At 41.4% G+C, this 210,703-nt stretch overlaps 4 protein-coding genes across 6 annotated transcripts; 3 read left to right on the top strand and 1 right to left on the bottom strand.

The window, feature by feature from the left end:
- Positions 1–7,560: 7,560 nt before the first annotated feature.
- Positions 7,561–58,564, top strand: ARID4A (AT-rich interaction domain 4A). The gene is given in 26 exon segments (XM_068399091.1): positions 7,561–7,615; positions 8,503–8,574; positions 9,809–9,919; positions 12,384–12,449; positions 13,379–13,469; positions 25,714–25,793; positions 25,890–25,984; positions 26,608–26,615; positions 26,618–26,739; positions 28,590–28,669; positions 30,419–30,495; positions 32,336–32,502; positions 41,393–41,465; positions 43,985–44,079; positions 44,222–44,319; positions 45,689–45,917; positions 47,798–48,048; positions 49,947–50,144; positions 51,305–51,389; positions 51,586–51,787; positions 51,989–52,051; positions 52,955–54,085; positions 54,264–54,368; positions 55,599–55,814; positions 56,042–56,188; positions 56,668–58,564. Coding segments are annotated over 25 exon segments (3,900 nt in total). The 5' UTR covers positions 7,561–7,615; positions 8,503–8,568; the 3' UTR covers positions 56,772–58,564.
- A 9,038-nt stretch (positions 58,565–67,602) lies between these two features.
- TIMM9 (translocase of inner mitochondrial membrane 9) lies at positions 67,603–75,753 on the bottom strand. 3 transcript variants are annotated; one of them, XM_068399092.1, is made up of 4 exons: positions 75,656–75,753; positions 71,237–71,300; positions 70,833–70,928; positions 67,603–68,127 (listed from the first exon to the last, which is right to left on the bottom strand). In XM_068399092.1, the coding sequence occupies exons 2-4, from the start codon at positions 71,273–71,275 to the stop codon at positions 67,993–67,995; spliced, it is 270 nt and encodes an 89-aa protein (XP_068255193.1). In that variant the 5' UTR covers positions 71,276–71,300; positions 75,656–75,753; the 3' UTR covers positions 67,603–67,992. The 3 variants fall into 3 exon arrangements, with proteins under 3 accessions (XP_068255193.1, XP_068255194.1, XP_068255195.1); XM_068399093.1 differs by having other exon boundaries at positions 75,579–75,656; XM_068399094.1 differs by lacking the exon at positions 75,656–75,753 and adding an exon at positions 74,668–74,834.
- Positions 75,754–76,223: 470 nt separating this feature from the next.
- KIAA0586 (KIAA0586 ortholog) lies at positions 76,224–155,466 on the top strand. The gene is given in 33 exon segments (XM_068398218.1): positions 76,224–76,527; positions 78,892–78,971; positions 80,090–80,159; positions 81,412–81,478; positions 82,158–82,338; positions 82,715–82,948; positions 83,484–83,649; positions 84,145–84,315; positions 85,285–85,405; positions 86,290–86,434; positions 87,983–88,024; positions 89,444–89,670; positions 90,616–90,688; positions 91,008–91,268; positions 91,708–91,882; positions 97,741–97,926; positions 98,826–99,013; positions 100,258–100,365; positions 102,343–102,423; positions 108,269–108,304; positions 108,306–108,332; positions 108,334–108,467; positions 108,674–108,792; positions 109,387–109,571; positions 112,102–112,261; positions 112,853–113,078; positions 113,615–113,868; positions 114,355–114,431; positions 118,880–119,014; positions 120,650–120,821; positions 123,950–124,086; positions 131,097–131,184; positions 155,235–155,466. Coding segments are annotated over 33 exon segments (4,776 nt in total). The 3' UTR covers positions 155,381–155,466.
- Positions 155,467–197,652: 42,186 nt separating this feature from the next.
- Positions 197,653–208,122, top strand: DACT1 (dishevelled binding antagonist of beta catenin 1). Its single transcript, XM_068399050.1, has 4 exons — positions 197,653–198,009; positions 200,185–200,317; positions 201,908–202,063; positions 205,352–208,122. Exons 1-4 carry the CDS (start codon positions 197,653–197,655, stop codon positions 207,208–207,210), a joined length of 2,505 nt encoding a protein of 834 aa, XP_068255151.1. The 3' UTR covers positions 207,211–208,122.
- The last annotated feature ends 2,581 nt before the right edge of the window (positions 208,123–210,703 follow it).

The following is a 210,703-nucleotide window of genomic DNA, read 5'->3' as shown; positions in this document are numbered from 1 at the left end:
TTGCAGTTAATTTACAGGTTAAGTGAGCGTTACACAGTGTTGACTGGTCAGCTAACTCCTTGGCTTCCTGAAAATTAGCTACCTGTAATAATATCCTCCCAACAGTATGCACAAATAAAAAGTACCTTTTGAAAAAGGCAGCTAAGTAGGAAAAAATTCAGAATTTAATCACTGGCTGAACTGTGGATTCTCACTAACAGCAGCTACTTACAGCTAGAAACATTTAATTCAAAACACTGAGGTCATTAATACTTCTAAAAAAAGAATCAATACTGACCAACTGCAGTCTTGTTATCTGAGGCTGAAAAGTAAATTAACCCTAAGTGATTAAAGTAATTTGGACAAGCAAAAGCCCTAGAAGGCCAGCCACGTAACCACTGCCTTCACAAGCTTTCTTTTGCTGAGCAGCCGTGCTTTGCAGAAGTAGTGCTTGCTTCTTTGTGCGAGGCTGCATACTATTAGTGACGTAACACATTGCTTTCTGGAGAGCAGTTACAAGGAAAGACTGGGCATCTGCAGTCCCGATTCAGTTGGATCATGTTGCTCTACGACCTCCATCTGTAACAATCCTTTATGTTAATCAATCAACAGCTTATCAGAGCTGACAAGCTTAAGAGTGACACCTGTGCTGGCAGGTGTACCACGTCCAAGGACTGACCATCAGTATTGGAACCCTATTTTTTATCTCTACAAGTATGGAAAGATATATTTTAGTAAAAATCTAATCTGAGCAAGCCATTTACCAGTGTCTGAAAAAGCTTGTGCATATGAGAACATAGCTCTTAACAGCTTGATTTCCTTCTGGTACTCTTTAACATGTCTACTTCTGCAGCAAGAAGCCTTATCAGGAGGGAGGCAGGGGGAAAGCCTTCCAAGATACAAACTAGCAACAGGTAGCATAAGCGAGGAAGATTCTTACTTCAGATTGGCCATGACAGATCACTTAAAACTACTTCTGAAAAACAAGAAAACCCTGAATATACTAACACAAATATTGAGAAATTAATCCAGCCAGAGTTAGTTCCCTTTGCCAAAGTGAAACAACAGCCTATTTCAGGTCTCCAACATCAGCAGCAATCGACATCTTAGACATGGACAGCATTAGACACCTATTCAGGATACATCTGCTCCCAGTCTGGTATCAGAAAAGGCTGAAGAGTGACCACAGTGTTGCTCCAAAGTAGGTACCAGAAGTTAAATCTTTAAGGAGGAATACCTTCTATTTCAGAAGCTTAACTTACTCAGAGGATTGCAGTAAGGTTCTTCAAGTACAACACGCAACCTCATTTATTAAATGTTAGAACTTTGAACTTTTTCTCCTGTCAGTTTTCATAGCAATGAAATATGTAATTGCCGCTCCCAAACCCACATGGTTTTTGCATTCAAGTTTTACCCTGTATGTTTGATTTAGATGGGAGGTTACTCAAGCAGTAGTATTTATAAACAAGAGTTGACTCTGTTAGGAAGAATACAGACTATTTAGAGACTCAGATGCAAGTTTAAATGTTTTCAACTGAAGTTTATTTCAGGAACACTAAAACCACATTTGCTTTGTAGACTGATGACTGACTATAGCAGAAAACCACTCCCCCAATCCTGTAGAAAAAACATCTCACCTTGAAAGATGAAAACTTCCACAGATGTCTACATCAGTAATAACATCTATAGCTCAGCAGCCAGGGAAAAAAAGCTGCATGCTGTAGAGATAATTTGGAAGCCAGTTAAAAAATAGAGTTTTAAAAATTGAAGTTTACAATACTGGAATGGCTGATGCACTAACATAGCCCATATGTGCACACGCATAGAATACTTTTCTAGTACTAACGAGCGTCTTGTGCCTGCCACGAAAAAAGTTATTCATAGAGCCTGAAACAGAAGGTTTGATTACTCACTATCAACAGGTAGACTGCTGGCATTCAGAGACAAAATGTTATTTTGAAAAATGCGTAAGGATGCTCTCCTTCAGCAGTCGGTGTGAAGTAACATTACTTCACACAGAAGAGTAACTAAATGCTCATTTGACTTCAAGCATCAAGTTTTGAAAGACAAGACTCATCACCTGATTGCAGACAATGACAACCAAAGTCCTTTGCCACATCTAAATTAAAGCTGCTGTACAAATCTTCAGCTTCTCTGTAGTACCGTGCACTGTTGTTTTGCAACACTGCACGACTTCCCCAATGTAGCTGTAATAGCCTCACTATTGTCACCAATATGTTTGTAGTCCTTAGAAATAATACAAGAAATAAGGTGTATTTGTAATCAAATTCCATATCTTGCATCTCTTTGCTGGGCAACAGAAGAGAAATTAAAGATCTACATTCAGATAATTTAACAGCACATGACAAAACATGCAAAAACTGGCTGTAGAATCCAATCTTAAGTAAACCCTGGCAATGGGGACCCTTCTTCCATAGTTGCTAAATTAGCTAACATTAACATTTGATACAAATATGTTAGCTATCATAATAGAAAGTTACATACCAGAAAGAATAAAAATAGTCTCTTACAACACAGCTCTTATTTTGTCCAAACACAAGATTACCAAATCAGTCTTTAAAAAAAGGAACATTTTACGTTTGGAATTAAAAAAATTGCATGATACATGCCAAAACACCCCCACACAGCTAACAGGCGAGGATGAAAGCCCCAGTGACATCAGTCGAGAACTAAAACCTCTTCTCTTGGTGTTAGGCTGCTAATAACACACATCAGTTAATGCGTCACTGATTCCTGCACACATTTTATAACACATGGGATTGTAGTTAAGATCTGCAGCCACAAAGCACAACAAAGTCTGGACATAGTTTATTCAGTAAAAATGGGACTACTCCTCCCTGGAGATCTCTGAAGCTGCTAACAAGAGCTACTCTGACAAGCAGAGCACATAACATCATTTTACTAGTGTTACTGGAAAAAGCAACTACAAAGTGATTGTTATGGTTAGCTGCAGAGCTGACAGGAAACCCAATTCTGAGATTTTTCTCACACAAATATTTACGACAGAGTACGCTACATCGTAAATATTTTCATGATTATTCATATCCAGAAGATATTGCACTGCTGCAAAACATACCCGTGCCAGATTCAAGAAGCCACTACTTAACTTCAGTGGATATAACACACTAATTTAGGCTTCCTAAGGGCTGCTAAGCTTTGTCTTCTCCAGCAGCAACACTCACAAGGAAATGATGAAAACCAGCATGCACAGTTCTGTTTGAGTAACTAAATATCCATTTTTCTGAACATGGGGACAAGAATGTGCCAGAGCTGTGGAAACTGTAGGGAAGTATTTAGTATTCCCAGGTGTTTTTGTTTGGTTGTTTTTTTTTTTGTTTTCTCTCTCACACATACAATAATAAATACCAAGGAACTTACTGCTGATAGTTAACAGTAAAGTACAATTTTCTCCATGACTAGGAAAGAAGGTTTGACCTTTCATTTTCATAATCCAGCTATTACTGACTGTTCTGTTGTCAACTTCACATTCATTGGGATATTTTCTTTATACCTGCATACTAAGTACTTCACAACTTAACACGCTCTTGTCTGAGCAGTTTGCAATCACTTACATAAAAGCTCTGTGGGAAGCGTATATCTGACCTTCATTTGTCCAGAAATACAGCAGTTCCACACAGACAGAGGTTCTGAACCACAAGGCAGACTGCTCAACCACCACTGGAAAAATGTTGCCTCTTTACTTACAGAATAGAAACACCAAGGGGAAGAGCATTTAAAAAAAGGAGAACCAAACACTTGAGACAAAAATAAAAGCAGCTAAAAGTCTCCTGAACATCTGCAGCGTCTGACATAGAGTAGCATAGTATTTCATTACATACAAAGAAGCTCAGGGTTAGAACAAGAATCAGTATTTTTAATATTTCTAGAATATTTTGGCTGTGAATGTACATGTGTTCCGAGTTCTTTTATCTACATGTAAATGCAGTATGTCAACAGCAATATGCCACTACAGGCCAGAATTAAAACATCTGACTTATCCCAGAAATCTCTCATTATTTTGTCTCTCTTCTCAAGGAAGCCACATGATACATTCAACAGTTTTACTTGGCTGCTACTCTCATAAAGAATGCTGTAAGATACAGACATTCCTATACTTGCCTTTTCCTATTGAGTGCCACATATACAGAAGACTCTGGGCAAAATTTATGTATATTCTGCAACTAATACACCAAAGACATTTTAAAGTACATTATTTTTTCTAATTTATTTACAGCCATCACCTAAGCTCTAGAATTACATATGACCAAAGCATGCTTAGAGTGCCTCGATGCTTTTGTGTTAACTGTTTTTAAATTAAGCCTTGTGCCCATCTGCACAAGCTAAGACCAGAACACATAGTCCCACGTCAATCTCCTGTACTGCATCTACAAGACCTTTGGTACTAATGAAGTACATATAATACAAGTACTGTTGCTTTGAACGATGATGTTAAAAATTTTTCTACCTTATGGTAGAAAAAATAGCATGGCTATTTATAGAGAGATTAGATACTAAAAGGACTTACTATGCTCGTCTCATTCTAGAGCTTCTAAAGTGTTAACTTTGTGAAGTTAAAGAGTGGCTCATGATAAAGTGGCTCACAACAGAAAAGCCCGCTGCTCATTTCTTCCACTCATTGCAACTGTTTCCCTATAAGGGATCACGCTGGGGCATGGGGCACAGCCACAAGGATCCAGTACAGCCAAGCTGTCTCAAAGCCTCAGGGCTAGTTAACAGACATACATTTAGGATGTAAAAATTCAGTATCGTGGCGTAACTCTGAGTCCTGAAAGTTCATATTTCAATTAAAAGTTATTTTAAACCAAAACGAAACCCTTTCTCTGGCTTGCCAAGAGCACAGCTCTTTCATTCCATTACAGCAGACATCATCCCGAAGTTGTGTGAGAATGTTTACGCTCGTTGGTGTGCTGCCTAGCCAGGCATTCTTGGGTGCTTTAAGTACCATAAAAGAACAAGTCACCTCTCCTGCTGACTGGCTGTACACAAAGAGAGTCCTTTTGCTCACGATAGCTAGATGGGTGATGTGCCATGAACTTCCTAAGCATGCCGGCTGTTAACAGATACATCCAGGTGGACAGGATTTTTCTGTCAGAAATCAGAAACAAGACATTAGTTTTGTCACAAACTGTTATTTATTGAATGGTACTATACTTAGTACAGAGATACAAATTGTGCCTCAAAAAAAAGCTCACAGTCTAAGTCATGATTTGGCCAATACATTCCACAGTTAGATCAGAAGTTCACACTCAAAGTGAATTTTTGAAGTTTTGTTAACATTTGGGTTAGGTTTAACATATTCTAAACAATAATTTGCTCTTCAGTTTATCCACTACATAAAGTGGAACTACAGCACAGAACCGAAGTTCCCTCAGCACTAAATGCCTCAAACCTTTATACATTTTGTGTACACCCTCAAACATCTTTATATTTACACACAGACCCAAACACCAAGACTCTAGAGCTACCCTTCCCTCATGTTAGACACCTCCTGCAGTCAATCCTGAACACGCCTTGTGTGCATTACGCCTTACTAAACCTTCAGAACTTATCTATACTATACACTACTGGTCATTAAACTCCCTAGAGAACTGTCCTTTTGCCTGCTGCTTTCCAAAGCATCACATTTAATTAAAAAAAAAATACAAAACCAAAAACCACTTTCAAACCAGAACTTACATGGAAGCCACACCTAAACTAACAATCCATTTCTGTCAAATTAGCACAATGGATCTCTTAACTATATTGATAGGTCCCTCCTGCGTGGCTTTAGATAAAGCTAAGGTATGTTTTGTATCTGGGAGCGAGCACTGTCAAACAGATGCTCATTACTTTGCAGAAAAATAAGGAATCTGCACTACAATCCACCACGGAGCAAATTTTATATAAGAAGTCAAAATGTGAAACTAATGTTAAAAATTTAGTTTTATTATAGGCTTCAGTTAATAACTCCTGTTTAGTAGCGTCAAAGGTAGCCTCTAGGACCAAATCCTCTCGGAGGCCCTTTGACAGCTCCATATATCCTGCCTTGTAACACACCTTCAGAGAGCATCCATCGCAGGTACGGAAGGACCGGACAAGCCTGCATACCCCCCCGCCCCGAAGAGCGCTCAGCCCCGGCAGCACTCATCTTGCCCTGTCCTTGCTGCGCCTTCCTGCGAAAGGATGACCTCAGCCGCCTGGCAGGAGGCCAGGCAACCAGCACCACCGCCCGCACCACGTGCGGAAGCGACCGGGCAGCAAGAGACGGTCACGTCCCCCTCCCCGGGCTTCACCCCAAATGCGTCACGGGCAGCAGGGGATGTTTAATGGCGACGGAGCAACACCTTCCGCTGAAGGAAGCGCAGCCACCCGTGCCCCGCCCGCACCGGCTGAGGGAACCGGCGTGAGGGGAAAGCGGCACGGGCGGCGCCTGCAGCCCCTACCTGCAGCCCCGGCGTTGTCTCTGCTGGGGCGCTCGGCAGCGGCGGGCGGGCCGCCTCAGCACCGCCGCTCGACTCCGGCCGGGCTCCGCGGGGAGAGCAGCGGGGAAGAGCCGCTGGCGGGCCCGCGCCTCACCGGGCCGGCCGCCTCCTCCGCGCCCTCCCGGCGGGCGGTTCCGCCGCGCGCCGCCAGAGGCGCCGCCACCGCCCCTCCATGGCCGCCGCTTCACTTCCGGGTCCAGCCGGGCCCCGCTCCTGCGCCATCGCCGCCGAGCGGGAGTAGGGGCGATGCAGCCGCCACCACCATCCGGCGCGGGGGTGGGCCACGGGGAAGAAACGAGACGCGGCCTCCTCGGAGCGCGCGAGGAGGCTTCCCGCCGAGCCCGTCGCCTCTGCCGCTGCCCGTGGCTGCCGGCAGGGCAGGGCCCGGCCCCGCGGCTCCCCCGCCTCCCCCCGCGGGAGAGGCGCCGGCCACTCCCGCTCCTTTCCTCCCGCGGCCTAAAATGGGAAAGAGCCTCACACAAAATGGCGCCGGGAGGCCGGCCGCGGCGCGTGCGCTCTGCCCGCCCCGGGCCGCCGCCGCCGCAGGACGCCATCCCCGCCCCACGCCGCCCTCCTCCCTCCCTCTCGTCCCGCCCCACCGCGTCTCCGAGAGACGGCCCGCACCAATCACATCGCGCCGTTGTTCTTCCTGTCCCTCCTTCGTGGCCAATCACCGCGCCCAGAGCTACATCCGGATCCAGATCCTACCAATCAGCCGCGGGGGAACACTGACTTCACTTCAATCTTCACCAATCGACTAGCGTTCCGAAGAAGAGCCAATCAAAAGTCTCCGTGGGGCTACCTGCGTCGACGGCTGGCCAATGCTCTCTGCCGGCCGCCCTGTGACCAATGGGGGTGCTGTCCGCGGCGCCCAATCCGGGCGGGGCAGAGCCCCCGGGGCGTCACGAGGGGGCCAATGGGAGTTCAAGCAGGACAGATTCTGCTCAACAGCTTGTTATTGGGCTCGCGCTGGTGATTCGGTGCGGGTCCGGGCTGGGGGGGGCGGAGCGGGGCCGCGCTCAGCCGCCGCCGCGCGCGGGGCCGTCGTCGTCTCGGAGGGGGCCGCGGCGCTGGGAGCGGGGCCGGGCCGGGCCGGGCAGCGCGGGGCTGCCCACTTCGTTCTGAGTTTCCAGGTAGGAGGCAGCAAGGGCGGCGGGCGCTTCGGCAGCCGCAACTCCGCCGCCGTCCCGGGGGAGGGGGCGCGGAGCAGCGCCGGGAGCTCCCCCTTCACCCCCCTTCTTCCCCCCACCAGCGCGCCCTTCCACCCCCGGGGGAGTGGGGACGCCCGCCGCTCCCCTCACGGCGGGGACGGGGACTCCCTTCCCCGCCGAACTCCGCCCCGTGCCTCCTCCGAGCGGCCCGGCCGCCTTCCTCTCGTCGCTGTCCCCGGGGCTGCCCCGACGCTCGGCGGTGGGGACCGCCCGCCCGCGCCGCCTTCCATCCTCAGCCCCCTCAGCCGCGCGGCGCCGGCCCGCCCCCGCTCCGCCTCCCCCTCCCTCCACCCCAGACCGGGGGCTGCGGCGTCCCGGCGGACTGCCCGGGCGGGCGGCCGCGGCGGGTGTCCGGGGGGCGGGAGCGAGAAGTCCGCCGGGCCGGCGGGTGAGGGGGGCGGGGAGGAGGGGCTCGGCGCGTCCCTCCGCGGCCCGCAGAAAGTTGCGAGGGCCGGGGAGAGGCGGGGAAGGCGGCGGCGGGCCCGGCCGCCCCCTCGGCTGGGAGCTGCCCGTGTGGGGCCGTGGGTTTCCCTCCCGGGTTGAACGCGCGCCCCGGCCCCTCCGTCCTGAGGCGAGGAGCGGGAGCAATGGCGACGTGACACACCGAGGGGCCGCCGGGCGGGAAGCGGCGGGCGGCGGCCGCGGCCCCGCTCCCGCCGCGGCCCCGCTCCCTCCGCGGCCCGGCGGGGCTGGGACGGGCGGCGGCTCCCGCCCGCCCGCGCTGGGCTCCCCCCGCCGCCCGGCCGCCCCCTCACGGGGAGACCCGCGGGGCCGCCCTCACCGCCCCCTTCCCTGCTTGTTTTTTGCAGTGTGTTCCCGTGTGCTCGCGGGGAGGAGAAGTCTTGGAGCTGGAATCCCTCAAATAACCTTTAAAGATGAAGGTAGGCTCGCTGCGGAGCGGGGAACGGCTCCTTCCCCCCCCTCGCTGGCTGCTCGGGCGATTTCGTGTTTAATCGCGTGTCTCGGCAGAGCAACAGTAGGTAACGCGGGTTTCGGTGCGTGCTGCAGATCCTGTCCCTGCTCTCCGGCTGAGGTGTGGGTGAGCAGAGCTCTTATCGTCTTGCAGTAGCAGTCTGAAAATTCACAGCGTCTTCAAAGTCGTTGCCCTTTGGGCTACCGTCTTTAAATGCTTCCTGTATCAGCAGCTGCTATTGCAAGTTTGCAAAACCACAGCTTTTGTCCCGCCTTAGCTGCTGCCGGTTTTTTCAGTACAAAGGCTTAACAATTGCACTATAATTCACTAAAGGGAGAAAAAACTTTTTTTGCCTTTAGAGTTGAAGAAATAATAACAATTAAAACCCCCATAACAGAAAAAGTTATTTAATATTCTGTGCTGATTTCCTCCCTTGATAGACATTGTCAACATGGTAATTTTGTCCTTGTTTATCAGTTTCTACAAGCACAATAAAGTGAAATGTTGAGTAATAAAGTCCAGATTAAGGAAAACATGATGAGAAATATTTCTCTCTCTTAAAATGCATAAGCCATTAAGCTGTGATAAAGGCATTTCAGGAGAGAAAGAATACTAGTTAACAGCTGTTTGAATGATTGCAACAAATTTCTCTAGAGGTCTCCTTTTAGTCAGCAGGAAAAAAAATCCTATATATAGAATGTCATAGACTTAATTGTAAGTATTGGGATGATAGCAATCTCAAATGTTTTAAATAATCTGTGTCATTGGATCAGTTGTAGCTGAAAAAAGTACAGCTATCTTTTATACTGCCTTTTTGCAGTTGAAATATTTTCCTTTTGTATTCTGTATAGGAATGACTTGAATTAATGGTCGCTCTTATACATTATTACTGTTTTTATAAGGAGGTGTTCCAAATCTCAGTTCAATACACTCAAAAATATTTCTAGGAGAGTAATTAGGCTGACAGAATTGGGGGGGGGGGGTTACATCACTGGTAAAACAAAACCTGTAACTTGTTTGTTGGTGGGTTTTTTTTCCCTTTTAAAGAACAGTCCGATTGCAATTCCAAGTACAGATATTTTTTATCACCTAAAAGTCAATAGGTCTAAAAGTTTAGATGTAAAATTACATATATAATGATGTAGCTGTAAAAATAAATAAGAAGAACTAAACTTTGTTTTTATTTTTTTGTTTCTTAATAGGCAGCAGATGAGCCTGCCTACCTGACAGTGGGAACTGATGTCAGTGCCAAGTACCGTGGTGCCTTCTGTGAGGCAAAGATTAAGACGGTGAAAAGGCTTGTAAAAGTCAAGGTAGTATACTGTGGTGGTTGTTGATTTTATTAAAGTGTTGTGTCGAGAGGACTGTCAGAGGGGACCCTAGTCCTGAAGATTAGGAAATGTTCGTCACCTCACTGTATGAATTTTAAACAACACTTGAATGTTGTTTTTCATATTTTGGTGTTGACTTTGGGGCATTTTTTGTTCTTTGGGGGGGTGGGTGGTGGTGGTGTTTTTACTTTTCTAGGAGGATGCAGGAACAAGAATGAGCTTTCAAATTACCTGTTCTTGCTGCTCCTTTCCTGATCACGGTTGTCTTATGTTTGTGAATGCATCAGTTTCACAGCAATCAGTTTTGATGTCACAAGTAGAGGATTATGGCTTTACATGAGTTATAAGAGCAATCTCTTCAAAAGCAAAAGTTCCCTTTCATTCCAACTGACATTCTCAGTTTTATAGCTTGGAACTTAAGAGGCAATGCCAAAACAAATCAACATAACAGCAAAAAAGGTGGCAATAATTAGTTTCTTAGACCAGGTTTTAGAAATGCCCAGGATAACATTTGTTAAGTTTTGAGCATCTTGCTGCTGCTGCTTCTGAAACAACATGCTCTGGCTGTTGATGAGTTTCTACACGTGCATAGTACTGACACATAGTATTCATTCACATTTACAGGTCTTATGCTAAAACAACTGAAAATTAAAGTCATTATTCTCGTTTTGCAGTACAGTTGTAAATGCTACTATGGGAAAACATAGTTAAATAGAAGTTAAGAATTCAAAGTAAATATAGAAACTGATATTCTCCTTTGTTTTGTCAAAATGTTCCCACTTCCTACTTTCTTGTCTACTCTCCAGGATATATAAATAAGGCATTAGTGACCCAAAACCCCTTAACAAATAGAGATGAAAGCTTCTTTTTATAACTACACATCTAAGTTTTCATGTGCTTTAATGCTTAGATCAAGTAGAACAAGCCATCAGCCTCTTCAGTTACATATATAGATCATATCACTTTATCAGAGTGCTTTTCATGAATAGAAAAAAAACCACAATTGAGATGCTGGAGTCTTTTCCGCTGTTCTTAATGAGTACATGTAGAAATTTGTGACGTTCTTTGAAATCTGTGTTAATGAGAAGCTCTGTAGGAAGCAGCGTGCTGCCCTTCCTGGTTTGATATCTTTCATTTTGTGTGTGTGTCTTCGGTCTGATAGAGTATTTAGACTGTTAGTAGGTGTGAGTTTCTTCTTCTCATAAGAATCATCTGCTTTATTACTCCATGATAAGATTTGGAAGTGTATGAGGTTGCTGTGACTTGGTGGAAGTTCTTGTCACTGTATCTGAATTGTAACAATTGAAGTTTCAACAAGCTAAGCCTGATATTGTAACTAAAAGCATGTAGGCGCACCCCGGCACGCCTCCCAAGAGTGCAGAGAGTCCAAAAAGTCCAGTAGTCATTTACTGAGTAGCAGGACAAAATCTCAACACCAATACAAAATTTTAAACAAAAATTGCGTAAAATGCGTTATTAACGTGAACGTCTGTTAATACCAGCACTTACTTTAGCATGCTCGTAGTGTTGTATATATAAATACAGCTCCAGTGCAGGCTATGGTTGGGGGATAATTGGGGGAGCTAGAAAATGGGACATCTTTAGAGGTGGAAAGGAAGCTCCTGGAACCTTGCATTCCTGAAAAGAAACAGGAGTTCTGGATTTTTGTGTTAAAACACTGTAGGTGTTTTTGCTATAACACACGGCAGTGAAACAGTTAACAGTGTTGACATCTAAATAGTCATCTTTTATGTTTCTAGACTGAGTCTCTGCAAACTCAGGAATTCAAGTTGCACAGGCTTATATTCACTCTGTCTCATCAGTGTTACCTTCTCAAACGTAGGATTTTAAAGGGAGAAGCATAGTTTACTTATACTGTAACTGATCCTTATTTTCATTACACTTGTGGTGATTCACATCTTTACCATAAAAACTTCCTCTTGCTCAAGGTAGCAGAAATGGTGGTATTGCAGTCAGTTTGGTGATTTTTTTGATACATATTTAATAAAGAGAGCTTTTTATTTTGGTTGTAGTTTAGTACTCAATGTGTTGTCAATAAATTGCTGGAGTTGCAAGTAGAGAGAGAGAAAAAGCCCGCTTAATCTTCTGATCTGGAAGCCCAGTTCCAGGTATGTCCTGGATTGCATCAGTATCCAAACCCGCATCAAAACGTATTTTCTTTGCCTTGGAATGGCTGATGTTTAATTTACCCTGTTCTTTAATTATGTCGTTCCAGATTAAAAATTAAGTGTGATACTTGGGACTTCCTGTCAGTAAAACCATCCATGCCAAGTGTTTTGTGTTCAATAATGTTTGAGTCCATTTGATTGACAGAGATTGTATTTTTCCAGATTATGATTATTATTATTATAAATACAGTTTCATATGCTTTTTGTATGCTATTAAAAATAAGATACATATAAAAAAGTTCATTACTATCTTTCAGGTGGTCCTGAAGGGGGATAACTCAACTCAGTTAGTGCAAGATGACCAAGTGAAAGGACCTCTAAGAGTATGTGCATTGCATGCCTTTTTTTTTTTTTGTAATCAAATAATTGATTTGTAAAATTCTAAATTTTGATGCTGTTTAGGTGGGTGCCTGTTTTACAGAGTTTAAAACAACAGAAGGAGGCTCATTGCTTTAGATCAGATTGATTCTGAGTAATTAGTCTTAACTCTTGTAGGTTTTGGAGGCTGTTTATGCTTCTCCATGTAGTATACTTCATACCCAAACAGTTTTGCATGCACAATGATTTATGTATCTCATAATATACAAATCTTCCTATAGATAATGAAACTTTGAAGCTTCTTATAAGTAATATAGAACTTGATTGTGAAGCTAAGTTCAAGCCCGTTAGGCAGTAGTAAATACGTTTACTTTAACTGTGTTTTAAAATAGCTGATGTATTTTATATAAAAATACGTGTTGATTTGTATTTTTATAATATGTAACAGTTATCTGCTGAAATACAGAGCTGCACTGGAAAACACTGAATGCAAATAGAGCTCTTTAGAGGAGATCACCTTTTTTGTACTTGTCTTTTCCCTGTAGCTACTGCAAGAACACCAATGCATGTTGTAGGCTGCTACTGCAATTCTGATCTAGCTGACAGTAGAACAATATTTAAAGTATAAGAAATAGTACTAATTGCATGCATATCAGTAATAAAGTAATAATTACTTTGAATATTTATTTCCAATTAGCCTTCTATTATTTCTTGTGATGATGTAAGTCAGGCTGAAGTTAGATATTCTGAGTTTCTTACTGCTTTACTGTCTACTTGCAGTTCAGCCTTCATACTTAAGGACCTTTGTTCTTACCAGCTAAGTAAATTTTATTAAGTAACATGTAGCTAAAATGAAGAATTAATGCCTACATGTGTTTTTCTCCATTATCTGAGTTTAGGATTACACATAACCTTGAGATACTCCTTTTTGCAGGTTGGTGCAATGGTTGAAACCAAAATGCCTGACGGATCCTTTCAAGAAGCTGTTATCAGCAAGCTGACAGATGCTAGTTGGTATACTGTAGGTGAGCAGCCACATACTTTCATTTACGGTCTCTAATCCTTGAACGATATATTTCTAATTATAGGTAATAATGTAAGTGATTATATCTTGTATTGTAAGATCTGAAATAGATTTTGGAGGGGACTTTTTAAGTCTCATAGTTCTTATTTCCTGTTCCATTTAAAATAGGATAATAATTATTTGGTGTTCAGGGGGGCTGTTGCACAGGTAATTGCAGGGCTGAACAATCAAGTTTTATTTGGCACAATGTATGTATACTGATGTCAGTGTCACTCACTGGAATTCAGAATAATTTTTGCAGATTTTAAGATATAAACCTCGTAATTGCACTTCTAGCTGAAAACCACTGCCGTGTAATGAGTGGCTGAAATGCAAGACGCCTTTCACGATAGGCAATCTTGTACACGAGAAGAACACTGGTAGCACCACTATGCGTTTTGAAGTCATTCCTCTGTTTTGTGTAGAGTTCAGAGTTGTGTTTTGTATGAAACAATAGAAGAAAGGATTTTTCTTTTTTAAGATAGAGTTGACACATCACACCTTAAAGAGAAAAGGGGACATTCACTTATAATGTGAATAACTGTTTCCTTTAAAATAATTTTCAAATAATGATTATATCTAAAGTGAAATAGAAAACTACTTTGCTTCTCATGTTGGAGGCTCAGGCACTTTTCAGTTATTGAAATAGAAACCTCAGAATGCAGGGTCAGCAAAATTTCAATGTTGAACAAGAATTCGCTGCAAGATAAATTTCTTTATTTTGAATAATTAGAATTGCTCACTCTGATCTTTAGATTTTTCTGAAACAGCTTTAACAGAATAACAAAACAGCAACATTCAAGTAATACTAGATAAGCAAATAAAAAACGACAGTATTTGAATCAGAGCTTTGCAAGCACCTGTCCTTTTTTGCACAACTTTCTTCCAGCAGTGGAGCGTTATACTCACTAATAGTAGCATGGAGGGAACATGCTCCTCTTAATTGTCCTGTACATGCTACTCTTCAGCGTTGGTTTTGAGATTGGTACTTGTAAATTTAAACTGTTTGTTTCTTACTAGCTGCCTTGTATACCGAATGTATTCAGCTTTACTTCATATTCTTTTGTACTCTCTTGAGGAGTCCTCTATCACGTGAAGTGTCAATTATTTTGATTCATTAACCCTTTTTTTTTTAAGATATAAAGAAGATATTTTCAGTAATCCAGTATTTCCCTTGCAGTACGTGAGGTTATGTCGTCTTTGGTGGGATCAGGATAAGGCTCTCACTGCAGATAATTTGGAAGGATTTATCACTTTATGATTATTACTGTTATTGCGTGCTTTAAATATGAGCCAGTTGACTTATCAGTTGACAAAGCTCACTGCTCTTTACATTTTTCTCCAAGTTTATAACATTGCTGTAAAATTGTAGTGTATGTCAGGTCAGGGAGGAAAGGCAGGATTATTTTGGAGTGCAGAAGATTTAAAATCTGCCTGGTTTAGTGCTATGATGTGAGAAACTCAGTGAAGAACACTGAACCTTCAGCTTGGGTTTATATTGACTTAGAGGTTCACCTTTCTGATACAGAAGAGATAAGAAGCACAGTCTTGCACGAATGATGATGTGGTTTATGAATTAGCATTTCCATTTTAAAACTTAATTATTTTAATTTTAAAGTAGCATTTTTAGATAATTCTGTTTTAATTTAGACCAGAAGATTTACATCAGTAAACCAGCCCTACATACTCCTGCTTCAGTGATTTAAAAAGGCTTTAAACTATTAATTGATAAAACAAACATATTTGTCTTCTTACATTTGACAGGTGAACTTTAAATCCCCTATTTTGGGGGTGAGTTTTGTCAAGTCTTTTTTTCTTTCTTTTTTTTTTTCCCCCTCTTTTTTTCCCTTTTCTTTTGAGCAGTACACTTCTACCAAAAACCTTTACTTGATGAGCAGGTAATTTGAATGGTGAATACATGTTCTACCCTATATTAGTGGATTGTTGTTTAGATTTAACAAGTTGTTGAACTCTCCCCAATAATGTAAGAGATAAATCATGCGTGCCATGATCTTTACTTTGTACATTTACTGAAGTGCAGTTCCTCAGAAACTTGAGCCAATGGATTAATTTATTATTGTCATTTTCTTTCCCCAAAAAATATTTTTTGACAGGCAGAATAGGGAAAATAAACTCATATATTTTTCATATGCAAATGTATTAAGACTGCTAGGATTTTGTAAAAATTTGGAGCTGTGTGTGGGATTTAAGTAATCTTATGGTAAGCTAACATGCAGTCCGGTAATATGGCATGGAGAGTGTATTTACCTATGACCATGAAAATATAATCGTAACACACTGGAATTGTATTTAGGTCTTATGAACATTTTTGTGAGTGTATGTGGTGGGATGCTTATTGGCGTAGAAAGCACATGTAACATTGACCAAAGTAAGCAGATCATGAGGTTTGTGTCATAAAAAAAATGGTTATTTTACTTTTAAAACTGGGGAAGTGTTCTAGGTTGAGTACAGAAACACTGAGGTGTGAAAAATAAGCCTTATCTTTTGCCTGCTGCTTCCACTGTATCTTTGTAGAAAGTTTTTGGATAGATGTTAAGTGTATGTTTATGTAGCTGTGAAGCAGAGTTGAATTGGTTCCTTTTTAATCAATGGTGCGCCATACTACTTGGCAGTCCTACTGGCTGGTTCAATCAAAGCTAAAGAGTTGAGAGGGAAGTGGGTTAAACAGCTTTCAGGTTGCTAGAATGCCTTCCTGAATGTAGTCAGGCTTGAGATGGAAAACACAAGGGAAAGCTTGTGTTTCAGTAGTATGTGCTTTGCCTGTACTATTTATTTTCTGTGTTATGTAGCATCTCTTTCTCAGTGATCTAAAAGTAGGCTGATATGGATAGGGAAACCATTAATATATACAGACAAATATTTTTAAAGCATCAAGTACAAATATCTAAAAAATCCACCAAAATAAACTGCGTGTATGTCTCGTGAGAAGTAGTGATGTTCACTTTTGCAAATCAGGTGGTCTATTTCAGATCTCTAAGGAAGAAGAAAAGTCAGCTGAAACAACTTTGCTTTGTTCAATGAGTTGAACCAGTAGAAATGCTGTGTTGAGTTTGCTGTAGTAGGCTACTTTGCCACCAACATAGTGAAAGAGCCACAGTGATGATCAGTTAGTCTATTTTAACAGTATCTCCTGTCTATTAGTGCTGTTCATGTACCCAAAATAAATAAGGCTTTATTTTTATTGTAGCTGCCATGGAATCACTTTTTCACCTATTTTTACATAATAGTGATGTAACTGTAGCCATTTAGGCGTATTGAAATTTCAGCTGTGATTTGGAAAAACTTGAAATTACCTTTGAAATTCAGCTTTTCAGTATAAGTAGGTGAAGAAATAAAAGCTGTTTGGAGTGAAAGTGTAACAATGTCTGGAAAATGCCATTGTACACATCAGTCCTCATCTGCTCAATTGAATCTTAAAGTGGGATGACAGTAATAGCGGTTTAAGTTCTTTGGATAGCAAATGGCTCAGCTGGATGTTTTCATCTTTAAAATGCAGTTATTTAGAATGAACTTACTTAATTTTCAAATTCTAAAGTGCTACATTGATGCTTTTGAAGTGCTGAACATATTGCTGGCTGATAATTACGTAGCATTAGAATGGTCTGTCTGATCTGCTTTCAGCTGAGCCAGGTTGGCTTAGCGTACCAGCCACCTGATTGTCTGTTAACTTGTAAAATGCTTCAGGTAAATACTGAAATAATGCCTGAAATGACTAAAAAAGAAAAAAGAAGCCACAACCCAGACCACACCTTACAAAGTGCATAGTTGTATTTTCCTTCTTTCATATTCTCTCTGGCATCTTACAAGCATTACCAGAATTTCAGAAAACAAATCCTTATGTGTATGTTCTCGAAGGAAACACTTTTGTGTCACTTCTGTACAGAGCTAGAAGCGATGTAATGTCTATATAAAAGTGAGAAACAGTATTTCAATTGAACGGGCATCCAAAGAGTTGCTGTTAGAACGGCCTATTCATTGCCCCATCAAAACGCAAATGTCATCTCTCTGACAAAACTTGGGTCAATAATCGGTATGTGGTTAGATCTCGTTAAGCATATTTAATTTAACCATATCTACAACTTCAAACAAAATTAAAAAATCAAATACATTGAGCCTTGTGCCTTGTATTGTGCTAGATAAAATCATGAAAAAGTTTTCCTAAAGAGAGAAGGAGAAAAAGTATTAACTTCCGGTAATTTTTTCCTCTGAAATGAGTATGAAATAGGGAGGGAAAAACCAAAACAGTGAGAGGCATTTGCAGTTTCTAGCAGACCTTGCTGTCAACAGTAGGGCTTTATATACTGTTTAGAGTGAAAGGGAGTGTGAATCCTTATTTTGTGAGAATTAGGGCTTTCAGGCTTCATCTAGTACTTCTATGTAAGAAGACATGTCTTTCTCCTTTTAAAAGTTATCATGAAATGGCACAATATTTTAACATAAATAGTAAAGAATTTATTTTTCTCATTCTTTTCAACACTGTGTGAGTCTGCAAAGCCAACAGAGTTTTTCCTTTTCGGCTCCAGTACAGTGTTGTACATCAACATGGCCCAATTTTGGCTCTGCTGTAAGTCAGACACCACTTCTGAGACACCTCTGTGAGCCCCATACCTCTGCTTGTGCTGCTCTCCAGCCTCACGTGGTGGTAACTTCCTCCTCTTGTGTAGTCACTGTGGCAGGTTGCAAGGAATGCTGAGTGAGTGTGTGTTGAGAGGAGTGAGATACCTGAGCACTCATCCTTTTGCAAGTGAAGTTTTGGGTAGTCCACTTGAGTTGTTCTGGAAATTAAGTATAGTCTCAGCCACCAGTTGTATCACTCCGGGATACTGTGTTTAGGAGGGCAGGTGACAAAAATGAAAAGTATTAAGTGTTTGTCTCTGGTCCTTTTTCATGTTGCATGGATTTTGAAAATTCCAGTTCATAACTCTGAGAATATTTATCAGAAAATGAACCAGCAGTGATGTCCTAGGACTTTCAGGAGCAGGGTTGCTAACAGGAGCTATTTATAGTCACATTTTCCTATTTTTAAAGGAAGTTTTCTTCTTCTGAGGCTTTGTGGAGGTATCTATGCTAACAGGAAAAATTGACTTGGTTCTGGCTCCACTACAACTTTAATCTTCTAACATGTCTTATTCCTGTGTGAAGGGTGATAAAAGCTGTCAGTGTCACCCCAGTCAGTTGATTTCATCCATGCCAGAGGCTTGTTGGTTTGTCTTTATAACTTGAACAGCGCACGTTTTGTAGTATGTGTGAGGCACTAGTCATGTTTGGGTGGCTGGTTTGACCAGTTCATCCCAGCATCCTGTTGAGTTCTACATCCCAGAAGCATCACTTCATCTTCAGGATGTGCATGTGTCATCCAGGAATCCAGAACCACAAGTGTGGCAAGGGAACTGTCCAGTTGCTCCCCTTGACTGGTGCTCTATACCACCCTGACCCATCATAAATTTGTTCTTTTCGTCTTCAAAACGTTGGTTGGATGGATTTTGAGGAAACCCTATATTTGCTTGGAGTCCTTCCATGGGACATACTGTCATTTAAGTGCACCTGTGGCACATAGAAACTGTGCAGTAACTGTGTTGGTTACTTTCTGGAGAATCTAGAAAAAAAGAATAGCACCACACTTTGCTCTTGCGTGTGTTTAGGCAACGTGCAGGTAGAGGAGCAGATGTGGTGAAAAAATATATTAATTGAACCTTGTTACAAATCAGCTGGATAGTGCCTTTGGTTGTAAAACCACCTTTGTTACAATGTGGACTGAGTGTTAAATAAAAAAATGTGTACCAACAATATTGTAGGGGAAAGCAAGGAAGGTAGAATTTTTTTTCTCTAATCTATACGTAACAATAGTGAGATTACTGTAACATCTCAGAAAAAGCAGTTTCAGAGAGTAGGTTTTCGTTTGTAAGGTGGTAGTCTCCTGTGAGTAGACTCAAAGGTCGCACTTTCTGTGTTTTCAGTGATATTTCATATATGTTTCTGTAGAGGAACTGAAGCTCATTTAAAATTATTTTTTATAATATTATAAATTAATTTCTATTATATTATAATATTTTATATATAATTTTTATAATATAATATTTTATAATGTTATAAATTAATAATAATTAATAATTAATTAATTTCTTTTCCTGTACTCTCTCCAGTAGCACCATACACTGCAGTATCTTGCTCTTAAGCCCTCTCACAGTGATGAATCGGTAGTTAGTACAGTCCTTGTCTACAAGGTCATTCAACAAGTGTTGCATCACTCTTGGTACTTTCTGTATTGTTTCCACAGCTGAAAACCAAAAATCTGCAAAACTTACACACATTAATCGAGACATTCATAGATAGCATCTCTGATAGCTCACAAATCACTGCTTTGTCAGGCAGCTAGTGAAAATAATTAAGTGTGTGTAATGACACTGGAGCAGTTTTTAGTTCTTGCTATGTACTTTCATTGTCTTGGTAGATTTAAAAGTTTCTGAATGGGATGGGGAATGAGAAAAAAATGTTTATGTGCTGTGCAGTATAGAATCTCCTCCTCTGGGCAGCAACAGCAACATAACGTGTTGGATTTGAAGTTAGCAAGCAGATGCAGCCTTGAGGGTTGTTTTCCCTATTCGCTTGTCTGTTACAGGACTGCCTTGTTCTGGTAACACTGATTGCTCTGGGTATAAGTAATATCGTAACTATTATGAGGGTGTTATTGCTAGTGTGCTGCTATGTTCTCCTTTTTATTTATTTTTTTTTTTTAGTCTTAGAGATATTTATAAACAAGATATAGTTAAACCGATCTGAGTATTTAGTGGCAAGTTTCTTCATAGTTCCTAAAAATGATTTTGATCAGTCTGCTTGTTAATATTTCTTATATAAATAAATGAGAACTGATGTTGAGACAGCGTTTTTGTGAGGACAGGGTTAGTGTTATTTTTGTTAATGGCATATGTGGGCCTGCTACAGACAGGGAATGGAAGACACCAGCTTATCAATAGTGAGTTGAAAGCTGCACTGTTTAATGCACTTTTGAGGTACTGTTAATGGAGAGATTTTTTTTTCTAACTTTTGGGCAGGATTACATTAATTCCCACTGGGAAGCTTTGTTTTTCTGTCACAGCTTTGGCTTGCCTAGGCTTCCCCAAACAGAAAAAAAATCAATTCTGTTTCTTTCCTGTTATTATCGACACGGTTGGGATGCAGTGAAATGCTGAAAATTTCCCTTTTATTTTCACTGTTTAAATATGCTCTGTATGGAGCATATTGAACTCCGTTCTTGAGACTAGAACAAGCATTATGACAGAGACTGTTCCTCCAGGCTGTGCTGCTTAGTCATCTTTTTCCCCCTTCTGTCAGTGTTCATCTTCGAGCAACATATTTGGAAGAAAGGCCTCTGGCCAGCAGAATCATTGCTTTTCTTTCTGTCGCTCCTACTTTGTTATATTGACTCTTAAATAGTAGTACGTACGTTCTCAGCTAGTACGTATCATTTTTTTTCCAGAAATATTTACTGAAGTAGTCAGCTGGTACACCCTGTTTCCTCATCAAGTACGTGCCCACTGCAAGATTAGGCAATGGTAGTACTTAAAGCGCTTCTGGTTTTTCATACTTGTTTCTTTGGAAGAACAGGATTGTAAATTCCTAATCTATCATAAATACTGTGGCGCTGTAAACACATCTTTTGATCACTACCTTACATGTGGATGGGGAGATACTCCCTGTCTTCTGTACCTGTTACCTTCCTCCTTTAACACAACTGATACTGTTCGGTAAATTATTTCTTATGGAATACAACCTCCAGAATTTCTGCTGTTGGAGAATTTGGAGTTGTAACAACAGCCTATTTAAGGAATGATTAATTAATGCAAGTTTTTCAACATTAATTTAATGGGTTTTAATTTGTCTGTTTGTTAGTACTAGGCATTTTATTAGAGTTAAACAGTCTTACTTCTGGATGAGGTTAAAAAGAGGAATGAATATGCAGCACAAAGCATGTTCTAAGAGTGTATTAAGTTCTTCTGCCATGAGGGCTATCATAGTATCAAAGCATCGCATAGCCAACAAATGTGCCATCTGCCCTGCTGCTTATATTTATGAAATCCTTAATGTATGATACTGTACACTGAAAAGACATTCTCTTAAAGCCTCTGGGACTAGCATTAAAAAGTCATGCATAGGGTGGCAGTAATATGAACGGTGCTTTGGTGGAGTAGATTTTTCTTAAAAGTGAGAAGGCCTACTTAGTTTAAGAAAGGTATATATTTTTAAAGGTGCTGAGACTATCAGTGTGTGTTTCTGATTGCCCTTTCAGTAAGGTGCAAACAAGTGTTTTCCCTAGAAGAGAAGCAAGTTTAAAGTAGCTACAATTACAAAATATTTCATGCACTGGGATTAATTGGAGAGCCTTCTTACTTGGCTCCACTTCAGTAATTCAAATAATTTATATTTTTGTATGAAAAATTGTGCTATCCTTTCTCTATTGATATTTTATAAAGTGATCACTAATTTAGCTGAGGAAATCTTTCTTTTTATGCTGTTCTGTTACACACTTTGTTCTGCAAAGACGTTGCTTTGCTCTGAGTTGTGCAGCTATGCTGTCTATTGCAGGTGCTGTTGCACATGTCCACAAGATAAATTGTTGTAGAAGGAGCAGACAATTTCTTACCTATCTAAAAACTCTTACATGGTCAAAGAAAGTTTCAGTTTATCCTTGAAGCAATCAAATGACTTTGAAAGACCAAAAATACTAGTGCTTTCTGTTTCTGCCCTTCATAGTCCTTCTACCTCTACCCTTACTGGTCCCCATTAATATAGAAGATTAAATATGACCGTCACTTTTCTATTAATCATTTAAAAAAGGCAAAGTCTTTGTAGGTAATGATAATGCTATGGTATCTCCTTCTACATAACACCACTTAGTTTTTGTTATTGAGGAATTCTATTATAATTGTCTAAAAGCATTTTCTGTACTGAGCAGGTGATGTCTGCAGGGATAACCACACACAGGGTTGATAAAAGTTTTCTAGTTTTGTCATTCGTTTGTGTATATGTGTATTTACATATATTTATATGAGACTCTCAGGGGTTGGATATGTTGATTCTATCCATTCTTTTAACCTGAATGAGGGGTGAGGGGGAGAGAAACTTCAGTCCTGGAAGAAATTTACCAAGGTAAAATGAAACATATTGGACTTGATTACTTTGAAGGAATCATGCACTCTTACACCCTGCCAGGCGTTTCCTTTGCGCCAGGCAGGCCACTCTCACATGGCTGCTGAACGGAGATGTTTTCCTACACCTTCATTTAATGGTTATGCCAATTCCTTGGCCTGCTGCGGTTCAGGAAGGAGGTCTCAGAATTTGTGGTTCTCCACCTTCCTTTCCTGAAGTTGTGTGTTAACTGCCTCCTGTATGAAAGTACGTACTCTATCCTTTTGGAAAAAGTGGCTTTCCTTTTAGGGGTGGGAGAGGGGTTTCAGAAGGGGCTTTGGGGTTTTTTTGTTTTCCTTTTTGTAGTCCACTTGTTTCAGTTTTGGAAAATGTAGAGTGGCCTAGCACTTTATCCTTGCATGGCAAGGGACAAGCAGCTGCTGTAGAACAGGCCAGTTCTGTACCTTCAACTAGAGAAAACAGAGAGAAGTGGCAGGAAAAGGCTTGTAGGAAGAGGACTGCTTTTGAGGCGTGGGGTAGACTTGTCTTCATTCAGGTATGAAACTTTGAATAGGACTGAAAGCACGACTGCCAAGCCCTGAAAGCATACTCATGCTTTCGTTATTATCTCTGCGTCTGAGGAGTGATGAGGACAACTTAATTCTTCAGCATTATTTATTTTTTCTTCTGTGTTGTTTTGTCCATGGAAGTGAAATATAAATTTATGAAGTTGACGCTTCTGCAATCAAAATTACATTCTGCAATCTACAATTGCCTTATATTGGTTGGGAATAGCTAATTATGTGACTTTCAAAGCTTTAAGTTAACTTGCATGTTTGCTGTAATTGAGGAAAGGAGAATATCTCACACAGTTCTTAATTGTCATAATTTCCTTAGGTGTCTAATTTAAGTTCAGTTTAGTGTCTTTTACTAGTGTATTTTACTTAGCACTCAGCATTTTTAAGATTTTATCTTTTAGGGATTTAAAACTGACATCTGTCATCTGGTTTATGAATGGTTTGCTTGATTTCTTCCTCTACTAGTTTTAATTAAATAGGTAGGGCTTCCAAAACTGGAGATAAACTAGACTGATTTTTTTTAATTTACTGTCAAGTATTAGGTCCTGTTTGCTTTTTTTCAATAAAGTTACCATTTGTCACTTAAAATGATTATTTGTGAAAAGTTAGTACTTTGACTTTAGTTCTGTATGTGTTTGGCAAAGGATAATGATGGTAATCTGCTTTTAAGTGAGAAATGGCACACACTGTAGATGCACAGAACATTTAAAAAAACAACAAAAAACCCCAGCCAAACCACCCTAAACCTTAAAAATATGCCAATGAGATGTTGTTATCAAAGTGTACAGAGAGAGTTGATGAGTGGCCCATTCAGAGTGGGTAATTAAATGTAAACTTCAAAGGGGTGGCACAGGTTTTTTTTTTATATTAGCGTAAACCTGTGACAACACTGAACTTCAGAATGATTTTGAGTGCTCTGGTCTTTGCTGGTGCTGAATTGGTAGCGCAGAGCAGAAGAGCTCATACTTTTATGTTCCCAGTTAGTGCAAAGTGTTGCAGTGGTGGCTTCCTTGAGCTTTTAAGCTAAACTAGAAGGTTTTGAGAGTAACATGCTGACATTGGGGTTGACGGGTCTTAGTGGTATTTATATTTTTAAAGTTTTGAAAATATTATTTACTAGTACAGCTAATTAGGCATGTAGGTATCTGCCGTTCTTAAAGTACTAGGTTTTTGGAGGGGGAAAAGTTAGTTGCTTCGTCTGTACAAGTATCATAACATAAGCCATTAAGATAATTTGGTAGTGGAGCATACTACAGCAGTGTCCCTGCTCTGAAGGTGGAGGAACCTTAAAGCGCATTTTATCAAGCTTAATTAAATTTGTATTCATACCTTTTTATATAGTTATTGTTGCAGTGTTATTGCAGTCTATGGTTTTACTCTAAGATCATGAGAATGTGACTGTTCTGTTTAGTTATTTGACAAATAAAATAAGTGATATATATTTTTCATTATAAGCATGCCAAAATTATACTGATATGCACAACACTCTTGAAACTTTTTTTTTTAAAAAAAGTTCACTACTGGACAAAGCATGTTTCAAGTAGTTTAAATATAGAGTAGTATTCTGCACTTTGACCCATACAAATAAACTTTTACCGTACTCAGATGACAGACTGCAACCACCTGGTCTGCTCTTTGAAAAGGGCCTGTTCACATTGCTCAGACAGTGGGATCTGAACTGGTGGGGGGAAATAGTAACTTTTCTTTCCTCTCTTCAAGGAAGTTTTCATGAAAAGTTTTTATTTCAACTGACTAAGGAGTAGATCTTTCAGGCAAAGCTTGCAATAGCCTCACAGCATTCTAGACTTTTTCATCTCTGTATTGATGGAAATGGATGGAACTTCCTTTCACTTATACCTGTGTTGTAAGAGGAGAGGATGTCTACTAAGTACTCTTTGTAAATTGGTCAGACTTACAGTTGCAACTTTCCAGTACTCCCAGTCTGCTGGTAACACAGTATTGATAGTGCAGCAAAAACTATCACACTTGTTTATCTTTCCATTCATTTCTTTTTTTTGTGGGGTGGTTCGTAGCAAGAGGGAGGATGAAAAGGTAGCGTGAGGAAGGAATAAATGGATGCGGTAAAAAAAAAAAAATCAAAACCAAACCCAACCCTAAGATTGTTAGATAATAGTAACTGATATGCAGCCAATAGCTATGGTTTGAAATATGCAGTGTATTGATAAGAAGGATGTTTGAATTAGGCTGAGACTATTGCATCCAAAAGCCTTACTTTGTACTGGCTTGTATCTCTGTGAAAATGTTATCTGTTCTTAGGCTGGATCTTGAACACCACCCTTCATTTTACTTGTGAACAAAAGAAACATTTAAATGGGGTTTGAAAGTAATGTTTTAGAGTGTCTTGAAAGTAATGTTTTAGAGAATATTCTAAATTGTCAGATAAGTAGTAGACTTGTTTTGTCAGCTTGGTAAAGAGATCTGATCATCTTGTGCCGATGTGTTTTCTTGGCTTCATACTAGTTTTTGATGATGGTGATGAAAGGACCTTGAGACGAACTTCATTATGCTTGAAGGGAGAAAGGCACTTCGCAGAAAGTGAGGTAAGACGATGGATATGCAATGAAAACTGAGTAGTTGGGTTTTCTTTTAATAATAAGAAATTGCAGGTTAATTTTGTTTCCTCTTTTTCCATGTAGACACTTGATCAACTGCCACTAACCAATCCAGAGCACTTTGGAACTCCAGTTATTGGGAAGAAATCTAATAGAGGAAGAAGATCTTCTCTTCCTGTGTGAGTTTTGATAGTGCTCTGTTGATTTCCTTTCCTTTAGTGTCCTTTGCTAAAACTGAAGTAGTACCATCGAAGCTGTAATGGTCTGAATGCTCTGTGATGTGAGCTGTATACACAGCTTACGGAATTCAGTAATTCAGTTCATGCAGATGTGTTCATGTGTTAGCAGTGGTATGAAATTGATGGGTTTTTTCCTCGTAGTAGCCTTAAGAATATTCATACTCCTTTCATATAATAGGAACTCATGTGTCAGGAAATGTAGGATTTTTAACCTCCTTCATACTGCACAAAGTAGGGAAAAAAAAGTGCTTTTAAATTTGTGGGGTGGAGACCATTTTTGTTTGTTTCATGTCTGTGCACAATCAAATCCTGATTCATGCCTCCAATTCCAACATGAAGCTGTTGTAAAATACTACTACTTGGAAAGAATTTCTACAAAATTCCTCTTACTAAGTAAGTGCACTTAGTATTAAAGTGTATTTCAAGTAATTTCAGCTCTTGAAGTTCTGATTTTGTTTCTGAAGCTTTGCAGAACAGGAAGAAAGATCTGGTTATAAGCTGTATTTGCTTTCAAATATTAACTTCAGACGAAAACTTTAAAATATTGTGTTTTAATAACTTAGTACTGAAGATGAAAGGAAGAAGAAAGTAGTGAAGAGGAGGACGAAGATAAAAGACGTCTCAATGATGAATTGCTTGGCAAAGTTGTGAGTGTGACTTGTAATTCTGAGAAGGCAGACTGGTATCCAGCTTTGGTAAGTTGCTTAAGATGTTAACATCTCTCGTGTCACGCTACTAATAATCTTTTTAGACAAGAGTGTCATCTGACTTGTTGCATTGCTTGTACAGCAGTTTTACTGGATGGGGTGGTTTGCAAACTTCACAGCTTTTACAGCAGAGTTGTGCATACAGTCAGGCTAAGCTCTGCTGCCCATATTTGCTAAAAATACAAATATTCTACAGTATCTATGAAGAGTAGGAGAGCAAAGATTAATGTTTATGTGTAAGTTACAGTTTTATAGCTCTTAAGTCTTTCAAAACTGCACATAAAATGATTGGTATGTAACAATATTTGTCTTCTAAAAATACAGTATGTTGGGACTTGCACTCCCCGGCAATTTAAGAACAACTAGATGTATGAATTTTAATTGCAGTGGAATTTTTATCTTTTTGTATTTAATGATTGCCTTTTTCCTTAGACTTTCAGTTTTATGAAATACTAGTTTCTTTCATGCTTGCATTTACATAAATGGCCAGTTACTCTAGCAGTAGAGGTTAGTTATTATTTGTATTTGACCGTCAATATAGGATACCGCTGTTCATCGCCATTGCTGATAATAAATATGTATTAAATAAATTTCAAGTACAAGCAGACTTGTACTGTAAAGATAGACAGTTTGCAGATTCTTTATACACAGAAAAGTTTAGGGATGCATGTTAAAAGTTGCTTTCTTTGCTAAACTTTTTGGAATTATCAGACAAGCTGAATATGTGTCTTCTGTTATTCATCAGAGACATGTTTGTTGAAAAAAATTATTTGGAGCATTAAACAGGCAAGTTTGGTTCACTGATTTTTGCAGATTTTATTTACTTAACTGTATATTCCATAGTCCTTTATTTTGAGTCTTCAGGGTTAGCTGTAAGGAGCTCAGCTGTTACAATGTTCTAACTTAGTTTAACATTTTATTTCCCTGTGTGAATCCAGGATCAAAAGGTTGATCCTGGATTCACTGCACAGGCCAGAAGGAGCATTAGGGTGTAATGTAGGGTGAATAGTTGACACTGACTTATCCAGCTGTATGTATCTCAGTTTAAAATGTGAAATGTGCTGGTGTTACACTTGTTGTGATTGTTGTATATCCCTTTACTAACGGCAGATTTTAACTTAACGTGGTTCTAACTAGGGAATTAAGTTACTGGAGGCCATGTACCTGTCCTGTTCTCTGCTACCTGAGAAACAGGAATGTCTTCTCTTGATTTTTTGGGGTAAAACTTCTGACTCGTCCGAATGGGGTGGCATAGCTTCCACTGAGTCCTGTTAGACCCAGAAGTTCATCTGCATTTGACATTTTCTGTCTGTATATGGTCTAGAGCAAAATGTAAACTTGTTCTATTTGTGGTGATACAAATACTGCAAATGCACTTCTATCACCTTTTTAGACTTAGAGATGATAGTGCTTATCTCTCAGTGTGAATGCCAAGATCAGAAGCTGGTATAAAATAAGTGGGTCTGTGACTTTTTAAATAGATGCTTTAAACAGGTTTTGTATGAACAAGAGGAAAAAAAAGCAGAGTGAATAAACAGGATCCCATGATGTCACCCCAGTAGATTAGTTTTGAGTTCACAAATGAAACTGCAAACTTTTCTGGCTTGTACATAACAAGTAAAGTTAATAGTTTGAGGTAAACTGCTGCTTGAAATTGGTCATTGTTTGCCTTAGTAATATAAATTGCAGCAGGTTTCTTTTCTCAGAACTGGAAATTTTAATAGAAGAAACAGGAAAACAGCAGTTTTCCTGATGTCCATCTTTCTTTCCTTTCAAGGTCAGCTTTTTTTTTTTTTTTTTTTTTTTGCTTAAAAAAAGTGTTTTATTTGAAACTTCAGGTTGTGTCTCCCAGCTGTAATGATGACGTCACGGTGAAAAAGGACCAGTGTTTAGTTCGATCCTTTACAGATTCCAAATTGTAAGTAATAGCTTACTTTCATTGGATGTATATGGGAGAAAAATGCAAAAGTAATTACATACTACTTCTGAAAACATTATTTCTTCCAAAAAGAAAGGGTACAGTTTTGTTTAGTGTTGGTTGTACATGTTTGTCATTCATAGTCCATTTCCATTTCTACCTGCTTCTGTGCTTACTCGCCCACCTTTCTGCTGTGTGTACTGGTAAGAGTTCATTGGATTAGTAAAGTTTCTGGTGTTTCTTCATTTAAAAAAAAATCAACTACTTTGAAAAAAACCCAGGTGTTAACACTTTAGATGATTCCAGCTCTTTGAAGTGTGAGTTTTGGTTCTAATTATTTCTCTTAATATCTTAATTATTACATCTTTATGAGTCTCTGTTGTAGTAGTTTGGACATCTGATTGACTGATTACCTCCAGTGCCCAGATGTCCATGGGTGTTTAAACAGCAAAATTTAAAAGTGTTTAATCTACTTTTTTTAATAAAAAGGAGAATGTAAAGTAACTTTAATTAAAATTTTCACAGAATCTGAACCAAGATTCCTGTGAAAAGAAAGGAAGGTCCTATTAGTCCACCACCCCATCCCCTGCAAAAGGGGGAGGGGGGAGATAAGGGGGAGAGAGAGATGTGTGTCTGTCTTAAGGAGAAATATATTCAAAAGAGTATGAAGACTCTTTTTTAAAGCCATTTCCCTTTATTTCTCTTCATCCTGACTCATCTGTCTCAACATACTGTAACTAAAACTTCCTTGCCGAAGGCCAGCTGTCACCCCTCTTTCCCTCTGTCTTTCAAAGTGAACAGTTTGTGATTTTTCGTAGCTGTGATTTTGAGTAGGGTGCGAGTACTTGATTACTGAAACGTATTTCAAGAGTATGAAGACTTAATTCATTTTGGCTTCTTAATGTAGACGTGTATCATCAGCCTTCTAGATAAGTGGGGTTCTTTATATTCTGAAGGTAGAATGTTATTGGAAAAGCATGCAGACTTGCTCTGTCTTACTTTTTTTTCCCCCATAGTCTTATGGCTTTAACTTCAGCAAATGGCGGCCTCCAATTCCTGAGGTTTTACTCCAGTTTTTCTGAAATAATGAAAGAAGAAAAAAAAACCCTTATTATAATAAAACTCACTTGTAAGGCTTCCTTGCAGGTTGGTTAGCATTTCTATTGTAGTAATTCAGTAACTGAATATTCAGTATAACTTTAGAACAGAGCAAATTCCATATGTTTTGCTGTGAGAACACTTTTGTAATTTAAAAATAAAAATGAACTCTTTATCAATGCGGATATGTAAATTTGGCTTCACTGTTGTTCTGTGCTAGTAGAAATGCATTTTGAAAATAAAGGGCTTATTTCTTTCTTCTTCACTAGATTGCTATTTCGGGTAGCAACTGTTGATGATGTGAATATTTTCAATTTAGAAAATGTTTTTTGCCTGTGGTAGAGTATTTTACCTTTGCAAATTTGTGCAGGTTAAACATTTAAAATAAAGAAGTTTTACAAACTTCTCTTAATTATTTAATTACAAGGGTTCTTTTAGTGTCTGGATGTCAAAGAAAGATTGGAAACTTCCTCTGGTTTCGAATCTTGTATTAGGACCAACAATAAAAAAATGCCTTTTGCATTTAGTTATTAGAAAGGACCTTGAAAGTGAATGATAAATCTTGAAAATTTTAGAAATTGCGTTTTTTCTAAGTCAAATGCTTGCTTTACTGTGATGTAAAAATAATAACAGGACCTTATTCTTTTTCAGTTACTCAGTAGCAAGAAAAGACATTAAAGAACTAGATGTCCAAAACTTACCAAAATCTGAGTCCTCTCCTAAAAAAGGTAAATTAGAATAACTTCTACTTTTAAAAAGTAATCTTGTGCAATAGTACTTTTAAGTTATGTATTACGACCTATGAGGAACGGCTGAGGGAGCTGGGGTTGTTTAGCCTGGAGAAGAGGAGGCTCAGAGGTGACCTTAGTGCAGTCTACAACTACCTGAAGGGAGGTTGTAGTGAAGTGGGGGTCGGCCTCTTCTCCCAGGCAACTAGCGATAGGACAAGAGGACACGGCCTCAAGCTTTGCCAGGGGAGGTTCAGGTTGGACATTAGGAAGAATTTCTTTACAGAAAGGGTTATTAGACATTGGAATGGGCTGCCCAGGGAGGTGGTGGAGTCACCATCTCTGGAGGTGTTTAAGAAAAGACTGGACGTGGCACATGTGATTAGTGTTTGATTTAAAAGTGTAAGTACAGAACTTGATTTCCAGATAGATGGATGCTGTGACTACAGTAATCTGTGGTTTTAGTGAGCTTGTAAAAGGCCAGTTTCTCACTTGAATGTAAAGAATTCTTAAACTTTTAGTGTTGTTTCTCCCAATCAGACCTCAAAACACAAAATTTATTAAGGAGAAATATTTGAAGTATATAATAAAACAAAACCTAACAACAAAAACACCACACTCAACAACAGTTCCTCTGGTTTGAGTAAAGGTGTGGAACAGCTCCTTAACAAATAAAGATTTAACATGATACTCACAAATGAGAGCCTGAGGTGGTTTTGATTGATTTGTGTAATTCTTAATGATTTCTCATATGCTTTGTTCTTAATAACTATTTCACAGTACAAGAACAGCCAGAAAAATGATCAGGTGCTAGGTTTAAGATAAATGAAAGAAAATGATTTTTTTTTTTTTTGTGCAGAACGTAATTGGGTGGTGACATTTATTGCCATGAGGGAATATTGTGGAACCGAAGGGTACTAATGGTTTCAAAAAGAGGTTAGACAGATATCTGGAGGTTACTCTGTCAGCAGCTATTAAAAAGTAGTGCCTTTTCTTCTCCAGCAACACTATGCATGGTTCATTGCAGTATTATGTCCCCTTTTTGGGTATTCTTCTGATTCCTCTTTATTGAAGTCTTTTATTGTGTCTGGGGGGCATGTTTTGGGGTTATCTGGGTTTGTTTTGCATTGTTGTTTTTCCACTTTGAGCACCTCTTCAAGGAAAAGAATTTGAGGTATTCCCATTGTACAAGTGTGACTTCTCCCCATCCCATCACTCCCTTATTGACTAGTGTATTTTTCCTCTGTTCCAAACATTAATGTATCATCGCTTTAGGCAATGCTCTTAAACAAAATATTTGCATTTTTTTTTGCAATCTAAACTTTAAGTCATGAAGATATTTTGAAAAGAACAAAGTTAAGTCATGGTGCTTGATTGGACTGTGCTGGGTTTGTTTTCTTTTGAATAGATTTATTAGTGTTTGTCTCTTTCATACAGAAACAGAACAGTTCACGGTTGCACAGAATATATGTGGATAAGTATCCACATATAAGAATATGTGGATAAGGTGCTTATCTTTGGTACTGTTCACACACACAGGTGTAAATCTTCGTGGTGTTCACAGGGACCTATGCCTAGAAAACAACTGGATGCTGTGTGTGGGATTGATGTTCTCAACTCTAAAGTCCTTGAGTTACCAATACTCGATTTTTAAAATTTTACAGTCTCGAAATGTGAAGTGTATAGAGTGAGTGTTTAAAGCTGAAGTATCAGTTTTATCACATATTTCCGTTTTTGGTTTAAGTTGGCATTGTAATTTACAAGATGAAAAGGAAATTAAAAATGCTTTGTGATTCTGAATACTGCAGATGAGGTAAAACCAGGGCCCTTTCTTCTCTAGGGCTACAGGAGGCAAACACATTTCTCAACACAAAGGGTGTTCCTCGGAACTGGAAAATGGACATAAGTGAAATTCTGGAGTCCTCTAGCAGCGATGAGGAAGATAGAGCTGCTGCAGAAACTGATGAAGAGGAAGAAAAGAGAGAAGAGAAAACCGAAGAAGTAATGGTAAGTCTGGGCAATTTTAGTCATTCTTCAAAGATAATTGAATAACGTGCATTCCTAAAGATCCTGCGCTTCCCAACATTTTACTCTCAGACGTAGCTTACTCACTTCAACGTCTTTTCAGACCTGTTCATCTTCCCTTTGCTAAAGCCATCTTTATTGGGATTTGTGAGCAGTGGCAGATTGCCTCCTATTATCCAGTGCAGAAATTGGAGACAAATCTCAGAAATTAAGAATTCAGGGCAGAAAAGAATGATAGAAAGAATCTGGGTCAAAAGGAGAGACATAAAGAAAAAATTGTTGCAGAGCCAAATAGTAGCAATCCAACCTTAAGTAAAAGTAACTTTGTATTTTTCTTTTGTACTTCATATGTAGCTTAGATAAATAGTAACTTGTTTTCACAGTAGTTTGATTTTAAAAAAGGCAAACTAAACTATTGCAGCAAAAGTAGTAAGCTGACTGAAAGTATGAGCTAATGCACAGGGCCTGTTAAAGCTATTTGGTGCCTAAGACGCTATTTAAGAGCAGTGCAGGCATTACCTTTGTAAGTGGTAGTGTTTTTTTTCCCCCGGTGTTTTTTCTGCACCCTGGTATTACAGGTTGAGTGCGCTGCAGTGTGGATGGACTTTCTGTCTCATATTTACAATAATCACAGAATCACAGACTGTTTGGGGTTGGAAGGGACCTCTGGAGATCATCTGGTCCAACCCCCTACCAAAGCAGGTTCACCCAGAGCACGTTGCACAGGGTCGTGTCCAGGCAGGTTTTGAGTATCTCCAGAGAAGGAGACTTCCCCCCCCCCCCCCCCGCCCCTCCCTGGGCAGCCTGTTCCCGTGCTCTATCACCCTCAAAGTAAAGAAGTTCCTCCTCATATTGAGATGGAACTTCCCACATTTCAGTTTGTGCCCGTTGCCCCTTGTCCTGTCACTGGCCACCACTGAGAAGAGTCTGGCCCCATCCTCTTGACACCCACCCCTAAGGTATTTGTAAGCATTGATAAGATCCCCTCTCAGTCTTCTCTTCTCCAGGCTGAACAACCCCAGCTCTCTCAGCCTCTCCTCGTAAGGGAGATGCTCCAGCCCTCTGACCATCTCCATGCCCCTCTGCTGGACTCTCTCCAGTAGTTCCTGGTCTTTCTTGAACTGGGGGCCCAGCACTGCACACAGTAATAATACGTTTTTCTGCATTGGAATGCTTTGAGTGGCAAAGTTAGCCAGTTTCTTCATGTCATCCAAACTGTATTTACAGGATTTCCTTTTATTTCTGCTACTTGTTTTTAACCTTGATGTTATATTTAGAAGGAGGGGGTGTGGTTAGTTGGGGGATTTGTTTGTTGGTTTGGTTTTTTTTTCCTCATCGTGCCATTTTCATCGTACGGTCGGAAAACATTCCTTTATGTAGGAAAAAAAAAACAACAAGTGTAGTTTGTGTTTTGAGGGGAGGTCAAGCAGCGTGTCCCGGTGGCGGGCGGGTTGTGCCAGCGCCGGCACAGAATGGCCGTTCGTGCTTGGAGGCGGCCTACAGCGTTGCCGCGGCAACCGCGTGTGGGGCGGCAGTGCGCATGCGCGGGGGAGAGGCGCGGGGGGGGCCGGAGCGGAGGCTTGGCCGCCGGCCAGGGGGGGAGGCTGGCCAGATGCTTTGAAATGGGCTGTCGCTGTTCTTTGCCTTTCATGTAATGTCTGATTTTTAATTTTTTTTTATTTTTTTTTTTATACGGAAGAGAATGTAAGTAATGCCGTATAACTGCGGATGCCGTGCAGGGAGAGAGAAAGCGAGCAAATATTTGGAAGTCAGGCTTGAAATATGTCCAGGCAGTGAGCAGATTAGATAGAAAGGAAGTTAAACCATTTTACATTTGAAAGAATGCAGCTCCTAGGTAAGGATTCTGTATTTTAATCTGTAATGTTAACCTGGTTGTTAAGAATGCGGACTTAGATTTCTGATCTGGGAACTGTCTGGTGGAGCATGCAGCCAGGGTAGATCTTTCCAGGTTAGGAAAAAAAAAAGACAATAAGAATCTATTTTTAGGTGTTAATTTTATGCCTTGATGACAGTGTTCTGGAAAATGGAGTAGATGTCTGTATGAGAACAGTGGTATGATTAGATAAATATAAGGATGAATGTGTGCAGAATATAAAATCCTCTGGATTTTTTCCTCTGTTTGCAGTGAAAAGGACTGAATAGGCCACATTTTGCAGGGTGTGAACTGTTGCAGCCTGTATTGGTCTGTTTGTATTAACGTTGTTAAAATTGCAGGCTATCAGTCACTAGAAATCAAGGACTGCTATACTAGTTTTCTGGTATCCATTTTTTAATATCAGTTTTTGGTGGCTATTGCATAAAAGTGCTGTGTGTTTCAAACAAAGAAGGGGGAGGGGGGAGCTTGGTGGTTTAAAAAAAAAAAAAGGCATTCATGTAAAAGAAATAGAGGTTATTTTTAAATAGTCTAAATGTAGAGTAGTGAAGCAAAGGATTCTAGACAGGTAGATGTGCTGGTAAGAAAAGCAGTAGAATCCATTATTTCCAGGTGACAAGTAGGCATGTAAAAATAAGGTGAGCATCTTCGTGCTGAAGCTATGTAGCAGAGGATAGATTAATTAATCTTTTTAGGTTATGTCAGAGCAGAACTGTCATTCCAGCCCATTAAATCAAATTCCTGATTCAACTGTTACTATACAGATTCTTATTCTAATTGTGGGCCATGCTGGATATTACAATTAGAGAGCATTTAGGGAATTTATTGTAATTTTTTTTTCCTGTTCCCTTAGAAAGGCAGTAATACTGGTTGCAGAGAGAATCGACAAGTGAATGATATTGCCTTGTGTTTATTTGACTACAGACGTTGCAATACTCAGTTTTTGCATTTACATTTTGTAGAGTTTCTCCTTTACTAATCAAGGTCAAAATAGCTTCTGTCCGTCCTCTGCCAGAATATTCTCAGTGGACCTTTTGTTGTAGAACTGCAAATTGTTATGTTATTGGAGATGGGAGGGAGGTTTTAAAAATTCTCTTTTTCTTTTCCCCACCCCCATCTTCTGACATGCACAGCAGCTTTGCTGTCAAGGCCTGGCCAGCTGCTGACCAGCCATGATAGGCCTTCGTTAAATCAATCAAATGGGCACCTACTTAATACATAATGAGAGTATAAAGTCAGTAATAAGAGTCTTATTCTGGGAATGGAAAGGATCCTGTTTGTCTGAAGTAGGATCTTTTATAATGATAATGGAGCAGAGAGACCTACTGTAGCTGGTGATAATGGATCCTACCATTTTTCCGGTAACTGTGTTAAAATCTAACTTTGTTTTGACAGAGACTGTCTTTCAGATTGTGCTGCCTTTCATGGTATCTTAAAGAAGAATTGGTACAACAAGGTTTCCAGGCTTTACAAGGTTGTTCTTTGATGGCTTTTGTAAGCTAAGGAGTTGGGAATCAATGTGGTGATGGTGGTGAGATGCTAATCTTCCTCATTGATGGTGACCGACTTATGTGGTCCAGAGTTGACTATGAGGGAGGAAAATGTGGAAATTGCTTGTCGTTGACTTTGACAGGGATTGCAATACATTGAGTAGCTCAGCACGGTCAAATTGTTGGATTTTAGGCAATAATTGCAATATATGGTTCAACTCAGGATTGCTTTTCATTCACGGTGTGAGGTTTGAATAACAGAACAGATATTGCTTCTGTCACAAAAAGTGAAAAAATCCAGAGGTACTATAGAAAAAATGTCTTTATCAAATGAAAATTTAAAGAATCATACAGTTGGTTTGAATCCAGGTAAAAATCTGGATATTGCTTTTGGTTCTTACCCAGTTATCAGCATGTCAGGATAAGAGAGTTAACTGTGTTTTGAGGGTGCATTTGACAGTCAAAGAATGCACTGCAGCTAAAAAGAAAGAGAAGATCTAAACTCCAGTATCTCCACATAGAAATAGAAGCTTTTGGAACATTATCTGATTTTTCTTAAAAATCAGATCATATACACTACTGTATTTGCTTGTACTTAAGTTGTTCTGTCAGGGAAGAAATCATACCTATTTGTTTCTCAGGATTAAATAGTCCAATACTCCCAGTTTTACAAGGGATTGTGTAGGCAACATTTGGTTTTGCCTCTCAGTCTCCCTGTAGGCCATCCTGATTCCAGAGTAATCAAGATTTTAACATGCAGTTATTTGAAATATATTTTCAGTACGTGTTCTTGGTAGATACATTCACATAAGATCAGAGTAAAAGTAAGAAATTTATTCTTTAGAGTTTGAATTTTGCTAGTTTCAAAATTGTATCTTTTATAATATCAAGAGCTGGAAAAAAGGATTTCTATCTTACCTGTAGAACTGGTTATAACACCATCTTTGAGAGAATCTTCCAACTTACCTACATCACTTTAATAGCAGTCCTTGTTCTTTCATGTTTTTCTCCCCCTAATCAAACATGCAAAAAATGTTCAGAAAAAAATTCTAGCTAGCTGGTTTCCATGCCTCTCATTGAAGAAAGAGTTGTAGCACCTCCAGGTGTATGCTTAGAGGAATTTTCTCTTAGTCTTCATTTTGACAGTGACCTGAAGGATGTATCTGTAGTATGTTTAATAGTGTGCATTCATTTAAAGTTTTTAGGGTCAGAGTTGCTTTACATTGTTGAAAATGAATGCCAGAAGCATTTTCCAATGTACCTATTCTGCAAATAAGCCAAGGATTTCAGTTCTCACGATAAGTCATTACCATATATTTTATTAGCACTAAGTTCATAAAGGAAGGATGCGTATATGAAATCCATGATGTGTTTTAGGAAGCTTGAGATTCCTACGAATCATCAGTAGTCAACTATTAAAATATTTACATTTTGCTTCAAAGAAGTTTTGTTTCTGCGTCGTCTTTTCTCTAAGTGACTGTGGGAGACCACATAAAAAGATACCTGAATCATCCATTTCTGTTGCAACCTATGTGTATTTAAAGATACCATTGAAAAAGCTGACTCTAAAAATTAAATACAGGAATACAGTAATTTCAAAGTTAATGAAGCATGCTATCCAGAAGCAAGTGGTTTATTTACATGTATATAAAAGAAACAACTAAGCAGCTGTGATGTGTAATACACAGAATAGCCTTTAAAAAAATAGCTAAATATTGATTAGTTAATCATCATTCTCATGCATGCATTTGTTTGTACGAGTTTTGGCTACTGTGAAGCATGGCCTGCATCATGCCATGCACAAATGTTCTTCACAAAGACTTTCTTGCTCACAGTTCTATACTAACAGGTGTTCTCAGAATATTCCTCAAAGAGGAGCGAAGAAGTTGCAAACTGAGGCGCAGCTCTAGAGTGAGTCATTGTTGAGGATGGTTGAATTCCTGGTTGTTGTTGGTAGAAATTAATTTAAGACCACTGTCATCTCCACATGGTGTAAAGCTGTTAACTTGTTACAATCAGTTTAATTCTTTTCATTTCCTTAATTAGTGGTCAAACTTGGCATCAGAAAGCAAATGTGCAAGTGATGAAAATGCATTAAAGTGCTCTGAAGCAACAAAATTATGTTAACTCTAATTCTGGCAGCTTGTCTTGATCGTACACTCTTCTGAACTCCAAATCCCGTACACATTGTCGTTCCTCTTAGCTTGCATTTATTTCACAGAAGAGTTTATGGTATTGTCAGTCAATAACATAAAGATCTGTCCCTGGTACCTTAGCCCCGTATTGATTGAGTATACGGTGTACGTGCTTGTAAGTAGAGGTTCATTCTTTGTTTTGTAAAATGAACTGTTTCATCCTTTGTGCTCCCACTCAGCTCTATAGGTTAGCATCCACAGAAGCTTTAACATCTTTTTGTAGAGTAGACGATGAGTCAGCATAACAGAGCTATATTCTTGTTTAAAATCATGCTAAAGACAGAGCTAAAACTCATGGTGACTAAAGTGGCTTGAAACCAAATGAAGCAAAGCCAGTTACAAGTTTTCTGCAAGTTTCTGTGGGTTTTATGTTGTGCTTACTTGCTGGTGGTTATTCTCAAAATAATTTTACAGAGTACTTGAACACTGTTAGTATTACTTGGAAGGCAGTAAGAAATTGAGTTGGGAAGGGAGGATGTCCCTTATACAGAGATCCTGTGTTCATTGTTGATTACGTTGTTTTACAGTTTACAATTTTCTCTAACTGATGTGACCTGCTATAGTCAGAAAGGAGGGAAAAAATGTCAAACCCATAAAATTTCAACTTTTTAATTATAAGCAAAAAAGGTCATCTTGGAGAGTCTTTTAATGAAATTCAGCCTCTCACCCTGAGACAAAAAAAAAAAAAACAAACCATTTTCTCACGTTGCGTTTAGTTATGGGTATTGGATGAACAGCAGAAAGGTCTCAATTTCGAACTCCTGCCACTTAAGAATTTCATATTGTTTTGCCTTTCACTTAGACTTATCTTTGGCTACAATCTCCCTTTTTTGCAACATCTATATAGGAAAAAAATGAAATGGAGAGACAGAACTCTTAAAAAAAGAGTTCTGATTTTGAAGAGTTGTCACTGTGAACTTACTCACGTCCAGTCTAAAATGGGCCTTAGTGTCTGGATAGGAGAAGTGAGTTTTGGAGGAGAGAAATGTCGCCCCAGTGCCTGCTGAAAAGAGATGCTGAGAACTTCAGCTCTCCAGTGATGGTGATGGCAGGTTGTGGCATCAACATTTCTCAGGTGTTTTCTGCACTTTGGTTGCAGCTTTTAAGGTTGCTGGTACAGAAGCTTAAATGATGGTTGATGTATTTATAATAAAACTCAGCTCCTGGGAAGCCAGTATGTCCAGTTACATATAGATAACTGTGACAAAAATCGACCTCTCATAAAAATCAATGTATCTTAATGTTGCAATAATTGTATCTATGAAGGGTTGATCTTTCTCATTTTGACCAGTGGCAGAAAAAGATTTTGAAGTAGGTGATACATGATTTATTCCTTGGTGACAGTCGTTCAGGTCTTATTCAAGTCACCTCTCAGAAGGATTTGATGTCTACTCTGGCGTTGATACCAGTCATGGTTCAGACTCTCTGACAAGGGGTGGCAACCTGGGTCATACACCATCAACAGAGAGAAGTAGGTGCAGGGTTCAGGATGGCTCACATAAGTGGATGAATATTACAGTCAGGTTTTCTGCCCCCATCCTGTAAGTATGTAAAAGCTTTTCATCTTTTCTTCAGCTGAAGATACTTGATATCAGTGAAATGGTTAACACTCTGTCTGCAAGAGTGCTATTTCTAACCTACATTTCTGCTGTTCTGACCTACAGTTCTGGTTTGGCATTATGCCCACTTAAAAGAAATGGTTTGAATTGAGCTACTCAGAAATATTTCTGAATGTTTACTGGTATTTAGATATATTTAGTTTGCATAGTTTGAGTCGTATTGCCTTTAATCAGTAAACATTACAGGAGATGGTAGAAATTTCTCGATCTTGAAGTTGGTTCGCAGTCTAGATGGAGAGAAAAGAGCTGTGGTTTCTATAGCAATAATTCATTTGTTAACCGGGAAGAACGTAATAATTCTATAGATAACTTTATATAATCCCTATAATATGCAGTATGAGCAAATGGTAACTGATGCTGTACCATGTTGTGATTATTCATTTAATTTCCTCATGTTATTTCCCAAGAAAAAATAGGAAAATAAAAAACAGATATTGTTTCTGCCTGATTGTAGGTGATCCCTGTTGGGCTTTGAAGCTCAGAATTCACTGAAGCAGGCAGGGCTGAAATTCATTCTGATGCTGGGCAGATCGCTTTCTGGTTAACAAGGCAGCAGAGCATATACATTTACATTTTGCTGCCTGTCTTCCTGTCCTGAAGCTTAAAGTTTACAGAATGCAGAGATGACTGAAATGGAAATTGCTATTCTGGTTTCCTTCTGGAACTGCTTGTGACTTTTATGTTATTTTTAATAAAGTAGTAATAAGATTTTTTTGACACGTCCTGTACGTCTTTCCTTCAAGACAGCTGCGGTCTTCCTTATGCAAACTGCCTTACCAGCAATCCCTATGATTGCCAGGCTGGCAGGAAGAAAGTGGCATGCATAAAGCGTTACAGGGAAAAGATTTTTCTTTTTTTTTTTTTTCTGGTCTCTGCTACCATCTCAGGATTCCATGAAGTATATATAGAAATTATTTCCCTTCCCTCTATAAATGTACTTTATTTTCATGGTTTCCACCTGAATAAAATAAAATCTTTATTTCATGCTGTGGACTGCTTACCATAAAGTTCGTGTTTATCTCTGTGGATTTTAAGTTGTAAAGATAAAGCTAAGGAGTTTATAATAATAAATTATGGTAATATGTGATCAGGGAATTATGGAAGTGACTGTAAAATTGTTTCCAAATATGAGCTGCAATTGAGCTTTGGAGCTTAATCACAGAACGAATATCATCTGGAGCATCAAAAACAGGAACGGTTGGAGAAAGAATTGTTCTGCAACCTTAGCTATAGTTGGGGTTAGGAGGATGAGTTAAAAAACAAAACAAAACAACCAACCAAGCACACCCCCAAAAAAACCCCCACAAACAAACAAAACCAACCAACCCAAAAAACCTAGAGTTCCTGTGAACTGCTTCAGTCTTGTAAATAACATACCTTGTCTGTATTAGAACACTACCTAAAGTATATTAGTGTTTTCATTTTGAGGGTCACGCTTACATTCTTTCTGTCGTGGATTGAGGCTTTCCCTGACCTGCATTTTCTTTTTCTCGTCCTGAGGTGCACGCTTCAGTCTCCTGAGTAAATTTTGTTTTCTGTGTATTTCACCATTATATGGGTGCAGGGCCAAATGGGAAGTGGTTTGGGTTTTGTTCTTGCTGTTAGGCTTTTGTACAAATAAATTGTTGCTTTGCATATTTTACGTTTTCATTCTGACTGCATTTGTTTTTGCAGCCTGAGGAAGAGCTTGATCCTGAGGAGAGGGACAACTTCCTCCAACAGCTTTACAAGTTTATGGAAGACAGAGGTAACACTGAATTTTTTTTTTAATTTATTCATATCTATACATAATTTTTTTTTTAATACCTAGCCCACTTTTTAAATGGCTCTTAAAAATTGCTTTTAAATGTAATGGATGTAATTATGAGCATATTCCTACGTCAGTGAAAAAGGATAATAGCTAGTCTGGTGCAAGGAAAAACACTTCTACCCATTTTCACATGTGGCAGGTCTGCTTCCAGTACTTTGAAGCACAGTGCACAAAGGAAACTGAAATCCTCCCTGAGGTGTTTTGGTTTTGTTTTGCTTTCACAAAACCTTTTTCATGTTAACAATCCCTGTTAAATAAGCTCTTGGTTGATTTCTTGTTGTGACAGCCGTGGCTGGGAACTCTGCTGCTGTTAATCTCAGGCTGGAACCTGAGGAGGCTATTCATGGATGGTGAAATTCAACCAGCAGAGAATGGGAGATGTGCCATCTTCAAGTCTCCTTGCAGAACTGTCTTAATCATGCGCAGACGTAGCGGTGATACTCAACTGAAGAGACAACTTAAAAGATTCTACTTTGTCCAGTAGCTAGAACAAGAAAATAGCATATTTTAAATGTCTTTACAGAATTAGGTGAGACTGTTATGAATTGAAATAGTTACAGTCCTGGCATAAGACATATATTGAAAGTGCATGTGCTATGTACAGAGAGCAGGATATACCTGCTGACTTGGGAGAACTGTTGTTGCATAAGCCATTCACATTTGCTGTCGTGATGAGACTGACACTAAAATGGAAGGTTTTCTGTTCCTTGGCTGCACACACCCCCCCTGTCCATCACCCCCCCCCCCCCCCCCCTTTTTTTTTTTAGTGTATTTAAGCCTGGAAAGAGTTTTATCTTTTAGAGTATATTAGTTTTATTCATTTTACTCCTGAACTCACTATTTCAATTCAAATACTACATTCATCCTGCAGTAACATTAGTGGAGGTAGACTACAAGTGCAGCTACTGCCTTTTTAATTTTTTTCCTTTCTTTTTCCTTGACAAAAGTTACCTGAATGATATTTCCATAGCAGCATATAGTACAGTTGATGTACTTGAATTTGAAATAACCAGAACTAAGGGTAAAATGTAAAGTGCATGTAGTGTCTGAATATTCCCCCTACTTTTTTTCTTGGGTTTTAAAATTACCTTTGTAAAAGAGGCTCTGCATCCCTATGAACGAGGTGTGTGTTGTAGACCACAGAACTGTAAAAGAACAGTTCCAAGTCTGTTCAGTATTGCCAGTTCTTATCACAGATTTAAAAATCGATTATGTATTCTAGCACAGTATATTGGAGTTCATCCAATATAATTTTGAGGCCTCCTGTGTATAACCAGTGTTTCGAGGGAAGAGGAGGCTATGTTGGGGAAAAAATAATCTCTATGTTGCTGGACTAATCCACAATTTTTTCTTTTCTAGCAGCCTGATTCTTCCCCCTTTTCTGTTTTCCTCCTTCCTCACTCCCTTTCTTAAGCACTTTTAGACTACCAACCAAGTAGAAATCATGTCAGGGACTTGGAGAAGCAAAAGAAGAAAGCATTTGTGCACTGAACTTGAAGACTCAGTCCAGAAACTATACTTTAAGCTAGTATGTCAATTGAGCAACGTACAGGACTTTTTAAGGACTGGGGCTTTCACCCTGCCTGTCTACTTTTTTTTTTCTCTATCCTTATAGCAAGATTTCTGTTCCCATCAGATTTGTTCTACATCCTGTTCTCTCAATATGAATGTTTTGATTCGTGTAATCATGACAGTATTCCCCAAGTCCTATAAAATTATTTTAATGATTCCAAATATAATTGCATGAAGATGAAGGAAGATGAGAAGCAGCAGGGAAGAGGTTTGATATTCTTCCTTGCTGGGAGGAATACTTTCTGCATACAGAGCCACTTGCCTCAAGTCACTTTTGGTTTCCTCTTTTGCAGTTAATCATTGTTCTTTATATCATCGCCACTCATCTGATTTGAGTTCTTTCTTTTTCCCAGAACTGTCCCAAATATTCATGTCCTGTTAGGGTTTTGTGCTTTTTCACATTCTGACAATTTGCCTGTGTATCTTTTTCTAATCCAACATTTCTGCTTCTTCCCCATTCCTTTCAGACCACAGTGTTTTGAGTTAATCTCTTCGCACATTGCTATATTCCAGCATTCATCAGGCGTTCTGTAGAGCTTGCTGCAATTCTGGCTGTCCCCCCTGCTCAAAGAGGAACTGTGGGATGCAGCCAATTGGATGGGGGTTGTTGCACAAATCTGAAAAGGAGGTCGAGAAATCATAGTGATGGAGCAGCTGGTGTCAGTATGCTAATAAACCACCCAGAAATAAGCGATGCATTCAAAACAGGGTGAAGCCTTAATTGGTGGTTGGAAACCACTGACTTGTGACCTATCTTAGAACTATTAAATGCAGATTTTAAAATATAGAAAGATATTAGTAATGAAATGTGTGCTAAAAGGAATGGAAGAAGCAGTTTGCTGTTCTTTGTGATAACTTCTTATTTCTGGTTTTGTTTTATTCAGGTACTCCTATCAATAAACCACCTGTTCTGGGCTACAAGGACCTTAATCTCTTCAAACTTTTTAGATTGGTATATCAGCAGGGTGGGTGTGACAATGTAAGTGTTGGATGTTTCCTGAACTAAATATGTCTATTCATTAGGCTGTGGCTCGTGGCTGTGTTCGATATCATTCCTTAATGTTCTTAGTTAACAACACCTGAAAACTTCCTTTTTTTTTTTTTTTCCTTTTTTCCCAAAGATTGAGAGTGGTGCTGTATGGAAGCAAATTTATATGGACCTTGGCATTCCTATTTTGAACTCGGCTGCTTCCTACAATGTAAAAACTGCTTATAGAAAGTAAGTTCTGATTATGCAATGGTGAAAACATTTTTCCTTTTTTGTAGTAGTGTGTACAATATTCAAGCAATTTTTGATAGTTTAGTGAAACGGTAGTTGACATTCTTCAGTTAATGAACAATTCTGAGCATTTTCCAGTGCTGAGAATTGAAATGGTGGAGGAAAGGAGGGAGGGCTCAGGGCTGTGTAAGTTCCTGTTGCTCTAATACATTAGAATTCCACTCATTTTCTTATCAAGAAGCATTCACTTTCAGCATGTGATGATGCCATTTCAGAGTACAGCAATGAAATTTATAAAAAAAAGCTTTGGCAAATTCAGCTTTGCCATTTATGATGATTAACAAGAACAGACTCTGTCCTTAGTCTGTAGATGCTGCATGCAGTGAGGAGAATTTTATACCACTTTCTTTAACTTCCTGAAAAATGTTGATAGAGATAGACATGTTTCAGATTGCATATTTAAATATCATCTGTGTAAAATCTGTAGAATAATGGATTTAAGGCATAACTATGTACATTGCTATAGCGGATGTGACAGTATTAAGTAGTAAAATCACTGGTTGTAATGAAAAAATGCATAAATCTTTTTATTCTGACCCCTGGTTTTCACTTGTGTTTTGACTTTTGAAATGGAAACCTTTTAGGAATGACACTTTTCAAGCTCATTTTCTAAATAAAAATTATTTTTATTATTTATCCTCCTGGAAGTTTGACAAGAAACAATTGGGCTTTTTGAGTAAAAGGGAAGAATGAGGTTCTCTTGACTCGAACCTAAGGAAATTTGGCTGATTGAATAGGGATGACTAATGACTCAACTCATGTTAATGTTGATGAAGATGAAAATATTCAGACTATCTTCAGTGGGATTTGAACTGGGCACATATTTAAGGTCTGTATTTTACAGAGAAGAGTATCATAAAAAGAGTGATTGGTAAAGATGTTCTAAGTTGCTGTTACAGTGGAAATAATTATGTTGTATGGACACATGATAGTATGTTGTAACTTGCATATTTATTCTTTGAGGAATAAGCTATTTCATATTTCTCTCACTTCGAACTGGATTAGAGTGTGCACACAGGCAGTTACCAGAGAACAAGCTGATGCATGGCAGTTTATTACTGTGTGGTAACTTGTTTGTGGGAAGCACCTGTGTGTATTCTTTCTCACCGTTTGACTTGTGTGCATAATTGTTTCATTTCAAAATCTTCTCTGGCTTCTTATTTTTTGTTTATTTGGGTTTGTTTTCGTTTTTTTTCCATGAAGTTACTGCTCCTCTTGCTTTTCTGTGAGCAGGAGAATAGGCTTTATGCACTTCAATAAATAGAAAATAAAACATGAAATATAAACGAAACTTTATTTGTATCTGTAGGTATCTTTATGGTTTTGAAGAGTACTGCCGTTCTGCAAACATTCAGTTTAGGACCATCCATCACAATGAACCAAAAGTGGTAGAAGACATACAGAAACACGTGGAACCAATGGAGGAAAGTGTAAAAGAGGAACAAAAAATGCCCCCAACGGAAGTTAAAAAAGAAGCAGAAGAAAATTATTCCAGCAGTGAAAGCGAAAAAGAAGAAATAGAACTAAGATCCCCAAGGGTAAGTGGTTTGAACTGTTTTCTATTTTAGTACTTAACAAAATCCCTTTGTATAGTGAACAGTTTATGTAATGAGTTTTCCCTTGTGGAGTGATTGTACGTTTGAATTGTTGTACTTGTACAGGCGTAGGACAGGGTTCTGTGCACACAGAGTTGGTGTTAACTGTTAATTATGTTCTACCTGTGAATAGAATCAGTTCTGATTATTTCTCCATATTCGAAACCTTCCATGGGATTTGCTCAGGCTATGTTGGATGTCAGACATGTTTCGATTCAGGGGTGGCTTGAGAGCTTCTGAGAGCTGTATATCACCAGAACAGTCAAACTCAGCAGGACTGTCTTGCTTGTGGGTGAGAATTTCCACAGGCACGTGGAATCGAGCTTTCCAGCAAGAAGCAGGAATATCAAGAGACTGCTACAGCTTCAAGAATCAAAGGAAGACCCATTTCTCTGAGTTGTTTTTTGTCACAATATCTCTTCTTTTACTAAAAGAAACGCTGCGATTTTACACTATGTAGGTAAAAGTAGAGGGAGGAACACTGAAGTTTTGTCTTCCTTTGAATGCTGTAGAAGTGAGGGTTGTATTAGTAGTAACATAGATAAGACCAATGACCCATCAGCTAGTGGATGCTGAACCTGATGGAGAATGCAAGAATATTTTTAAGGTATTTGAATATGACTCTGTAGCACTCCTGTTAATTCTGTTGAAAGGACATTTTGTGTTCCTTAAGAGAGCATAATTACTGAAGGACAAGGAATTGCTGCTCTTTAAATTGTTCAAGTTGTAAGGATTCTGTTCAACTAAAGTGTAATTCTGTTAAAGTACTTCTTGCAAACCAGCTTTTCAAGCAAGTATATGGCCTTTTAAGTTAATAGATGAAAAGACATAGTGTAAACACAAGTTTAGATTTGTGTTACATATTCTATTTCTAACTGCAAGTGGTTTTTCCAAGTTGTTTCAGCCTTAATGAACTTCCTGGCATGACATTAGCTTTGTTGTTAGTTTGTCCATTTGTTTTTTGGTTTTGGAGAAAACTGGTGAGAGGATAAAAAAATTGAGGGATTTTTTACCATTGGCTATCTATGTTAATTTGTTAATAATTAAATATTATTTGGTTATGTATTTTATTACTTTATTAATCTAGTCACCGGCTATCTATTTCTGAATGATGATTTTTCCAAAGTATTTACCATTATACCACTGTGAGTTTTAATTATTGTAGTGCCTTCATTACTGTCATCTTTGGATGGCCTCCAGATAATTAATCTTGCATTCATAATGTATTTTAAATGTTTTGATTACAAAGCAATAACCTTATCAATAGAATTTTAGTAGTAAAATGATAAATCTGTACTAGATCCCCAAGAACCAGTTGCAGATAGTCCCAGACAGCAATTGTCTGGCTACTCAAAGGACGTTTTAAAAATGCGATATAGTTTTTCTAACACTGGCAAATTTCTGATCTGTGAAATCAGCAGGTGGCCATCAGGATTGAAGATGCTGAACAGAAGACGCCTTCTCTCAGTGTCCTATACAAGCACTTGAATTAATGCTATTGCTGTGGTTTGAGCAAGGCATTTTGGTTGGCCCTTTCTATCAGAGCAACAGACCTTACAGGTCCAAACAAATGTTTCAAAATCCTCCAGAAGTTAATCAGAAGCTCATCCTCTTTATTCTAAACCAAACAAAATGGCTTTACTTTCCTTCTTTCCTTGACCTTAAGCTATTATCTTAAGATTTTAGAATATTTTGCTTTTTTGGTGTTATCTCCAGCCTTTTTTCTGTACAGGAATAGTATGTTTCACTTTTAGCTGAGATTTGGGGAGGCTATACAGAGAAAATTGACAGGAGTCATTAAACTGGTCTTATTTCTGTTCCAGGGACGAAGAAGACTTGCCCGTGATGCAACCCCTGCTAAAAAAGATAGTGAAGAGGACAAAACACAAGACAAATTAAAAGACAGTAACAAAGAGAACAAAGATATAGAGGAAACACCTGAGAATGCAGAAAAGAAAGAAAATGAAACTCTACTAGGGAGAAAAAGTACACCAAAGCAAAAAGAGAAAAAACTTAAAAAACAGGAGGATTCTGATAAAGAGTCAGATGAAGAGGAAGAGAGGCAGAGGGAGAGGTAAATGTTAAGTTGTATCACCTTCTCATGAGCATGTCTGTGTCCTGATTGAGCCGTACTCCCAGCCAGGAGTATACACAGAGTTGGAGATCTTACCAACCAACATTTGGAAATTGGGGACCTAATTCACTCAGCCAGACAGGAAAGGGAAAATTTTATTTCAAGCTTCTAGAGTCTGCTGTACTTTATGGAAGCATCTTTTTCTGGTAGATGCCAGACAGTATTTTACACTTTCATTTTCTTGAAGGTCTTGCCAAGGTTGTGTTGGTGTTTTATCACAGTAGTATGTACAGACACCAAGTAGACCAGGCTATAAGTATGCCAGGTACTGTGTGGATGGTGTGCAACTGTTTGGGCAGATTGTTCTGGGCAGTTGAAATATAAATGGAAAAGAGAGCCCCTCTTCTCCTGTGCTTTTGTTTAAGTGCGTAGTGATGGCTGGTGAACCTGTAGTTTGCCTGTTCTTATTGTTACTTGATGTAGTGTAGGCAGGCAGGAAGGGGATCAGCTAATAAAGCAAAGGAGGAGGAGAGAGGGAGTTTGAATGAAACCTAAAGGTAGGTTGAAGAGGAATGAATGGGGAGACATGGAAGGGCAGAGGGAAAATAGCATCCAGAGACTAAGCTTGAGAAGTTGAATTGGATTTATAGTCCTGGTTACAAATGAGTTGTGACCAGGTGACTAATTTATTACCAGAGTAGACCACTTCTTAGCTAGCTTTGGGTGTGGTCAAGGGCAGTGTCTTCCCTGTTTAAGCTGGCTTTCCTACCTTGTTTTTCTTTTCCGTGTGCTAAGTGGTGTGGACACGAGTTGATACTGAATAAAGCCTGATAGGGGTACTGCATATTTTCTTCTAAAGAGCTTTGAGGAGTGCGAAAAACACACAGTTGTTTTAGAGAAAGTGTCACTATGCAGTCCAAAAAAGTTAATCTTGCAGTGCAGAAATGCCTCAAAGGAAGGTACAGCATGGGTGTGTCAGGTTGCAGGGGTATGTCAGCTGACGAAGGCATCAAAGAGTTTTCTTTAAGTGGTGCTGATGGTGCTTGTCCTCTTTCTTCTAATTGTTTGTCACAACAAGATAGTTCATCTTTCACTGAAGGCTAGCAAATATATTTCATCAAAGGCAAACCCATAGTCTTTTTCAGTATTTTCTTTCTTTGTCACTTTTTTGTAGTTTAACTTTTACATTATGCTGAATTCACCCTGAAATAGGGAGAGAAGTATAGGTAAAAATAGGTTAGATTGTAATTCTTGAAAATGTGTTTTAAGTAGAATGTTTAAATATTAGATATAGCTATAATAAGAGGTACAAATAGCTCATAAGAGCTGTGTAGACACTTTTAATCTTGGTTAAACACTGTTGTAATCAACTTTTGTTTTCAATGGAATGGTGTTTGTATCCACGAGAGGTTCACTATGATGGTGATTCAAGCGTTTGTGCACTGTTAGGAAAGGAGCCAAACAAGCTGTAGAAGAAAGATTTTTTTTATTTTTTTTTTTTTTTAAAAATAGTGTGTCAAAATCAAGTCTGTTTTAAAAACTGAAGTTACTTCTTCCTGTCTTATTTAGGAGCCAAGCACTGAGTTAAATTATTCTTCTTTCTGTGTTATCAAAATACTAGTTAAAAAAAATCTTTAAGCTTTGAGGTAGTTGTACACCTAATAAATTGTGTTTAAAAGATAATATAATTTTTCTGGATATTTTTGGCACTTACCGCTATTCTAAGTCCTGTTCCTGATTTAAAAAGCTGTGTCCAAGCTAGAGGCAGTGCAGGATGCAGAAAATGAGAAAATTTTTTCTTGCGCCTTTTTCTTTTGTAGCGGCTTGTCTACGCTAGTTAAATGTTAAAACTTTGATTGTCACTAATTAGTGGGCATTTTACATACACTTTACTGCAGGGACGAAATTGAGAACAAAGGAGAATCGGAAGGTGAAGAGGATGAGGAGGACACAGAACCCTGCCTGACTGGAACCAAAGTGAAAGTAAAATACGGACGGGGAAAGACTCAGAAAATTTATGAAGCCAGTATTAAAAGCACAGAAACTGATGATGGAGAAGTTTTATATTTAGTTCATTACTATGGTTGGAATGTAAGGTGAGGAGAACAAGTCACTTTTCATTTCTGTTTCTTAAAAGGATTATTATTTGCAAAAGAATTCTTGTTTTTAAGAAAAAAGAGCTAATTAGTGACTTGGCTCTGAACTGAATTATCAACGTGATACAGGATCTGACTCTCTTACATTTTTCAGTGTTAGTAGTTTTGTTCATGGTATGACACTATTGCATTGAAATCTCAGAATATACTTACTTGTATGTTTCCAGGTTTCCAGATCCTCACTCCTCACAGGAGTGTCCCTGTAATTTATTGTGTCAGCTAGTGTTAGTGCTATCAGACTTCTTTATTTAAGGGAGTCATTGATAGTGGTGAAGACATTTGCAATTAAGTGTATCAAGCACTGAAATTTTGGCAACAAAATTCATTCTTGTATTCAGTGTTAACTTGGATTATAAAGAACAGTTGTTACATGTAGAGAGGGTAGGAGAGGGCTAAGCAACCAAGCATTACAGGAAAAAAAATAATCAAATGCTTCTCTTAGCAGCCACGCTTTATATTCAGTACTGCTGTAGAAATGGCTTGTTGTTGTTAAGAGCATTGTGATTGTCTATATAAACAAAAATATCACAAAATTGCTGATTTTTTAAGATACGGCACTTCTGGTATGTATGTTGAGACATGCCAAATCCATATTTTTCTAAGTAAACTAAGCAAATTTCTTTATGTGGCTACATTAAGCTTATGTGTGTTGGGGGTATCCCCCCAATACTTCCATGTTTCCCTTTAAATTAATAACTCAGGAGATTTTGAGGAGCACTAGTAGTAGATCCGTGCTTTTCAGAATCTCATACAGTTTGTTGCTATATTTAAAAAACTTTTCCTATAAATAAAAAAGGTATATTTTACTGTTGACACATGGTGGGGTGAAAACTGCCTTTTGTATATCGTATGAAATGATTGACAAGCTCTATAGCTGACTGAGTCCCCTGATTTCCAGTGCTTTGCTAGCAAGAGACAGGGAAGTTTTATGTGTTAGAAATGTAATTCATCTTTCTAATGCCAGATGCTGCATGTGTTTATAAATATATGCTCTGATTTTCTACCTCTCCTTAATATTTTTTTGTAACTCAGTCTTTTAATCCTTGTATTGCAAACTACTTTATCTGAAGTACTAACAGTATGCTGTTATTTACTTTTAGATACGATGAATGGGTGAAAGCTGATCGAATTATCTGGCCTGTGGACAAAGGAGGACCAAAGAGAAAACAGAAGAAAAAAACAAAAGTAATGGTTATTTCCATGAGTTTCTTGTGGTACAATACTTATGACTACCACTGTTGGGTTTGTTTGTTTGTTTGTTTGTTTGAAGTTATTCAGTCCACAGTCTAGATTTTTGATAGAAGTGTAGAGCAAAAGGAGAAAAGGTTTGATGATCAGCAGTGAAGCATATTAATAAAAATTCATTTTTTTCCCCCCTCAGAATAAAGAAGACGGTGAAAAAGATGAGAAGAAGGATGAGGAGAAACAAAAATCAAAGCGTGGGCGACCCCCTCTGAAATCTACTCTTCCATCAAACACGTCTTGCAGTTTATCCAAAACACCTAATAGCGAAGGTAAATCAGGAGCCAGGAGTGCACGGAACAACTTGTCAGATTTCTCACCATTACCAAATGGAACAGAAGGTACATCTGGTGCACTCGTGTTCTGGCATGAAGCGCATGTAAACAGTGATGTAATGCGGTGCGTTAACATGACAACTTCAGCGAACACGGTGCTGTCAGCAGCTTTGAAGTCCTACTTAACCAGTCAGTGTTCAAGCAATAAAAAAAATTTTGGCGCAGATTTTACTCTATAAAAATTAATACTTTTGATTTTGATTTTAGCAACACCTCGCAGGCAGACGAGACGTAGCTCAGGAATGTTTGATTCTGATAGAGGATCAAACGGTGAGTGATCTCAGTCCTGTGTATGCTTTTGAGGTTTTTTCAGTACCTTTTTGAAAAGAGGTTTGATTTTTAGTTTTTACTTTTTGGTTTGTTTTGTTTTTTTTTTTTTTTTCTCCCTGTGATTTTTATTGAGGAAGTAGTTGAGCTGACACTGCTGAAGAGCACAGTTTGCTCACAGAAGAGCTATGGCATGGAAATGACTGTGCAAGTCATTTCATATTCTGTAGCCAGAGCCTTTCAATCCTAATCTTGAACAGACCAAATCTAGCAGTACAATGATAGTCTTTATTGTGGTAATTAAGTTCTCACCCTCAGTACTACACCATCCAGCAGAGCTGTTAATTAAATACAAATGACAGCAATATTTTTGGTGTTTCTAAGCCTTTGTGAACAAGAACTGAAGTGAAATCACTGTCTCCTTTTAGCACAGGTCCCCAAATAATCTTCTGGTAATGTAACAGTGCTTGCTCTGTATGTGTGTGTGATTCGTACAACAGTTTAGCAATGAAATGTCCATATTGTGGTGTGGAAGGGTTTTTTTTTCTGTTTAGGGGTGCGTGGAAGGGAGGAGGCTTGGTTTTTGCTTTTGTAATGTCAGGTGAGGGAGGCAGTATCCCCAGATAGATCATGGGAATCTGTATAATTTGTTTATATTGGCTTATTTGGGAAATATTAGAAGTACTACTACTGCTACTGTAGTTTCATAAAAATTTTGAGAAAAAATAAGAACTGTAATAAGTGTGTTGAATAACGCAGAATTTTTAAGTTTGAAATAGTTTACTATAAACTGATGTTAATACCATAGATAACTGAAAGAAAAGGGTTTGTGTGGTTGAAAGAAGAAATTGTGCTGAAATTGATGATTTAGGGGGCTGTTTCCTTCTTTTTTAAAATTTTTTGCAGACTCTGGCTCATCTGACAGTGAAGCAGATGAGTCATCTGAAAAGAATTTGAATGAAGATTTTTCTCCAGAAACTTTAGAACTGGAAAAAAGCGAAAAACTACATGATGAGAAGCTAGATGAAGAAAGCCCAAAGATTCCTCACGCATTGAAAGAAAATGACAGGACTCAAGTACAGCCACTAGAAACATTGAAACTGGAAGTTGAAGAAAGTGAACAAATTGTTCAGATTTTTGGAAATAAAACAGAACAAATAGAAGAAATCAAAAGAGAGGCTGAAAAATCACCTAAAGGAAAAGGGAGAAGGAGCAAGACAAAAGATCCCTCATTAGAGAATGCAAAGATTTCACCGGGAAGCCAAGAAGAGGTGGCAAATGAATCTCTTACAGAACCTGAAAGATTAGACACGTCTTCCTTGGACTATAAAGAAATTTCCAGCACTACTGAAAGTGAAACAGAACCTTCTACAAAAGATAAGAAGCTTTTGAAAAGGAAAACTTTGGAACAGGCATCGCCTGAGAAGAGGAATCGACGAGAGAGTGAGATGGAAGTGCCAAATATCATATCCGAAGAGAGGACCAATGAATGTACTGGAGCAGAGGAATGTAGAGGGCTGAATGCTGAAGAGTCCCTCAGAACTGAACATGAGGAAATGCCATCCCTGGTGGCAGAATCGGTTCAGCACGGTCAAGAGCTGAGGAATGAGAACTTCCAACGTCCATCTGAAGAAAATGAGAATGTTCCCTTGAAAGACGAGGATGATGCAATGCCTCAAATTGGTCCTGAAACTCTGCTCTGCCATGAAGTAGACTTGGATGACTTGGACGAAAAGGATAAGAGCAGTAATGAAGATACAATATCAGAAAAGCCAGACCTTAATGCTCCAAATTCAAATCCATCTGCCTTACCCCCTGCCATCCAGTCGAGCTTTTCAGTGGCCTCACCTCTCACTCTTAGTCAGGATGAATCGCGCAGTATCAAGAGCGAAAGCGACATGACTATTGAAGTGGACAGTGTGGCAGAAGAGTCTCAAGAAGGTCTCTGTGAAAGCGAGTCTGCTAATGGATTTGAAGCCAGTACTACATCAAGCAACTGTAGTATAGCCATGCAAGAGAGAGAGATGGGAGAGAAAGGTGAGTGTTTCCTGCGAAAAGCCATTCTCTACTGTAACGATTTCTGAAGTCTGGTGTTACTTTGCTAAGAATTGCTGGTTTGTTTTGTCTTCTGGTTTGAAATTCCTTTGTTGATTATAAAAAAAGCTTGTTAATAGCAGAAATATTTGAGGCATTTTTTTTTTTCCTTCTCATTTAGGTCAAAAAAGACCCAGTGACAGCAATAGTGGAACACTGGCAAAAAAACAAAAGCGTACTCCAAAGCGAACAAGTGCTGCAGCCAAAAATGAAAAGAATGGAACAGGTACTTTCTGGGGGGAGCAGAGGGGGAAGGTTATGCTGTCCTGTAAACATGTGTAAGGGCCCACTGTTCTCACTGTTACCTATTATTTCTGTTGGACGGGACTTCCTTGTCAGGGCTCTTCATTATTATTCATCATGATTATTGGCTGTTAACCAGAAGGCACTGACCAGCTGCGTGGTAGCAGTGTTACTGGGCAATCTCTCGGCTGTTCTTATTTACTTCATTAGGAAAAAGTTTTAATAACTGTGTATATTAGCAGTTACTAAATATTCACTGTTATGCTGATTTTTGTATATTGGGTTGGTGATGAATTTGGGAGAAGGGAGTTTGTTCTGAATAGAAACATATCCTTTAAAGTCTTAGAGTAGGTGTTTTTGATGGAAAAAAGTGCATTTATGAAGTACAGAAAAAATGTTTGATGCTAAAGAATAACTTTTCAGCAAAAGGAACCTTCTGTATTTTTATCTCAAGTACGTGACTGTTTTTTAACTTGCTATAGAAATCTGGATTTTTTGTATTTCTGTAGCTCATTTTTGGTGGTCATTGTATTGAATGAGTCAATACATTTAGGCCCTGTGGCAGTGCTGTTATAATTTTTAAGTATCAAACTAAAATATTAATTATCTGACATACAATATTCAGACATATTTAACATGCCTGTGTAAACCTTTGCAATTATTGTGGGAATCTAAAATATTTGCATATATCAGCTTAAAATTTTCTGTTACAGGTTAAAGCTTTTATGCTTTTAGTCGTGTTTCAGAGCTATTCCTTTAGATGTGTTAAAGCAATTTGGTAAATATACACAATCATGTGCTACCTACCTATATTAATACAGTTTTAATCTTTAAAAAAGGAATTCTAGTGTCTGCTTTATATTACACACACTGCCCAAAATGTGTGACTTAAGGTAGTTTATCAGTGCTCTAATATTCTTACTATAATAAGCTGCTTTATTGGTTCTGTAAAAAAATTTTACTATGGTTTTTTAACTAAAGGCCTAGTCAGCCCTCGACTTCTCCTGCCTTAACAATCAGTACACTTGAGAGTTTAGAGCATGTTGTGTCTGATAAATATATATAATGAATCTGATATGGGGTTTTTATATGCATTTTGGGATCTTCTGAACAAGAAAGAACAAGTTTTCTTCATCATTTTTCCGACGATAACTACAATTTAAAAAACGTCAAGGTTTTGTTTTGAAGTCCAAATACATTTCTCTTTCTGCAGGACAAAGTAGTGACAGTGAAGACCTTCCTGTCCTGGACAGTTCAAGTAAATGTACTCCTGTAAAACACATAAATGCTTCCAAACCACAGAAGATTTCTCGATCACCTGCAAGAGTGATTTCACCTCACATTAAAGATGGAGAGAAGGATAAACACAGAGAGAAACACCACCACCAGAATGCTTCGCCTAGAGTATACAAATGGAGTTTTCAGCTCAGTAAGAATTCTTTAAGTGACTTGATTATAGAGGGAAATTTACAAGAAAATTTGTTCTGAAAGAAAAATGTGCAAATTTGGGGATTCTAAATTAGGTACAGGCCTTTGGTGGCGTAGTTATGGAAGTGTGTTATCTGTCATGCTGCATCTTGTGTGCTCTTAAGAATTGCATTCATTTGTTTAAAATCACCTTGATGAAGCTATTTTTTTTCTCTTCCCACTTTTAAGATGAACTAGACAATATGAGCAGCACTGAAAGGATCTCCTTCTTACAAGAAAAACTACAGGAAATACGAAAATACTACATGTCCTTGAAGTCAGAAGTAGCAACCATAGACAGGAGAAGAAAACGATTAAAAAAGAAAGACAGAGAAGGTAACTTTCAGATTTGCTTTATGCTTCCCATGAGAACTTAATTTTCTTGAAAATACCTAACTCAAAGCAACTTGAGTTTAATTGACAGTATTTTTGAAAAAAGTGTTCTCATCTGTTTATCCTGTTTGTATGTATACATATTTGGAAACTTGGACGTAAACAAAAACATTCACTGACTTTTTATAACTGTGTATTAGAAACTTGGACTTCCTAGTGCAAGCTCAGTCTGAGTTTTCAGTCAGCGTAATGACTCATCTGATTTATCTTCTCCATTGATCTGTGATGCAGAAGGGGTAAGGTTACTCATCCAGTTTATGTGAATACAGCAATCAAAGCCATTGACAAAAAAATCCCTGTCAGTTTTCTGTGACCATGCCACTTCTTTTTGAGGTCTTTTAAATAACCTAATAACCAAGGAAACCTTCATTCTGACATGTAATTTGATAATCTGATGCTGATCTGTTGTTCTCTATATTCAGTGTCACATACAGGAGCATCTATGTCATCTGCTTCATCAGACACTGGGATGAGTCCGTCGTCATCTTCTCCTCCACAAAACGTGCTTGCTGTAGAATGCAGGTGATACACATTTCTCTGCCTTGCCAGCAACTTGCTGCCATGGACATAAATCCTGAAATTCAACCACAGAAAGCACTCAACTGGTTTGACATTGCCAAGTATATTCTGTACACACTTCCACTGCTGGACTGTACCTGTTCTCCCCTCCGACCCTCTCATTTTGTTTAATTTACTGTTCAGAGAAATTAAGCTCATTGTTAACTGAAGGTTTGTAGGCACAATGTGACATGCTCGTCATTGTGTTTGTTTTTGTTTTCTTTTTTTTTTTTTTAATTAATGCAGAGAAAGGGCACTTACCAAATTTGAAAAGTTATGTCCAATGAAGCATTGAGGTGTTCTAGGGAGATCTTAGAAAAGCAAGTGCACCAACCAGACATCAGAGTATTATCAAAAAGAACTGAGTAACTGCTGCACTTTCACCGAGCTGTACGTTAACTCTTGGTGAGTAGTTCCTCTTTGTGGAAGCACTTGCTATACAGAACTGCCAAAGTATGTGTTCAGCAATGTGCCCAGTTTTAAAGGTGTAAATGGGACAAAATAAATTGTGAAAGGAAGTGTAGTTGACTGAAAACTACAGTTGTAATAAGTCTTCCACTTTTTATAGGATTTTTGAGCACACAATTATGCAAATATTTTAATGTTTATTAATGTTTACAGTGGAATTGTGAATAGGTTTTCAGTGGACTATCTTATCCCTTGACAAAAATATTTTGTCTTTTTTCTATGTAATTTCAGAGTTTTTATTTTGTTACAAAAAGACGAAAAATGAAATATATAACAACAGTGAAGTTATTTAACAAGATTTCTAAAGCTGAAATTTTTGTGTAAAATAAGGTATCTTGCAACTTGTTAAATATATTTATTCAGACATTGGATGTTGTATTTTTATGTATTTTTTAAAATATTAATAAAATTGGAAAAAAAATTCTAGGTTAGTTCACTCTTTCACTAAAACATACTTACCAGTTATGGCTCTTACGGAGGTTTTATCCAGTAGCCATGCCTGTACGTCACATGGGTCTGTCTATGTATCCTCCACAACATGGATCTGTAAGCGGGCATCTGGCTTAAACGATGACTTTATTTGGAAACTTTGGCAGTCCTAGTACTTACATTGTTTTGAGGAACAAAATTTATTGGGTTGCCCTTCAGATACTTTGTCACAAGTTCTTACGTTTGCTATACTGCCGAATGAATTTATATCTCCCAAAGTTGAGATGCGACAATAAAGTAAAGCAACTGTGTATGCTTTGTCTGTGGATTGTCCCACAGGCAGATACAGTTTGTAAATAACTCTTCCAAAACCATGTATTTAAAACAGTTTGCATATACATTATGTATAAAAGTGATTTTTTTATCAATTTTTTTATTCATGTTTGTACATTGGAAGGGGTTCTTAACCCCTTTTTCTGTGTTTAATATGCTGTAGAGTAATAACATAGATGCTCTAGACTGTATATCAGGATATTCTGGTTCACACGGCAGAAAGAACGAAACGCTAGTGAAGGCGTAGCATTACTAAAATGGATGTTTCTTGAAATTTCATTTTACAACATTTGTCAACTTGTGATTCCAATTCCTTCCATTTTCGCAGAAAATTAAAGAAAAAGTACTCTTGTAAATGCACTTTTTCTGTCTTTTCTTAAGCAAAGCAGAACTATTTCAATGTAAGATAAATAATGGAGCTCACTAGACAGCATTAATAAAGGCCATGTTTTAAACATAGGCTTTATATTCTATTTTTATTTAAGTGATTGTTCTTGTAAATGTCTGGACTTACCTAAATAGGAAAATCAATCTCCATAAATTGTTGTAAAGACTTTTTTCAGAGCTAACTTTTACTGTTAATCTTATAATAGCTATGAATAAAAAGCAATACTCATTTAAAAGAAAATAACACGGGTCACATTTTCTCAGATTATCTTCCACGTTTAATATTTGCAGAAGTAAATTTTAAATTCGGTGAAATAATAGGACTAATTACACCTTGTGCAGATATCTAACTTCTGTCTACAAACTGTGTGAGATTTCAAACAGGCCCATACACACACTGGATGTGCACAGAGGATGGATGAGCTCTGAACTGCCTGTACTTTAGGGGACGTGTTCACAGTGTGACGCTGGCGCTTCTTCTCACTTAGGAACGTTTAAAATATTGTGTGGCAGACCAAAGGTATGGTTCCATGAAACATGGAAACCCTTGCTAACAGATGGTTGCTCCTTGACATAAAGAACTCACTTCCTTACTTCTTTCCATCTGCGTACCTTGCGCTAGCACTCATCAGACAGACAGACACCCACCCACGCAACGCCCCCCCAGCACCTCCTAACATCGCTGTTCTGGCAGAACACGAAATTGGCAAGAAAAGGTGGGTGACTTTCTGCCAAGCCACTGGCAAAGCCTCTAGTGTGTTACTGATTGCCTAGTTTTATCTTTCTGGCAAGAAGCGTATCTGTTAGCCAGGTTATTCAGGAGATGTTTAAAGTAGTTTCTTATGACATTTAAAAATACCATAGGGAAAAGAAGATTATAAGTGAAATCCACAAGAAGCCCTAATAGGTCTTTTATTTCTAACTTTACTATAATCCCCTTATTTCTGCTTTGGTGACATAAAATAAATTCTAAAGTGTCTTCCAATGCCTTGAATGAAAGTTTATGCTGTTGAGGACGCAGTAATTATGATTATACTGAATTGGGATTTTTTTTTATTAATAAGAGATTAGGTATCGTGTTTGCAAGAGCAATCAAAAATAAAGCACCCTCTTGGCAGGCTTCACACTGTTCTCCTGCCTTCTTATCTTTTACAGTTTTTCTCAAAATGATACGTGGTATTTCAAGCTTAGTTAGGAGGTAAAAAAAAAAACAAGATTGTGGGATCAAACACTGTTAAAACTGTTAAAAAGCACAGGGCTGTAAGAGAATTCAGACTCTGCCCCCCACCTCCTGCAATTGATATGAAGAACTGTCAGATTTCTGGCCTATTTATTATTTTTGTATAAGCATCTATCTGAAAGTTGGAAAAAACTTGAAACATTTGCATGCAAAGACATAAGGTAAGAAAAGGTTCACTTCCCTACTTGGTTTAGTTTTTACTTTCCATAAAGTATACCAGCTACATGTATACTAATGAGTTTTTATTTTCTAAGTTTAGTGACACCCAGTTAAATCACTTGTTTCTGGCTCCTCCATCAGATTTCTTGTGTTTGAGAAACCTCTTGCTCAATCGGTTTGAACAGATCAGGCAGGAGAAGCAATGATGTCGGAACAATAATAAGCCATTATTTCAACAGAGGTTAAACCGATTTACAGTAGTAATTAGTAAGTGAAAGAAAAGCATAACAAGGGCAAATAAAAGCGTGTATCTTCATGAAGCATAATGCATCCGACCTTCACGGGGAGCTGCAAAGACCTTTAATTTGAAGGACAGCAGTAGAAGATAAAAGGTGATTAAATCACTTCTTCAATGTTTGTGGTATTTTGCACAAGTTCCACTTGAATCTAATTTTTTTTAAAGGTGCAGTATTAGAATAATCTAGATAGAATATGTATCCATTTTGAAAATTTCTTATTTTATGTGTAGGGAAGCACATAGTACTGGCTACCAAAATTACCCAGGATGGCTTTGATGGGGAGCTGGGAAGGGAATCTGAATGGCAGGATTGTCAGCTCCTGTGTCTCAGTCAGACTATCCACTCTTGAGAGCGCCTTCTCTTTCCAGATAGGTTTGTCAACCAGGTAGAATTTCACATTAAAAAAAAAAAAAAAAAGAATATTCTTATAAAATGTTCTTCTTTTCCCCATTAACAATATTCTCAGATAGCTAAGGTGGCCAAATGGGTTTTCTGGGCAGCATTTACTGGAATTCTTTTACAGCAGTAAGTCTAAGAAATGCTGTTTTTAAGAAACGAATGTGTTTGGTTTGATCGCTTGAAACAAATCTAACAGATGAACCAGAAGACATTTACAAGCTGAAACAAAAGATGAGTGTGTTAACAAAAGTATGTCAAGCTGTTTACTTCACCGTGCTGTTGCGTTTTACAGCTAATGTGCACTAAAGTATTGGTTATTTTTACTTCTCTGTGCTTGGGATTTTATTATTTGCTTCAATGTGCAGGATAAAGACTACCTCTGGAGATGTAAGGAACGTAACAAAGCCAGTGGAACCAATGGGGATGTTGCCAGAGACTGACTCACTGTAATTCCAGGGCTTAGGAAAAAGACATTTTATAATTAGCTAACACTATTTATCAAGCTATTGCCCTCAAATTTTGAGAAAATCGGTCATTCTACCATATTTTCTTCCACCAAATAGGATGATTTTTTTTAAGAGTTCTCTGGGAGAGTTTAAAATCATTTACCTTTATTAGTTACCACTAAGTAGCTGGTATTTATTGGGGGGTTTTTGTTTGCTTTGGAAATCTGTGAGGTCCTCAGATTCCACAAGCATTTATTAGTCTCGTCCATTGCTTTGGAGGAATATGTAAATTCAATTTTTCGTGTTACAGTGTTATCGGTCTGAATACATGCTGCTTTTAATGCAGTTGAGTGGTGGATTTTGTGATTAGTTGCAGCCCAGTGACAAATACTGTGTTGTCATTTAAAGAAAACTGAAAAGATGAGACAATCTTAATTGTGAAAGGAGGCTGTTTCTCACCCTTTCTATGAACAGGACTGTCCTGGCTTCCTCTTTGTTTTGAATTATCTCAGCCCCATTTATGTTGCTATTCCTGTTCCTTCCCATTTGCAGAGAAATCCTACTTTCTGTTTTGGAGCAGGGCTGTGCTGGTTGGTTCTGCTTCAGGTCTGCAACTGCTGTTCGTATCACTTAGTACCTTTATGCTGTTGCTTATCCTACACCACGAGTTTTCAAAGGTAAAAAAGTGTCTGCTCTATGACACTTGGCTTTAATTCACCGGTACAGCTCACCCAGCTGAAACAAAAGATGAGTTGTGTTAACAAAAGCATGTCAAGCTGTTTACTTCACTGCGCCCCTGCGTTTTGCAGCTATTGTGCAGTAAAATCTTGGTTATTTTTGCTTCTCTGTGCTTGGGATTTTTTTATTTGGTACAATGTGCAGGATAAAGACTACCTCTGGAGATGTAAGGAACCTAAAAAAAAAACCCCACAGAAGCATTGTGACACTTTCTTTCTGTTTCATTGCTTCCCAGCAAAGAAAATCAGCACTAGAGCTCTGTTACAGCTGTGAAAACCTGCAGGTTGTTTATCAGCAGCCTGTTTGCTTAACTCTCACTCTGAGCCTGTTGGTGAGGGACACAGTCAGGTGTTATTGGCGATGTCGCTGTATTTCTCTGCTCTTCACAGTAACCCCATGTTTCCATTCCAGCCCTGTCAGTGTCTTCAGCTATTTCCAAACTCCTCCTCCTCTAATCCCTCAGCTGGGTACAGCTTGACCTAATTTGCCGTGATGCCTTAGGTAAGGAGGGGTAGGATGCAGAATTTGTATGAAATACTTTGTTATATTGCACAAGGGTGGGGTTTTTTCAACAAGCTGCTTGTTTACATATATGTGCAGCTTAGAACTGTATCTCTTGATGCTCATTCATTACTCCCCTTAGGAATGGGTAAGGTTTAAAGCTATTTAAAAGGGGGGGGGGAAAAGAAAAAGGAAGAAAAAAACCCCAAACCATTGATTCCTCCAGTTTACGTGCTGCTTCCCACCCTGCAAGTGACTATCGTGTGCCATCCCAGCACCGTCTCCATGGAGGGCTGCTTTTTACAGTCGAGTCCCCGACTGCCTGCACTAGGTCGGGTCTCACGATTGTTTTTAACACTCTTCGTTCTTTTTCCTCCTTTATTTCAGTTTATGGCCTTGTCACGGCGGTGGCTCCAGCCCTTAAAAACCTGTAAGAAACCTGCTGGGTTTTTTCTTTCCTCCACACACACGGGCTGCAGGACCCTCCCTGCCCCGGGGCACCCACGGGGGGCCGCAGCTCCGCTCGGGTGGGCGCCGCGGCTCCCCCACGCGTGAGGGGCGAGCGACCGAGGGCCCGCCCGGCCCCAGGCCGTCCCTCAGCCGCCGCTCCGCCACCGCGGCTCCTGCCCAGGCGGCGTCCCGAGGGCCAGCGCCGCCGCCGCCCCGGAATGGAGGGGCGGGAGCTCGGGGGCGGCGGCCGCCCGGGGCGCGCTGCCCTGAGGCGGGGGCGCACAACCGGCCGCTCTCGCCGCCGTCGCGCTGGGACCCGCCGCTGCGGCGGGCAGGGGGCGGCGGGCTGCGCTCTCCCGCCTCAGCGGCCGGCCCAGGCCAGGCCGCCGCGCTCCCCGCTGAGGGGACGGGCCCCCCGCGAAGGGCTGTAAGAGCCGGTGGGCCCCGGGGGAGGAGGTGGCAGGACTGAAGGCCCCCGGCTCTTCTCCTCAGGCCCCGGCGCCGTCCCCGGGGGATCCGTGTGTCCGTGGGGCACAGAGGCACTTTCTGGCAGAGATCTGCGCAGGCCCCACAGCAAACACGCGCCAGGACATGCGGCCACAGCCCCTTCCCACCGCTGGGGTGGCTGGAGCGAGCCTTGCTGCGAAGGAGGCTCCAAACCCTCTTCTCTCGGCCAGGGCTCAAACCAGGGCTCCCGGCTGGGCCCCGGGGCAGCAGCAGGCACCGCAGTCCCACAGGTGTTCGGGCAGAGGGTCCCTAATTCCCTATCCTAGTAAGGGCAGGATCTGTGAAATACAGAAATAGCCACCAACTGCATTTCTGCTTTCATTATTTGAAATTTAGATAAGCTCCCCTTCACATTACATAAACAAACGATACATCAAGTACAGTACCTTATTTACCCAGTAAGCTCCGCTCCCTCAGCAGTCCTCTCACTTTCCCTCAGATTAAAGGAGTTACAGAATAAAAAATTTTAACCAGCCATAGTCCATTCAAGCATTGTATAAGTGTAGACAATTTTTTTTTTTTATCCTAAGAGTGATTTAGGGTCTTTCACCTGCTTTTCAGTTAGATCTGTTGCTGTATGTGAGAAATCCTGGGAAAAGAGACTTGACCATCATTTTACAGTGCTGAACTACTAAAGCTTGAATGTTGAATGTTCCCTGTTGGTGTTTACAGAAAGAACCTAACACCAAAATGCTAAGGAGCATGAAGTTAAGGTAAAACATAATTTTTAAAAAATTAATATTTAGAAGAATTGTAACTTTATTTAGAATTCTTTTAATGATGTCTTCTTGAAACTTAAGGTGCAAGCACGATGCAAGTTAAGGTGCCGCAAGCTGTAATTGCTTTTACAGGTTTTAGAGTTTGGGCCAGACTCATTCAAGAAATTTTGGAGCTGAGCTTAATGGACTTCCCAAGATTTGAACTAGATTCCTCAAATGCTGTGTGCTGGCTTCCTAACCTAGCTAATAGATACTGCTTAAAAAAAAAAAAAAAAAAAAAAAAGCTGTTGCTTAAACTCCAGTTCTCAGAGTGAGGTATTTAAGAGCATAGAGGAATGCCTCCTTGCACTGAAATCACAGCCACAATCTGTATCTGGGCATTAGGTATTTAACCCACACTTCCCTTACAGAAAATGGCAGTAGCAGCCTTTCCCTGCCTTCCAACAGAGCTCAGTTAGTTGAAGCTCTCAGCAGGGGTTACAGAAATGAAGCTTTGCTCCTGTCCTTGAGAGAATTCAAGGAACCTCTATTATAATCTTCCAGATGATTGATCTGATCGCTCTGCTTTTGGTTCAAGACACTCATTTCAGAAGGAAGGATCTGCTGCAATGAACATCACCTCCAAACTAGTGTCCCTTCACTAGCTCCATTTCATCCAGCCAGTTTTTTTGGCAGGCTGCACTGCTGTTGCCTGCTCTCCCCTCCCACCTCCACTCTGGCTCACTTTGTTCACAGCTTTCTCAGTACTCCTTCCTCAGCAGCACTCCGTTTTGCACCCTTTGCTCCTCCTTCCGTTAGAACTGGTTCCATTCCTGCACCTAACCTAATACACCTCGTGAAGGGGATTCACCTACTCTCCACACACCTTATCTTAAATACTGTTGCTTTTCAGTTAGAATCAAGACTAAGCTGTATTCTTATTTTTATTCTCATTTTGGCTGTGCATTTGATTATGCCATGCAAACTTGAAGATATTTGAGAGAAGGGATGGAAAACACTCCTGATTAAGGTATGTCATGGAGGTTAGAATACTCAGCTGGGAGAGAAAACACATGGCCCAGCCTGCCTTTGTAGACATTCCCAGCTGTCACAGTGGACATCCATCCAGGCACTGTAGAAATAACAATTCTTGCATTTGCAGTTAAATATTTTTGAGAATTGGGTTTTGGGAGATCTTGCCCCAAGGAGGAAAGACCAGCTGCAACACTTTGCTGATATATGTGGATAAAACATGGATGAGAGCCACTGAAACACTTTCAGTGACAAGGATCATTCTCAACCCACAACTGCTGTTAGCAAAATCTTACAGGGTGCTATTAAGTAACTTGATTTGAGCCAGCTACTGGGACACACTAACTCCTCAAGGAAGCAAAGGTAAGTCAAAGCTCTGCAAAACAAGTTAACCTTTTAAGAAAATTTTCACTGTTGCTTTCTGCACCACCTGGATGCTTTAGTTACATGGATGCGCTTTATTTCCAAGCTAAAATAGATTTGTATCATCTTTCTTCAGTCAGTCACCTCGATTGAAAGATGGCAACATTTTTTGAGTGAAACAGCGCTAGGACAAAACTGGTTATCCAAAAGAGCGAGCCAGCGACTCCATCCTTACCTGCATCTTTGTGCAGTAGCATTGTGACTTATTTTCCACTCTGATTAGCTCTGAAATAGTCATAATTAACAGGCACATCAGTGACCAAACTACAGTCGCTGTAAGCACGCTGCTTCTGTGGAAGTCAAAAGTTTTTGTCTGGCCAGCGTCCTATCAGGGTAGCAGCTATCGACCCGATGCTCATACTTCCAGTGCCACTGTTCATCCCACCTGTTTGTTTAGTGAGCATGGGGAGAGGCAGAAGAATGTGACATCTGTTAGATTTTAAGAATACGTGTTTTCCCTGGATAACAGTGGGTTAAAGCAGCTTTAAAACAGGAGTAAAAGGAAACTGGGGAACCTGAAAGTGAGTAATTTATTAACTAAGTCCCTCTAACACTTGCTTAACCTTTAGTACAGTAAATCTGTCTTAAATATTTAAACATCTTCCTACCCCCAAATGCCCAAACACTGAAATATGAGGGAAACCTGTGATTTTTTTTTTTAATCCTCCTTCACTTCAGTCCCAAGGAGCTTTTCCCAGAAGAAATGAACATCCTCCAGTCCTGTCACTTTAACTCTTCAGTCACTTTTCTGAGCAACTGTTCTCTTTGCACACTAAGATACAGTGGAAAAATGTGATAATTTCAATCACGCAGTACTTTCAAATGTTTAACAAGAAGACTGTTTTAAAGAAAGCCTTAAATCTTTACTATGAATATATTATTTCTAATTGGCTATAACATTTGTGGCCTAATTGTAGCAAACAATCTAGACATTATTAGCCTGTTATTCCTTTGAAAAAACAGGACATGGGAGACTTGCTGCCTTATTTGGACTCTTTTTTAGCCTTTAGTGTTTTAGAGTGAGCTCTTAGCCATCTCCAAGGTAACAAGGCACAGGCTAAGTAGGAAAGAGCTGTGACAGGGCTACTACAAAACACATGTACATGAGACTGTAGGAACATACTTGTTTCTTCCACCTTTGAAAGGCCTATGAACAGATTTCTGTGGAGAACTGGGGCAGAGAAGTAGAGCAGTGTCCAGTGCACACGGCAGCTGTACTGTGCCACAGTCAGGGCCTAGTAATCCACAGCCTGGAGAGCTGAGAGTTTGAGTAGTAAAGAAAAAATAACAGGCAGGAAATCATTCTTTCAAACTGCTGCTGGAAATAAAAAGCAACAGAGAAGGTAACAACAAAAAAGCATGTGGGCAGGCTTCCTGCCATTTGTTCCTTATTGTTGCCTTTCTACCCAAGAACAGAACCTGGCAGCTGACGTGAAATAGCTTTGTTTCAGTCTTCATCGCTTGAAATCTCAAAATTGATATGGTAATCCTGATGTTCAGTTCCTTTTGTTACTGTATTTTACTAGGTAGAACTAAAGTAAAATGTGCCTGTTGGCTCTCGTTCTACTGTAAAGATCCTTTCAAAGGACTGGTGTTTTTTCTAAACCAAAACCCCAACATCGGAACAGCCACCTTCCACAAGCTTCTCTCTGTACTCATCCAGCAGCAAAAAAGCCACCGTTGTGTGCATACCTTGTACTTTCTGTTGGCATTTACACGTCTAAAGGAGAAAACTGCCAGCAAGCTCAGTGCTTAGAGTGCATCATGCTTGAGTCAGGCAAGGAAGCTGGGTCTGGAGAACCCCTGGGGTTCCCCGAGTGAAACAAGGAGTGCCTGGAAGTTGCCTTGGGCATGGGTGCTGCTAGTGACACACTCGTGTCCCTTGTAAATGACCTGGTGAAGCACGAGGCAAACATAACCTCAGGACATGCTGGCAGAGCATCCCTGCCTACCTGAACTCATTAGTTAACAGCAGCTGTCTGCCATTTATAACCACCCTTGGCTTGATGCTCTAATAATCACTGTTCAGCACTCCAGGAGAGTCAGAATGATCACAAGGCTCTGTGAGGGTAGCTCAAGAGGAGTTCTTCCCAAATTAAGAGAAATAACACATTCACAAATCCCCAGCTGCTGAAACAAAGTCCCTAATTCTGTTAATCAGCAACTTAAAGCAGCAATGAATGAACAGAACTCTATAGTAGCCAAGGAGGAATGAGACCACAGCAAACAAAACACTGCTCTCAAGTAATGTCCTAAAAAGGTATCTGTGGAAAGAACATACATACAAGTGTACAGTTCCCATTTATTTTTCTTTAATTAAATAAAAAAGTGTATTTCCCATATTACACTCTTTTTTTTTTAATCTGAACCAGTCCTAGCAGAAAGGAAGTATAACCCTCCCACCACCCTTTACATTTAAACATACCAGTCTGTGGGCCCTGGAAAAGTTTGTATCATCAATATTACTCCACTGTAGAGTGAAAAGGACCTCAGAAACAGACTCCATTGCCAGTCCACCATGACTAACTCTTTGTTTAACCCTTCATGGTTTCCACTGTCTGAACAGCATCTAGAACTCTCTTCTGAGTTGCTGGACAGACATCCTGACAGTAGAAAATCCAAATGTTCTGGATGAGTGAACCTTGGCACTGCTCATAAAGTCTGAACAGAGTGCTCTTGTCTAACGAGGTTGGCCAAGCAGTCCTGCTTTAGCTGCCAGAGCTTCGTTCTGCTGAATATGGTACTCCTGAAATCTCATGGAGATCCTTTGTGTCATTTTTAAATACTTCTGTAGGCAGTGGTCTGCGCAAGTGATCTAGAGGAAGAGGGAAACAGAAGGCTTCAAACAGGAATTAAAACACTTCCCCAAACAGGACCCAAAATATAATCATATACAGGGATAAACAATTAGGTGACTGTATCTCATATTCTGTGCTAAGCCTCAAGATGAGGGCCTAATTGTGCGTGGCCTCTCTGTGCAGTGGAAAATGTGAAGTTTAGTTTTTGAGGGAAGTCTGAAACATCTTTTAATACTCATTCTCATATGAAAGTCTTCACAGAAAACATCTCAAATCTAGGAGATATTACTGTTTCATCCTTGGGCTCCTCTTGTGAAATTAAATTCTATAAAGCATTTTATTTTGTAATAAATACTAAATCTATTAAAATCTATCTTCTTTTTTTTTTAATTCTGTTTACAAATACATACTATTTTTGACAGCCAGGTACGGTCTACTGCGTGCTAGCTCACTTTAACCTTTTTTTGACCTTGTTCATATTAGCTCTTATCAGTCTTCCTGTACGTGCTTGGTTGGTTAACCTTCACAAAGCAACCACCATTACCCTCTGAAGTTCTATCAGTCAGCTGGACAGGGAAAGAAATACCATAGCTTATTCCATATATGGTGTTATTTTTTAAATTTAGAGGGTTTCTTTTTCTTTCTTCAAGTGTAGAGAAAGAGTTATGAGATCTATTTCTGAGCAACAGTTCTACCAATTGGATATTCTGTATCATGGTTCTAAACCTTGCCATCACTGTAAAAATTAATTTTAAATAGAAAGAAAAGATGACCACTTTGCATGACTACTAGAGAACCAGAAATTGCTTCGATTCTGTTCAGTATAAAGGGATGTGAAAAGCAGAGGGGCTGAAAATGAACAAGACCAAAAAACCCCACGCAGCTACGCGCACCACCCACTGCCCGGCCCTTCTCTCTCCTTGACTTGGCATCAGCTACAGCAAAACCCATTAAGCAGGAGTTAAGTCTGACTAGGAAACAAATTCTGGAACTACCCCAAGCCTCTTCTCCTAGAGGGGGTGGTATTTGTGATATGGTGCCCCAGGAAGTCTAGACTTGCAGTGCAGACGTGCTGTAGGGAGAGAGGTCAGAAGCTTTTTTTTTTTTTCCAAAAGTAGAATCTCAAAGGAGAGTCATGGAGGTATTAATCGTAATTATTTAATAAGAAACTACAACTTTAATTTCCATACCAGATCAGACCAGTGGTCAGTCTAGACCACTGTCCTGTTTCCAGCAGGGGTGAGAGCCAGATGCTCTGCAAAAAACCCTGTAATGGATAATTATGGGCAAAACTTCCCGTAAGAATGTTTCTTCCTAGCCTCCATCATTAATAGATGGCTCCTGTACTGCCAGACATGGCCCCTTTGCAGATCACAGAAGCAAAAAGATACAGATCAGAATCTAACAATATTTTTTGTATCTAAATAATCTCTAAGTTTAATTCCCCTCCAGTGAGCATTCTTTGGTTTTGGATCCCAGGTCTCTAATGAAAGACTATCTGAACCATTATTTTTAAAGAAATTCTAGTAACACCTCGGGTAGCAGAAGAAAGTAGTGTAATCCTCTACTGGAAATCAAACACCATCCCCAAAAAGTAAAGAGGTTGTGCCGCTAATGCTTCTGTCCTGTTAACTGACACTCCTTGTACTGCTCAAGGAATTCAAAATGAGCTGGTAAAAGACAGTAACAATACCTTTTATCCAGAATAATTCCGACCTCCTGTAGTCAATAAAAATTACACTAAAGCAGATGCAGAGATGATCAGGGAAACAAGGAATCTGCCTTGGGAAGCTGAGAGCTTTGTTTAGCGCAGCAGAAAAGCTGAGAGGAGACATGATTTTTGCCTGCACTGAGGAGTTAAACTCCAAGGATGCAGAAAATGCTCAAAAACAACGGTTAGTTTAAAACTTAAGCTTTTCTTTTTCCCTGCCAGCAGAGTCAAGCAAAGGTTATTACACTTTTAACCAACAAAATTATGAGATTCTGGAACAGCCTCTCAACAGGAGAGAGGCAAAAACCATGCAACTAACCTTATTGAGAGCTTAATCTTTTTTGCAGATGACTATGTGACGGAGCTCCCTGCAATGCAGAGGAGTGGATTTACCAGCCAGAGCTTTGGAGGGCTATGTTTCTGTGACTTACTACAATGCAGGGAATGTAGGCAGGTAAACAAATATTTCAGTAGGATTCTACCTTCAAAGAACAAGATGCAGGCTGTAGGTGGGCAATTTCCATGTCCATAAAGATACCACCCATCAGAACCTGAGGCACACGAACCTCCACTGGTAGCTCAGAGAATGGAATACACAGCATTGCAATAAGCAGCCAGTACTCACATCAAGATTTGGAAGATTCCCACTGTGTGTACATACTGAAAAGATGACAATGACAAAACCTCAAGAGGTCCCAGCCCATCGTTTGTGTGTAGCTGATGATCTAACACATCAAAAGCACTTGGCGTTGGTTTCTTTTTGTAAAGAGACTGTTAGGGTGCAAAGAAGTATTTGACATCACCTTTGCACATATCTGGAGAAGCAAAACTACAGACAAGTTATTTCCCTGCCTTCTTCACTTGGAAGCCAGACACCTATACTCCACAAAAGACTGCTAACTAGCTTTTTAGCTAGTTGCAAGATCAAAGCCTTAAGTTGCTTCTGAAATTTGAATGCTACACAGCAATTCTACCAAAGGGTCATTGAAAGCAGAGGAAACATTTACCTACCTCTTCTGGTTTAACCTCTCTGCTAGTGAAATCCTTTATGCAATCCAGGAAGCAGTTTTCTGTAAGTTTATTGTATGTTCCAAGAAATTCCTTGAACTATAAATAAAAATTGAACAGACAATGAGTATTAAAAAAATTCTACATGTGTAATTTCTTACACACAGCTGCACAGGCCATCTGGTGACACTAACATTTAAAGGACAAGTCACTAGAAAAAATTACTATCAGAAGATTTCAGCACCAAATGCTGCTAGTACTCAAATCAGATACTATACTGTGTTTGTCAATGGTCAAATGTTTAAATTTTGGTTGCTACAGAACCAGTCTTAACTCAGATGGTAACTTAAATGTAACAAAGTAATACAAGATCTTCAAAGCCACCACTCATGAATACAGCATCTTACCTGCTTGATCTGATCCGATTCCGATATTTGTCCAGCCATATTCTACCACCTGTGATTCACTCACCTATGTGGAAGATAAAAGTCGAGTTTAACACAAAAAGCATCCATATGAACTGCAATATTTTACAACAGAATGGAATTTTATACGTCCCTGAGGTGTGTTTAAATGCAACTTTGCTAGCAAACTTTCAAGCCATCCACTTGAAGGAAAGTTATCTACTTGAAATGTATTCAGTTAAAAGAACATCCAAGATAATTCCAAGTATGAAACCTTCCCAGATCCACTGTTAACTGTTGTCCTTTAAGCACTTTTTAAGCATTTCAAACAGTTAAAGTGACTTTTTTTTTTTTAAAAAAAGACACTTTATAAATGCTTTCAAACTCTCAAACTAAAACAAGGGCAGGAGTGGGGGGAGAAGCAAGCAATAACATTTTCTAGCCTTATAGTTTCAGTGACTTTAGATGACATCTGTAAAAACAGTAAGGAAGAAAGGCAGGCATAGTATGGTAGCCACTCTGAAAAGATGCAGCATAAGCCAGCTTGCATCAGAGAAGCAGACACCTGGTTTCTATGTAGCTGCATTCTCACCAGACATTTAAACTAAAGCAAATGTTCTGGTCATTGAATATAATGAGTTAAATGCAAGAAAATATAGAAGAAGAGAATGGCCTTAAAGGAAGTGAAGCAGACAAAGAAAAAGGGAAGAATGAACAGCCAAGGATCCCAGAATTTAAGCAAGCATCCTCAAGGAAGACTCACATTCCTAATCCAACATGGTAAACAAGTTAAGGCTTGAAAGCATCCCTGCAGGTTTCCTAGAAGAATACTCTAAGCTAGTCTTCCTTTTCCCTTCATTTACATATTATCTAAGACCTATCACAGATGATAATGCAAGCTAATATTACACCTTGATGAGAACAAGATCCTTCAGTTTAATGCACATCAACTTGCAGAAGAAAAATTAGTACAGAAGTGTAATCACTTTGTGAAAAAAGTGCATTTAGCCCTTTAGCAAGGGCTACTTATAATTAATCTTGTATTATGCTTTGCCAAGTTTTGAGGAAGACACTCATGTTTCAGAAAACTTAAACTATTCCAGTCCCTCGGCAGAGGGGATAGGGTTAGGAAGCCTTCTAAACAAGAAGAAAAAGACATTAATAATTATTTCTACAACAGAAAGAAAACGAAGCAACTAAAAATAGCAGTACAAAGCTCTCACAAGCATGCACTCTCCCTACACCCCCTCCCAGCAGCAGAGTCATTATAACATCTGCCTCTTAAAATATGCTTTACCACTACACGGGAAGTCAATTCAGGGACTGGACATAGGTCACACAGGTTACTCTTAAGGAGAACTTACAGGATGTGGCTGCTCAGAAGAAACAAGGCATTACTCAGGTTAATGTAAACCTCTGACTTGTTTTAGGAAAGGTGGACATGACTGTCACCTGGGACAACAACTAGTGAAAATGGATAGCAACTACACTTGCTCATTTCTCAGCCTGTTAGAAGAAAAAGTCAGTTTAAGTAGATTATTAAACAGAGTTAAAAACCACAGGGAAGACTTTCGTCCTCTCCCAAGCACAGAAAACTAAAAGCTTCAACTGTCAGTGCCCTTTCCTCACACTCAGTATTGCTTCATTATACTTGTTTATAACAAACTGGATCTTTTATTCTTCTGTGACTAGTTTGGCAAGCTTAAAATTACAGATTTACCGAACTGCAGTTCCACAGCTCTGATTTAAATCAGCACAATGGCCCTATCTGATTTTAAGTGTGTGAAGCACTTGTCCCTCTACAGGTGTTTTACACTTTCCACACAGCAGGCAGTGAAATTACATGGCTCTACTGCACCTCTTCAGTAGCTATAAATCACAGGCAGTTGCCTTAACATCTAAAAATGCGCTGCCTGAATGTTCCCAGAAACGTGCATATCTGGTGTAAATGTATCATTTCAAATTTTCTTGCTGTTTGCCCCTTTCCCTCCAGCCTGTGAAACAAGCTAAAAAAAAAGAAGCAATGAAAAGAGCCCATTACCAGGCTTGGCACCTTGACTAACACACCACACAGCTTCTTACATAGCCGCTGAAACAACTCCAGCACGCTTCAGGTTTAAGCCTGCACAGCCTGGATTACTTTCATCTGGGCTAAATGTGGTTTGGAAATTCAGCACTGCACTTTTAAACATGTCACGCTGAAGGAAGCGGGTATCTCTGAATAAACCTCTGCAACAAGGACCACATGGTCTGGATGTGCTGGTTCACCAGGAAAGCAGCAAGAACCCTTCTCGAAGGGCCCTGAAGCTTTTCCAAATATGTTTTGATGTTCTAAAGAGACATTGTTTTAAGATAAGCCTCTCTGAGCAAAATTAGCAGTTAAGGATAACTTGAGGTTTTCATTTCTCATAGTCAGGCACAATGGGTTGTCCATCCTCTTTCCAAAGAGAATACAGGCTTTAGCCTGTTGAGACCTGTTCTCTACACAAGATCCTTCCCAGCCGTTTTAGGATCTGGAAAATGCCTCCAATATTGCCTTCTGCTGCAGCTGCCACTCCCATTGCCATGGAAACATGGAATCAATACAGAGTCACAGCGTTTTTTAAAAAGCTAAAGCTCATTTATTAAATAAAACCAGTGATTAGGTTAAGGATTCCTAGCTAACCTGGGACAATCATCTATCCATTTCCACAGGAGGAGGAATGGGAGCCAGAACGCTCCTAAAACTTTTATGCATGGGAATGCGGCTTCCCCAGCTGTACCTCCAGACCTTCAGGAGAAGAGGGCTCATGAACGCAGCTCCTAAGCACTAATAACTGCAACAGAGCTTTTGATTATGATAGCTGTACTGCTGTGTGTGCAAAAAGCCTGTCTCCAGTTCACAGCCTGGAGTTCTTACAGGTGAAACATGCACTGGAAACTACAGAGAGGAAGTATTTTCCACTGATGTAATCAACGTTAGTGTCTATTACCTAATCCTAAATCAACAGTCCATCCCTTCCCATGGAAACTAATCAAGCTCTGTGGTCTGGGAGGTTTTTTCAACCTTTTTGCAAGGAGCTACATTTTATTGGGGGAAGAGTCTGTGGAGAGACACCATAAATCCATCACACTTGTTATCCTGATTAACAATCTGAATTAGGTGTAGGTAGGACCTGCTCTATACATACAAGGCTGCAATTTTTTTTTAAACCTTCGTTCCCAATTGTACACACAGAACACCACGCAAGTGTTTCTGCATGTGTGTAAAAGGGCCAAAGAAGAATAAAAATATCAAGTCAAAGAAATAAAAAAACCTCACTAATTTCAAGAGCTTTTTTACTGAATCTAATCAATCAAGCTGCAACTACCTACGAAACCAGTAGGCTGCTAAACTAATCATGTAAAATTCAGGGCAAGAGGCAATTTAACACCAAACTCCCAGTGCTGTGTACCTGGGTAACCCTCCATCCAGCGCCAGCCCAGGTAGGCAGCAGAGAGGGTCCCGCTGCGGCCCCTCCACCCGGGAAGGCAGAGCCCAGCTTTCCCCGCTCCCAGAGCGGGCTCAGACACTCTCCTTCAGACTGGTGTTGGCAATGCGGTTACAGAAACATTTTCTTCTCACTCTGCAGACTGCGGCCAGCCTTCAGAGGCACGTGGTGAGATGAGACAGGGACTGGTCAGAAGGTGGCTGGATAAGAAGATGTACCTGGTGCACAGGTTATGATAATTCGTGATCTCGTGGCCATAGGCCAGACCCTGCTCTGGAGAAAAGAAGGGCACTGGTAGAAAGGGTCTCCTAACACCAAAGGTGAGTGAACATAGTAAACCTGAAACCAGACACTCCAAGAGCCTCTTTGAACAGACTGAACACACACAAGGGGGTCTGTCCTGAGAGAAAAAACATTATTTTACTATAAGTGATCTCCTGTTTAAGTTAGACTGGGCCTGGCTGATACTTGTGACACAGTAAGATCCTAACCTAGAGATAAACCAATTTCACCTTGATTTTAGTGTTTGTTTTTTTTTTTTATTATTATTTGTTTCTCCCTTTACATGCATCAGTTCTTGCTTTCAAGGGCACCTTGAGTGCCTTTTCCCGGGAAGACACTCGCTAAGCCAAGCCCCAACCCCACAGACCCAGCGGGTACCCGGGCGCGCCCCTTCCCCGCCACCCGGGCGGAGGACAAGACGCCCCGGCACCACGAAAACGCCCGACACGTTTCCTGGTTTATCTTCACCCACGAGGCCTTTTCCGCCCCTCCTGCCCTGCCCAGCGCCGCCCGCCCCGCGGCACCTCTCCCGGGAACGGCCGCACCTGACGGCTGACCCTGGCCTGCCGCCCTCACCACCCGCCAGGCCGTACCGCGCCGCCGCGGGGCCTCGCCGGGCTGCCCGCCCGCAGCGGCCCCCTCAGGAGCGCCGCCGCGCGCGCACACTCACCCGCACCGCCACGAGCCCGGAGCGCGCGGGAGGAGGCGGTCCCCGCCGATTCGCCACGCAGCGAATCAGCAAGCACGGACTCACCGACGGCTTCTCCCTCCTCCCCCGAAGCGCAGCGCTCTTATCGGCCCCCCGCGCTGCCCTACCGGAAGCGGGCGGGGCTCGGGCGCAGGTTTCCTTCCGGACCCTATTGAGGAGCGGACCGTGCGCAGGCGTAAGGAGATGCAGGAGGGCGCGGTTGCCATAGCAGCGGGCGCTTCCGGTGCGGGCGGCGGGGAGCGGGCCGGGCCGAGCCGGGCCGAGCCGAGCCGAGCCGAGCCGGGCCGGGCCGGGCCGGGCCGCGCCGCGGCGGGGCTGTCCGTCCGTCCGTCAGGCCGCCGGGCAGGGCAGGCGTGCCCGGGACCCGGGGGGGTAACATTCTCCGGAGCCCTCAGGCCGCTTTCTCTGCGCGGGGGCCGGCGGTGGGGCGGCTGCGCGGGCGGATGCTGCTGCAGCGCCCGGCCCGCGGGGACGGTGCCTGTGTCAGGGCGCTGCTTTGGGACTCCCAGAGCTGCGTGGCAAGATCTTCATGGACGCGGAAAGCAGCTCCAGCCTCAGCCAGGACTCCCTGGCCAGTCTCACGGCGGGCGACGTGCTCATTCACTCCACAGGTGTCCACAGGGAGAAGCCCATTGAAGCTGTGACAGGAGCTGGTGGCCGTACGAAAAAAGTGACGATCGCTGTCACGAAGCTGCGTGAAGTGGTTTCTCCGTGCCAGGCAGCTGACGCGGCTTCGCCTGGAGAGGGAACACCCTGCCTTCCTCCAGCCCTGTTAGCATCCAGGGCTCCGTGCCGGGCAGTGACCCGCGGTACCCCCCGCAGCGCGGCACCGGGTGCGTGATTTACCGTGGGTGGGTGCTCGGCTTAGGTTTGAGGTAAAATCGCTGTGTAGTGTTTTCAGTCCTGTAGTAGCTTTATAACTGTGGAGTTTTTCTTAAGGAGTTTTTCTATTCTGGTACTGCAAATGTCACCACTCTTTCAAAAGTGTTTAAGTGTTCAAGGCCAGGTTGGATGAGGCTTTGAGCAACCTGGTCTGGTGGAAGGTGTCCCTGCCCGTGGCAGGGGGGTTGGAACTAGATGATCTTCCAACCCAAACCATTCTGTGATTCTATGAAAAGTCGTGACTGTTTGTTTGTTTTCCCAGACATTGTTTTGCACACGAAAAGCGACTTGTGCGGGGTGAGGTGGTCAGTCAGAGCTCCGTTAACAGAAAACTCCAGTCTTGACTCCAGATTCCTAGTCCAATTAAATTAGGCAATTATCATCTTTATCAGAAAAATCATGACTCTCATTGTGATATTTCACAAATATACTAGGCAGGAGGGTTTTAAGCAGCATCAGAGGATGAAATAGTGTATGTGTGCAGCGACTAAAGAAGAAAGTTAACAAGATTGATGCCTTTCCGGTCTGTCACGATTTTTAATGCAGTTTGTAGCTCATCTTTTTAGACACCCTATGTATCTCTTCAATTTTATCCTCGAAGTATAGTCAGCAAGCAACTCTGTGCCTAACACAATACTGCTGCTGACAGACAGCTCTGATTAGTGCCAGTATTTGGGCCTTCTTTGTGTTATCATGGAATTTTGTGAATTATTTTGTGGGTTTATACTGTAAGACAGATCACAGAATCACAGAATCAACCAGGCTGGAAGAGACCTCTGGGATCATCAAGTCCAACCGTTGCCCTGACACCACCCTGTCAACTAGACCATGGCACTAAGTGCCATGTCCAGTCTTTTCTTAAACACCTCCAGAGATGGTGACTCCACCACCTCCCTGGGCAGCCCGTTGCAATGTCTAATGACCCTTTCTGAGAAGAAATGCTTCCTAATGTCCAACCTGAACCTCCCCTGGCAAAGCTTGGGGCTGTGTCGTCTTGTCCTATCGCTAGTTGCCTGGGAGAAGAGGCCGACTCCCACTCCACTACAAGCTCCCTTCAGGTAGTTGTAGACTGCAATAAGGTCACCTCTGAGCCTCCTCCAGGCTAAACACCCCCAGCTCCCTCAGCCGTTCCTCATAGGTCAGACCCTCCAGACCCTTCACTAGCATGGTGATCAGAAGTCTTCTAAACACTGCTCCTCTTTCTCTGCTTCTTTAAAGATGATTTTTTTCTGGAGAGCTTGAGCTAGTAGATGTTCAAACTATTAGCTGTACAAGCTTGCCTTTTTAAAGAAGCGTTTATTGGACACTTGGAAGGTAATAAATATCAAATGGTGGAAGTAGGCACTCCGAGAAAATCATTCAGCTCTAGTCGATTTTAATTGCAGTTTTTGTAGGTTTTTTCAGTTTCAGAGTTGGTCAGTTAAACAACTATTTAAAAACCCAAGTTCCCCTGCTAACTACCATAACTTTAAATTTTACTTGTTAAAATTATTTTTTCTTCACTTGTAGTCTTGGAAAGCAAACAAACCAACACTACTCCTCTTAACCCCACCTGCTTGACACAAACAACATATACGGGTACTGCCTGTACCGCTGAAGCTCGCAGAGCTTCATGAAATGAAAATGAAAAAAATAAATTGCATCCTTTTCTGTAACTTTTTTAAAAGACTATTTGTAGCTGTATTAAGTAAATAATGTTAAGTCTCTTTTAATAAAGTGAGACTGTAGTGAAGTACCATGTACTCTTCAAATTCAAAACACAGTCTGTACTACTTCTCTAGTCAGAATATTCCTTTTGTTTCTTTAAAATATATATGAACTATAGTCTTTGGGAGTTTGGGGAGGGGATTTTTTTAGTCTTTTTAGAGTCAAGGTTCAAACAGGTTCAAAAATGTTATTTTTATAGTGTTAGGAAGACAGACTAGTCTCTGACATAACTAAAATGTCCTCAGTATCCTTCTTCTATAAGATATGTTATCGTATAATTATAGTTGTCTCTCTAGACAAGTAACTTTCGATGTTCCTATGATCTTTACACTTGAATTTGAGCTCGATGTTGTCAATTTTTTAAATGTTTTTCAGTGACTTTTTCATATGTTCTAAAACAAGTCTACAATCCAGGCTCACAGAATTCACTAACGTTTGTAAGCTTCAGCTTGATGTCTGTGATCATTTGTGTTATTAAAGTCATTGCATTTAGATATTCAAAGATACGGGCAGAGGAAAGGTTGAGATTTAGTCTATGGGTTAGTCAAGGTACACTGAAAATGCATTAAAAAATCATTATGACCACAGTAAAACTGCTTTTATTTTAGGAGTCCCGAGTACTGAAGGATATCCAGAACGTCTGCTTTCAGTAGAAAATTCTACAGAGCCCATGTTTTTATCACAAATGGTAAGAAAAGTTAGTGTTGCTTCCTGCAATCCCAGACTAAGAGAAGAGCTTTGCTTTCAAAAAGTTGTAGCTTTTTGCTAAAAAGCTTTTTGCAAAAAAGTAAAAGCATAGCAAATCTTTGGCTCAGCTTCTGCACAATAGCTGTGCAGCTGCTTTCCTCTTTGAGTTGCTGCTCATGTGATATTAATGCTGAAGTGTTTGTAGGGGCTTTGTTTACTGTACTGCTGCCTGTTGCATGATTAGCACCAAGGCTTGTTTTTAAATTTTAGTGTAATTCTCTGAAAAGGCAGTTGCACATGGTACAATATTTGTTAAAAAACCTAAAACTTTTTGTAGATTTTTTTTTCTCTTCATATTGTAGATACTGAATTGGACATCAGTTTATGTGGAACTATTTAATACTTACAATTAAAAGGCTTATTTCCTTTTGATTTGTTTGTTGTGCCTTACCTAGAGTGGAAACTTGTCTCTAGGGCATCCATACTGTGATGAGCATGCATGAGGATAAAATTAACCTATGCTGCAAAAAGATTGCAGCAAAGTCTCTGCAGGGCTCAAAGTGGTCCTAGTGAGCTGAACAAAAGTCTCAAAACGATGATGGAGTACTTCACCATCAAATAAGGTTAAGTAAGAGGTTTTTACCTTTCTGACTTGCCTCCATGACTCCTCACAGACTTTGATTATTCATGGATTGCACTTAAAGAAAATTCAGCTCTGTCCCTTCAGTTCTACAGTCTTACGTGTGCTTAATTCTGTGTGTATGGGTAATCCTAAAGTGTTTGAGATTAGCAATTTTTATAAACTTAAATGTGTGTAGTTTCAGTACTACTTCTTTGTCCATAAACGAGGAGCATATGCTTAATCAGCACTTAGAATAGATACTTTTAGTTTGAATTGTGTTTCTAGGTTTTGTTGTCTATAAAACATCACATGAGTTCTTGACTAGAAAGTCCAGATGATTCTGCGGTAGAGGTCTTAACATGTTTTGTTCCAAGACCTTGTGTTAGTGTGTGGAGATGCTTACGTTTGTGTAGTCAGCAATTCCATCTCCTTCCAAAATTTTGGCTACTGATACCAGAGGCTTTGATGTGTGATTTTCTGCTCTCCTTGTTCTGAAGGATTATCCTAGAGAAGCTGCAGTACAAGAAGATCCTTCACTGCTACTGGAAGACAGCAGAAGACCTAAAGGTAAGACACATTGATGTACTGCTATAGCCCTTGTTTTTGTAACAAAAACTGGTTAATTAGAGGAAAAGGGAGTTTTAATTTTCTCTTAGGTATTTTTCTTCAACATAGAAATTTTTCAGTGAAAATATTCAAATGTTTCTTTGATAAAAAGACCATCATTGTGATTTATGTTCTCAAATTTTGCAGATTTTACTTCAGTCTTGCTGGCATTACACCAGTTTATGTAGCTCTTGTGATTAACTGAGAGGGACTTCTACCAGTGCACCAGAATGCTGAGATGCCTTTTGCTAATCGACCCATTCATGTCTCTGAATAGAGAATTTGTGGGGGGGACACGACATGGACACCTTGTTTGGATGCATTTTCCAGTTTTAAGTAATTGTACTACAAATGCACATTTTTCTGAAAGCAACCTGCACCATAAAAAGTATTTTTTTAATCCTTAACAATATAAGAAATCGCATTGTCGATGCCTTTAACTTCTGAATCTGACAGTCAAGTGTCAATCAGATTTGCGGAAGTGAAGACTTGTCAAAGAAAATACGTTTCTGCAGGTTTCTTGGATATCTGTGGCTGTGTAGAGGAAAGAAACACAAATCAATACCCCTGTTTAAGGCCAAAAAGCAATACTTTAGTTTCCTCTTTTACGCTCACAGATGCAGCAGTTAGCTGGTTTATCAGCATGTGTGTACTAGCCGTGTGTAATTAGCAGTAGTGAAACACCAAACCTGCCACGTCTTGGGTTGTTACCTCTGCCCGGCAAACAGTGGATGAAAGAGCGTGCAATCCTTTTAGCATGATTTAAAGCTATTAAGAAAATTTGTTGTAATTTGTGATGACTGTGGGGAAATATTCATATCACAGTTCTATTTTTTTTAATTAAAATTTTTTCAGGTTAGAATTTGCAGTGTTTTATTGAATGGGTTGTCTGAGCTCAAGTTACCATTTATATTGCATTTTTCCCCAAATTTTATGAAGATAAGGTATTGTCATTTTCACAGCATACCAAAATAGATTTTATTGATACCAACATTCAATGTTATATAAAAGTATGATCACTCTCATCGTGATTTAAGTCTGCTACTTGGTGAAGGGAAACAATTTGTTATTACAACAGACAATGTGGTTTGTGCAGGCAACAGATTCTTTGCAGCAAAATTGTACATGTGGAAATAACTTTGTGCCTGCCTCTAAAATAAGACATTTTGTATCAGTTAACCCGACAAAGTATATTTTATGTCCTTCCCCACAGATGATGTTTTTATTTCTCAGTATGCTGCTGGTCAGAAAGAGGCTGTGAGAGCAGTGTTAAAGCAAAAGTAAGTATATGTTGTTGTTAGTGTCTCAGCTGTTCTGTTTCTGTACAGGTATACTAGTATACTACTACTTTGGTTTCTGCCAAAATACATAGCTGGTGGAGGAAAAAGTATTCTTTGTCGTTCTCTGTTAGAATTCTTTTTCTGTCTGTGAAGGTGTTTTCAGTTTATTTCATCATTCAAAGCTCACTGGAGTATCTTGTTTATTTTACATATTCTTGGTAATGCATTTAGACTATTTGAATTAATGCTTTCATGATACAAGAGTCATGCAAGATCTGTTCTGATAGATAATTCATTTCATGCCAAAAAAGTATGATATTTTTAAAGACAGAGAAGGACACATGCTGTTTATCTATAGGCTGGAAATCTTGAAGATCAGAAATTTAGTTGGACTTTGCTACTAGTACATTGAACGTTGCAAAATACAGCCTGTAAACGTATTCTTTGTTGTGGTTGCAGTCCGGTCACAGGGAAATGGCTTTTATGTAAATTTGTAACATAATCCTGAGAAATTTCTACGTGTCACGCTAGAAATGAGAATTGTTTTCTTAGGTGTCAAGAGCTTCAAGTAGAAATCCTTATATAAGTAGTGATATCAATGCTACATGTGGGAAATGATTTGCTTGGAGGGGATATGGAGAAAACAATGCCATTTACAGACACTTGTTTATTTTCATAGAACTCAAAATACTCCTGTACTTAAGGAGGTGAAGGTACAGCTCTTAGGAAATGCCTCCACAGAAAAAAAGGAAAATGTTGGTCACGACACCAGGTCAGCAGCACACAGGGAAGTTGATTCTGCAACAACCGTCGCAGCAGCAACTGCTGCTGCAATTGCTACTACAGCTCCACTTCTTAAAGTGAGTAAGTAGTTTGTGGTAATATTGTTTCTTTGTCCCCTGAAAGATCATTGGTAGCAACCCAGAGAGACTGAATGTGTCATGCTTTACTGTTTTCTGTGTGTTAGTCATCTCAGACTTACTGACCAGAGAGAACTAATTTGGATTTGGCTCAATGGGCAAATGGACAGAGACCATTTGATTTGTCTTTTAGAAGAATTTAATAGTATTGCTAAACCACCAAACATTAGGGCTAACTAGTATTTTATTTGTGTCTTTTGAGAAGCAAATCATTCCGTGGTGATGAGAAGGATGTTTTGTTCTCTTCATGCTTGCACCTGTTTTGCAGTAAGGTTTTTTCCCTTCTCTCTTCCCCCCCGCTCCCCCTCTTTTGCAGGTTCAAAATGATTTGGAAGCAAAAGTTAACTCAGTTTCAGCATTACTTCATAAACTACAGGAGACAGACAGACAACTGCAGCGTGTTGCTGAACAGCAAACATATACGAAGACTCAACATGAGAAGCCCCACTGTCATGAAAGAGTCAGTGAGCTTGAAAAACAGATGAACGCTTTCATGGCACAACGGATTCAGCATTTAGAAAAGTTACAGGAGCAACAAATGAATATTCAGGTACCTAATTAACAATGCAGAAGCTTTAGCTTAATCATTTATTCTGTATCTCAGTGTTAATGTTACAATAATTTGGATTATATCTTAGTATTAGAAAGACAGAAAGATCCAGTGGCCAGCACATGAGCTTAGAGCTTTCTGGGAAGAGTTTTATTTCTGGTTCTGTCCCAGATATCTGCTCCCCTCCCCACCCTAATTTTTGTATCTGTGGAAAGTAAATGCAAAAATTGTGAAATGTTCTCGTTGCCACTGAGAGATTGTTTAGACCTTTGTTAATTGAAGAAACTTTCATTTAATAAGTAGCCAGTCAGAGTAAACATCTAAGACAGGTTTTATAAATTGTTTCTTTGGAGAGTCTTCCATGCGTTTTTGAAAGGCAGAATAATGTCCAAGCACGTCTGTGTTCTGAGGTTGTTGTAAACTACTTTTCTCACAAAATCCAATTAATATGATTACATGGCGAGTATCCATGTTTAGAGTTTTACTTGGGAAACTAACGCATATTTCAGAAATACTTTGTAATTTTGTCTCTTAGTCTCATCTCATTAGCTCTGCAGTCAACACGAGGGGCTTACAGCAAATTCACTTACCTTCCTCCAGTCTTATGACAAAACAATCTGAGAAGCCGGAACAGCAATTGCTTACTAACGAAGTATCTTCCTGTCAGAGGGGTTTATTTCCTACCAGTGGTCCACCTGCCCAAGGGTGAAGACAAATTCTTATATCTTACTTCCAAGTTAGTTTGCATTATTTTGTTTCCATTAATATTGGATTGTACAGGACATCACTAATGAGGAGAAAACATTTCTTCTGTGTAATTGATTTTATTGCCTAATATACTATAGAACATATACCACTTATTCTGAAAATGGTCCAGTTTAAATTAAAGTGAGAGTTTGGTGTTTCCTAACTGCTTAATCTGTACCAGAAGAGAGGCCTAAAAACTTACCTAAAATAATCTTACTGAGAAATGATCTATGTGGAAGCTTGTAATGAACTAGCTCATACTATGATTGGGGGCTTTTTGATCCCCTTGTAGTATGAAACTTTCTTCCTGTTTACTTTTTTGACTAGTTCTGTAATGTTTTGAATTTTTGTGAAAAATTCATAATGTTGGCATTGATTTTGTTTCTAGATTTGTTTTCCTGTGAAGAAAATTGTTAACATTTAAATGATGTTATTTTTTTTTTTTCCTGAAGCATATTCAAGCCAATTTCAAAGTTGTGGGATTCATACACAAAAATCTCCTCTAAAGACACCAGTTCCTCGGAGATGTGCTCCAGAACCTGTATCAAAAAGTGTGAAAATCTCAAAGAAAGAAAACCCTGTAACAGAAAAGGAAAATATTCTCAAATGCACAAGTGAAGGTATTGTGAGTAAGACACCCCTGCCCTCCACTGGCATGAGTAGTACAGCCTGGGGGTTACTTTGTGTGGTCCTCACCTAATCTGAGCTGTTGGGTTGCTGACGCTTAAATATATATATTCAGAATATTTGAAAGTATGTTTGGGAAGCATTAGTTTTGTGGATAAGTCACTCAACTATTGCTCACTGAAACGTTTTCTCTGATGAAAAATTGAGTGATCTTTCATTGTCACGTTTAAGGAAGATTATATAGAATAATGAGAAACTTGGGATCTACTCAATAACTTAGTCATAATAATTGGTTGAGTTGAATTTTATTTTCACAAAAACATGCATTCATAGGGTCTCTAGGCCTTTGTGACGAAAATAACGTGTAAAGCAAAGGAAGTAATTTTCTTTTACTGCTTTTGTTCAGTTTAGTGACATGAAACTCAGTTTTGAAGATTTCGTCAAAAAATAAATCGTCTTTTTTAGCTGTTGTGTTTAGATTGCTTGAGTATCTAAAACTGAGGAGAACATTTGAAAGATCCAGCCATTGTGCTCTATCACGGACAAAATGCCTGTTTGTGTCTTTATCACATCCTTCTCAGACTGCTGCTTCTATCTCTTTTTTTACAAAGCTGTCGCGTATTCCTGTTGTTCCTTGAGTCCGAGAATAAATTAAATGGGACAAAGGAAGAAGAACAAATCTGTGACATTATGGACAGAATGTTTCTCGGTGACTCAGTTAATTGCCGTCACAGTTTCATTCATCTGTTTTCTGACTTTGCCAATGTAAAGCAGTCATAGTAAGATAGATTAGTGTGAGTGGTTTTATGCAACTTGCCCTATCTGAAGTAAATCTGTATTTTTAAAATCTAAAAATTTTTTTTACTATCCTTGGTGTGTATTATATAATGGTGAAATATCTGGAAAGGAAAAGAAAGTATTAAATATATTGAACAAACTTAACTTTCTTTTTTCTGGCTTAGGTGAAGGGGGACTTCTTGAGCATATTCTGAATTCTCAAGAAATGCCACTGAGGCAAAGTGAGCCTTCAGAGAAGACAGCATTAAACAGTAATAAAATGAGCTGGCATTCTGAGAGAGACAGGTAAATAAACGTAACAATCCAAAGTTGAGGAAGATCTTTTGTTTGTTTTAATGAAATTGGGAAAGGTGTATTACATAGCGACAGTGTAATAGAGTCACTGGCATGGTCCTTGATTCTGACAAAGCTGTGCTTGAAGTAAAACCCTGGAGCGCTGGTATTTCTATGCTACTTTTGCATTTTGGTCGTGCTGAAGGTAGATGAAGGCTTGTTGTTAAGGATAGCTCATAACATCTTTCTTAGAGGTCAGTGGGTGTCACTTGGAGTGCGTTTCTGTTTTCTGAGCATTTTTATTTTATTGCAGCAACTTGTGGAGTAGTGTTAGGAAGCCAAATATACAGGTGTAAATGTGGAATTACCCTTGTCAGTGAGACTCCAAGCTGCCTGCTTATGGGAGCTGCATGAGAACACTGTGTTGGGAAGGAGCAGCATCAGCCTAACAATTTCTAAGCTTTAGAGTGGGTGAGGAAATGTTCTTAGCTGTCCAGTCTGAAACATATTTTCCCCAGGCAATAATTTGATGTCATATTTCCACTAATACAGTGAGAAACAGCTACATATATACTGTCTTATTTATGAGAGTATGGACAAAAGTATTAATTGCTTCAAATGGAAAGGTATCCAAAGTTTAAATGTCACTCTCTTAGATCTGAGATTTAGATGTAGTTTCACTGTTCAAAAGATAGGGATACAGCTCAAGGTACTGAGTGGTAAACAGAGAAAACCCAATATCCTGTCTTTATCCTCAGGTGAAAAAGCAAATTCCATTTTATATAAAGGTTTGGTATTCTTACACTTCAAATTCATACTCAGTTTCAAAGTTGACTACTTTCTTGGGCCACATGAGGGGCCATGAGACTTCTAATCAAGAGTGTTTCTCCCATCAGACACACTGCTTTGCGTACAGACTCCTTCCCTGCTTTTGAAAGCTCCTTCCAAAATTGCAGTTCAGTTGAGAAAACAGTGAAAAAAGCAGATGATTTACTTCAAGATCTTGGCCAGTTGAGAAGAGAAATGCACGACATGCTGCAGGTAAAGTCCATGTTACCAGAATGACTGAGAGTTTGAATAAGGAGCATAAAAAATGTGGACTGGTATCAGTAAAAGTGTTGCCCTTGCTTCTGCCTTTGTAAAAAGACTGACATTTGTTTACAATGACTTGAAATATTGCAGTCGTTGTGTGTGCGAGGGCTCTAAACCTGAGTGATGTCTCAATGAATATGTAATCGACTAGACTGTAGAGGCTCTTGCTGCCATTCTACCAAACATAAAACAGGTTAAAAAAAAGTGTTTTATTTATTTGTTTGTTTTAAGTTCTCAGATATTTTCAGTACCTATTTTCTGCTTGCTCTCTGCCTGTGATACTGGAGCTACAGAGCTGACGTAACATTCCCATTTGGGAAAGAACAGTCTTCTGTTTATCTGCAGTCAACTTTAGGGACGACTTAAGCTACTTCCTTTCTTATTTTGCCATTTCTTTTTGTAAAGACTGCTATTTCTAAAGAGTTACCTGGTATACATCATTGTATTGTTTCTCATGCTAATGATTTTGTACGTTTGGTGCTAGAATGGTTCTGTGCTGGCAACATGTAGCTTGTCTCTGGCTTTTGACAATTGAGGCTTTTATCTGGTTGTTAACCTGGTTGCATGTGGAAGCAAGGTACACCTGGTCACTTAGCCTGTCTGCTGTGGTCCTCTCTGTTCTTGTAAATATAAGTGGTGGGAAAGAAGAATAGCTAATGCCTTGTTCATAGATTTTGTAAGGTATTAGTGGACTGTGTTTAACTGTTTGTCCTAGTAAAAGAACAGATGCCATGTGCCCCATTTATGTTGCAAACATTTGCTTACCACTATTGCTAAAACCTCAATTGAGTAACATATCTTAGTATAGGCAACAGAACAGGATGAGGTGGAAGAAGGAATGGCAGGTGGGAAAGACACAGTTGACAGAAATGGTTTCAAATCTCTTCTTTCTTATGAAAGAGGTCAATAGGAAGACAGAAGTGATGATAATGGGCACAAACTGAAACATGGGAAGTTCCATCTGAGTATGAGGAGGAAGTTCTTTACTTTGAGGGTGGCAGAGCACTGGAACAGGCGGCCCAGGGAGGGTGGGGAGTCTCCTCTGGAGATATTCAAAACCCACCTGGACGCGACCCTGTGCGACATGCTCTAGGTGAACCTGCTTTGGCAGGGGGTTGGACTAGATGATCTCCAGAGGTCCCTTCCAACCCCAACCATTCTGTGATTCTCTGACTTCAGCAAATGTGGAGTTGTGTCAGTTATATACTTAGCTATTGACTTCTCATCATTGAGAGATTTGTGGAGTGAGAAAATAAATGCTTGGGATAAGTAACTGCTAGCTTTGTCATACAAGCAAAGGCAAGGCCTGAATTAACTGAGATGGGTTGAGATGGAACAGAAGGTGGTGCTCTAATCCAAAAGAAGTGTGCAGTGAGATGTAGTAGTTCACGAGGAATTCATTGTGCCCATTTAAATTGATCAAATATCTACTCTAGATTTTACCTTGACAGATCTGTCGTTAGATAAGTTTCAACAGCTGTTCTTCTGTCTTTTTAGGAAGCAAATTCATGGAAATCAGACATGAATGATCTTATTAAGGTATACCTTGAATTTATTTTTTTTTTAAATACTGTAATATTGAAACAGTTTTGAATATGCTTGCAATGAAATAACACTACAGTAACTATTGCATACCTGTATTTTTTTGAAAAAGTTGCTATTATGTACAGATTACATTACTCAAAGTAAGATTTAATTTGTTCTTTGACTTGTCTTATTCAATCTTAGTGAACTACCTTGAGGGAATAATACAAATGTCAGGCAGAAAGCTGCTGCCTCAAATGGACATAGTGTGGACTGCTAATATAATTATTTCATGATCTGGGTCTAATTGGCAAGTCTATATCATTTTACAGTTGAACATGTATCTGTATTTCTTACGTTTTCTCACAAATTTCACCTGTCTTATTGAGCTAGTATTTGTCAAAAAGTTTCATTTTAAAATGAAAACCTATATAAAATTGGTAAATAATTTGGTATATTGTCCTTTTCTCACCAGGCAAAACCAAAATCATGGAATCAGTGTGTTGATTTCTACTTTGTTATGTCCGTTGTGCTTTGGCAGTACACGTGTTAGAACATAAACTTTTGTTTAATTTTGATTTGGTAAAAGAGTAGCCTTAAAGCCAAAACTGATTTGTGATCTGTGAGATTTTTTTCATTCATTCAGTTGATACTCAAGTTTGGGTATTTTGTTTTTTATTTGGGGTTTCTTTTTCTTTACGTAAATTTATAACTTTTTAAATTTTTTGCTTCCTTTCTGGAAAATGAAACACTCTATTTTTAGGCCTCTGGGTTTCATGAGGAGTGTGAGAATGAATGTGAGAACTATAGTTGTATGGCTCCTTGTTTCCTGTGTGCTTGTGTCCCTTCCTTTTGTGTTTAGCAGCTAATATATGCTCGATTTTTTTATCTCTGTAAAAGGGTTCCGCAAAGTAAAAGGCTAATAGTTGCTTCATTGTTTCTTATGAAAAGTAAAAATCCGTGGAAGGGGGATCATGGTGCTGTTGAGGGGTTTATTTTATTGTTGTTAAAACTTAAGTATATTGCTTGGTGTTTCTTGGGAAAGATTGATGCCAAATGAGTGCATTTGTTTTTTATTATGCATTTAATTATATTTAAATACAGTTACATGGAGAGATTTACATGTGATACCTACTTCATGTATCTAATTGCCATCTTTTCACATGCTTATTTGCTTTGTTAGCGTTGCTTCTCATGCATTACATCATTTAGCATTTGAGATCTTTTGGATGTCTTTCCATTTGCTTGACTTTTAAGTATATTTGCAACATACTGAATGTTCTTGAGGTACTGAAGTTGATGATGGTACATGTGGACAGTATTTCATATACTGGGCCTTGATTTGATAGTAGATTAATAGGAATTCTGATCAATGTGTAGAAAATTGAAGGTACGATCTCTAATTAAAAGCTAGCGGTTCTGTTTCAATTCTAGTCAAAAAACCCTGCTGTTGCATCTGATCTTCAAATACATCATCAGCTCAATAAACCATCTATCCTTCAAAATGTTAAAGTGCCAAAATCCATACTGAGGGATGCTGAAAGGATTTTGAGAGGAGTTCAAAACAATAAAAAAGTTCTTGAAGAAAATTTGGAAGCTGTTATTCGCGCAAAAGATGGGGATGCCGTGTATACTTTTATTAACGCCTTGACTACAAACAGGTTAGACCCTATTATTCAACACTTTGTGTGACTACTCATTGTATGTACTCACCTTTTATCACATCTTTCTAAATTTTTTTAATTCCGTGCATTGAAGAACTAGTGCAGTTCCCTGAAAAAAGTTATTTATTGACTCTTCTTAGCAGTCATGAGATGATTCTCTTGAATTTCAAATATTTTTTGACCCTCCTCATGTGAATTGAATTTTTTGACAGGTACCTGTTACTTCTTGATAAATCTGAATTCTGAGACTGTATCATCTGGACAAACTGCTCATGACAAGGGGGCTTTTGGCTTTTTGTAGACAAACTTGCATTAATAGGAAAATTAAAGAGTAATTTAATCATTTGGAACAGAAGAGGCTTCATAAGCCTGTGAATGTTACAGAATTAGTCATCCCACAGCAGATCTTTGGCTTTTGAATTTTTGCTTCTTTAGTTGTGTTAAATACTCATGCTTGAATCATAATGAAAGTTTTCCTATTAAAAAATACAACTTAATCTTGGAAGGTAACTATTCTCTTCATGTAGAGATTTTTTCAGGCATGATATCTGCTATCATCTTTTAGAGGAAGTGGTAATTTTTGTCATCTGCTTTTTGTCTTTTGAGTTGGAATATTTTTGTTGCCTTGTTTTTTCAATTTTTGATCAAAATAGGAACTGATACATGGCTGCCACTTATTCGTAGATGTTTGTAATAGTGTTAGTCCTTACCAGCGGGGAGTGGGATGGGCTTTGCAGGTGGCATTGTGTAAGAATGGATTTAGGTTTGGGAAACTCAGATAGGGTATGCTTAGTGCCTTTTGGAGACTGTAGAGGTACATAATCTTACTGCCTCTGTGTTTTGGTTTTCTCTTTATAGTGTTTATAGGTCACTACTTTCCCAGGAACAAATCTGTGCAATTTAAGAAGCACTGACCTAAAATAGTTCTTTCTTCTATTTCAGAGATGTTTCGGAAGAGATTCGTATCAGAAAGACTGTGGATGAGTGGATTAAGGCAATCAGCGTAGAAATCCAGGTATGGCTGGAAAAAATGAGTACAGGTTTTTGCATTATATTTTTCCACCTTACGTTGTTCTTTCATGTCAATAATTAAACGTGATTCACTCACACCTTGAAAAGATGAGAAAACTGCTTGTTATTACTAGCATGTAGTATGCTATAATAAAATGTTTACCTCTATTTTAAAACTGTCGTTGCTTAATGAAAATCACTGGTCACAGTTGCTGGCTAACATGAAAAACAGGCCATTTCTCAGAACTTCAAAGTTATCCACAGACTCTTCTGATAGCCTTGAAGATAAAATCTCCTTTATTACATTTATGTTTTATCTTTAGGCTGAAATGGCAAGAAATGATTCAGAACAAGTGAAATATGATCAAAAGGTCCCATGGATCGAGAGAGCCCAAAACATCAAGGATATGAGGACCAATAAAGAAATTAAAGCAAAAACTCAAAAAATCCAAAGATGCTCGACAAAGAAGCCTTTATCTGCAGCTAAGCCATTGCAGAAGCAAGCAGAAGATAACACAAGCAAACAGAAGTTTAGAAATTACTTTTCTTCTGAAAGTTTGCAGAGGAAAGAAAAAAGGGCAGATGTGAGTTCCCAGGTAGTTGGTTCTTTTTTGTTAATGAGTGCTATGCTTTAGATTTGCTGTATTCATGTGAAAAATTGTTTTTTTGTGTAACCATAATAATTTTAAATGAAAGTGGTAGCTCTGCCCTGTGGATTTCTGTTGTCAGAATTGTCCTTGTTTTCCTGTGCTGTAGAAGCCTAAGCTAAGTGTGTATAACAACGTAGAATTCATTGTCGTGTTACGAATGTCTTACCCAGTACCTGCTATGTTATTCACCTGCTGGTAAGCTTCTTGTATGCATTCTGTATGCATAAGTTTTCATTGTTCTTGCAATATGTACTCTTTGTTGCAGAACTTCTTACTTTTTTTCCCCTAGACTTTTGCAACACTATGGATGTATTCAAATTTTCATACATAAAGAATTAATTGTAAACTGCTTTTTTTTTTGTATGTTTGTCAGGGTCCTGTGAGTGGAAGTACAATGGTACAAAACGAAGACTATCTGTGCCAAGTTTATGGGAAACCAATTTACCAGGGCCATCGTAGCACGCTTAAAAAAGCACCATATCTGAGATTCAACTCTCCCTCTCCCAAATCTAAGCATCAAAGACCCAGGGTGATAGAGTGTGTTAGAGGTAAGTAATACTTTGATGGCAACAAGGTGTTCCTTTCCAGTTTTTCTATTAGAAATTCCTTGTATAAATGAAACTAATTGTAGATCACCTGCTTTTCAATTTAAAGCTTAAGCAACTGCAGTAGTGTTAAAAGATGTTCTTTTGAAAACTAGAAAATACCATTAGGTTTTCAGATTTGCTTAGTGTATATCTCACTTACTTTAGATTGTCAAATTCATACTTATTTCTAAATTTAATAAACAGTATATATTTATTGTTGCCCAGCTCTTAAAGAGCTGAATTGCTGGAAGTAACAACATAAGCACCTAAAAACTTAAGTGTGTTGAAAAACTAACTCAGCTTTTGATAAAGGTTACTGAGATGTATTCTTCGTGTCAGGTTTATCCAGTCATGTCATTTAAATGATTGATTCATTCAGAGTTAAGAAATCTACTGAGATTTAAAAAATTAAGGAATCGTGGTATTTCTTTTCCCACCTCTAAAACATTAATTGAAATATGAAAATTTAAATTGATGGGTGTGAAGATGACATCTATTAACTTGAAAATATTGAAAGATATATTAATTGGAAGTGTTGGTTCAGTTCACTGAATGCAGGTAACCCTTTTGTTAGTCAGATCAGGGTTAAATGTGGAGTATAACTGTTTTTGTGCTAACTTGTTAACAGTTATTTAATTGATTGATAAAGGTTATTAGTTGATTAATAATTAATTCCATTAATTAGTTTTGTAGGCAAACTGTTAAGATCAGATTCTAGTTTTTAAACCTGTTAAAAATGTGTAAAAAAATAATAATTAGGAAGTGAAACTGTATGATATCTGACATAAGATAAAGTTTATCTACACTTACCTGAGTTAGTAGAAGGTAATGTTTGCTCTACTGGAATTCATATTAATGGATGTAATTATAAGGCATAAAGACAAATAATGGTCAAAATGGATTATTTTCCCTGTTCTGAAGTAGATTAAATTCATAACACGCTCTAGTTTTAAATCAGTCCACCCTGACAGTAGTGGTAATTCTTTCAAAGTACTGTCTCAAAGAGAAGTAAAAAAAAGGAAGAAAAAAGAAAAGTACCAACCAACACATTTATGTGAAATAAGCAATGTGTGTGTGTGTGTGTGTGGCACTGCTATGATGTTTATGAAAGCTATGGAAAGCCATTTTCCATCAGGATTAAAACATACACTGATATCCATCTGTGTGGAACTTGTATGGGAAAACAAGTGCTGTTCAAAGGCACAGTCTTTGTCTTATTTCTGTTTTAAAAATGAGTGTTTTTAAGAACAGACCAGTTCAGTGTTTGCCTAGGTGCTTCTGCTGGAGGTATGGAAACTGTAGGATTGCATTTGAAGTGGGTTTGCAGAAGAACATAAGTTCTGATTTTTTTTCTCTATTTTTGTGGCCTTTTGCTCTAAATTTTCTTACAGTTGTTATGTCTTGGAATTTTCTTGGTAATTTTTGTTATCTTTCACAGCTCATGAACAGTTTGAAATAGTGTATTTTAGATTTTTCTGTTTTAATTGGAACTTTTTTATTTCCTCGTATCTTTTCAAAACTTAGTGATTCTTAATACAGAATCTAGGATTAATCTTTAATTGATCTGCCAAAAAAACTAATGTTTTTTGTAGGAGTTAATATAGGATTATGGGGAAATTTAGATGTCATTGCTACTGTTACTTTTGATAACTAGAAATGCTTGCCATTGAGGATGATGTTTGGTCAAAGAAATTTTATATATAAAACAATATATGTTTTTGAAGAGAAGCATTGCTGTGTTTTGGTTTTGGGTTTTGTTTTTGTTTTTTTTTTTGGCATTATGATGTACGTCCACAGTGGCAAATCCTCAAAATAGTACAAGAACCTACTGTTAAGCTTAGTGTAGTCTTTGTGCCATTTCCTGGCACTTTCTTACCAGTGCTCTGGAGCCCAGTGGTGAGCCATGAGGAAAAAGTGTTACTGGTAGAAAGTATTTGCAATTCTCATAACCATCCTGGAAAATGTGAGTTATAGTCCTGGCAAAAATCTAGAAGATTTTTCAAAACTTACTTTAAGAAGGTAAAAACTTGGTATATGAAAACTGCTGGTCTTGTTGCTTATATTTTTTATTTGACCTCCTTTCAACCACTTCTTTTTTTTTTTGTGAAAAATGCCAGTATACTCATTTGAAGGACCAGCATGATATATCACTCTTTTAGTGTGATATAGACTACTGGCTATGCTGCAGACCTGTAATTTAGTTTATTCTGTACAGATTTTTTTGAATAAAATGTGTGCTAGTAAGCACTTAGTGTAGCAATAGCAATGATACAGTGACCTCTAAGATTTGGATTGAGAACAGACACTTCTTTAAAAGTATTTAATCAGCAGTTCTGCTTTTTTTTTGAGTCCTAAATGGCATTTTTCTTCTATATTTATTGGGCTCTTGTCCTTTATAGAAGGTCACAACCTTTCCAGGGAGGCCAGTTTCATCATTCCAGAAACAATGCCTTGTAAAGACGCAGAAAAAGTGCCCCCTCCAATCTAACTATAATAAGTAGGTCATTTGATCATTTGATACTAACTGTTTTCTACCATTAATGTGTTTAAATCAGTAGTGTCAGTGAAATGTAAAGGTTGCATGCAGTTGCAATGAGCTGCTCCTGCTCTTTAGCTTGTTTCCTGTTGGAGGTGACTAGAAATGAAAAAGAAAACTGTGTCCTGGATCCATGCTGCATTCCATCTTCCAGAACTCCTGCGTGTGACAAATACAGTTTAAAAGCTATTTGCTTGAAAGCAGAATGAACTCTGGATAGCCTTTACCCAAAGTGATTCTCTTCCAAGTCATTAAGTCATACTAGAGCAGTACAGCAACATATATGTTTGCAATAATAAAGCCGCCATAAAATTAGTTTTTCTATTTCACATCAGACTGCAGTTACAGAAAGTTATGTTTTTGTCTCTGTCTTGACAATAAGTAAAATAAGACACTCCCTTATATCTTATCTAAGGGAAGAAAGGAAAAATATGGAATTTTTTGCATGGCACTCACAAGAATAGCGCTTCAATTAATGTGTCCTATTTCCAAGTTTTATGATTTTAATGGCTTTAGACTGAGGTCAGCCTTTGATACTGACATTACTTGTCTTGGACTTTTCTTATAAGGCAGTTGGTCAAGCTGCTTGATTTTTGTGCTTTCCTACATCTTGCCAATAAAATGGAAAAGTAATACTTCTGTATTTCACATGGGTCTCATGAAGACAAAATAGTTAAATGTTTTTGAGGGCTGCTATTCTGAAAGATGCTGTTATAGCGGGAAAGTATAAATAATAAAATTAGAAACAGATCTGTACTCCCCTATAGCAGGAGTGTAAATAAAGTGAAACAAAGTTGAATGAGCATTTTAAAGCACCAGGTTCTTAAAAAAAGAAAGAAAGAAATCTTGCTCGCATTAGGCATGGTTAGTTCTTTCCTTCACGCATCTGCAGGCACAGATTCCCTTCCTGACCTTGAAGTACCAGGTGATAAAGGCTTAAAAATTATTGGAAGTCGTTGGCCTTGAGTTTGATTGGCTGGAAAATCCAGACTTATTAAATGACTCTATTTTGTTAGAGCAGTCCACTGAGCTTGTTTTAAATTAGTGTTAGAATAAAGATGTTTATTTAAGACTGAAATGGCCATCTGGAGAGTCTCTTTTCAGTCATTTTATAACTTTCTCAACCATTTTCTTTACAAATAAACTGTAGTGACTAATACTTGGTTCCTTCTGGAAGAAAAAAACCTGACTAACACTTTTATGAGTAAGAGAGCATTTCTAAAAAAAAAAGTTGGAGTTGCTTTCTTGCATAATTTGAAGTGATAAATATATGTAGAAAATGAGTTTTTTTAAAAGCTAAGTTTAATTAAATATCTAGTTTCTGCCCAATGCAAATAAACTTTTCAGGGGGAAATGAAAAGTTGAAAGCAATTAAAACGAGGTGCTGTGTGTATATAGTACTTAATCATTCTTACTGTGAGAACCTTGTTTTTACAAGTTGGCGGTATTACAGATATGTTGCCAATTTCTGCTTTTACTCAAAAGTTCAAGGCCAGGGGGGACTGTTAGATCATGTGGTATGACCTCTTCTAAATCACAAGCCACTGAACTGTATCTATTTATGTTACTGAGTCCAGTAATTTGTCTTTGACTAAAGAACATTTTTTTCTGGCTAACCTATGCTTTGCAGAAAGGCATGTGCTCATCAGTTAAAGACATCAGAAATTCTGCCCTTAATTACTTCTTCCCATGGCTGGATACCTTATGGTTCAGAAGTAAATGGGACACTTCAAATTTAGTTTCTGATTTACAGTGAGTTTTTGGGTTCAGTTTACTGCTACTTCAGTTTCCAGGTGATTCTCCTTAAAAAATGAAGACGGCCTTTTAGTGTCCAATCTATTTTAATATGTACAGAGATACAGAGTTAGAACTGAATGCAGTATTATCATATATGGAAGTTTTCTCCTGCTCCACCTCACTGACATCCAGTTGAGACATCTGAGGATTACGTTTATCCCTTTGACCACAGCATTGTATTGTGATTTCTCATTGCATTGCACATCCAACATGACCTTAAAGCCTTTTTCAGACACTTCTTTCTGACCTGTATTTTCTCACTGAAGAGTTATGACTTGCTGTTCTTGTTTCTAGGCTTATAACCCGTAATTTGTGTGTACAAAAATACCACTTCTTGAGAGGATTGCATTGCTTGTCTGTGTTGTTAAAAGTCACGTTATCAATCTTTATTATCCCTAAATTTTATAATCGTTGACTTTTATTCTTCAATTAATTAGGAAGCGATTAAATGTGAACAGAGCTAAGAAGTGCTTGTTGCCATGTGTTAACTGGCTGTTAATACAGGAAGGGTGATGATTAGAAACAATGTAGGAGTACGATAACATTTTTCAGCTGTAGTGAAGATACGGAGTTGGTTACTAATGTGATTCTTTCCAGGTTCGTTTTCCTAATGCCTACAGAACAGGAGTAGAAGCACTTCTGTTTGATTCACAATTGTTGACTCCTTTTTTGGGGGGATGTTTCAAGCAGTTTTTATGCATTTAGATTAAAGTTAATAAGTTCCCTAATAATGTCCATTGTTTGCAAAGAATATAGGTTGAATAAGACCTTGCATGACTGCATAGTGAGAAATGCAACACTGCAACGGACATTCTCCTCTGCTATATGCTTAGGCATTGTTATATACAAATTACTTCTGGTTGGCTGTTTAACAATACATTTACAAAATTGGACCAAAAATTCAGTGCTCCCTTAACGCTGCAAGTCAAGACTTATGGGTATTAGTTACGGCTTTATTTTCGAGTGGCAGTGAGTAGTTGTTAAACTAGGAATTTGTAGATGATACCTGTTCCTTTGAGTACCTGTCAATGTTGTGGCTGGAGACAAACTGCATGTTTATAAGATTGAGGCAGTTAATAAGATGAACAAGAGATCAGTTTGGCTGTATTCTATGTCCTGTCTATTTTTTATGCCAGGCTTGAGCGCTGTTCTAATGCTGTATTTCAAACCTAAATCATGGATTTCTTCTTACCTGCTAAACCGCACGTTTCATTCCAACCTGCTACCATCCTTGTGTCCTTTTCTTCACATTCCTGTGCCTTTATTTGCTAGATTCAGCTGTTCAAAAATTGTGATTTTAATTCCTTCATTGCTGCCAATACTGAGACACCTACTTTTTAGATTCCACCCTTCCTGTCTTGCTCCCTTGCTCCCTCCATCTCACGCAAAAATTTAACTGTTTCACTTGAAGGGCTTAAATTAGTGTGTGATATTATTCTGTTTGTACATTTATTGATGATGTGTGGTTTATCTGCCCTTGTTTCAGGTACAAAGGTAAAGTCAGCAAGAACACAGACTTCTTGCATACAGAAGGTAGTAACCAGCCCTAGGAACCAGCATCCTTTATATGCACTTACCCAAGAAAATCAGTATCTCTTTAGTCCAAGTCGAGATGTTCCTGCGGTCTGCAGTCCACTTGAAGGTCACCTAATTCCTATGGCTATACCACTGGGTAGGAGCAAATAACCTGTAGAAGGGATGTGTGAGGGTTAATTACTGCTACTTCATGGAAATACAACTTACATCTTCTTAAGTCAGTGATTTGCCCTGGGCCATGAGATTTGCAGCTGCTCTTCTAATGTGAAATCTACATAGGAGAACAGTTTAAAATGTTCTGGTTCTCTTCATTCTTCATGTTGGATGGCTGGTGACACCTGGACAGAGCAATTACGTGCTGTACATGCCTCCTTTGGTACACTTTACATTTCTAGGGTTCTTGTTCTGGCTTTTAAGTTTGGTATCCGTGTAAGCAGGAACTGAATCATTGGCCCTTGGAGTCAACATTTATGATGACTTCAGCCCAACGATTTCAGTAGGATTGTGCCAAACACACTAAATTCATTGTCATGGCTTCTGTATTTTTGGACCTTCAATAGAACCTTTACATAGGTGTTGTTTTGGGAAGGGTTAATATTATATTTGCATTTAAAGAAGATAATTATTAAAAAAAAGGGTGTCTCAAAAATTTGTGGGATGCTATACTAAATGTAATAATATTTTGAGTATGGTTAAGAAAATGTGAGGTGGGGGAAGCATGGGCTAATTTTTGAACGGCAAATACAATGTAGTTATTCTCATTTTCATCAGTAGGTGTCACCGTAGTCAAGAAAAATGAATAATTTCAAACAATTGCAATGTTGAGTTTACACTTTCTGCTGGAAAAGCCTTAAAATTACCTGGGGAAGCACTATACTTTAGCTGCTGTTCATAAGGGACTTTTTAATTGGTCTGTAATTGCACAGTGTGTCTCATGTGAAATACAGACACCCAGAACTGACTTTTAATTAATTTATTAACTTACTGACTTTGGAGATTTATATATATCTTTAAATATATTTAAACTGTCCTTAGGTCAAACCCAAATTAACGACATCCCACTGCAGCCTGCTGGAGTAATTATAGGTAAACCACACCCTGTTACAATTACAACCTCTCTTCCTCGAGTGCCACCAAAACCACCGGATGAGGTAAAAAAACCAAACATAGCTGTAATAGAGATGAGATCAGAGAAGAAGGATCCACCTCAGCTGTCTGTGCAGGTACGTGTCAAGAGTGATGATTATTTGTTTGTTTATTTTAATAAATACTAACTAAAGACAGTCTCATCCATCAGTAACTTTGACATCAGTAGACTGTATTCAGTAGGCATTAGAAACATGTAGAATGGAGGGACCAAAAAGTTGTCATGCTATGCTAATATTTTTATTCATATTTTAACAATTACCTTTACTATTTAACCAAAATAGAAGACTATTTCTTCCGTAAGTCACCTATGCAGGGTGTTTGTAAAATAGTTCTGTGTCATGTTTTCTTTTTTTAAAATGAGATTTTTGAGTTAGAACGAACTTGGAATAAAAAAAGTATTAAAATAAATGTCAGTTTTCTTGGATGAATGTTTTAGCCTTTAAGATTTCTGTTTCAAGCATGATAGTCAACTCAAGAATTTCACTCCTGATTAATCAACCATTGCAGTCCTTGCCTAGTGGGTTAGTTGGTTTTTGTCTCTTTTTTTTTTTTTTTAATTTTTTTACACCAGTCTGTTGTCAAGGAGGTTAATGGTTCTTCCATGTTCATTATTTTGGATTTGAATTGTTGAGAATATAAACACTCCTACACACATCTTTCAGATACAAATGATTCATGGAACTCAAAAGTTAAATACAGGTAAAGTATGTGGTTTGTTCCCTTGCTGTATCACTTGTTTTCCACTCACATGCATTTTGCTGTTACTTCATCCAGTTCTTAAATGTTTAAGGTTAATTTTTTTTTCCCCTCAAAAGAATTAAGCAAGCATTTAAATCTTTGTTCTTAAAAAAAACATGTTTTGATGCTCTAATAAACATGCCTTTATTACATGCTATATTGTAATACAATTATCCCTTTATTTTACTATACCAGATGTATGACAACATGAAGCCAATAACCAGCCTACACAGTACCTTGTAGGCCAACATAGTGTAAACGAACTGCAAGTCAAACACACATGTGCTATATAAATAGTTATTACTCACATTTTATCACGTGCAAGACAAAGTATCAGGGAATTAGAGAACAGGAGAAGTCAGGTACCACAAGAAAAGAGGTGAATATTTCTGGAGTTAGTTTTTGTGCATTACAGTATTTTGTTTTTCAGAACCAAGTTATAATCAGACACAGATGTGCGAAAAGGAGGTCACTGAAGTTTAGTGGCTCAGTAGCAAGTGGAAGAGAGAATCTAGAAAGTTCAGCGATAGCAGCTGAGCTAATACATAGATTTTCAGACTGGCACTTTTTTCTGTCCTAGGTGTTACCAAACATAGATATTGACAGTATTTCAAGTGACAGTGTGAGTGTAAACCACGTTCTTCCAGGCTCCGAACCGGCACTTCTTCCTGTCGATGCCGTAATACAGGTATTGATTGGTCTATATGTCTGTGAATTCAAATTTCTTAAAGAAGATATGTTAAATTACTCCAGAGTTATCTTATTACCTTGTTTCAGTTAGAGAAATTAGACAGTTCCAGGAAAAATTCTGTAATCATTCTGAAGAATTAATAATATGAGGTATAGTGAGGCACTGGAACAGGTTGCCCAGAGAAGCTGTGGCTGCCCCTCTCCCTGGCAGTGTTTAAATCCAGGTTGGATGGGGCTTTGAGCAACCTGGTCTGGTGGAAGGTCCCCTTGCCTGTGGCAGGGGGGTTGGAACTGGATGATGTTTAAGGTCCCTTCCAACCCAAGCCATTCTATGGTTCTATGATTTGTTTAAGAAAATGAAAAATTGCAGCAAGATGCTGTTCTTCCAAGATTAAATAATCACCATAGGAAAGCTCTAAGAAAAACAGCATTTCTCTGTCCTGTTAATACTTGTAATCCCTTATTGGCCCATGTCTGACTTATTTATACTGGCTTCAGTGTTGTGGCCTGAAGACTAAGGATGTTCTTCATTCCTCCATCTGCTCCTTGGTTGTGCTTGAGTGGTTAGTGGCATGTATGTGTAGCCTGTTCGCTGGTAGCCTGGTGTGTGTGGAGCTGGCCGGTTTACTCTGTTCTCTTTGCATATAACTTTTCAGAAGTGATTTTAATCTAATCTAAGCAGTAATGAAAGTTTTTGTGTGACTAAAAGGTTAACTGCTGCAGTCGGAATGATAAGGCACATGTTTACAGGATGGCATATTGTTTCTTCCAGTGGACTTCTGTCTTGTGTGTTGCACAGACTGGACATTCTGAAGGCACGGTGAATCAGTGGTTATTTTTGTGTAGTTCTTGTACCCTCTCTTTTCCCTGTGTGTTAGCTGCTATTCTGACTTAAGGAGTTAGGTCCTTCAAAGTCCTGTGGACAAGTGTGGTATTCACCAAATAAGCAGAGACTGATTACTAAAATAGTGATTATTATTTAAAAATGATATTATTAAAGATCATTTAATTACCCATAAGTAAATTGCTTAAGACACTTCTAGACTCCTGTGCTATGTTTTACAATATTTTGTCTTACTGATTTTTTAAACAAGAGTTACAAGTATTGCCCTAGAACTTCTGATGTTGAGATGTTCCATTAGATTTGGTAACAGCAGGTTTTAGTTGTCAGCATACAAGAAAAAGGTCTAATAATCTCTTTTTCTGCTATGCAGAGAAATTCCTCCTAACTTTTAAGGTATCCTGGGCTGCATCAAAAGCAGTGTGGCCAGCAGGTCGAGGGAGGTGATTCTCCCCCTCTGCTCTGCTCTCGTGAGACGCCACCTGGAGTACTGCATCCAGCTCTGGGGCCCTCAACATAAGAAGGACATGGAGCTGTTGGAATGAGCCCAGAGGAGGCCACGAAGATGCTCAGAGGGCTGGAGCACCTCTGCTATGAGGACAGGCTGAGAGAGCTGGGGCTGTTCAGCCTGGAGAAGAGAAGGCTCCGGGGAGATCTAGCACCTTCCAGTACCTGAAGGGGCTACAGGAAAGCTGGAGAGGGGCTTTTTACAAGGGCATGGAGTGATAGGACGAGGGGGAACGGTTTTAAACTGAAAGAGGGGAGATTTAGATTAGATATTAGGAAGAAATTTTTTTCCTGTGAGGGTGGTGAGACACTGGCCCAGGTTGCCCAGAGAAGCTGTGGCTGCCCCCTCCCTGGCAGTGTTTAAGGCCAGGTTGGATGGGGCTCTGAGCAACCTGGTCTAGTGGAAGGTGTCCCTGCCTGTGGCAGGGGGGTTGGAACTAGATGATCTTTAAGGTCCCTTCCAACCCAAGCCATTCTATGGTTCAATGATTCTATAAAGCATTTTTTCTGGATTCAGGCTATTGAAGTGAGTGGTGATTTGATTGCATTCTTGTAATGAGTGTTTCTGCTAATGCATTTTTCCCCCCCAATATGAAATACCTAACAACTTCAGTCTGTCTTTATCAGACTCCAGAAGATATACATAGTGAGGAGGAAGACACAAAGTTTCCGGGAACTAATTTCATTGATGTTACTGATGTCATGCAGGTAATTATATTGCAAAGGTGTCCATTCCTTTTAAATGTTTTTATATTTGTTTTATATTATTCTGTCATACCTGAAAACACAATATAGAAAATTAGTTTGCTTTACTAGCAACTTTAAAAATACACATTGTGAGCAATACTGAACTGTTTACAGTGCTATAAACAATATTAGAAATTACTGTGTGTTAGTAAGTAAAGGACCTTTGAAGAATTACAATAAAAAACTAAAATTAGCTTTTATGTGGATGTGTTAGAATCCAGTAGAAATAAAAGTAGTCCTCTAAAATCAGCAGTGATTATAGGCACTTAGCTTCACAATTTCAGCCTCTAAATGTAATGCCTATATAAGCTGCTCTTACAGATTTTAAGTATGGTGAACCTGTATTTTAAAATGTGAAAGTATTTTCTGAGGGTTGTATATGCTTTGAGGTCCTAAAACGCTTTAGCGTAATATCTCCATTTCAGTCAAACATGTAATTTTTTTTAAAAAAAAAGACAATCAGTGTATGTGAGTTATGTGTACAACATGTACTACTCATCTCATGGATCCCATTAAGACTTTATAAAATTTTGTTTTGCTGGATGCCTTGTTAGTGTGTCTGTGCACGCTTAACAACATTGTTGTTTCTGGATTATGATAACATGGGTTTATTTGAGGTACTCTTCTACAGTTGAATTTTTTTAGGTAGCAAGTCCTTTGCTGACCTCTCGTCAGTCAGAGTGGGGGCTGACAAGCACTCAGGGTTGGTGAAGCAGCCTGTATTTCACTTCTCCAGATTAAGAGCACAAGCAGACACTCATAGTAGCTGGGAAAGGCTGTCTGTGAAGGAAGCAAGATGCTGCCACCCAGCTGTTGTGGAGTATCTTTCCTCTGTGGAAGAGGGCAGCTTCCACCTCCTGCTGCATTTAAGACCCAGTAAATATCACAAGCTTGAAATTGGTGTTGCTGGCTAGTATTTATCTTGAAATGCATTTCTCAAGCTTCTTTCCAGTGAGCTGGACTTGCTGTGTGCATATCAAAATCTACCCAAAAATAGTATTCTTTTTACCTGTTCTGTGTGGTCCTCATCCCAGGATTAGAGTGTGCATCAGATATTCACTCTATAGCCTACAGGTCAGGATGGTAGATTTATTTTTAAAATGAATTCATCATTTATCAGTTAGTTAAAACAGTCCTAAAGGGGTGGTTTACATATCAAAAGTGGGGAAATGCTTTATTCATTTTTAGTTTCAGTTTTACCTTGTGTTATTGGAGGGGAGGAGTTAAAAATATTTGGACAACTTTCTTTGTGTTTGCACAAAAAGCTTTATTTATAAAAATAATAGGAAAGCTATTTAAGAAATCAGTTATGAACTAACAAAAAATGCTGCAATGTTAAATTTTTTATATGTGAATAATAGTCATTCATCTTTTCTTTTTTCATATTTCTCCTGGATTGCTTTTATCTTTTATTTTTGGCAATGGGATATATTTTAACCACAATACCAAAAAATGTTCCAAGTGAAACATATGTTTGGCCTGTGACCACACAATATTCTTAAAAACGTGGAAGACAAACACAATGTGGAAGCATAAAATCAACCTCTGGAGTGGCAGGGATATTTAAGACATCAAAAGAAAGCAAAGTTATTGTTATAAAAGAGGCTTCAGATTCATGAAAAAATATGCATAAAATGCTCTACAGGAAAATAGCGTATTGTTGTCTTCCCCCCACACCCCTTTTATTATGAAAGCTTAGTTCTGTTAGAACTGAAGAGGATAAGTATTTGTGTGAAATGGCCTTTTTTTTTTTTTTCCCCCCGTGGGGGATGTTGCAAAAAGGCTTCAGGACCCTGGCCCTGGCATTTCCTTTTCCTGGGATTTGCTTTACCTTTTCTGCTAGTCTGGAAGTGCTTCTACAAATATGTAGCAGATGCATATTTAAGAGATAGTTAGGAGTTGAAATGCTAGTTGTTAGCGTTGGTAGCCCAACAGAGGCAAGGTTGCCACAGCTGCCTGTTCCCAGGTCCAGCCCGTGGTGGGGCTGAGCATGTATTGCCAATAGGCACACATACAAGCACACGTGTGTAATACACATATACATATGTGTACATGAGTGGCTGCACAGATCAGCACTCAAACAGCACCAACGTGCTGATCCTGTTCCCCTCTCTGGCAGTTCAGGATGGAGGTCTGGGATATACATGTGCTTGTGTGTATGTACATGTATGTGTGTGTATACATGTATGTACACAGGCATACACACATGCAGTGTGGATCCCTTCAGTGTCTGTCATTAGACAGTCTGTCCCGTAGCTGGCCTTGGGTCCTTGCCCTCCCCAGCTCTGGCGCCTGGATGTGCAAGCCCCTGAAAGCTCAGGAAAATAGTTGGAAATGGTATTTAGTGACTGCATTGACCAGGCATAGGGCAAGGACAGGCCAGCATGCTGACCAGCCTCTTGTTTACGTGCAACCAGCCTCTTTTGTCCCCTTATCCCTCTATTTTCCCACACTTGGACCTCTCCAAACCACCTTGGTCCTTCCCTTTCCACACCTCTGGTTCCTCACGGTAAACACCACATAAAAAGCGTACCATCCCAAAATACTCTTCCCTACATCCCATAAGAAGTCATCGTGTCATCAGCTCATCCAAATGCACCTGCCCAACCTTAAGAAAGGTGCTTTCTAAGAAAGCACCTTAAGAGAGTCTTTCTATGGGCTCATCTTGCTGGGTTTCACTCCTGGACGCTGGGGCTGAGCCCTCTCCTGTGAGAACCCTGGGTGCTCAGTTGTCATATTAGGTTATTCTCCCACCTGTTGTCATTCCTCTGTGCTCCTTTGTGTGGGTGGAGACAAACTTTTTATCACATAACCTCAAGTAATTTGTTTTAACTGTTTTGTGGACTAATGCAACCTGTCCCAACTTGTAAAACACAAGCCCTGCCATAGGAGGAGGAGCTGTGCCTTGTTCTCCCATTGCAACTTTGCCGTCTAGTGTCTAAAGACCCAGAGCTCCAGCTTCCAAAACAGTTGAGTTAGGTGCCCTTACTTCACAATAAGAAAATTCATATGTGGAATACAAGCAGAAAAAGGCTGTTACAGCTTTGATTTTACACGCTTCTTTACTTTTGATCAATGGTTGCACCTACAACAAAGTAGGTTCAGACTTTCTGAACAGAAGAGGTTTCGTAAGGCCAGCCCTTGCATGGACCCTGCCTTATTCAAGAGTGAGAAACTTGCTCAGCTGACATAAACCCAGAAGGGACTCTCAGATTTATTGAGTCTACTCTCCAACTCTTATGAGCAGCCACATCCTGCAATACTTTTAACAAAGGTACTAGGATTTAAGATTAGAGACACTTACCCTAATTGCAAGGTGGGGACATGTTTCTCAGAATTTTTGCTTCCATTTTGAATACCACCACAAATATGTAACCTGCAGGGATCAGAGTAAACGTATTTTCCTCAGCCCTGGTTTCCCATAGATGCTCTTTGGGGCAGTGATTTTTTTGTATGATTTTTTTGCATGTATAACTCTTCAGACAAACGTTCACAGGTGGCACCTGCAATACAGCCTGACCTTGCCTGTGAAAATTGCTTTAGAAATCTGTCAAGAAGAAATCCATGACTAAGTTTTGGATGGCTTTATTAAAAGACTATGCATATACATGTTTGGTTAATAGAACAAAATTAAGCTATACCACCCAATAATTTCAAACATTCTTTTAATTATCTGAATGTAATTTGGGAAATAGAATACTTATAAAGTACATATATATGTATAATAAAATACAAGAATAGAATGCTTGATACTTTATGATAAAGTACAATGATTAATATTCCAGTCATATCTGAAAGACTTTCTAATTCATGCCATATTTTGATTGGGAGTCATGATAGATATTTTCAAGAGTCTCCAGGGAGATAAAATGCAGAATGGAGTGCAGATTATTCAGGATTGGTCTACAAAGTGATATATGTGCAAGTTCAATCTGTATAATTAAATTCTGACTATTATGTTGGGTTTTTTATTTCAGCAGAGATAATATATCACCCTAAAATGAAAATAATTTTGGATTTGTGCACTATTAAATATAAAATACTTTTGCACATAATTTAGAAACGCAGAACTGCAAAAGTTTGTCAGAAGTTACTAAATATATGTAAGATTTATTGTATGCACTTGGTTTATTTAATCCAGATGTTTGTATTTTGCATACTTTCAGAAAAGATCATATTCAATAGGCAACATCAAAGAAAATTTATGGAGTAATGCAGTCAGAAGAAAATGCGTAATGAAACACTGGACAAAGACATCTTTACATTTGCTGTCAGAATGAATTATGGTTATGAATACATATACCCTAACAGAACGAACTGCATATCAGCTTGTAAGGCATCCAGTGCCATTCTGAGTTTAACTTTGCTGTCTTAATTCTATGCCTAGATTGGTTTAGAGGTCTTTGTTTGTCACCCAGATATACATAGTCCGCTTTGGCTGCTTTGTAAGTTACAGTTTTTCTTTGAAGAATTATTATTTAAGGATCCAGAAAATCCCACTCCCCAATAGCTATTGGTTTTAATACCCATTGTGGACCTGTCAGACTTTTCCAGTTCTTTAAAGTACATTAAGGTAGGAGAGAAGTATTAAGCTGGGGTGGGGAAGGAGACAGGAAAATATTACTGTCTTTTTTTTCCCTTCTCTGTTCTTTCTGTTTTTTAGTGATTTGTTCTTTTGTTCATAGAAAATATATAGTGTTTTTTTTTATTTTATGGGTTAAAGTAAATTTAATTTATATAAGGGAAAAGAAGACTTTTTTTCTCCTTTCACTGTGTTGGAGATTAATCTAGTAAATGTAGGTTTACAGTGAGCTCTTTTATGCAACATCCACATATTTCTCACTGGTAATTCAGGGCTCAGCTCTTCATCTCTTTCTGGCATGCCAAATTTTCTTCTTAGAGAATCATATTACTATTAGAGACATTTGGTTTTAATATTATGAGTGAAGGATGCAAGTTCTTATCCATCAGGCGACATTTCTGAAGTGTTACATTGTGATATGATGGGTTGGTGACTGCTTTTTGGGACTTCATGCTGTGTATGTGCTCAGGGGGGAGAGGAGGGTGGCATCTTTGGAAACAGTCAGACATTATAACGCACACTGAGTAACTTTCATAACTTTTAGAAATAGCACATTAAGGTTAAATTCAAAGTGTCTGTGAGGATCTTGTGAATTGATTACCCAGAAATACCTTTTAACATTAACAGCTGAAGTTAGTGAAAGTGTGAACATACGTGTAACGTGTCAGCTATTAACGTCTAGTCTTCAGTGATGACAACTTTATTAGAATTTTGACTGACTGCATGCTCGTTAACTTTTGGGAATGTATCTTTTCAGGCAGGAGACTTTAAAGTAAAAGTTTAATTTCTAAAACAAAACCCAACAAACAAAAACCACACAAAAAACCTAACCCAACAAGTAACCATAGGAAGTTTCCTAACCTTTTTTTTTTCTAAGGAAGAGCATTTCTGGAGTATATATTAAAAAAAAATGACTTATGTCACAAGTAGATTTCTCAAGTATTACCGTTACCATTGGCTCCCTGCCCTGTGCAGCAGAGGCAGGAAATGTGAGCCAAATCATGTTTTACTTAACAGTTCCTATAGCCTTATACCTCTACAGATTTATGATTTGCTAAGTTTAGAATTGTATCAATTAACTACAACATACTGAGAAGGGAGAGTGTGGTTTGTGTGCCGTGACACATCTACAAATGTTTCTCAAAGAAAAAAAATCTGACGGTTACCTCAATGACATTGCCTTCCAGAAACGCACCATAACTTAATTTACTACTTATTTATTAGGATCAAGAAGAGGAGAGGGATGAAATTCCAGATTTCTTTTGAGCCTCTTCTGGAGCTTAATGGACCAGTTTAAAAGTTTCCTCGCCAAATACAATGGTCCTTTGTTTCCTCCAGTGGCTTCTGCTCCTCAGCAGTCTTCTGATGTTTTGGATGAACTGATTCAAAGGAGAGAAACTATAGAAAACAGGTTGATAAATTGGTGAGTTGCAATATAACAAAGTGGCGAGAGAATATATATGGAAGAAGGAATGACTCCATAAGAATGCCTTCCCTTTCTTTCTCCTCCCTCCCTTCCCTTCTCCCCTTTCTTTTGAGCTGCCATGCATTTTATGTCAAGAATACTCTTTTGTATACTTTTAGGTGTCTTGGTGTTTGCTGATATTTAAACAGGTTTTATTCTACTAGGGTGGAACAAGAAATAATGGCAAAAATTATCAGTGGGATGTACCCGGTTCAGAAAGAAACAGTGCCCAGTGTTAGCACCTCAGAGAGTGAAGACAGTGAGACTGTAACCTCTGACATTGGTAAGTAGGAGTTATTGTTCTCAGCAGATGGATTATCTCAATTTTCAGCTAATTTTAACAAGCTGTGTGGGTAGCTGTTGCCTGAGTGTAAGAGTGGATAATGCTGAACCAGTGATACTATAAAGTGCAAAAGTGCATGCTTTAATTTATGTTGAGACAGAGCAAGTATTATAAGGCCATTGAAATAAATTATCTAAAAAAAAAAAAAAGAAAAAGAACACATAAAACACACCACTGTGCAAATCAACTTCTGTTACTGGCTGTCTAAATCAGATTTGGCATTTTGCTAAGCCTGTAATGTTTGTTTGCCTTTCCTTTGTTAATAGATATGGCAAAAATTACCTCCCTTATAAACGTGTGAGAATGGGAGACAAATGCATTTCTCCTGTGATGTCACTGCCCTTCTCTGCTCCCTTCTTTTATGATCCTGAATTGCTTCTCTACTGTTGTTTCTTTATCTGTAAAATTAAAAAAATCACTTTTTGCAAGGGAATGTTTAAAAGTTCATGGAGAATAAAGTACGTGGCTGCAGTACAGTACATGCATTGTAAGAAGTCAGACCTGGATGTGTGCTTTGCATTTCTTCATTTTCAGTTGAAGTTGCAGGTGGTGGAGGATTTCAACTCTTTATCAATGCTGGTGTGCCTGTGGACTCAGAAATGATAAGTCATTTCGTAAATGAAGCTCTCAGTGAGACAGTTGCGACCATGCTGGGTAACAAGCAGGCCCAGAAAGCAGTTCCTGCTACAAATGTTCTTCCAAGTACAACGATTACGATGGTAAGAGACCATTTTATTTAAGCTTTCCTACTGAAGTTCTGAGGGATAATTTCTTCATGGCATGATGGTGTTCAACTGTGTGTGAGACAAAGATGACTGAAAAAGACTGATGAACTGAATGTGCATGATTTGCATTTTTTTGTTTATTCCTTATTATACCCCAGCAAGCAACAAGATTAAATCTATTTCACTTTAAAAAAAAAAAAGAAAAAAAAATTCCTTTGTGCTTCATGCAACGTGCTTTATTTATTTATTTTAAGGCTGAGCACAAACCTGATTTCTAAGGGAAAGATTTGGTACTTAATTTCATGCTGTCAAAAGACAGCTCATGTTATCTGCAACAAAAATATCTATGCTACTTTCTTGTGAAGAAATGAAATATGAAGCAACTCATTTCTTTATATAATAAGAAATAGAAGCTGAGAGCGATATTATTTGTGGTCTTACGGGCTTGCAGCCATTCTTTAATATCTGTAAAAATGAGTATTAATTCTTTCTAAGTTTTGAGTTCAGTAGTTTTCAGTAAATGCTTAAATGATTAGTAGAGCTTCCTGTAATACAGGATAATTTCCTCTGTTCCCTTTGATAATCAAATGACAGCTGGCTCTTATTTTGATAATAACATGCCTGTGCTACAGTCTGGTGTTGTATAATGTCTTTGGGATGAATGTGGAAATTGCTGTGCTTAGAAATCTAACTGTTCAAAGCTTTGTGGAAAGTGAGATCAATTATTCTATTCTGCTACAGCGCATATAGACTGAAATACCACCTAGTGCCTGCTGTAAGTGACAGAGTATTCTGTAGTCAAAAGTAATCATTTCACTGCTGTAGGCTTAAATACAGCCATCCTGCATCTAAAGAGCTCTTCCCCACTCCATCAGAGATTAAGGAGAGTATGATGTTAAAGAGGACTGTTCTTTGTAGTTTGTTCTTCTGATACTTAGAAACCTCTTCTGATAACCCTTCTACGTTTACTAATGGCCCTCTTAAGCCTTCTTGTTTCTGTACCAGCTTAAATGGAAAGGTCCTTAGGCTGAAATGGTTGTTTTCTCCTTACTATATATACTCATTTGCACACTTCAAGAGATTAGTTTTATCCTTTTTGGCCTTTGTTTGATTAAGCTAAATAAAGCAATCATCCATAGGTGTACCATTTTTTGACTGTTGCTGATGGGCAGCACTTTTATGTTTTCCACTTTAGATTGGTCTTGACCACAGGTAACACTAATATGCTAATAGACATTTTTAATAGTAATGTAGTATGCAAGATAAGGTTTCCTCAGTGCCTTGTGCTATAGTGATACTCTCCTGCCTTTATTGGAATCTCAGGTAGCTAATTATGTTTTTTTTAAAGTCTTTCCACATCTGTGGCTAACAGTTATCCTTTGGATAACTTGTGCAGTTGTAAGTTTTTTGGTTTTTTTTTCCTTCTCCTTTTTCCATTTCTGCTCAGCTTATAGTGGAAGTTCTTGAATATGTAGTTTATGCATTCTTGATCTACCCCTTCTCACCATGAAGTTTCCTATCTAGAACTTCAACTGCCCAGTTACCAAGTTCTTTGGTGTTCACAATGTCACGCAGTTGTGTGTGAGCTGCCAAATGTGTTAGCGTGTTCCACTTCCCGTGAGAGTTTTTAATAAAAGTCATCAGTCTGAGGATTTATTCTTCACAAACTAGCCTGGAAGCCTTCCTTTAGCCCCATTATCTTGTTTTCTTTATGAAATGTCAGAGAATAAGACTGGAAAAAACCTGGAAAGGTTCATCATATTCCTCCATAGCAGGCTAAATGACAACCATCATACTTGCTTGTCAGATTTGGCTCCATTACTGTCATTTTTTAAGGAACATCACAGCTGTGTGCTTATTTTAGTGCTTTACTGTCTTGACTATTGCTTTGTTTGTAATCTTCTCTTTAGCTGATTCTCTCACCATAAAATTATCATACTGACTCAATTTTATCAATGTCACAAATTATTTTCTTGCTTAACATTGTATCAAGTACTTTATTAAAATTCATATAATCATAGAATTTGTATTTCGACTGGACATTAGGAAGCATTTCTTTACCAAGAGAATGGTCAAACACTGGAACAGGCTTCCCAGAGAGCTGGTCGATGCCCCAAGCCTGGCAGTGTTTAAGAGGCATTTGGACAATGCCCTTAACAACATGCTTTAACTTTTGGTCAGCCCTGAATTGGTCAGGCAGTTGGAATACATGATAGTTGTAGGACCTTTCCAACTGCAATATTCTATTCTGTTTTATTCTATTCTATTCTATACGTAATGATTTCCAAATGTAATACTTCTAATGCATAATTTACTGGTTTTTAATTTATTTTGTCCAGGCATACCATTTAGCCTGGTGCAGCTTTGTTTAGGTGGAGGAGTTAGGCCCATGAAGCATGTATATAAGCAACAACTGTTCCTGTTCTGTGATAACCTGCCTTTCTCAGCTATCTTCAGGGATACTTGGAAGATAGGAATTTTGCATTGAGATAATAACTGTGGTTACGATTTTTTTTTCCCTCAGGAGTCTCTTGTGCCTACTCCATTGCCAACACCCCAGGCCACACCACCACAAACACCACCTTCAGAAAAAGAATTGCCTCCGGTCAAAACTCCAGAGTCTTCTCTGTCTCTTACAGAAATGAGTGGGGATGTTCAAGAACACGAAAAAATTAAAGAAACAGGTAGTGAAAATAATAATTGACATTTAGAAGTACCAAATATGCTTTAATCTACTGCCTTTAATTTTCTTCTTCAAAGACATATTATCTCTCAGGATAAATATTCTTGAGGCTATAATTCAAGTGGGAACTCATGTAGTACAAAAATTATGGGCTAATTCATATAAAAAGCAAACATCTTCCTTTTGGTAACAGTTCTGTTTTCAAACTTAATGCACATTTTTATGGTCTGTGTGATTTCTACCCCTCCCAGCCCCTCCACACTTTTTCACATCAGAAACATAGCTGTCTTCTGCTTCTTCCTGTGTTTCTAATGTTAATTAAGCCAAATTTACACTCTCCAAGTAAAGCAGCTTAGTTTTTAAAATGCAGAGCAGTCTCCCTTATTAAAGGAAATAAGCAATAGAGGTTTTATTCTAGCTCCTTCAGATGCCAACACTGTACTTAAAAGAAACTAGTCAATCTAGTCTTGTCTCCATAACTATCAAAAGGTGTCACAAACATTACAAGGGCTTAGTGGAACCGACTAACTCTCTGTCTGAGATTTACTTCCTGCTTTCCTTTCTGATCTGAAATTTGTCTTCACACACGCAGGAGTTGACATTCCACCTGCCACTACTCGTGTTGGCACAGCTGTGGTTACCCCTGTCAATACGCCTCCTAGGACAACCACACCAAGCCCTCCTGCCTTAGAATGGGTCTCCGAAACTGCAAAAATGGCAAGTCCAAAGCCTCCAAACCCATGGAATGATGCAGAACTTCCTCTGGAAGAAGAGAAACCCAGTCCTTTAACTGAAGAACAATTCCATCCCAAGGCTGTGTGAGTTGAACAGGCTGCACAGTTTTTTCATTTCTTAAAAAAATATTATTTCTACATATATCCTCAAAAAGTCAGTAGAGAAGTTTTTAATGTGAATATCAGGAGGCATTGAGATAAGCCAGGATTCTTTTTTTTCAAATTGCTTGACTTATATTTTGAAGAAAAATGTGAAATCAGGACCTTCCTCAGAGTTTATTGGTCCTTATTCATTGTGCTGTTGAACGTTGTACTTAGTAAAAAGGTATTGTTACACCTGCCAGTAATAAATGTAGCAACAATGAAATATTGTATTATTAGCATTTTATTTTTTTCTGTTACCTCAGTGGGAATACGCCTGGTAATTTTTAGTTATAACCAGAAATTCATTAATAATGTTATGTAAGCATGTTGGTTTTTGAACTGTTCTGTAAAATTCTGTGCTCTTTCATTTGAAAAAATACCTGCAAATTAATTTCTTTTCAGTGTTGATTTAAGGCTTTAGTCTATTTTGTTCAATGTATTTTGTTGTATTCACAATGCATATTCTTACGTTATAGTGAGATGTCAGTGGCTAATGATGAGGAACCAGAGGCCTTGATTTTACCATCTCAGCAGTCGGCAGCGAGGCCTTTCGAATCGCTCCCTTGCAATCCACAGGTTCCATCACCTGTGCCTACAGTTAGTTCTGGGCAGTCCACACAGGAAAGCAGCTCTGCCCTCACAGAAACAGAAACAGAAACGGAAACTGCAGACAGACACATCTCAGAAGGGGAGGTGCTCTTCAGCTATGGACAGGTGGTGGCTGCAAGAGGTAACTAACTAGACAAATTTGTAGAAATTAGGATTTGGATTATTTTTTTTTATTTATAAAATTCTCTTCCAGTCTACTGAAGTTATATTTCATACATTTTCTGATAAAACTGCAAGCATTATCCTGGTCCTTAATTTTCAGTTTATAGTTTTGGATTTAAGAGACCTCATTGCTCTCTTTGTTTTCTCTGAACAAAATGCTTCTGCTTACTAACGAAAAGAGATTAAATCTGCTCTTTTGTCATAATGTCATTGGGACTGTCTTGCACAAGTACCATGTGGTACGACGTACTAAGTTTTTACTGAAAGAGAAGTATAAGAGTAATTTTCTTGGAAGCTGAAAATATGGCTTTGTAATACACATCCGGTAGTAGGAATTTCCAGCTTTACTAAAGCACTGTGTTGCAATTATTAAAGAATGTGGCCTTGGCCTTCTTTAACATAACTTGCATGTTTTTTAATATCTGTAACTTAAAATATTTTTCAGCATTAGCAGAAGGAGGACTGTCTCTTCCAAACCTCACTGAAAGCTTAAAGAGTACTTTACAAGATGCCAATGAAATGGTAAGGAAATGTTTCACAAGGAAATGGAGTTAGTGTGGTATTCTACCTTGAGCATCTTGATAAATTGGATGCACTTTAAGCATTTTCACTTATAAACTTTTTAAATTTACGCTTTTAAACTGTACACTTACAAAGAATGTTAGAATTTCAGAGCTCCAAAGAAAAAAACCACATTATACAAACTAACTTATATTAAAAAAGAGTTGAATGATTTAATATACTTCTGTAGGTGAGAGATAGCTAATACCCATTTTCATCTCTTTATTGTTTTCAGTTTTAAGACATCTTAAACAGAATAGAATGTTGTTGTGCTCTGAGCTGTTTCAGCTTTGAGCTATCTTTTAATTGCTTGTATGCTTAAATTATTAAAGTAGGTTAGCTGAGGCTGGAGTTAAAGCTGCTTAAAACACAGAATCACAGAATGTTAGGGATTGGAAGGGACCTGGAAAGATCATCTAGTCCAATCCCCCTGCCGGGGCAGGATTGCCTAGACCATATCACACAGGAACGCGTCCAGGCGGGTTTTCAATGTCTCCAGAGAAGGCGACTCCACAATCTCTCTGGGCAGCCCGTTCCAGGGTTCAGCGGTCACCCTCACCGTAAAGAAGTTATTCCTCATATTTATGCGGAACCTCCTGTGTTCCAGCTTGCACCCATTGGCCCCTTTTAGGGAAAATTTGGGGGGTTTTTTGGTGGGGGGTCTGTCAAGGGATGTCCTGAGAAGAGCCTGGCTCCATCACCTCATGACACTTGCCCTTACATTATTTATAAACATTAATGAGGTCACCCTCAGTCTCCTACTCCTTCTGTAAGCTAAAGAGACCCAGCTCCCTCAGGTGCCTCTTCCTGCATAAGGGAGTAGATTGTTCCACTCCCTTAATCATCTTTGTGTCCGCTGCGCGGGACTCTCTCCTAGCAGTTCCCTGTCCTTCTGTGAACTGAGAGGCCCAGAACTGGACACAATATTCCAGATGCGGCCTCAGCAGGGCAGAGTAGAGGGGGAAGAGAACCTCTCTTGACCTGCTAACCACACCCCTTCTAATACAGCCCTGGATGCCATTGGCCTTCTTGGCCACAAGGGCACATTCCTGGCTCATGGTCATCCTGCTGTCCACTAGGACCCCCAGGTCCCTTTCCCCTATGCTGCTCTCCAACAGGTCTGTCCCCAACTTGTACTGATACATGGGGTTGTTCTTGCCCAGATGCAGGACTCTACACTTGCCCTTGTTATATTTCATTAAATTTCTCCCCGCCCAACTCTCCAGCCTGTCTAGGTCCCTCTGAATGGCTGCGCAGCCTTCTGGCGCGTCAGCCACTCCTCCCAGTTTTGTGTCATCAGCGAACTTGCTGACAGTGCACTCTATTCCCTCATCCAAGTCATTAATGAATATATTGAATAGTACTGGTCCCAGTACCGACCCTTGAGGGACTCCGCTAGACACAGGCCTCCAACTGGACTCAGTCCCATTGACCACCACTCTCTGGCTTCTTTCCTTCAGCCAGTTCACAATCCACCTCACTACCTGATCATCCAGACCACACTTCCTCCGTTTAGCTGCGAGGATGCTGTGGGAGACCGTGTCAAACGCTTTACTGAAATCGAGATAGACCACATCCACAGCTTTACCATCATCTATCCACCGGGTTATGTCCTCATAAAAGGCTATCAAGTTGGTTGAGCAAGACTTCCCGTTGGTGAAGCCATGCTGAGTGTCCCTAATGATCCCCCTATCCTTGATGTGCCTAGAGACAGCACCAAGGACAAGTTGCTCCATCACCTTTCCGGGGATGGAGGTGAGGCTGACCGGTCTATAGTTCCCCGGGTCCTCCTTCTTGCCCTTTTTGAAGACTGGAGTGACATTCGCTTTCCTCCAGTCCTCAGGCACCTCTCCCGTTGCCCACGACTTAGCAAAGATGATGGAGAGTGGCCTAGCAATGACTTCCGCCAGCTCCCTCAGCACCCGCGGGTGCATCCCATCAGGGCCCATGGATTTATGGACGTCCAGATTGTTTAATTGGTCCCTGACCCAGCCCTCATCTCCCAAGACAGATTCCTCCTCTATCCTGACTTCTGGGGCCTCAGGGGTCCGGGGCTCCTCAGGACAGCCTCCAGCAGTATAGACAGAGGCAAAGAAGGCCTAAACTTCAGTATAGTTTTTTTATCTGATGTCTACTTTAGTCCATTGTCCTGGAAGCCTCCCAAGTCAAGGTATTCTCCATTCCCTTTCTCTGTTAACACTTTTCCTAAAATGCCTGGACTTTCTCTCTGTGTAATGCCTGTTGGTTGGACATAGCTGCCATATAAATGATAGTATCGGGTAGAGTAATACTATGCTTAAACCAAACTGTTTTCTTTATGAAAGAATAAAAAAATTGATAGTGAAGTTGTAATAGTGTTGGTTGGAAGGGACCTCCAGAGGGATTTCTAAAACCTTCCTGGGCTGCCTGCACAATGCTGTACGGCTCTTCTGGAAGATGTCCAGATAGTTGAAATCTGCCATGAGGATGAAGACCTGCAGTCATCAGACCCCTGTTAATGTTTTGTAGAAAGCTTCCTCTTACTTTCTGTTGGTCAGATGGTCTGAAGCAGACCCTGCCCACAAACACCCCCAGTGTTCCTTTCTCCTCTCATCCTATCTCCAACCATCAGTGGGCACATGGAGGTCTGTGAATTCAAGGAGTGATTTGACCTGGGACTGAAAACTGGCTGAGCTACTGGGCTGAAAGTGTTGTGGTTGGTGGCACAAAGTCCAGCTGGAGACCAGTCACTAGTGGTGTATGCAGGGGTCAATACTAGCACCAGTGCTGTTTAACGTATTCAGTAATGACTAAGATGATGGGACAGACTGCATCATCAGTGAGTTTGCAGATGATACAAAACTGGTTGATACACCAGAGGGTGTGCCATTCATTCAGAGGGACTTCACTGGGCTGGAGAAATGGGCTGACAGGAATCTCATTAAGATTAACAAGGGGAAATGTCATGTCCCGCATCTGAGGAGGAGCAACTCCATGCACAAGTACATGCTGGGGGCTGACCAGCTGGAAAGCAGTGTTGCAGAAAAGAACCTGGGGATCCTGGTGGACAAGTGGAACATGGACCAGCAATATGCCCTTATGGCAAAGAAGGCTGTCATCCTTTGCTGCATTAGGAAGAGCATTGCCAGCAGGTCAAGGGAGGTGGTCCTTCCCCTTTAATCAGTACTGGTGAGATAGCATTTGGAGTATTGTGTCCAGTTATGAGCTCTCCAGTACAAGACAGATAAGGATTTACTGGAGTGAGTCCAGCAAAGGGCTACAAAAATGATAAAAAGGTTGGTGCATCTGTCATATGGGGAACGACTGAGAGACTCTGGGTCATTTAGCCTGGAGAAGAGAAGGCTTGGGGAGGGGATCTTATCAATGTGTATAAATACTTGGTGGGAAGGAGTAAGGAAGACAGAGCCGGACTCTTCTGAGTGGTGCCCAGTGAAAAGCCAGGAAGTAGTGGACACAGCCTGAAATTCAGGAAATTCTGTTTAAACATAAGAAATGTTTTTAATGGGCGTGGCCAAACACTGGAAGAGGTGCAGCCTTGTGCAGTCAGGTTGGTCTAGACAATCTCCAGAGGTACCTTCCAACCTCAGTAATGCAAAGTTTGAATGCCCTAGAGAGGAGCCCTCTTTTCTTCTCCCTGCCTATCCTTCCTAAACATTTCTACCCATACATGGCCATACTCCACTTGTGCATACTTTCCCATCGAATATCCATGATTTCATTCATGTCATAGTTGTGGGACTGTGCCCTGAACTTGCATATCTTTCTGTCTGTTGTCCAGACTCTGCCATTGGAGTGTATAGGCACATGAGGAGAATGCCCTCCCTCTTGATCAAGATAGCAAAAGTTCCCTTTGTGGGCTTCCCTTTGAATACCTCCTCTGTCTGCTGCACTTACTCTCTTAAACTCTGTTATCAGGTCAGCCTAACTTAAAGTTCTCTTCCTCAGGTTAGAAAGCTTGCCTGTGAAGGCATTCTTCCTTCTCTTTGTCAACTGGATCACAACTCTTTCCAATAGTCCTCCATCCTCAAACTAGGCTCTCTAGCTGGGCTTATCCTTGCTCCTGAGAGCAGCTCTGCAGCCAGATCGTTGCTGGCAACCAATATGTGTGAGGATTTAACTGTTTCCCTGAACTCTGGAGGCCTAAAAGACCTTGTTCTTCACTAAGTATTGCAGTCATATATCAAATAAACACTGTGCATGTCTGTGAGTAAAAGGAGAAAGCAGCATGTCATCAGTTTGCTTATTTTTAAATGCCTAGATTTTCATGACGCAAGTTCTCAGTGTGGGAACTGGAACAACTTACTATAAAAGAAAAAAGCTTAATTGTGAACTAAAGTAAGAATGATTCGAGTTCCTACAAAAACCAGTTTTGGATCATGGATTATGTGGATTTTGTTTCTTTGTTTTAGGATTATGATCCTCCCAGTGAAGGGCAAGTGGTGAGAAGGCTGCATAAAGGCTACCACAGGGATCCTGTCCTGACTCTTTTAGCCAAATTAAATCAAGCACCTGTTGCTGCAGAAGAAGGAATGTACCATTTGGAGGTAAATTACAGCCCTTTTCCTTCCAATACAGTAGTTTTGAAGTGATACTTTCTTACTCAAAAGTAGATAAAATATTTCAAGCTTATCCTTCCTGTTGGCTGTAGAACAGGTTCATACGCTTCATTCCCTGCTGGAAGTGATCCCACTTCTCTTGGCTATGTTTGTGTGAGACGTTTTAAAAACACTGAAGGTTAAGTGGTATTACAAACAAGTTGGCTGTACATGGTGTCACACGTACCTAGTTTTCAAGGTGTGTATGTGACTGTTCCCAGTGTACCAGATTTGTCCTGTCATTTTGAACACCAGGGAAGTTTTCTGTCACTTCAGCTATATAGGTGGTATGTTTAGCAGTACAAGTTCACTGCACTTAACAGCCATACGAGTGTTTTAGGAAGGTATGAAGAATTACTCGGCAAATGTTTACATGCACTTTTGCACATGCTGTTGATACTGATCTTGGAACAAAACGTCAAAATGTACATATTCAGTTGGCAGAAGAAACAGACTAGCAGAAAAATATAACTATCTGCATCACAAAGGACAAAAGTCATTTTTTGTCATGCATCTATTTTCTATGTGGAAGATAGTTTGGACTGGATGTCTATTCTAACTGACACAGCTGGAGAAATGTTTAAAGGAAATGAACTTTGAAGACTGCTATATGGGTCGTGAACACCTTTATTTATGGCAGATCTTGCTTTGTGTGGTTTTATTGATGCATATGCAGTTTCTTCCTTCTGTCTTGGTCACTTTAGTCTAAATAATTACTAACTTCACTCGCCACCTTAACTGCTCCTTTGTCTGTCTGTATTTTGCTTAATGAGCTCTGGTGGATGGACTTAGTGAAAAGCTTTCTACAGTGTCAGCTCTGAGTCTGAGTGTAATTGTAGTGACATTTTCTCATCAGCACTGCCAATTACAAATGCATCTCTAATTTGCTTTTTCCCTTGCCCCATAGTCACAGACTGCTCAGTCTGTCCATACGAGACACTAATAGACTCCCCCCCAGATTCTGGCAAGGTGTGTGCAAGCATACCTTCTTGTTTATAAGAGAAAGAATATTCTCCTGGATGTTACTAGCATTGCCTTAGAATGATACTGTGCACATGTGTGTATGTGTATTCAACCTGTTTTCCTGCACAGAAGCAAACTGTTTCTTCTCTGCAGCGTTGAAAGTCAGAATCCAGAGAACCATCCCTATTTTAAGTGCCATCCAAAGCTACTTAAAAATTGAACTTCTTATCTGACATGCTATACAACAGAGAGCTTTTAGATGCTTACAATGTTACAAGGTCAGGTAGTCAACAATGGCCATATGTGTAACATTAAAGACTTCATGTGCTAAAAGTATAACTTAGGTTCTGATCATGTTGGGATACCACTATCAAAATAAGTGATGTTCTTTGTCTGTAAGTGATTCTTTTCTGTCCAGCACTGACAAATGTAGATCCTGCTTTCAAACCCAGTTAGGTGATATCTCTTCAGTTTCAGTTTTCTATATTCAATGCTAATAGTATAGGCTTAAGTTTATGTATGCTGTAAAGGTTAATGTAATTAGATAGCAATGCCTGGTTTTGGAAGAAATACATTGGGTTTTTTTTATAACTGCTGTTCTGATGACGCTGTTCCATGTAGGATTCTGATGATAGTGTCGGGGAGCTCAGTGAAGGTCAAAGACCGAGGCTGACCAGAGCAGCAGAGAGAATCCTAATGGGACATTCAGTTTATATGGACCATCCAACTGCTCGGACTTCTGAGAACCAGGGTTTCCGTTCTCCATCGCCAGGGCAGCTTGCTCACATTGGAGGTACAATTAGACTGTTACTTCTTCTCTGTGATATTTATGTGGATTCTGAGTGTTTTCTATAACAGTAAAATAATTTCAGAGAGTATGTTCAAAATCCAATATTAAAAATTCACAGGCAATTGCTGCAATGAAATGATTAGCATTCCTATTCTGAGAACTGGATTTAATTCAAGCTGTGTCTTCACTCTTCTTTGTCTATAATATTCTACGATTTGAACAAAAACTGTGCCAAATATCCACTTGCCTATCGAAAAGTTGATTGTAAAGTATGTATTTTATTCTTTTAAGTCAAATTCAGTTCTCAAAAACACTTAGTTTGACCATTCTTAAAGTTGGTTTCCTTAGGACGGGTATTAACACCAGCAGTTCAAGCTGCTTCTCTCTGTCCCCTTACACAGCACTCCTCCTCATTGATTTTATCACTCCATCAAGGTGATACTGCAGTGTCTCGTAATTGGTAATATATTTTAGCTTCATATATTGCTGTAACAATATAGAAGTTCTTTTTTTCCCAAATGGGTAGCTGAGGCGCACACATAATGGCTTGTACTAAGTAGTGCAGGAATATGTTGCTGTGGTAATTAATTTCACTAGTTTCTTTTCAACTAGTTTCTTTTCTTTGAAACTAGTGCTGTAACCTCTGGCCCATCCTTCCTCTCCCCTATCTTTTTATCCCAGTTTCTCTACTGTTATCTGAAAGTGTACTTCTATACTTGATTAATTAAACTGCTGCAAGCTCATAGAAACTCTTTTTGTTGAGTGTGATTTTAAATATGATTAAACTAAACTGAAATCATTATTAAGCTGTCAAAACATAAATGTGGTTGCAGTGATTCATAAAAGTTCTGTAAACTAAAGTGATCAAACAGCTATTTTTCTGTCCTTTTAATTTTCACGTTTGTGAATTTGACAAGAGAAGCATATCTCACATTATCAGCCCTTGACCAGTAGGAAGTGGCTTGAAATTGAACGTGTTCAACATGTGGCAAAAATTTTCTCAGACAAATAAGAGTATTTATTTATTTTTGAACTGATTCACATTTGAACTGGTTATACAGAGAGTAAGCTTTTTAAGGTAGGTGTTACCTGACGTTTTGGACCAGCTACACCACTGTCAGCCTTGAAAATACATTCTAGTACATTACATATTATCAAACTTTTACTTGAAAGTATTTTGTTGAATGTTGTTTGGAGATTGGTTACGTTAGGCTTCCTGGCAAAGGACTAGGTAATGCTACTATCCCTTTCTCTGAGTCACTTCTTTAACTCTATGTTGTTAGAGTACAGTCAGCATTAAGAACACTGATGTGGGAATACATCAGTGATCTAGATCAATCTGCTCTAAGTCTCTGATAGTGCTCAGGACCATATAGAGAGTTAGAGGCAAGGTAATGTGAAGACCTGTCTACTAGGGATATTTCTTTCTTACCCAGACTGTCCATAGCTGTGTCTGGCATAACATGTTTGTATCTTCTCTCTCTTTTTAAAATCTATTTAATTTCATTTAGGATGCTGTTTGCCTGTCCTGTAAATACTAACACTTTGCAAAACCACCTCCTGCGTGTAGTGGTAATCTAACAGCAGTGTGTTTCTCTATTAATTTTTTATGTTCGTCTCTCTAAATCTTGTACTATTGTTTCTGTTGTAGTATTTTCTTAGAGGAGGCAAGGGACCTGAACATACAACCATAGGAGAATGCCCTGTGCTTTTACACAATCCATACTAATCCCAGACTGAGTTTTTATTGCATTCTGATGATTTTTAACTTAGCTTCCCTCCCTCCCCACCTCTGAACACACAGCACAGTATTCATTGACATTGCTAAGGAAACAACATTGTCTAACAGCTAGGATCTGCTTTAGAGACAAGAGTGTTTTCGTATCAGGGAGGAACACAAAATCTTGTTTCCAAATCCTTTTGATAACAAAGTCAACACTGAATAGGAAACAATCTGTTCTTGGGGGGGAGGTGGAAGGAGAGAAGGAATGATCTGTGGTTGTTTCCACTTTTCTTCCAAATCTTTTGTATCTGTCCACTGGTATGTGAGATTGCATGTCCTTCAGTCTGTTGCAAGTCAGGATGAAGCGCTGTTTCCTGATAGCCACAACAATTGCAATGTAGGTCCATCATTTTATTTCAGAATTATTTTTAGAGGTAAAATTAAATAATTATTACATCAATGGGTGTAAAAGTTCATATCTTTCAGGGTGTATATCTCTGTACATGTAACCTTGCAGTGGATACTCAGTTCCTCTGTCAGAATGAGTCACTCACAGATACATCTGTGAGAATTCTGGAGATTGTGTGTCTATGGGTATCTTCAGTTTTTGTGACCAGTTTTTATCTGTATTATGGAAACGTGATGTCTGTTTGTAGGATGGAGAAGGTATTGCTTATGTAGGTATATAACAGCATCTTGATGATCAGTCTTTCATTTATAAATCCTTGTTTTCAGTGCTTAAAGTCGTGGATACAAAAACCAACATGCAAATGAAATGTAGCACATGTAGTCTTAAAGTGAACAATAATTACATTAATTAAGCAATAATTATAATTAATTAGGCTTAAAATTCATTCTTTGGCTCTGTATTATAGCAGAAGGCTAAAGTTAGTTGATGAGCTGTCAGTACACTTTTCATAAAGGTGCTTTACACACTTGCAGGCTGCAAAAGCATGATAAATACTGGATTATATAGCAAATTATCCCTTTAAAAAAGACTATATACAGGTTTCTTTTCATTCATACAACAGTGAAACATTTTCATGAAGAAACCTTTCCAATCTCTTTACAATACATGTGATAAAGCTCATTAAGCATATAATGGTATGATGAACTGTACAGCTTTGAAGCTATCATAAATGCTTGCCACGTTAGAAATCTACAGATGATAAAACTGATTTATTTTTTTCAATTTCCACAGGCATGTATTTCTTATTTCTTTTTTCCCCACAAGAACAATTTAGGGGATATACAATGAGCCATGTAAGGAGGAAATAATTCTCTTTAACATTGCATGTCCCAGTGTTGAATCTTGAAAGGCTCCACATCCTGCCATATGAGTTGACCGGGAGATTATTGCTCCAGTTCATCAAGGAATTTTTTTCTCTTTATTTTTGTCTCTCAGCAGAAATTCTTGGAAATGCAGATACAAGTCGTGGTCCAATGCTTATGGCCGAACTGGAATCGCAACCAGTTTCAAATCCTGTTGTGCAAGCAGCCCAGCCAAGCTGCAGAGTGACATCTCTCTCAGAGGACCTGTCCCAGGTAAAGTCAAAGGATCTTTTCTATGACTAGTCAGAAAGTGCAAACTCAAACCTAGGAAAATAAATTTTCCTGTTTCACTGTGATGACTGACATCACAGAACCAGTGCATTTAAAGTGACACATTCAGCTGAGAAACTGAAGTAAAAACTACATGTGTGTAATAAAAATGATTGTGTTTACTGTGATGGAATCCTTACAATATGTTTTCTGTTAGGCTCAGACCTTCTCTTACCTTTTCTGCACTTCCTCATAGCTTCACTGGTCTCACAGGATCTAATACTACACAAACTCAGTTCAGATGGGGCATTCCAATGTTTTAGGGGCACAGTGCTTCAAATACAGAAGAATAACATTATGGATATATGGGAGAAGAAGCAACAATAGAGGTTTGGCCTCACCAATTGTAACCCACTGATTCAGCATTTCAGGAGCTTCAGTTCACAGAATCACAGAATGTTAGGGATTGGAAGGGACCTGGAAAGATCATCTAGTCCAATCCCCCTGCCGGGGCAGGATTGCCTAGACCATATCACACAGGAACGCGTCCAGGCGGGTTTTCAATGTCTCCAGAGAAGGAGACTCCACAATCTCTCTGGGCAGCCCGTTCCAGTGTTCGGTCACCCTCACCGTAAAGAAGTTTTTCCTCATATTTATGCGGAACCTCCTGTGTTCCAGCTTGCACCCATTGCCCCTTGTCCTGTCAAGGGATGTCACTGAGAAGAGCCTGGCTCCATCCTCATGACACTTGCCCTTTACATATTTATAAACATTAATGAGGTCACCCCTCAGTCTCCTCTTCTGTAAGCTAAAGAGACCCAGCTCCCTCAGCCTCTCCTCATAAGGGAGATGTTCCACTCCCTTAATCATCTTTGTGTCTCTGCGCTGGACTCTCTCTAGCAGTTCCCTGTCCTTCTTGAACTGAGAGGCCCAGAACTGGACACAATATTCCAGATGCGGCCTCAGCAGGGCAGAGTAGAGGGGGAAGAGAACCTCTCTTGACCTGCTAACCACACCCCTTCTAATCCACCCCAGGATGCCATTGGCCTTCTTGGCCACAAGGGCACATTCCTGGCTCATGGTCATCCTGCTGTGCACTAGGACCCCCAGGTCCCTTTCCCCTACGCTGGTCTCCAACAGGTCTGTCCCCAACTTGTACTGGTACATGGGGTTGTTCTTGCCCAGATGCAGGACTCTACACTTGCCCTTGTTATATTTCATTAAATTTCTCCCCGCCCAACTCTCCAGCCTGTCTAGGTCTCTCTGAATGGCTGCGCAGCCTTCCCGTGTGTCAGCCACTCCTCCCAGTTTTGTGTCATCAGCGAACTTGCTGACAGTGCACTCTATTCCCTCATCCAAGTCATTAATGAATATATTGAATAGTACTGGTCCCAGTACCGACCCTTGAGGGACTCCACCGGGTTATATCCTCATAAAAGGCTATCAAGTTGGTTAAGCATGACTTCCCCTTGGTGAAGCCATGTTGAGTGCCCCTAATGATCCCCCTATCCTTGATGTGCCTAGAGACAGCACCAAGGACAAGTTGTTCCATCACCTTTCCGGGGATGGAGGTGAGGCTGACCGGTCTATAGTTCCCCGGGTCCTCCTTCTTGCCCTTTTTGAAGACCGGAGTGACATTCGCTTTCCTCCAGTCCTCAGGCACCTCTCCCGTTGCCCACGACTTAGCAAAGATGATGGAGAGTGGCCTAGCAATGACTTCCGCCAGCTCCCTCAGCACCCGCGGGTGCATCCCATCAGGGCCCATGGATTTATGGACGTCCAGATTGTTTAATTGGTCCCTGACGCAGCCCTCATCTCCCAAGACAGATTCCTCCTCTATCCTGACTTCTTCTGGGGCCTCAGGGGTCCGGGGCTCCTCAGGACAGCCTCCAGCAGTATAGACAGAGGCAAAGAAGGCATTCAGTAACTCTGCCTTCTTTTTATCCTCTGTCTCCAGGGCCCCCACCTCATTCATCAGTGGGCCTACATTGCCTCTAGTGTTGGCTTTACCTGCAATGTATTTGAAGAAGCCCTTTCTGTTGTCCTTGACCTCTCTTGCAAGGTTTAATTCCAAGGAGGCCTTAGCTTTCCTAGTTGCCTCCCTACATCCTCTGACAATAGACTTATATTCCTCCCAAGTGGCCAGCCCCTCCTTCCGTGATCTGTACACCCTCTTCTTCCACTTGAGTTTGCCCAGCAGTTCCCTGTTTAACCATGCAGGTCTCCTGGTACCCTTCCTTGACTTCCTACCTGCTGGGATGCTCTGATCTTGAGCTCGGAAGAAGCAGTCCTTGAATGCTAACCAACTATCTTGGGCCCCCTTACCTTCTAGTACCCTGTCCCATGGGATTTCCCCTAGCAATTGCTTGAAAAGGCCAAAGTTGGCCCTCCTGAAGTCCAGGGTTGTGATTCTGCTAGCTATTCTGTTCCTGCCACATGAGATCCTGAACTCTACCATCTCATGGTCACTACAACCAAGGCTGCCCTCAGCCTTCACTGCTTCAACCAGACCCTCCTTGTTAGTGAGGATAAGATCCAGCAGCGCTCCTCTTCTAGTTGGCTCATCCACCATTTGCATCAGAAAGTTATCATCAATGCACTGGAGGAACCTCCTGGACTGAGGATAGCTGGCTGAGTAGGCCTCCCAGCAAATATCAGGGTAGTTGAAATCCCCCATGACAACCAGGCCCTGTTGTCATTATAGGGGCAGGGTTGGAAAGACAGTAATGATGTACCTCAGAATACTTGAAGGCAGAGGAAGATCCTGTTGATCTCTGCCTGAAACCTATAGAGTTAATCCATTGCTACTTCATTAGTATGTGCTGTTACCTAGAGATGATGGTTTACTGGCTAACTAAAGATAAATTCAAATAGCGAGTGGCAAAAGCTAAAAATGAGGTGGCAGATTGCTCTTTAATATGTTAAGCTTCACAGTGTGTTTGAAAGTAATACTATACTTACCATGGTTGCTATGTTCCTGGATGCATTCTGTCCTTCCCTGATGTTCTATATTAAAAATAACCTGAAGTATCTTTGGTTTTATGTTTTTGAGCCTTGGTGTGTATCATGCCATTGGTGTCTGAGTAGTTCTTAAGTAAGTATGTCATGTGAAGCGATGTGTTGCACCTTCAAAGAGGATTTTAAATGTTATACCTCTCACTCTGAGATCTCCAGAACATATTATTTCGTAGAATGATTGTTCACAGGCAAGACTGGATTCTGTTGGGGTGAAGCTCGTATCCTTGTTACCATTTCACTAGCCAAAAATAAAAGGGACAGAGAGGGTAAAATGTGTTTCCTTCTTTTAGCACCATTAGCTGTGATGAAGAACCCAGTGATACCTGCATCTCATGCTCTGGAGAATTAGCTGATGGGGTTAGGATTGATTTTTGTCTGCCTGGGTTACAGGCAAATGATAATGTACCGTGTGTAAGATTACTCATGTACATAGTCTTACCTATGTAAGAAATGTAAGGTGATCTGACATAGTGTCTTTCATAGAAAATATACTAATAGTTATATATTATCTTATCTTTAATATCAGATAGTTATATATTATCTTTAGAAACTTTTTCTTGCATCTGAACCCTTAGTGTGGGTTTTTTTGCCTGCTGGCATGCAAAACTCACCCTCCCTCCAAACCAAACAAACCAACCCTCAGACTTTGTGTGTGTGATATTGTTTGTTTTGTTTTTTTCCCCAAAACAAAATAACCTCTTCCTGTACGTGGGTGTTCCCGATGTAAGACTCTAAATCACTCTTTCTCACAGGTTAACTTTTTAGCTTTTCCATGACATGACCATACCTATAAGCAATAACCACAGTAAACATCTATCCTGGATGGGGCAAAGCTGTGCTCCATAAGATCCTCTGCTAGATCTATACATCCTTCTCTGGAAAAAAAAAAATCCCTGTACCAGGTGATTTGAAAGCTTGCTTTGACAGCATCTATCTACCATGTGACAATGATGAGCCTTTCCCCTAGTTTCAATTAGGGATGGCATCTGTATTCACATCCACGGCTGGATCTGCTTTGTCACCTGCCTGTAGGAAACAGATTTTCTGGTAACATAATATCAGCTAAGAGAGCAAGAGACGCTCAAGCTTTCAGAATGATTCATTCTATGCAATGTTTAAGACGATAATCACTTTAAAATTCTTAGAAGTTTTCCTCCCAGGTTAGTCACTGACTCTCACATCAGTTGTTTCACATCTTGTTTTTCATCTCTAGGCAGTGTTTGCCTTCATTGAAACAAAACTCTATCAGCTACGTACAAAGCAAGAAGATGAATCTATTTAGGAGCAAAACTAGGCTTTTCGTGGTGTTTGCTGAGAGACCTGAGAAAATACACTGTATTTCAGATGGTGTCCAGCTGGGCCTTGGGTTTGGTAGAGTTTTGTTCTGATTTAACTGGGAATGATCCTCCTGGATGTTAGGGTTTGTTATGGCAAAGCTTGGGAGGTTTCTGTAATCTGTCTGAACAGGATCCTCGTTTCAGGGATGTTGTGGGCAGTGATATGGAGCTGCCATATATGTACCACTTGTTTGCTCCCTGGCACCAGTGTGTAGATCAGATTTTCACCAACAGAAGGAACATTGTCTTTTCATTTAGGGCAATGTAGAGCAACTGCTTTTTAGCCATGAAGAGTGAAGTCTGTGTGATCACTCACTCCAAAACAAATGGCTTAAGTCATACAGGAATTTCTTATCTACCCAAATTCCTTGGCTGCTCCTCCATTTCTGGCATTCGATTTTTTTGAGATTTATATATGCTTTTAGCCACTGTTAGACAGAATGCCAGACTAAATGCATCTTCAGTTTGACCCCTTCTCTCCATTCTTGTGCAACAGTACAGCAATTAACTGTTATTTGTGGCCACTTTGCCCCTGTGCTCTTAGCTCTAAGAAGCAAGAGATGACTAGGAGGAAGCTGGGCTTTTCCTATTCTAGATAAATCATTTTGATCATGGGAGGGACATGAACATTGAAAGTCTCATTTGTGTGGCTAAACATTTCAAAGATGGTAAATCTAAATAATTTGAAGCCCCAAATGCATTGTTAAAATCTTAGAAAATCAGTGAGTTGCAAAATATTTTCATAATGTTCTTATATAAGTATGAATGTTTTTATACAATCAACATTTTTTAAGTGGGATTGTCACTTTGATATTCTCATTAGCTTTCATTTTTAATATTTCAAAAGACATTTTTTTTTAATCTTCCAGGAATGCATAATTGTAGGTTATGAATCTGTGTGTTATCTCAACTTCTGTTTGCACCTCAGTTCAGTTTAAACTGTTTTTTTGGTTTGTCTTATTAAAAATCCAAAACAAAATGAAAACCCACTTCAAATGGACTCCTGAGTATCCTGTTATGCTGCTTACATTTAATGTTCTGTAACACTGGCAGCCTTCGATCACATTTCCATGAGAACTTCCTGCTTTCAGAGAACCATCTCAACTCTTTCTTATCTTGTCAGCTTTAAACAATGAACGGAGTTGGTCAACATCATGGTGTGTAGAAGTGGCCGAGTTAGTGCCAATCCTGACTAGTCTATCCATGCACCTAGTGCCTTGTGAAGATGCCAGCTTCATCTCAGATGCACGCATATTCACTCTCGTCAGCTTAAGCTCACTGCAGTGCTGGTGAGGTTGTGTTGGTGCGTGTTAGAGATGACATGCTATCTACTAGTGTAGCCCTCTCTATGCTTTGTTCACTGGGGAATGTAAACTGTCGTGCAGCCATTGAGGATAAGACAGTGACTGAATGGCTTATCTTTTTGTTCCTTCTGATTTTTGCAACACTGGCTTAAATGATCATTAAGTACATGAGAAGCGGTATCATTACTGTTGAGATTCCTGTTGTAGGAGACAGTTGTTAGCTGGAAGAAATGGGAAGCCCTGATTGCGTTGGTGGCACCATGCTCATTGTTTGCCAGACATACAAATTTTATTGTTTTCATCTATATTTTTGGCTGTTTGTTTCACTTGTGGCCTCCACAGTAGTGGAGGATTTCTCTTACAGAACTGAAGTGTACTTTCCTTTTCTTCCTTTTTAGCTTTTTTGGCTAGCAAAATACCACTGGTACTTTGTCATCAGATCTTCAAGAGAATATCCGTGCCATCGCTTCCCAGGGCATATAATTTTCCAAGAAGTCATACAGCAGTTCTGTCTGTAGACTCCCAATGCTGTGCGACATGCAAATGGTTATGATCTTTTCTTGTGTTCCTCCTTCTTTAAGAATCTTCATTAAAAAACTTCTATTCATCTATGGGGTCAACAGAATAAGCGATGAAATCAAATTTATTTGTCTTAGAGAATGCTTAAGTCTTCTAGGTCTCCATGACTCTGTCTTGCACTTTTCATGTTTCCTGCCTACATGTAGTGGAATGTCCTTGGGCCACAATTCCTGTTCCAGTTAACACATAAGATAACAAGTGTACTTGACAAATACGATGTCTCCCTTTTTAACATGCAGAGCGTTTGTTGCCTCTAAGAAACTGTTTTCCCATAGGCATTGTTGCAGACCTAGGTCTTGAAGAGAATTTCAGGAGGAGCAGAAAATGCTTTTAAAAACATGGTCAAGGAAATGAATTCTATACTTGGCATGGGCTTTCCGACCTGCGTGCTGAAATTTTTATTTTTTAACTTTCCCTTTTTACTCAGGAGCATAATACCTAGGGAGAAGTCTTGGGTATTGAAGAAAGCCAGAGAAATCTTACGTTCTTTCCACCACGTGCTTTGAGTAGAAATCGAGGGTCTCCTATGTCTTCAGATCTAAATGGCACTTTGCCATACCTAGTGCTCCCAGGAGGTTCATCTAGGGGAAATTGCATTGCAATAGGCTAAATCAGATCTGAATTCTTTTGAAGTCAAAAGGAAGGAGAACAAGTGCATATCCTTTAATGAATCTTTAAAAACCTCTTTGGATGTTTCTTGAAGCTCCACATAATTTTACTGTGCTTTTATATCAAAAGTCAGATTGCTAATACGATTTTAATATATGATATGTAGGAGGAAAACGAAGGAGCTGCGCAAGTTGAGACTGTGAGACCCCGAGTTATTCATGTGAGAAGGAAGTCTGAAGACATGCAACAAGAAGGTAAATCAATGTCAATAAGCAAACATAGTTCTTCCAGTTAAGCACATCACTTTTCAACGTTGCTGTATGTTCATGTATAATAAAATTCTGGTTTTCTTTAAATTGTTTTCATTACTACCAAATTCCCCAAATTTCTGAACATTTATATATGTGTGTATAAATCTGTGTACATAGTTATACTGTTGGGGTGCACTAAAAGGCTTGGAAATGCATCTGTATGTAAGTCATCAGAATCCTTGCAATTAAGTATTTATTTAAATTTTTATTTGCCAAGAGCATTACAATGTGCACGTTATGTAGTCAACTGAATCTTAATTGCTTTATAGCATGCTGTTCAGCCAGCAAAATATTCATAATGTTGTGATAGATGGCAGTGGTTCATAAGTGTGAGAAAATGCAGGGGTACTAGAGGAGAACTGAAAGATAATACAGAGTTAAGATCATGCAAATGTGAAAAAAATAGAGATTTTCAATATTAAAATGGCCTGGTTTGAGATGGGCTTCAAGCTAGTGTGTAACAGATAGTGATACTCTTTTGTGAAGGACCCTGTGTATTAGCTATGTATAACCATGCTATTTTGGAGATTACTTAACAGTGTTTGTTAAAAGTGTTAAGGATATTGCATGAGAGGGAGAGAATATTTTTTGTTGTAGTTCAAGTCAGTGTTAGAATAACTTAAACTCTGCATATTACTGGCATATTAAATTGTTTTAGCAGATAATAAGTTCGCGGAGGTGGTAGAGTGAGATATGGAGCGGTTCTAATCTTACATGCTAAGAACAGGAATCTAAAGACCTGCATGTCTACAATATATGCAATTATAATTGCTCCACCCTAGTAGAGAAAAATTCTTCCTTCAAGCCCTTTTTAAAATAATTCTTTGAACTTCTTCCATTTAATTTTTTTGAAACAGCTAATCGAATTATAATTCTGATGGAATTATTTTGTTTCAGCTATTTATAAGTGGTAAGAAAAGCCCTAGGCCAATGTTATTGGTCGTGGGACTTGGAACCTAATTTCAAAACCATGGCTTACATATGAAGAAAGTTATGAATAACCTAAAGCTAAGCTTCTATGGACAATTAATGGAAAAGCTGACAGAACTGAAGTGGCACACCATCATGCATGTATTGTTTTGTTGTAGGGACATTTAGCAACACATGTTTTTAAAGTTGGTAAATAAAGGCTTAGTATATTAAAAAATGGAGGTTAGCTCTTTTATTTAATATAGGTGGAAAATGTTGCAATGATTTTTTCTCGTAGGAAGAACGGTATTTTTCCTCTGGTGTTCAGAAAATCCAAATTGCTTAGGGAGAGTGAATTTCCAGTAAGTTGAGTATGACCTCTAAATCACCAAAAAGGAAGTTATGTGCCTTGCAGGATCAACTTATTCCCGACTTTAAAAGCAGTTTCGCTTAATAGTGGTTATAGGAATCTTCCTTTTCTTCTTCTTCTGCAACATGTCCTATTAAGCATGAGAGAGAAGGTGGAAAGGGGGGATACCCTTCCTAACGCTCCATGCTTTTACACCTCAGCTTTGTCTCAAAGTGTTAACAAGACAGCACTTCCAGCCTGTAGCATCGAGTAAGGTGTTAGAGAGGGATGGAAATGCAGTAAAATATTTTTTGTCCGATCTGTTGTTTTCTGGAATATTTATCTTTAAAAAACAATAATTTACCTATACTGTCATACAAGGTATCTGGGCACAGTCCAGCTCTGTCTGTATGTCAGATGAGAATGTTTGACCGCGAGATGGCAGTAGTCAATTTTCTTTGAGAGGAACAAAAAAGATGATGATTTATATACCAAGATAATTTAAATCTCATTTAAAGTATACATATTTAATGAGCCAATAAAAATCTAGAGGATTTGCAAATGGAAACAATAGTCTGTCAGTTTTAACCAGAACGTCTCGTCTCTATAAGCTTCACCACAGTGAACTTAATCAGTCAAAAAGTTGAGGGTAAAAATTAATAAGAATCATTTGAAGGAAAAATGAAACTTGCAACATGATAAGTACACGTGGATTTAAGTAAATACAACGTTTTAAAATTAAGCACATATGTTGCTGTAAGTTCAAAGCAGCCTGCTGATAAAAACTTCATGTCAAATGGTTGCCTGTACTGAGATAGCAAGGGACGATGAGTACTTGCCTGAAAATGGCGAAGCATTTCAGAGGCAGGATCATTTAGGTATTTTTTCAGAGTTTAAAGGGTAAGTGATTGTATTGGTAGTAGAGCTTAGAAAATCTGGAGCCCTGAAGTGTGAATTCAGCGTGTTGGGAGAAAAGGGAGATTGTTTTGGACTTAGAGTTGGATGTAAAAAAAGACTTATTTAATTGATAAATACATGACAATTGATTCCTCTTTTGACTATAGTCGTAAATATTATATATATGGTAGAGCTTTCTTCTGTTATTTAAAAAATTTTTGTGGTTTACAGTGAACATGTGTTTTTACTGAAAGAAAGTTGATTGATGTCTTCTAATGAAAGTTGAAGTTCAGTAGGACTGTTAAAGTATCATGCCTGAAAGGGTAATGTCTCCTGAAAGTTAGAGCTGAAAATAAAGCCTGGATGTATTCATTAATTGAAATGTGTGCCTTCTCTAGACATAGTGGAGACAGTGGTTTGAAAACATATATTTGTAGTATATAATATACATGCATATATATTTTTGGCTTTGTAATACCCTTTAATCTTTGTACCATTTTTTCATATATCTTCATAAATTTAATATGATAATAATTGTTGTGGTTGGTGAATGCACATATTTCCAGAATACAAGCATTTTCAGGCTCACATTAACATGATTCAGAATTTTTAAATTAAAATGAAAGAACAGGTGGCAATGCTTGACTGCAGAGCGTTTTTAAACTTTAATATGAGCAGCTCAGAACCAAGAGCTAGGTGTATCTTCACTTAATTATTTTTCTACATTACAGACTCCCAAAATGTGACCTAGAGACCACAACTTCATGATAGTAATTCCTTTTTTATCTCCAGCTAGTGAATTATATTCAGGCAGCCATAAGTACATGGGAAAGTAATATTGGGACACTAAGCAATTGGCTTTGTTGCCACAGAGAGATTGCACGATTGCTTGTGGGAGGAGATGTTCTGTGCTATAAACGAATAAGAGGGCAAGAAGCCCATAAAACAATCTCTATAAAAAAAAAAAAAGCTTCCAGAGTCCCTGTTTGGTATTGAAAATAAGCTACTTCTGTGTTAACATTGACATTATGCTGTATTGAAAACTGTAATATTGAAAATACAGATACAACTAAATACTTCTTTGCCTCTCTTCTTCAGCCAGAAATTGCTCTGAGTTAGGTTTTGGGTTATTTTTTCTTAAAACTATTGTGGCATGAGGCAAATCTCTAACAGATGCTTCAAGGAAGGAAGAAGATTAGGATAAGGCCAAAGGTCTTTATTTTTTTTCTTGGAACTGGAACTGTTTTGGTCAAACTCCTAACAACGATTCTACTGAAAGTTTACTTTCTCCTTAATATCCTACTGTTTCTTATTTTTGGACTGAATTTCACTAAAGGCTTTTGCTAAAGACTGTCCATACCACCCTGAAAACAGCAACTAGCGAAGCAAAACAGCGATTCTTTCACACTATAGAGAGTACCACCACAACCTGAGAGGTAGGAATAGCTTGCGTAGCCTGCATTGCTCCTTGAATTTGGTTAATTTCTGAGAGAAGATCTTGGAAATTGAAGTAATGAAATCACTTAGCTATAATTATGGCATTTTCCAAGCAAATATCCTATTACGGGTTTATGTAAGTTTTTCGGTGCTTCTTCAGAACTCTTATTTTTAGTCTATTTTGACTCTGTTTTTTCTATGCAGTTACCTCCCTGTGATATCAGATGGCTCATTGACATAATTCAGTGAATATATTTTACATTTGGGCAAGTCAGGAAATGCAAAGCTGCGTTTCCCACAGAAACTCTGTCATTTCTATAAGTAGTCATTGGCTTTTAGGTGCTCCAAGTGGTTTAGAACACCAGTTCTCAAAGAGTTTTCGTGTGCTTTTTCTGCACGTGTGACCATAGCAGTTACATGATAGCTCATGCATTAGAAAACATGCATCTGAGTACTAAGAATGCATTTTTCATAATATCTCCACATAAAATCCTGTGTAGCTACACTTGAGAGTTTCTAGTTTGAATTACTGTAAGTCAGTATTTAGCTGTGTTACAGTACATTTGGAACAGGAGTTTTGAATTTCTTGACTTTTGTAAATACTATCTGTTAAGAAGTGTCATTTATATCTATGGTTGCTTTTTTCTCCACTGAGTTACTTCAGTTATTTTTCAGACAAAATGTTAAAACAGAACTTAGATTTTTTCATAGCCTAAGGCAAAGTCTTGTGTAGAATTGTTATTGTAGACAATGATGTCCTTCCGCTGTGGGTGTGTTCTGCTGCTTCAAGTCTGAGTCCTGGGAAACCGAGCACCAGGAACTGCTGTGGGTTTCGTGGGACTGTGCACGTCCTGGCACCCATTCCCAAAAGATCTCTTTCTGGGGAATGGTCCTCCGGTCTCCTAGACCTTTCTTTCCCTTGCTTATTCATGCAAAATGAGTGCTCAAGAGGAACTACTAACAAGTTCAGAGAGCAGGTGAAGCACAAATCTCCCTGGTATTTTTAGACTCCTTGAATGTCATTTGATTTTTTAAGGCATCTTAATTAATTGAAATCCAAGTAATCAGATGAAGTGAAAAACCAAAAAACCCAGTTTATACTTAAAGAAAACTGTACCAAGCAGGCTCATATTGCCTTGCAGTTGGAGGATTTTCTACGGACTGGCATGCTTGGGTAGAAGTCATTCTCCTCTGTAGTCTGGTTCCGTACCATGTATTACCTGGCCCTTTTCTTACTGATCTACATGCATTAGGGTTTTGTTGTCTTGGCAATTTTCTTCAACTTCTAAGAGGCTGAGAGTTAGTTCTCCTCTTACTGCATGCCTCCTTAAATGGCACAGAGGGATACAGTGCTCTCTCACTCACTGCTGCAGCATTGTCAAGACATTTCTCTGATCTTGTGCTGTGGCTTTTGCTGTGTGAGGTATGTGCAAAGGCAGAAACCTTCCCCTTTTAGTCTTCCCATGGTGCCTATACAGATGATGCTTTACACCCATCATGAAATCTGCACGGCTTTGTATATGTTCAGCTTCCCCTTGTACAGTCCACATGAGAATCAGCTTCTGCTCTGTGCTGGATGTGTGTGTGGTTAATCTTTGGAAGGAAGGTATTTTGCACTTTTCATATAGTAAAAAGAAGAAAGCAGGAAACCTTCCAGTGTGGGCTTAAGGAGTGTTTCTGCTCAGAAGTTTTAAGTTCAGGGGGTGAGACTGGCATCTATAGCCCCATTGCTTGAGCAGGTGAAAGCAGTTCACAGTTGCTTCTTTCTCCCTTTTGATCAGATCTTTGTGTTTAAAGTACACTTATTTTGGTAAGGTTCAGGCTGTATTCCTGTACCAAGATCCTCCTTTGGTCTGTATACAGCAGCAGGGATTTTAACTGAAATTCCAGCACCAGTTGGGTTTTTTTCTGGGGAAAGGGAAAGAAAAACTTATTCAATAACTGACATGATCACTACTTAAAGGATTACTTCTTATGGAGACTGTCAAATACTTGGATTTTTACTTGTCCTTTTTCAGATTTACTGGGGCTCAAGGTAAATATCCAGAAATCTCATATGATTCTTTCAAGCCTAGATTTTAAAGGATTGCAAGTGATCTAATCCAGTGACTATAGCATCCCTCAGAGTGCATTTTGTATATCATAAACCTAAAGTTCAGGGCAGTGACAAAATAAAGCCTGGTATTTCACTCATACGTGGGGGTTGTAATGTGAAGTAATGTGGGACTAGTCCCTTTTTCATACTGGTAAGCTAAAAACCCATGGTGCTGCTGCATCAACATCCAAGGTACCTTCTGGAGTTTGTATGGCCTTTTTGCCTCAAAATATCGTGTGGTGCCCAGTATGCCTGCCTGCTGAGCACCAGCTGTCTGTATCACACTGCACAGACACCAGAGGGTTCTGAGGATCTTCTGTTCTTAAGTATATCTTAATCATGTAAAGGATTTTACTTCCAAATTTATCAGAATGTCTTAAAAAAATTTGATTCATAATTGAATTTGCTTTTCAAACACTTGTGACTACCTGCTGGAACCAAAGCAGTCCAGGCTGCCAGGCAGTTCTGCTAAGCTGCATGCGACACCATTGACTCATCCCTGCAATGTGGATTTCTCCATGTTTTCCCTTTTTTTTTTTTTCCCTTTTTACCAGTTTGGGAGTTTTTTTCAATGGTTTGTTTTTGTTTTTGTTTTTTTTGTAGCTTGTGTCTCTACTGGCGAGGCATTTTCTAGGCAGAGTTCTCATTGAAAGTACCTCTTGCTGCTGCATATCCACCCTTAAGAGTCGGAATGTACTAGCTGAGAGCCCTAAATTGCTATTTCCACTTTGGCAGTGTACCTTTACTCTTTTATCAGTTCCAGTTATATAAATCCACCTATTGTCAGCCTGTCTGGGGGCCAAGCTAGAATGTGATGCTTTTTCTTTTGTGCGAGTTTCTCGTGGGGTGGTGAATGAGCTGGAGTCACTGTGCATTGCAAGCAGGGTATGGTCTTGATAGCAAGTGTTAAATCCAGTCTCAGATCTTCTGGACACTAACACACTCCTCTCCTCACCAGTCTATCCGAATTGTCGTGCCAAAGCAGTCTTTCTCACAGGCTGTGTAGGATTTGTAAACACGCTAGGATCTGACTGAAGCAGCTTTGTATTGTGTATTATGATTTGTATGCACTTTTACAAACTTACAGTAATTGCTGTTGCCTTCATTGTAAAGAGCAAAAAAATAAACACACACAATAAACCCCCTAAATGGGCACTGATCCCACTGGCACTGATCTTGAGTAACTCTGAATAAAAGCAGATGGTAGGAAGCTGACTAGGCTGACCTGCTTTCCCCTTTCATGTAAACATTGCTTATATAAATGGGGGACACACACACAAAAAATTAATGGGCTTGGGCAAGCCACCTAAGGACAGAGACTCCCCCTGTACTTAATGCTTACATCAGCCCGAGGGCTGTTTCCAGTTAGCTCTTCTCTGGAGGGAGAAGTTTCTCACAAATTAGTGGTTCCACAGCTCTGAGCCCATGGTTTAATAAGAAAGAACTGATGTGCATCTAGAAAGTAAGTGTGCTTAGCTGTTCTGTGGCCTGTGTGTTGTGGTAGGTCATGGAAAAGGATCAGAATAGTCTCTCCTGAACGTGCTACTCATTTATATACATATAATTGAGTCTGAAGTCCCTTTACACATCATCTTCTGTCATAACGTTGTAAAGAGGCATTCGATTTTTATGGTCTTGTACTACTTTAATTTGCATGCCTGTTTGTTAGCAGTGATGGGGAATGAATTCAAATTGAGATTTCTAGTTGTTCTAAACGATGTTCCTCAGTGTGTCAGTATAACAAGATGTGTTGTAAGAAATAGCATTGTCTTTTTCTTATTCAGCAGAGCATTTGGTTGGAGTTACTACCTCCAGGAGTATACTACAGCCTCTGCCAGAGATTACAGCCTGCAGAGGCAGTTTCCTGAATAAGGTGTATTTACACTCCTCAGTCCCTATCGTTTTCAGCCTGGTACATCAATGCCAGCTAAGCTGGAGTCAGGAACCATTCCAGCTGTCTCAGGTAGACCTGCTGCCGACTGCCTGTTAGCTCAGTTGGCAGACGCACTATAGGATCTTTTAGGATGATCATCCTTTCTTGGATTAACAGTCATTTAAGTAAGCCTCTTATCTCACATTTCTTTTTTAGTGTGAAAGTTGCATTTCTTTTATAAAAAGCATCAGTATCAGACCAGGAAGTCTTGATGCCTTTGGGTGCTGGTAACACATTGCCTGGATACTGTATGGTGACACAAGGTGAAGACAAGCAGTATTACAAACACATATTTCAACTTGGATCAACATTTATAGCACTGCGATAGGAGAAACGCAGGCTTTCTGTCTTCAGTATGTGCTGGGTTGTTTTATATTTCTGGTTGGCAGGGAAGGCAGATGTTGCCCTTTATAATTCAGTGGCTTGTGCATGTCTGAGAGCAATGCAACAGAAGGAACAGCCTCTGCTTTTCCTGCTGTGTTGGTTTTCGTGATCCTTGGGCAGAGGCAGCTGGACTCCCTTCAGCTTTACCTGTTGTTAAGAGCTTTTAGTCCAGCTTTTTAAAGCACTACATAAAAACTGGAAAGAGCCAGCTGTTTGTGTGGGGAGTGGCTGGGTAGAAGAGAAATTACTAGGACAAAAGTGTATATGCTGAGTGGAGGGAGCTTAATGTGCGTGATGAATAACCCACAGATTCTGACTGTCTGCCCCCAAACCTCTTTTATAAAGGGGCTGGGGAATTTACAAAAGCTGTCATTCTCAGCCATTAAACTTTTTTCTTTTTCTTTTTTAATGCTTTGTAAATTTTTGCACTGCTAGCAGAGGCGAGGCATAGCTGTAAAGTTATTAATAAAACCTAACTAGCCAATAAAGACAGATATTTAGATGATTGGTGCTCACAGTCAAATTGTAATGTTATTTTTTAAATTTTACTGCTTATTATACAGTGAGAGGGCTTGATTTATGGGCAGTTTTCATGCTCTTGAACAGTGTTGTTACCTAGGTACTTTATTTGCTTATTTTTCTAGATACTTTAGGAGTAAACAGACCTTCTTCTTATGCACTGAAGAGAGGCCAGGTTTTTCCAGCACCATCTTCTCAATACAATGACACAAAGACTGCCTATAATTAAATATAAATATATGTTTCCAGTACCCACGTGATTCATTTCTTAAGACTAGGAGCCCAGGAACCTTTCAAATAAGGTGACAGCATGGAGTAAATGTTATCTAGGATGTCTTCTAAGTGAAGAATACTGTACAAATAATGGTAACACTGCTCTTTGATAACATGCTGATTTTGAAAAATGTGGTCTGCGGAAGTAGCTTTCTTCTTAAAAATAGGGTAAGGACCGGTGAGTGAAGATTAAAGTTGTCATGCATGACCTGTTGCTCACCGCTGAGGTTGCATGTGGGGCTGCATTTCGTAATAGTGTTGGATAACGTGCAAATGTAAAACTTGGTTCAAAAGGTTTTCATCTTCCATAAAACTAATTTTGAAAGTAAAATACAACGAATCCTCATCTCTGAAACAGCAGTTGCAAATGTGCTTTTGGTGACTGCATTTGCAAGGAACAGTAGTAAATGATGGAGATGCGTTAAATTTTTTCTGTGGACTACAGAGTTCTGTTTTTTATCATGAATACTGTCATTCAGGAAAAAAAAACAACGTACACCTAGAAAAACTTAATTTAGATTTAGAACCCTTTTTATCTGTGTTGTCATTCTTCTCTAATTTAAAACTTACATTTTGCTTTTAAAGAAGGAAGAACTGTTTTTAAGCACAGTTCTAAACAACCTGAGTGAAAGTTGTTCAGTGTGACACCACAAAATATGGAGCAGTTCTGTAAAATGCATTTTTTTCCCCCAATGCTTTGGCCACAGGGAGGTAACTGTTGCTCTTTGTGTATGGCTTGACTTTGACTTTCTATTAACTCTTTCTTTTTTAATGTCAGATAGGCATGTAGTTTTAATACAAAATAATAAATCATCGACTATATGTGAGCAATGAAAATGTGTATCTCACATTTTCTGGGTCTGGTAGAATTACATTTATGTTTTGGCTCAAAATGACGCAATCAAAGCAGGTTAGATTTAATATGGCATGATCTGCTGACCTCCATCCTAACTCAGGTTGTTACAGTAAAGTAATAATCTCAGGGTTGCATATCGTGGCCTTATTTTATGCACTGTACATATTGCAAGAGCTAGACAGAGCCGTGTTTGTTTAAAAACAGTATAACAGCTGCAGTTTCTGTTCTTGTCAGGCTGTTATATCTTCAGTAGAAGTAAAAAGCATGGAATTTGCTGGCTGTTGCTTAATTTCTGTTTTTTTCCATTTGTTTTTATAATCCTAAAACCATAATTACAGATCTTGAGAAAATTGTTTTATTTACTTAACAGCTGCCATTGTGTCCTGTTACTTAAATCAAAATTATAAATGGGAAATATTTACTAGTTTGAGTTACAGTGTAAATACATGATTAACTTCTTAAAAGTGCATGTTGCTTATTTCAGTAATTGGACCTGCTCCGAGAGACAGGCAAGCAGGGAGATTACACAGGGAATGCTTGTTTCTGAAGATGAAGCTTCCTTCCTGATTAGAAAAAAAGGAGAAAAGGGGGGAGCAGTTTCCTGTTGGAGCCCTCACTTTAAGGGAGGACTGCAGCCGTGCCTCCCCCTGCTCCAGCTGGCCTTTCCACGTTGTCCTTTGTGGAGGTGTTCTCTGATGAACGAGGTCCAAAACCATTTTTAGAAGAGCAATTGGGGTTTGCCTGTACAGGCAGATCTGGGATTTAAAGAGGTTTTTGCTCCTCTCTCAGCTGCTTTTAAATGCAAGGCTACGAGAGCCAGTATCTCTGAGGTTAAGGCTTGATAAAGGCTGTTCTGTTCCTAAGATTCGTGATCTTCTAGAAACAGCCTAACGAAGACACTCAACCCAAAATTTCAGCAGTATGTAAAAAATATGTTCTGACCTCAATATATACGATGTGAAAAATGAATAACAGCAGCACTACAGGCAAAAATCTTCTCTGCTACGATGTGACAACCCACCCCTTTATCGAGGTTTCAAGAATTTGGCTGCGCTTTTGGAAATAAGCCTCATGATTCTGCCGGAGAGATGTTTTAGCTCAGACAGAGCGCAGCACACAACGGCTTTGTTGGAGTGTTGGCTCTGTGCTTATAGCAGGAAACTGCAGTAAAAACCTTACTTTTCTACCTACAGTATGTGGTGGTTGTTTTGAATGCAGCCAAGGCTGTGTTTTAGTCTTCTTTTTTTGAAGTAAAACCATGCTCACAGGCTTGAGCACCCCAGCAGCTAAAAGCTAGAACCACTTAAGATGACAGTTAAGGCCCTGACTCTATACTTCCTTAATTCAGTAGGTCTTTTTCTTTATTTAAGGACAAACTCTGTCTGTCTGTCTGTCCAGGGTGGGCTGTTAAATGAGCCGTACATTCAGTTCTTTAACCCAGCTGCCTCTTGCAAGTCTGCATGGAAAGTGAAGCGCTTACAAAGAGTAGTAGACTTCATATGTGCCCATCATAGGTCCAGGTGCTGTGTTTAGATGTTTACATCATGCAACACGGCTTGGAAATCACTGAAGCTCCTGAAGCAGTGAAGCTCAGGGGACGTGTGGTGGTGTCCTGAAGCTGATGGGTCCCAGGACGATGTGATTTCATAACGCATCCAGGACATCTGCGTGTCACTGTGTTTTGTAGACATACTTGCTTGGGTACCGGAGTATGTGACTGTCTTTCAGAATGTGCCATCCAACCATTCACACTCGTGGAGAGCACTGCAGTGCAGAGCCTGCCAGAGGGAATATTTTGAAGTATATGAAAAGAAAGTTCAGATGTTTTTAGTCTGAGAGTGAAATTGCAGAAGGCCCTTAGAGGTCTGACTTATTGTGCAATCTCTGTAAGTAATTTGTAATCAAAATACCTTTGCACATGTCACTTTTATATTTCCTGTAATAAAACAGCAAGAGCAATTAAGATTTTGGACCATAATCTTCTACAAGCTTCTAAAAATGAATGGGTTGGGGATTTTTTGAGTTACGACTGAAATAGCCAATTTTTAAGTTTTTGATTGCTTCAAAAAAGTTTGGTAATAGCTATTTTAATAGATTTTTAACTGGAGCCTGACAAACAAAACTGTTATGTGGTAACATAATTGATCTGAAGTTTACTTCTGAAAAAAGTTAAGTAAGAAACCAGAACTCTTCACAAAACTGGAAGACATCTGTACTCCGGTAACCCAGCATGTGACCTACTGGGCTTTATGCATTTCAAATCAAAAAGAATCAGTAAATATACTGCCATATGCATGCAGATGTGTCTAATAACACACTGTGTGCTGTGTATCTGCAATGTTGTTCTGACACGGTTCAGAAAGTTGTCTGTGGTCTTGGCATTCTTCAGGAAACATTAATATAGCTGCCTTTGTCATGTAATTTCTTTCTTGTTTAAGTAGGTGTGTGAAGGCTGGTGCTACATAAATGAATTATACGGAAGACTTTGGAGGAAGAGTGAGCTTGTAAACGAGACTGAATTTAATGAATATAAGAATTAGAAATCAAAACTTTATGTTTAGTCTGAGGAGAAACAATTCCTTAAACCGTAACCACATGGCTGTTTCTTGTTTGCATCAACTCTGGTTGACTGTTATTGTCTTCTGTTAATTCTCTGGGGCAGTGGCCTGACTTTGTTGAATGAGCCAATTGTTTTCCTTTGTGTTGCCCATCAAGTAAGTCCCCATCTGGTTTGTATCAGACTGTTTTCACAGCCAACAACTGCTGCCTTTTCTATATCCTGACACTTAAGGGCCCCATGCTATCAAAGCATTGCTGTGATAGCCTGTCTGGCTGGGCCCGTACAGCTGTGCCTTGCAGCTTGAAACTATTACCCAAGTAATGGTAACTTAGAACTTGAACGGGCTCTTATTCCCATTGGTGTCGTGTGTACAGTGAACAGAATACATTTTTGTTGAACTCCATGTTCAACAAAAAATTCTTTAAAGCTCTCATTTTAATTTATATGATTGGTTAGTTTTTATTCTCCAGCAGCTTCCTGTATCTAGAGGCAGTTTTGTGTTCTTCTAAAACATTAATGAGTGCAAGACAAGCAATATTTATTTAAGGCACTGTTGTTATTACTTACTTTTATGGTACATTAAAGCTCAATGAGTGAAAATTAAACAAGCAAATGATTCTTAGTGAGGATCTTTCTTGTCAGATTTAGAATACATTTCCAGGAAACTTTGTGTGCGTGATAAGCATAGGGTGTGTGAATAATGCTACACCTTGGCTACTACGGTACTCACTTCCCAAGTAGCTATCTAAAACTACAGAGCAATGGACAATGAGTCTGCATTAACCTGTTTATTTCTCCTCTGAAGGAATAGGGAAGGATTGGATAACTCTGTAACCTGGGCAGTAAAACTGTATTATGGTTTGCATCGCAGAATCACTGAGAGGCCCCAGGCGTGATCCAGGCCCCTTTCTGCCACGCTTCCTACATGGTAGGAGACAGTCCTGTTCCGAGAGACCTTGCAACATGTGCGTTCTCTCCCTCAAAGATTTAAAAAACCCCAACATTACGTCAAATAACAGTGACATTCAAATGTTGTCTTGTATAAAGAAAGATGATTTTCAAGCATTTGTTCTCTTCTGCTCTTGTGTAGGCCATGTAGCCATGTAACTCAGTGACAGAGTAATGAGGAGGGGAAACACATTCCCCAGCTTGTATATGTATTGAAATTTAAGTATATTCTGGACTCAGTTCTTTCATGATATTTAAGAGAGGGAAAGAAAGAAGATAATGGATAATGCATTTTAAATTTCTGGTCTTGCTGTGAGCGGGTGCAAGAAACTGCCAGAAAGCAGACTGATTTATCTAATACTTGCAGAGTAAGTGTTCCTGAACTTGGGAGTGCATGTGTGTGTATATAAAGTGAATGAATTTGCTTCAAGTAAAATACTGGGGAGCCGTTATATTCCATAAGACACATGAGGTAGGATTTTTTTGCCTTTGTGCTTTTCATGCTGGTACATACTGGATGTCTTTGTGGCAGATTAGGATTCTGCTAAATAATTGGGTCTATGTCATTGTCAGGTATATGGAAGGTTTGCAAAACGTGCTTTCTTAAGGACCTTTCCATAATTGCTCTTCCTATGAACCCTATATAAATTCAGGAGTTGCAGTGTGTGCTCTAGAGCAGTGAACAGAGCCAGGCATCTGTGCCGTTCACCTGCACGGGTTATGTCCCATCAGCACGCAGCAGCCCACATCTCTGCGAGGAAACTGCTCCCTCACATGCTGACTGGATTTCTGTACACGCTCCCTTCCAGTGCAGATTTCCCTGTGCTGTGGCCAGGAATATTTAAACCCCAGACAACTGATAAAAGAATTTCATTCAGGCTGCTTACAAGCTATATCAATCATGCTTGTGGCCCAAAGCAATGAAGAAAGCTATTGATGAACGAAGTGCAAACCAGGTTTGGCACCAACAGCTTGAACTAGGAAGAGTGAATGTCAAAGAGCTGCAATGCTTTCTAAAATAAGTTGGCAGTAGTTAATGCAGCCAGTATTCAAAATTTCAACTTGTGAGTGTGTACGCAGCTTCAGAGGTAAAGAACACCTGCCCAAATGAGAACCTAATGTAAACGAGTATGTTCAGTGTCTCAGGAGGCACTGCTTGACTGCTGCTCCAAGATTTACACAGGGCAGCTCCTGGGTTGCAAACAACAGTTGTTGGTTTCACTGTTGCTGCTGTGGAACCGTTGGTCAGTAGTGAAATCTTCGAGAGGCACGGTGTTGCTGGGAGCAGTTGGCAGTGTTTTCCCTGCTTTTTATAGTGGGTAGTGGAGATGGAGGCGTGCGGCATATTAAAATAAGTAGCGATGTGCATAAGAGAGAGTTAAGAAGGTAGTGTAGTGTGCTGAGTATGTAGCATAGATGTAGAGCAATACGTTTTTGCAATTCGTTTATTCTACTGATTTAGAGCTCAGATTTACCCAAATATTGCAATGGAATTTTGGTTTTGCTCTTTCCCATGTAACAGGCCAAGGTTCTTGGATTGTGTGTTTGGTTTTTTTTTTAAACAAGGAGGAATGCTTATCTGTATTGCACAAAGTTTAAACATTTTACATTTTAACAAACTTTAAAATAGCACAGGATAAAAACATATATTTACTGTCAAACCTTTCCAAGCCTCTCGTCCCAGGCATTAAATTGTCGAGGCAGTGTTACTTGTCATCACACTGGGTACTCATTTCAAGAGAAGGCTTAAACAGTCTTTGGCAGAATAGGGTCTGGACACTTAAATAATGGCTGTCTCCCAGCAGATCTTCCATTAAAGACATTTAATATTTTCCTTATTTTAACGTATGCTTACTTTTGTAGATTACTACGGTATTCTTTCTGAGCTAATAGAAAAATTGCTAGCCTCTCTAAACTTCTTAGGATTGCTTATTCATAATGCATTTTTTAAAGTTAATTGATATGCACAAATGGTAAGACCTTTAATGGCCATCTTCTGGTCTTTAACAAATGTCTTTAGAGGAAGGCTTTTTAACAAGTTTGTCTGCATGTATGCTAGAAATGTGCGTAGAAACATCCTGCTGTTTATTAGAATGCATCACTGGAAAATGCTCACTGTATAGGGCTGGTTTTGTTCTCCTTGTTTTGTTTTTTTTTTCCTGGGGAAAATGTTCAGAATCTCCTTTTCAAAAGGTGTAATTACAAAAATTGAGTCATTGTGCTGTAGGTATAAGCATTTTAATATGCCAGTTCTTTGTAATGGTAGTACAGTAATAGGAGTCTTGGCAAACTGTTTCCATATGGAGAATTCCATGTCTTTGGAAGTGAAAATCATCAAAACAAATCAATAGGGTCATGTGAATATTTAGAATTTAGAAGTATTCAGAATAGAGAAATAGAGCAATTTTGTTTGTGATCATCTAGAAAAACACTTGTTATTTGAACAGGTTTTTATTTTTAGTATATCCTATCAATTTTTATTATAAGACTGCATTTAGTGACTCCATTATATGTGAAGAGTGACTTGCAATGAGAAAATTCTGCCCTGCAGCACTGCCTCAGGAGCCATGCAGTACAGGAGGTTTTCTGTTTTCTTCCTGATGCCCATCCCTTAGCCTTCATTCAAATCTGGGTGCAGAGTGCTGCCCTGGCTGGAGGGTATGTAACCTCCTTGCCCAGGAAACCCTCTTGTCTGTTCGAGGGAGAGCCCATCAAGGTCTCCCATCACACTTTTAAGTGATAGAAAGTAGCTTGTGGCTTCTTATGCTGATTCACTGAAAGTTGTCCTCTTACATTCCTAACAATTTTTTTAATAGTCACGTAGCCGAGGAGTTGATAGGGCTGGATGGTGTGCGGTGCTTAGTAAGCATATGCAGCGCAAGCATCGCTGCAGATAACATGCTCGGTCTTGACCTGCAACATACTGAACCTGTCTGAGAAGTAGAGATTGTCATATGTGCATCCCAAGTGGTACGAACAGCCACACATCACAGACTGCGTAAGAGCAGCAAGTTGGAGTAACTGTTGGTAAGTTAACTGCCTGGGCCAAACTGATCAGAAGGCAGGAGGCAACTCCAGAGGAACCCAGTGTGTATCTTGGCTGGTACGCTAACTTACAAAAGAACATCATGTGCTTAGGGGATCCCCTTGCTGGGACACCCATCTTCATTTTAAGTGTGAACTGGAAAGATGTTGATTTTGAATCCCACTGCAACACTAATTTATGATGAAACATCATTGAATTTGTTTGTTCAACTTTAATTACTTGTGTAAATGATTTTTTAATTATTTTTAAATAAAAACAGGCCATGTAACTTTTAAGAATTAAAAAGATGCTTTGATTCTTTTTTTTACTTGGCACTCTCCATGTAGGCTATGCATGCTATTATGTCTAGCACCGTCGTACGATGTAGATAAGCTGGAGGCAGTATTGCTGCAATTAATATTGTTAAGATACGAGGTCTCAGTGGAGCCAGTCCTACTGCTGGGATTGCAGGAGGGGAGTCTGCATAACTTTACCTTAGAATTTAGTGTGAATTCCCACTATGAATCATTTGAGTTGGTTTTTTTTTTGAGCTTCTTTATTTTTCTTCAGATACTGGCATTAAAATGTCTTTTGGATCCCTAAACACGAAGGTGTGAATAACAGAGCTGAATATATTATCCAAGCTTACTTTTACAATTACATTCCTGTCCACTTGCCTGTTAGATTTTGCAAAAAATGAGAAAAAGATTGATATGTAGGGTGATATTTAGTTCTACTGAATAAATAAAATATTAATTACACAATTAGATATGCAGGTTTTTAATTATCACTTGTCAGATTCTCCTGATTCCACCAGCTGTTTACCTAGGTTGTCTCCTGTGGATTTAGAGATTACTCCTCCCCCCAGCCCTTGCACGAGATGCACATTTTCCTGGTGTTTTTCAAAGACTCTGGACCAGTAATGAACCAACTGCTTCTCCTTTTTTACTCTGAAATAAAAGCTGCTGCTTCAAGGTTTACTGCAGACTCCTCATCTCAGTTCTCCTTAAGAAAATGGTTGCAGTCAAGAAACAGCAGTGCTTGAAAGTTAAGAAAAGACTATTTATTTCTAGCCAATTGCACATCCAAAAATCATAGGCATCTGTACGGAAAAATCAAATTGACTTTTAATATTTCTTCTTAGTATTAATAATTATTGTAGCTATTTGGAAAGAGCATTACACATCTTTTGGAAGTGATTTGCTGGGAAACATCAGCAAGAGTTGTGGCCAGGGAACGAACTTGTTAAGCAATGGAATATTCTGCAGAGCAAAATATGCCAGATCTAGAGGAGCAGAGTAGATTTTAGGCACCGAAAGGAAATATTTATTTAGTAAACTCTGCAATCTCATTCCTAGATGTTTTTGGAGCTGCTTTCTGTCTGCCCTTCCCTACCGGTCTCTGTGTTAGGATTTTGAAAAATCTGGTTCTAGTTTATTTTATGTATTTCTAGTTTTTGTTCTGTTTAGTGTTACTGTTGGTGGGAATATAACATGTTTTGGAAAACCACTGAACCTTGAACTCAGACCTGAGAGGAGGAAAAATAATTTTCAAATATTCTGCTTTGAAAAATTTGTTAGCTGCCAAGCCTGTGTCCCACCCTCCTTCACTGATTTGGGATCTGGATTTATTTTCTTTTCAGAAATATTTACAGCTAGGATATACATTAGGGTTTAAACAAACAAACAAAAAAAAGAGAAGCATGTGTGTATGCATGTTTATTTTCTGTGTGCTTGTATGCGGAGTTTCTGTAAGTACATTACACCACGTGAAGATGGAATTTGCCAAGTTTAGGTCAAAACTTGAACTGAACTCTTTCTATATAGTTTTGTGTCTCCACTGATGTCTATGGCCCACTTATGGAGGTTTATGAGTTGGCTGAAGCCTTTGAGAATGAAACTGTGTTTTTTCAGCTCAAGCAGTAGGCTCATGCTTTTAAATCCAGACATTTTTGGCTCAAGTCCTACAGATGTCAGTCCATTTCTGTAAAACAACTGAAGTGTTTTAATTGTAAGTCTATCCCTTTCATGTAACTCAGCCCTAGAAATTTGGCCTAAGTTTGCCTGGAGTCTTTTCTGTTTGCCATGAAACCGGCTAAGTTAGGGGCAGCCTGGTTTTGAGTTACGAAAACAGAACTGCGTACGTTTGCAGAGCATCTTGTTCTTGCTTTCTGTATTCGTGCCTTAGCGGAATTTCTAATGAATGGAGAATAATTTTGTCCAAATTATTGGACTGAGAAACTGTTGATGGTCCTGCTTATTCCTGAGAGCGTTGTATTCTTTACCATCTCGAGGCCATGTGGCTAGTTCCTTACCATGCCCACTTTCAACTGTATAAGCCATTAAATTCCAGAAGCATTGAATTGTGTAGCCAATATGCAGTGTATAGCTAGACATCAGTCTGAACTGGAAATACTGTATATAATCACACTTAGTAACATGACTGACATTGCAGTGTATTTTCTCCTTTCAGTGTAGCCTTCAGAATTGCTTACATCAAAATATGGATGTTTCTTATCAGTATGTGTTAGCCCAGCAGGTCTGGAATAATTTCGGTTTTGCCGAAAATCACAGACTCACAGAATCAATCAGGTTGGAAGAGACCTCTGGGATCATAGAGTCCAACCGTTGCCCTGACACCACCATGTCAACTAGACCATGGCACTAAGTGCCATGCCCAGTCTTTTTTTAAACACCTCCAGAGATGGTGACTCCACCACCTCCCTGGGCAGCCCGTTCCAATGTCTAATGACCCTTTCTGAGAAGAAATTCTTCCTAATGTCCAACCTGAACCTCCCCTGGCAAAGCTTGAGGCTATGTCCTCTTGTCCTATCACTAGTTGCCCGGGAGAAGAGGCCGACTCCCACTGCACTACAACCTCCCTTCAGGTAGTTGTAGACTGCACTAAGGTCACCTCTGAGCCTCCTCTTCTCCAGGCTAAACAACCCCAGCTCCCTCAGCCATTCCTCATAAATGCTACTTCTTGGGTTGCTATACTTGGGAAATTGCCTGTACAACCATGTATGAAAATGAGCGAATTTTTCTTTGGTACCCTACAGATATCCATGGAGACATGGATCGGACACACATTGGCACAAATACGTATCTCGCATCTTTACTTACAGCTAAGAGGAGCAGATTAAGTGTTTCTGCTGATAGTGGTTCTGTTACCTTTGGGCTTGTAGGTATCCTTCTACTTTACAGTCATTACTGTAAAGAATTTCTGACAACTCTGTTTCCCTGCTAACGGTCTTTGTAACTATATCCCAGATGTAAATCTTTTTTTTTAGGGAAAAAACAAAATGGGGGAATGACACAGAAAAAAAAAAGGCACTTTCACTGAAGATTTTAAGATGCTGAGTTATAGATCTGCAGGTGCTGTGCTATCCCCAGTGCTCTGAACACTTGAGATAATGCCATCTGGAGGAAGTTATTTGTTGGGACAGGACAGTGTTTTAAACTTTGAAGTCAGTAATAAACAAAGTGAAGCAGCTGGAATCTGGCAGAAGAAGAAACAAGCCATTCATATCAACCCGTGCTATTAAAGGAATGAGAGTACTGCACTGGAGTTGTTTTTACATATGCTTGGAAGTTTATTCTTGCTCTAGAAGTTAGCTGCTTCAGCTGTTACGTTAGAGGGCAGAGGGAGGATTGCTGGGGGCTGATGGTTGGTTTTACGTTTTGGGAAGTTATATGTAGGTAATTACCATCATTATGGTTCTGGTTTTATACTGAACCAATAACCTGGGTCCTGATCCTTCAAACCCCTCCCTATTTATTGTCCTGGAGATAGCTCTTTTCACTTTTAAGATATGGGTCTGGTTTACCTCCGGATAGATTAAAAATAGAAGTTTTATTTAATGTATGGACACCGGCTTGAAGGAGTTAAAGCATATGGGTTTTATTTGGCTTAAAAGTCAGACTTGTTTAGTCTTTTTATTTTGCCAAATAGAAAAATTTAAAAGGAAAGATTTAAACATTTTCCTTTGTTCTTATTGTTGCCATATGCTATTAGTAACAAAACCTCCCTTCGGTGTGTGTAATTCCTTTTCCATTTGGCATACATTCGTGGTAAACTTGCATATAGCATACGCTGGGTGTGATGGTACCTCTTAGAGAAAAACTCCCTTCACAGGTCACCGGATGGTTGACACACCATTAATTTTTATGCTTCTGTTAAACAAAGATCTGGAAATTTAGTAATGTACATGAATTTGTTATAGATTGCCAAGAACAGGAAAAATCTCTAATCTGAAATCTGACCTTTTCCATCAGTGGGTCACTAAGATGTTTTCAGTTGCTGTTGAGTTTCTACCAGTCAAGGACCCTTACACACCTATTAAGAGTGTCAGTTTTCACAGCTTCTATGGATGTATTCTGTTAGACGGTGACAATGAATTTGGAGAACTGTAGGTCACCTCAGGTCACACATTCCATTTATTGGATTTTAACAAGGAAAATTTTTATAAATACATCTAAGTACATGATTACAAAATTGTCCTGAGTACTTTCAGAGCCTCTAAAGAGGGGAAAAAAAGAGCTGTGAAGATTACCTGCCTTCCTGCCCTGCACTGCTTTGTAAATGGAGGAATTTTTCCATTCCATTTTTATGGCATATCAGAAAATTATAAGCACCATTCCAATTCGCGTATTTGTGGCGGTGAAGAGCTCAATGTTTAAGAGGAGACCATCTTAGTATTGGTTATGAGCTGTTCTCTGATGGGAGGAAGAAATAAAATGGACTATCACATTGTTAAAGAAGGAGTTGGCCAGGGACTATACAAGCGCTATCACCAGTGTACAGCAAAAGGCAGATACAGACATTAGTAACTAAGTATGCCTAAAAACATCTATGTGAGCAGGAATACAAGCATTTAAACCTGGGTGCTTGTATTTGTGTATTTATTCACATCCCCATCCCTGTATTAGTGTATATGAATGTGTTTTATGCAGTGTGCATGCACAAGGTTAGATTAAGTGAGAGGTGATAACGATAAAGCACACGTGAGAGTAACTTAGTAGTTGTATCTTTGGGCCAATGCAGAGTCTCAGGAGTAGTAGCTTTCTATCCTGGAAAGTTACAGTCGTGGAGCAGACTCTCCCATGTAGCTGGAATAGGATAGCCATAGGATTTTTGCAGTTAAAATGCTGAAAATCCAGGTTCTGTATTTTCTGCGTGCATCTAACAAAGTCAAAGACTTCAGATTTCTCTCTTAAAAAAAAGGGAAACGTTTACTTCAGTTTTTTTAAGCTTGTCTTTAAGGATAATTAGATATCTGACTTGGGACCTGGTAACTTTTCTGTTGAGCAAGTAGATGGAATTATTCTTTTAATTTTTCATTCCTTTTAGCATTTTAGATCTATCATAAAATTGAACTATAGTATGTCTGTAAAATATATTAGAGTATGTGTTAGGAAGAATGTAGACTAATATGATTCTTTCACCACCCCAGAATCAAATACTTGAGAAGTTACTACGGAGCCTTGGGATAAGGGAATATTCTCCCCCACCCCCTGCCCCCATTATTTCCTTTCTTTTTTTTTTTTTTAACAAACCTGAAAACAGCTGTTGAAACAATGACATCATGGAATGTGACATGACTGTGGAAATTATTAATAAAGTCAACCTTTGAAAGCATCAAACTACATATAGTGTTGGAGAGTTGCTTTAGCATCTAGGATGATTTACAGAGTTTCCTCAGGCATTACACATTCACGTCTTTACTGTGTGTCAGCTTCACGTCTAACCAAATAACCACTTTGCTTTTCTTCAGTTCCCCTTCTGAATAACCTATTTTTATCATGCAAACATGGCTACAGACTAAGCTCATGAAAGTACTTCTGGAAAAACAAAACTCGTATGTTGTTTGCACATCTTTGTGGCGTTACGTTAAATGTGCTTTTGAATCATGTTCAGACGATGTAGAATTTTTCATGTCTTCTTGCTGCTCCTGTGTTAGGTTTGCTCAGGCCCGTGTCAACCTGAACTTCAGCAGCTGTGCTTTATAGAGGGATTCGGGCTGGGGGTGACGAAGGCTGTCCAGCCAGTGAGGATAGTCTAGTGAAACTAAACTATGGGCGTTGCTTCTTGCAAAGTATGTAAGCAGCTGTGGCGGGGAGGTGATGGGTTGATTCCCTGGGGACACAAAAAATGCTCTCGTGCTCTTGCTACCTCTCCAGACCCCTGCCTTCCCGAGGGGCAGGGCGCTTGGCTGGCACCGGTTGCTCCATGGACTGGCTTTACTGTCTTTGGCCTCGTTCGTGTTTGACTTCCTAGGCTGTTGGCAGCTGTTCTAGCCTGAAAAACACTGGATGAAGTTTTATTTTAGCAGTGGGTTTTTGTTGTTTTAATTAGCCATTTCAAGCGTGCTTTGCTACAAGTCAGATGAAAGCAGATTACTACTACAGTGACATACTAGATAATTAACTGGGGTGAAAGAAAGCCTAACTTCTGGCTTTGTTGGGAAAATAGTGTTTTAATTACCTAGTCTATCACAGAGGAAGGGAGAATTGTTACAGCTTATTGGCATAAGAACAAACTCCAAGAGAGCCTTTGCCGTTGTACTCAGACTCATATATATTTGTTTTGCTTGTAGCTGCTGCACTTAAAATAAATATTCCAAGGACAACTGAAATCTCAAAATGCTGTTTCTGTAGTTTTGTGCATGTTGTACTGTTCTTCCAATGCCATTTCTACTGTCCTCCTCCATTCTGTGTCTGTAGCCTGAATCATGTCTTGCTCCTCCTGCTCCATGAATTGATTCATCTTGTCTCCTTCCTCTGGCTAAATATAGTAACTCTTCCCCATGACCCTTCTCCCTTCCCATCTCTGGTGTCTGGCTACAGGTTGTTTTCTGTCCCTCCAGTGGTTCCCAGACAAGGGGACTTTTCAGCACTGCAGTGATCTTTCACAGCTGCTTAGTGGCCAGTGCTGCTGGAAACTGTGGGACATGTCCCCCTCCCTTGCAGGGGCTGCTGGCACGGCAGTGGCTGGGCTGTGCGGGGTCTTGTCCCTCCTCCCACATTTTGCAGGGTCAGATCGCAAGAATGGGAAGTGGCCAGGTGCTATCTTGGGCTTGCTGGAAGATGAACGTGGGTTGTAAAGTCCTGCAAGCCACATCTCTGGGGGGAGGCTGTGTACGTTTTCTCTGGAGTCTGTCAGAGAACAAAAGAAGGGAGATAAACCACAAAGGAGCAGCAAGAAGGACCCTTAATGAGTCAGGGAAAAGGGTTGGAGATAGGGAAGAGCTAAAACAACTTCTCACTTGTGTTTTGGGCAGCTGAAGCATGGATAGGGTGTTTTTCTCTGTAGGACTTGTAGCCAATGGCTTCAACTTGGATTGCTTTGCTTTTTATGATTGTATATAGATATGTGGTATTGAACAACCTGAATGTTTTCTAAATGTTTGATGCAAACAGACATACACCTACAGATGGAATTTAGAAATACTGTTAGTATCTGCAGATCTCATTTCATTTCTGTGGAAAACACCAGTACACATATTTGAAATTATTCTGGGCCTACTGGAGGTTATATATGTACGTGTGTGCGTGTCTATGTATGGTGGGTCTGTGTGTAAATACAACCGAGTTTATATATGCACAGAAATTTATCCCTTTGTTACCTGATAAAGAGAACTCTGATGGCTAAGACCACTCTTTGAAATGCCTCAAAGCTGTGGACAGTCGGGGTGTCTGTGCCTGTGTATTTCCATGGACTGGTGCAATATGGAGGTGACTTCAGTACAGTTTAGTTGTTTGTCACAGACAGCAAATAATGTGCCTTGTTCTGCTTTTTATTTTTTTTAGGAGCGGATGCTGCCCCACATTTAAATTCACATGTTTCTGCGGCAAAGGTGTCAGTGGAGCTGCCTTCCATGAATATAGATAACCAAACAGAGAGTGTGAGTAGTATACATGGCGATTCAGATTCTTCAGGGACAGATACGTTTTAAAGCTTATGGCTTTTTATGACAGATTTAGTCATTGGTACATTTGTCTGCCTAGTGTGATAGTCTGGATGTTTCATCAAAATACCGTTTTTTCAGTACTGTTTATTTTCTACTATATTTCTTATTATTTTGTTATGATTATAAATTTAGGCAATGATTCTGTTTGTGAATATATCGAATATTTTTAAGCAAATAAAATGCAATTCTTTCAGAATTGTTGTGCGTTTAAGTTAATAAAAGTGAAGGCCATTTAACCATTTATTGTATGTACAGATGAACGTGGAAGTAGTTGGTATTAACATCCATGGCAAAAGGCTGCCTCACTGATGGAAAAAAATGCTTGGCTCAATATAACGTCACTACTGTCGAAATGTGGGGCCAGAGGAAAATATATTTGAAACCAAAGTTTCAAAATCATGTTCCTAGATATCTTCAAAGCATGTTCATCCTTAGAAGACTCCTATCACAAGACAGTAATTCAAATTGTATGTAAACCAGGGTTTTTATTGTTATTATGATGAATTTTTTTTTTAGAATTATAAGAATTTTTCATCATTTTGATGTTTATTTCCCTAAAGATTTTTCACATTTTGAAACATGTCTGAATGAGAGGTTGTGTGGGTAAGGTTTACATTTTTACGTGTTTACATTTTTAAATGTAAATTCCTCCTCCTCATGAGATAGAGCTCGTTACTGCAGTCTCAACCCTTCAGAAGCCAAATAATCTGTAGTCACCCTCCCAGGGATTGCTCAGTTTTTTAGTGCCTCAATCAGGACAATGTGGTCGACCCAGCAGGGGCTGGGGAGGAAGGTGGGATCATCTGTCCCAAGCAGCATCCAAGCGAAATAAAAAAGAGGAATTCAAACATGTTCCAGTAGGAAAACTAGGAAAGAAGCTCTTCTCCAAGCAGGGCAAACATAGCTTTTGCTCTATTCTTCATCCAGTCTGAGCTTTTCGTGGGATATCTGTGGAAAATAGGAGATACTGTGGCACTTTCAAAGACATAGAAAGCATCTCTCAAAAGCTAGGAAAAAATACTCTTTTTTGGTTGACTTGTACCTTGTTGTGACAGCAGAGCATATAACTTCATCTGCACAGCTTCGCTGCATCACTTAATGGGAGGCACTTTATTGTTATAGATACTTATAGCCATGAACAGCTCCCATTACTCTTATTTTATGGAGCCTGCGCTGATCTAATCTCTCCCTAATAGAGAAAGATTAGAAGTTCCTCTTGGTTTTATTTTGATCTCATTGTCCACAAGGTTCAGTTGATTTGCTGCAGAATCTGCAAGGGTAAAGGGAAAAAGAAAGAACTTCAACCATTCAAGGTCAGTAATATCCAGAGGTTTCAACTTTAAAGGTAGTGTTTTTAGCATGTTGTAGAGTTGATTTCTCATCTGTTTTGACAGACATGTAAAAAGCAGATTTGGGTGGGGGGTAAAAGCGTGGCAGGCCTTATGCAAAATGCAACACCACTTAAAAAAAAGAAAAAGTACAAATCAGCATTACTGGGAGCTGGTTTCCAGCATATGATGCCACCAACATTGTCTAAAGCTGATTCTAGACTTCTTACACTGTGACAAGCCACCAACAGAGGAGAGTATCTGTGAGGTTGTGCTGATGCTGCTGTCTGTGCTATAAATCAGACTATTGACACAATCGATGCTTTAAAAAACAGGAGCCTTTTTTGGGAAGGTGGAGATGTTCTTTTACCCTGCATCAATTTGCTACAGCAAGGCATTGGGTGGTTGCACTAGAACAACTGACAGGATAATGAAATGCAGCGGGGAGAGCAAGAGCTTCTTAAACCAGCTTTCCTGCAAGAGAAAACCTTCATGAAACGATATTCCAAGGGCTCTGTCAATCTGCTAGGTTTTTTAGGGTGCTAATACATAATTTAGGTCCCCTTTGTTGCAGTGTAAATAGCAAATGAGCTGTACTGTTCTTGCGCCCAGAGCTGTAGGCCTGGATCAGGACTGCGCTTTGCTAAACAAAGTTCAGTAATTGAAACGAGACCATGCAGGCAGGTGACAAACTAAGGATGAGCCAGGACACAGCAGATGGGTACCCAGGCAAGGAGAGTGTGCAGGAAAGGATGAGAGCCCTGGCTGGTGGGAGAGACAGTCATCTCCTCATACCAGGAAAATAACTGTGTCAGGTTTTACTGTCTGTGGTGCTGAGCATCACACATTTTGCTCTGATTCTCTTCTTGGGAACAAATGCATTTAAGTCAAAGGTGCTGTCATTGTCATTGACTGGATCCTATAGAAAAGAGCTGTGTTTTTAGGAAAATATGTCAGAAAATGCCCAGTGAAGACCCTTTTCAATCAGTTTTGAAAATTCCCCATAGAGTTATGTTCTCTCCCAACTTGACGTGACTGATCTTTTTGGAAGCTTCTGGGTGCACTGTGCTGCAAAGATCTGCTGCTGGTGGGGATTGCACTGCAGCAGTGGGACGTGCTAATTGTTCATCCCCACTGCAGCCTTTGCTGTTCCCATTCAAAAAGAATTTTGGAGAGGTGAAAAAAGTGCAAACTATTTGCTTTTCCTTCTCCAAAGCTTCCCCAAAACAAAGTATACTGCCACATAAACATAAGGGGATCTCTGTAAATCTGGCACCCGGTGCATAGATCGTATTACAAGTATTTATATTCCTAGGAAAAGCTAAAGGCTGGAGGGGGAGGTTTGCTTTGGTTTTAATCAGAGTCTCCATTTCTCCTTTGAAATGGGAAAAAAAAAAAAGTATCTTCCAGAAATTTATCTATTTCTTACTTTTGGATTCAGTGTTGCATTTCATATTCCTGTAAATAGTTTTCCGGAGTTTGAAATGGTAAGCACATGTTCTGTGAACACAGCCAAGCCGTGATAAGGAATTCGTCTGTCTGCGTCTCCAAGTTCCATTTTGTTTCTACAGCTTTTATGATTGAAAATGCACATTTCTCCTGGGCACTCACAGAACTGAAACAGCATGATTTGCAAGCTTGCTAAATGGATTTCTTCCAAGCAAGTCATTGGGGTATGTCATCAAAGCTTAACAGCATCAAATAGAATTCCATCCAGGAAAAGTATTAAAAACCCACCTCTGTACAGCTATATTTTTCAGTTAATTCTCAGCAGCAGAGAGGTGGGGTGGGGGAGAGGGGTGTTATTGGATTTCAGGATTGTAGTGTGGAAACCAAAACCCTGGCTTTATTTTTTGGTTTGACTGAATTCCTGGTGAGACTTGCTTGTGCCTTACATTAGGAAAGCCCTAAAACAAGGGTATTTGTTCATGGATTGGACTTGCAGTATATGGAAGTGCAAAACTGAAATGTCAGAAGTGTTTATATTTGCAGAGCATCTTTTTCTGACTTTGGCAAATAAAATCTGGCCATTTGGAAGTGAGGTGCTCAAAATCCAGGGTGGTTTGTTTTTTTTTTTTTCTCCTCCTGAAGAAAAAAAGAGAGATGTTGTGTGGCGAGGGTGGTAGCAATAAAGAGAATGGGTGGAGCTACGGGGACATCATGCAATTCCTGGTGCAGGCGGGGAACCCCGCTCCCAGGCCAGCACAGGCTCTTGGGACAGGACTCCAGCCATAAGCTGGTAGGGAATTTGTCTGATGCCAGTGTCGGCCTTCCCCTGTTTGGAGGAGTTACCTTGGTTTTCAGTATAGGAAGCAGAAAATGTCATGTGCACGCTTAATCTTATCTGAATTGTGGGAAATCGGATAAAGTGAGTTTTTTGTTATTCCTGTTCACTTTCATAGCTCAGAGATGGAAGCTGTCAAAATTAGCTGCTAAAAGCATATGCTAACCTTCCAGGGTGCTTTACGAGTCACTACAGGATAACCTTTCTGTCCTGACTGGGTAGAGATGTATGTGCCAGCCTCCTCCCTGTGAACTGAGTACTCAGATGTTTAAAATTACACATGTGCAAAAATTTGCTGGATACCAGTGTGAAACGTAGCCATTGAGGAGGTGGAACCCTGCAGTGTTTTGACAGCTTGCTGTTAACACTTGACACGAGAGTTTAAGGCAGAAGGGCGAGAGGATTGCATCGTATGGAACTGATGTGACCTGAGAAGTTCATCCTTTCTATAGGTGTCCGACAGTGTTTTGTGTGTGGGTCTGGAAGCTATTGTAGAAGCACTGTGATATTTGTACTGGTTGGCAGGCGTGTTCCTATGGAGCTCTCTTTTCTCCTCTTCTGCTGCACTCCTGATTTAGATACATGTCTTTCATAAGTTACCTCTAAAATACTCGTCATTATGATTGTGTGTTGATGCCTCCCCCAACCTTCCAGGACTTGGATGTGATTTTGCTTCTTTGAATCCTGCAAATGTGGCCAGATCATTTATCCAAATCTTGACGTTGAGGCATCCTTGAGCCAGGTGAGGGAACCGCAACAGAAGCTTTTTCCAGGAATCTCAAAAAAAACCCCCAAAATCTCACTACGGTGATGTAGCCAACTGAGCAGAGGCCATAATAATGCCCTGGGCCCAGCTCCTGTGATGGCAATAATACAAAGCCACAATCCTGTGTCCACATCTAGAGCTTTTGTTATATTTGGGGTAGAATGTGAATCCCACTTTTGCCTTTTGCTCTCATCCTCTGCCTTGAGAGGTGAGTGCAGAAAGTCAACTCATGTAGTTCAGGGGTTATTTTTTCTTCCTTATGCATTGCTTCATATTTAGGTTAGAAAGCAGAAGGTAAGAGAAGAGTCAAATCAGAAGTGTAATCAGAAGCCTGTAAGGTGCTTTGTTCACGGAATAGGTCATTCTCCAATATTTCCAGTTCAAGAAAGGGCTGTTTTGGGAAGAGGTGCTTTTTCACCCATCTGTAGAACTTGCTTGGGGCAGAGAAGCATCATTGTTCTGATCAGACTTCACCTCCAAGGCCTGTAGGTCTTCCATGCTGATGGGTCCTGCACTGAAGCCGTTGAGTACCTTGAAGAGGTATGTGAAGCCCCTGAAATGGCTTGAACTAAAAGCCAGTGGGGTTCTTGCCTGTGTAGTTGCCATTTCAGGTCTAGGGTAGTTCTCAGGAAAATAGTTGGGAAAAAGAGAAATGCAAAAATCAATTGTCTGAAGAGTTGAGCAGGTCCTGAGGAAAGAACTTTACTAAAACTCAAAAAACTAAAACCAACTAGGAAAGTAGCAATCCTGCTACTGCTCTCTGCTTTGCCAATGAGCTGGAAGCCCATCAGAGGGGGAGGTTCGGAAGGCAGTGACCGCTGCCGGCAGCAGGCCGGGCACTGCCAGTCTTCATCCTACCTGCCCTGGGCAGGCAAGGCAGCAGCTCTGACTCTTGAGGCCCTCTCTCAGCTCCATCTTGTCCAGGCAGGAGTTCCCAGCCCTGCAAATTATAGAATCATAGAATCGTTTTGGTTAGAAAGGACCTTTAAGATCATCAAGTTGCTAACAGTTCATTTTGCCTTGAACTGGCTGCAAGCAGAACCCTCTGTGCAGGGACATGCTGCGGTCGTATCGGTGGGGTTCTTCCCAGTTTTACCATCTCAGCACACTGATTTCTTACTGTTAGCTGAAAAAAATGTCCCCTGGTTGGTGCTTGTTCCTTAATATACGTACAGTTGTACTTACCCTGAAGCCTGTTATCACCTGGGTAGCCGCCTGATCACCATGTAAAAATTTTGCCACTGAAATGATGACTTGGAGCTTACTTTTAATGGGTTCTGGGAGACGCTTCTTGCAGTGGCTGGGGATTTTGCTGGGTGAGTGGCATCCTGTCATTTTTTTCCCCCCTTCTTTTTATTCTGACAGTCTTGGAAATTGTGCTCTTCCTGCGTGACGTGCCCTTGGAGAAGGGCATTCAGCATCCTGCATCTGTCACAGAAATACCGTTTTCCCTTCCGTGCTGCAGAGTCATGGCTCCTTCCCTGCTGCGTTTCCTTAATCAGCACCTATGGCAAAGCAGCGGGCACCGAGCCACGGATCAAACCTGGTACTTGCTGTGAAACCCAGCATCTGCTTAAATAGCACTTAGGTCTGTTAACGCTGATTGTTTAATGCAGCTTTCTAGGCAGTACGGTGCCAGGTGCTGTAGAGTAAGGGATTCCTCTGGCTTTGCAGCTCAAGACTGAAGAGGATTTCCCGTTCTGTGCTCGGGCTGCTGTGCCATTGCCTCTTTCGATGCCAAACTTTGAACAGCTGATTTTGTTTTGCTTTGTTTTGTTTCCCCGGATCAATTAACTAAAGCAATCTCTGCAATAAGTATTTTCTTTTTAAAAGCAACCACGCTCTTGCCTCCTCTAGTTTACATGAGGATGTTGTGCAAGGCAGGGGATGCCAGTGGGTTTGTTTAGATTCTTATAGATCTTTATAGGGACAACAGTGGCTGGTTCCTGCAACTCCTGCTAAAACCAGGAGGGATGAGATGGGGCCCACACCACAAAGAGTCATCCTTATGGAAAACACAGAGCAGGAGGGTGGGCTGGAGGGTGACAGATCCCTCTTTCGTGCTTGTAGGAACAGTTTTGCCTCTTCTTGTTGTACTGTTTGACAGGTAAAGATCCTTTAGGGAGGAACATTTCTTTCTCTGCACTGGGCCAATAAATAACAGCAAAGAACTGCTCATCCCTGCCTACCTCTGGACTATTTTTGTTGTTATCTTAATTGCTTCATTCTCACAACTCACGCTCAATCGTTTCAGAAAATTGGAGCCTTGAAATTCATTCAAAGATCTTGAGGAAAACTCGCGCCTCCCTACCATTTCCCAGCCTCTCTCATCTACGAGAACAAACCCTATCTCTCCCCTCCTGATGTAGTCTGAATTTCCTCAGGGATTATCTAAACAGAGCCCACGTGATCCATTTCTCTCAACCCCTCTACAAATGGGAAAACATAAATCATGGGTCCCTACAAATAAACACAACTGGCAAGATGTTGTTTTTCTCTGTCTGAAGTAACACCAGTTCTTTAATCTGCCGCCTCCTGGAAGCATGTCTGTTCAGAGAAACTACAACCGTTACCATGTATACACAATGTTCTTCTGCCACTTCTCCTTGCAAGCTATAATGGGAACCCTACACTAGAAACATGGAAAGGAATGCGGCCAAGCGAATACCTCTTGTGTTTTCATTTCTTCAACTTGGCTTTGAAACCAGAAAGCATTCTTGCTTGTAAAGAAAGGAACAGCCAGCTAGGAGAGGGGAAAATCCTGACCGTGAAATCCTGCTGCAGCTTAATTTTCAGACTTGTGACTTTCGTTCAAGTGTCATGTTATAGTTGGGGGAGGTGTTGGGACATCATTAATTCTGCAAATATTCTTTGTAAACTGAAGAAAGGGTAAGTTCTTGCTGTAACGAAAACAACTCCGAGCTGAACGCTTAAAAGTGCTACAAAAACTGGAGATGTTTTTACAGTTAAACCTCGTCTGGAGTTCATTTAGAATAATAATGTTTACATGGAGGTGAATTAGTGTGCTGAGCTCTGCCAATGCCTCACTGCAGTTAAAAGTACACGGCCAAGAATTACAACCCTGGTAATTCAGTCCCTGGGTGCTGTACTCTGGGGTGTGTGCAAGAACCCAGAAAGGCCAGTCTGGGTTGGGGACCAAAATCACTTTAATCAGTGATGAAGCTCATAGGAATATTCCGGGGGCAATAAGTGCTGGGTCCATGCTTTGCCTTTCAGTACAAACCAACTATTTCTGTGTATGCCTGTACAGAGGTCCTATTGCCGTGTCTCTGCTGAGGGTGGGATTCAGTTTGCTGGGCAATGAAGGTGTCCACATCTCTGCTCGGCCTCTGCACCTCCTTATGGTTTTTGGAACAGGTTCTCTAGGAGGCGAGTCATCTCTGCTCTTGGAGACACCTGCTTTGGGGTAAGGCGGCTCTTTCCCTTCAGAGACCCTGGATGGCAAGGATCAGGGGGTGGTAGAGATGAACCCACCCCAAGGGTAATTTTCCAATAGCACCGTTGGCCTGAGAGCCTCCAAGTGAGCAGACCTCATCTTCTAACCTTTCTTTGAGGAGTGTTGGCTGCTAAATGTGTCTTTGGAGTTAGCAGTGACCTGGATGGGTCCCTGCAAACGTCTCACTGTTCTACTCCTGCCCTTCAGTTCAGCTACGCCCATTTTAAGGGCTGTTTGCTTGAGAGTAAAATGTACTTGCGAAAAGCATTTCGCATCTGATACGTGTGTATAATACCTGGGAATGTCTCTGACACGTCTGTGCTGTGTGGTCCTTCCAGGAGCCTGAGAAAGCGTTTCTCACTAAGATTTTGAGCGGCAGGATTACTTCCCAGCTAAGATCTGTGAGCAATTGCAGAGAGCAAAGCTTTTCGGTTTTGCTTTGATGGTCAAAAATGCAGTTGCCTTGAGTGTCGGCTGATATGAGAAGGAGTTTTATTTCAGGCAGCCTCTGCTGTTTTCAGCTAATGGAAGCTCGTGCTTGTTGCAAGCCCTCTCCTGACCCTCAGCTCGTTTCCTATCTCCTCTGCTGCTATTGAGCTGTTCCTGGAGGTGCTGTTCCTGCCTGGGCTCTCAGCCTGCTCCTGGAGATGCTCTTCCTGCTCAGCCTGGTCCTGGCAGACTGGACCTGTCCTTGCCAGGCTGCGTGTCAGCAGGGACACGTGGCCTGGCAGCTGCTCCATGCTGGAAACCCGGGTGTTGCTGTCTTCCTTGTTACTGCACCCTGTGCTGGCCCGGCAACGTCAGCCACGGGGCTGCCAGCTAGGGCTGTGCGCAACCGCCCACGTCGCTGTGTACGTGCACCCCGAAGAGAAAGGGAGGTGTAGGGGAAAAGGGAGATGACAAGAAGCAGGGTTACAAATCATACCGAGGGAGGTGCAAAGGAGATCGGGACAAGCAGAGGATGTGTGTTGGGAGCAGATGGGCTCTGTGCTGGTTGCTCACTCATTTTGGTTTGAGTGAGTTTCTCCAAGTGGAGCTAGGCTGGAGATGAGATCAAAGGGAGATAATTTTATTACAGCAGCTTGCAAGTTCCTTTTTTTGTGGGTATTATTGCTGCTTAATGTAGGGGATCAAATTCATAGCTGATAGAAATCGGCGTGTAGCTCCACTGACTTTTATGGCTCTGCAGCCACTTACTGCATCGTGTGATTTACTGGGTCTGCGTTAGCGCCTGGCTCGGGCGGTTCCTGAGCTGTCTGCAGACGACTGGAGTCACAACCACGGGTATGTGGCCCTCCGTTGGGTGTTTGCAATCCTCTCCAGAGCATCTTCCCTTAAAGACTTAGTAATTAGACCTCTTTGTATTCCACAATAAATTTTGTATGTTGACAGCAGTCTGTGGTCCAAAAGCTACGGTCACCACTGCTCTAAATGCTCCTCACTAATTCATTAGCTTTTAATTTGTGTAAATAAACATTCTTATTACTTTTTTTTTTTCTTGTGAGGCTGGGGAAGCTGTTTGCCAGCAGCTTTGCCCAGAGATGTGTTTCTCCAGATAACAAATCTTGTGACCAGCAGCTGAACCATGGCATGCTGCCATTTTAATGAACTGTAAATTTAGAGCATCTTAGCACACTTGGAAAAAGTATAAATCATAGGTTGCTTCTGATTTCTTTTTTTTTTTTGTTTCAAAAGTGAACAAGTAGCCAACCATTAGGTTTCTTTCAACAGTGACGGGCTAATTGTTTCAAAATGGGGCCACGTAATAGGTTGAGTGCTGCAATGTGGGATCAGCTGGAACATCTGTTCCTGAAGAACGTCGTGTAGGAACATCACTTCAGAACAGAGATAAGCCGGTTCGAACAGGATATGAGGGAACTTCGCAAAGCTGAGAAAATCACTGTCATGACAGCTGTAAAACCAAAAACCTTTTGGAAATGCAGCCTGGGAATGCTACTCTTAAACAGAAGCAGAGAAAAACTGATGTGGGTTTCCAGGCAGGGCGCTGCGTCGCGGGGAAGCACCGGCCTCTTGCAAAGCCTTTACTGGTGTTAAGATGTTCCTTCCCGGTTCCTGTCTGCAAGAGCATTTCGTAGGCTGTGAGATGGCTCAGGAGGCCAGTTCTCATACGAGGTAATTAGCTGGAAATTCAAATTGTTTTCAGCAAATGTGAGACAATTGCCACAGATTTTATTTTTCCTGCACTGTGGGCATCTGCTGGTGGCCACCACCAGAAGCACAACACAAAATGAGATGGATGCAGTATAGCTGTTACGCTTCATCTGTTATGTTTACACCTATTGCAGTATCTTGCTACGTATCTTTGTTGGGGAAAAGGTTGGTTTGTGTTGGGTTTTTTTTCCTAAAGGTGTTTGGTGTAATGGGAATTTGTAGCTGTGATACTGAACTTTTGTGTGGTAATTGAAACATCTGAAGGAAATGGTGCTCAGAAATTGGATAGTTGAAGGGGTGCAAAGCTGAACTCTTGCAGCAAGGAATAAATAAGAATAAAGGTAATGCATAAATTTCTGCCGCAGCCCAAGTACCTGATCGAATGCTGTTTTACTGTGACTTTGTCCCTGGGCGTATTTGAATCGTTTGGTAAAACTGACACAGTATCCACACCAAATGGAAAATATTAACGTGCAAAGGTTTTGAGCGACTCAACAGAAGCTCTGAAAGGAGCAGGGCTGGGGACAAGCTTAGAAACGTGAAAGTATTTTGGATTCCTGCGCCCAAGCCTCAATTCCACAAGATATTTAAAACACATGCCTATGTTTAAGCATATGAATACTTGTACCGGCTTCAATGAGACCCTCCTCTTGGGTAAACTTAGGCACAGGCTCAGATGTCTCGCTGAACAAGAAACGTAGAAAGACTCTGCGTACTTCCTTCTCAAAGCCCAAAAAGTGACAACTCCGAGTAAATCCCAGTTGAGTACATAGAGCAGATGAGTGCAAAAACCACTGTGATCAATCCTCTACCAGTTCTTAAATCTTGCTGATCTTTAATCTGGTAACTCTTCCTCCCCGGGTACACTGATGGGTATAGTGTTTCAGCTCTCAGACCGCATGCCGGTGTGCGTGGATGTATTACGTGCCATGTCTCAGGGCAGCGAGCGTATGCAGAAATTAGGAATTTGGGTTGTTCAATTAGAAATAGACAGTTTTTAATCTGTCTTTCATTAAGTTCATTATTTAACAGAGAACTTTCTTGCTCAGCCAGGAAACACTTCTTTAGAGATGCTGTTGCTTCAAGGCCAGTTTACACACGGATTCCTGATGTTCGCAGCGGAAATTAAATAAAATCATTTCTCCTGCTGCTCCCTGTCCTCTGCTGCTGTCCCAGCCGAGGGATTTGCTCCAGATGGCAGCTGTGGGGGGGCAGCGCTCTGTTCTGGGGGACAAGGAGGGAGGTGTGCTCCGTTCCCTGTGCACCCCTCACGGGCGATGTCTGGAGGATGAACGTGCCAAAGCCCCACCATCATCTGCTCCAGATGAGCTGAGAAATGGCTGCGAAAGGACCTCCCGCTCCTGTCTCCCCACCAGCATCGTCTGGTCCTTCCCTGCATCCTTCAGGCATCACCGGAGGTAATGGGGAATGATTGAAAATCCCTGGGTTTGTGCTCTGTCAGAGGATGGAGCAAACCATCCTATTTCCTGCCTGATGCACCCATGGCTACCCCCTTGTACCCTGGACTGCGCGGGTCCGTGCTGCTGCATATCACCCTGCATGGCAGGGCTGGCGGCCAGCCTGGCTCCGAGCCCCAGTGGGAATATCCTTCTCCATTTGAAAACAACTTTTTAAAATAATATTTTAAATTTCAGAGCTCCTGATCAAAGGTATTGGAGACGTGATGGATCAGGTCAGCAGAGCAGCTCCCAGATGAGCTCCAGCATCCCATCGAGAGGTACCGTGGCTCCGGGAGCTGATGGCTATCTGGGGATGACGCCAGCTCTCGGCTGGGGTGTGGCCCAGAGTTTCCAAAAGTAAGAGGAAAGTTGAAAGCAAAGCCGCTCTATTGATTTCAGCCGGGAGAGGCCGAGGACGGGCAGGCGGCTGCCGACGCTCACAGCCTGGCACAGCCGGCGTGGGAAAGGCGCGGCAGCCACGAGGCCCTGCTCCTTTCCCTGCTGCAGAGGAGAGGGCAACTGGCTGTGAAAACAGTCAGAGGGGAACATTAGGAGAGCTTTAAACAGAGCAGGTCCCCAGATGTGAAAAGTTCCCTGCTGGCCGGAGCATTAGGGATCTCCTGCAGACTGTGCTGATGCCAGCGCTGTGTCACCATTACCTGCCAGCCCGGATACCTGTGGAGCGATAAATACGGGCTCTCACAAGGTGACCAGCTCAGCCTGTTTTACTGCTGCTCACCATCACCTCTGCCCTCCCGTGCTGGTGCTCCCGGGGCCCTTTGCCCAGCGTTGGGGTGCTCAGACTGGCCCGAGCCTTCCTTCACACTGGTTCGGGGTTTCATGCTCCTGTGTCCTCTCAGGTTGGGTTGGGCTGCTCTGTCCTCTGCAGGCTGGGGCTGCAGTTAGCTGGTGCAGCACAGCCTCCTTTAAATCTCAAATATCCTCCTTTTTGAGGGTGATGGGTGTACAGACAGCAGCATCAGGAGGAGTTTCAAAGCCTGTTCTTCAGCAAGGTGCATTGAAGTCACCAGTATTATGTTTGCTCTTACTGATGAAGACTGGCTGCAATGCCAAAATGTCTATATAAATCAAAAGAATTTATTTTTTGCTAGCTAGGCTTGATGCTCCCACTGAGAGGAGGAGTTTCGCATGAGCTTCTGGAATAGTGGAGCTTCATGCAGCAGCAGAGCCTGTTCCTGGTGCCTTCTTTTTGGGAAGAACATTTCAGAAGAGCCGTGGCTCCTGCAGCCAAAAAGCAGTGATACAGGAGCTTTGTGTAAAAGCTGATTTAAAACCTTTTGTTTGGTTACAGGTTAATAAAGGCAAAATAGAGCTGCTGCTTGGGGCATCGGATGTTGAATTCCCTGTGTAGAAGCTCAGGAACTGAACTGAAGTCCCAACTTGGAAGACATCCCTCCATCAAGGGTGAGAGCTACTGGCACAAAAACCTCTGTTCGTGCCTTCATGTATGTCTTTAGTAGGATATTGCGGTGCTCTCTCTGCTCTCTGCCATGCAAGTGCCCTCCAAGTACCACAGTGATTTGGGTGCCTTGATTTTTATGTTGGGTTCCTCCTCGCACAGTGAGGAGGTAAGATCAGCCTTGATTCCAGCCCTGTTTTCTGGCCACGTTTTCTAAGTGCTGCTTTTGACCCCGGCGGTCTGTCGTTTCCAAAGCCCTCACTAACTGGCCAGGCTGGGGCTGCTCACGTATCCCTATCGATCCGCTCCCATGTCCAGCTGAGTTCATTTGACTGCTCTGGTTATTTCGTCGATCTCCACATTAACCTGCCTTCAGACTCCTCTTTCAGCCACTTTGCAGCTTCTCAGCAGCTTTGCCTGGAGCGGGAACATATTTTTCATCTTCCTGCAGAATTTACTCGAGGTGAATTTAGAGAGCTGCCAATGCCTGTGAGCTCCCCGGACTGCAGCAGCAGCGTCGCTGCCTTTCAGCAAAAACCCAAGGCTGAATTGGTTTTCTCTCGTTTCGCTAATTGGCTCAGTGCTGTGGCTGGTATTTATTGCTGTTGTGCTGGTCCTTGATTTCTATGTGTCTCTGTCATATTATGCCATTCCCATGAAACATGGGGATATCACTCTCTCCCTGGGTTACGCCAACAACTCGGGAAGGGAGCGAGTGTAACCAACAGATTTCCCACCTTTGGGAGCAGGGAAATCGCTGAACTGATGCCTGCCTTTTGTTAAGCACGTGAGCTGCTGTATAAATCATACTTACTGCGTTTATTTCTCCAAAGAGAGCCAGCAGAGAGAGACGTCTGCCTCCATCGTGCTGTAGATCCAGGCACTTTGCTTGGTTCACGGGGAGTCAGTTGAAAGGGGTTGTCCTTGCCTTGTCCTCTGCCAATCCACTCCTTGCTTCTGAACAAAGAAAGAGACCTTGTTCCTCCAGAAGAAGTGTTTTTAAGTGGTTATGAGGCTATAAAAAAAAAGAAAAACACTGGGAGAAATTTTGCAGAACCTCTGATGATGCATCTGTGACCAGCGATGGAAAAATGCACTTGGGCTGCTCTTCTGAAGCTTTTGCCAGGCGTTCACTTCTGGCAAAGTCTACCTTCAGTCAGGCTGGTATCAGTGGCAGTGCAGCCATACTTGCACGGAGGTCCCTGAACCCCCCCGCCCCCAGATCCTTTGCAGAAAGGGAACAAACAATTTCTGATATTTTTCTTTGTAACTCAGTTTCTTTGTAACTTAGTCGGCCTCTTCTCCCAGGCAACTAGCGCTAGGACTAGAGGACACAGCCTCAAGCTTCGCCAGGGGAGGTTCAGGTTGGACATTAGGAAGCATTTCTTCTCAGCAAGGGTCATTAGCCATTGGAAGGGGCTGCCCAGGGAGGGGGTGGAGTCACCATCTCTGGAGGTGTTTAAGAAAAGACTGGACATGGCACTTAGTGCCATGGTCTAGTTGACATGGTGGTGTCAGGGCAATGGTTGGACTCGATGATCCCAGAGGTCTCCTCCAACCTGATTGATTGATTGATTCTGTAACTCTTTAATTTGCTCTTGGCAAACATGGAGCAGGAAGAGAGAGGGGAACGGTTGGGTGCACAACTGGAGGTGACGGCGCGATTGATCATGTGCCCGCATCTGTTGCTAAATCGAGCCTTTTGAAGCCATCCTTGAGTGGAAGTCAACGTGCAGCAGATCCTTTGGAGGGGGGAAGGTGGAGGCTGCGTGGCCATGGCGGGGGCACGGTGGTGTTTTGGGGCAGGTGAAGGCAGGAGCGATGGAGCCGAGCTGCCTGTTTTGGCATTTTCCCCCAGGCTCAGCTGCCCTGAGTTCATCAGGAGAGCGCTGGGGAAGCTCTTGCCTTTCTTACCCGCTTGATTCCTCCTTGTGCTTTAAAGCGAGGGCTTTTTCCCCACGGCGCAGCTGTAAAAAGTAGAGTTTAACAGCAGCCTCTTTATAACTTTTTATGCAGCCACATTCTAATTAAAAAACAAAACTCGTCAGAAATTGCTTTCCAAGGGACCTGCCCCAAGTGGGGATTGACGGCATTTGCCGTACAGCAGCCAAAACTTTTAAAAATGTTTGTTTTAGAGTGCAGCCATTTCAGCACATGGGAATGAGCTATTCCAGCTCATGGGAATTGGGTGTTCCCCACCGGGGAGCCCTGAACGGTGCTTTGCTGAGGACAAAAAAGCCTTAAACAAGTACAAAAATCCCCTTTAGCTCAAGGACTCAGTGGATGGTCATGCTGGGGGAGCACCAGCGGGGAAAGTTGCTGCTTGATGTTTTAGTTGAACGTTGGCATTTTGGAGACTCAGTCATCTCGTGGGATTCATCCCATGTGCACAGTCCGTATCCTCCTGGATCCTAAAGACATTATGACACTTACTCCTTGGTGACCGTCCAGATCTCCTATATAATAAAAAAAGCAAGAAATAGGGTATCACCCCAGAAATAACAACTGAAAAAAACTGCGTGAGGCCAGGATAAGAAAATCCCTATGGAAGGACAGGATTGCTCGTGCTTCTCATTTGTTTCTGGCATTGCAGGTCTAGGGACCAATGTGCTTCCAGTGTTTTTTCACCCCACAATCATGAGAGCCAAAGACTTGCTTTGTTTTGTTAACGGGAGCTGGTGTGATGTGATCCGAGGCCGGCAGGTGATACTTTAGAGCTATGCTAAATACAGTGACTAAGTACCGTGACATTTTTTGATGGCACCGAGTGACTCAGGATGTTCTTTGTGGCCAGTGGCTGGTGGGATGTGGTGACAATATGGTCCTGGGTCTGGGCACTTCATTAAGGGCATAGTGGCACCTAAGCGACATAGTTTTGAAGGGTTTTGTGAATGTCCTGAGCCCTTTACTCAAATTCTATGCCAGGTTTTAACATTTTAAAATATCAGGGTTTAGCATGGTGCAGTCTCTCTAAGCTTTTTCTTAGCTTAATTCAACCATCCACATCTATGGCAGAACTTCCCCATTCCCAGGACAGAGATGCTGGACTCCAAATTTGCTACTATTCCCAAAGTAATGTCAAAACCCCAGCACTCCAGGTCGGGCTTCTTTCCAAACCCTGCCCGTTCATAGATGAGTTGCCACATTGTTCACTTTGAAATGCTTGTACCGAGACCCTGCTTGTGAATGCTGGGGCTGTGGTGCCGCAGCGGAGACCCTGCTTCCAGCAAGCAGGGAAGGCTTCCAAGGCAGTGCAGCAACTTAAGACCTTAACCCTGACTTTGAAATGCCTTCCAATTCAGGGCGAGGGAGGGAGAAGTTTGAGGTGGGGGGTGATGTGGGACCATGCCCTTGGATACCCACGTCTTAGGGAGTCTCAGGGCACCACTTCTATATAGATATATATAAAAATGTATATATACATGTATATATGTGTATTATATATTGCAATCAGTCTGCCCGCAGACGTGGGCAGTCCATCTCTCCCCTGGGAGGGAAAAATGAGCCAGAGTCTGCCGAGAAAAGAGAGAAGGATATTGACGTCAACTAAGAAAATTAAGGAAAAAAAAACCAAGGACTGATCTGCAGCTGGAGATGTGGGGGCACAAACTGGTTTTCTCTTTGTTTTTCCCCCATTCCCCCACCTGCCCGTCTGCCTGGCCAAATTCTTGCCCACTCTTGCTGCCAACTTGCTTTCCTGCAGCCTGTTGCACTTCTCCGGTGCCTGGGAGCCTTCTGCAAAGCCTCTGCATGGCCGCGGCAGGAGAGTGATGGGTTTGACAGTGCCGCTGGCAAGGAGCCGGCCGTGGAAAAAAAACAGTTGCAGATTTTTCTTGAGCCCCAAAGCCCTCCTGCTCCTCCCTCCCGCAACTGTTCACATAAATCTCCCCTCCTGCTCACAGAGAGGGCTTGTCTCCTCTTGCTGCCCCCTCCCGCGCTCCGGAAAGGGAGATGGCGATCAGCTGGGCTGCAGCTCTCTCTGTTTCGGGATGTGATATCAGACAGTGAGTTTTGATGCAATTGACTGAAAAAAGCCTGGAGAGATGCAGAACCGAGTTGCAATGGTGGAGGTGAAGTTGCCTGTAATAACTATAGTAAAGCTGTGAGCATCTGTAACCTCCGTGCCCCGTCCCCAACAGGGACTGCCTTTGGCAAAGAGCCCCCGCAGAGATGCTGGGTGCTGGGAAGCATCCTCTGGGCACGCTTGGGGCCATGCAGAAATCACCGAATCACAGACTGGTTGGGGTTGGAAGGGACCTCTGGAGATCATCTAGTCCAACCCCCTGCCAAAGCAGGGTCACACAGAGCACGTTGCACAGGGTTGTGTCCAGGTGGGGTTTGAATATCTCCAGAGAAGGAGACTCCACAACCTCTCTGGGCAGCCTGTTCCCGTGCTCTGCCACCTTCAAAGTAAAGAAGTTTTTCCTCATATTCAGGTGGAACTTCCCACATTTCAGTTTGTGCCTGTTGCCCCTTGTTGTGTCACTGGGCACCACTGAGAAGAGTCTGGTCCCCTCCTCTTGACACCCACCCCTAAGGTATTTGTAAGTGTTGATAAGATCCCCCCTCAGTCTTCTCTTCTTCAGGCTGAACAGCCCCAGCTTCCTCAGCCTCTCCTCATAAGGGAGATGCTCCAGTCCTCTGATCATCTTTGTAGTCCTCCACTGGACTCTCCAGCAGTTCCTTGTCTTTCTTGAACTGGGGGAAATGCTCCAAAGCTCTTTAAAACTGGACCCTGCTTCCTGCACAGGTTAGAAACAAGTGGTTTGGTATTTCTTTTTTCTCAGGGGCTATTTCCCTGCCTTGCCTTTCTGTGTGACACAGCGTCGCCTCTTCTCGGCAGCCAGACACGGAGGGGTGTGGATGAACGTGAGGGCTTGCAGGGGCCATGAGGCTGCTGGGGTGCTTACTCCCAAAATGGGGCGATGAGAGGTATTCCCCCCACAGCCCAGGCTGTCAGCTCAGAGCCCCCTCACCAGGGGTTTAAACTGAATTTTTTTATTGAAAACTTGTGTTTTCCTTGCAATGGAAGCATTTTTGCTTTAAAAAAAAAAGAAAATAGCTGTAAACTACCTTTTATTTTCCACTCCCCCACCTAGAAAAAGTTAGAGAAATCTCATTTTGAAAATGAAATTGTGGGGAAATGATGTGTCTAAGCGGTACACACATGTTTTTAATGCTCTGAGGGTTCATCACAACAAGCACCTTTCGTATCCTGATCTATTTATAAGGAGAAGCCCTGGTAAGTGTCTGCCTTGAGTTAAGGCCAGAATGTGGGGAAAAAACCTTCCCTTTTTTTAAACCTCACCCATACTTTGAAGAAGGCAGCATTGCTCCTGCTGAGTTTGTTTTCAAACCAGGACAAGGCAGGGCCGCAGCCGAGTTACCGGGGACCTCGTCCTACCGTAGAATTATTCATTTTCTTTCAAAACTGTTCATTATCTTCCCTTTTTGTTTTAGGGCACTTTTTCCCCTGTGCTATTGGCTCAGCATCATCAGGCCCGTGCATAAGACCAATGCCACATTTTTGTTCTGGTCACCGAAATTTAATAGTCTGGGGCTCAGACGGAGCATTAACAGCCACCTCTGCGCAGGGGACACATGCCGTCGGGTTTATTGTGGTGCGGAGGGAAATGCCTCGCGTGCTGCTGGGTTATACGGTTCCCCCATCAGATCTATTATTAAAGATGCTCCTGCCACTGAGCTCATTAAGAAACACATTCCCCAGCTCCTTCTCGCTTGGCCCTGCCTCTTTTAAAATGGAACCTTTTGATTTGAATGAACCTTTAATTTGATTCTGTCTCCTTTCGTGCTCTCCCTAGAAAGAGCGATTCCCCAGGCTCCTCACGACGAGGAGTTTATTTGGTCAGGTTTAAATGCGCATGTGTAGCCGTGGAATTGATCTAATTTTGTTGGTGCGCTGCAGGATTTTATTGCCTGCTTGTAGCGGGGATGTGTAATCATAGAAGAGCGAGAGAGTGGGAAGTCCTGGTGTTTCTGGGCCTGCACTGCTCATCTCCAATGGGTTTAGCACATGGGGCAGTGAAGGGAAGGGCTCGCTCCTGGGTTGGTTTCCCTGTTTTCTCGGGGGGATGCTTCATTTTCAGCTGTGCATTTCTTTGTGCTGGAGCTCTCCATGCAGTAGGATGCTGGGAGGAAGGGGGAGCAGGGGGGGAGTGTTTAGCAACAAAAATTAATCCGTGGGGACTTTTAGGGGGGGTTGATGGCTACTTTTTAGGTCTTGATCCTATTTCTATAAAGGCCACAGGGCTTGAGCCTTTTGTGTCCGGAGTTGGGGAGCGGAGCCAAGCTCTGTATTTGTGGGCTTTTGGTTTTGACTACGGGTTCGACATCCAGCTGGGGAGCATGTTGGGTAACCGCAGGGCAGTGACGCCATGGCAATTAAACGCACACGGCTGCAAGCCCGGTCCGGGCAAAGCATGGTCTGATCCCAGCAAACCATCAGCGGGGCCTGATGTGCCGCAGCGTGGTGTGATCAGGATGAAATCCCTTTCCTGCCCAGACCACAGCTCCTTCCTGCAAACCCTCTCTTGTCTGACAGTGGAGATGGAGGAGGTGGTTGCAGCTGATAAACGGGAAAGCCTGCCTGTTCCCTTCCTTCCTCTCGCCAGGCTCTCCTAGATGTCTCGTAACCACAACACAGTGTTCGTCAAACCCATGTACAGAAAAGCATCTTCACTGCTTCTCGTCACCTCTGGACAAACGGCACGGCACAGAGCCTGTCTCTGCTCCCGCGGCCCTGCCGACGGCGGTGGATGCACCCCTGATTTACACCACTGGAGGTGAGATCTGGGCCCCTTCACACCAAAACAACAAAAGTCATCTCAGCTCCAGGCTCCTGCCCTCTGCAGCACCCCCAGCCTGCTCCACTTCCCAAAATGCTCAAGCCTTTCCTTAAAATCTCCTCCACGGAGTGTTTTCCCCAAGAAGCCCTGCCCGGGTGTGTGTCTCTGGGGACCAGGCCAGCAGTGAGGTGCCTGTGAACAGCCCCTGGGCAAGCGGGAGCTGCTTTTAATGCCCCGCCACGATTTCTCCATCCTTCGCAGCTGCCAGACCCACCCTCTCCCCGCTCCCTCCCGGACGGGTGGTGCAATGGGGTTTGCGGGAGCAATCCCTTTTTGGGGCACAGCACGGCCCAGTTGCATCAGGTCTCTCTCCCCCAGAATGCCTTCCAGTACCTGAAGGGGCTACAGGAAAGCTGGAGAGGGGCTTTTTACAAGGGCAAGTAGTGATAGGACGAGGGGGAATGATTTTAAACTGAAAGAAGGGGGATTTAGGCAAGATATTAGGAAGAAATTATTTCCTGTGAGGGTGGTGAGACACTGGCCCAGGTTGCCCAGAGAAGCTGTGGCTGCCCCCTCCCTGGCAGTGTTTAAGGCCAGGTTGGATGGGGCTCTGAGCAACCTGGTCTAGTGGAAGGTGTCCCTGCCTGTGGTAGGGGGGTTAGAACTAGATGATCTTTAAGGTCCCTTCCAACCCAAACCATTCTGTGATTCTATGCCAACCCTTCGCCCCTCTGCACCAGCACAGCTGGGGTCCAGGGGTTGCTCCAGGTCCACTGTGCCACTGTAGCTTGGTCTGGGAGGCTCTGGCTTGTGGCAGAGCTGATGTCATTTGGCCCCTGTCACCCCTTGCCTCTGCCGTGGGGTCTGTGCCACATGTCTCCCATCAGGCAGAAGGACTCCTACAGACAATGGCTGTGGTGGGCTGTGGGTATGGGCTTCACGTTTCTGCCCATTCAGGCACTAAACCACCCTGAAAACTCCCTTTAGCTGGCATCAGAGCACGCTACAGGCAAGATAAACCACCATCACCAGCCTCAACCTTGTGGAGCTGGGCAAGGGGATGGACTTCCTAGAAGGTGGCTGTGACTGTATCCCATAGGGGTGCACCCAAAACCAGCCCTGGGCTTCAGAAAACCTCCCAGGTGCTCCCTGCATCCCCACGCTCCTCGAGGAGAGCCGTGACCAAGCTGCGGGGCTTTGCCTTCAGTTCACCCAGCTCCCCAGGAGCAGCATCAGGGCACAGACAAGTCCCAGCTGCCTGAGCCCCCCCCCCACTTGCTGGGACTAGCAGCATTTGCACCCCACGTGGGAGGACACAGCAGGATTGCTCCCAATGGACACAGACCATGCCGCTTTGGGAGACTAAAACTAGCCCTAAGCCCCAGGCCTGGCTTTGTGCATGAATCTTGTGAGAACCCTCATCTGCTGAAGAGCTTATTTCCCGTCCAGGGTAGGTGGACAGCACAGTGGAAAAAAAAAAAAATGCAGCTTTTGTGCTACTGGATCCAAATCTCCATCTGTGTTTAAGAGCTCTGCTACTATAAACGCGGGCGGTGGAACCTGGTTAACCCGTGCTTGGGGTCTCTGGGAGCGCTGAAACGTGCACGTGGTTGTGCTGGTCCTGGCTCTGGGGGTGGGAGGACGGAGGTGCTCTGGGCTCCTTTGTTTTTAGGTGCCATCGATACAGATAAAACCAGACTTTGTGGCTGATTTAGGTGAAATTTGACCAGCAACACCATTCCCAGCCTGATTTTATACCTCCTTTCCTCTCCCCCTGTACTCCCCCCTTCAAATGTTTTATGGATTATGCAGCTCCTGCCAAAGGATTTGAGTTTGAAACCATACTATATTTTGGCCTGTAAAGATGTTGAATGAACGATTTAAAACTCTGAGTCATTAAAACTGTCCAGGAGAACCTAATGAATGTTATTTACTGTGCTTCCCAGCTCAGCTGAAATCCAGCTTTTTCTTCTGCTTCTTTCTATACTTTTATTTTAAAAACAGCAGCCAAAATCATCTGGAAAGCATTCCTTGCTAGAGACAAACAGGATCAGTAAGTGGAAATGTCAGTTTTTAAGAATCTCCACTGCTGCTTTGAAGTAACTTCATTTTTTTTGTTTGATTGCTCTAATTCAAAAGCTTTATCTTCTAGGCTATCTCTTAAAAAAGGAAATTTAGTGGCTGCAGCTAACATAAGGGGAAAAAAAGCTGCCAAATCCTGATCTTTTGATGATAGTCTCTTCAGAAGGCTGCCTAGGTGGGCTGGCTCCTGGGCTCCCGCGCTGGCTGGGCAGCACTGCTGAGCTCAACGCAGTTACTCCCCATTCCTGTGACGCCGGAGAGGTCAGAATAGGACCCCCACCCCCACCTCTTTAATTTCTGTTTGTGTTGCCGAGCTTAGCCTTGGAAATGGAAATCTGACTTGAAAAGAAGCTACTTGCGATTAGAGGCTGTGAAAAAAAAATAATCTAATGAGTTGCTGCTTTTAATTCCACATCTGAAAGGCAATCTATTACTGTCTTTTATCACTTCTGTCTCCTATTAGAGAAGCAATCTCATGCTGGGACTCTTTCAACACCCAGGCAGTTAATATACATTATAATTATTGCCTAATGTATGAATAGCCTGGTGTGCCCAAGTTCTCTGTTCATTTTTACTTGTCTCCTGGAAAGCCCGTGCAGTACGTAAGCAGGGCTGGAGTAAGGATCTCATGAGTCTGATGAAGGTTTTATTTTAAATTATTTATTTTTTGCATTGCCCTATCGCCTCAGAGGCTCTCTTTGAGAACAAATGGAGAATACTCATGAAGGAAAAGATGGTTCCTGCCCCAGAGAGGTTACGGAGAGACGGATAGCAGGGGGAAAGGAAGGGGAGAAGACCCAAGAGATCAGCAGGGGATGGTACTGAGGACATCCGCCAGCTGGGAGCTCGGGAGGTCTGGGTTTATGGTGGACTTCCCAGTGCTGTTAGAAAACAAAAAGGAAAAAAAAAATGATTCAATTTTAAGAAGGAAAGCATTCCCAAAATTTCATACAACCCGAGTAAAAATATTTTTTTGTCCTTGATGTATAAATCTGTACTCGTTTTCAGGGTATTTAGACAGTTTTAAAGCAAAAAGTAGAAGCAAAAAGGCTAGTATTTTCAAAGCAGGCAGACTGTCAAAACGAAACCTTCCCCCCCCACTCACAGAGGGGTTTGATTTCCCCCTGCATCCCCCAGTTGTGGTCTTGCGCTCAGGACCAGCACGGGGTTGGTGCTCGGTGCCCTGACCGACGAGCGACACAGCCATTAAGCCCCAACCCCTCCGTGACCCGGCACGTGGGTTTTCAGACAAGCCAGAAGCTCACAGCGGGTTGTGAAAATCCTTTATTCCTCACCACATGTTGGAGACAGCTTGATGCAACGATGTATTTTTGGTGCAGCAACGAGCACTGGGGCAGCGTGGCATAGTTTTGTCCCTTGAGTCTTCATTTGAACCTTCTCTCAAGGCTATTTGTGAACTCCTGCTTCTCCCTTTTCCCCATGGCAGCTTCTCTGCGGACTATCCACACCCAAGGATGATGTGAACCCCAGACCTAGTTGATAAACCACCCTATGGAGCACCATTGCTGGGGGACCAAGGTCTGGGCTATTCCTTCCACCCTGCAGGGAGCTCAGCTCATCTCTGCCAGGAGCCTGTGTTGGTCACAACACCAGGGCCAGCTGGAGCAGCCCAAACCCACATGATAACTTATTTGCCCCTTCCTAAAACTCTTAGAATGCAGTTAATTATTTACAAGCCTTAACACTTACGGCCACGCAGACCCAAGGATAGAAGGGCATTAAAATTCCACTTGATGCTCACCAGGCCTGACTAAAAAAATAATGTCCAACAAGGACATCAATTAGCCACCGATTCGCCAACGCTTTGCAAGGCTAATGACAGCTGGAGCGAGGAATGTGAAACCCGAGTCATTTCTCCAGCCTGCACCGGGGTGCCGGGGATAAAAGGTTAGTCATGTGTACCAAATGCAGCACGAGCTCCTCCATTATTTATGTGCGTCAAACAGACATGGCGCGTTTCAATGCCTGCAGTCACTCTACGGTAATTTGTATTATACAAACAGATATAATCTGGTCATTAATACACATAATTCTGAGTGATCTGACAGTAATGAATCTGGAGTGTATTATTCCATTGCTCGTTCCCTTGCTAAATAACAGTCTGTATTAATAAGACACATATATTGTAGCCAGCAGCACCCAGGAGCATGGTGGGGGTTTGTGGTTGTACGTAGCTTTGCTCTTCGCTTTTTGTCCTAAAGTTTTCGGCCAGGCCCTAGCTATAAACCGATGGGATTTAGACTCCTCTTTCACCAGGCCAGCTCTCTTCTGTTTACTGGCTCAGGACTGCTCACATTGCATCAATCGCTGCTTGGCACTGCACGCCCCACATCGCTGGCTCTGGTAAGTCGGGTTGGGCTCATCGGCTTTCCTGTTCCTTCCCACCTCTCGGAAGAATGCTTTCATTAATAGTTAATAACTGAGGGGGGGAGGTTGTAGTGGTGTAACAGGCATTTTCTGGGAAAGTGGAGGTAGGTGTGTATGGACATTGTTTAGAGACTTGTCTTGCCATGGCTGCACAAATAGATCGGATCGGTGCTGCTCTCCGTAGATGTGCTTCTTTCTTAAGACACTGGAAGTTGAAGATACTAACTGGTACCCACCTCTGCACGTGCACCATGAGTGGGGCGGCTCAGCTATTGACTGTTGAGCCAACAGTGGCCCATGGGGTATGTTTACATGGGCTGATATCCATGCAGCTGCAGTGGAAATGGGGACAGCTTTGTGGGTCAATAGCAGGATGGCCACCATCACCCAGCAGTGTCATGAAGCATCAGTCCCCCTGTCTTGAAAAGAGGGTCTGGCTAACTGCGGTGGGAAGGTGGTCAGCATGGGCTCCATCAGGGAGGTAGAGACCAGAGCGGTGCCTTGTCCTGGAAATGAGCCTGGCCACATGCTCATCGAGCTGTCCTGGGCTCACCCTTCCTCTGGATCTGTGTCCATCAGTAAAAGGTTTCAGTGACTAACGCTGCCTTTCCGGCAGCTCTGAGAATGTTTTGGGAGCTCCCTGGAGGGCTGCAGCTCTGCTAAATAGCAGGAAAGAGGCTGAGGATTATTTATACAGAGTTTCTAAATCATCTTTGCAATAAACAATCTCTGTTAACAAACCCAGATGAGGTGGGTTTGGGAGTGTCCAGCTGGAAAGGCAAATACTTGATCCCACAGTGAGTCTCAAGCCCAGGAGCTGTAGGGGAGTGTCAGCAAGATCCTGTCCCACCCAATGCCCTGGTCCTTCTTGCTGCTCCGAGGGCAGTGTCCAGCAACAACAGCACAGGCTCCTCAGGAGATTTAATCTCTGGGATCCAGGAAGCAAACCCCACTGCTCTTTATGAGGACAGGAAAGATCTGATTGCCAATGGTACAACTGGCTTGTATCTACTGGTGGAGATACGGGAGAGGTTTACCGTAAGGCTACTCCCAGTGTTTTAGATGTTGCATTAGCTATTCTTACCTCACATACTTCTTGGCCATGCCTCTGCATGGAAACTCCCAGCGTTGGTCGTGTCAACAAAGCAGCAATGGGAAGTTTCAAGGTAAAAGCCCAGCACAGACGGTGCTGCCCAGCTGCATGTTGTACAAACCCGGTTATCTAAAGATATCTAGCCTCTGTCTAATGATCACCCTAGTTACCACTGGAGTGAAAAGATGTCATCAGCCCCATATGATGTAACCTTACCATCTGGCTATTTTCAAAGGACACACACCAAAAATGTTGCTTCTACGTTGCTGCCTTTTCTGCAGGGTTATTGCCCCCCACATGGAAAACAAGAAGTTTCCCTGTACTTAAAAAGAAATGCTGCAATTGCCCTAATTCTCTTGGCTGTCTCCTGCCTCCTGTGCCCTTCTGTTTCCCGTATGGATGATCTATAGATCCTACCCTCCAATTTGTATTCATTGCCATCGGCTCCCCTTTTCCCCGTTTGTTTCATAAAGGATATTTGTATTTTCCTCTTGGTGAAGAAGGGGTTGTTGTTTTAACCACTATAATAGTTTCCCAGTTGTTGGGTTGTGGCTTTTGGTCAGTATAGAGAAATGTTCTTCGATATTCCCCAATTATAATTCCTGGGGTTTTTTTTCTGTTTAAATTCTTTCTCTGAAGTGAATTGGCTCATGATTGTTTTTGTGTTTGTAACAGCAGCCTGGGAGAGCAGCAAGGCAATATCTTACTGCGTTTGATTTTATTCTGTCTGCATGTAACAAATGTTTTCAAGTGGCAATCACTTCCTACCTAAGCTACTGTGCGTTTTTAGTCCTGTGATCACATTCTCTGTATCTGCCAAGAAAAAAAGGTCTAATATACAATTCTCCCCGGCTGGATGTGTGAGTTCTTTTGAGATAGGAAATAATCACCATCATCTTTACAAACACAGAGGCTGTTTCAGCGCTGGAGGCAGCTTTCCTGTAGAATTTGCTCCATTTGAAGTTTCGCTGTGACAATCTGGCCCTTTTCCCCTCCTTGCCTTTGGCAGCTGCTCAGGGAGGTGTTTAGATGGTTCGCAGGTTTGATTTTGTGCTCCGCTGAAGATACTGGTTGGTGTATTTTGTGCTTTCTATTTCAGATTATTTGAGCCATCAATTTTCAGATGAATTTACTACTGAGTCCAATGACCTGGGTGCTCATGATCCTATTTCTAACAGTTCTTCATCTTGTCCCCACTTCAGCCTTCCTAAAAGCCATGATTTTAACACTCCAATCAGCTTTCCACCAGGTTTCCATCTTTCTAGCTAGGCCAAATTTTTGCCTGTACAATAGTTATTCCTGTTTATTAGCCAGGACCTACCTTTGGTGGATAGGTGATGAAAGAACTTCTTTTCCACTTCCTTCTTTGCTTTGATTAATGTTCTCAGCACCTTCATTATGTGCTAAATGAGTTTCCATTTGTTCCCTCTTTGCACCTTTCCCTTTTGTTGTTAGTCTAACACCTCCCTGCCTAAGGCAGCCTGTCTTTGCCTCAGAAAATTGGTTTCCAATTTGGGAAGGAAGCTACGAAAATCCTCCAAACCCTCTCATGGAGAGGCGAGATAAGTGCTTTGCAAATGACACCCATCTTGCCACTTCCATGGTCAGCTTTCCCATCCAACGCCTGTTTTTCTTCATCTATAGGAGAGGAGGGATCTCTGAAATCTCCTTTTGGACACCTTTTCAGCATCCTTTCAAGTGGTGCAGCCTAGAAAACATGGAGAGGCTGTGATTCAGGGACCCTGGTGCTGATATCGAGCTGCAGCTGGGCTCCTGGCTTCCCATCTCAGTGGTGTACCTGCTGGAGCCATCACAAGGTAGCTGTGGCTTTGGTTTGGAATGGATCCGACCCCTTGGAAAGCTGGTTTGGCTTGTTAAAATAGCAGAAAACTAAGCTGGGGGAAAAAAAAAAAGGAAAAGATTGTGCACTGCTGGGCTAGGGAGAGGATGGGACTCTGCAGTGAGGAGAGGAAGAGAGGGAAAAAAGGAATGATGTTCCTTCTGCAGCTTGGTCACCACAGAAAGCCCAGCCTGGGTCCTTCCGGTGACTAGCCTTCTTGCAGGATCCAGCCATCTTCCTGGGACAGCTGAAAACCTCTTTGTAGGCAGGCTGGATTTACTTAGTTTTGATTTATAATTTAAATGCAATTAATTTCACTGTATTTGTGCTGTCACCTCTGTCCCAGCTGTGCCCTGTGCATAGGATGAGTCCTGCCAGCCCCTCCAGTGCACTTCATCACCTGCAAGTGCAGAGAGAGATTTTGTTGCTTTCATACTAAGAACTTAAAAACAGCAGGGTAGTCCTCATGACACTGAGTTTCTCGTTGTCTTTTTTTCCTCTGGAAAGTCATTTCCTCTCTTCTGGACAGAAACGATAACATGGGATGATCCCAACTGATGATCCCGTTGATTATGACTGCCATTCAGAAAAATGCGTCCTCCGCCTCCCAGACTGTAAGCATCTGTAAGCATCCTCCTCATCAACAAACACTCCAGCAGATGCAAAGCATCCCTTGGAAGCCACGGTGAGAGCTGCACACATGCTTAGGTGCTCCTCTGAACTGGGGCCTCTCTAAACAAGAAGAGACCATTAGTTTTGCCTCATTAGCCTAACCGAGATGACTTTTAAATCCCACTCCTCCTGCCACTTTCTGTAAAATAAACTTAGAAATGAGCCATCTTTGCAGCTGTGACTAGTAATAAATCCAATTAATTTCCATGTCTTTAGTGTTAATATATGCATTAGACATGTCAGCTCTGTCTTTTTCCTTCCTTCATGGAAAAGCTCGTCTTAAGAGATTCCATTCTAATTAGAATGGGATTTGCTCCTTTGTGGATATATTCCTCCAGGAAGCCGCTTACTGAGATGCAGCATCTTCAGTCCCAGGGAGTGGTGTTACTGTTTGTTTGGGTTTTTTTTAAAAGTGCATATGACAATTAGTATCACAACAAATTCATACTTCCTCTGCTAATTTAAGGGTTAAGGAAAAGCCTCCACTTTGTCCTGTGAAGATGTCACCAAACAAAGCAGAAACCAAAGCCACAGATGCATTTCTCTTTGAAATCTGCGTAGTAATTACTGTTTACCCTCCTTCCTCCTTCATTGATGACTCCAATACAAAGGGGACAGTAAACAGCCATGTGGGATTCATGGTCAGATCCATTAGCAGAATCAAGTATTTTGGCTGAGTGCAAGTCTCATGCCAGTCCTTTAAGACTGGATAACAAGCTGAGAGGAAAACCACACAGGTCAGGGCTCTCTAGCAAAGTCTTTTAGAAAGCATTGCTGGTAGTGCTCCTCTTGGTTACAGAGAGATCAGAGCCCCAGCACAGAGGAGGGACAAAGTGCACAGGCTTCAGCAAAGCCTTTGAAAGTTTATTAGCCCTTGTACTCCAAAAACTGCCCATAGGTGCCTCGTATCTGTATGTTAAAGAGCGTAGCCCACTCAAAAGGAGCATCCAAGACTGCTGGTGCAGACCTCAAGGCACCGTGTGCTCTGTAGATAGAAGAGGAAGCTGGAACTTGAGTTCAGTGCGGAAGCAACTTTTAATTGTATCATATCCAAGAGAAAATCAGCCCAGAAGCCAAATTTACATGAACAAACTCTGCTCCCAACCTCCTTTCCTCCTCCCGCTGCCCCACGACTAACCTTTCTTCTCCACCCTTACGAATAATGCAAACTCCCAGCTTCATTTGCTGAGATTTCCCAGAGCTCTGTGGATGCTTTTCTTTCTGCCTATCTCTTGTGTTACATCCAGGAATGGCTATTTCTCCGTGCAAAGGTTATCTATGTTTGAAGCCTCCTCACCACGGACAGAATCATAAGGTCTCTGACGAGGAACAGCAGGTCTTTGTTCATCCTCAGTGCGTGGGACTGTAAATCATCTGAGGGTGACCAGAGAAACCAAGAGTTGCTGCCCTCATAAATCTCCCAGGGTGGCTGCTGCAGCCATCGCGTGCTCTCCAAGGGCTGCAGGTTTCTGATGGTCTCTGCAATTGTAGGATAGAAAATGAGGCAGTGTATGTACTAGGGGACAGGAAGAAAAGATGGGGTTTGGTCACTTTAGTTAAGTCTCCTGGATAAGCTGCTGGGGCTGGTTGGGAACAACAAGAGAGTGTAACAGCCTTTGGAGCTTTTCCCCTGCTTCTTGGCTAGGCCAGTGTTGATGATCTGGGCTTTGCATCGCCCTTTGTGCGTTAAGCTGGAAGTGCTGGCAAAACACCTGCTGTGGTAAACCTAGGGTTGCACCCACATTTAGGGTTGGTGCACCCACTTGGAAGTGACCTGTGATGTGGGAAGTGGTGTGGGAGATCTGAGCACACCAGCACAATCCAGCCAGCACCCTATGGTCTGGATGTGGTTCTTTTGGGCTGGGTCCATCCTCTCCTCACTTTTTAACTTGCTCTGGCTTCAGAGCAGGATGGGAGAGGACAGGGGATGGCTCTAGGGCAATGAGTGATACCCAGGAGCCAAACCCTTGTTATCGTACCAAAACTAGCCTTCCACTCCTTTCCAACACTGTGGCCCTCTCAAATATGCTGTGGTTAGTGCCTTCACATACCTGCCCATGAAAGATAAAGCTCTTGCCTCATCACAACAGTGCAGGGTGCTGTGTTTGTCTCTTGCAATGCAGTGGGGTAATTTTGAGAGCTCGTTGCACCAGGACGTCATCCATTTGCAAAGGCTGGGAAATCATCTGCTGAGCCAGTGCACCTCGGCATCACGACCGCCAATGCAGAGAGGCGGCTGACAGCACTGCTCCCCGGCGACACGGCTGAGCCCAGCCGAGCGTGACAAGCTCTCAAAGTGCTGCTGGGCTGCAAAGAGTTGTTCCTTTTTTTTTTTTTTTCCTTCAAGTTTTCCAAGTCTGATCTTTCCCAGGAGGAATCCCTGCTTAACTGTGTCATCCACCAGTGTGACGGAGCCTGATCTTGTGGCAGTAGCGCCAGATGGCGACTAGTAAGATATGTGTGTACGTGCCAGCTCTGTTCTCATCTCTGTGTCTTAACTTGGGCAGGTGATTTGTCTCCCCATCTCTTCTTCCCGCTTGGTGAGATGGGGAATTTACTGCAGTGCAGCCTCTTTATCTGCCACCCAAATGAAGGATGCTCGGTGTCTCCAGCCCACGTGTTTTTGTTCAGAGCAGGTATAGTGGAAAGCCAATTAACAGGGCAGGATTAAGGCAGGTGTTGCCCACAAGGCTGTTGTCATGTCTGTCTCTCCTCATTACTTGTCTCACATTTAGTCTTTGTGCCAGACTCCCCTTGAGTCTAGATGCCTGGGAAGCACAAGAGCTGTTTTTCTGGATGTCTGTCAGTCCCCAGCAATAGTGGAGGGAAGCCTGAGTGAACCAATCCCTCCAGCTGCTCTGATTTCCCTGGTGTTCTCACTGCAGTGACCAACAAGGAAGGGCCCACTGCATCCCTGCTTTTTTTGTTGCTCAAAGTGACAGCCTCCTTATGGGCTCTATAGCCCTTGGCTGGATGCTCCTTCCTCCTCTTGTCCTTCTGGCAACCATTTAACAAGCAAACCCTCCAGTAATGCTCTTCCCAGCAGGCCCACGATGCAGCTATTTGAATTCTGCCATTTCTTTTTAACCAGGTTCATTTTCTTCCTCCTCCAGGCAATTGGTAATGCCTATGGGACAGCTCTCTCATCCTCCTGCTGCCTTAGATGTCTTCGTACCACTTCCCCTGCTCGCCCAGGCAATTGGCAGTCTATTTGTTGTCAGTCTCCCTGGAACAAGTCTGGCCTTTTATTTCGTAGCTTTATTCTGCCCTGCCAGCAGCCCTGGAGCTCCCTTGCCAAAGCAAGAGAGGAGAAGAGTTGAGCTCCACACGCTGAGATGCGACTGGCACTGGTGTGAGACGGGAAGCGGGCCACGGGATTTGGCCACGTGGCCCAGATGTTTTTGTTTTGATTTCTTTATTTGTTTGCTCCTTTTCCTGATGCCTGCTGCTTCTCTCTGGAGGATCTCAGCTTGTGTTACAAACATATCAAAATTTAAAAAAAAAAACACAAACGGAAAAAAGAAGGTGTCGGAGGAAGCAGTGACATTTGGAAATGTGCGCAAAGCAATGTGGTGACGTTTGCCTCAGCCTGCCAAAAGCTGGAAACACCAGCTTGGAGGCGGATGGAGGCTCTCCCTCTTGGCTGTCAGTCCCTGTCCTCGGCTGCAGCCCCCGGCAGGCTCACAGCATGCGGGGCTTGCTCCCTCCGCGCTTTCCCTCTGCGACCGCTAAGTGAATGCTATGTGGTGTTTTAATAATAACCGAAGTCTGAGGATTTCACATGACTCTGGGAGTTGGGCTACAGAGCTGGGCTCTGGCGGGTTTAAATTTTTGGAAGAGCAGCTCTGCAAACCCTGCACGTTCCTAGGGTGAGCATCCGCACACTATACTCTGAGGTGGTGCCTCGGTTTTGCATCTCAGTTAGGTGGAGCTGGGGAAAGCATCATCAATTTAAACATTGCACAGAAACATGGTTTAACAGCTCCCTGCCTGCATTTCAATCCCTTTAATGAACATAGATCAGAGTGAGGCGCAAGCTGAAAAATTCAGATCCCAGTCCAACATGTGAATGTGCCAGCATTTGGGTGTGTAGGTCTGGAGCTGGAATCTGACTCACTTGCAAATAGGGACCCTTTGCAAAACATGGATCGAGGCTCAAATTCCTGTCCCTCCTCCAAAATTAAATAAAGGTTGAAGAAATTCTGAGAACTCAGTGTTTTGGTTCTGGGCCATCTAAGAGGGGCGAAGTATGTGCTTAAGTGCTTTGTTGAATAGGAAGACTTGAGCGTGTGCTTAATGTTATTAAGTGCTTAGCTGGTTTTGTTGAATCAGGGCCCCTGGCTTTTAAAGGCAATGCTAACCCCTTAGGCTGCATCTGAAAGGACTGGGAAAAGAAGTGGCATCCAGGTACTGTGGGATGTTTGACTGCTGAGCTCTGCATTCCTGCTTTGAAGGCTTGTTCCTCTAAGTCTGCTCTCTTTGCTATTCCAAACCATCTAAATGACTTGTCCCTGGCCACCAGGTGATTACGCAAGGGAGCAGGGGAACTTATGGGCATTTAACACAGCTCCCGGAGAAGTTCAGCTGTCCTGCAGTTTCCATTGGTGATCTCAAGGCAGCACGGTAATACCGGGATGTCAAAGCGTGACGCTGTTTTGCTGGCCCAACTGAAGAGACACGCTGCAAGCCTTCTGACGTCCTCTTTTGGTGGCTGCTGTGCTGCTCCTTGTAACCAGCTTCTCCTTGTTGTGAGAGCCCCTGAAGTCAGTTTGGTTCAAAGGAGTGGGTGAGCATGAGCTAAGCTATCTCCCTGGGGGTGACGTGGGTTAGGGAGTGATCAGAGGAACACAGCTGGCTGATCCATCACCAGCAGCAGGGAACAGAGAGTAGCTGCAGGCAGTGAAGTTTTCAGCCAACATAGATGCTGCTGGAAAGGAGGTGTCCCCAAAAGTCTGCAACAAGAGGGTGGGTGTGAACCTCAGCCCCTGAAATAGCGTTTTGGTGGCACAAGAGCTGGAACTGGCAAGCAGTGTCTGCAAGAAATGAGACTCCATAGGGAAAATAGCAACTTCTCCTGCTTTACAGGTAAAAGAGTGGCTGAGACCAGGATGGAAATAGATGGAAAACTTAAGCACAGATGAAAGGCTTGAAATTAAATACATTATGCATGAGGCTAACAGTTGGAGTCTGAGAGCCACTTGGAGGTAATCATCTGAAAAGCGGGAATGGTTCTAGGCAACAATTTCAGCCTATTGCAGAGGCACCAGAAACTAGGCTTCCTTTTAAAGGAAAGACAAAGTTAAAATCGCAGGACTGGAGTGGCCATCTCCGGACAAACCAGACACAGCCCTCACTCCCCTCTGTCCTCTGCCAGGCCTGGAGGGACAGGCAGCCTGGCTGCTGAGTCTGTCCTGGGATGGGGCTGGCAGTACGGTCCCATGACTAGCAGTGCCACATGTGGGACAGACTTTGATTTGCAATGCCAACATCTTTTGAAACAAAATATCTTCCCAGTGCTCTCTTGCTGTTGAAGGCTATTTTTCTAAAAAAAAAATGTTCCTGTTTGCACATCTGATACTAATATGGCAAATGGTAACACAAAGATGCAGCTTGTCCTGTATCAACAGTTCAGCTGTGGGATTCAGATTAAAGTTTTGGGCCAATAATTTCTGGAAATTGAAATGCCATTCTTTTCTTTTGCATGTTTGCAGATGCTGGGATGATAGAAGATGTGTTCTTCCAGGACAATGCCTGCATTAAAAAGATTAAAAAGTGATATTTCTTCTGAAGCCAACGTTAATAAGAAGCTCAACACTCAAAAAGTGGTGGAATAATGAAAGCAACAGAGATTCAGGTACCATTGCGGGTCACTTTGCACCTGAATTCAAAGCCAGCCTTTTGTGTGTGGCAGTTTTTCAGCTCAGGTTTTAAGTTAAGGCTCAGAGACTGACAGCAAGTCCCTCCGGAGTCCCATCTGTTCTGATTCAGATCCTGCTGTTTACGTGTCGCAGGCTCCATGACTGCACACCTGACCTTCCAAGTTTTATGGGACTCACTGATGCAAAACCTGGAGCCAGTGACACCTCCCTTCCTCCAGGCACGTGCCTTAAGCAACAGCAAGAGATCTGTGTTTGTTCTCCCCAGTACAGTGGAAAGGGAATTATTTCAGGCAAAGAGATTTATGTTGGTTTTTTTTTTTTTTTTTAGTGGTTCCTTGACCTGTTGTTATACACTAAATGAGACTCACTCTTGTTAACCCTCTAAACATGGAAAGCCAGCAGGGAGACAATGTGTGGAGATAAAGCTGAAAACTTTAGGTTAAGTAAGTTCTTAAATGCAAAATTAAGTTCTTGGATGCAAAGAACGGGAGGGTGAGATAGTGAGAGCAAAGTGATGCACTGAGGACCGCCTAGCAGACTGGTACTACCACAAGGTCTTCTGAGCCTTCTTCCTTCACACATGACGTCTCCTGGTTTAAAGGGAGGGCCCCAATGACAGAGCATGGTACACCTAATCTCTTCTGCCTCTGTCACTGAAGTCTTGTGACCTTGGTTGAGTTATTTAGCCCGCCTCAGCTTGCCTATATGTAGAAGAAGGTTAAAAGCCAGCTCATAAAATGCGCAGTTCGGTGCAAACAAGATACATGCAGGTTGCCTCTGATTCGTATTCAAGGGCCACTTTTCAGTGGCAGTGGAGCTGATGTAAAGGGGCCTTTGTCCAAATGAGCATCAGCTGAAACTGAACGAACTCCTTTAAAGGCTGTAGGGTTAGAGTTTTCTGAGGAAAAAAAAAAACATAAGTCCTTGCTGTTGCTGTCAGATTTGTATGAACTAAAATGTGTTGCAGGTGCAGTTTGATCTTGCTCAGCTTGCCACAGCATGCAGCTGGGCTGGACTGGAAAGCCTTCCCAGGAGCATTTCTGCCCAGCTCCAGGCTCCCATCGCATGGCCTGCTTCAGCCGAGGGTCCCGCGGCTGTCCAGAGAGCACCACTGCAGCCAGCCCTGCCTTCATCGCAGGCAGTTTGAACGCAAATTGTACTGCAAATGGTGTCCTTTCTTCTGGGAGGGGCTGACTACTTCAAGCAGGAACCTCCCCCGTCCTGGGTTGAATGCTGAGCTGTGGCTGTTTATGCATGTGTGGTGAGGTAGGTGCAATGATTCAGCTCTGTATAAGCCTGTTTGGGACAAAACATTTTGGGCCGTGCTGCTGTCATTATTGCTACACCTTCATCACTGACCATACATTAACTGGCGAGGTTAGCCCTGTATGGAGGAAGTGTCCGCACAGGCTGAAACGGTGCTACACTACTGCGTAACGAGAGAGCTGTTGCTATATAATTAAGCAGCAACGTTACCATGGTTTTACAGTGTCCCCAAAGCAGCGCTGGCCCCAGCGTTGCCTCTCTTGCCCTGCTGCACTTCGCCTCCCTCCTCCCTACCCCTACATGGATGTCTCTCTGCTGCAGCCCAGGGAAAAAGAAGGGCTGAAGGTGAGACCCACTCTGCCCTTCCTCCTCTTGGCAGAGAGCTGGAGCAGAGCAGGGCTGCTGGGCACGTGGGGCTGAGGGGAACACTGATGGGTTCTGCTGGGGGAGCAGAAGGTCTTAGCAACGTCAAGGAGCAAGGGAAGGCTCAGCAGCACGAGTGGTCCTCTGTGCAGCAGCAATGGGCAGGTCTCTGAAGGCTAGATCAGGGGCATTGGTGATGGCAGGAGGGAGAGATCTCTTTGTAGCCAAGCACAGGTATGGTGGGACTCCATTTCCTGGTTAGCAAGGATGTATGGTTCTCTAGGGCACATCGAGTGCTGAAGGCAGAGGGAGAGGAGAAGGGAAGGCAGCCAGTGGAAGGACTGGGTCTGGCCTTTGCATGGACTGCCTGCCATTGGAGCCTACGTTAATGTGGGACCTGAAGAGCATAAGCTCATGCTCAATGCGTTGTTGTCCCTTGAAGAGTCTTGATCCTGACGTATCCGTGTGTAACCTTTTGTCAAAGACATACTATGATTGAGAAGCTTTTTCCTCCTCAGGCTGTTCCAGTTCCTTCTGTTGGGAGTTTTTCCCAGGCTGTCTCAGTCTGAAGCTGTAATTTAAGCCCATCATTTCTGTTCTTCCACTGCCGGTGGCTGATTATTCACAGTTTAATGGATATTCTTCTGCAAAGGCAATGCTGGTGAGGGTTGTTCCCAGCCTGATGTGCTGAGATGAACACCGGCAGCATGGGTGCAAGAAGGCATTAAACTAGGCAGATGTCCGTGTCACCAAAGGTCAAACATTTTTAAGGTTAAGCATTTTTAAATGTAAATATGAAACCCAGGCCAGGAGAAGAAAAGGAGTCAAGGTACAAGAACATCAGACAAGATATTGTAAGGATGAATCAAAAGTCATTGCAACAGAACTCAACTGACATCATGTGCTTGGTGATGAGGGAGAAATTAAAAAAAAAAAAGTGAGAAAGAAAGTGTCATTTTGAGTAGTCCAGCTCTGACTTCATTTGGACAGTGTCCATGAGCCTGGGGAGGGAATGCAGTCCACATCAGTTAGCATTAAGACATGATATATTAGGTGATTTGCTAAAATGCTGGTGAAGTTTCTTTAGAGTGAACAATGAGAGGGGTAGCTTCAGGCTCTGCTTCTTGTCAGCTGTGAACATCATGAGTGACACTGGTTTGTTTAACTCCATGTTCCCCCTCCCCATGTTGTCCTTATCAGACCCTCTTTTATCCTTAAAACAGAGGTAGAAATGGAGCTGATCTTGCCTGGCTTTCCACCCTTTCCATCCAATTCTCTTGCACGTCTTCCCTAATCTAGGGACTAGAAGCAAGTTTTGCATCTTCTTTGCCAGTTTGACACCTGGTGCAGGAAGAAGGCATTGCTGGGGCAGCCCTGCGATACCTCGCTGGGCTGCGGGCTCACCAGCTCTCCAGAGGTTCTGCACTGCTCTGGCTCATTGGCTAAGCAGAAATGGGTCTTTCATGGCCTTGGGGAGCACCACACCATTTGAGGCAGCAATGGATGATTCAAAATCAGTTCTCTTCCTGGCTCAACAGATGGGCTGCTGCCTGCAAAAAGGAAATTAATGTCTTTGCACAGCTCGTGGTCTGACAGGAATGTCTGGAGAAGCTCTAACGTCGCTTCCCCACAAGCAGCTGTCTTGTGCATCCTCTTCCATGGCTTCCTGCATGACTTCTTGTTTTGCAAACATTCCATCCTTCCTTCCACATTCCCTCTGGATGGAGCTTTTTGCTGGAGGGTTTCCTGCTCCTGTCTCTTCTGTAGAGTTCTGCCTTTTCAGTTGTCCCAGTGCAACTGCTGACGCTTAAAAGTGGATCGCTGAAATATTTGGGTTAACAAAAAGGAAAAAAAGGTTATTTTTTTAACTCAGATCAGGGTAGTGATATGTTTTCCAGCCATGGTCCCTGCACAGCTGGAGAGATAATGATCTGCAGCAGAGGAATAGCTAAATGTAGGAAATGCCCAAGCTAACAGTCGGGAGCAGGGAAAGGGACAGCATCGCTCTCCTTCCCGGTTCCAGCGCGTGTTCCCCTCTTGTACGTCAGATCGGGGGAGTCAGATCATTGCAGTGACCCCACGGGAAATGTCTGTCCCTTTACCTGACACATGGGCAGTGGCACTGGGGGTGAGGGAAAGTGGGACTGTGTCTTTTGACAGGAGACCACAGTCAGATCAGATTAGAGTAAGGGGAAATTGGACCCTTGAGGGACATAATGAAGTTGTCAGTGGTTCCTGGTGTAGCAGTCACTAGCAGTTTTTGCCATAACAATACAGACACGGTAATGTTTTGACAGGCTGGGGTAGTGCTTGTTATCTGAATATCATGAGGCTGTGTTAAAGACCCTATTCCATGTTTAAGGAATTTGGCCTCTGCGTCTTGTTGACAGCATGGAAATGTTTCAACGCTGTACAAACGCACAGAAGTGAATGTAGGCTGGAGGAGTCTGAGTAAAATACATCACAGGTATGCTGCATTACCTATCACCCAGAGAAATTGGTTTTGTTTGACAAGAAATGGAAACACTGCCAGGATATTTTGCTTCAGTTTAGGTTATTTGCTAGAATTGTTTGCGGTTAGTAACGAGCACAAGGTTCACTTGTAATAATAATGTAACCATGGTAATAGGATAACACAAACCGATGTCAGTCTGATTTGCCGATAAGATTTATACCCTATTATATTAGCCAATGCAATTAAGAAATGCTTAGAAAATTGACATCAGGATAGATTAAAATAAAGTATCAGAGGCGTAGTGACAGCTGTGGGTCTTAAGCAGAGTCCCCAGGTGGATGTTTCCAGGTAACGCATCACCCTGCCTCCGAAGGGCTGTGTTACAGTAAGCAAGGAAAGCCATTGCTTTCATCTTACAAACAGGGAATTGCAATGTTCCTCTTAATTTTTGCAATTTCCTACCCTCATTTTAGTGTGACTGGTCAGAAGCGAACCTAGGAGAAGTAAGGAGTGTTAATTGGCCTCATTTAATCTAAACTGAATTTAATGATCAGCAGGGGCGGAAGAGGGAAAGACAAATGTGTGCATTTGGGATGTAGGGGTTCGCTCCCAGTGGGAAGGAAATTAATGGTGAGATGGGGGTCAGACGCTCTTGCCCCTTGCCTATGTGTTTTGGATTCACTGCCCATCATGCCAGCCACCACTTTCTGAGAGCTCCTTTTATATTACCAGTGGCAACTACCTGCTATTTCTTGTAAGCTCTGTGGGGCAGAGACCATCTCTTTATTCCCTGTATATGAAATGCAAAGGGAACGCAGCATCTCTACCACCTAATAATGTAATCATAAGAGATGAGCCAGGATAATCATAAAAGATGAGCCATTTCATAACCGCCTCTGTACCAGACAGAATTACACCTCTCATGACATCCTAGCAACAGAGCTCCTCAATCATCATCTCTTCTCCTTCCCTGCAGATAACTCACTGCCTCCCTCCTTGCAGTTTCTGTGTTCGAGTTCAGGATGGGGAACCTGGGATTATTTGTTTTTGGAGAATTTCAGCTGATTGGAATAGCAACTTTACAAAGGAGTGTGAGAGCAAGTCCTTCAGCTGATGCCACAAGCCAGGAGAGGAATGGAAGACAGTTTAGGACTCAGAGATTTTTTTTCATGTGGGAGTCCTATTACTCAGCCCTTGCTAGGAGTTTTGAGATGTTTGGTTTGCTGAGATAGAGGCCTCCAAAGGTTGTCCAGTCAGAGCTAATCTGGGGACTGGGGCCTCCCTCTTATCTCAGACTAGTTTTTCACTGGGGTGATCAACTGCAGTGTAACTGAGAGGGAAGAAACCAGTCTTAGCCTCTTGTTCCTTCTGTGCTTAAAATACCTCTTTTACTTGAGGACGATACCTAGCAAAGGCACCCTTTTCTCCATCTTCTCACCTCACTGTCTTCTTCTGGTTCTGTCTTTCATCTGTATTCCACCACCTATGGCTGGACTTTTTGTCTTGCTGCTTATGGACTCTTTACTTGTTGTTTTCTGAACAGTGTCTTCCTGAGCAAATTAGAGGGGTTGTATCTTATGCTCATTCTCCTTGTTTTTTCTGCTGCCTTCAAATCCTGCCTTCCTGGGCTCTCCCTCCCTTGTCTCCATGACCTACACTCTGCTGAGCTTCATCCTAGTTCTTGAGTACTCTTCCGTGGACCTTCTCTCACTCTTGGTGTCTTAGATCACATCTTGTTTTCCTTCTATTATTCACATAATTCGACATTTCTTGCTGGCTGCTCACTCGCACATCTCCTTTTCTCATGCGGTCCAGCCTCCTAATGGCCACTGCTTCTCTGGCACCTTATTATTCCTTCATCTATGGGGTGAAACCTAAGCTCCTCTTCTTCAGACTCCCCTTCCCTTCCTCTTTGCTGATCCTAGCCGCACAGTGAGTCTTGTTCAGTCGAAGCTGCATTCTCCTATTCACGTGATGTAGGCAGTTGACTGTTTTGGCAGTTCTTGTGTTTCTTTTCCTTCCTGGAACCGATGCACTGCGAAGGATGAACACAGAAATGTCAGCACGGAGCACAGGAGACTGGCAGCATCTGAGACTCTTCAGGGTGGAAGAGGTGATTTAGGGGGAGGAATCAGGCTGAAATCTACCAAATGATAAGTGGCAAAATAAATAAATCTGAACATGAAGACAGATTTTATTAGCGCTGTAGTTTATTTTTGAAGCAATGTCTACATTGCACAGTGCACAACAGCACAGAAAGAGCTGAAATAGCTTTGCATAAATATTGCATGAAGTTTTGGGTACAAAAGCACACAAGGCACAGAGCTACATGCAAAATCTGGCTAAAAAGGGTGAAGGAAAATGTGAGAACTCTCTGCTTCCATATCTGGAGAGCTTCTGGTGCCCGCTTGGGAAAGTATCTCTGCATTGCAACAGAGCTTTCAGTACAAACATGCTCAGAGGGTGCTGTGTGCAAAGCTCCACGCAGGAGAGAAAGCCATGGAGCAGGTTTTTAGGTCAGCAGTGGTGGCCTATAGGTTGTGGGACAGGGACCAAACCTAATTCTGGGCCTTTTATGGGCCCAGACACATAAAATAGAGACAGCGGACCAGTATGGGTCTTGGTTTTTATTTCCAGTTTTGCTTAGCAACCTCAGTCAACCCCTTGCCCTTGGGCCATCCCTTGTCCTTTCAGTGTTTGTCAGTTCTCTCTGAGGCTGCAATTTCATGGTCTCTCGGATCTGGCAGGAGTGATATTGCTCCCCAAAGCAGCGGCCCTGCCTTCTCTGGCTTATTCCTGCGCTGCTTCGCTTTTGCTGGCACATACACATACATCTACATTAGCAGCCAGGACAGCACATCAGGCATGGATTTACCGAGCAGTGTGGCTGTGCTGAGGACCTGCCATCCACGCTGTACGTATTTCAAGGGTGTTACTTTGGGTTAGTCGTGTTCTCGCCCCGCAGACTGAATGCCCATTAATGAACACCCGTCAGTGGTTGGGGTGCTGTAGGTGTGCTCCCTTCTTCTGCTTTTGTTTTACCCCAAAGCATCTCAGTTCATTTGTTCTCAAATCCCTCTGCAATGTGAATCGCAGCATGGTAAACCGGAATGATCCAGAGAGTTGGTTCAAAAAAGGCACTTGTAATCCAAACTAAAATATTGACATAGATGCACTGTGCTGACACGGCTGCGTGGTGAACCGGCTCTGGGAAGACATCAAAAGCAAAAAGAAATTGAGTTAGTTTTAGCTTTGACCATCCTCTGAGTTGATGCATGTGGCCTCACTGACATTTGGGCCAGCATTTGGGAGGGAGTGAGGGCTGGTTATAAGCTGCAGGAGGAAAATGGATCTCCTTTTTAGAAAGCACTTTACATGGGTTTAAAAAGACTGTGAAATAATGATCGGTATCAGCTGCAGGGTCTCGGAACAAGGACCCACACCTACAATGGATAAAGTAGGTGTACGGCACACCGCAATAGATTGTCTACTGCAAACGGCATGGGAGTGGGGAGATGAATTTCATCGGAGACCTTTCAGTACCACAAACAATCATCATCTTCTGAGGAACAGAGGGAGAGCAGGAAGAGCATTTCATTATGCTCATAATGTTCGTGAGAGCCGCTGTACGGCCGGCTCACATCTTTCCAAACAAACCCCATATTGTGAAGGGCTCCCTCAATGCCTTCTTATTCCTCTTCCATTCTCCCCCCGCCCCCGAACATGTCTGGAACTCAGTTTTTGCTCTATTTCGATACTAACATTTTCCTTTTTTTTCTTCAGCATCTGCATTTCCCTCCCTCCCTCTTTCCATTGAAAACCTAATTGCAGATCCCTTGCTGCAATTAGTCTACGTGCTGTTATGAAGTTCACTTCATTATGGCTTTTTTGGCTAGTCGTCTCAAACGGGCTTTGAAGCAACACCTCGCTGGTGCTTTGATCTTCGTGCTTATGCCGTGGTCAGCTCCCTGGTGCAAGGACTGCCATGTTCTCCTCTGCTTCCCACCTTTGCCTCCTTGCTCCTGACACCCTCATGCCTTCACGCCAGGATGTTTTGTCCCCAGGGGCATCGTTTATGCTCCCGTTTTGGACCCGTCGGGCTGTATAAGCTACACAGCACCGCAACGTGCTGCCGATGGCCCGTGACTACGCCGTGCGTGGGCTCCAGAGGTCATCGCTGGAGTTTTTGGAGAGGTCAGTGGGTAGCAGTCCCGCGTACCCCACCTCCCCACACCCCGCCGGGGGGACCGTGGAGGCGCGGGGCGGGAGGAGGAGGAGGAGGAGGAGGAGGCAGGGGACCGCGGGCGTGGACCCGCCGCCGGGCGGGGAGGGAGGGAAGGAGGGAGGGAGGGGAGGCGGGCGCGGGGCGGCGGTGGGCGGGCGCGGCGGCAGCCGGGGAGGGAGCCGGGCGCCCCGCGGCCCATTCGCGACCGGCGGCGGCCTGCGGGCGGCGGCAGCGCGGGGTACGGCGGCGCTTGGCCCCCCGCGGGCAGGGCCTGTCAGCGGCGGCCGCCCCCTCCCCTGCGATGAAGGCGAGCCCCGCGGCAGCCGCCGCCGCGGCGGGGCCGGGGCCGGGGCCGGGGCCGGGGCAGGCGGGGGGGCCGCGGGAGCCCGATGCGCGCTGGAGGGAGAAGGGCGAAGCGGAGGCGGAGCGGCAGCGCACCCGGGAGCGGCTGGAGGCCACACTGGCCGGGCTGGGCGAGCTGGAGTACCTGAGGCAGCGGCAGGAGCTGCTGGTGAAGAGCCTCCTGCTGCGGCGGCCGGCGGGCGCGGTGCCCAGGGCGCAGGGCGGCCGCGGGGAGCCGCCGGGCGAGGGGCCGCCGCCGCGCAGCCTGGAGGAGAAGTTCCTGGAGGAGAACATCCTCCTCCTGCGGAGGCAGCTGGTGAGCGGCGGGGGGCGGCTGGGGGGCGCCGGGGATGCGGGCGGGTGTCGCCGGGGATGCGGGCGGGTGTCGCCGGGGGATGCGGGCGGGTGTCGCCGGGGGATGCGCGTCTGTCGCCGGGGGATGCGCGGCTGTGGCCGGTCCCCGCGGGGCGGTGTGACCGGCGGGTAGCTCCTCGCGGAGGGACGAGGAAGGGGGTAGGGACGGCCCCGGTGCCCCGAGGGGTGCCCACGCCGCTGTCACGCCGGCACAGAGTCCCGGCCGCCCGCCCGGGGGACGGGCCTCGGTGGGCTCTAGGCGAAGCGGTGACACATCGTCGGCGGCCGGATTTCACCGGCGTTTTGCTGGTGGCTGCACGGTTCCCCCTCGGTTTCCAGAGCCAGGCCGGCGGTCCCGACTTCCATTCAAGGCAAAAGAGGCGCTGCCGTTGCCTTGAATGGAAGTTGGGAGCGAGCTCCTGGGTCGCAACCCCGAGAGGAGGTAACGAGCGCTCCGGCACGGGCAGGATCGGGCCCCTTAAAATAAGGGATGCTTTTGTTGAAGGACGCGCTTTGTAGCTGGTGTGGGAAGAGATGGAGGGCGGCATGAAGCGGCAGATCATTTTTCAATGAAAATAGCGTACAGCTGTGCCTGGCGGTCTTTGTGCACGGCTCAGCATTTGCTTTCACCCAGGGAGAAGTTGGATTGCGTGATTTATTTGCCTAATTTCTTCTCCCCCCCCCCCTTTTTTTTTTCCTTTTTTTTTTCTTGTTAGCCTTTTGATTTAGTTAATTTAGGATTCTTTCCTTCTTTAAAAGACAAAAATAAATGATTTTTCTGCTGAGAAGGGGCTGGATGCCAAAGAACCCTAGTGAAGGACCAGGGAATCATTACTCGGAAAAAAAAAAATAAAAACCCGGGGATTTGTGGTAGCACTTTAATTTGTGCACTTGACATTGCAGATTGGAACCAGATGGGCTGCTCGCTGGGGGAGGGGGGACACTGGTGGCAGTAGGCGGAGCAGTGAGTTACCCTTGAACCCATTGCCTCTGCCAGCCTGGCTTCCAGCCAGCTCCCCGCTCCCGTCAGAGATGTGGTGGAAGACTTGGGATCGCCCCTTTGGTTCTCCAAGGATGGTGTCACATGCCAGCGCATCTTCAAACAGCCTCGCTAATGCTATTAGCCTTTGCTTTCCCTTTGCCCAAGGACTGGCCCACCCCAGGGGAAAGGTTGTCCTGGATTTAATGGGTTTAGAACTAGTCCAGTTACGAGCATCAAAACTCTGCGATGAGCGTATCAGAGCACGTCTGGGCGCTCATCAAGTGATGCACTTAAAGAAATAAACCTTTCTCCTGCCTCCCCCACTTTCCCCAAAGCCAGAACAATTAAAGGGTATGAAGCTGAACAGATGATGGATAAGCAGCATTATAATACACACAGGGAAACTGATTGCATTGACCGTGGGTTAATGAGTGCCTTACAAAATCATTTCTTATTGCTAATTTTTTGCCATCAAATTACCTTCATAAATAGCCTTAAAATTCATCTCACTGCAATTTCATACAATTATAATGGGAGAAGAGGAAGAATTACTCTTCCTTCCTGCTGCACTGTGAAACTAATAAAAGGGCCCTAGGAATCTTGCTGTCTATACAGTAGACTATAGGCTCATAATGTGCAGCAGAACAAGGCGGTTCCCACACTACAGGCACTTGTTGGCAGAGCTGTTTCGTCCCATTGTGTGAACAGATGTGATCTTTGACTAACATCACTGTGGTGGTGAACGTCCCCTATTACACTGGCAAAGCTGTCCTTTCACCGAAGTAGCCCATTTCATGTGCACAGGTTTGGTTTGACCATATCATACAATACAACTTTGTTGTCACAGCTGTGGTCCTGCAAAGGAGTGCTTTGCCAACGTAGCGTGTTGGTCTTCCTAAACTGTGGAGTGTGCTCCTTATGTGGAACTGGCTGGAAGAGGCTGGAATGAAGTGCCTGAATAATTCTTCAGTTAAGTATTTATCCAGAGTGTCTATCTAGAATTTCAGGGCTTTGTTCTGTTTTTTTTTTTTTTAATAAAAGAATATCGACAAGGTATTTCCACGATGCTCAGATGGAGAAGGCTGATTGTCTTTGGAGCCGCTTCATGTCTGCCTCACGGAAGGAGCTGATGTTGTTTCTCTTCTTGTTTTCCAGAACTGCTTGAGGAGGAGGGACGCCGGCCTACTAAATCAGTTACAAGAGCTAGATAAGCAAATAAGCGATCTCCGCCTGGACGTGGAAAAAACGACAGATGAACACCTTGAGACAGACAGTCGTCCAAGTTCAGGTAAGGCCAATATTCAGCAAAATGGAGCCTCCCTTGGCACCTGGAATGAAACTGGCTGTAGCTTTCAGTACTACAACAGTAAACGTCTATACCACATTGACACTGATAATTAATGCCTGTGAGCAAAGTTCACCTACCACTGGAAAGGTTGCTGTTTGTAGACAATATATTCAGAGGAGCATTTCAAGCTTAATTAGATTTTTTTTTCAAGGCCATCCACAAATTTGTTCAAAAAGTTCTAATCCTCCTGCATATTAGGAAGGCGGTTGCAAGAAAAATGGTGAAAGGAAGCACCAACAGCAGGAGTAAGATGTCAAAGTTGATCTCACAGCCAGAAGGGAACACTGAATCAAACAATTTGATACCCCATATATTGAATTTCATCCCATTCTAACTGTGTTGAAACCAGTAAGTGGTATTTAACTCTGGGGAACCTTTCCTAGAGGAACCTAGACTTGTTCTGAAGATACTAAAAAGTGGAGAGTCCACCAACTTGCAATTGTTAAAACCGTTGCTAATTTCTACTCTGAATGTGACTTGTCCCAGCACTGATTTTTTATACCCTTTTCTCCCATAGACTAAGGTCTTTTCTAGTACTCAGCTTTTTCTCCTCTTGGAGGTGCTATACAGTATAATTCCTGACTTTTCTTGATGAGCTAAACAGGTCAAGTTCATTAAGTCATTTGTTTTAAGGCATTTTTCCAAGCTCTTAAATGGCTTTATGGCCACTTTCCAATTTTTCAGCTTTGTTTTAAGCATGCTGGAGTTGAGGACTAGGCACACCGTTCCAATGTCTTTCTTACCAGTGCTGTATAGACTGCTGAAGTCATTTCCCTACTGCTATTCATTAGTCTCTTTGTACATCCAACAATCTCATTAGCTTTTTTTGCCACATCATTAAGCTTGATTGAGCTGCTTTTCCACACTGACTAAGTCCTTTTCAGGATTATTGTTTTCCAGGATGCATCCCCGTTCTGTAGACATGCCCTGGATTCCTTATTCCTAAATGTACAATTTAAATTTTGATTATGGTATGTCATATTTTCCTTGTGTAGTCCCAATTTACCAGGAAATTAAATTTTGTGTCTGCGCATTATTTACCATTTTCCTTCTTTCGTGTCATCCACACATATTATATTTATCTCCAGGCCTTTGAGGGAAATAATGGATAGCATTGGGCCCAACACTTGGTAAAAATTTTGTAGTCAAGTGGCTAGTCTCTCTTGGAAGTATAATACACTATGAAATGAGTGGGCTGTCAAACACAGCCTGGATTCTTCTTGCTAAAAACTAAAAGCCCTGTAAAGGGTAAAACCCCAACCCCTGTAAAGGTTAAAAAAAAAGTTCAAAATTTCATATGCTAAGTAAAGTTCTGCTTTTTCACTTTTAAATGCTTTACTTTTAAACTGAATCCTTTATAGTAATAAGGATATTACTAAATTGTGCACTGTTTTTTGAGTGACTGAAATCCCATAACTAATTGCAATAGAGTAAGCCAACATAAACATGAGCTTGACTGCCTTTCTAGGGACACAAATGGTAACTTTGTGTAGACATAACTAATATAAATCCAAACTCTTATTTTTATAGGGTTTTATGAGCTGAGTGATGGAGCTTCTGGATCACTCTCCAATTCATCTAACTCTGTCTTCAGTGAGTGTTTATCCAGTTGCCATTCTAGCACTTGCTTTTGCAGCCCTTTGGAGGCAACACTGAATATCTCAGATGGACGCCCTAAATCTGCAGGTATAGTAAAAGCAGGTCGAATACATCATACTCCAGGAGGTGGCTTTGGCTTTGGAAATACTGCCTCAGGAGTATCTGGGTTGGCTTAACCCTTCTTCCTTTCATTTGACGTATTCTGCTCTGAAAAGATTCCAGTGCCTATCACGTACATGGGTCATGAGGCAGGACTGTTTGCCCTCCCCTAGTCTAGCCTTACATGTGAATATGTCACGCTAAACACATGAAAAGACCATGTGGAAATCTGCCAGCTGCTCTACCCAGCAGAGGGCAGTGGTACCTATACACATAAACACGTTAGCTGATTTCTCATGGTTTCCTTTAGAGAAGCGTTTTTACTAAATAGCAATAATTAGAGATACCTCAACAGCCACGTCTTCATTAAAGTGACAGAGTAAGGAGCTAGCTACAGGTTTTAGGAGGTCAGAGTGTTTGTAGCCGTCATTTTGTCAGTTCTGATGGTACTCAACCCCCAGGTGACCATGCTGAGGTGTGTCCTGCATTTATATACTATAGATAAATAGACATCATGAACATGGAAAAAGATGATTAGAGGACTAATTAGAGGACATCTTTACAAAGATGATTAGAGGACTGGAGCATCTCTCTTATGAGGAAAGGCTGAGGGAGCTGGGTCTGTTCAGCCTGGAGAAGAGAAGACTGAGGGGGGATCTTATCAATACTTACAAATACCTTAAGGGTATTTGTCAAGAGGATGGGGCCAGACTCTTCTCAGTGGTGCCCAGTGACAGGACAAGGGGCAACAGGCACAAACTGAAACATGGGAAATTCCATCTCAAAATGAGGAAAAACTTCATTACTTTGAGGTTGACAGAGCAATGGAACAGGCTGCCCAGGACGGCTGTGAAATTTCCTCTGGAGATATTCCAAACCCGCCTAGACGTGACCCTGTGCAACATGCTCTAGGCGAACCTGCTTTGGCAGAGAGTTGGACTAGATGATCTCCAGAGGTCCCTTCCAACCCCAACCATTCTGTGATTCTGTCTCTTTGACAGAGAGCTGCTGAATTTCCTTGGACACTAGGCTGAAGATGCAAGCCTTAATATGTGGGATGGTTAAATAACAGAATCACAGAATCATTTTGGTTGTAAAGGACCTTTAAGATCATCGAGTCCAACCATTAACCTAATGCTACCAAGTCAACCACTAAACAATAACCCTAAGCACTACATCTACTCATCTTCTAAATCCCTCCAGGGATGGTGACTCCACCACTTCCCTGGACAGCCTGTTTCAATGCTTGATAACCCTTTCCATGAAGAAGTTTTTCCTAATATCCAATCTAAACCTCCCCTGGCACAACTTGAGGCCCTTTCCTCTCGTCCTATTGCTTGTTACCTGGGAGAAGAGACCAACACCCACCTCGCTACAGTCTCCTTTCAGGTACTTGTAGAGAATGATAAGGTCTCCCCTCAGCCTCCTTTTCTCCAGGCTAAACAATCCCAGTTCCCTCAGCCGATCCTCATAACACTTGTTCTCCAGACCCTTCACCAGCTTTGTTGCCCTTCTTTGGACTCTAAAATAAATAGGAAGGCCTCCTCTGTCTGTTGTCCAGGAAGACCACTTCAGTAGGACTTTTGTGATCAAGTGTTATTGGTTGCAGCCGTACTCATTCAAAAGCCTTAGTTCATTCTGGGTTGTGGAGGATACTCCTAACCATAGTATTTCCAATTTCCATTCTGCTTTTTAAGGTTAACTTATAACGATTTGTTGTGAATCCAGGACAAAATAATTCAAGTTCTTCTGACTGCAGTGGGAAGATAGAGCCTGGTATACATTAATTCTGAGATGCTGAGAAGTCCTCTCAGTTAGCATTTGATCAGCTTGAGGTAATTTAATGTTCCCTGTTGTAAGGTGTATGCGATCTTCAACAACCATACATAAAAAGAAAAACATACACAAGGACTTCCAGCAGATTGCATTGCTGTTTGTTTTCTGTATACATCATGAAAACCTAAAACTCTCATTAATCATACTGTCTCACTTTTAGAGCTGAAATGTCACAAACTGGCATGCTTCGAAGAAGTATTTTTGGCAACATTTCCTGACTCTGACATAGAATTTAGGAAATTTGGGAAAACTGTGAGGTGACCTGGAGGAAGTTCCTGCTCGTAAATGCCCTATTCTTCCTCTCCTGCCCACACAGGAACATCATCTCTATCAGCTAATTTCATCAAAGTCTATGAGACCTCTTTTGAAATAAGCCTTAGATAAGTGATGAGAGCTGAGCATTCAAATCTGAGTACCCTGGCTGAAGTTTCTAGCCCAAGGGTAGAAAACAGGACTGACAATGATGTGGAGGGATCATTTAGATGGTACCCCTGCATTTAGATTGTACCCCTACATTAGATTGTACCCCTGCCCAAGAAGACAAGGGCAACATAAGCTTAAGAAAATAATAATCTTAGGTGCTTGGATTGAAGACCTGCTCCTAAGGTCACTTACATCCTAAGGAAGTGCCTTAGCCATTAAATCTGACTCATGCATCTTGAAACGCACTGGATTTCTCTTACGGAACTCTCTTTGCAGAGCCAAGGCTAGGATGTCAGCTGGATTGACCTGCACTCCTTGTACTTGTGTGGAAAGATGAGCCTGTTTCCCATTCTTGAATCCTTTATTGCTCAAAAGAAGCATCTGGTTTTATTATTATTATCATTATTATAATTGTAAAATAATTATGATGATAATAATATTAGTAACGGTAACAATAACAATAAAATTAAATCTGTATTTTTTTTGGATGCATGATATACTTGGAAAAATCTGGAAGTGAAATTTGTCAATAAGCTAAAAGCAATTAATTGTTCTCTTGTCTATATTTTTTTGTTTCCCTTTGGATTTAGCAGAGTAAAATATAAAATTCTTATGTGCTGAGGCCTGTAGTGAGTTTTACAGGTGACTGTGTAACATACAAACATAAGAGACCCTTACAGGCTTCTGGGTGGCTTGGGTGTAAAATAGGAAGCTCAGAGCAACCTAGGCACAGGTTCAAAACCAAAGTAAATGTTCTCATTAGGGCTGTGATTTTTAGTTTTTTAATCACATAGTCATATTGGGGCAAATCTTACATAGATGCAGTTACAAAGAGACCCACGGAAGAACAGTGCTGCTTTGATATCGCCTAAACGGCATCCCTGGTTGCAAGGGTGCTGCTGTAGTGTAAGCATTACACCGTGTGTGTAGATGGGACCGGCGTCCTTGGCGGCACGTGAAAAACGTAGCAGAAATGTCCCTGGCAGGTTCTCTAAACTCTTCTAAAATGCCTTTCAGATCTCATAGGCTGGATGGACTGTAATAAGGAAGGCCAGCATGAGGACCAGACCGCAGGCTCTGTCTGTCGCTCTTTGTCCACACCGCACTCAAATTCCCTCGATGTCGTTGCAGATGTACATCCAAAGTACCAGTGCGATCTGGTGTCTAAAAACGGGAACGACGTCTACCGGTACCCCAGCCCACTCCATGCAGTAGCTGTGCAGAGTCCCATGTTTCTTCTCCCCGTGACTGAAAACCCCCAGCGAGAAGAGGAGAGGCTTGGTTGCAATATTAGCGATGTTTGCGCCGGATCTGAAACGGACTCAGGAAAATCCGCCAATGCTTTTGTCCCACAAAGCTCCTGGCCGGCGCCGTGCCCTTCCACCAGCAAGAGGATAGACGGTTACATCTTAAGCCTGGTTCAGAAAAAGACTCACGCGGTAAGGACTAACAAACCCAGGACGAGTCTCAACGCCGATCCCACCAAAGGGATCTTGAGGCATGGCAGCATGTGCGTCAGGCAGCCTGTAGGGGTGGTGGCTCATGGTAACGTCATGAACCTCAAGAGCTCCAAGCAAGCATGCTTGCCTTCTGGTGGGACCACTGCTCTGGACCACGCAGCACCCTCCCCGTTAAAGCAGAGGCCGAGGGAGCCAGCTGGTGAGCAGCTGGAGAGTAGGAAGGCACCTTTGCCGGCAGCTTTCTCGCCCTCCACGGTGAGTGAACTTCAGAGCAAGCACCTGCCACGGGGTGTCAAACCGGCGCCTCCGGAGCTCAACCGCAATGCAGTGGCCACGGTGGGGGATGTCCCCAAGGAGAATGGCCAGGTCTTTGCCGCCTCTCCCAAAGAGAGCCCAGGGAAGCCCGTGGTGCTGCAGCCAGAGAACAGGGTCAGCCAGCCTTCCAAAAAAATCCTGCTGAAGAGCAGCTTGCAGGCGGCTCGCTCCGCGTCACCTGCCGTCGAGGAGAGGCCAGCGCTGGATTTCAAAAGCGAGGGCTCTTCCTCCCAGAGCCTGGATGATGGGTTGATGGTGAACGCCCAGTACATACCGGCCCAGCAGCAAAGCGTGAAGCTTCACAAAGGCACCCGAAACGTCAAGATTTTGAAAAGCTCCGCAATGAAACACAGGCCCCACCTTGCCAACGGGCTGGAAAACGGTTCGCAGACCTTGCGGGAGAAAGCCAAGCCGGTCGGCAAGAAGTGCCGCTTTCCCGAGGAGTTGGATACAAATAAGAAACTGAAAAAGCCTTCCTCGCGGGGGAAGAGGGGCGGCGGCTTGCAGCCCGAGTCGGGCCTCCAGAGTCGGCAGGCTGGCCTCCACAAATCCGCCGTGCGATCCCACGGGCACGGCCGAGAGGTTGTGGTGGCCAAGCCTAAACACAAGCGGGCTGACTACCGCCGGTGGAAGTCGTCGGCGGAGATTTCCTACGAGGAGGCCTTACGGAGGGCGAGGAGGAACCGGCGGGAAGGTGTGGGGGTCTACTCACAAGTCCCCCTGCCCTACGTCAGCCCGTACGCCTACGTGGCCAGCGACTCGGAGTACTCAGCAGAGTGCGAGTCCTTGTTCCACTCCACCGTGGTAGACACGAGCGAGGACGAGCAGAGCAACTACACGACGAACTGCTTTGGCGACAGCGAGTCGAGCCTGAGTGAGGTGGAGTTCGTAGGGGAGAGCACGACCACCAGTGACTCTGATGAGAGCGGGGGCCTGATTTGGTCTCAGTTTGTCCAGACGCTCCCCATCCAAACGGTGACGGCGCCGGAGCTGCATGAAAATGCGACGAAGGCCTTTGTCAAAATCAAAGCTTCCCATAACCTCAAGAAGAAAATCCTTCGCTTTCGGTCAGGCTCTCTGAAGCTCATGACAACCGTCTAGTGAGGTGACTTGGTGGAATGTATCTGCTTCTGCTTTCAGAAGCAAGGTGCTTTTGTGTACATATTTCCACAGATTTTTTTTTTTAATACAAATATTTAAAACTTAAGGTAAATTATGTCACTTGTCTTCAGAACTTGGGTGGATACTAGTGCCTTTTACATGGAAATAAAAGACCATTATACTCGTTTAAAAAAACCCCCACATAACACTGCCATTTCAGTGGTGAACAGCCTCCAGTGCATGGTATCAGAAGGCTTCGAAAAAAGGCTAATGTTTCTGGAAATGGATCTTCCTTGCTTAGTTTTGCCAGTTCTGGGTCTTATAGAAGATATTGACAGCTTAAGGTCACAAGGGGATACGGGGTAGGGAGTGTGAGTGGTCTTCATGTTTTTACTTGTCCTTTTCTGCTGCTCCTGTTGCCCCATCTTGAACTTCTTCCTCCTGGTAGTCTGGTCTGTTTTTTTTTTTCTTTTCTTGTTGATTCTCTTCTTGAAACTCACCCGTGTCCTCCCCCAGCCTTCCCCCACCACGAAAGGGCTCCTGTTCAATCTGTCTCCAAGGTTAAGTCGCCTTCTCTGGAGTGCACTCTGCTCCGATCTCCTGGGAGTCCTGCTGTGGATGGCAGTGGTGTTCAGAGTAAACTGTTGGAACAGCTGACCCAGGCTTAGTAACTTCAGTATATTGTGTAAAGCCGCTTTTGAAAAAGGAAAAAAGAAAACATATGCATGTCACGTGCATGAGTATCAGTAGTTTTAATATTCCTGTTGATGTCCAATTTACTGTACATCATCAATGGCTGTTTTTATATATCTATCATTGTGTAAATTAATATAACACATCATATGCTGTAATAAACAGTCTGTTTTAATACTTTTTTAAAGTTTGTTACATTGGTGCAGACCCAGTGAATGGTTTTATATTGGCATTGTCAACACTTAGATGTCTCTTTGATGTGACCTGTTAATGTTCCCTGCATTTAGCCATGCAGGAAATGGAACAAGTTTAAAATGGTGCTGTGGATGTGACTTGTGCTTTGAGGGAACTAGATTGTCATGGTTCCTCTTGTTCTTCCCATAACTTGCATTTTTTTTTAAGGGCAAGGTGGGATTGTTGCTTATGGGCAGCTCATGTTGTGGAGCAGATGGAAATGTAATATTAATCCTCCTCGCTGTAAGGGTGCTTGCAGACTTTGGTTGGTACAACACAGGGGCAGATGGTAGGTTTCTGTAACCAAATAGATCTCCAGGTGACCCTCTGAAATGTCCAGTAAACGAATACCCAAAAGCTGTGTGCTCTGGGAGCTGGGCTGGGTGGAGAAGAGCATAGACTTGCTGTCCCTGGTACCCTCTTTAGGTATGGTAACTGGCTGTATCGCAACCCTGATGAGGTTATGGAAAGAAGTGACAATAGTGTCAACCACCGGTCTCTGTCTCAGTCTCTTTCTTCCCATAGGACTGGAGGTGAGTCTCTGCCAGCAAAGGAGAAAGGAGCTAACAGTAGACAGCACTGCTTCCCTTTGCAGCAACAGCTTTGAAGCTGCCTGGTGGGAAGGCTGGAGGTTTATGGTGCATGCATGTCTGATGGAGCAGGCCCAGGGGATGAGCTGGTTTCTGCATGTTCACCTTCTGCTCTGGCACCTGTAAAGTGGTGGACATACAACTGGCATGGATGCTGTGACTGGTATGAATTTCAGGGATGTGTGTGCAGCCTGTCCATTTCATAGCAAGATCTGCTGAGCAGACACCTTCCTTTGTGTTCCCTCTCTGTCCTTCCCACTGTCACCCACCTGAAAGGCAGAGCAGTTTTTTTCTCAGGTTTCCGTGCATTGCAAATGTAGGAAGGAGAGATCCACCCAGAACTAAATGTCTCTGGGAGCAGCTTCTGAGACAGTGGTAACACTTTTTCTAAGTGGCAGATTTGATTTTTAATTCTGCAGTGTAGTAAATCTCTACCTATAAAATGTCTCTCTCTCATTATTGTTTTCCTTTTTTTTTAATAAAGGAATGTCAGTTTCTGTAAGGGGTCTTGCAGTACGGTTACAAGGTTCTGGATTCAGTGACCCAGAAAGTCCTTGCACTTACATCTCCCATGATACAGGAAAAGCTGTAACTCGCCTTACCTGGTCATAACTCTCACATGGAAGAGCAGCTTATGTGTGTATATATATATATATATATGCATATGTATAAAAATTTTATATATCAATATAGAATAATTCGTCCAGCAGTAACTGGACAATGTGTGCCACTGCAGAGAGGGGAGAGAAGTAATGTTTGTTATTAAACATGGCATTACTAAGGCTAAGCAGCAGCTTAATGCGTTCCTATTAATAACTGATGAGTGTTAAACAAAGAGAATGTCAAAGGAGCTTGTCAAAGCTAGTAGTTTCTTTCCTAGAATATCTCTTAATCATGCCACATAATCTCTCTTTGAGTGAGAAAAACACGTGCAAATCCCTGTAAATCTCCTCAAAGGTGTAGCAGAGTAGATCTTCAGATGTGCACTCTGTCTCTCTGGCTGTAAAGGAGCCACTGGTGAGAAGACAAACCGACCTGTGGCTTTGGGATGATGAGTTTTTAATTGCAGGGCTGTAGCAGATTGTCTCGTACCAGGTGAGGGAGGCTGGTTTTCAAAAGTGAGCTGCTGAATAATTTCTTTTTAGATAATTGAGTAAAAGAAAAAAAGAAAATAACTGCCTAAATATCACTAAGACTGTATCACCTGCAACCATGGTAATTCTGCAGTACTCTTGCTGAATAGCATAATACCAGACAGGGAAACGGGCTGATGCTATCTCCATCTTAATTGCATCTGAGTCTTTTCAGTTTGGGGAAGAAATTTTCCTTTTCTTACACGATTCAGGTGAGCATCCAGAATTCTTTAAACAGGCCTAGATTTTTCTCTCTACATCCCCCTCCCTCCTCCCCCCCCCTTTTTTTTTTTTAAATAAAAGACCTTACAGTGCTGGAAAAGTACTTGATATCGTCCCAATACACAACACACATTCTCTTCTCTGGTTCTGATTTAGGAAACACACCGAAGTTACTAAGTCTTTGTAACATTAGTTTGAAAAACATCTGCTAATCTTGGAGACCAGTTAAATATCTGGCACTTCTTTAAGCTACCTGGCTTTCCAGCTCCACAGCCTTGAGTCCTTGCCCGTGTATTTTTCATAATGTTCATGTTTTAATTATCCCAGTGTTTATGGTAGCCGTTGGAAGTCTGAAGCAGGAACATTTCATAGAATCATAGAATCATAGAATGGTTTCAGTTGGAAGAGATCTTAAAGATCATCAAGTTCCAACCCCCCAATTTCTCCTCATTGCAATGGAGCCTATTTCAAGGTGGAGGCAGGTTGTGGTGGGGAGGTTTGGGATTAACTGCCTCCATGCTCCATATATGAGTGCAGGAAAGTACAGAAGCGTGTGCTTAACATGAAGAACAAGAGCAGACCCCTTTAGCCAGATTCCTTGTGGTTCACGTTAAATAGTGT

The sequence above is a fragment of the Nyctibius grandis genome, chromosome 4 (assembly GCF_013368605.1).
Source record: "Nyctibius grandis isolate bNycGra1 chromosome 4, bNycGra1.pri, whole genome shotgun sequence".
In the NCBI taxonomy this organism is placed as follows: domain Eukaryota; kingdom Metazoa; phylum Chordata; class Aves; order Nyctibiiformes; family Nyctibiidae; genus Nyctibius; species Nyctibius grandis.
The sequence above is the reverse complement of the archived record's forward strand: the minus strand, read 5'-3'. Positions and strand labels throughout refer to the sequence as shown.

Bases quoted from the DNA above. Each gene is read 5' to 3' on its own strand.
- TIMM9 (XM_068399092.1), bottom strand. From the start codon at position 71,275: ATGGCTGGACAAATATCGGAATCGGATCAGATCAAGCAG. The intron at 70,929-71,236 runs GTAAGATGCTGT...TTTTATTTATAG, and splicing joins AATCGGATCAGATCAAGCAG to TTCAAGGAATTTCTTGGAAC. The intron at 68,128-70,832 runs GTAGGTAAATGT...CTCTTCCTCTAG, and splicing joins GAGAGGTTAAACCAGAAGAG to ATCACTTGCGCAGACCACTG.
- DACT1 (XM_068399050.1), top strand. From the start codon at position 197,653: ATGAAGGCGAGCCCCGCGGCAGCCGCCGCCGCGGCGGGGCCGGGGCCG. The intron at 198,010-200,184 runs GTGAGCGGCGGG...CTTGTTTTCCAG, and splicing joins TCCTCCTGCGGAGGCAGCTG to AACTGCTTGAGGAGGAGGGA. The intron at 202,064-205,351 runs GTATAGTAAAAG...AATGCCTTTCAG, and splicing joins TGGACGCCCTAAATCTGCAG to ATCTCATAGGCTGGATGGAC.